We start from the raw sequence: 217,642 nt of genomic DNA on the forward strand, positions 1-217,642 counted from the left end.
TACAATCCTCTCTCGAAAAAACGACAAACTTTTGGGGTTTTTGGGATTATTGTACGATCCTGACCATCTCAGAAATTGGCGACACTGATTCGAAGCCATACAAGTGTTGTAGTCTACGGTTCAACCCATACATGCTCATAAACAAGTGGTTCCCAGATTCCCCAGTTTTAACACCCGTGAGATAAAGTATTTATTAGTCACCATAACTAAATGTTTCTGTGTGTTCGAAAGTGTTTCATTTATAAAGTATTGGAACTGGGTGTTAGTTAAATACAGAGCCCAACTAAATATCGAGGAGAAGAAGAAGAAGTTATAGACAAGCCAGCTGATGTGATGTGGTATGGATGTTAAAATGGCAGCAGATGAAGGTTCTTGGCGAACAAATGCCTTTCGGCAAAGTGTCGTCGCTAAAATGTAAGTTGAGAAAGGAGCTAATTGTGTCACCTGGAAATAAGTGGTTAAAGTGGTAGTGATTTCAATATGTTTACGATTCTTGTGACGTTCATAAAACATCTAGCAGCAGGGAAGTCGTTAGGAATAAGGAAGCGTTGTTTTAAGCTGTCATACGGTTAATTTCCAGATTACGTAGTAATTTTGGGTATTATATATTTATGTTTTATCAGTAAATTTCCGTCATAATTGAATTGGATGAATTTGATGCTTCTGGTGGGGAAAAAAATGTGGTTTAAAGTGAAGCAGATTTTAACCTTAAAGCTGTTTAGTTGCTGTTTTATGCTATAACAATTTTGTTTTTATCTCTAGCGATGAAGCAATACAAAGGTCTGGTATGCCAACCACAAAGAACAGCATGGAAATGGAAAACCATGTATATCAGAAGGCAAAATCAAAGGTAGATAGCATTGGATTTCTGTAGACTAGTTTACATTAAAATTCCTTACCTTGTGAGATATCCATTTTTATTAAAACAAAGCACTTTTGATTTTTATGAGCTAGAATTTTCATTTGCATTACTGCAGTTTTTAAATGAGTACATTATGGTGTGAGTTTATGTAGATTGTATTAAATGCAAACTTTCATCTGACCATATACTGTCTTGTGCATGTTAGCTGGGTAATTCAAAACAAATGTGTTTGTGGCCTATTTAGTTTTGATTTTTTTTTTGTGAAGAATTCTATTTTATTGAGCCAGCTACTTTATTTCCACTTATTTTATTGAGCCAGCTACTTTATTTTCACTTATTCTAACTTTCACTTGCACAATTTTGCAAAATTCTTAAACTTCTTAGCATCTTTCTAAACTATGAGAATTTTCTGAATGGCACATTTATTTTTTGCATGAAAAAGGTTTTATTTCCACTAGGCCTAATAGTTTTTCTTCATAATTCTTTTTGAGTAAATATTTTGTCATTCGTTGAATCAGAGCTGAACTTGATAAGTTTAATGGGAAATATTGTATCATTTTATCTGCTGTATAAAGTAGGCCAAAATATGGATATTATTGCATGATATTTTGAAAGTGCATGGTTATAATTTTTTTTTATGGTCTGGGAATATGGGAAATAGTTATACTTGGGTATTCTTCATGAATATGTTTTTAAAAAATTTGCACTCTCTAGAGTGGATCTCAAATGTTATTTTTATGTGGAGCCTGTCATTTTTTTTTTAGCAAGAAAAACTGACACCTTAATAGGTCTTTTTCTGTACTTTATGGAGATTTTTAATTCGCCTATTTGTGTATAATCTTTATTTTGATTTTTAGGAAGGTTTTGATGTGGTGGTTACTAAGGGGAAATACGGGTTGGCAGTAAAGGTATACTATTCGCCCCGAGCATGAATTACACAGTTTAGAAGTGTGAAACTTAGAGAAATGAGGGAATGGCGGAACGTCGTGTTCTCCGATGAGTCACGCTTCTGTTCTGTTAGTGATAGTCACCGCAGACGAGTGTGGCGTCGGCGTGGAGAAAGGTCAAATCCGGCAGTAACTGTGGAGCGCCCTACCGCTAGACAACGCGGCATCATGGTTTGGGGCGCTATTGCGTATGATTCCACGTCACTTCTAGTGCATATTCAAGGCACGTTAAATGCCCACCGCTACGTGCAGCATGTGCTGCGGCCGGTGGCACTCCCGTACCTTCAGGGGCTGCCCAATGCTCTGTTTCAGCAGGATAATGCCCGCCCACACACTGCTCGCATCTCCCAACAGGCTCTACGAGGTGTACAGATGCTTCCGTGGCCAGCGTACTCTCCGGATCTCTCACCAATCGAACACGTGTGGGATCTCATTGGACGCCGTTTGCAAACTCTGCCCCAGCCTCGTACGGACGACCAACTGTGGCAAATGGTTGACAGAGAATGGAGAACCATCCCTCAGGACACCATCCGCACTCTTATTGACTCTGTACCTCGACGTGTTTCTGCGTGCATCGCCGCTCGCGGTGGTCCTACATCCTACTGAGTCGATGCCGTGCGCATTGTGTAACCTGCATATCGGTTTGAAATAAACATCAATTATTCGTCCGTGCCGTCTCTGTTTTTTCCCCAACTTTCATCCCTTTCGAACCACTCCTCCTTGGTGTTGCATTGTCACTGTCAGTCAGTGTATATTCAATCAGCAATCGATCCCCATTGATTTGCAATTAGGGCTGTCACCCAGCTGATTCCAGCTATTCCCTATACTTTCTTTTGTAGCAAATTATCAGAAATCATACAACATTTTCAATACATCTTGAGAGAAGAACCACTGCCATTGGCTGAAATTTATGAAGTATTGTGTCACTCACAGATTTCACTACCAACTACTGAACAATAAAAACTCCTTTTCTACAGGCCAGTGGTCTGATACGAAACATTGTATCCACTATAGAGGGAGGGGGGCACTCCCTTTGAGAGGCTTAATACTATGCATATCTAACATGTTAGACCATGAGTTTTGGCACTATCCACTATAATCTGTTAAGAGTGTAAGGCATTTTGTTTCAGTTTCAATTTATCTGTACCGGGCAAGTTGGCCGTGCGGTTAGGAGCGCACAGCTGTGAGCTCGCATCCGGGAGATAGTGGGTTCAAACCCCACTGTCGGCAGCCCTGAAGATGGTTTTCCGTGCTTTCCCATTTTCACACCAGGCAAATGTTGGGGCTGTACCTTAATTAAGGCTACGGTTGCTTCCTTCCCATTCCTAGGCCTTTCCTCTCCCATCGTCACCATAAGACCTATCTGTGTCGGTGCGACGTAAAACAAATAGCAATTTATCTATTACTGTGAGTTTTTCAGTCTGTTCAGAGGGTATTATTTTCAACAGATTGAAAAACCTTGTAGTTATAGACTATCCAGGATGTACACAGACCAATAATTAATATACACATCTTTGAGCGACTAGGAAGAAGAGAATATAGTCGCGCATGACAGCTTGCTACCGGTCTTGGCTGAGAGGGAAATGTATACTTTTGCCCAACTAAGCAATCATCCCCTCTTGCTCTGATCAGGAGAGAACAAGGAAGAGGTGCAGTCCTTTGAAGATTGAAGGTATTGGGTAAAGAAAGGGATGGGTGATGAATGACTTGAAAATGAAAAACTCCCTAGGTCGCACAGACCTAATGCTTCTGAGGTCTAAGGAGAACAAAGAACTGACCAAGAAAAGATGGAAACAGAGGGGCTGGCGCAAATGGAAGCAATGCCAGACTTGACACGGGTCCCTGCGCTTTCTCGCTTCCAAGCTGAGAGATCCAGTACCTTCCTTTTTCAGTCATTTCTTACAACTAGCAGGAGATACCGTATATTTTATGCATTCTATGCCTCCACCCGTGGGGATATGATTTTTTGGAAAGCAACAACCCTTTCTCGACCCTGATCCCTCAATGATTGAAAGTGTCTGATAAAGGAGCCAGAATTCGAAAACACTTTAAGCCTGATAATATTTGAGGGCAGACTGAAAAGTAACTCTTGATTTTTTTTGTACATTAAACTATTTGTATCTCTGTCCAAAGCTCCTTCTTAGTAAGTTTGAATTTTGTTCTACAGACAGCAGTGGCCCAATAAACTGCTGCACTGGTGGAGCTAGCAGTAACCAGCGACCAAAGGTGCTGCATGTGCGAGCATGTTCATGCCTCTTGTTTTTGTGGACAAAACAAAAAATGCAGAGTGAAATTCACTGAGAAAAATATTCACAGTGTGAGGTTCTGATTATCTGGATCAAACAATATCTCCAGATGGTACAGATTCTTTGAGGAGGGCCAAGTAAACCTTGCCAAAGAAGCACAATGTAGCTGACCTGTGACTGTTTCAACAATATCCGCTGTCGGAGGCACTGAGTCATCAATTTAAAATGATTGGCAGGTGCTTTTGGAAACCTTGGCACTACAATTCAAAATTTATAAGGTGCAGCATACGATATTGTGCATGACATATTGGGATATTGTGAAGCCAGTGGCCAATATGGTGTAGAAACATTCTAACTCTATGCTACAGAAGAAATTCTTCTAACTCTATGCTACAGAGGAAATTCAGGGTCACCCAAACAGCAAAAAAACTGGGCTGAGTGGCTCAGACGGTTGAGGCGCTGGCTTTCTGAACCGAATATGGCAGGTTCGATCCTGCTTCAGTCCGGTGGTATTTGAAGGTGCTCATATACGTCAGCCTTGTTTCAGTAGATTTACCGGCACGTAAAAGATCTCCTGTGGGACTAAATTTTGGCATCTCCAAAAACCGTAAAATTATATAGTGGGACGTTAAGCCAATAACATTATTATTAATCAGCAAAACAGGTTCTGACAATGCTTGTCCCCACGTTGCAGCTCCTGTTGGTGCCCACATTGACTCGGAAGTGCCTAGTCATCCACTGTGCAGTCCAATCTTGCGCTGTTTTGACTTTCACCTCTTCTGATCACTGAAGAAATTCCTAGAAGGTAAATGTTTTGGTGCAGATGTAGAAGTGAAATCAGTCATGCACAGGTGGCTGTACTCTCAAGGAGCAGAGTTCTGTGAATATGGCATATTCAACTTGGTGTCATAACAGGAGAAATGTCTTGACAGGCTTAATTCTAAGATGAAAAGTAGGTAAAACATATACAGTAGTCTCGTTAATCCGAACTAATTGGACCGGAGTTTGTTCGGATTACGAAATTTTCGTATTAACAGGAAAATGTTTTCTAATAATAATGTTGTTTTTACGTCCCACTAACTACTTTTACGGTTTCCGGAGACGCCTAGGTGCCGGGATTTTCTTCCGCAGGAGTTCTTTTCTGTGCCAGTAAATCTAGTTACACGAGGCTGACATATTTGAGCACCTTCAAATATCACCGGACTGAGCCAGGATCGAACCTGCCAAGTTCTGGTCAGAAGGCCAGCGCCTCAACCGTCTGAGGAAAATATTTTCTACAGTACAATGCATACTGTAATTTGAAATGTCCATTCTTTAGCAGTTACATTAATAAAATACTGTATAAAATTACAGTAGGGTAGTTAAGAACCTGTAGAGGAGAAAATGACAATGAAAATGACATTAGCGAGTGGATGGAAGCTGACTGTCATCAATTACAAACAGTCCAAGAAATTATAACTATGGTGGAGAAAGAATCGGGAGTTGATGAGGAACTGAGTGACAATGAAGAAGACCACAATGAACAACTAATGCCACATTGAGATGCTGTGGCCACCTTACGAGTAGAACTTGCCGTACGCTATGTCGAGCAAACTCCCCTGCTACGCCCACTGATATGATGTTTATGAGACGCTGGTTTAACACTGCACCTTCGAGTAGGTTCCAATCACTACGGCAAAAGAAACTAACAGACTTTGTAAAGATAAACGACCAGTGGTTGATGGTTTATGATGTGTAATTATGTTTTATTATTCTAGTAAAATATGACTAATAAAATGCAAGTAATCTTCATTGTATAATAGGTTCGTTCATTTCAATAAGGAATATTTCAGTTCGGATTAACCGGACTTTCGGATTAACGGGACTCTAGTGTAGTTGTTTTGTTTCTGTTATTCCTCCTTTACTAATTTGTGAAAAGAAACTGTGCATTACTTTCCTATCCACCTAGTATTAACCAAATCATCATACATTTCAATGCTGAAACTATTCTAATTCTACAATGTTAGAACATAATTTCTTATTTCTGATATTTTGCATTTCACTTAATCTAATACTGATTCATTGAAGTAAATAATCTTTTAATTTCAGTGTGTGTGTGTGTCAGGTATACAAAATTTAAATTCATTGGCAATGGCAGGAGTTAAAGAAATATTTTGATCTGTCAGAACCTTAAGAATGCAAATGGCCATGCCTCCTGTAGTTTTACAGAGTTCATACTCAGTGCTTCTAAATTGTCTGCAATTCATGATTTTGCAGTAGTGAACACATTAGATAGTTTACATGAATATCTGCAAAAATTTGCAGGTGATTGCATGTATTGACTAGCATGAAGAAACAATGCAAATACTCTTTTGGCCCATGTATTAATTTTTAAAAAAATATTGCATGTTAAGTAAGGAATGAGAAGATCTTACAAAAATAATGTGAAGTGATACCAAAGTAGCAATGGGAAGAGATCCTGCCTTTATGCTAGCCAGGACCCACCGCCCTGTCCCTAGAAGTATTATTTTTCTGTACGTCGCATCAACACCAATACGTCTTATGATGATGAGATAGGAAAGGCCTGAGAGTGGGAGGGAAGCCACCATGGCCTTAATTAAGGTACACCGAGCTCGATAACTGCAGTCGCTTAAGTGCGGCCGGTATCCAGTAATCGGGAGATAGTGGGTTCGAGCCCCACTGTCGGCAGCCCTGAAGGTGGTTTTCCATGGTTTCCCATTTTCACACCAGGCAAATGCCGGGGCTGTACCTTAATTAAGGCCACGGCCGTTTCCTTCCACTTCCTAGGCCTTTCCTATCTCATCGTCGCCATAAGACCTATCTCTGTCGATGCGACATCAAAAATCAAATAGCAGAAAAACAATTAAGGTACAGCCCCAGCATTTGCATGGTGTGAAAATGCGAATCCATGGAAAATCCACCTTCAGGGCTGCTGTGATGGCGGGGCTTCAAACCCTCTATCTCCTGAATGCAAGCTGACAGCTATGTGACACAAACCACGCAGCCACTCGTTTGGTAGAAGTATTCTTACTTGTATAGGGAAAAACAAAAAAACAAAACAGGATGTAAATGGATCAGAGAAGTAAGAAAGGATCTGAAGGAAATAGGCCTTACAACATAGGACACCACAAATAAGATAAAATTGAATACAAAACTCAACTCTTATGCGAAAGAAACCAACAACACTCACATTTTCAGCCAAGGAAAGGGCTCAAAAATTGGAGTGTCTGAAGTACTGGGAGGACCGCAAAGCCCGAAAAATCCCTTCAAAGAGACAACGATGGACTGACGAAATTGGTCCTATGCGGTCATAAAAGAAGAACTACACTAGAGTCCTGTTAATCCGAAAGTCCGGTTAATCCGAACTGAAATATTCAATTTAAAAAAAAAAAATCTCCTTATTTAAATGAAAGAACATATTATAGAATTAAGATTTACTTGCATTTTATTAGTCATATTTTACTAGAATAACTTAATGTAAACAATTACACATCATAAACCATCAATCACTGGTCGTTTGTCTTTACAAATTCTGTTAGTTTCTTTTGCCGTAGTGATTGGAACCTACTCGAAGATGCAGTGTTAAACCAGCGTCTCATAAACATCACATCAGTGGGCGTAGCAGTGGAGTGTTGCTCGACGTAGCGTATGGCAAGTTCTATGGACATTTCAAATTACAGTATGTACTGTACTGTATTGTAGAAACTATTTTCCTCACATGGTTGAGGCGCTGGCCTTCTGACCCCAACTTGGCAGGTTCGATCCTGGCTCTGTCCGGTGGTATTTGAAGGTGCTCAAATACATCAGCCTCGTGTAAGTAGATTTATTGGCACGTAAAAGAACTCCTGCGGGAGAAAATTCCGGCACCTCGGCGTCTCTGGAAACCATAAAAGTAGTTAGCGGGATGTAAAAACAATAACATTATTATTAGAAAATGTTTAGGCATAGATATCAAGGATAATTAAATAAAAAACCACCTATTCAATACTTTCCACGTTTAATGTGGTTATTATCTACATGATTTTATGTAGACTCATTTGGTCAGGTACATGTTTCACCCATTATTTTGGGCATCTTCAGCCTGTAAACAACCTTTAGGTCAAGGTTTGGGACCTTTTTAACTAATATAAACATACTAATACATACACTATATACAACATATACATTATATACAATATATACAAACATAAGTCAATACAGTAAAGTTTTTTGGTCCTAATCTATTTAATATGGAAAATGTCCAAAACAAAATGGATCTTCTTTTCGGTGAAGAGGATTGCAAATCGGGGTTTATGTGACCCCTATATCATATTAAGTACTTGACGTATCGTGTCTGGTGACAGGATGTGTCGTCAACAATAAGAGGAGATTTGAACTGATTGTAGGTTGGTCAAGATTGAAAATATAAATTTAAATTGAATGTGTTTTAACTTGGCAGTTCTGGTTAACTTAAAATGTTCAAAACTAAAAATAAAATGAAACGGATCTTCTTTTTTCTTCTTGAGAAGGGGTGATATTAAAACTGGAGCTTGTTTGACCCACGATTTTCATTTTCATGTTCTTGACGTAACTAATATTTAAATGTGTTGTCGTGTACAAGTGGAGATTCAAAAGTCGATTGTTGTAGGTAGACTGGTCAAAAACGTTGTGAATGAAACTGTTAGCGTCTTGACTTTGGGTCTCATGTAACGTCAAGGAATTGACAAGAGTACAATATTTAGCTGTTTCATAGTTTTAGGCTGCTGCTTAATTGGGAAGAGACATCCTAAACACTTGATACAGTCTTGTGTGAAAATTGTTCCCGTTGATGTGTTGCTTGGTCTTTGGGAGGGATCTTAAGAATATCTGTAATGAAGTAGAAAATAATTTTGAATTAAAATTTTTTTTTTTTTTTTTTTTTTTTTGAGCACGGGTTGTGATAAAATGTATTAAATTAACACCTCTTAACTGTAAAGTGACTTACTTGTTCAGTTAATACTAGATGGATCTGTCTGTTCCGGCAGCGCCTGTCTTGTCACCATTTCTACTCCTGGTGTTGTAATGGTGCGGTAATGGAGGGGCGGGGCATGGAGGGAGAGTGGGGGTAGGCTGGTCTATGGGCGTGTGTGCTGTTGCTGGAGGGGAGTTTCTAGAAGCAATATGGGCGGGTTTAACTTTTGGCATGATGGATGAAGCATTTGAGTGTGGAGATTTAAATAATTGAGGGATTTTGTTTTGATCTGAATTCACGTTATTAATTAATCTAGGTGTTAATTCGTACAAAGGATTTTTAATTTCATTGACGTCGTTGAGATTTTTATTTTTATTGTAGGTTTGGTCTAAAAAGATGTGTAGGTTTTCCAGTTCATTCATTAATTTCCCTTTACCTATGCTTCTAATGATGGTAAGATCTTTCTCTATGGATGTAAAGTGGTGGCCCGTTTCTCTCATATGTTGGCTCATCGCTGAGTACTTATTGTGTTTTTGAGCGTTATAATGTTCCAGATATCTCGTGTTAAAGCTGCGGCCAGTCTGTCCGATATAAGAAAAACCACATTGTGTACATGTTAGTTTATATATGCCGGACCTTGAATAATGGTTGCTATTGTGATTGACCTTGTTGTGGTTAAAAAACATGTTTCGATTAGTGTTAACTGTCCTGAAGGCTATATTGATATTGTGCTTCTTTAAAGTATTTGCGATCTGATGGACGGCTGGGTTGTTATATGTAAATGTGGCGAAAATGTTTTCCGGTTATTCCGAAAATTTCGTAATCCGAACAGACTCCGGTCCCAATCAGTTTGGATTAACGTGACTCTACTGTACTACTTTTTTGTTCGCTACTTTGCTTTACGTCTTATGGCGACGATGGGATGGGAAGGAATCGGCTGAGGCCTTAATTAACGTACAGCCCCAGCATTTGCCTGGTGTGAAAATGGGGAACCAGGGAAGATATCTCCGCCCCTTCGCAATTTGTTCGTTAAACTCTGTACCATTCACTGCAATCAGTCAATACTGATCTGCATTTAGGGCAGTTGCCCAGGTGGCAGATTACCTATCTGTTGTTTTCCTAGCCTTTTCTTAAATGATTGCAAAAAAAATTGGAAATTTATGGAACATCTCCGTTGGTAAGTTATTTCAATCCCTAACTCCCCTTCCTATAAGTGAATATTTGCCCCAGTTTGTCCTCTTGAATTCCAACTTTATCTTCATATTGTGATCTTTCCTACCTTTAAAGACGCCACTCAAACTAATTCGTCTACTAATGTCATTCCACGTCATCTCTCCGCTGACAGCTCGGAACATACCACTTAATACCAATATAAATGGTCTGTTATTGGACCGTTCACTCATTCGGGACAAATATTTCAGATTCCCTATGGGAATCATCTACATCACATACCACTTAGTCGAGCAGCTAGTCTTCTTTATCCTAATTCTTCCCAGTCCAAACTTTGCAACATTTTTTGTAACGCTACTTATTTGTCGGAAATCACCCAGAACAAATCGGGTTGCTTTTCTTTGGATTTTTTCCAGTTCTTGAATCAGGTAATCCTGGTGAGGGTCCCATACACTGGAACCATACTCTAGTTGAGGTCTTACCAGAGACTTATATGCCCTCTCCTTTACATCCTTACTACAACCCCTAAACACCCTCATAACCATGTGCACAGATCTGTACCCTTTATTTACAATCCCATTTATGTGATTACCCCAATGAAGATCTTTCCTTATGTTAATACCTAGATACTTACAATGATCCCCAAAAGAAACTTTCACCCCATCAACACAGTAATTAAATCTGAGAGCACTTTTTCTATTTGTGACACTCTCAACCTGACTTTTAACCTCGTTTATGAACATACCATTGCCTGCTGTCCATCTCACAACATTATCGAGGTCACGTTGCAGTTGCTCACAATCTTGTAACTGATTTATTGCTCTATACAGAATAACATCATCCGCAAAAAGCCTTACCTCTGATTCCAATTGTATACTCATATCATTTATATATATAAGAAAACATGAAGGTCCAATAATACTGCCTTGAGGAATTCCCCTCTTAATTGTTACAGGTCCAGATAATGCTTCACCTACTCTAATTCTCTGAGATCTATTTTCTAGAAATATAGCAACCTATTCCATCACTCTTTTGTCTAGTCCAATTGCACTCATTTTAGCCAGTAATTTCCCATGATCCACCCTATCGAATGCTTTAGACAGGTCAATCGCGATACAGTCCATTTGACATCCTGAATCAAAGATATCTGCTACATCTTGCTGGAATCCTACAAGTTCACCTTTAGTGGAATAACCTTTCCTAAAACCGAACTGCCTTCTATCGAACCAGTTAATAATTTTACAAACATGTCTAATATAATCGGAAAGAATGCCTTCCCAAAGCTTACATACAATGCATGTCAAACTTACTGGCCTGTAATTTTCAGCTTTATGTCTATCACCCTTTCCTTTATACACAGGGCTACTATAGCAACTCTCCATTCATTTGGTATGGCTACTTCGACCAAACAATAATCAAATAAGTACTTTAGATATGGTACTATATCCCAACCCATTATCTTTAATATATCCCCAGAAATCTTATCAATTCCAGCCGCTTTTCTAGTTTTCAACTTTTGTATCTTATTGTAAATGTCGTTATCATATGTAAATTTTAATACTTTTTTAGCATTTGTCTCCTTCTCTATCTAGGCATTATCCTTGTAACCAACAATCTTTACATACTGCTGACTGAATACTTCTGCCTTTTGAAGATCCTCACATACACACTCCCCTTGTTCATTAATTATTCCTGGAATGTCCTTCTTGGAATCTGTTTCTGCCCTAAAATACCTATACATACCCTTCCATTTTTCACTAAAATTTGTATGACTGCCAATTATGCTTGCCATCATGTTATCCTTAGCTGCCTTCTTTGCTAGATTCAATTTCCTAGTATGTTCCTTCAATGTCTCCTTACTTCCACAACCATAAATCTATTTCTTTCCAGTCTGCACCTTCTTCTTAGTCTCTTTATTTTTCTATTATATTAAGGCAGGTCTTTACCATTCCTTACCACCTTTAAAGGTACAAACCTGTTTTCACATTCCTCAACAATTGCTTTAAACCCATCCCAGAATCTGTTTACTTTTTTTTCCACCGATCATTGTTACTTTTTAGAAACTCCCTCATGCCTGCTTTACCGGCCATATGGTACTTCCTAATAGTCCTACTTTTACGACCTTCCTTTCTATCACATTTATTTTTAAATATGACAAAAACAGCTTCATGATCACTAATACCATCTATTACTTTGGTTTCTCTATAGAGCTCATCTGGTTTTACCAGCACCACATCCAGGGTATTTTTCCCTCTAGTTGGTTCCATCACATTCTGAATCAGCTGTCCTTCCCATATTAACTTATTTGCCATTTGTTGGTCAGGGTTCCTGTCGTTCACATTTCCTTCCCAATTGATATCTGGTAAATTCAGATCTCCCGCTACAATCGCATTCCTTTCCATGATTTGCCCCACATAGCTTATTATCAAATAATTCTGAATCCGTGTCAGCGCTACCCTTTCCCGGTCTGTACACTCCAAAGATATCAAGTTGCCTATTATCTTTAGAAATGAGCCTCACACCTAGTAGAATTTTGTGTGTCATCTTTAACTTTTTCGTAGTTTACAAATTCTTCTTTCACCAGAATGAATACTCCCCCTCCTACCATTTCTATCCTATCTCTACGATACACACTCCAGTTCTGTGAGAACATTTCTGCATCCATTATATCATTTCTCAGCCATGATTCAACTCCTATTACAGTATCTGGTAAATATATGTCTGTTAATTACTTAATTGTATTCCTTTCTTTACATTACTTCTACAGTTCAACTCTAACAGTTTTATGTCATCCCTACTTGATTTCCAGTTCCGTGTTACCTTATCACCGCTCCCTAGGCCACACCATTTCCCTGAATGTACCTCCCTATTACCCTTCCAATCAAATTTCCTAACTTATGCGTACCACTGCGGTACGTGAAGGCCATCGGAGCGCAGATTCCTATCTTCTATCCACCCATTAGGATCTAGAAATTTCACTCCCAGTTTCCCACGTACCCACTCCATAGTCTCATTTAAATCCCCAGTCACCCTCCGGTATCCCTCCTACACAGTATTCCACTGATAACAATCTCCACTTCCTTAAACTTCACCCGTGCTGCAATTACCAGATCCCACACATCTCCAACTATGTTGGTACTTATAATCAGCTTGCCTTACGTTGTTGGTACCAGCGTGAAACACTACAATATTTTCCTTCCCCTCCTCCCTCTCTTCTACTTTCCTCAACATGTGTCTCAACCTAATTCCTGGATAAGACTCTATCCTCGTTCCCTTTCCTCCACACACTTTCCCCACATGTCTAATGATGGAATCCCCCATGGCCAGAGCCTTATTTGATCCCCTCCCCTCCTGGTCAGCCCTATCTTTCCCGATAGCTGCAGAAGCAACTTCCTCCTTTCTTTTTTCCTTCCCATGACCCTGTTCCACCTGTCTTTTCCTATCCTCCATGCTACATTTCCCTCTCCTACCTTTTTCCTTCCTTCTACTTCCACACATCTCAGGAACAGTTCCCCGATCCTCATCTTCCCTCTGTTCTACCTGGAGTGACTTTTACTGATTTCGCACGGACACCTGTCCTGAATTCTGATCCTGAGTAGAGCCCTTATCCTGCAATCTCATTCTCCTTAGAACATTAGACCACCTACAACTCCCCCCCTTTCCTTCCCGTCCCTCTTGTACACCTACTGTTACCTTACATTGTTTGAGGGAATCCTGTCTTCTGTGAGAATCCTAATTATCTTCCTCAAACTCTCCGACTCCTCCCTCATACCCCTCAAGGCCTCACCACACCCGCAGTTCCTACACTTGCACTCCTTATCCATTCCTTACGGAAAAAATGAAAAGAAAAGGAAAAATAGTCACTTATTTGCAAAAAAAAATTAAACGGAATGATATATTGTCTGGGATAGTACTCAAAGATCACACGACAATAGGGTACCGGTAATTAATATACGACTACACTACAATACTTAGTCGTACTCTATTTTTATCCTACAACACCCTAACATGATAAAAACTGCTGTTAATTACTGAATACCAAAAGGAATACACAAGAATTACACAGTTCTAAACTGCAATTAAGCCTATCCTAATTACAACGAATTTTAGTATTTTCTATGGATACCTCTACTATAGGCATAGATATCAAGGATAATTTAATAAAAACCCACCTATTCAATACTTTCCACGTTTAATGTGGTTATTATCTACATGATTTTATGTAGACTTATTTGGTCAGGTACATGTTTCACCCATTATTTTGGGCATCTTCAGCCTGTAAACAACCTTTAGGTCAAGGTTTGGGACCTTTTTAACCAATGTAAACATACCAATATATACACTATATACAACATATACATTATATACAATATATACAAACATAAGTCAATACAGTAAAGTTTTTTGGTCCTAATCTATCTAATATGGAAAATGTCCAAAACTAAAATGGATCTTCTTTTCGGTGAAGAGGATTGCATATCGGGGTTTATGTGACCCCTATATCATATTAAGTTCTTGACGTATCGTGTCTGGTGACAGGATGTGTCGTCAACAATAAGTGGAGATTTGAACTGATTGTAGGTTGGTCAAGATTGAAAATATAAATTTAAATTAAATGTGTTTTTAACTTGGCAGTTCTATTCTGGTTAACTTAAAATTTTACAATAAATAAATAAGCACGCTAAATTCTAATAAGATATTACTCGTATACTACTGTACAGTACACTACAATAATTTTAAACTACGTTCACACGTATCCTAATTACTATACCGGTACCGTATGTCACTACTAAGCAGAAACAGAAATGAAAATTGCAAGTTTGAAATTTGCAAGAACTACTATACTCAAAGATTACCAACAAAGCTAAATGCTTAGACAGATTATTATTAGTACTATGTTCTAATAGATACACACGAAAGATACACACAAATATAGCAATCAAGATAGGGTACTCTCTAAATATACTGTATCTACACCACAATTCTCAGCTGAAATGTGCTTATATGAATTTTTACCGCCAGTTGATTACTATTATTTTCCCTACTATGTGGGACGGAGAATAAAAGTGTCTACAATAATTTCTGTCAAAACTACGCCGGGGGCTTGAACTGCAATATTACTGGGATATAGGAATTTGATTATTAACTTTTACTCGATGAATAAACGAAGGTGGAAAGTACCAAGTATGCAGGGAACTAAGACTACAAATTATTTGAATAAAGTAATCAGCTGATTTTGTATTAATTTACACAACTACCATGTGCATGTAGCAACAATCTGTTCTTTCGTGTATTGCTTGGGACGACCATGATTCGGTTGCAATCTTATTTTTATTTTCAATGTATGTCTCGCCTGGGGGCAGATTCTGTTACATGGAATTCATTGTCTCCATTTAGTTCTGTCCTGGGCCATGTGTGGATGAAATCTGTTTAGGTTGTCCCCTTGGCCTACTTCCTAGTAAGTTCCTTCAATCTCTCCTTACTCCCACAACCATTCTGGATTCTGTTTCACTCTTACTTGCATCTCCTCCTGCATCTGTTATATTTACTATTTTACCATTCCTTACCACCGTTAAAGGTACGTGTTTTCACATTCAGCTACTGGTTTAACCCTAGGACTGGCAATGTTAAAACTTGTTGTGGCATCCATATTTGGAAACTTTTATTTGTCTAACTAAAATGCAAACTATACATAAGGTATGAAAAAAAAAATTCAAGTTTCATTTATCCATGTAAAGCCAATACACTGAGATTTTCATGTTGACACAAAATTGCATAAATGTTTTGACTAGAAAAATGTACAGCCAGTTCAAAAGGTGTAATTCTTAAATTCAAAATGATAAAACATATTCTTAAATTCAAAACGACTAAACATTTGATAAAGCACTGATCATATGTATATGAAAATGAAACGTATCAAAAACGATTGTTAATAATGTATCTGTAAAGCACTAGCAAATGTTTCATCACCCTGAGGGGTATATTCTTGCAATTATTAGGGAAAATATATGGGGTTGGTGTATGGCAGGCTCGTCATCACTATCACTTTCCAGTATTTTATGCAAAGAAACAGCTGATACATATTCCGAATCTGGCTCTGAATCTGTTGGTTTGTTTTCAATATCAGTTAGATCCGCTACTTTCATCTTCCAACAAATTTCGTACTACTTCATCACTGTTTTCCATAATGGAGATGCACACACTGTACTAAAAGTGTATATAATCAATCAAATAATATTTATAAACTACTATTACTACTACTGCTCAGTTTTCATCCCTCCTCTGAAGGGGGAAGTGGGCTTCTTAGAGAGTAACGCCCTCTCTGACTAGGAGATGTAAGTGATTTGAAGAAGGGTCAGGTGGGTGCAGCTGTGGCCTATACTAGGAACTGTCCTGGCATTCTACCTTGGTGCAGGAGAATGGAAAACCATTTCCAGAACACCTGGCAGTGGGAATCAGTCCCTCTGTCTCCCAAATGCAGAGGTGTAGAAGCTGTGGCCACCGGTCCTCAGGTTGGTCGGTCGGAATGCAGATTTGTAGAACCTCGGACCAGCCGTGACCACCTCATCTCTGCACCTGTCGAACTATGAATTAAAATGAAATAGAATAGCAAAGCATAGGGCCGATTGCAGAAACAATGACTAGTTTTAAGCCTTAGACAACGTCTACCTAAACAACGTTTAAGTTGTGCACGGTCTTCCATTGCATAAACAATGTTCAGCCAGTGTTTAACTAGACATCGTTTAAAGTTTCAATATTCGTTCGAAAATATAAATAGAAGTATCTTTCATGCAACTCTTTGCTTGTCACAACCAATGAAATTCGTCGGTGCGCGCGCCGAATGCTAGTCAACTGTTGTCTTCCTACACATTACTCAAATATGGCTAAGCATGAGCATGACTTGCCCGCAGATAAGATTAGCACTTTTGGTGGAAATTAAATTTCATAATATCAACGCTAAAGCGACACGCTACCACACAAGGAAATGTAGCTTTGATTACAGTTTTGTTACGGTGAATGTAATGTACTCATAAATAGCTTCGGTGAAGGGAGGATGAAACAATAGTACTGTGTAACCAGATGAGTTGTACGGGCCATATACAGTAGATATAGTTTGCATTCTGGAAATCATAGGTTCAAAACGAATCATCGGCAGCCCTGAAGATTGTTTTTCATAGTTTCCCTATTTTTACATCTAGGGCTGTTTTTATGGCCATGGCTCTTCCCCAGTCCTCCTTTTTAAACAATCATCACCACCCCTAACCTTTTCCTATCTCATAGTTGCTATCTGAATTAGTGCGACGATTATAAAAAACCACATACAACCTACTTTTTAGTTGTCATTATTATGTGTGCTTACTTGGCAGTAAATATAAGTGAATCTCTCCCTGTTGATGTATGTGACAGCACTCTGACGATTGAGACAAGTAATTCTGACATGTATGTACTCGAAGTGACCTATGATTCCATGGAAATTATCCCTTGTATAATAAAATATATTGGTTGACAAGAATTGTAGTCAAGTTGACAGTTATCATATTGTCCCTTTGTCAGTCTCAAGAAACAAGTCCCTTGAAAAGTGAAATCTTATTTTAAACTGTACCTCCCCATACATTTCAAATAAATTGCTGTGATTTTGCAGCGGAAGACCCACAGAGAGGCCGTCGGACTAACCTTTCTTCCCGAAATTGTCTCAACATGGTAATACCTTTATAGTTGGTCCGTTATTGGACATTATAAATTTTCCAGCTAACTCAATTGCTGGTTGCCAGTGTTTTGCCCCAGTGTACTGAATTGGGCTCATTTGTTGGTAAATAGCACACTACCAAAATATTTCAGGTTCCCTATGGGAATAAACATCTATATCATCAACATGGTAATACAGATTACATGTTTCCCGGTACATAACTTCTGATTGTGATTCACTCCTTACATTTGAGGTTAAACAGTGTTCTCGTCAGTGTTTAAACATGGCCGGTTGAACATCGGTTTTAGACAGTGTCTAAGTTATAAATAATGTCTCTGCAATGTGGCAGCCATACTTAGACATTGTTTAACTGTAGCCATTGTCTAAACACCGTTTTCTGCAATCGGCCCATAGTGTTTACAACCACTACATGCAATGGTACTCAATCAGATGGACGGAATACTGCATTAATTTATTTCCATGAAATTGCGTCTATAGAGGTTATAACTACAGTATGAATGAAACTGAACTCAAGCCTGCTGTGCGCATCGAGAACACCAATAATCAGACTATCATGACATCTGATACCACTACAGCAGGGACTGAAGTGTTGAATATTCAACAGTTTCCAGATCTAGTGTTAAACCCGTCCCATAGGTCGTTTACCTTTTTGTTTACCATTTTCCACTGATCTAACTTTAAAAATTCAGTCATGCCAGTTTATTCAAACATATGGTACTGCCTAATAGTCCTACTTTATAACCTTCCTTTCACATTTATGTTTAATTATGCATATACAGCTTCATGATAACACATGTTTCTTTATACATTTCATCTGGTTTTATCAACACTGTGCCTAGAATACCTTCCTTCTAGTTGATTCAATTACTTTCTGATTCAGCTGATCTTTCCAGATTGGGACCGATGACCTAGATGTTAGGCCCCTTCAAATAGCATGCATCATCATCGATCTTCCCAGGTTAACTTGTTTACCCTTTGTTGGTCATACTTTGTTATTCGTTACCTTACGAGTTAACATTTGATAAATTGAGATCACTCGCTACCATCACGTTCCTTTCTGTGTCATTTCCCACATGGCTGATTTTGTCATAATTCTGTATTAGCATCAGCGTCATCCCTTCTAGATCTGTACACCCCAAAATTGTCAAGTTGCCGTTTATTTTTTTCTAACTGTATACGAAAGGACTGGTGTCTTTTAGCTTCCATTGGCTTTTCTTCTCATATGATATCTTTCATCTTTTCTCTGTAATCGTTGATAATCTTGTTCTCTACCAGTACCATTGGTATTCTGGTATAAAAATTTAGGCTAGTTTTCAGTCATTCAATCAATCTGTCACCAATGATCTGCATAAAGTCGCCCTGGTGGTAGATTCCCTATCTGTTGCTTTCCTGATCTTTTCCTAAATAATTGCAAAATATTTGGAAATTTATTGAACATCTCCTTTGGTAAATTATTCCTGTCGTTAATTTATCTTCTTTTAAATGAATACTTGCCCGAATTTTGTCCTCTTGAATTCTAACTTTTATCTTCATATTGTGATCTTTTCTACTTCTAAAACCACCACTCATACATATTCGCCTCCTAATGTAATTCCACGCCATTTCTCCACTGTAGTTTGGAAAATTAATTTTAGGGATTTGTATTGACTGTTAGAATCGCAATATGAAATTATTACTTAATCCACCTTGTTCAATACTATATATTACAATCTAAAAGTTTGATTAAATTGAGCAGTTTATTAGTTATATAACATTACACATCTCGCAGAATTTGGTTCTTCTCAGAACCTAATTATTACAATTCTTTCATTCGTATGCCCGACATTTTTGTAGATTCAGTCGCAGTCTACTTTTTTAGATCAGTTACCAGGTAATAATTCATCCACGTTTGACAGAAATAACTAAAAGGATATTGACAAAATAAGATTGTTTCAATTTAGAAAAATTTGGGAGTACATTGAACAGTGTAAGCAGCATATTTTATCATATTTTAACTGCATATGTCATGATCATATTTTAACCAACATATATGGTAATTTTAAATATCAACACAGGAATCCTTCAAAAGATACTTTTTATGCCAACAAGTTGACAATTATTTTATATTTTAAATATGTAGTGATGATGGCTCAATAGAGCCAAAACATGTACTGGTATATTAATATTGTATAGTACGCAAACCTTTTCTTGAGCCCTGAGCTCCATAGTGCGTAATGGGAACTTGGGCGCAAGAAAGGTTCGCATACTATAATATTTAATCAATCTTTTAGATTGTATCACATAGTGCTGAAGTAGGATAAATTAATACTTTCATATTGACATATCACTTAGTTGAGCAGCTCTTTTCCTTTCTCTCTAGTGTTTCCAGTATAAACTTCACATCATTTTGCGCAACGCTGCTTGTTTGTCGGAAATCACTCAGAGCAAATCAAGCTGTTTTTCTTTGGATTTTTCCCAGTTCTCGAATCAAGTAAACCTGGTGAGGGTCCCATATACTGCCCTCTTCTCCTGTACATCCTTATTATAACCCGTAAATACCCTCATAACCATGTGCAGAGATTTGTACCCTTTATTTACAATCCTGTTTGTGATTATGCCAATGAAGATCTTTCTTTATATTAACACCTAGGTACTTGCAGTGATCTGCATAAGAAACTTTCACCCCATCAATGCATTAATTAAAACTGAGAGGACTTTTCCTATTTGTGAAACTCACAGCCGGACTTTTAACCCTGTTTATCATACCATTGCTTGCTGTCCATTTCACACCAGTGTCAAGGTCTTTTTGCAGTTGTTCAGAACTTTCCTGTATATCATAGTCTTTCTAATTTTTGCCTGTCACACTCATTCTTTGAGGAGATAAGGTTCTTCTATTGCTGTTCTCTTCTTTTTTTGGGGGGGGTGGGGGTTAGTATGGATTCAAATAAACCTAGTCTTCTTTGCAGTGCTTGAACATAGGTTTTTGAATCTTACTCTATTTTTAGAGTTGTAAGAGGCAACTAAAAGGGGCAACCAAGGGATGATTGTATTAGAACCATGAAACTACTTGTGATTAGTACCACCACGCGGGGAACACCATGGGCCGCTTTTACTTGCGCGTTGTACCACTATGTTAGGTACAAAATAGGTTTGTGATGAGTAGCAACAGAGTACGTTGCCGGATTTTACGGACCTGTGATTAGTATCACTTTAGGAGCGACATGATGGTTCTGGCTTGCCTGTGGTTAATACCCGCTATATGAGGAACACCACGGGTTAGTGCAGGTCCCTGTGGTTAGTACACATATGCGATGAACACCATAGGTTTGCGTTGCCTGTAAATAGTGCCGCAGAGTGCAAAACAACATAGGTCTCTATTACATGTGCGAATTTCATTACCTGTGAGTCTACGCTACTTTTGATTAGTATCGCAACATGACAAATACCATGGTTCTACTTTCCTAGCGATAAGTACCATTATGAGGGGCTGATGACTAGGATTTTGGATTTCTTTAGACTACATGCATCGTCGATTCAGTATTATGCTATAAAAGCAATCCCTTGGTCATTAATACTATTATTTAATGCTAGTTTTCTTTGAATGTGAGGCATGCGGGTTGGATCCACTGATAGTTTTAAATTCATATCCATCCATTCATTCTTCGTCCTCACGTTTTGAATCCTGGTCAGTGGAGGATTTTGGACTTTTAATTTTTCATTACATTTTGTTTCATTTTTTTCATTTTCAGGGGCCGATGACCTAGATGTTAGGCCCCTTTAAACAACAAGCATCATCATCATATTTTTATCTCTAGTTACTTTTGAGAATGTGTAGAATGTATTCTTTTGAATCAGTGTTTCTGAGAATTGTATTAAACATTGCCCCTTTTCCCATAATTTGTATAAATTAGTTCTGATTTAATTTACAGGAAGAATATCTGGGATTTGTTGCCAGGCTCATTCTACATGTCCGAGAAATGAGTGAGTATTAATTGGATCATTGAGATCAAATTTACAGTAATGGATTGATTATGCAAAATTTGTGACTTCATAAAAGTCAGTACATTTGCTGTTACAAAAATTCATTTATGTGCCTGTTTTATGTTGTAGTGAATTCTACAAAGGATTTCCATTTTTGCAATTTATAGAACACTAGTAGTTGATATTTTTTTTACTGTAAGCATTGGATTTGAACATTTTTTAATGATCATATTTCTTAACAACCAGTCTATTTTTTTTAATCTGCTGGATAAACATTGCATATTGAAACATTTCTAGTTATTCTGTGTAGGTCATCGCATGGATTCCTAAAGATCTGGTCTATGATGAAGACTGCCATGACAGTTGCCAAAAGTTTGGTCCTTAAGCATTTGAATGATATAATATTGGTTTATTGCAAAAGTCTAGTTAAAATATTTGTCCTCTTGGCTACAGTTATCTGTTACTTTGTGATTTTTTTTTTTTTTTTTTTACAAGTTGTTTTACGTCGTACTGACACAGATAGGTCTTACGACGACGACGGGACAGGAAAGAGCAAGGAGGGGGAAGGAAGCGGCCGTGGCCTTAATTAAGGTAAAGCCCCAGCATTTGCCTGGTGTGAAAATGGTAAACCACGGAAAACCATCTTCAGGGCTGCCGAGAGTGGAGTTCGAACCTACTATCTCCTGAATACTGGCCGCACTTAAGCGACTGCAGCTATCGAGCTCGGTTACTTTGTGACTATAATGGATACTGGAGTGGTGAAAATCAGAAAATTTGAACCACTGCTCTTGCCAAGCATTTATTTTAAGGGATGGGTATGGTTGTAAGATTGACTTTTTAGGTCTTTTATCAATGTTTAGTTAAAATATTTTCATTTAATGTATGTTACATATTATGACTTTGAACCTTATTTGTGTTCATGTACAGATTCTTAATAAAATCATGTTATAATTTCTGAAGGATTTTCTTTCTGTTCTACTGAGCAACTGGCTGTATGGTTAGGGTCACGCAGCTGTGAGCCGGCATTTGGGAGATAGTGGGTTCGAACCACACTGTCAGCATCCTGAAGATGTTTCTCCATGGTTTTCCATTTTCACATCAGGCAAATGCTGGGGCTGTACCGTAATTAAAACCACGGCCGCTTCCTTCCCACTCCTAGCCCTTCCCTATCCCGTCGTCACTATAAGATCTATCTGTGTCGGTGCGACGGAAAGCAAATTGTAAAATAAAACTCTTTCTATTATAGGCTACCAACTCGGTACATTTATGAATATTAATTTATTTCTCTTGTCAAAACCACTTCATAGGGAAGTGTACCAACAGGAAGTTAATTGCCTTTGAGCCGTCGCAAACTGTTAATCCTGAATGTTTGTACTCTTTATCCCTTTCAAGCCTTAATTGAATTTCAATTCAGTTCTTCATACTTTGTTGTTTTCTTTTCCGCTCCTTCCAATATTCTTTCATCCTTTTACTATGCCGTTTCCTTCTGTCCTCGGACCACTTCGCATCAGGCTTCTTGTTCAATTTTCCTTGGAATCCTTCCATACTTGCTACCCTCTTTCTAAAAATGTCTCTGTCCAAAGTTTCTTTTTCTCTTATATTATTTCTAAATCTTTCTTTACTTCTTGAATCCAGCTAGTTGTTGCCTTTTTGTTCCAAAGGTACTTGAAAATCCCTTTTGTTAATCTGGAATCATCCATTCTGTAAATATGTCTGGGAAATTGCAATCTCCTTTTTCTTATGGTTTCTGTTATGTTTTCTATGTTCCTGTATATTTCATCATTAGATCTTAATTTCCATACTTCTGTTGTTTTCACAGGGCCTAAGATTTTTCTCATGATTCTCCTTTCTAGTACCTCAAGTTTATCTAGGTTTATCTAATCTTTTTATTATTATTTATTTATTTATTATTATTATTATTATTATTATTATTATTATTATTACTGCTAGGAATAATGATACAGTATTCCAGAACTGTGGTATTCTGTTGAGTTAATAACCCAAGGTACAATTCCTGATAACAGAAAGCATATTTCATTTGTTCTGTACTTCCCAGTCCATCCCTAATTGACAAGCCTAATGCACACTAACAATACCCAAGAAATGCTATTATGGTATGCTGATGCCACTACCATAGCATTTCGGAGTGAGCATTTCGAGGAAGTAGAATAGATTTTATGGAAGTTTGAGCAATATGAGTAGTGGAGATTGTCCCAATCCTTCAAAAATTAAATTTTCAGCTTTCCACCCAGTAACTGTTTAGCTTTTCAGTAAAATAGTAACAATTCTCATCCTCAGTACCTAGGAGTAATACCAGACTGCTCTCTAACATACCTGATACATCTGAAGATGGTTAGGAAGAAATTGAAGTTGAGGAATAGTAATATTCAGAAACTGACAAGCAACAACTTGAAGAGGTCAGGCAGAGACTTGGCACACTCTAGGTAAACCGACTTTTAAGTTGGTGCGGCGGCTTGTGTTCTCGTTGATACCATGGGCTGTGCCAGCTCAGGCTTACCCATCTTGGATTGGCGTCGAAGTAGAGCTAGACTAATAAGGTTTCCCGAAAGGTTCTTATCCTTTTCTTAATTTTTATTTCTTCATTAACCCTTCAAATTTCACTTCTCTTATTGTTTAGCCAACTTCTCTGCCTTGTAGTGTATGTGTGTGGTGGTTTTGATCCTCCCCCAATCACAAGCTTCAGGTCACGGAGAGGTGATGAATGGCTACTGGGTGAATAGTCACTAGTGTCCCACCTACAGATACCAGGTGCCGTCTGGAATATCTAACCTTATCTTGGCATACGGGGTTCTGCTGAAACTGAACTGTTTTAAGTATTTATTTCCCTAACTACTCATGGGTCCAAAAAGGGGCCTCCTCCTCCTTTTTTTTTTCAGTGTGGCACCCTTTAAATAAACAGCATCCCAAAAAGTGAAGAAAAGAAATATACTCAAATTGCACTGGTCAGTGAAAAGTGGGCTGTCTCGATTCCTGGGTGCTTCCAGGGTTGATGGTCAAACATTCTCGCCAGAAAGTCCTTTCCTAATAAGTAATTTAGTTGAAGACATAGTTGGTGGTGAAGTTGAAATGCGTAAGTTATGTGGGCAATCCTTACTTAAGACATCCATGGCTGAACAGAGTAGATCAGGGCCTCTCAAATGCCCAAAATCTCACTCGTGCAAGCTTGAGGCGCAGAGGTTCTGTGCACAGTGCATTGGTCCCATTCGGCTTGGCTTGGACCAGCGTGCCGTCTCGGAGGACTCAGCTCTGATTTGGAGCGCTGCGGAGCAAGTGAGGAAGAGGGAGACAGGCGGAGCGAGCGAAACAGGCGTTTGGAAAGAGATAGACAGCACTATTGTTCTAAATCGAGAAGTGGGGGGTCTGCACTCTGGTCAACCAAGCGAAGTCGTCTTTTGCACTGTGCAGTACATTGGTGCATGCACCTTGAGAGGCCCTGAGTAGATTACTACTTCAGGCCAATATCGAGAAGCACAAATCTGTGAACTGCTGAAGAGTTCTTTCTGCAGGGATTTGATTAGGGCTTCTAATGACAACCTGATACAGAACCTGGAACGTCAGGGCGTTTCCTATGTGAGTAGGTTAAAGTGGCGTGTTAAGCTGCTTGATATGGGTGCTTTCATCTTGCCTTTGCTGCCCAGTGAGTGCCCAAAGAATCAAAGTTGCAGTGTATCATTTGACTATTAGACCACATATTCCAGCTCCAATGAGGTGTTATAACTACCAGAAATTTGGGTATCCCTCATTGCATTGTCAAGGTTCGTTGATCCGTGGGATGTGTAGAAAATGTGAGCGTGCTGGATTTGTGTACACGCAATCACCTTTGTGCATCGACTGCATGGGGGAGCATGTTCCAAAATACAAGGACTTCCTACATTCAAGAAGATGATTATCAAGGGGAGATGAAAACTCTGGATAAATTCTTATCCCGTGGCCCAGAGAAAAAATCCACTACTGCTCCAGATTTCTCCTTCACTGAAAAGGTTGCTGAAGTGCAGAGCTTTGTACTTGCTGAAAGTCCGTTACTAAAGCGCTGTACAGTCGGCATTTCTTGCTCAAGAACTGGCACAATAACTCAATGTTCTCACGTGAACATGGACATTGCTTACCATCTGGCGGCAAACAATGAACTTGCTTGTAGATTGCATGCCAACAAATAATGCCAGATATTGTCATTTTCCTAGCCATTGCAATTTGGCACAGGTTATTGAAATAGTGCTCTCTCTCTCTCTCTCTCTCTGTGTGTGTCTGTGTGTGTGTGCGCGTGTGTGCGCGCGCGCGCGCGCGCGTGTGTGTGTGTAAATGAAGTGGAGCAGCAGACTGGCACTAGAATATTTATTCGATGCCTGAAAGGAAGAGATTTTGTTCATCTTCATTTCCTGTTTCCAGCTTCCTGGGTTGGGTTGGGTTGTGAATCAAGGAATTCCATGGCTGCCTGTCTCACCACCACTCTTCTTCTTTTTTAAGTGTATCTTCCAGTTTTCCTCCCCTCTTCTCTATATATTCCCACACTGAATTTGTCCACCTCTTTTGGGGTCTTCCTCGTGATCTCTTTCCTGTTAACTTCTCTGAAAAACTTTTTTTTTTGCACTCTCTCTTCTCCCATTCTCGTCATATGCCCATACCACTTTAGCTTTGTTTCTATCCTGTCCTGAAAGAAACCTGGACTGGGACACAGTGTTGGAGGAGGAGTGGTGGAAAGACCGAAGAAAGTGGAGAGGAACCATATTTGCCCCTACCCGGCTACAGCTGGATAAAGGGAAATGATGATGATGATGATGATGATTTATAGTAAAATTTAGGTGTTCGCTAAGGGAGGATTTTTGGATATTCCGTAGCTAAGGGGGTGAAATTGTAAAATGAGTGTATCTATATCTCAAAACATTAAAAGTTTACAGATGTAAAAATGGGTATTTAGAATCTCCTTTAAAAATAAGGAAACACACATTTTTTTGTTTTTGGAAAATCCCAACAGGAGGGATGAAAAAAGGGTGAAAAATGGGTTGAATGCCTTTAATGAGGATATTTATATCTCAGAAACTGAAGACACTACAGACCTGAATATTGGTATTTGGGATCTCCCTTAAAAGTATAGAAACATGTATTTTTTGTTTTTGGAAAATCCAATTACTGGGGGCGGGGGGTGAATTTATAAAATGAGTGCATCTATATCTCAAAACTTTTAAAGTTTACGGATGTAAGAATTAGTATTTATAATCTCCTTTAAAAATAAACACATATTTTTTCTTTTCAGAAAATTGTAATAGAAAAGGTTCAATGCCTGTAGAGGATACTTATATCTCAAAAACTGAAAATATAACGGACCTGAAAATTGGTATTTGGGATCTCCTTTAAAAATAAACACGCATTTTTTATTTTTGTAAAATCCAATGGGGGGGGGGGGCGGTTAAAAGGGGGATGAATTTTTAAAATGAGTGTATCTGTATCCCAAAACTTTTAAAGTTTACAGATGTAAAATTTGGTATTTAAAATCCCCTTTAAAAATACACATTTTTTTGTCGGAAAATAGGAGGGGAGAAAAAGGGGGTTGAATGCCAAAATGAGGATACTTATAACTCAAAAACAGAAGACATTACTGACCTAAAAATTAGTATTTCGGGATCTCCTTTGAAAATCCCAATAGGAGGGGTGAAAAAGGGGTTGAATGCCTTACATGAGGATTTTTATATCTCAGAAACACGATATTGCAGACCTGAAAATTAGTATTTAGAAACTCCTTATAGAATAAGGAAACACGTATTTTTTGTTTTTTGGAAAACCAAATTAATGAGAGTTAAACAGGAGTGACAAATTGGGGTCAATTTTTAGAAAATCTATATCTACAGTATATCTCAGAAACTTAAAATGTTACAGACTTAAAAATTGGTGTTTGGAATCTCCTGTAAAAGTAAAGAAACATAGGTGATTTGTTTTTGGAAACTCCACTAATGGGAACTAAAAAGGAGGGGGGGGGGGGTGAAATTTTAAAATGAGCATTTCTACAGGATATCTCAAAAACTTAACAGCTTACCGAGGTAAAAAATAGTATTTTTTTATATCTATTAAAATAAGGAAACATGCATTTTTTTCTTTCTGAAAAACTACTTGGTTGGAGGGGTAAAAGTGACTGAAAATAGGGTTGAATTATTTTAATTAGGATACTGATATCTCAAAAGCTGAAGATGTTACAGACATGAAATTTGGTATTTGGAATCTCCTTTAAAAATGAAGAGATACATATTTGTAGTTTTTTGAAATCTGCCTAGGGGGGGGGGGGGGGAATTGAAAAATTAGTTGAATTATTTGTATGATGATACTATTATCTCAAAAATGAAAGATTTTGCAGACGTGAAAATTAGTATTTGGAATCTGCTGTAAAATTAAAGAAACACGTATTCTTCAAAAATCCAACGAGGGGCGGGTGAAAGAATTGAAAAATTAATTGAATTAATTGTATGAGGATACTTACACCTCATAAAAACTAAAGTTGTTACAGACATGAAAATTGGTTTTGGATCTCCTTTAAGAACAAAGAAAAAAGCGTGTTTGGGGGGAAATCATCTTGGGAGGCGGGCGTGAAAAGGAGTTGAATTCCTTTTATGAGGACACATTTCTCAAAAACTGAAGATGTTAGTCGTGATAAGTGGTATTTAGATCCTTTACTATTAAAGAAACAAGTATTTCTTGCCAGAAAATTCATTTAAGGGGGAGTGTGAAAGGAAGTGAAAAAAGTGAATTCTTTTGTGGGGATACTTATGTCTCCGAACTGAAGGTAACAGACGTGAATATTGGTATTTGGAATCTCCTTTAAACATAATGAAACACACCTTTTTTTGGGGGGGGGGATCAACAGCGGTGGGGTGAAAAAGGAGTGGAGACCAATTGATTTTACTGTTCATAATGTACTTATTCTGATCATAAACTGATCATTTTTAATCTTTCCTGGGTTTGTTTTCAAGAGCCATATAGTTAGATTACAGTAGATTGTCCTGGCATATAAATAAAAATTTAAAAACATTTGAAATAAACGCTAGGAATCAACATCAATAATAATAATAATAATCTAAATTCAACTAATATCACCCACCCTAATAATAATAATGTGCGGACCATGCTGGAAACGGGTCCTGGCCAGGTAATGACTACGAATGCAGTCCGGCCGCGGGTTCAGTACCGCCAAGGCACCCAAGACGACACCACGCTGGATCTCCTCAAGGATTTTATCCATATTAAAAATGCTTATAGGAAAAGATGGCAAAGATTTAGGAACCCAACTGACCAGGTGGAATACCTGGACCTAGCCCGGGAAGTACGAAATCGATTGCTGGAAAGAAAGATGGAAAATGGGAGGAATTTTGCTGTAATCTCTCAGAAAACAAGTCAGATCGCGAATTTTGACGGATTCTCTCAGAAAAGGAGTCAGATCGCCAGTTTCGGCGGATTATATATAAAACGTTAAGCATTCAATTATAAATTTCAGTATAATACCGTAGCGAAGCACGGGTATCTTGTTAGTGATTCCATACATCTACTTGTTTTTGCACTTGTTTCATCCTCACCCTGTATCACTATATCGTCTGCAAACAACATGGCTTTCGTTGCCTGTCTTCCTAATCTCTGTTTAATGTTCTTATGATTTTCATCCATGACTATGATGAATAGTATGGGGGATAGTACACTTCCCTGTTGGAGACCAATTTCAACTTTAAACTGTTTTGTTTTTCTTGTACTAGTCTTCACACTACTAACACAATTTTTGTACATAGCTTTTATCATTTGCACTTCCACTCTGTTAACTTGTTTTTTTGTTAATGAGTCCCATAACAAATGTCTGGGCACACTGTCATAAGCCTTCTCGTTGTCTATAAATATCACTATGTCTTTTCCAAACTCCCATCTTTTCTCCATCATATGTCTTAATGTAAAGATCAGGTCAAACGTTGACCTGTCTTTCCTAAAACCATACTGTTCTTCTTCCATTTCTCCTAGCTTCCTCCTCAGTCTTCCTTCCAATACTCTCTCAAATATCTTAGCTACATGGGCAATAAGCGTGATCCCTCTGTAGTTACTGCATTCCTTTTTATCACCTTTTTTAAATATCAGCATAATTAAACCCTTTCCCCACTCTTCTGGGATCTCTTTCTTCCTCCACATTATTCGAAATAATCTATACAGCCACTGCAGTCGTATTGGTCCTGCTGCTTTACTGCTCTTCATCTTTTGTATGGCTTCCTCTATTTCTAACATCAATATCTCCTTTTTTTGTTCTTCTTTCCCCATTGTTTCTTCTTTCTCCTTCTCACCTACCAGTTTACTATATTTAATATTTAGCATTTCTGAGAAGTATTCTTCCCATATTTTTAGTATGTCATCTCTTTGCATCAATATCTGCCCTGTTTGTTTTTACAAATTTTGTATCTTGCCTTTTTTGTAAACTATTCTTCACCAAACCATACAAAACCTTTTTAGTTCTCTTTATATCCTCCTTTACAGTTTCTGCGAAACTTTTCCAGCTCTTCTGTTTCTCTTCTTGTACTATTTTGTTACATATCTTTTTGGCTTCTTTATATTTCTGCCAATTCTCTATACTAATGCTGCCTATCCACTTCCTCCAAATTATTTGTTTCTCTTTAACTGCTTCCTTTACACTGCTGTTCCACCAAGGAGTTCCCTTTTCCTTCCTGATAGTCTTCCACAGGTGTTTACTGCACACTTTACAAATCCATACATGTCCATTCCTCTTCCACACTGTTCACGTCATCTTCGCAAATTTCTTTCTTCATGTTACGGAGTTGTCCGTGGTAGGTGCTGGGGGGAACAGGTCTCAAAATGCGAAATTAAAATTAAGATAAAATTTAACAAGGTTATATTTTCTTTTCAAGATCAATAAATAACAATTATAACAGGTACTCGGTAGCCTAGCAACAATTCGAGAATGTACAATTACAGTGGTTACAGGATTTTGGCTCTGAGACCCAGACACACAATTCTTGAGCAATTAGCCCAACTTTACGATATACAAGATTCAACAAAGGGGCAGAAGACCCCAATCATGCCCAGGAGCTCTTGCTCCCAATTACACAGTAAAGCCTCCTCGAGGCACGCAGAAACAAATTTTAAGAAAGAGCAACCCGCTCTTAAAGTTCAAGCCTATCAAAGACCACACCAAACTCCACGTTCAAGCTGTCCTCCAAGGACATACACACAGGGGTAAAAAAATACCCAACCTACTGAGGCCTATTCAGTGAAGAAACAGAAGTATTACATGGCCTCCACAATACCAACTTGAGAGGAGGCAAAACTGCACTCCAAATACACCTTATTAAAACCTACTTGGCACTAGGCCGCTAATGCAAGGGCTAATCCCATACTAAAGAGGTGACTTATATAAGAAAACGATTTACATTACATTAGAAGGGAAGAAACGGTTGTGAAAATAAGTTCACCTCAAAGCAATATGAGTGGGAGCTCGAGAGGGTTAAGCACTCTCTATCCCAATTTGTAGTTTAAAAAAAAATAGAATTGATACCAAGTGTCTTTACATTTTAGAGGAAAGTTACATGGTAAAAGGCTTCGGACCTGCCCCGAGAGTTAAACTGCTGAGCTAGCAGGAAAAGAAGTTATTAAAAAGCCATTACCTGGTGGTTGAACTGCTGCCCGAAGAAAGAGGCGCTTCCCGCCCCCTGCTACATAATTTACACAATGATAGGTGTTACAGAAGTGGCCCGGAGACCAGAAAATCAGCAGTTTATATACCCTCGTGGAAAGTTCGAGGCGTTTCGTGAATGATAACACCCGCCCACAAGCATTTTATTGGATAATGGCAAAAACTACTACACTAGATGAAGAAGAAACACCTTATTGGTGGAAAATTAATTACAGAAATTCCTTATTGGTCAAATTCAAAACTGGCGGAAAGAAAGGGTTAATATTGCCAACTTAAACAATGACTGAAAGAAATTTAACAAAGAACAAACTTATGAACCCAAAATTTCTCCAAAAACACAGTTCGTTCACTTCGCACTAGGGTGCATAATTGTAGTCCTTCAGTAGTGCCCTCTAGAAGAGAATGTCCACACTTCTTACTATAGGCAAAACAAAAATACATCGAAAACGACACAGTTCAGAAAACTTCAAAATTTACAAGTAGGGACATCTTCTGAGAAACTTGAGAATTAACACTGTAGTTAAAGTTCAGGCTTTCTCCAGTAGAGGAGTTTCAACTGGCGCAATGTTTGAATTAGCGGAGCGGAGGTGTACCGCCCGGTACACTTCAGATCCTCTTGAAACTTTTCCCTTATTTCTTTCTCTTTTAACTTCCATCCCTTTATTTTTCTTTCCCTTTTTCCTATTAACTTCGTTATTTTACCAAGTCTTAATCTGGCTACCATGACTTCATGGTCTCCTCCGAAATCTGCTCTTGGCATTGCTGTCACTTCTTCCAGTTGTCTACGTTTCTCCTTCTCCACCAGAATATGATAAGTCATTGTCTTAGTCTTTCTATCTCCCCAACCATATCTAGTTATTTTTTGAGAGTTCATTTTTCTAAACCTCGTATTGCCAACAATTAATCTATTCCTTCTACAAAAATCTATTACCAAATCTCCTTCATTTTGGTTTCCGTAACTATAGGGGCCAATTATCTCTTCTTTGCCCTGTCTGTCTGTTCCAACATGTGCATTCATGTCTCCTATTATTATATCCTCTTTGTCTTCAATACAATTTCCAGTTCTTCTCGAAACTCTTCTAAACATTCATCTGCATTCCCCGATTGGGGTGCATAAACCTGTATAAATCCTTGATTCCACTCTCAAGTCCAAGTCTAACTTTAATTACGGTATCCTGTCACTGATCTAGTCAATTTTGTCCACATATTGCGCCAGGTCTTCTCTCAGTATAACACAAAACCATTTGTTGCCATCTTTCCTCCACACCAATATAATCTATACCGTTTCTTCAATTCTTTTTGACCTTTCTCCTTCCATTTTGTCTCGCTCATTCCCATCGTTGCTATGTCTGTCTTCTCCATATACGCCATCAATTCTTCTACCTTGCCATTCAAAGTCATGACATTGATGATGCCGATTCTTGTGATGTCTGGTAGCCCACTTCTCACAGTTTCCCCAAAGCAGCGGGAATTGCACGTCACTTCAGGGTGATGCCCTAGCATTTTCCGAGGCCTTGATTAACTTGCACTAATTTTTTAGGCTGTTTGTATGATGGATTCGCCACTCCCAAAGGCAAGAGACTTGTTCATATAACACCAAATTACCATAATATGTACGTGCTGTTGTGCCCCGTCTTACCTTGTGTACCGGCCATTCACATTACACTATCATCCTCCGGACCTTTTCTCCACAGACTGACCATCATTTCGAATGATCAGCTGACTCTCCCGCTCACCTGATGTCGCTCTAATGTCTCACACATTCTAGAATGAACTCTTGATCATATATATACACTTCACCTCACCCAGCTGGGCAGGTTGAACAAGAGGCCGTTCCCCGCTGGGTGTGCGAGCCCACCACACTGGACAGAACTGATTCTCTAGTCCCTTCGATTGTTGCTGTTTTGGTTTCAGGTGAGGCATAGAGATCAAGTCACGTAAAACATCCTTGCATTCATCTTTCTAAATAATGACGGGGTTGGGAGAGTCATACAATTGCACTGCACTAAAATCCACTTGTATTTTTGGCTACTGACCCTTAACGCATGATTGAACTTGCACGCTTTACCGTATTTTGAACTACTTCACTCAAGCAAATTCTATCTTCATGTGCCTGCCGTTACGCGTATTAGAACTTTTTCAGTAAAATGAAAATGTTAAAGGTCCACCTTTTCAATACCATGAATGTTTATTGATTTGAATATATATAACATAACGTTTAGAGAAGATTGGTACTAGTTTCGACGCTCATTGCGAGTCATCATCAGCCAACAAATCAATTGAGCAAAATGCAACTTATCGAATAGCAATATATAACACATGATAGCACCTACGAGACAAATGTTAAACTGTGACTAGTTGAAATATAAAACACATGACAGCAAATACAAGGATTAATGTTGAAAGCTAAATTGTCAAAAGTTAAAACAATGAAAGCAAAACAGAGAAGGTAACAATAGTTAGGGTATGATACACGAGAAAGTAGTCCAGCTTGAGGTTTGTAGAACATAAGATGTATCTATATACAACATTTAAATGCACCTACTAAGGCAAATTTTAAATGTAACATTAAAATGATGAGGGTATGGTGCGTATAACCATCTAAAACATACAGTACCTATAAAGTCACTGTTAGATTATAACCAATTGAAATGATGTGGTGTGTCTGACCGTAAAGCATAACATTTTTGAGAAGGTATCCCAGTTGTTGAGTCTTGATAAACAAGAGAATAGTCCAGCTTGAGGTGCATAAATCATAAGGCAACATATGTTATCAGTGGGAAGAATAATCTTGTTCTCTTAAGTTGTGGTAATTAACAAGCTTAATTCAGGTAGTTTCAAAGCCAACAATGTGGTCGTGTGAAGATCATAATTTGGATTAACGTCACAATTCCCAGTTCAGTATGGAAACATGGAGACCTGACGAAAAGATTGAAAGCCAAATTAGGCGTGATATAAATGTACATAGCCAAAAGAAATATAAGGGAAAGGAGGCAAACTCACCTTGAGTAGCATGATGGCATAGATGTTGAAAGGAGAGGAGCTGGGCTAATGAAGAGAGCAATAATGGAGGCCGAGTAGCGGAAGGGAAGGGAGGGTGAGGGGAAGGGGAAAAAGGAGGAGCTAAAGCTGAGGAGTAGGGCAATGGTGGGGCAGAGGGAGGATGAGGTAGTAGGGGTAAGTGACGGGGATGTGGATTGCACATGGCTTGAAAGATAGTGCTAGTGTTTGGAAATCTGATGTTTTTAAACAAGTTAATTTAGAAATCAAAAAGGATATTAGGCTTATCAGAGATTTCATTTAATTTGAAGTTAGGATTAAAGTATTGATCAAAATGGATAAAACAATTTTCGATTATATTCATGAGAAGCCCTTTATTGGCCATTTGAAGGATCTCTAAATCGTGTTCAATGTCGGTAAACTTGTGGTTGGAGTCAGAGATGTGTTGACCTATTGCTATAAACCTATTGTATCTTATAGCGTTGACGTGCTCTGAATATCTAGTGGTGAAACTGCGTCCTGTTTGTCCAACGTATGAGGAATTGCAGTCGTTGCATTTGAATCTGTAGATTCCGGACTTTAGGAAAGTATTGGACCTTAACTGATGGGGAATTGTGCAGAATTTCAGAATTCCTGTTATTTGTTCTGAAGTAAATTTTTACGTTATGTTTTCTGAAGAGATTGGTGATTTTGTAGACATCTTTGTTGTAAGTAAAGGTGGAAGAAGTGGCATCTTTAGATTTTTCTTTAGTAAGAGTGGTCTTAGGTCGGTGTCTGAACTTGTTGATAATCTGTTCTATAAAGGGTTTATTGTAACCATTAAATTTGGCGATTGCACGAATGGTATTGAGTTCATTGTTCAAGTCTTTCTTTGACATGGGTATTGTGAAGGCACGGTGCACTAGACTATTATAGGTAGCACGTTTGTGTGCTTGGGGATGCGTGGAGTCTTGACGAATGGTAGTTGCAGTTTGTGTGGGTTTCCTGAAGATTTTGTAAGATAAAGAGGAAGGGTGTCTATGAATGGTCAAATCTAGAAAATTGATTAACCTGTTTGTTTCAGACTCGAGTGTAAATTTAATGTGGGGATCTATGCTGTTAAGATCGTGAAGGGTAGAGGCCGCGTTCTTAATTTCTTCGTTCATAATTACAAATGTGTCGTCCACGTATCTCGAAGTTTCTAACTTTCAATTAGAACTCTTTCCGTGTCAGTTGTGTCTCTCAGTTCCCTTTTTCCCGTCATGTATCCGCCCCTCAACTTAAAAATTTTGCACTGATTTGTAATGAACTTGACTATCGTTTAATCAATTTCGCTGTTGATTCTTTTTAATTGTGTTACTTAGGGCCGGTATTATAATAGAGGTTCAAACTGTTGGTTCAGTTTAAACTTCGATTTATCTCTTAGTCGTGTATTATAAAACTTAATCTTAACTAGAGATTAATTTTACTGCCACTCATCTACCATTTAAACTGAAGTCTAAGAATACATAACCTTACAACATGGCAGAACGAATGGATTTCGAAGATATTTTTGAGTTGTTTGAAGGAATACTAAGCGATGACGAAGAAGTGGTTCAAATTATTGAACGACGATGGGCACTACGAGTTTTCCCAGCAAGGGGACTTCACTTTCATATATGGAATGAAAAATAGTTTTTAAATAGGTTTAGACTTACAAAACACTGTTATAACCCTATTTCAGCAAATGAGTGCTAGAATAAAACATGCAACAAAAAGGTAAGAATGTAAAAAAGACTTTTTGAACTGTTTGAACGTCAAAAGTGTAAATTTTAGAAAATAAAGTAACTTCCTTCTATTTCATAAATCATGCTGTAGAACCCCTCAGTCAGCTACTAATAGCATTGCGGTTTTATGCCTCCCTTAGTATGTTTATTAAAATGGGAGATTTCGGAGGAATTCATAAGGCCACTGTTTCACGGACTATATAAATATTTCTGTACTAATTGCACAAGCAATTCTATTTACTTAAAGTAAAATTAGGACAACGTTTTGCTTTTATCCACCATTTTACCTACGAGAAGTAGACAAAACATCGATAGTCATCTTTTCTCGCAAGTCACTGCTACCAAGATCGTATATTTCCTTCTTCACCTCATTTAACTTAGGCCGGCCATTATAAGACTCAACATCGGTTTAAGCTCAAGTTACAGTTTAACTCAATCTTCAGTTTAAACCCTCATTATAATACCGACCCTTATTCAGTTAAATTTATGAGACTTGGTAACGATTTGGCATAAGTGTTTCCCTTGTTACCATGCTCTACGTCCCAGATCTCTCTAGGCTATATTCCACTGCGCACAAAAGTATTTAGTTGTTATTATTACCAGTAATATTGATGTTAAACCTGTACTCTGTCATTGAGCAGTAGTTTTGGCCTAACATACTGTCACCACATGGTGCCAGATTACTGTAATAATGTAGTAATAGTTGATAACAACATAGTAACAGTTCGTAAGAAACATAAGAGCAGTAACACAAAATGTAATAAGTAGGGCCTAGATTCTTATGTAATTATACATTCTATTCCTTTACTTGTGGACAACTGAAAGTGAAAAATGTCTGTGAATTGCAGTTCTGATATCGTTATACTTGGGTTTCATTTTATATCTTCTTAGCAATATTACATATTTTATATATGTGAAGAATGTAACGTTTTCGTACACGTCTAGGTAATTATTCAAATTTAAAAATGTTTCAGTTTGTTTTATTTTTCAGACAGGAGTAAAATAATTGTCGAATATACTTTCATAAAAGATATTTTAGTTACTAAGGTTTAAGAAAGGGCTTCCAACCCTTTGTCTGTGAAATACAATAGGTCAGATTGCCACAACTGTCAATAATCCTTTCTCAGAATCTAGGTTTTTGATGGCTGCCATTTGTTCATTAGTGATGTTCTGTTCAGCCTGACCTGTTACGTAGTGAAAACGCCACTGCTACGCTACCGGCAGTCAAATTTTGAACCAGCAGTTACACAAATGCGCTAGTTCGTAAACAACAAGGGTGGAAGCAAAAACAAACACCACAATACACCAGCAAACAAACCAATCAACCAACCAACAAAACTTACCTGAACTGGTGGAGGGGTGTCACGACAAACCATGGATATTTATGTACCTAAGCAACTGTACCTGTATCAAAATGCTTATACTATTGGAAAGAAGAACACGCATGTTTAAGAAAATAGTTGTTTTTAATTCAAGAAATGTTCATAAATCAGGTAAACAAGTAAGGTAACCAGCCACTATAGTTGAACTTCAGAAATAATTTGAGATAATTAATTTATTATGAAACTTAAAACGCAGCCAACTGACTTGCTCAAATAACAGGAAAATAAAATCAAAATAAGACAGATTGAGCACACATTACTTTACATTAGTACCCCTTTTTCAAAGTTAATCAAAGGTATCTTAAAGATAATTAGGTAAACAAGAAATCATGCCACCAGATAGCACACAGTATCAATGTAACACTATAACGTCACCAGCGACGTTACTATGGCAACGTAAACACGCTAACATGGTGAGGAGCGAACATGGTTTACCTACACCAACAAGGTGAATAAAATAGGCAAAAACACCAAAGGAAAATCAAATGAAGATAAACGAAGGTGGATATTAAGGAAATAATAAACCCAAATGATTAAAACACTGCAGAAACTCGTGATTGTTTTAACAACCCGTTCACAGATTTCTTTTAAGCACACAATATTATCATAAGGTAGCACTTCTGAAATTAAGATTAACAATCATATATCATGGTAGTAACCTGATCGTAAAATACAAAATTAGAACCCGATAACATTAGAGTACATATATAGAAGATAGGTGATTTGTAAAAGTCCAAACAGAAGGAACAATTTTCTAGTAGGCACCGCACACGAGAGATAAAGATGAATACGATAGTTTTCCACCAAGGCCAAGTTCATAATGGCGATAATTCCAAAGTGAAGAGAATGAATGTTAAGAGACTTACAGTATCAGCTATGGCTTCCCATGATGTGGTGACGTGGTGTTCATACTCACAAGAAAGAACCTTCATAAAGTATACTCAATCTGAAACAGTCTACAAGGAAATAGAACCAGTAATGAGCACAATCAGGAAGAAACTCGATTCATTTTTTGGACATCTAATCAGGACACCAGAGAACAGGATCATCAGGAGAATAGTAGAAAAATTATGGAATGGTAAGTGCAACATTAAGTGGATTACAGAAGTCAAGGAAGATATTGATGAACTACAAATTACAGTGGAAGACCTAAGAAACAAAACCGAAAAAATCAAGAAACTCAGGCAAGCAAACCAGACTGCAAATCAGAATCAACAAACAGACAACAGGAAGGGTGATTTCCGATGAAGAAAGAAGTATAAGATCAGAGAGAATGAAGAAGTATTGGTCTGACAGGAAACTGAAAAATTCTTTGTATAAAGTTGGCTAGAGTGGTCCAATGAAGGCCATAAAATGTAAATAATAATAATAATAATACTCAATCTGCAGAAGTAACCAAGGGCTAAGTTAAAAAGGAAGAAATATTTAAAACACTTCCGAGGATGAAGACATCCTCATGCTAGCCTGGCTAGCCAGGATCCATTGTCTTGTCCCAGTCCAGGATGGAACGCCGGCCAAGAACGTGTCTTTAACTCATGGTAGTCAAACAGATAATAATAATAATGATTGCTACAGGCAAGCAAGACAAAGGCGTGCCTACAATCAGACTGAGCTCTACTTGGCCGGAGAGTGCCAATGAGGTCACAAATAAAGTTACAACATTTGCTGCCGAGAGCAGCACAACCCAGGATCAGAATATGCTCTCTCTAGTGCCAGGAAGGTGAAATAGAACATAGGTTTTTAAAATGTAAGAATTAGTTGCTCCAGGTGAGTAGGCTATCAAATATCAAAAAATGACTCAATCGCATAGAGAAATAATTGGAGCACAAGTTGAGAAATAAACAAAACATAACGCAGATTTCTACAGCAAATAGGCCACACCGAAAATGTTAGAGGAGAAGGCAAATGAACACGACACAACTGTGTCAAGCCTGTTAGCTTATGTGAAGCGGACTTGTTGAAAATGGCCCCAATTACATCTAGTCTAGCATCAGAACTAAGATCGTGGTCGAGTACTGAGGAATGTTTTACGACAGACGGGAAAGTGGTAGGTAGTGTGCCAAGAGTGTAACAAAACTACAGGGTGTTCCATGAAATCGCAACTTGACCAACATTTATGTAGTGCATTGTACGCAAAAAATAAACATTGTTTGTCTTCTAAGCAGTTACTCTTAACTCAGATAGGACAGTCAGGTTCAAAAAGTGAATTTTTAAAGATATGTGGCGGGCAATGAGAGCTGCAAACATTTCCGTGGAAAAAAACTTTGTGTTGGAATATATTTCATTTCATGGAAAGTGTTGCATTAGGGCAAATCTAGACGACTCTATGCTTCAAGAGAATTATCTGGACGAGTGTTACTAGGGTATACTGGCATCTATTCGAAGTGATATTCAGAACTCCTATATCTCGATAGCAGTAGATGAAACAACGGATGTCTTGGGATGCTACATTGCCAGCCTTATTGTTGGGGAAACTGGATCCAGAAATCCCCTCCAAGTCACACCTAATCGGTTCAATAATAATCTTGGAGCAAACAAACCATGATTTGTTAACGAAGGGTTGAAAGTTTTGTAACCTGAAGGCGTACAAGTACAGGAGAAGTACTTGTTTTGTATGTTGATGCTCCAGCCTATATATCGAAAGCAAAGGTGTGCAAATTGTACTTCAGGCTTGCCTGTCCCTAGCACGCTAGTCATAGCAAACCAAAACCTGGGTTTCCCTAAGCCTGACATGTTGCCTGGAACCCGTTCAGACTGTCGGACTTGACAAGAACGAACGTGAAGTTTGCTATTGATGCGATGTGAATGTGCCATTATATGTTAGTGTAGCTACATATTGCGTCGAGTGCAGTGCCGTTGTAGTTAGAGCTACAACCAGCAGGAAAATGAACAAATCAACCGTAAAGGAAATCGAAGAAAAATTAATAAGTAGTGAATTTATTTTAGCAATAAAACATGCCTCTAGTCTATCATGGAGAAAATGTTCATGTGTTTGTGAACAGGTATAAAATAAACCAGTAGGTTCCTTGCAATTTTCGTAAAAAGATACTTACCACCCATTCAGGAACCTTATGTATGTTACAACATGTCTGCAAATTTGACCCAAATTTGCCACAGTCTAAAAATATTTTGAAAGAGGACAAGGGCTTGTTGACTGACAAGTACGTGGAAATGTGCGCAAGGATTTGAGACCATTCAAACTATTGAGGGTGAAGGATTTTTAAATTTAGGACAAACGTTGATAGAAATTGGCTAAAAGTATGGCTCGGTGGATATTAAAAATGTTATACCGTCTCGAGTCACAGTTGCTAGGAAAGTACAAACCTTCACGGACAAAGTGCGCAGTAAAATGCTTCCCGATATAGTGCATGCTATTCAATCTGGTATCTGTGCGAGTACCACTGACCTGTGGACGAGGGTACACAAGGGTTTGCACTATGGCACAGTGCACTATATCAATGCAGATTGGTTTCTTAATAAATATGTATTCATGTGTTCGGCCTTCCCTGACTGTCCAGAAACTGGTGAAAATATTCGCAGTAAACTGGAAGATCGTTTGAAAGGACTTGGCGTTTCTCATGAAGATATTTGCTTAATTACATTTGTAACAGACCAGGGAAACAATATTGTTAAGGCCCTCAGTATATACAAGCGTCTTCCATACATGGCTCATATTAATACAGCCTGGAAGCATGTTCTGAGCGAACGCTTTTTGAAAGAAAGGGTTCGTAATGTGTTAGCTGTTACACATTCAGTGAAATCTCTGATTTTGTACTTTAAGAGGTCTATGTGTGAGGTTGCAATCATCTTTGAAACCGTATGTTCGGTGGAACAGTTATTTTGACATGCTGCAATTTGTTCACTCCATGATAGATGCTGTGACAACTATTTTAGAGGAGGAGAGTGTCTCTGATGAAATGCTCGGTTATGATCAGGGCATTACTGGCCTGCTTATAGCATTCCTTAAGCCATTTAAGGAAGCGACAATAAATTGATCTTGAGGGTGATGAGGAGCCAACTTTACATCTGGTCCTTCCACGGTTTTATGCCTTAAAAGCCCATTGTTCGGGCAAGTTGGCCATGCGGTTAGAGGCGCGCCACTGTGAGCTTGCATCCGGGAGATAGTAGATTCGAATCCGACTCTCGGCAGCCCTGAAGATTGTTTTCCGTGGTTTCCCATTTTCACACCAGGCAAATGCTGGGGCTGTATCATAATTAAGGCCATGGCCACTTCCAACACCTAGGCCCTTCCTATCCCATCGTCGCCATAAGACCTATCTGCGTTGGTGCGGCATAAAGCCACTAGCAAAAAAAAAAGAAGCCCATTGTACTATACTTTTAATGCGAGCTCGATAGCTGCAATACCTGAAGCAGAGGTACCAACTATTACGGATTGTCCGTAATTATTACGGATTTCACCTCACGATTACGGCATTACAGTCAAAGGGGAAATTATTACAGAAAAGCTGACATTTACACGAAATCATTTTCTGCTGAAAAAAGAAAAGCAGGAAAAATGTTCAATCCTTTCGAGCATTTCTGCTCAATTCTCCTCGTTTCAGTGCTTGTGAGACAACGATACTTATTCGATCATCACTTCCTTTTGCTACCCATACACTCTCCTTTGCTATAAATCCTTAAGTAATGTATTTCTATATTAAGTGTACCGGACAGTTGATAGAAAGAATTGAGACCTACATTAAGGACATCTACACTGGAATCGCTTATGGTTCAGGACACGAAAAAGTGATCTGAGGGTGAAGGATGCTTGAAGAAAACCTACCTTGAAGAGCAGCTGCTGGGTGCGAAACGAGTTACAAGGAATGTTTTATCCCTGAATTAAGAGGTAGTATGTAAATGTTATTGTGTAATATGATATACTTTAAAACATATTGCTGTCGGGAAGGGCAAAGGTGGTGTCATTATTGAGAAGGGAAGAGCATGCTTTGGACTCGTCACGAAAATTCTCTGGGGTGCGGAGGGTGATTACTGATAATCCACTTCAACAGTTGGCACCTCTGCTGAAGCTTTCGAAACAAACCGGTGGTGTCTTTCTGGAGCAGAAAATGGAAGTCACTATCTTGCACAAAGTTGCAATAGTTTTTTGGTGCCTAAATATCGCACATTTAAAAACAACTAAATGCAGAACAAATGTCTGTTTTTGAGAAAGCTCGACAAATGTGTGCTGAAGGTAAGATTCTGTGGTTATTTCTTTATTATTGTTGTTGTTATTATTATTATTATTATTATTATTATTATACCTATTTTTAATATTCTAACATTAGCATAAAATGTCAATAATTTGGGCATAAGGTGGAATGAGGTAAGTGTAACCCACAATTTGATTAGTTTAAATTCAAAGTTGTATGTAAAGGGAAGGAACTGTGATATCGTACTCAAATTGTGGGACACTTAAATATGGGCTTTATTTAGCAAAACGCTTGAGTGATTTTGGTGTAACTTCATTAATGGTGTAATTACAGGATAATTTTATTTCTACGTGATCATCATCATTGAGCATTCAGGTTAATACATCCACACAGTAGATGGTATAAGAATATGGGTGGGGCAAGTGCACACAGAATGTTTCTCTGATACAGAATATGTTTATTTCATTCACACTCATTAATTGCAAACCAAGTTATGGAATATTTAGTAAAGTACGGTGCAATATGACCTGATCTCAGTTTATGTTGAACGTTGAAAATGACACACCAAACAAAAATTCTCCTCTCCTCCCTACACTTGGTTCTGGCAAAACCATCAGAATGTCACTATCTGATACCTCAGATATCTTTTATCTCTGGCCAGATGAATGTAGGCCTAGACGCTACTTTTCTTGCAAATGTCACCACTGAACTGTCCTCTTCATTCTTCACGATAACCCTCCTGATGTAATGCTTGCAGGTCTTCTTTGTTGCAAACTTTACTATCACCCACTTTCCTGCATCTACAGTGAAAGAACAAAGTTCAGTATCCCTCCTTTCGTTTTCGTCTTCCTCAATGATCTCATTCTGTAACTCAGATGTCTGGAGTGGGGCTTCTGCTGCTGGGAATACTGACAGCACTTTCCTCCAAATCAGACTCTAGTTGTTGCTTCTTGCTGGCTGGGGATTTTCTCTTCTGTGTTGTCTTTGCCTTACATCCTTCCTCAATCAGGGCTTGACGTTGTAGAGCAACCCCCACAGATGTTATAGCTTCTGCACCAGCAGCAACACGTTTCCTTTTCCCCGTCTCTTCTGGAATCTGATTCACTGTTTGAAGAAGCAGCTCCTCAAAGGAAGCCCCATCTTCCACAGTACGGTTAAGTGACTGGAGAACAGATATTCCACAAACACTTGGGCCAGCGCTTGTTTCTCTGTTGATGGGAACAGCTTCAGCTCGTACGCTTGCCTTCCTCTTGTGATCCTCCCATCGTTTCAATGCCCCGATGTCATATTTGTCCCTCGGCACTACGTCTCTATCAAAAGGATGAATTCTAGCTTTCCTGATACCATTGATGGTGTCAGGCCGAGCATTTAACCATGTTTCTCCCATGACTTGCGAGAACACACCTTTAGAAATTTTCACACCATGGTGATTACATTGCCACTGAACAAGTTTTGCATCCCAAGCGTTCTTCAAGGAACGAAAAACGCAAAGTTCTAGTGGCTGAAGAAAACTAGTATGAGGTGGAAGTTTTAGAATGGTTACATTGGCTTCCACAGTTGCTTCCACTAATCTATTGTCAACATGGCTTTTGTGGCCATCATATATCAAAAGCACTGGTCTGTTTTCACCAAATGCTGGCAAAAGAGAATTTTTAAAATATGAGAGGAAGATGTCACTGTCTATCTGTCCATTGGTACTAGAAGCATAGGCTGTTCCAGGTTATCCATTAGGGGCAACCCATTGGTCCCAAACATATTTACCCTTAAATATAATAAGGGAAGGGGCCTTTCCTCCAGCAGCATTGCAGGCTGCTAAGATGGTAGTGTTCTCCTTTCCTGGTCCACTTGTTGTTCTACTAGAAGGTGAATTCTTTTGTCCCACAACTTCAGTTTTGGATGGATCTATATAGAGACTAGTTTAGTCCAGATTCAATATATTCTCTGGATTAGAATGAAGCTGTAGTTCATCCAAGCATGTTAACAACAAATTGAAGTATTCACTGATGACTAATGGATCGGTCACTTTCTTCCGGGAATATTCCACACTTTGCGGCTTCTTCACAGACAAATTGTAGCGCTTCTTAAATCCCAGAAACCAATCACACCTGGAATCCCATTCTTGAAAGCAGTTATGAGACCATTCTTTGCCACAATAATCTGCTACAATGTTAATAACCTCTTTTCAGCTTAAGCCAAACCCCTACTTTTCCATTATTTTTAAGCATGAGGCAAGCCTTGTCTCATGCTCTTCAGGAATTGCTGTGCTTCGCCTCAGAGTTTGCTTTTAACACCTCTCTTACCTTTAAGGTGGCTATACAGAGTAATTTTCGGAATTCCATATTGCTTAGAAGCCCTATATACTGTAAGAGACCCTCGTCTGATGTTGTTTAATGCTTCATCCAAGGTCTCCTTGGAATAAGAACTCCCCTTATTGGATATTCTCTTGTTCTCCCTAACCATGAGGTAAATAACCTGAAAATAAAGAAAACAACATCAGCTGGGGCAAGTGTAAACTATCGTGCACACTTCCCTCGCCAACCATGGGCCACACCTTCCCCGCATGGTAAATGACTTGGGCAAATGTTCACCACACCTAAAATTCCTAACTGTCATTATAAATATTCAACATAACATAACAGCATTAAAGATAATTTAAAACTGGTATGGTTACATATATAAGAAGTCTTTCCTTTCTCCAAAAATTACTTACACACTTAAACTGCCAAGATTCGAAAACAGTCTCTTCAGTCAAGACCTGCAGCCATCTTGTCACAGATTGTTTAATATCTTCTAAAAGACTTTGCACTCAACTGCCCTATATGCTGGAAGTTATCAACCTTGTAGTAGGCTACATACAGCAATAGATGGCAGCACTAGGAGAATAAATATTAACCTAGTTTACACTTCCTCCAGTTATACACTTATCCCATTCCACCTTATACAGGGTGAAGCGAAATTTGCGCACTCTGGCGTCGCAGCGCGACTCCTCACATGCCAACAATAAAAAAAGACCCTAAACATAATTTCACCAATAGTGAACAGGGCATGGAAATACTTTAAATTATTAACAAAGGCCCCCTTATAAACAAAACTGAAAATTGTTTTATTCATCCTGACAAATACTTCAACCCTAATTTCAATTTGAATGACTTTTCTCAAAAACCCAATATTCTATTTGACTTCCTCATTCTCATTTTCAAAAATGCTAAATTTCTAATTCAGAATTCAATTTTCCATGCCTTACACAGTTCCTACCCACGTTTTCTATCTCCAATAACCCATCCACCTGCCCCACCTTAAACTACTACTACTACTACTACTGCTACTACTACTACTACTACTACTACTACTACTACTACTACTACTACTACTACTACTACTACTCCTTGATTTCCCTATCCTTTCTTCTTTCCACTTCCCATTCTGTTAATCTAATTCAACTCCTCTCTCTATATATTTTATTAATAAAAAAACTTTGTTTTTCTCTCTTTTACTTTTCCGCATTGAGCTGTGTTTTATAACATCACTTACAGTTCAGATTATTGTAACATTTATATTTACACCTTAAGCCACCTCAAGAACGACCTGAGCTCTTATCTTCAAGAAATAACATGCTGTGTAAATGTGTTTCTCAATTGTTCTAATATTGCGCTTTTTAACTTTTTTCTCCTTACAATTGATTTTTATGTCAACTGTTCTGCATCTCCAAACTTCAAGAAACTGATGAGATTCTATAAACATTAATATATATTTCCATCATCAAACATATTGAACTGTATTGTACAATTCCACGCCTAGCAGCGTTTGCAGGCTAGATCCTTGAACTATTTAATTCTTCATCGAGTTTCATAAACATTTGGAAGCACAGTGCTGGTCAGCACATATGTTTTGCTGCTGTCCAAGAACTTGCGTCTTCACTTATGTGATTGATCCTCGAATTCTTCAGGATTTTAGGAACTTTCAACAAGCATAACTAATTCCTAAAGTGTTATAGTGCTTCATGAACTACACCTGGTAAAAGATTTATACATCACCTACCGTACTGTTTTCCTGTGCACTGTTATATTTTTTGTGATCGGCTCGTGGTGACCCAGAATACTGGTCGAAACCGGTACTGCTTTTGATCAACTAGGAATGTAGCATTACATTTCTAATTCTACTTGTATTGAAAAGGTTGAACCATTATATATCTTATTTAAATTTGATTGGTCTTGCTGTCTTGAACTCATATTACGGGAGTGGGTCAAATGTTCCCCTAGGATGAATGTACTTTTACACTGAAGGCCGTCAAAGTTCTAATGGTGTATAAGAAGATCCATTTTGGTTTTAGATGCTCATGTATTTAAGATTGACCATGTTATAGTCTTCAAAGCTGTTATTTCAAAACTTTCTGTGCATTGTCCCTACTTTAGATGTTCTTGTACAATATTTTAAGAGATCATTGTTCAGCATTTTTATTCTACATTTTATAATATTAGATAGGTTCCACAACCAATAACTTTAAGATTGAGTTAGGCTGATGATGCCCATAAGAAGGGTGAAACATGTACCTTAAAACTTTTTAGTATTATGTAAAATTTTAACCACATAAAATAGTGGAATTCATTGAATAGGTGGTTCAGTACATATTGTTATAATATTTGCGATATAAACAAGAGAGTCGAAGCCAGATCTGTGCATCGTGAGATCATGCAATATCCCATTCGCAACCTCGTGCCACTGTGGGCTCCAATGAGTCAGTCGTAGCCAAGCTATGGGCAGTTGAACATGGCCGCCAAGATTGATACTCTCGCCAAGTGTGAGCTGCGAACTGTGATACGTATTCTGCAAGCAGAAGGATGTAGCATTTCAGAAATCTATTGCAGAATTAGCGTAGTGTTATGATATGGTGAAAACTGTATGAGGGATGGTAGTGTACGGGACTGGTGTCAGAAATTTAAAGAAGGGCGAACAGATGTCCGTGACGAAGGTGGGCAAGGACGCAAGTTTGTCACTACCATATGCATGGTTCAGCGTGTAGTCGAGTTTGAAGGCATGGTTGGGCGGACAATGCTTCGCCATCCACAAAGAACTTCAGGGGGCTGTCCATACGCACTTTATCTCACTGGCGGCAGACTTCTTTGCAGAGGGCATCGCAAAACTGCCTAAAACGTTCCGGCAATTGAGTAGTAAAAATAAGTATGAAACTACTAAACTTTTAGTAATAAAATCATTTTCATCAATGTGTCTTTACTTTATAGCCCATTGGAGGTTGAAAAAGAAACAGCCCTAGTACTTTATGATTTACAGTGAATAACATTCTTTTTAAATATTTGAAGTATTTTGAATTTGTCTTTAATTTGATTATTTAATAAGTAACTATAACCATGGTCAAAATGAGAAAATAGTAGACTGTAAAACAACGATAACTTTGTCATAACATGTGTAGGATTTAAAACAATTTTACTGTCTCATACCTTAACTGTGGGTCATAGTAAAAGGAATATACAGACCTTTTTGTAAACTTAATGCAATAATACTACATATTTTATGAATATGACATTGAATTTTATATTTTGTGAATATTACATATTTCACTGATATTTACTGCATTTTTATGAACATATTTTGCTCTTTGATATTACATAAAAATCTGGGCCCTAACAATAAGCGTACCAGGAAAAGCAGATCTGGAAAGAATTGCATGTGGATTGAATGATGTTACACACCTTGAACTGTCACATAGTGACAAAAATGGAAAGTTAACATACCTCATTTGTGGCTGAACTGAACTAGATCAAACAGTCAAAGGAGAGTGGAGCAGTTTAAGGGCAAATACATAAACCCACAATCTGGCATTTTGAAAAGCTCTCCCAAGGAGAGGAACTTGTAAAGCAGGAGTGAGTTTGGTGCCAGATTCTGATGACATAGTGATGGTAAGGAAATTGTTCCATCTCAGAAATAACGTGGACTTTCATGACCACTAAATTACATAATTACATTTTGGGGATAATGCGTCTGCTTATGTATAATTATGTGATCTTACATCCCCAGAATACAGTTATGTCAGAACTGTTCGATATTGTTAAATAGTTCATTATTTTTATGAATTTAAAAGACACACTTGTTCTAACTCGGAGACAGGTTCTGTAAGGGAAATTTTATCGGTTCCACAGCTGCCGAAGCTATGACTGTATATGCACTAGTACGTGTAGCGATCACATGCAGTCTTAGACCAAGCCTCATTATTGTTTCATATCAAGCTACTTGCTGCAAATAATAATACAGAAGAAAGCATAAAAAGCATATTCCACTTTTTTTTTCTAGTTTGAAGTCTCAGGCTTAGACATTTTCCCTGATTTTGATTTTGCAGACTTCGCTGCGATTGGAAAATGGATTCCTGGAACTGAACATCTGCAGCCTGTAACCACTCCCAGTATTTCTCCAACTAGCAGCACTTCATCCACCAATGGAGTAACTACTACAAAAAGAAAAAGGGTCACAGACACAACTGTGCAAGAAACACAGCTTCTTACAGAGCTTCTTAACAAAGCACATAATATTCTTGAGATTGTTAGAAAAACTAAAGAAGAAGAAAATGACTTAGATATCCTAGGAGAACTAGTCTCCACAACATTGAAAAGTATAAAAAGCAGGGAATTGGTTTTGAAAGCAAAAAGGCAGATTTCAGATGTATTACTTTCTGTACAGGAGGAGGACCTACAAGAAAGTGAAAAAAACATTTAGAGAACATTGTTAAAAATAACTGATTTCCAAAAATAAAGTATTTTACAAGTAATATTTTTGTTTTCTAATATTCTTTTTAGAATTTAGATCAAACTTTTCTTAAAATTACAAGTCTTCCAACCAGCATTTTCTTGGTTTTGTATTAAAGAAAGGTTTATATTTTTATACCATGTAGGCTTATCAATATTTACATCTCGTAATGTATTCCAATTGCCATGGGACATATCCAGCGGTATTAAAATATCGTTGGTGTATATTCATTATTTGACGAGCTTCACCTTCTGGTCTGTGTATACTAGTGATGGGCTACCCTCAAGACTCTCGAGGGTCTCGCGAGAATCTCTAGACCGATCCTCCTGTAGTGCAAGCTGTGCGACGTACCAGTAACTACGACTGTAAACTTGATAGTATATCATTGGCAGTTATTGCGCGAAATAACATTCTCATATGAAAACGTGTGAGCCAATACATTTTGTTGAAAGCCTGGAGAAGTACTGCATGTTCAGCTATGAACCTCTTAATACCATTAACGAAAGTGAAAACAGAATGTCAGTACTTAAAACTGTTCAAGACTTGTTTGGGTTTGACATCTCAGCTGAATAATCCTGCATAATTTGTGAATAACTGTAGATAGTATGTATACCTACTCCGGGTACTAGAGGCGTGCATTATTCGAACTTGCGGCGGGGAAAATGTTCTTTGCTACATATGCAACCCCCCATTACAAATGGGTGAATCGTGCAATCTAAAATGCCCGACTTTGCTCCAATTCTTTCAGCGAAGGTGATGGGCAACGCTCTCGAGACCGCTTCTCGTGTGCTGCGAGCTGTGCGACGTCCCAGTTACTACGAGTGTAAACTTGATAGTTATCATCAGCAGTTCTCATATAGAAATGTGTGTGACGATATATTTTGTCAAAAGCCTAGGAAAGCACTGCATGTCCATCTATGAGCTCCTTAATAGCATTAACGAAAGTGAAGACAGAATGCCAGTATCTTAAACTTTTCGAGTTATTTCAGGTGGACTTCTTAGTTGAATAACCCGCAGAGATGCCAACTATTACGATTCAATCGTGATAATTACGATTTACCCATCATAATTACGCCTTTACGAATCACACACCACAAATTACGATTTATTTTTTATTTTTTTATTTTTAAATATAAGTGTATGAAGTGTTCAGAAGGATACACAAGGCGGCTTCAATTCTCAGAATATTATTTTCGTATTTCTCAGTAATAATTTATACCACTTTCCTGTTCCTTGTTTAAGAATATTTCGAGATTTTACGCGACGAACACAGTGTGTGCTTCCAGTACCGGAAATATAGGCATCTGTGAAGTGGTATATCTTGCGGAGTTGTTGTGTTTCAAAGTTTAAAACTTCATCACTGATCCGTATTGAACTAATAGTTACAATGCTAAAAAAAAGCATTGTTGTCGTCTTTGTTCGTCACATGATCAGACTTCCATGCAAGTATGGAAGTTCGTTTTTCTTTGTTTTGGCGGTAAAGTGGTGACAAACTCAGTTTAATTGTGAATACCGTGTGCGTGACTGTTGAAGAAGTATTTATTGCGATTTTGGTTGCCAAATTTACATATATTTCTCTTCTAGAATATATGCTAATCGTGTGTTGCGAAATGTGAAAGGTTTGAAATAATGAAGAGATTTGTTGTGCAGGAAAATACGTGTGATTACGTTACCGTGACTAGTGACGCTAATAATAAACCAAATATAGTTGAATAATTTAGGGAGGTATACTCGAAAGAATGCCCTGTTTACTGTGTTCCTCAAAATCTCATTCACACGCGTTTTGTAGTCTGTGTAGCCGCGATTTTTCGGATGCGCATGACGAGGAAGAACAAGACTGAATTTCATGCTAATATGAACTCCGAACTGTTAACTGCTCTGTTGGTGCAAAGGATGCACGTGATATGAAAAGGAAAAGCATGTCACCAGTGTACGTTTACGAAACTGGAACTACAAGCTTACTAACTTACATATCATTGAAAGATCACGAAAAAAATAATTCTACGTCCGCATCCCCCCCCCGTTGGCCTAACAGCTGCATTATGAATTACCTTTCTTGAAAGTTGGCATCTCTGCCCGTATAATTTGTTAATAACGGTTATTGGGATGTAAACCTACCTGGATTCCTCGCAGTCGTCGTTCGACAGGGTAGCTTCCTGTGATGCAGGCCGGGCCGGAGGTGTTCTGTGACTATTCCTCTTCATTTATATTATGTATTTTTAAGTGTCCGATCATTCCATAAGTATTTCTGCCGACGTATTTTACTTTTGAACAAGAAACACAGTGGGCTGTGCTATGTGACATCTCTTCAAAATAACTGACATCCACGACTTACGTTGCGTTTCGGACATCGTCTTCAAGTTGCCGCGTGCAACTAGACACAATTTCACATTACACAGTCATATATCGAAGTACCTAATTTTGATGCGAATACTCTATAACATTGTAAGGAATTATTTCCTTCGCCACCAAAATATCAGTAAACATAAGCAGTGGTCATATGTTATTGAATGTGGAGTCTGATAACGATGCAGACCTACCTGTCGAAAGAATTGGAGCAAACTCAAGTATTTTAGACTACACATTCCATTCATGCGTAATGGTGGTTGCATATACAGCACGGCGCATCTTGCCTCATCTCGTGTTCGAATAATGCACCCCTCTAGTATCCAGGTACGTGTACCTACAGCAGCCGTCAGGTTCTGTACTTAAACCACTCATTCGTGTACCTACCAGTGCATACAGTGCCAGAATACTGCGTCAAAATTGACCTCAGTAGAAATGAACGCCCTAGTCGCTTGTTGACACGTATTTACAAAATGGAGAAGGTCCGTGGTTGGCTATTCGCATACTCGGCACAAACAACATTCAACCCCGACTACCTGTAAGCCTACGACATGCTGCTCGCCGCACAATGCGGGGAAAATGCTCTCGATCTCTCAAAATTTCTCGCGAGAAATACTGCCTGCGCTAGTCTCGAGAAATCTCGAAACCTCATCTCAGACTGCCCATCACTAATGTATACCTACTTCGGATCTGTCAACCTTGAAAATACCATTGTTCCATTCTCCTGACGTACTTATCTGTACTTTCCTTCTTCAACTGTCCCATATGTTTACTACCACATGCTTCTAAGAAAGAAATATGCAGACAAGGTTATTAATTCTACAGTTTCAACCGGAAGTTCAATTTTCTCAGTAAAATTCTGAAGCAAATGGACAGTATTCCAAATGCGTTTTTGGACATTATTCTAGCTCTGCTTAATTGGTAATTGAATACTTTCTGCTGTTGAGTATGATTACCCTTGTACGGTTTGACGCAAGTGTAATAGGCTAATACAACTTGGGAACTATATTCTCTAACCGATGGGTAAATAATGCAAGTACCTATTATTATTATTATTATTATTATTATTATTATTATTATTATTATTATTATTATTATTATTATTATTATTATTATTATTATTATTATTGTACCGGGCGGTACACCTCCACTCCGCTAATTTAAAAGTTGCGCCAGTTGAAACTCCTCTTCTGGAGGAAGGTTGAACTTTATCTACTCTATTAATTCTCTACCTTCTCAGAAGATGTCACCACGTGGAAAATTTTGAGTTTTTGAACTGTGTCACTTTTGATGTGTTTTTGTTTCGCTTGAAGTAAGAAGTGTGAACTTTCTCTTCTAGAGGACACTACTGAAGATCAACAATAGTGCACCCTAGTGCGGAGTCAAAGAACTATTTTGTTGGAGAAATTTTTATTTCAAAAGTTTGTTTCTTGTTAAATTTCTTTCTGTTATGGTTTAAGTTGGCTGTTTACCCCTCTTTTTCCCCTTGTTTTAGATTTATCCAATCCCGAATTTCTTTTAGTAATTTCTGACCAATCTGGTGTATTTTCCCCCAACTTGTATCTGTTGCGGGGTCCTATCCAATAAAAACATTGTGGGCGGGTGTTTTCTTTCCCCTAACGCCTAGAAACTTCCGCGAGAGTATTTAAACTGCTGATTTTTGGGTCTCTGGGCCACTTCTGTTCCATCTTTCAGTGTGTTAAGTACCTAGCAGGAGGCGGGAGGCGCCTCTTTCTTCGGCAGCGGTCAACAACAAGGTAATGGCCGATTAATAACTTCTCTCTTTGCTAGCTCAGCAGTTTAACTTTCGGGGCGGGTTCTAAGCGTTCAACCATGTAACCTTTTCCTAAAATGTAACTACTCTTTTCATATATTCTCTTTTAAAGCTTCATACTGGGATAGAGAGTGCTAACCCTCTCGAGCTCCCACTCATATTGTTGTGAGGTGAACTTAGTTTTCTCAACCTACTTTTCGTTAATGTAAAACAAATTGTTCTTTTCTTAAGTCACCTCTTTAGCATGGGATTAGCCCTTGTTTTAACGGCCTAGTGCCAAGTAGGTCTTAATCAAAGTGTATTAGGAGTGCAAGTTCGCCTCCTCTCAAATTGTTATTTTAGAGGTCATTTAATTAACCTGCTTTTCTTTTAATAGACCTCAGTAGATTGGGTATTTTACCCCTGTGTTTATGTCCGTTGAGGACAACTTGAAGGTGGAGTTTGGTGGGGCCTGGGAGAGGCTTAAATTTTGAGAGCGTGTGGCTCTTTTGAAAATTCTGGGTTGTATGCCTCATGGAGGTTTTTCAGTGTAATTTGGAGCAAGGGCTCCTAGGTATGAATGGGGTTTTCTCCCCCTCTGTTAAAACTTGTGTTTGGGGTAAAACTGAGCTGATTCCCCAAGCATTGTGAAGTCAGGGCGCGAAGCCCAAATTCTGTAAATATTGTAACTAACCCCTTTTGAATTGCTACTTTGTACCTGCCATGATTGTTATTTCTTTGTTTTCGAAAAGAAAATATAACCTTGTTAAATTTTAAATTAATTTTACATTGCTCTATAATTTCGTAGCTTGAAACCCATTCACACCCGCACCTTCTTTCACCTCTACCTACCACGGAAAAGTTCGTAACAAGTGGTAGCAGAGCGTGGTTGAATGGGTCTCAATTTAGCCCCTTTTGACGGCTAAACATTGTTTGTTCCGAACTCTAACTATTTTCCCAGTTGCTGGAATTTTTTGAGTTTTTCAAAATTGTTCTGTCACCATGCCCGGCCCTCGCGATGTTCTCCTTCTTAACTATTTACGCAAGGAGGAGTTGATCTATGAATTAACTATCAGAAATGTGCAATCTGGAGGCACGGTTGCAATAGACACTAACAAGCTTAGAGAGTCTCTTGATTTGCCCATTTCCATCCCCAATTTGGGAGAGAAAGAAATTGACGACTCTCTTTCCACGATCACGGAGAATATTACTGGGCTAGCTTCTGTAGTTAGTTTTTTTGATGAAAATGATCCGTCTCCTAATCAAATTAAGCGTGTGCAAGGCAGGCTATATCATTTTTCGAATAGGGTTAACGATCTGTTGTCTCTAAAACTGAATGACGTTCAGAGGAAGGAAGCTAGTACGCTCCTGGAAAATATTTCTGAATTATCTAGTAAGGTCACTCAATTGTTAACTGGGGAAGTTCCTCCCAAATCTGATCAACCCACCATAGTGAATGCAGGTAGTGAGGAAGCGCCTCCCAAGGGAGAAGTTAATAGGATAACCGTTGCTGCTCAAACTATCCCTGCCCCATTGGACAACGAATCTGAACGTCGTGCATCATTGAGTAACATCCGTTCTGAATTGACTTCCTTGCCATTGAAACCTTTACCTACTATGTCACCCGGATTTAGTAGCTTGCCTCATCCATTGGCAATGTTGCTCAGAGGTATATCCAAGTTTTCTGTTAATACCACCAGTGACGTAATTTCATTTTTAAGATTTCTAGTGGAATTTCAGGATCATGCCCTTGTTTTTTCTCTGTCTCCATGTCAAATCTTGCAAATTATCTATCCGTATGCTATTGGTATTCTCTCCGACAAAATAGTAAGAGCCATAGCTGAACAGTCATCCATCGAAGATTTTCATGCACATCTACTTGCTAATTTTATTCCTACCCGCGCAAGGTCATCTCTGATTCAGAAATACTATTATCGAGTACAGAGGTTGGATGAAAACTTGGCTGATTTCATACAAGACATTAAGTTTTATACCAGGGTGTTTGCTCTTCACTTCCCTGAGGACCAAATTGTACAAGCTATTGTGGAAGGCATTTCACCATCTTATAGGTCATACTTGTGTTTTGCGGCGTGCCCGCAAACTTTTTCTGAACTTGAAGCGTTGGCCGTCTCAGCGGAAGGAGTTAGATACGCCGATTCTTTGCGTGTAGCGAAAGAACCCCCGCCTTCCTTTAGTAACACTCGGCCTCCACCTCGCCGACCAGTCAAACCCCGTAAATGTTATGCTTGCGGGTCGCCTGACCATCTTCGCAATAAATGTCCATTGGTCAAAAGTAGTAGGGCAAATAATGGAGCTGGTTCAGCACAAGGCTGTTTTAAATGTGGGGCCTTCTCACATATCGCCAAGAATTGTCCGAACTCAAATAGCACCCCCTCCTGCTCAACTTCTGGTGCAAATTCCACCTATGCCAATAATAAAAAGTGACTAGTGGCTTCGGTTGAGTCGACTAATCCATCTTCCCGAGACTCAGCCCCTAGTAAACAGATTGTAAATGCAGAGAACGATCAGCCTTCAAATTCATCTTTTGAATGCCCTAAAGAATGTCTTAGGATTGCGGCGGATACCCCCGCACCTGTTCCTTTTCTTAAGATTGAGTTAAATAACGAGCCTATAACAGCTCTCTTAGATTCAGGTAGTGTTTGTTCGATTATTGCGGCTGAATGGTATTCTAAATTGAAATCGGTTTGTAAACTTCCTGACTATGTCTCTTCTCCTGTTCAATACGTTTCGGCTAATTCATCTCCATTAGAAATTCTAGGTTCCTTACTGGTCAAAATTCGTGTTTTTAAGTTTACATGGAAAATTAAATTGTTTGTGGCCAAGCAATTGTCTTGCCCCATTATATTGGGAGCTGACTTTATCTCTCACACTGGTCTTGTGCTCGATCTCAAGTCTAGGTCGTGCACATTCAAATTTGCTTCTAGTTGTAAAATACCACTATTAAAGTGTAATTCTGTGTCATGTTCTTCTATTTCGCCTACCCAGGATGAGATGTTGTTAGACCTTAGACATCTACCTGAGGAGCAGGCTGATAGTATTCGCAAACTGTGTCAGTCGTTTCCCGAGGTGTTCTCTGATACTCTTGGTGTTACTGACCTTATTGAATACAAAATTGAGGTTACGGATTCGATTCCTGTCCGTTTTCCACCGTATAGGCTATCTCCACCTAAAATGAAGGCTCTGAAGGAAATCATCGATCAGATGTTGAAGGACGGTATTATTAGGCCCTCTAAGTCAGCGTATTCTTCGCCTATTTTTCTAGTACCGAAACCCCAAGGAGGCTTCAGGCCTGTCATTGATTACAGGGCTCTCAATCGGAAGGTGGTGTTACAATCTGTGCCCCTTCCCGACCTTCATTCTTGTTTTTCATGGTTTCGTAAGGCCAAGTTCTTCACCATCTTGGACTTAAATCAGGCCTATAATCAAATTCCCCTTGCCGAAGAGTCTAAACACCTTACAGCGTTCGCCACGGACTGGAATTTATATGAATACAACCGCGTGCCTTTCGGGCTCCCCACAGGAGCAGCTGTGCTCACTAGGCTGCTAGATAGGGTCTTCTCCGACATCAAATTCGAGTACTTATGTCACTACTTAGATGATGTCGTAGTATTTTCAGAGACTTTTGAAGAACATCTAGATCATCTGCGAGAAGTTCTTGATCGCCTTCGTAAGGCTGGGTTAACTGTTAAGTTGTCCAAGGTTGCCTTTGCTAAGCCCTCTATGTCATTCCTAGGGCATATTGTGTCACCCGATGGTGTAGCAGTCGATCATTCTAGAACACAGGCCATCCGTGATTTTAAACCTCCCAAGGACATTAAAGGTATCGCCAGGTTCATTGGTATGGTGAATTTCTTCAGAAAGTTCATTCCTAACTTTGCTAATAGAGCGGCGCCCTTAAACCTTCTTCGTAGGAAAGGCATCAAATTCGAGTGGGGACCTTCTCAACAAGCCGCTTTTGAAGATCTGAAATTAGCTCTCTGTAATGCCCCTGTCCTTGCTATGCCTGATTTCTCGAAGAAATTCATTGTCCAAACCGACGCATCGTCGTCAGCAGTAGCGGCAGTCCTTCTTCAAGAGACTGAACTAGGGAGGCGACCCATCGCCTATGCGTCTAGGACATTGTCGGCTCAAGAAGCCAAGTATTCCATCTATGAGCTCGAAGGTTTGGCAGTCTTATTTGCCTTAGAAAAGTTCCGTCTCTATCTGGAACATGTCAAATTCGACCTGGAGACAGATAATCAAGCCTTAAGCTGGGTCTTAGGTAGGCCGCGTCGTACTGGTCGTATAGCCCGCTGGGCTATTCGTATTTCCGCCTTCCAGTTTGATGTTAGACATATCAGAGGTACCGAAAATGTTGTTGCTGATGGACTCAGCCGTATGTTTCATAACGACGTCGAGACCCACGAACCGGTCGACAGTTCATCACCTTCCGAGTCCATGCTATCTGAGGTTAATGCCATCCTAACAGATGCTCCCATGCTTTTTAGGGATATCGAGAAATACCAACGTGAAGATCCGACGCTGGCTCCGATAATGGAAACCCTTTCTTCTGGGGAACATGTTGTCCCTTATGTTCTGAGGAATGGTGTTTTATGTTGCCCTTCGAGGCATGATAAGATGATGAAAGTTGTTGTTCCAGCAGTTCTTGTACCAATGATCTTCAAGTATTATCATGAGACCCCATTAGGAGGGCATCTGGGTATCTTTAAAACTCGTGAAAAGATTCGTGAAATGTTCATATGGAAAGGTATGGACGGTGAAATTCGGGAACTTGTAAAAGCTTGTAAATCTTGTTTGATCAGTAAACCCACCATGTCCACTAAAGTAGGCCTTTTGTCTTCTCATCAAGCGTCGCGCCCCATGGAACGCCTGTATATTGATTATGTAGGACCCTTCCCCCAGTCGAAGGGAAATGCCAACAAATTCATCTTTGTATGTGTAGATGGTTTTACCAGATTTTCTTGGTTATTTCCGACTAAGCTGGCTACCGCTCAGTCCACCATTACCTGTCTAAATTCTATTTTTGCTTCTTTTGGTCCGTGCCAATATATTGTATCTGATAATGCTAAGGCGTTCACATCAAATCTTTTTCGTAAATTCTGTTTTGACTTGTCCATCTCTCATGTAACCACTTCTGCTTATTACCCTCAACCATCTCTGGCTGAACGGGTTAACCGTAATCTCAGGTCCGCACTTATTGCCTATCATCATGAAGATCATTCTAGGTGGGACACGTCCCTGCATTGGTTAGCTTTTGCTTTGAATTCGGCGGTTCATGAATCACACAAGTTTACTCCAGCTTCCTTGATGTTCAAGTTTGTTCCCAACTCGCCGCTCTCTAACCTCTGGTCTCTGAATAACATTCTACCCGAGACAATAGATCCGGATAACATTAAAGATCTTTGGAAGAAGGCTAAAGCCAATCTTAAAGTGTCTCATGAAAAGGTTAGGGAAAGGTATGATCGTGGACGGAGACCCACCCCTTTGAAGGTAGGTGACCAGGTTATGGTCAAAAATTTTGTTCCCGCGGGCAAGCTTGCCCCCAGATTTCATGGGCCTTGTATAATTCTCGATTTCCTCACCCCGGTTACGTTGTTATTAAGCAATCCAGCCACCGAGAGGATATTTAGGGTTCACCTGTCCCAGGTGAAACCGGTGTAAATTTTGTGTCAACTTGCTTCATATAATTTGATAGGAATATGAAGGTTATATTTTTCTTTTGAGTTCCACTCTTAAGGCATTCTGCTCCTTCTATTTTATTTTATATGTAAGCATTTCTTGTAAACCTCCCCGATTGTTAAACTGCCTTCCTGTCCTTACCTCGGCCATTACCACGCTCCCGTCTCCTGCTTCAATACACACAGTGGCTTGACTTATGCCATGGATATTTGCACGCCGCTGGCCCCTCAACCTCTCCACAAGCCTGTACCCTCAAAAAAGATGATGGTCCAACACAATTCTGCCGCCAAGCTTTAATGTTTCAGTGCCCCCGCAGCCGCGCGGCGCCGTGCAGCAACTGGAGCTGAGGACGGGCCCCCTCGGCCCCAGCGAGGAAGACGTGTGCACGGCGAGCCGGAGCTCTCCTCCCGGCCAAGGCTGATGTGCGGCGCACAACCCGCTACTTGCCCGCAGCCTGTATATGTTCACCGCGGGCGCGGCGTGCTTCTACAGCTCTGCTCCCCTCATAGTGCGGGCGAGCGGTATCTCAGGGTACTTGAGGGGTCCGAGCGGCCTCATTTGGACGCAAGCAGCAACGGCCGGTCTGGCAATCCCACTTCATCACCATCTACTACATGAACAGATACCATAAGTAATGACTACACTTGGGAATTCAACTGCAATATTTGGTGGACTTTGAAATTTTTTTTTCCTTCACTTTCAAGTATAAAAAGTTATCGTCAGAAATTCAACTTCTACAAATATAAAGACTTTACTTCATCTGCAACAACAAATTTTGAAACCAAATCAACCCCAAATTAAGAAAATCTTATAAATTTTTTTGGCAATCAATCTTCATACCCACAGCATAACTTGGACCTTGTTTCAAACTGATTTCATGTGTCATCCCTGGAGGAACTTTTGTGGGGGGAGGTCTGTACCGGGCGGTACACCTCCACTCCGCTAATTTAAAAGTTGCGCCAGTTGAAACTCCTCTTCTGGAGGAAGGTTGAACTTTATCTACTCTATTAATTCTCTACCTTCTCAGAAGATGTCACCACGTGGAAAATTTTGAGTTTTTGAACTGTGTCACTTTTGATGTGTTTTTGTTTCGCTTGAAGTAAGAAGTGTGAACTTTCTCTTCTAGAGGACACTACTGAAGATCAACAATAGTGCACCCTAGTGCGGAGTCAAAGAACTATTTTGTTGGAGAAATTTTTATTTCAAAAGTTTGTTTCTTGTTAAATTTCTTTCTGTTATGGTTTAAGTTGGCTGTTTACCCCTCTTTTTCCCCTTGTTTTAGATTTATCCAATCCCGAATTTCTTTTAGTAATTTCTGACCAATCTGGTGTATTTTCCCCCAACTTGTATCTGTTGCGGGGTCCTATCCAATAAAAACATTGTGGGCGGGTGTTTTCTTTCCCCTAACGCCTAGAAACTTCCGCGAGAGTATTTAAACTGCTGATTTTTGGGTCTCTGGGCCACTTCTGTTCCATCTTTCAGTGTGTTAAGTACCTAGCAGGAGGCGGGAGGCGCCTCTTTCTTCGGCAGCGGTCAACAACAAGGTAATGGCCGATTAATAACTTCTCTCTTTGCTAGCTCAGCAGTTTAACTTTCGGGGCGGGTTCTAAGCGTTCAACCATGTAACCTTTTCCTAAAATGTAACTACTCTTTTCATATATTCTCTTTTAAAGCTTCATACTGGGATAGAGAGTGCTAACCCTCTCGAGCTCCCACTCATATTGTTGTGAGGTGAACTTAGTTTTCTCAACCTACTTTTCGTTAATGTAAAACAAATTGTTCTTTTCTTAAGTCACCTCTTTAGCATGGGATTAGCCCTTGTTTTAACGGCCTAGTGCCAAGTAGGTCTTAATCAAAGTGTATTAGGAGTGCAAGTTCGCCTCCTCTCAAATTGTTATTTTAGAGGTCATTTAATTAACCTGCTTTTCTTTTAATAGACCTCAGTAGATTGGGTATTTTACCCCTGTGTTTATGTCCGTTGAGGACAACTTGAAGGTGGAGTTTGGTGGGGCCTGGGAGAGGCTTAAATTTTGAGAGCGTGTGGCTCTTTTGAAAATTCTGGGTTGTATGCCTCATGGAGGTTTTTCAGTGTAATTTGGAGCAAGGGCTCCTAGGTATGAATGGGGTTTTCTCCCCCTCTGTTAAAACTTGTGTTTGGGGTAAAACTGAGCTGATTCCCCAAGCATTGTGAAGTCAGGGCGCGAAGCCCAAATTCTGTAAATATTGTAACTAACCCCTTTTGAATTGCTACTTTGTACCTGCCATGATTGTTATTTCTTTGTTTTCGAAAAGAAAATATAACCTTGTTAAATTTTAAATTAATTTTACATTGCTCTATAATTTCGTAGCTTGAAACCCATTCACACCCGCACCTTCTTTCACCTCTACCTACCACGGAAAAGTTCGTAACAATTATTACCGTGATTTGTTGGATCAGCAGAGGTGAAAGGAGGTGCCGGGGTGAATGTGTCTAACTACTACTTTGTCAAGAAAGAATTTAAACTGAAATGGAAGGTTATATTTTCAAAAAAGCAACAATTTCTCACTTAGTGAGATAACAATAACATAGTAATTTAAAAACAAGAAAAAAATCCAAGATTTCGAATCTTTAACACACTTCGGCTACAAGCCCTTAGTTTTATAATTTTTGAGCTTCCAGATCAGACATTACAGAGGAGCGTAATTTTACAAAGAGCAGAAATCCCCAAATACCCCAAATTACCATGTCAAGCCTCCTAGAGGCACTTTTACAGTACTTGAAAAGAGCATAGACGCTCTCAGTTTTTCAAGCCTCTTCAAGGCAATAGTAGACTTTACAATTACTTGCCATTAAGGCACCACTTACAACAATGACACGGGAGTATCTTGTACCCAATCTACTGGGCCTTAGCAGAAAAAGAACAGGTTAAGTAAATGGCCCGAAATACAAAAAAAATGAATGGAGGCGTGTACTTGCACTTCTAAATACTCATTTTAAAAACTAAAAGGCACTAGGTCGATGAAACAGGGGCTATTCCCAAACTATGGGCGTGACCCGTCTAAGAAAGAAATTTAAAACATTAAGGAAGAGAACCAGTTACCAAAATGTAGTCACCTCAAACCAAAATGAAGGGGAGCTCGAGAGGGTAAATCACTCTCTATCCCCGAATTACACTTACAGATTTTATGAAGTTTTTACATCAAACGGCAGAAAATTACATGTTGGAAAGATAGGTTACATTGTAAAGATTTCGGACCTTTCCCGCGGTCTAAACTGCTGAGCTAGCAAGAAATAAAGATGTTAAACGGCCATTACCTTACTGAAGACCAGCTGCCTGCTGAAAGAGGCACCTCCTGCCTCCTGCTACACATCCACATACTAGGTTAGATGTTGATCAAGTGGCCGAGAGACAAGAAAATCCGCAGTTTATAAACCCTCGGGGAAGGTTCGAGACCTTTGATGAATAATCAAGACACACCCCCAGGTTTTATTGGCTACATTAAGCAGTTACACACAAAATCGAAGAAGAAATATGGGATTGTCTGAAAATTAATTACAGATATTATTGATTGGCAAACTTCAAAACTGGCAGAAGGGTAAGCTAAATATTTCCAACCCACAAAAGAATGAAAAAAATGTAGTAAGAAAACAAAACTTATGAGTACAAAATTTCTTCAAAAAAGTTCCTTCACTTTGCACCAGGGTGCATGATCATAGTTTTTCGGCAGTGACAGCTATGAGAGAATGTCCGAACTTTAAATTCTCCACCTGAAGATGCACTCAGAATTTTAGAACTCAATAGAAGCATCTCGACTTTGCATTCAAACGGCATATTACGTTTTTAAAGTGCAATTTTAGAGTATTCACTAACAAGGGCATATTTTAATCATCTTTGTAAAAGTTGTTCAACTATTTTTACAGTCTGATTGTAATTGACATAAATCCTAAAAATGTTATTTGTCACTCATCAGTATAACATTATTTTATCTATAATAGTTCATCAATCCACCGTTTTATATATACATTATCGCATCACATACTCGGTTCATTCTTTTAAATTTTATTTCCACAATGTAATTCTGACTTAGGACTTTGGCAAATCCATAAGTGTATCTTAGTTAGGCTGATGATGACCCATATAGGGTCGAAAGTAGTCCCTTAATAATATTCTGTAATGTGTTTATAGACATTGCAATTATTGTATAGTATTGAGTAGGTGGAATAAACTTTGTAAATTATATGTAATCTTAATTCAATACGGAACCAATAATGAAATTTGTAACTTTGAAAAATGTGGGGAATATATGGAAGCTAAGAGGAATGGGAAGCGTTTGCTGGACTTCTGTGCTAGTATGGGTTTAGCTGTTATGAATACATTCTTCAAGCACAAGGCTATTCACCGCTACACATGGGAGACTAGGGGTACCAGATCCATAATAGACTATATCTTAACTGACTTCGAATTCAGGAAATCTGTTAGGCATGTATGAGTTTTCCGGGGATTTTTCGATGATACAGACAATTATCTGATCTGTAGTGAACTAAGTATCTCTAGGCCTAGGGTAGAGAAAGTGAAATCTGTCTGCAAACGAATAAGGGTAGAAAATCTCCAGGACGAGGAAATCAGACAGAAGTACATGGATATGATTAGTTAGAAATTTCGAACAGTAGACAGTAAGCAGGTTCAGGATATAGAAAGTGAATGGGTGGCATACAAGGATGCTGTAGTAGAAACAACAAGGGAATGCCTAGGAACAACTGTGTGTAAAGATGGGAAAAGGCGAACATCTTGGTGGAATGATGAAGTGAGAGCAGCTTGTAAACGTAAAAAGAAGGCTTATCAGAAATGGCTCCAAACAAGGGCCGAGGCAGACAGGGATTGGTACATAGATGAAAGAAACAGAGTAAAACAAATCATTGTTGAATCTAAAAAGAAGTCGTGGGAAGATTTTGGTAATAACCTGGAAAGGCTAGGTCAAGCAGCAGGGAAACCTTTCTGGACAGTAATAAAGAATCTTAGGAAGGGAGGGAAAAAGGAAATGAACAGTGTTTTAAGTAATTCAGGTGAACTCATAATAGATCGCTGAGAATCTCGGAGAGGTGGAGGGAATATTTTGAACATCTCAATGTAAGAGGAAATCATCCTGGTGGTGTTGCGAACAGCCAAGCTCATGGGGAGGAGGAAAATGATGTTGGTGAAATTACGCTTGAGGAAGTGGAAAGGATGGTAAATAAACTCAATTTTCACAAAGCAGCATGAATAGATGAAATTAGACCTGAAATGGTTAAGTATAGTGGGAATTCAGGGATGAAATGGCTTTATCGCGTAGTTAAATTAGCATGGAATGTTGGTAAGGTACCTTCAGATTGTACAAAAGCAGTAATTGCACATATCTATAAGCAAAGGAACAGGAAGGTTTGCAACAACTATCTCATTGATTAGTATACCAGGCAAAGTATTCAGTGGCATCTTGGAAGGGAGGGTGCGATCAGTCGTTGAGAGGCAGTTGGATGAAAACCAGTGTGGTTTCAGACCACAGAGAGGCTGTCAGGATCAGAATTCAGTATGCGCGAGGTAATTGAAAAATGCTACGAGAGGAATAGGCAGTTGTTTGTTTCGTACATCTAGATAAAGCATATGCCAGGGTACCGAGGGAAAAGATGTTCTCTATACTGGGGGACTATGGAATTAGGGGTAGATTATTAAAATCAAAGGCATTTAGTTGACAATTGGGCTTCAGTGAAAATTGATGGTAGAATGATTTCTTCGTTCATGGTACTTACAGGGGTTAGACAAGGCTGTAATATTTCACCTTTGCTGTTCATAGTTTACATGGATCATCTTCTGAAAGGTATAAAATGGCAGGGAGGGATTCAGTTACGTGGAAATGTAGTAAGCAGTCTGGCCTATCCTGACGACTTGGTCTTAATGGCAGATTGTGCCGAAAGCCTGCAGTCTAATATCTTGGAACTTGAAAAGAGGTGCAATAAGTATGGTATGAAAATTGGTCTCTCGAAGACTAAATTGATGTCAGTAGGTAAGAAATTCAACAGAATTGAATGTCAGATTGGTGATACAAAGCTAGAACAGGTCGATAATTTCAAGTATTTAGGTTGTGTGTTCTCCCAGGATGGTAATATAGTAAATGAGATTGAATCAAGGTGTGGTAAAGGTAATGCAGTGAGCTCACATTTGCAATGAACGGTATTCTGTAAGAAGGAAGTCTGTTTTCAGACCGACTTTGCTTTATGGGAGTGAAAGCTGGGTGGACTCAGGATATCTTATTCATAAGTTAGAAGTAACAGACATGAAAGGAGCAAGAATGATTGCTGGTACAAGCAGGTGGGAACAATGGCAGGATGGTACTCGGAATGAGGAGATAAAGGCTAATTTAGGATTGAACTCTATGGATGAAGCTGTACACATCAACTGGCTTCGATGGTGGGGTCATATGAGGCAAATGGAGGAGGATAGGTTACGTAGGAGAATAATGGACTCTGTTATGGAGGGTAAGAGAAGTAAAGGTAGACCAAGACGACGATGGTTAGACTCAGTTTCTAACGATTTAAAGATAAGAGGTATAGAACAAAATGAGGCCACAACACTAGTTGCAAATCGAGGATTGTGGCAACATTTTGTAAATTCAAAGAGGGGGCTTGCAGACTGAACGCTGAAAGGCATAATAGTCTATAATGATAATGTATGTATATATGTATGTATGTAAGTAAATAATATCCTAAAAAGTATACTCATGCGTCACAAGACGTTGCGTGATTTCAGAGAATTTTCAGAACAAGCCTTGTGACTTTTGTCAGTTTCTGAGATGAGGAATGAACAATTGGTACAAAGTGGTCAGATGAACGTCGTGCTCAACACAGCAAGCTAATGAAAACCTACTGGATCAGTCAAAAGAAAAAAAAGGCAGGGAATTTACTACAGAAAAGGATAACCTAACTTACATTTAAGTCGGAGATTTCCTCCTGTGGGATTTATTAAGCACTAATGCAAAAAGTTGTTCAGGAGTTAAGTAGGGTGAGGAGGGGGGATATTTAAAAAAGATGTGCATAATTGCTCAGGTTGGTTTGGATACCTGTTTTGTGTTGTAAAATTCTCTCTCTCTTTCTTAGCATTAATCCCGACTTGCAGGGTCTGCTGCTTTGCTACATCTCCTCCATTTCTGTCTGTCGTTGACATCTTCTGGTGTTAAGCCAACACTGTGCATGTCTGCCCTGATGTTGTCAGTCCATCTCTTTGCCGGTCTTCCTCGTGGTCTTGTTCCCTCTGGGTTGATGTGGAGCGCTGTTTTGGCAACTGAGTCGTCCTTTTTTCTCATGACGTGGCCGTACCAGCGGAGACGGGCTTCCCTCACTTTGTCTATGATGGGCGCGACATCAAACCTTTGCCGGACGTCCGTGTTCCTTATGTGGTCACATCGGGTCAGCCCCATGGACCATCGAAGCATCTTCATCTCCATGGTTGTCAACATTTGCTCCTGTTGTTTCGTCATGGGGCGACATTCAGTCCCATAGATCGCTGCTGGCCGTACCACACTCTTATAAACTTTTGCCTTTAGATACTGAGGCATCTTTTTATTATTATCCTTATTATTCAAAGAATTGTTTTTATTTTCAACTCTGTTCCATGGAGAGGGGGAAGTAGGGGAGTGTTGTGGACATAGGACAGACTGAAAAGCTTTAAAGTCACATTGTCTCTGTCTAGTTCCTCTTCGTTTTGCACTCTTTGTATATGACATATCATATTTAAGACACTGCAAATACCATATGTACGCTGACGATCTTCAACTTTGCACAGACTCTGCAGCACGAGACCTTCAGGAAAATATCGACTTACTAAACATTGACTTACAGGCTGTTAAGTGATTGGTCTGCTGCACATGACCTGAAATTGAACCCTACAAAGTCGCAAGTGATCCTTCTTGGCCACCAAACACTAATGACAAGTATAACTAAATGTCCATTGCCAAGAGTAATCCTTCAGGATGTTCAATTTCCTTTTGTATCACAAGTGAAGAATCTGTGTTATCACGGACGAACACATGACTTGGTCTGCATACCTGTCGAAAAGTCTACTCGGCTTGACATTCTTTATAGAAATATAAACATATATTTCCAATAAAGCTTCTAAAGAAATTAATCGAAGATCTTGTTATGCCACATTTTGACTATTGTGATGTTATAATACCAATATAATGGTCCGTTATTGAACATTATAAATTTTCCAGCTAACTCATTCTTGGTTGCCTGCGTTTCGCCCTCGTGTGCTAAGTTGGGCTCATCAGTTGGGACTTAACACACCTCCCAAGACGCAAGGCTAGTGCATACTGTGGAGGCCACTGCATAGGCTACTTGAAGCCACCAGCAGTGCCAATGCACTATGAGAGCTATGTCTCATCTCCAAAAATTGATGCCTGTCTATCCATCAGATAATACAGATGTTGATTCCCATAGGGAACTTAAATTATTTGTCCTGAATGAGTAAATTTATAATACCAATATAATGGTCCGTTATTGGACATTATAAATTTTCCAGCTAACTCATTCTTGGTTGCCTGCGTTTCGCCCAACTTAGCACACGAGGGCGGAGTCTATGCACGTTATATGGTTGTTATTGTTGTTGCTGTGGAGGTTGTGTACCGATATGTTTGGAGATTTGTTGTGTTCTAGACGAGAGAAGTGTCACCACCAACTGTTCTAAAATTAAACCCTATCTTGCAGTATATATAAATTTTACCTGACTACATCAACAGTTGAATTGCATAATACTCAATTTTCAAATTTTAATGACAAGAGTTCTTATAACATACCAATACAAAGTATATCAGCCATAGAACATCTCGATATTCAATTTAATCAACACAAGAACTACAAGAGGATTGAAGAATGAATGCAACGCAACATGAACTCAAATTTTAATAGACGTTTTTAAAATATACCATGTTTTAATGTGTTTAATGTGCTATATTTTTTAGTGTCTTATGATGTGGCATATATATTTTAATGTGTTTATGTACTCATGTCCATGCTCAATCAATAGGTTTTAGTTTATTCTAACCATCACCACGTTTAATCAGAGATATTTTTAACGCAACGTACTGCAATATATTTTACTTCCATTTTTCATTAGACATCCGGATGCTCTTACGTAACATCTTTGTAATTTTGTCCTATGACTGTAAATTTGTGTGCTAGCTGATGATGGCCAAGATAGGTCGAAACCGGTACTAGTGCAATAATTCATTCACAATAAATGTATTGATCGGTGGAACATTTTTCTTGTCTATTACATTGAATCCAATCAATACGGAATATGAAACTTATAAATAATAATACTCCCACAATCTCTTCGTAGGTGGCACCCGGTTTGAGGCTGTGTAACACTTCCGCTGCTGATCCATGTAGTCCGGCAATTAGGTGTAAGGTCCTTTCCTCTGATGTCCAATCGTTGTACCTGTACACGGTCTCAAATTGGGTCCGAAAGGTCCTGCAAGAAGTGGTCCCATTAAAGTGTGGGGGCTTTACCTTTGTGGCACTTAAGCCGCCGTGGCTGCTGTTGGGCCTAGCACGAGTCTCCATATCAGTCACTCTCGTACGCAGGGCACTCGGCTTCCTCTTTCAGGTCTCGAACCCCATACTCCACAACCTGTGGTATTTCTTTAAGTTGTTTTCTTAAGAGTTCCTGAACATCCTGCATAGTGTCGCAGTTTACTTTTATTTCGAGAGCTCATTTCCTGTTTTAATTTACCTTGTCCAACCTTAAGTTTAATTCTTATTTCAGTTCGCACTTGATTTCGTCCTGTTTGGACGACAGTTCGGTGAACTTGTTAAGAAGAGCCTGAAACTGTTCGTTATCCATTTTACCATTCACTAGAAGTTATTAGCTATGAGTCGATCCCAATTCTGGTACCAGTTGTCACGTGTTGGATGGATAAGCGTTTTTACATTAAAGATTTATTAATTCTAATTATCACTCACAGTAAATTTACTTCTTTATGCAGTATCACAGTCCACGCTCATGCCACTTTCTACTCTTTTCTTTCTGTTTTCCTGATCACAGAGTCGAAAAGTAAATGGGCGGTCCATATTGTGATGTCAACAGTCCCTCTCAAATTGGCGTGATGGACGCTATAACCATTACAGTAGGCCTAATGTCTTGTCTGAAACTTTTATCAGTTCTGTACACGTTAGAATAAGACATACCTATAAGTCTTCTACATGGCATATAAAACGCCTATCCTCCACTAATGCCACATTCCTTGCTGTGTTTTCAGGTGAGTGAGCCATTATGACCTGACTTATCAGCAAGACTAACTGTTGTAGACAAGCCATAATGTCCACAAAAATACGCAGTACAAGAATTCACAGCAATAATCCTTAACAGTTGTTTGTTGTTTCACCTCCACTCTCTATGACCTTCTGCTAACATTCAGGTAGCAGTTGAATGCCTCGCCTGTAGAACTGTTTTGGTTTTGACTGGAAGAAATCTGTTAGCCATTGGTCAAGAGAAGCTTCGTAAGGAAACACTTGCCCCTGAATGTGTTTAGAAAGAGAGCGGAAAAAATGGAAATCTGAGGGGGCAAGTTCAGGGTAATACGGAGGATGAGGAAGAGGTTCCCAGCCGAGTTCATCAATCACATCTTTAGTCAATTGCGCTGTATGCGGACGAGCGTTATCATGGAGCAATAATACCGTTGTTGTCTTTGTCTTTTGTTGTCAATAGCAACGGCAAGCCGTCTTAGCTAGTCACTATACACTTTAGACAGCAGAGGTAATCGTTACATTTCTCGGAAGAAGTTCATGGTGAATAATGCCATTTTTGTTCCACCAAACACAACATAATTTTCTGTGGATGGGCACTATCCTTGGCACGGAGAGGTTTTTTTTGATGGGCTGAGCCACTCTTTCCTCTTCATGTTGACATACAGGTACCATTTCTCGTCACTGGCGACAATGTTCGAAAGGAATGCTTCGTGCCTATCACAAGCCAACCAGTGCTAGGCAAGCAATGATGAGCAGATGTTTACTCAGATTTTTGTTACTGTCACTCAGCACATGTGGTACCGATATACCCAATTTCCGTACCTTATCCATCGAATGCAAATGGCGTACAATAGTTGACTGATCACGTTCAAAAACTTGCACCATTTCCCGTATCTTTACAAATAAAAGTATTTATAAAATCCTCCTTATCAATACAAATCAACTCACCTGTTAGATGAAACAAAATCTATACATGTTTCAGCCTATTCTTAAGGCCATCTTCAGTAGCAGAACAGTTATTACATAACACAAACAAATTAAAAATCTTGATGAAGTGAAACGATAGTGATCATGATTAATGAATTAAAAACATATTGAGGTACAAAGTTCTCTCGTCTGATGGGTCGTTCTTGATTGTCAAATAAAACTTGCTGACTGTTAAAATGAGAATACTGTGTTAAGCAGTGTAATGAGACTGTCAATACCATGGATTAAAACATGTGTAACATCTGTAATGAGAAAAGGAATTATGAGTGGATGAAAAACTAGTTAAAAAAAATAATGTAAGAAAAGAAAACTCATTTAACTTACTTGTAAATAAAAGGTGGTGGTGGTGGTGATTATTGTTTTAAGAGGAAGTACAACTAGGCAACCATCCTCTATATAACACTAATCAGAGAGAAAAAATGGAAGGGGTCCGACACTTCGAAAAATGAAGGTATCGGCCAAAGCAAGACAAGGGCCACGAAGGGCGTGAAAATGAAAGACTCCCTAGCCATCGCAAACCTAATAGCGTCGGGGTCGGAAAAGAACAAGAGTTGACCAAGGACGGTCGGATAGGAGAGATGAAAGTGAGGAGTCTGGCACAAGTAAGTGGAAGCAATGCCAGGACTCAGCTGAGGGCCCCGTGGTCGCCAACCCACGCTCCAAAGTTCAGTCTCAGATTGCATCACCAACATCCATTTTTTAAAAAAAGAAGAAGAAGAAGAAGCCAAACAGCCCACAATTTCATTATTGTAATAGACTTGGAAATTATATCTGATACACTTAATTATATGCAGAGCATCTGAAGATGACCAAAGTCTCCTACTAGAATGAGAAAGGGTTAGAAATAGAGCATATGACCTTTCCTTCTTTTCCACCGTTTTATTAGATTGACTTGCGTAAAGGTGAAAACCTCTTCTCTTAGTTTTACTTTGTAGAATATGAGAATTCCCATGAGTTGTTTTCACTCTTCTCATCACAGAAATAGTTCTCAGTAGCACTAATGGCATGGGTATTCACCCCGTAAGGGCACTGAAGACTTTTAACTAATTTTTTCAGATGAGCCTCTGAAGGAAGTGGAAGCCTGTCATGCCATAAACAGTGCCTATAGACCTTAGGTGATTTGTTTTTAAATAAGAGGCTATCTAAAAGGAATTCATTGTCATATCTCATTCCTTTCTTATTTCTTAGTTGACATTTTTTGCGCATGGTGTCAATAATCACCTTTTGCTTTCTGCTTAATGTCGGCTCACTTAAACAACTTGACTGTCAGAAAAAGCATCGAAATTTAATTCGTGGTGAGGCCTGTGTGATTTGTTCTTTGTTTTACCCTCTATCTTTGGAGGCTGTTTTTTACGGATAATTTTCGTTTCTTTCATTGTTTCGTGAAATACTGTGGCAAATTGGAGAATATATGAGGAACAGCGGCAGTTTTCAGTTTCCGTCTATCTCTAGGAATTATTACCTGTTCGCCTTTTATTACAAATGAGTCTGATAAATTCATCAGAAAAATGTGAACCGCACAAGCACTTATCAGAAAGATTTTTTGTCTTTTCTTGGGATTACCTTTTCCTATTTTGAATATTCTACTACATCTTTAGGTGGTTTGAAAAAGTGTTTACCTTTTGAAGTTTTGTAGCCAGACTTACAGCCTAGAACGATGCAAGCAGGCATCTCTCCCTCCTCGGTTTGTAAGTTATATATGCTCAGCACTAACTGAATACCATCACCAAATCACATTTTCTTCACTTTCACTTAACAGTAATGCACGGCATTTAAGTTCTTGCCTTCACAGAGCACTGCCATACATAAACACATTAAAACTATAGATAGCAACACTCACATAGTAATGGTGCTGCCTCTAGCGGACAGTTAATCACAATCCCTTGATACAAGTGTAATAGACTGATATAACTTGAAAACAATATTATTTAAGCCATGGGTAAATAATGCCAATATCAAGCTCGAATGATGATGATGATGATGATGATGATGATGATGATGATATTATTATTATTATTATTATTATTATTATTATTATTATTATTATTATTATTATTATTATTACTACTACTACTATTACTACTACTTGTGAGGTATGGCTATGAAGTGTTTACATCCACTTATTAGTATTATTATTTACGATCATATTATTTGTGAGGTTATGTCATGAAACATGTGCTGATATATATTAATATGAGTTTAGTTAATGTAAGAACCCGTAATTAATAGTATATAAATTATTAACTGTATATATGATGTATAATCCACTACAATATTGTGCAACACACTATAATATTCAGAATAAGGCACTAGATGGTTGTAGAAAGTTCTATACATTATAACTAGGCTATTAGGGGTTCTAGAATTTATGAGAAGATATGTTGTGACATATCCTTCTAGAAGCCTGGCGAGGCAACATATATAAGGAGGCAGTTTTGATGGTGGAGTTGAGTTATTGTTTTGACGAGACTTGTGTAGAATTCGTGCTAGCGAGTGTTTGAAGTATGTGAATTGGTTTTGTTGAGTTGGTAATTGACATGCCTCTGCAGTCTTCTTCTTATGCTTCATGAAAGGCAGTTGTTCAGTTGTTCAAAATGGTGGTTTATTGATGTGTGTGACAAATGTATAACAGTTTGTAAATAAAATTAAGGCATTCAACTGACAGCAATTTGTGTGCGTCTTTGTGGATAAATTACCCTGTACTAGCCAACAGCGAACAACTTAAGAGCTCGCACTTCCTCTTCTACTCGTTATGGTTCTGGACGTAATAAGCACGTAATCAGAACTATGAGAATTATGGCCGAGTTCAATTTAGGTGGTAATATCCTCTTCAAGACAATATAGCTAAGAAAATGAATGTTAAAACTTTAAATTCTATGTGTAATTATGTCACAAGAACTGCAAAGAATAAGGATTACAGCCTCGAGCTCAGTCAACATCAGTATGGCAAGGAAAATGAATAATGCTTGGCTACAAGCTACTCACTACAGCTGGAACCAAGGCCCCCTGATAGCGATGAGTGCTCACATTAGGTGCAGTTTCAGAGTGTAGGCAAGAGGATTGAGCAATAAGCTTCTGTGTGAGACAGCAAAAACGTGAAATGAGGGATGGAGATAAATGCAAAACTTTCCTTATTAAAGAATTTCCATGAATTTTTCAGCAGTTTTATGATTTCTGAGCAAAACTACAACCTAGAGGGAGTATGTTTGCAATGTTTAAACTTCCTAGCTCGTTGGAAAGTTGGTAAAAATCCTCAGACAGACCCACAGCTCGACTGAAAGTGCAGTGGATTTTATTTTTTGTACAGTATATAATTATATGGTACACATATATTATAATAATTATGATTATGATGATTATCGTTATTATTAATGGTATTGTTTGTGTCTTCTAGATTCCAAGAAAGGTGGTGGAATGGGTGGACCAGGCGGTGCCGGTGGTCAAGCAATGCCACCAGATCCTATCAACGCACTTCAGACTTTGGCTCGACAAGGTACAAACAGCATTAACATTGATAATAAAGTGTAACTAGGAATTGGGCTTGCAGACTCCCTTTGAAGTGGTAGATCGTTAGTGAGGCAAAAGGATCACAGTCTTGGTTTATACTCCCAAATAATTATAATTGCTTGAATAACATAGGCCGTAATCGAGCCATGATCCTCCAGATTGAGGTGGAGGAGCAAGATTAGGAACAGTTTCTTTTAACATTTGCCCTCAAAGTAAAGCATCCAAGGAGCATTTTATCTCCGTTAAAATTCAGCCCATATGTATGTTGTTGCTCCAACAACAATCTAAGCAAAAGATTGACGCTGGGAGTTATAATTATCTTCGAGGTCTTGTTTCTCTTTTTCTATACATGCTTAAACACCTTCTTAGTCAGCTCCAAACCAAAACAAAGTTACAGTACTTTAATTCTTTCTACTTTTGTTATAGTGATGTTTGTTTCAACTTCTCTTGTTTGTTGAATGTCCTCCTTGGGTTGATGACTGCGTTCTGGTGTATTTAACTGGTCATGAAAGTATTCTTCCAATTTGCTTTTCTGCTGCTGATTGTTATTCCCTAATAGTCCTTTACTGAATTAACATTTTCACTCTTTATACTTTTAAATTCTAGTAGAAAGCCAACACCTTGTAATCTACAGGCCTTTGTGCTGAGCAGTGGTCATGTGCTATGCCAAGGCCCTTCAGGGTTGTTGCACCATTGGAAGGGGAGGGGTAATATTTCCAACCAACAGGAAATATTGAAACATAATTTTATGGCTCAGGTGGAAATGGCAATTAAAAAGATGGAAGTAAGGGGAAAATATGGGAATAGATAAACTTGCGTTTATCGTCTAGATTTTGAGACTGTTGATATAGTGATCGTAGCCATGGTACTTTTGATATTATGGGTAATCTGAACCATGGAGGTGAAAATTTTAATTTCAGAAATCCCTCTTGCATTGGTCAGGTTTCAAAACATGACCACTTGGGTGAGAAACCTGAGATTATATCACTTGGCTATCATGCCATTTTATACATATTGAATAATCATCATCATTATCATCTGTCTCCATCATCTAACACCATTGTTGCAACCTTGAACTGATTAGTTTAAAAGTTGTAGCTCAGCTGATGGCTTAAATATTAGAAAGAAAGCACGCAATATGTCATTCGCTCCTGAAGCTCATGATGATTATTTTTCCATTTTGGCTTTCATCTCACTGAAATCTGTTATGCAGAGAATTTTCAGAAAGATTTTCTTTTGTATTGAGTATATTTATCAAGATAGTTCTACAAGATTTGTAATTTTTAGCTGTTTTCTTATGTTTTATTTCAATGGCATGCCCCCAGGAATAGCCTTTAGGGGGAGCCAGAAAGAGTTGTAAATATGATGTGGATGGAGGCTATAGAGCCCTAAGATGAGTTATGCTCATAACATGACGGTGGTGGTGAACTCATGAGCACCTATAAATCAGCTCTTTAGTGACTGATTGCTGCCTTTTTTTTATTTTTTTTATTTCTTCTGTGTTGTTTTGAGTTAAAAGCTGTGATATAAATAGTGCTATTTATTCATGTTTTCAGGAACTGGTAACTCTCAAATGATGGGAATTGGAGTTCCCCCTCAGGCTCCTCCTCAGATCCCAGCTAGCAATTGTAAGTAACTAATTGTTTCTATACTGTGTTGTATTGGGGGCTTTTTTCCTCTTTATGCTTGATTCAAGTGTTCTGGTTTGATTGTTTCACCTCATTGATGCATTAAAACACCATCATTTGTTCAGAATGTAGTTGGGGGAATGAAGAGGATGGTGTTAAATCAAGGTCATGTTTTAAAACACTAATTTGTTTGACTTTGCTGCGTAGTGATATATTGTACAGCAATTTTCTGGAATAGTATTAATTCAGCATTTAATTTATGAAATGTAGGTATTTTGTATTCGTAAAATATTGTGACAGATGTCACATGTAAATTTTATACAGTTATTATAAGCACAGTAAGGTACGTTTATTAAGGTCTGAAAAGTGATTTCAATGGGGTAAACATGAATGGCTAGGAGGTAAGCGAAAAAGCTTGAGAAACCAAGTTTGAGAGGAGACAACGTGCCAGGTGAAATGTATGTGATAAGTGATGGAAAAACGCCGATGAATTAAAAATTTTAGAATAGCAGCATTCTCAATTCGTGGTGATGGTGTTTCTACAGACTGTCAGCCTGAATTTTCAACACAGTGTTTTCGTCCTGTTTCTGAATTGTTATCAAACTAAAAAAAATTTAGACTAAGAGGTCCGCAATCTCACTACAAGCACTTATTGTTCGTTTCTGTCTGTATCATTTGTTTCTTTTCTTTTTTCCTTAGGCTAGCACACTTTTTGGACTCAATTATGTTTTATATTAACTTTTTTTTTCACTGAATTTGTCTCAGCGAGTTATTTATTGCTCCTTCTAGTGATGTAAATATTGTATATTGTTATTGTTTTATTTCAGTCATGTCTCCTTTGCTTTTCTGGCCTCGAACTTCACGTTTTAATGCTATCAGTAATTAAACAAGTGGAGGCTTGTGGCTTTTTAATATTGAGGTTAGTTACTGACGATCACAAAATTAATGCAAACCTGATGAGACAATTGTCTGAAGGAAAAAGCAATAAAGGCAGTATATCATCCGGGAGACCAAAGCAGACCTTTATTTCTAGCTTTCGACCAGTGCCACATATTGAATGTTAAAAACTTTCTTCAAGAAAAGACGATGACAATGGACGTGAAGGAATAACAGGAAGATATCTAGAAAACTTGTATGAACTGCAATAAAGGAAAATCATCTAAGCCTGTTCCTTTCATATCAAAGAAACATGTTACACCTACGAACTTCAAGAAGATGTGCTGGATTTTAGGGCAGTAATATTCAGCATGAACATGATACTGAAAACACAAGTTGAGAAATAAACAAACCGTGACACAGATTTCTACAGCAAATAGGCCACACCGAAAATGTTGGAGGAGAAGGCAAATGAACACAACACAACTGTGTCAAGCCTGTTAACTTATGTGAAGTGGACTTGTTCAAAATGGCTCCAATTACATCTAGTCTAGCATCAGAACTAAGATCGTGGTCGAGTACTGAGGAATGTTTTACAACAGACGGGAAAGTGGTAGGTAATGTGCCAAGAGTGTAACAAAACTACAGGGTCTTCCATGAAGTCACAACTTGACCCACATTTACATTGAATGCAAAAAATAAACATTGTGTGTCTTCTAAGCAGTTACTCTTAACTCAGATAGGACTGTCAGGTTCAAAAAGTGAGTTTTTAAGGTATGTGCTGGGCAGTGAGAGCTGCAAACATTTCCGTGGAAAAACTTTGTGTCTGAATATATTTCATTTCTTGGGATGTATTGCAATAGGCCAAATCCAGACGACTGTATACTTCAAAAGAATTATCTGGATGAGTGTTACTAGGGTATACTGGCATCTATTCGAAGTGATATTCAGAACTCCTATATCTGGATAGCAGTAGATGAAACAACAGATGTCATGGGACGCTACATTGTCAGCCTTATTGTTGAGGAAACTGGTTCCAGAAATCCCCTCCAAGTCACACCTAATCGGTTCGATAATAATCCTGGAGCAAACAAACCCTGATTTGTTAACGAAGGGTTGAAAGTTTTGTAACCTGAAGGCGTACAAGTACAGTAGAAGTACTTGTTTTCTATGTTGATGCTGCAGCCTATATATTGAAAGCCACTAAAACACTGGAAGTTTCTTTTACCCTAACACGGTTCATTTCACATATTCAGCACACACATTGCAACATGGCGGTGAAGAAGTGAGAAGTAATTTTACGAACGTAATTAATTTAATAGTGCCCGCCTGGTGGCCGTCATCGTTAAGGCGCTGAATTCTGAAACTGTCTGACACCGAGGTTACCCGGTTCGAGTCCCGTTGGTCGGAAAAAATTTCACCATCAGGGGAGGTGGTGCTATAGAATTTCTAATCACTAGATTGCGTGCCAAAAGCCTGGTTTAAATTCCAGACCTCTCCGCAGTGCTCATATGGAGTGAGGGTGTATGACGCTGTTGATGATGATTCTTCTGTCGGATGGGGATGTTAAGCCTTGAGCAGACCCCTTGGTGCTATTCGACAGGAGTAGGCTACATAAAATCAGCTAGGTGGAAAATAAATACTTAATTGTGAAAGGAGTAGGCTATGTGCCAGCACCGGTTTTCACCCTCTCCCTACTATCATATATCACGTCATTCATTTCATCTCATTAACTCCTCAGATGAGGTTGACGTCAGGAAGGGCATCCGGTCATAAAAACCCGCCACGACAGATTCATCTCACCTCATACCCAACCCCGTAGGGAAATAGGACAAGGGTTGGACAAACAAACAATTTAATAGTATCAACAGAAAAAGTACTTGTGAAAGCCCCAACGAGAGTTCAGTATCATAAAGGACATTTATCGCATGTTGCCTTGCCACCTGAGCCTATCTTAACACGATGGTACACTTGGCTTTAAGCTGTTATTTTCTACAATAAACATTTTGAAGCTGTTAAGTCACTTGTCGATTCATTTCCTCCCGAGTGGTGGCATCAGAATGTGATTCTCAGAATGCATTCTGTGAACTGTGTGTAGTCAGCAATATTGCATACGTCCAGAGGAGTTTTACTCCAATTGCAGAGAACATTACAAAACTGGAGGTCATTGAGCTTCAACTTCAAGAATCCATGACATTTGTGGAGAATGCTAAATTGAAACTAAGTAGTACCATGGCAGAACAAATAGGCATCAGAGTTTCTAACAAACCCCGTGCAGTCTTGAAATGAAATCCAGGTAATTCATGTTTTCTGCCTGTTTGCAAGATAATTCCTGGAGAACAAGAACCACCCCTGTAAGATATTTTGACCAGCAAGTTTTATCTTGTAAAATATGCACCGGTGAGGCCCTTCTCGGCCTGCAAGTGAATTTTATGTGATCAGTGCCAAAGCACAATGGAAAATGTGGAGAGAGCTTGGTGACACACAATGTATCACAATAAAAGAAAAGGGCACCATACAGATAGTTTCTTAATAAGGGGCTTCAAGACAATTGAACTCTCGCCAAGTGTGAGCTGCGAACTGTGATAGATATTCTGCAAGCAGGAGGATGTAGCATTTCCGAAATCCATCGCTGATTGAGTGTAGTGTTATGGTATGGTGAAAACTCCATGAGTGATGGTAGCGTACGGGAATGGTGTCGGAAATTTAAAGAAGGGCGAACAGATGTCCATGACGAAGGTGGGCAAGGATGCAAGTTTGTCACTACCGTACGCATGGTTGACCGTGTTGATGAGTTTGAAGGCATGGTTGGGCAGACAGTGCTTCGCCATCAAAGAAGAACTTCCGGAGGCTGTCCAGACGCACCTTACCTCACTGGCGGCAGACTTCTTTGCAGAGGGCATTGCAAAGCTAGTGTCACGATATGACAAATGCCTAAAATGTTTTGGCAATTATGTAGTAAAAATAAGTTTGAAACTACTAAACTTTTAGTAATAAAATCATTTTATATCAATTTGTCTTTATTTTACAGCCCATCGGAGGTTGAAAAAGAAACAGCCCTAGTACTGTAAGATTTACTGTGCATAACATTCTTTTTAAATATTTGAAGTATTTTGAATTTGTCTTTAATTTGATTATTTAATAACTATAACCATGGTCAAAATGAGGAAAGAGTAGACTGTAAAGCAACAATGATATCTTTGTCATGAAATGTGGAGGATTTAAAACAATTTTACTGTCTCAGATCTTAACCGCGAGTCATAATAAAAGGAATATACGGACATTTTTGAAAATTTAATGTAATAATACTACTATTTTATAAATATGACATTGAATTGTATATCTTGTGAATACTACATATTTCACTTTGATATTACATAAAAATCCGGGCCCTAATAATAAGCGTACCAGAAAAGAAGCTCTGGAAAGAATTGCATGTGGATTGAATGATGTTACACACCTTGAACTGCCACATAATGACAAAAATGGAAAGTTAACATACCTCATCTGTGGCAGAACTGAACTAGATCAAACAGTCAAAGGAGTTTGGAGCAGTTTCAGGGCAAATATGTAAACCCACAATCTGGTATTTTGAAAAGCTCTCCCAAGGAGAGGAACTTGTAATGCAGAAGTGAGTTTGGTGCCAGATTCTGATGACATAGTGATGGTAAGGAAATTGTTCCATCTCAAAAATAATGTGGACTTTCGCGACCACTAAATTACATAGTTAGATGTTGGGGATAACGCGTCTGCTTATGTATAATTATAATGTGATCCTATATCTCCAAAATACAATTTTGTCAAAACTGTTCGATATTGTTAAATAGTTCATTATTTTTATGAATTTAAAAGGCACCCTTGTTTCAACTCGAAGACAGGTTCTGAAAGGGAAATTTTATCGGTTCCACAGCCGCCGAAGCTATGACTGTATATGCACTAGTGTGTTTACAGTGATGGCTTGCAGTCTTAGACCAAGCCTCATTATTGTTTCAAATCAAACTACGTGCTGCAAATAATAATACAGAAGAAAGCATATTCCACTTTTTTCTAGTTATAAGTCAAGTCTCAGGCTTAGACAGTTCCCCTGATTTTGATTTTGCAGACTCCTCTGTGATTGGAGAATGTATTCCTGGAATTGGACATCTGCAGCCTGTAACCACTCCCAGTATTTCTCCAGCTAGCAGCACTTCATCCACCAATGGAGTAACTACTAAAAAAAGAAAGAGGGACACAGACACAACTGTGCAAGAAACACAGCTTCTTACAGAGCTTCTTAACGAAGCATATAATATTCTTGAGTATGTAAGGAAAACTAAAGAAGAAGAAAATGACTTAGATATCCTAGGAGAACTAGTCTCCACAACATTGAAAAGTATAAAAAGCAGGAAATTGGTTTTGAAAGCAAAAAGGCAGATTTCAGATGTATTACTTTCCATACAGGAGGAGGACCTTTAGAACATTTAGGGAACATTGTTAAAAATAACCGATTTCCAAAAATAAAGTATATTACAAGTAATAATTTCTTTTTCTAATATTCTTTTTACAATTTAGATCAACTTTCTGAAAATCACAAATCTTCCAACCAGCATTTTCTTGGTTTTGTATTTTAAAAAAGTTTATAATTTTATACCATGTAGGCCTGTCAATATTACATTTTGTAATGTATTCCCATTGCCATGGGACATATCCACTGGTATTAAAGTATCCTTGGTATGTATTTATTATTTGACAAGCTTCATATCTGGTCTGTGTTTACCTACTTTGGATCTATCGACCTTTAAAAACCATTGTTCCATTCTCCTGACATACTTATCTGTACTTTTCTTTTCCAACTGTCACATACATTTACTACCACATGATTCCAAGAAAGAAATATGCAGTAGCCGACAGATGCAGGGAAGGTTATTAATTCTACATTTTCAACTGGAAGTTAAATTTTTTCAGTAAAATTCTGGAACAGATATTTGATATTTGCCTCCATTCATTTTCTGTTGATGGGAACTGGAGAAAAGAAAAAAATATCGCCATGTGCTACTGGCAGAAGGCATACTGGTACACTGTACAGTAAATGTCTCCATCTGTACAGGGCTTAACAGAAAAATTGAGTAGCCACTAACAGTATTGTTGGTCCCAAGATGGTTCAGGTACCACTTGGGAAACAACCTAGTACATCATTACCGACATCGTCTGGGAAAGGCTTTTCTGAGGGATTTTCAGCTGGGAAGTTCTCCTTCATCAGGGCATAGAGGAAAGACATCCCCAACTTAGGCTGGAAAATCATCTTCCAGCCCTTCTATCAAAGCTCAGAAGAACAAGAGAGGAAAGTCACAGTGCTCCCCTACGCAGTTGGGGAAGAAGCCTTCTCCAAAGAGGTCGAGGATCACTGCATCCCCAATGAAGATTGGCTCAACTTCAACCAGTTCTTCTCCAGAGTGTACAAAAATGGTGGACAAGAGTGATAGGCCTTGATGTCCTCTTGCTTTCTCCCTTCCTATTTTGAGGAAATTAGTTCTCCCAGGAAGCCTACTGTTCCTGACCAGTGAGCTCACTATCTACAGAGTGCTCATCCTCCACGTGTCTCTCTCTGCTGAGAACATGGAGGCTGAACTTCTCATCTGTGTAAATGGTGACTACGATAAAGACGGTGACTAGGATGAAAGGAGGACAAACAGATGTATTCATTTCATTTCTTCATGGATTGACACAATGGAGACTGGCTGAGCTGCGTCAGCTAACGTCCTTCTATGCAGCCACCATGGTCTGTCTACAGCCATCTAGCCTTGGCATGGCTATTTTAAAGACAGACCCCTTTTAGGTGCGGTGCTTCTGGGGGCGCCTGAACACTAGTCCATTCTGAAATCTTCAGTGAAAGGTGCTGCTACATACTCAGCTGTAGGCAATTGCAGTTCGCACTCTGTTGCCAGCAATGACAACTTTCCTCTGGGTTAAAGTGGTTTGTGATATGGGTTACTGTAGTCACTTCCATGGGCGACAGCTGAGTGGTCTAAGAAGTTGTCCACCGGGCGAGTTGGCCGTGCGGTTAGGGTCGTGCAGCTATGAGCTTGCATCCGGGAGATAAAGGGTTCGAATCCCACTGTCGGCAGCCCTGAAGATGGTTTTCCGTGGTTTCCCATTTCACACCAGGCAAGTGCTGGGGCTGTACCTTAATTAAGGCCACGGCCGCTTTCTTCCCACTCCTAGGCCATTCCTGTCCCATCGTCGCCATAAGACCTATCTGTGTCAGTGCGACGTAAAGCAAATAGAAAGAAAAAAAGTTGTCCTGAGAGCAGAGGTGCCAACTATTACGGATTGTCCATAATTATTACAGATTTCACCTCATGATTACGGCATTATTGTCAAAGGGGAAATTATTATGGAAAAGCTATATTATTACGATAAAAATAATTGTCTATGAAAAAAAAAAGGAAAGAAGAAAATTGTTGCATGCTTTGGAGCATTACTGCTCAACACTCCTCGTTTCAATGCTTGTGAGATGGCAACTATACTTACTCGATTGTCACTTCCTTCTGCTATACGTGAGCGTTGCGAATTTCATTGTGAATCTACTCTGTTCTTCTGCACTATAAAAAATCTTAAGCAATGTTGCATTTGCAGTATTAAGCACACCTGACAGTAACTTACCACAGGAAGAGTTTTCAGTGTTGATAGGAAAAATCAGACAGGATTCAGGACTAAATTAAGCACATCTACACTGGAATGGCTTATGGTTCAGAAAACGAAAATGTCGTCACAAGGGGAGGAATGCTTCAAGAAAACCTACACTGGAAAGCAGCTGCTGGGTGCGGAACAAGAATTTATCACAGATCGTGCAAATTTTATTGTGAAATGTGATATACTTCAGAAGAGATAGCTGATGGAAGGGCAAAAGGTGTCATTATAGAGTAGGGAAGGAGCATGTTTTGGATTTGACTCAAATTTTCGGTGAATTGGTGCGGGGGGACATCTCTGCGAGAGTCGGGATACCCATTGCTAACCTCTTAACTGGGCATGACGTATATATTCGTACGCTGTATGTTACACGGTAATGGGCATGACGAATATATACATACTCGTCTTTTACCCCGAATATCTCCTGGGAATGACGAGCTACTTTGCCGAGTTATGTATTGTCATCTTAATTGATGCTTTCCCCGCACGATGGCAGCAAATACCACATGCCACGCTTCTTGAAGCTTATTTGTTTTCATTTTACAACTGTGCGGTGCTACTTGTTCGCAGTAGGCCAAACATGGCAGCATCTAGTTCAAAGCGCAAGTTCGAAACGCTCGAAGAAGACGAGATTATTCAACACTTAGAGAATGATTGTGACGATTTATCTTCTCAGAAATCCGAAGATGATTGGTTTGATACAGATGAAGGTGAGTCTGATAGTGAAAGTGGTTCAGAGAATGAGAATGAAGAACAAGATGAACAACATGACGAGTCGGATGAAGGCGAGGTGCTAGACATATTTCAACCTTTCCCGCCGCGTGGTGTTTCACGTCAGAAATTCGTATTTTCTGGTGCTAGTGGTGTAAATGTGGACTTCGACGATGAATCCAATGTGTTGGAATATTTTGAACAGTTCATAGGCGATGAAATGTTTCAACTTATTGCCGAACAGACCAATGTGTATGCTAAACAGTTTTTAGAAGCCCATCCGAACTTGAAACCACGGTCACGAGCGAAAGATTGGGTGGATACAAATCCAACTGAGATAAAAACTCTAATTGGACTTCTAATGCTGCAGGGGATAGTTCATAAGCCAGAAAACAGTATGTACTTTTCAAAACGGGAAAGTATCGCAACCCCTTACTTTTCAAAAATTATCTCTGAGAAAAGATTTCATCTTCTCCTGAAGTTCCTTCATTTCTCCGACAATTCTAAATTTGATCCTAACCTGCACAACAAGAAACTCTATAAAATTCAGCCGGTACTTGATCACCTACAATCAAGATTTTCTTCCGTATACATTCCTGAGCAAAACATATGTGTCGATGAGTCCCTCCTTCTATGGAAAGGACGATTGGGCTGGGTGCAATTCCATCTAAAAGAAGCAGATTTGGCATGAAATTCTATAAACTTTGTGAAAGTGGGTCTGGTTACCTGTGGAATTTTGTAGTTTATACTGGTAAGGACACGGTGTATGGTCAAAGATATCCTGGTGAGAATATTTCCTCCAGAATTGTACTAGAACTTACTCACAACCTTCTAGATAAAGGGTATTGCCTCTATCTTGACAACTGGTATACTAGTCCAAGACTCGTTGACACATTGTGTAGCAGAAATACTGATGTTGTGGGGACTATGAGAATCAACAGAAAGGAATTCCCAGATACAGTGAAGAGGGTCAGACTGCAGAAGGGGGAAACAATTGCAGCCTTTCGTAAAAAGCAAATGATCATGAAATGGAAAGACAAAAGGGATGTTACCTTAGTCAGCACAATCCATGATGACAGCATGAGCGATGTTCAGACAAGGAAAGGTGTAATCCATAAACCATCCCTTGTTCTAGATTACAACAAAAATATGGGAGGAGTGGATAAAAATGATGGCCAAGTTCCCAGCTACAGACTTGCCAAAGAACGCCTAAAGAAATATTACCAGAAGATGTTCCGTTACCTGATGGACCTGGCGTGTTTGAATGCGTTTATAATTTATCAGAAGAAAGGAGGACGTCTACGTAGACTTGACTTTCAACTGACCTTAGCAGAGGACTTATCTTCAACCGGAGGAGTGGTCGAACAGCAGCCAAAAGGACGTCCTTCAAAATCACCAACACCTTCCCGACTACTGGGACGCTGCTTGCCCGATTTTGTTCCGGGTACATCGAAGAAGAGACCCACTAGAAGATGTGTAGTGTGTTGGAAGAATGGAAAGAGGAAAGAGTCGATGATCTGGTGCCCTGATTGCGAGAAGGCACTTTGTGCTGCACCATGCTTCAGGCAGTTTCATACAGACAAGTCACTGCAGTTCTAGTGGGGTAAATGACGTAACTGACCGTGAAGTAAATGTAAAATCTTTCACAATGTCACTAGCATTATGTGTAATTCATAAATATTCCTCTCTTTTATTTATTTTAATTGTAGGTGCTAAAATATGAACAAAACACTCAAATTTCAACCAGGTAAATGAACTTGCAGTAAATGAAAAATGGTTCAGAATGTCACATGCATGATATGATATTTATAAATACTCCTTGCTTTTATTTGTATCAACTTTCGGCTGTAAAATATGGGCCAAACTCTCAAATTTCAACCAGGTAAATGACCTTGAAGTTATGTAAAAATGGTTAAAATATCTCTAACATTAAAATTAATTAATTAAAACTCCTATATTTTACTTTTTTGTATCACAAATGAATGATATTAATGATATTACTAATTTTTTCTGCCTATCCTGCCGTGTAACAACAATCTGCTGAAAAAATACACAGGGCAGGTTACAACAAGCACATCAATAATACCCAGTTAAGTGGCTAAGGAATGGGAGCGGGCATCTTGCACATATTCTGAGTCACGACCCTCGTGTTTAGGCGACTAGGACTATACAATCCACCAGTGGTCCTTAACCCATTAAAGGAGAGATCCTCGCTGCGACTATGTGTAAGTAGGGTTACATCCTGCTTCACAGAACCTACCAGGCTTAGAACATTTTAAGCAAGCTTTCTTATGGGAGTGGAGTAAGAGAGTCCTACTTCCGTTCGACAGAGAAGTGACATCTTGGAAACAATGTGGTGAATGGAATGGAATTCTATGATTAATGGGCTTGTGGAAAAAGGAAAGTAGAACTTGCTGAGTCAGCAAAGATGATACATCTCGATGTATTAGAAGTTAATGATATACAAGTAAGGGGAGGTACTGAGGAAGAGATTGGAGATTATAAAGTGTTCTTGACTGGTTTTAAAAAGGGAAGGGCAGAGTGTGGGATAGGACTGTTCATCAGGAATTCTGTTGCATCCTACATAGTTTCTGCTAGATACGTACACGAGTGAATGATGTGGGTAGGTTTGTCAGTTCGAGGGATTGGGACGAGAATTGTCTGTGTATTCTCCATGTGAGGGTGCAGATGAGGAGGAAATGACAAAAGTTTTATGAAGCATTGAGTGACTTTCGTAGTCAGGGTCAACAGCAAGGATGGGATAGTGCTACTGGACTATTTCAGTACGAGAGTTGGAAATAGAATTGAAGTATATGGGAATGTGATGGGTAAATGTGGGGAAGATATGGAAGCTAATCATGGGAGAAAGACAGTCTCCCTCCCCAGGAGGTCAGTGAAAGCTGCACCCAGTGTGGTAGAGGCGGCATTGTCGACCAGGACTGGAAATTCACCTCCCAGCCCGTCTAGACAAGAAAAAAGGGCGGGGAACCAGGAAGCCCTTACCAGGTGCACCCAGACCCCTCCTGCGTACAGGGAAAAAAGGCCCTCCATCCGGAGGGTACATGTCAGCGCCAGCAGCTACACCACCTGTAAAACCTGTGCACTTCCCTCATAGGAGGAGACTCCATCACTGAAAAAGTGTCCATCCATGTTCAGGTTGATGTTTACGTTTGTAAGCATCTTGCCATTTACAATCTAAAACTTACAAAAGTCCACGCTATGGCACTATTACAGTTGAATTGTAATGGTTAAGATAGACATATCGCTGAGCTGTGCTAGCTAATCGGTCAGTTCGCAGCAAGTATAGTCTGTATTCATGAAACTAATCCCAGACCTGGTTGTTTTAGACAATACTCGACCAAATGAGATTATGCTAACCGGGCTTCCGGTGGCATTGGTAATTTCACTCGTTCTGACACCTACAGCAAAGTGATTCCACTAAGAATCCAGCTGCAGTCAGTAGTGGTACATCGTTCGTTGCCTGTCATAACTACAGTTTGTAATGTTTATTTCCCACTGGACCAGCCTCTTAGTATCAATGATGTAATTGATCTTATAGATCATCTCCCTCCACCTTTCTTCTTAATGGGTGTTTTTAATGCTCATCACCCATTGTGGAGCTCTGAAATGCCTTGCCCCAGAAGAAGGGTGTTAGAAAAGTTGGTAGGAGAACTGGATTTGTGCAGTTTTTGATACAGGGTAATGAACACAGTTCATCGTAGTGCAGGGTACCTTCTCTGACGTAAATTGTAAATTTTGCTACATCCTTTTTAATCTCAAGATCTACAGCAAGAGTGCTCAAGAACAAAACACTGCTTATGATCTCTACAAAAATTATCTTCATGGAAAAGTACTACATGAACTTCGATTATTAATTTTTTTCCAGAAAGTGTCATAAGTGTTAGTTACCTGTTAGTGTTTTTTGTGTGTTGACTTCTTGCCATGTTTTTTCTATTGGCTGATGATGACATAGATATGTGTTGAAACCGGTCCCAAACCATATTAACCCTATAACGCCGAAATGATTTTTTTCGTCCGTTTTCTTTGAAATTCGTCTAAATCACTTCAGGTCCATAGTATACCATACCAATATTAAGCTCACACTTTTCACGGTTTCGTCGTTAGGTGGCGTGTTCGTATGATCACGCTAGGCGGATGTGTTAGCATTTCAGTCTGTATAGCATTTATTTAGTATTTATAGATTTTTATGTATTGTTATTGATAAATTATGAACAAAATACACTAAAATAAACTAAAGATGATAATTTATGAAGAATATACATTAATTACAATATGTACATACATAAATAAAGCAATGAAAGTCTCAAGATATTCGTAATATATTACATTCAAGTTATCTAATTCACAGAAATTACCGAATAGGAACAAATATAAGAACTGTATGCTTCACACTGTATGAAATAGGACAAAGCATGGAACGCAGAGTCCAACATTACATTTTATGCACTCGGTGCGAACAGTACTGGAGCATTCCTTTCCAGCACAGCGTCGTCGATTGCAGGGCGCTACGAGGTGCCCAATCCCGTCAAGTCGTACATCGTCAGTGACACTACTCTGCTGGATACTGTATCTTGAGGTGAAGGGGTGGCCTCTTCCTACTGGCGTTATTTTGAACTTATGTAGATATGTTTGCACAATGTGGCGACCAAATTCTAGATGTGAGAAATCGCATCCAGACCTCCTTAGCAGTGACCATGAATTGTGAATGGATACGTCCAGGAGCCATGTGAATAGCGACCACCACAATTTCTTTCCACGTATGCCTACTCTGTAGTACGACACATTCTGGTCCATCCTATCTGTTCCACCCATTCCACTGTTGTAAGCTCCAAACACAGCCGGCTGGTTTATACGCACTTTCCTTTTCTCTGCCTGGGAGTATCGTGTTTCCTTAGAAACTGGTTCAACACCATGGCATGTTGATGCTACAGTAACCACGGAGTTATCAACCCACCGAACAATACTTATACCCTCCTAGTTCGTTGCCATGTCGTATGTCCCACGAGCCTATCTTTTCATTTCATTTGAAGGTGTGATCGAGCAGTCTTTGGGAATTCTGTTCTCTCGAATGGTTCCTGTAGCGCCATATCCGCAATGTTTTAGATGAGCCAAAAGTGCCATTCCAGTAAAAAGATTATCGAAATATAGTCGAAAGGGTAAGTGTGACATATCATTGATGTATAACAGTAATTGTATCAGGTAGCATAACGTCCACCATCAAATACACGCACAAGGTGAATAGCTAACACAAGCGCCTAGCATGATCATACGATCACGCAATGTTTTAAGTGCCTACGGGAGTAATACTTACTGTTAAATGTAAATTAACTGCATCATAATGTGAACATAGATCACTCCCAAACTTGTTAAGCATATGAGTTGTGTAATCTAAACATAAATGTATGTGAAATATCAAACTTACTTGAAGCGCGCCATCATGATTCAGCTGCTGTGACAATGACACGAAACGAAAGTGCGCTGAAACAATGAGTCGATATGTATCACGTAATAATATGCTCGCTTACAGTTGCCACATGCTTCTTGAATTGATCTACACAGTCAGCAATTAATTCCAACGCTATACAAAGCACTGAGAGCAATCTAAATGAAGGAATGCAGGTCGTGATCATATGGACCCGCACGGTGTTAAAGGGTTAAACATGTTGTGACATTAATTTGTGCAACAGTTTGTTATTGTATTGAATAGGTGGAACATCTCTCTTTTTAGCATTGTGATTCTCAGTTCAGTACGGATCAGTTATGAAGTTTTTAACTTTAAAAGATTTACTGGCACGTAAAAACTCCTGCAGGACCAAATTCCGGCAACTCGGCGTCTCTGATAACTCTAAAAGTGGTTAATGGGGCATAAAGCAAATGACATTATTTCTTTTCAGTCTTTCAAACACATCTATTATAACACTATAATATACCTGTAAAAAAAAATACACTATTGAACAAAGAATGACATGTTTTGTTAAGAACATCCAAAGATTCTATCACTTTAAATCATGTGCGTATATGTACAATATTTTTGTATGTTGTGTAAATGTGTCTGTAACTGAACAAAGCAAAGTCATCTCCGTACAGGCCTTGAAGGCCCTTGGAGGGGTGGAGGTAAAAGTTTCCACTATTCATAACCTTGGCACTTGATGGGGTAGAGTGGTTATCTCTACGCCCGGCCACCTTTGCCCCGAGGAATTAACCTGGTACTCATTTTTGGTGTAAGCTGCGTGAACCTCAGGGCCATGTGCACCTCCGGAAGTGGAAATCTCGTTTCTTAAATTTTACAACTTCCTGACAGGGATTCGAACCCATGTCCTTCCGGGCGAACCGAGTACGCCTATACTGCCTCGGCCAGGCAGCCCCTGTCTGTAATTGAGAGTTGGTGATATTATGAACAAATATTAACAAATATTAATTGTAGTAAGTATTCAACCATCACCTTACTAACTTATATAACTGTTTCAGTACTTACCCACGCTGCTGATGAATAGTATGTCAGCTGCAGCAATTGCATCCGGATTGAGGTGGCCTTGGTGAGTAGATAAGCAGAGGGGTGAGTGGGAAATTCTGTGGGCATCGAACTCTGTTCCGTGGAGAGGGGAGGGAAGTAGGAGAGTGAGGGGAGTGTGTGGGGCATATTTCGTCTGTGAGGGAGGGGATTGTTGCTTCTTCATATTATAATGTATTTTTGTATGTTAGGGAATAGATGCAAGTTAATGATTTTGATTAAATAAAAGTATGGACTTGAATTAAAGAATATCTTATAAGACAGTATGTTTTGTGATAATAACCTAAAAAAACAGTCTCAAGTGGCAAAAGATGTTGCTTAAATTCAGAGAATTTTCAGAACAAGCCTTGTGACTTTCTGAGATGAGAAATGAACAACTGGTGCCAAGAGGTCAGATGAACATCATGCTCAACACAGCAAGCTAATGAAAACCTACTGGATCGGCCGATAAAAGGCAGGGAATTTACTACAGATAAGAATAACCTAACTCACATTTAAGTCGGAGATTTCCTCCTGTGGAATTCATTAAGCGCTAATGTAAAATGTGTAAAAGTTGTTCAGAAGTTAATTACGTAGGGTGAAGTGAGGTAATATTTTTTTTAAATGTGCGTAATCGTTCAGGTTGGTTTGGATAGTTGTTTTGCGTTGTAAAATTCTATTGCTTCTTTATTCAAAGAATTGTTTTTATTTTTGACTCAGTTCCATGGGTAGAGGGAGAGAGTAGGGGAGTGTTGTGGACATTGGACAGACTGAAAAGCTTTAAGGTCACATGGTTTTTAACAATGTGAAAACTACGTTCCAGTCATAAATGCTATCATAGCCAGCCTACTGTGGCCAACTTGATAACATTTTAAAAACTTAGTGCCAAGGTGCGACTTCTTATTCGAGAAAGTAAGAGGAAATCTTTCTGGTGACATTGTGAACAACCAAGCTCATGGGGAGCAGGAAAATGATGCTGGTGAAATTCTGTTTAAGGATGTGGAAAGGATGGTAAATAAACTCCGTTGTAATAAAGCAGCAGGAATAGACGTAAGATGTTAGTAAGGTACCTTCTGATTGGATGAAAGCAGTATTTATAAGCAAGGGAAAAGTGGGGGGGATTGCAACAACTATTGACGTATTTCATTCATCAGTATACCAGGCAAGGCATTTACTGGCATCTTGGAAGGCAGGGTGCAATCTGTGGTTGAGTAAGTTGGATGAAAATGAGTGAGGTTTCAGACCACAGTATGGATCATGTAATTGAAAGATGCTACGACAGGAATAGAAGTTACGTTTGTTTCGTAGATCTAGAGAAGGCATATGAGAGAATATCAAGGGAAAAGATTTTGCTGTACTATTATGGGATTAAGGGTAGATAATTAGAAGCAATCAGAGGCATTTGTGTTAACAATTCAGTTGCAGTGAGAATTGATTGGTACTTACAGGCATTAGACAAGGCTGTAATCTTTCACCTTTGTTGTTCATAGGTTACTTGGATCATCTTCTGAGAGGTATAAAGGGATTCAGTTGGGTGGAAATGTAGAAAGCAATTTGGCCTATGCTGACAACTTGGTCTTAATGGCAGTTTGTACTGAAAGCTACATGATCTGGTTGGTCTGTCGTCTCCTTTCCTTTATGCTGGAGACATGAATGCCCTAAATACCATCTGGGGCTCTTTGACTTACTGCACTAGGGGAAGGAATATTGAGCGATTTATCAGTTGGTTCGATGTTTGTGTGCTTAATACACAGATACCTACTCTCCTCAGTAGTGCAAATGAAACATTCTTACATCTGAATATCAGTTTGTGTAACTGTGTCCTAGTTTCCACGTTACGATGGCAATTACATGATGATCTCCATCATAGTGACCCTTTCCCTATACTTCTCACCATCTTGAATTTAAAAGAACAGAACAAATTGCCAAAGTGCTGGCTCCTTCAGCAGCTGGATTAGTCAGAATTTTTCAAAACTTGGTGTTTGGCGATGAGGTGCTGGGGTCTCTTGACAATAACGTGTGTTCCATTCCTACTGAAATTCTGGGTGCAGCACAGGAAACAATACAGTCTTCCTCCAGTATCCCTTACCAGAAACAGGTCACATCATGAACTGATTAAATTGTAACAGCCTTATATGACAGTTGGTGGGCGCTTAAGCACTATCACTGGCTTTTGATTCAAGAGAGGAGGAATGTTTCTTGGGGAAATGTATGTCTTATCCAAGGCACCAGATATCCTGTTATCATAAGTGTGAACAAAACTCCACTTTATCTTCGGAGACTGTAATAAACTTGCTGCATCCATAGTCTCCATTGAGGGAGATATAGTTACGATTTCTTCCATTATTACAGTTCACATCTTATCCCATTTTATAGGTACATCCGTCTCTGGGAGACATGTTCCTGCTTTTCTGCCGAAAATATGCAAGGCAAGGCTCACCGCCTCTCTTCTGCTTCTAGTGTTTTGTATTCGTATAATATGCGTTTCCTGGACCAGGAAAAATTCATGATCAGATGCTTAAGCATTTGAGTGACCAATATCTCAGTGATATTGTTGCCCTGTTTAGGGTTTATACTGAAGATTGAGTTGAACTGTAACTTGAGTTTAAACCGATGTTGAGTCTTATAATGGCCGGCCTAAGTTAAACTGAGGTGAAGAAGGAAATATATGATCTTGGTAGCAGTGACTTGTGAGAAAAGATGACTGTCGATAATGTTTTGTTTACTTCTTGTAGTTAAATGGCGGAAAACAATAAACGTTGTTCTAATTTTACTTGTAAGGAAATAGAATTTCTTGTGCAGTTAGTACAGTAATATTTATATAGTCCGTGAAACAGTGGCCTTATGAATTCCTCCGAAATCTCCCATTGTAATAAACTTACTACCGGAGGCATAAAACGGCAATGCTATTAGTAGCTGACTGACTGGTTCTACAGCATGATTTCTGAAATAGAAGGAAGTTACCTTATTTTCTAAAATCTACACTTTTGATATTCTAACAGTTCAAAAAGTCGTTTTTACATTCTTACCTTTTTGTTGCATGTTTTATTCTATTTTATTTTATTCGCCAATTTGTTGAAATAGGGTTATGACAGTCTGTTTTGTAAGGCTAAACCTACTTAAAAACTTTGTTTTGTTCCATATTTGAAAGTGACGTGCCCTTGCTCGAAAACCTTGTGGTGCCTGTGGTCGTTCAATAATTTGAACCACTTCTTCGTCACTTAGTATTTCTTCAAACACCTCAAAAATATCTTCGAGATCCATTCGTTCCGCCATGTTGTAAGGTTATGTGTTCTTAAACTTCAGTTTAAACGGTAGATGAGTGGCAGTAAAATTAATCTCTAGTTAAACTTAAGATTAAGTTTTATAATACGCAACTAACAGATAAACCAAAGTTTAAACTGAACCAACAGTTTAAACCTCTATTATAATACCGGCCCTTAATAGAATAATATTATGTTCAAGAAAATGGAGTATTGCAGGGATCTGTACTGTACCTATGGCACTACAGTCCTTGAAGGGCCTTGGCCTTCTAAGCGACCGCTGTTCAGCCCGAAAGCCTGCAGATTACAAGGTGTCGTGTGGTCAGCACGACAAATCCTCTCGGCCATTATTCTTGGCTTTCTAGACCGGGGCCGCCACCTCACCGTCAGATAGCTCTTCAGTTCTAATCATGTAGGCTGAATGGACCTTGAACCAGCCCTCAGGTCCAGGGAAAAATCCCTGACCTGGCTGGGAATTGAACCCGGGGCCTCCGGGTAAGAGGCAGGCACGTTACCCCTACACCACGGGACCGGCCAAGACTGGGTGTCACTGTTTGCATTTGTCATCAGCAGCATTGTTGCTGCTGCTGGACCCGCCTTTTTTTTCATCACTGTGTATAGGCAATTTAGCTCTACATTTCATCTCAAAAAGGATGGTGGTTGCTGAGAGACAGCTGCAGCAAGCTATTAACCAACTTCACATATGGGCTGTACAATATGAAATTTTAATTTTCAATAGCAAACACCTCAGTTGTACACTTTTGTCAACATTGGCTTGTTCATCATGACTTGGAGCTTGTCTTGCAAAACTGTGTCCTACCAGTGGTAGACACTTGCAGGTTTCTGCGACCCATTTTGCTACGAGACTCAAGTGGCAGCCCCAAATTCGTCCGTAGTTTCTATGGATTTCTCACATGTACTACAGCAATACGGGAGCAGTGGTCATCTACTAGTTTTTATTACATATCAACTTGACCATTATTAAATGTCTAATGTTTGGACTTTTAAATGTATACATTAGTGTATTTTGTGTGTTTGTATTTGTAATATATAATAATTATAACAACGTAAACGTAGTCTTAACTCAGCAGATTTATTCCCCCCACCTTTTGTTTATGATGTCACTATGTACTAATTCCAGTTTTATGATTAATAGCTGAGGATGACCGCTATGTACAGTTGAAACTAGTACTGTTTGAGAGTAAACTATGTATTGATTAGGTGGATGATAAACAATTTTTTTTATAAAAAGTAAGATAGAATAAGATTGCTTTTGTAATCAGTCATCCCTTCTAAGCATATCTTTGACCTCTTGTATGACAACTTCTTTATTCCGTGAAATTTTTGTAACCTTATTGTCGACGCTTTTATATCCCGATCGAGGTTCTTTTACTGAAAATAAGCATGAAGTTTCTTACTTTTACTATGATGAATGTATGGAGAGAAGATTTTTCCTTCTCATCTGTGTGGGTGTCTTGACCAACACGATGACGAATGTATGTTTCATTTTGGCATTTTGTAATGTGATTTGTTTAGGTCACTTTTCTGTTCTCTCTCTTTGTGCAGCCAGCTGATTCTCGAGTGGCAATATTATTGTGATCATTCACTTATTGTGTTTAGGATACAAATAATAGGAGATACCTCAGTGTTCTCTATATTTTGTTATGACCTTTCTGGAGATCTTTTATTCTGTATGCAAGGATGGATCAGTAGTGTTGTTGTTACTGTACTGGGCGGTACACCTATACGCCGCACATTCGAATTTTCCGCCTTAAAGTACTCCTCTACTGGAGAAACTCTGAACTTTAAAAACCAAATCAACTCAACTGTTTCTCAGAAGATGTCACTGTGTGTATTTCGCCTTGTTTTGTTTTTCATTGATCAAGAAGTCTGGACATTCTCTTATAGATGTCACTGCCAAAAAAAAAAAAACTATGATCACGCACCCTGGTGCGAAGTGAAGGAACTTTTGTTGAAGAAATTTTGTATTCAGAAGTTTTGGTCTTTACTAAATTTTGTTCTTTCATCTGTGGGTTGGCAATATTAATTTTTCTTTCCGCCAGTTTTGAACTTAGCCAATCCCGAATTTCTTTAATTAATTTTGGACCAATCAGGTCCTTCTTCCCCAATTTTTGATCTGTAACTCTTAGCTACCCAATAAATTTGAGTGGTTGTGTCTTAATCATTCATGAAAGGTCTCGAATCTTCCACGAGGGTTTAAAAACTGCTGATTTTCTTGACAATGTGCCGTGTCACAAAATTCCAGCTAATATAAGCAACATCAGGATGGAATTTCTTCCTCCTCAATGCACTGGATATCTTCAGCCTTTGGATGTGGGATTAATTAGATATTTTAAAACACATTATAGGTGGTATCAAGTGAGGTGGGGGAGAATCATTCAATAGATCAATGGTGGGGATGCTGTTGTCAGTTTGTCATTAGGCCTAGAGGATGCTTCTAGAAAACAACAATTACCTTGTTGAAGAACGGCTGCCTGAATAAAGAGGCACTTCCCGCCCCCTGCTACATATCCACACACTAAGCAAGATGTTGTTGAAGTGGCGAAGAGTAATACATTACAATTCTTCATTCTCACGTCATTGTTGAAATCTTTGATCTGTTTACCAAATTGCACAAATTCAACAGTGGTCATACGTGCCTTTCTATTGTCTGGCTGAGTGGCTCAGATGGTTGAGATGCTGCCTTTTTGATCCCAACTTGGCAGGTTCGATCCTGGCTCAGTCCGGTGGTATTTGAAGGTGCTCAAATACTTCAGCCTCGTGTCGGTAGATTTACTGGCACGTAAAAGAACTCCTGCGGGATTTAGTGCGGTACCTCGGCGTGTCCGAAAACCGTAAAAGTGGTTAGTGGGATGTAAAGCAAATAACATTATTATCATCTCTATACTTACTGGAAACCAGTGGGTTAAAATGTTTGAAATGGTGCATATTATCTGCAAATACAGTATTGATGAATGGCAATGTTAATAGTTGATTGGCCCTGTTAGCTATTTCTCATTATGTTGGTGGATTTCTCTTCATAGATATTGGTTGTTTATCGTGCAGCACAGAATTCATTAATTCCTGTGTGGTTCTGTTTTGTGTATGGTTTGTGGGTAAATGTCCGGCTCCATGGCTAAATGGTTAGCGTGCTGGCCTTTGGTCACAGGAGTCCCGGATTCGATCCCCAGTAGGGGATCTTCCTGTTGGAAGATGAAGTTCGCGTTGTCTTTCAGTTGTGGCAAGAGCCAATTTTCAAGCATGTCCATTACACGTGTCCTGTAGTGTATTTTTTGCACTTTAAACAATGAGACTGCACAAAACACATTAACTTTTGGTGAATTTCAAATGTGCTGCACGATAGCATGAGTATTCTCTACCCCCCCCCACCAGATTCACACATTGTGTCTGTTCACTGCACCATTAACAAAAAATCTTGCTTCATCACTGAAGAAAAGTTTCTTCCATACACTGTTGCAGCCACGTCGAAAATTCAAGGTGTTTGACTTTGTCATCGGGAGTCAGGGTTTGTAGCAGTTGTAAGCAGCAAGGCTTCTGCTTTAGTCGGTTCCCTAATATTTTCCAAAAGGTCGGCTGTGGTATGTTCAGCTCTCTGCTTGCTCTCTCCGTCTACTTCTGTGGGCTACACGTGAAACTTGCTCGCACGCAATCAACTGTTTCTTCAGTCACTGCAGGCCGACCCGGTGATTTCCCCTTACAGAGGCATCCTGAAGCTTTAAACTGCACATACCATTGCCGAATGGAGTTAGCAGTTGGTGGATCTTTATGGTACTTTGTCCTGAACTAGACTGATGTGAGTGCATTTCAAGCACAACAAATGCTTTCTCGGCTCCTGTCACAGTCTTGTCTTGCTGCACACTGCTCACTGCTGCTGTGCTCTCATGGCAGAAATCTGAAGTGCGACTTCAGCAGACCAAAACGTTTTGAGTTTTTCTACATGACTGTTGAGTTTCGTGACCATATGTCAATTCATGGAGCTACAATGAATTTATGAAACCGCTTCAATCATTTGTAATAACCCTGTGGTTCTGGACTTATTTAAACAGCCCTTTCCAAGAAGTTGTAAAGGACCTCTCCATCCTCTCTCTCACCATCTTGACATTTGGTGACATTGAACAAAGTCCAGTTTTACAACCCTCATTAGTAGAGTGAAAAAAAAAAATATATATATATATATATAGTTTACCATGGTTCCCATTTTCACACCTGGCGGTACCTTATTAAGGTAATTAGAAGGTTCATGTATTTCTGTTGGAAAACATTGGGAAAAATCACATTTTTACTCTGAATATCTGTTGGTAGGCCAAGCTGGTTAAGACTGTAGTGCCATGGCAAGTTTTTTTCCCCTTTGGGAACTGTGTAGCAAATCTATTTGCTTAAGGTTTTGACACACATCTGGCACTCTTGTTGCACAGGGAAGGAAAGAATACTCCCACTTTCTGGTCTGTTTTAAACCAGGAGCATCAAAGCTCAAGTTGTTCAATTTGAGATATTGAATGTTCCAAGCATAGCAATAGGAATGTTTGTAAAAACCATAGTAGAAGTGAGTGTACACTTCCCCTCCTGCTCAGTGCATGACACATTTGGATCAACTTCTACCTAAATGACCACAACCACTTCCTTCTCACTCCTAGACCTTTCCTATCCTGTCGTCGCTATAAGGCCTATCTGTGTTGGTGCAACGTAAAGGAAAATTGTAAAAAAAAAAAAAAAAATTAAAAAAAATTCAGTGACAAAGAGCCACATTAAACTATGTGAACCCAAAACCTTGCGACATCAAGTGCATTTGGCTTCGCTTTAACCAGGTCTTCTGTTGTGCAACTGAATGGGCATGAACTACATTGCAACAAATGGGCTGTGGTCTGCTCTATTCCACATACACACAAGGTACTGTCCGCTTCAAAATCCCATTTCTCCTGGTTGACCCTGCACCGCGTAACACCAGGGCACAGCCTATTCAGTGCTCTCCAGTTCACCCAATTTGTAACATGGCCAGGCGGTAGTTCCTCTTTTGGGGTCATCCATTGACTGATACTCATATGTTGACCCCTGGTGCGCCATTCTTGAATTCCTGCTTGCTGCGCTGTTCCTGCAAGTGTTTCGGTTATTCTCAAGAAGCTTTTCCTAGACTTAGGCGCTGGCATGGTAGCTCATATCCAAACAAAGGGTGGGCTTCAGATGTCAACGTCTTTCTCTTTTCTTTCTTGGCTGCCTCTTCACGGTGGATATCGGGAGGTGCTATCCCTGCAAGGCAGTACACTTTTTCCAAAGGTGTAGGTCTCAAACATCCAGTAGGTGTATTTGCATGTGATATTGTTATACATCCGGGTGTCTCCTGGGCAACAGACTAGGACTCCTCCTAGATGGCTGAATCTCTCACACCAGAAGCAGAACTAATCAATCTTAAAATTAGAATGCAAGTTTGTTAATACCATTTTTGAGTTGAGAATTTAGTCTCTGTATGTGAAGTAATACAAGTAAATACTGTATGTGTTGTGTGGCTGCATAATTTTGAAATGAAGTAACAGCAGTATTACTCATTATAAAACAGCAAATGTATAAAACATATATAGAGTGTACTGAGAAAAACTGGACAACGGTGTAAACTTTGAACCTTCAACACATGTCAAGGGATTTGGTTCATGTAAAGGCAAGTAAGAAGGGTAGATAAGTTGGGGAATTAGGTCACTGTGTCACACGTCCAGAACTATACATGTTATTTTAAAATTAAATTTTACAGTATATGAAATGAAATGGCTTTAGTGCCAGGTTTGTCCGAGGACATGTTCGGCTCGCCTGGTGCAGGTCTTTTGATTTGACGCCATAAGGCGACTTGCACGTCGTGATGAGGATGAAATGATGATGAAGACGGCACATACACCCAGCCCCCGTGCCAGAGAAATGAACCAATGATGGTTAAATTTCCCGGCCCCGCCGGGAATCGAACCTGAGACCCCTGTGACCATAGGCCAGCACGCTAACCATTTAGCCATGGAGCTGGACTACAGTATATGATGTTGTATTTGTATAGTATATAATATATTTGTGTATATCCATTCATCATATCTTAGGTATTCCATGTTTGCCCCTGTGCTCTTTCCATCCTATGTTGTTTGTATGCAAGCTATTTGATTGTATAGAAAGCTGCCATCAAATGATAGTTGAACTTATTCTGCAACTCCAGAGTACTAATTTTGCCCATGTTTTTTGACAGAAAGAAATAGTTAACTTTGCTCAGTGCTACAAACTTCTTGTATCTAGAAATGTTAAGTTGAATCATCTGTTCAGTGTTACAGTCTTTGAACCAGAGACCTGTTCAAGGATTGGCTGGTCTTCCAACTCTGCAGAACAAGATGTCTGAAATGGGAATGGGCCCAGGAGCTCAGGTACTGCTGTTGTGTACTATATATCATAACTAGGTATTAATTATGTTTGAACAGGGTTGCAATCCTATCTTTTGATGAAAACATGTTTGCTACAGTTCCCTAATTTTGCCAAATTTTAGATGATATTTAGATTGCTACCAGAGTTTAAAACATTAACATTTTTTCCATTTCCACGAAGGCCTTGAAAAAGTGGAAGGTAAAGGCTTTCACTATCTCTCTAACCTCAGACTAAGTGGTATATAGCTGTTAGCTCTATGCCCAGCCACGTTTCCCACCAGGAATCAACATGGTACTCGTTTTTTGTGTAAGCTGAGTGAACCTCAGAGTCTTGTGCTGCTCCACAAATTAAATTCTTGTTTCATAAACTTTTTGACTTTCTCCTGGGGATCAAGCTGTCCACTTCATGACCGTATCGATGAATTTAATCAACAAATGATTAAACAAATTAAATTAAAACACCACCTAATCGATACTTTATTTCTTGCCTTTTGGCAGAATTATAAAAGCATTATCTTATACAGGACATGTTTCGACCACTTGGTGATCATCTTTAACTGTCTTTAAGTAGCTTAGATGAAACAGTTTGATTAGTAAGTACTGTACATTAAAATCGGAAATTACTCTCCCATGGGAACTTATAACTATTACTTAAAGAGCTCGAAATTTTGGGTGGGGGGGAAAGTGTAGGGATAAGGAGGGGGAGATTTTAGTGGTGTGGTGTGTAAAAAGGTACTTAAGTTACAATTTGCATCTACGGTAATATTAAAAAACTTATTTTCTAATTGAACATATTTTAAAAATCTTAAACCATCTGTAATTAGGTACTTCTTGTAAAAACACTAGGTGGCTTGATCTTGCTTATGTTAAAATCGATGTGTATAACAGTGTTCCAAGTTTCTTATTGTGACATCACTATAACACTAGGTCGTGTACACGAAAACAGTCCCAAGGCGGCGGAGTATAACACCATTCCAGAAAGATCTTGTTGCAAGCTGCCCAAATCTGAGGACCACCATTTCATGCAATTTAATAGAGAAATTACCATAGGACCATTGTAAATTAACAGTTCAACACAACCTGTTACTAAAAATAAAAAGCAACTTTCGAGGAAGATAATCAACACAACGGACAATCAATAAGAAACTTGAAGGCTGTTTTACACATCAATTTTAACATAAGCAACCTAGTGTTTTTACAAAAAGTGCCTAATTACATACGTTTTAAGATTTTTTTAAATATTACCATAGATGCGAATTGTAATTTAAGCACATTTTTACATACCACATCACTAAAATCTCCCCGCTTATTCCCCCTTTCCTCCACCCATATTTCAAGCTTTTTAAGCAATAGTTGTAAGTTTCCATGGGAAAGTAATTTAAGATTTTAATGTACTTACTAATTAAATGGTTTCATCTAAGCTACTTAAAGACAGCTGAAGATGAGCACTAAGTGGTCAAAACATGTCCTGTATATGATAATGTTTGTATAATTCTGCCAAAAGGCAAGAAATAAAGTATTGATTAGGTGGTGTTTTAAATTAAATTGTTTAATAATTTGTTGATTTCTGCTGGAGAATCGAGTTCACTCCCTTCTGGGTGAATTGAACACACCTTTACCACCTCAGTTGGACAGGGCCCTGTTTAAATGTACAATTAAAGGCAGATGAAAATGCTGTTCATCGCTAGTATGTAATTGGTTGTAATCCTGAATATTGGAAGTCTTCACACTCTCTTGAATTATAAATGCAATTGGTAAACTTTCTAGAGAAAAGGATACAGTGCAAATTGAACTTCGAACATTCAGACTCTTATGAATGAGAAGATACCATCTGATCAGTACTGGCTAATACTTAAATCACGGGTATTTTCAGGTTGTGAGGATTCTGTAGGATTTGTCTGGAGTGATTTGATGGAAATTCAAAGCCTCATAGATCTAAAGCAAGAAACATAAAGCCTTTGAAATATGATCCCAGGTCAGTCAAAAAGAAATTACAATACCAGGAAGCCAAAACTGAAGTGCAGAGAATAGCTTGTTTCCTGAAGAACCAATGAGCTGCAAAATCACTCCTTGAGATACAGAATCTAGCCAAAGGCAACAAAACTAGAGGTTTCTTTGACACCATTAAAGTTGTGTATGTCCTGTCACTTCCTGTGGCCCAAAAGACAACTCTTCCATTATCTTCAAGAGCTCTTAATGGTTTACACATTGATGAAAACATCTTTGCTACAGTTCCCTAAAGGGAGAGAACAAAAAAATCCTTGCCATGGCACTACAGTCCTAATGGCCTTGGCCTACCAACAGACTGCTGCTCAGCCCTAAGGCCTGCAGATTATGAGGCGATGCATGATCAGTGTGACAAATCCTCTTGGGCATTATTCATGGCTTTCTAGACTGGGACTGCTATCTCACTGTTAGATAGCTCCCCCACTTGTTCTCATGTAGGCTGAGTAGACCTTGAACTAGCCCTCTGATCCAGATATTAATCCCTGGCTGGACTGGGAATTGAACCCAAGGCCTCTGGGTAAAGAGGCAGGCTCGCTAACTCTAGACCATGGTGCTGGCACAATTTCTCAAAAGCTTATACGAAACCATTTAGGTAGAAGTTGATCCAAATAAATATGCCGTGCATTATGCGTGTGGGGAAGTGTACAGTCACTTCTGCTGTGGTTTCTACTAACTGTCTGCCTGCTGTGCATGGATCATTCGTCTCAAGTTGAACAACTTGAGCTTGGATGTTCTTGGTTTAGGACAGACCAGAAAGTGGGAATATTCTTTCCTTCCCTATCCAACATGAGTTCCAGATGTGTGTCAAAACCTTGAGCAAGCTCAACTCCACCCTTTGCTTCAAGGACATGTTGACGATAGGCCCACTAGCATGAAAATGAATTATAGCAACTGAAACTCCCTTAACTGAGGATATCTCTGAAATTTGCCCGTTGGTGGGGGAGTGTGAGTTTTGGCTTCTTTGCTTATTACAGTTATTTATATCAAATTATAATGTCCCTCTCTTTAAGAGGTTCAAGTAGCATTTGACAGGTTAAGAGCAACAAAGCAGCAGGGTCAGATGGAATCTCTGCTGAATGTTTCAAGGAAGGAGGCAACATAGTAGCTGAACTTAAACATATGCTTATTTACAAAATTTGGAATTATCCCTGCTGATGTACAAAATGTTTTAGTTATCTTTGTCATCTAAAAGAAAGACAAGGCTCAATTCAGCAATTATCGAAGGATAACACTGCTTTCTATTGCCGGAAATTATTTTAGCAGGCATACTATCTGTTGCTGTTACTCAAGGAAGAGTCTGTTAAGAGAAGGCCAGTGTGGTTTCAGACCCAACCAAGGCACCATCGATCGGGGCTTCACTGCAGGCAAATGGTAGTGCAATCCGAAGAACAAAACCAGTATCTTTTTGGTGTTAGAAAATCTTGCAAAAGTCTTAGACGACTCCTGAAATTGAAAAGCTCTTTGTAGGGTCCTAGCTTTAGTTGGATGTCCACCAAAGTACATCAGCATACTTCAACTGCTGCAAGACAGCATGAGAGCATTAAATCGTGAGAGCTCTTTCAGATCACAATAAGTGTCGAGCAGGGCTGTTTAATTGTAATTGCGGTATGGGCTAGTGTGGACTTCATTAAGTTTTACTGCTAAGAGAGGTGATGAAATATAGTATTGTCTCAGATGCACTAGTGCAGCATTTACTTGTCTCCTTAAAAAGTTCTTTGGCACACACGACTTCAGTATCCAGACTAAGCTATATATATTTACAACACCATTGTGACATCAACAGTTAATTATGAATGTGAGATATAGAATACTAGTTAAAGGCATGTAAAGTGTCTGGGAAAGTACCGGTAGAATAATAGCTAACCTAATATAAAATGGCCGAACCTTAGAACATACATCTATATCTTGGAAGATGCCAATACCACAAGCATTGAGGCAGTGATTATCAAACATCAGCTTTGATGGGCTGGCATTGTTGCCTGCTTGCCTAGCACACACATACCAACGTTAGTGATTACCAGTATTCACATTGCCTAATGTGAAGAACTCCCAAATTGACTTCGACCATTGGGAGAATGCAGCATCTGATTGGCTGATGTGACAACATTTTGAACACCAGTGACAAAAGGCACTAGTCTGATAAAGAGATTGTGAAAGAAAACAAAAAAATTAGAATAGAAATGACTGCCAGGTTCTGCAACAACTAGGAAGTTTTGGTAGATTTGATGTGCCAGCATTGTGCTAGAGATCAAGGTTCTAGAATTAGTCTCTTGAGCCATCTAAGAACCCATAATTGGCAATACTGATGCACTCGGGATACAGTCATTATTCTTGTAAGCAAGTGAATGCATATGATGATGATATGATTAAAAAACATTTAACCAACAACTTTTTCATTATCTATGGGATGGTATTATGTCTTAGACATGAGCATAAATGAATTTATATCATTAGAAAATGTTATCACAGGTAATTTTCTACTACCTTGTATCTACTTATTGAATGGGGTTGGGTTGGTTTTATTTTACCGACACAGATAGGTCTTGTGGCAACCATGGGATATGAAAAACCTAGGAGTGGGAAGGAAGCGTCCGAGGCCATAATTAAGGTACAGCCCCAGCATTTGCCTAGTGAAATGAAATGAAATGAAATGGCGTATGGCTTTTAGTGCCGGGAGTGTCCAAGGACATGTTTGGCTCGCCAGGTGTAGGTCTTTCGATTTGACCCTCATAGGTGACCTGCGTGTCGTGATGAGGATGAAATGATGATGAAGACAACACATACACCCAGCCCCAGTGCCAGTGAAATTAACCAATGATGGTTAAAATTCCCGACCCTGCCGGGAATCGAACCCGGGACCCCTGTAACCAAAGGCCAGCACGCTAACCATTTAGCCATGGAGCCGGGCATTTGCCTAGTTTGAAAATGGGAAACAACATAAAACCATCTTCAGGGCTGCCAATAGTGGGGTTCGAATCCACTATCTCCCAGATGCAAGCTCACAGCTGCGCGACCCTCACAGCACGGCAAACTCGCCCTGTCGGTTTGGTTTTATATTGGATCAACCAATTATCTTGGAAAAGAGAAGATCTGCACATCTGCCATGGTTTGTTCTTATCCTGTTCAGCGTCGACCATGTTTTCCAGGGTAGGTGAAAGCCACTTGGTGGGTGTTGTGGTGCTTGTGATGTCTTGCAGCTGACATGGAATGTTTTACACCAATTCTTCCTTCCAGGTTTGCAGGAGGTTGAAATTATTGTTTACCAGGCATTGTTTTCTTAGCCATCATCAATTATTCTCTCTGATTTTGCCAGTATCGTATTAACTACAGATCAACTGAAAATTTTTGGCCTGCAGCTCTTGCCCCCTTTGTTTCTGCAGAAGAAAGTACACATAACGTATTCTCTGCTGTATAACTATTATGTTTACCCATGTTTGTTAGTTTCACTCACCATAAAATTGAAATGTTTTATTGCACTAAACATTTTCGCAATCTGCTTGCGACCAAGGTAACTGCTGTACTACCTGGAATTTGGCTCAGCTCCCAAATGCGCAAGTTGCAACACTACTATATCTCCTGCGAGTTATTTTTAAAAGGGGCGCATGGCAAGGGGCGCAGCCTTGACCACCTGGAAAGCAGGTGTTGTAAGTTAGGATATACATATCAACCCTTTTGATTTATGAGGAAACTTCCAGAATTTTCACCTCTTCTTCCGATCTTCTTAATTACTATTATATCTTCCGAATTTTAACCAATTTGATCTCCGGTGATATATTTGTTAAAATAATTCCCGTTCTCTAGGAGGACATCATAATTGCTTTGGTGATTTGTTCAACCTTAGTTTCGAGTTTGTCAAACTTTATGCTTTCTCTTGCAAATGTAATTTTTGCCACCACTTCTCGCTTGGCAGTTGGCTCTACAGCTGGGAACTTGGGACAATATTCACCCCACAAGTCCGGCAGCATCTCTAGACGGCTGGTCAGCTGATCGACCTAGTTGAGCTAAACAGAGAGTGGGAAAATTCCGCAGGGAAAAATAAAATATGCAATGGAGGTAAATACGCAAGTAAATACGGTAGTTAATAAATTTCCTGAAACTGGAAATATTAATAAGAAGTTAAGAAGTCGACGTACAGTGCTAATAGAAGAAAATCTCATAGACATTGGACACTGCCTGAAAAAATTCTCATAAGAAATCCCTTATCCGTCCTTCTCAGCAAACAGAAATATTTTATGGTTCTGTACAAAGGGCTACTAAGTTACAACCCTAAAAATGTACTGTAGTGCAAGAACTTAAACCAGACGTTCCTGTATGTAGGATTAGATTTAGTGAATGGATTTTGAATAAAGTTTATGATGGAGAAATTGATCCCAATCTCATTTTCTTCTCAGCCGAAGCATGGTTTCTCTCACATGGGTACATAATTTCTCAAATCAGCCGATATTGGAATGCTGGAAAATCTAATCTGCTCCATGAGGAACCTCTTTATGACAAGAAAGGAGGGATATGATGTGCAGTTTCTGGTAATAGAATAATAGGCCCAATTCGCCAAGAGATCGGTTTGATTCCTCAAAGTGAAGTAAGAAGAGTAATGGGTAATTTCATAAGAAGATGCCAGAAATGTGTATAAAAATAAAGGCAGGCAGTTCCAGCACCTCCTTTTAGTGACATTGGTGAGTACTTTTAAAGTGTATTAGAATTTATCAGGCAGTCACTCATGCTTGCTTTTGTATTGCTCGGCCAGCGGGAAGCAGGAGGGCGTCAGATGATGCCTCAGCCTCCGCTCAGATGTGGTTCTGAGTTAATTTAATGACACTGTTCATTCTAATAGACTTGTGCTCTGAAAACTTTGTCAAATATCAATTATTTTAGGGATTTCTTAGTTACTGTTATCACTTGCCTCACATGCCTCACATGGAGAAGTAGCTGAAGATCTCAACAGATCTTTAAGCTTAGACACTGTGTGTGGTTTTTTTTGGTAGACCTAGTTTCAGATCATTCTGCTGTTTAGAAAGTTAGAGGGCACTCATGTCTTATTTCATATCAACAAACCGGGGTGGGATAAGGGACAAGAGTGAAAAGATGAATGTAGAAATGTCCACTGAAGGAAATTAAGACTTCTGACATTAAGAAAACTAGTTGTCTTGATTTTTTTCTTTAATGTTTAATAGCTCTTTTGATTTGAATTTTTTTTTATTGTTACACAGATCACTTTATTATACCATGGCACATTTGACTGTTTAATGGCAGAAAATATAGCAGTGAGCTTTATCTTAGTAAAGCTCTATAAGGAAGAGTTTAGGGAGCCGTTTTAGAATAGAGAGTAACGAAGATGAAGGTTAAGTTTACAAATTTCCTTTGGAGAAGAATGCTGGATGTACCATTACTGCTTTTAAAATAAATACCTTTTCATTTTTACTTGTAAGTATGAGCGTGAGTTCTAAATAAACCTACAGTAGTTTTCTCCTTGAAGGTTTTTCTATTTTGAAGACAATGAGAATACAGACCTTTGTCAGCTGTTCATCTCTTCTCTGTTGTGTTTTTTGGTTCATTAGCAACTGACATGAAGAGCAAAAACCAGACTTGCAAAGATGGAAGTACCAAACTAGGAAACTAGTCTTGAAAAGTATATTGTATTATTAGGGGCTAATTTTTTTGTTTTTTTGTTGTTGCTTGGCACTGTTTAGCAAATTTGAATAAAAGGCAGTGATCTTAATTAGCTACATTTTTAATATAAAATTGTTTTTGTGTTTTTCCCTTGCTGAAATTTATGGGAGTGTTTGTTTGTGTGAAGGTTGGTCCAATGGGGCAAATGCCAGGTCAGATGCAAGGCCAGATGCCTGGGCAAATGAGGATGCAGATGCCTGGACAGATGGGAGGTCAGATGCCAGGTCAGCTACCAGGTCAGATGCCAGGTCAAATGCAAACTCAGATGCAGGGCCAAATGCCGGGACAGATGCCTGGTCAGATGCAAGGTCAAATGCCGGGACAGATGCCTGGACAAATGCCTGGACAGATACCTCACATTGCACAAATGCAGGTAAAGACATTGTTTTATTTTCTTGTCCCTATAGTTTATTTTTGTTGTTCCTCTATTAATACTTTTCTTGCCCCTATAGTTTATTTTTGTTGATCCTCTATTAATACCATGAGGCAAGTTATAAGTAGTTAGGGCATTTTTATTTTAATGATACCACGAGAGAGATATCCATATTGATTTAAGATATGAGAGAATTATCCATAGTCATACAGTTTTATTTGTTTCTCTATTAGTAATACAATAAGGAGAAAATTATCCTTAGTTATTTGTGTCCCGGAAGATTTGTCCTTGATCTGTTTGGTACAGCTGGGGATACAGTACTTAAAGAAAAGGATATTTTACTCATGAATAAATTCTGTTTATTTTATTTCTTCCTTTGATATTGACCACATAAAATAACTTCATGTTTTTTTAAATTTTTTAATTTTTTTAAAATTTTGGTCACTCCAGTACTTCTTCATCCTTTAACCATGTTCTTTTCTTTCGTCCGTCGAGACAGTTGCATGCTTTTTTTTTTTTTTTAAAAATCCTGAAAACCCTCGAAATTTCTAAACCTATTGCAGAATTTTAGCCTATCAAGAATTTCTGCTCTCATAATTCTCTTTTATGCTAATTCCTTTCACACTTTGATGAACCAACTTATTTGTGTTTTGGGATTTTTGTCAGTCTTTCTAGGTTGCTTCAGACCTATTGACCATGAAAATAATTTTTTTTTTTTTCAGAGGGCATCTGATAATTTTTCAGATTTGCAGAAATTTCTTATTTATTCTTCTCATCCAAGTACTTCCAATTTTTCATGATCCAATTAACTACCATAGTACTTTACTTTTCCCTCTAATTTTTCAGTTTTTCCTTTTTTTGTTTAAGATTAAAAACATTCTGCTGCATAAGGGCATTCTGGTTTTATGACAGTGTTGTAATGTTGGAGTATTGTTTTAAATGAAAGTGATTTTTTTAATTGTAAATGTCCTTTGTTCATAATCCAGTTCCATTTTCTGAGCTCTGTTTTTGTTTGCTTCTTTATCTAGGCCATTTGGCTGCGTTTATTGTACGTAGGTAGTTAAAGTTATGTACTCTACTGATTCTGCTGTATCTGGTATTTAGGAATCTTGGAGCATTGTTAATGTTCGTTACGAATTCTGTCTTCTCAAAATAATTTTTTTAGTCCTGCCTTTTCTGCTGTCTTTTTCAAAAGGTTTATTTGTTCATTTGCTGTTTCAATGTTTTCGGAAAATATTTCTAAGTTGTCTGCAAAAGCTAGACAATTAAGTTTGATGTTTGTTTTACATCCTGATCTGATTTCTTGGATTTCTTTTTTCTTGAAGTCTAACATTCTGCTCTCTTATTGCCTGCTCAAAAATGCATTTCAAGAGCTTTGGGAAAGGCCAGTTTTGATTTCATGTGGTGCTGAGATTTCTCCTTGGAACTTTATTTTGCTAACTAAATCCTTCCTTCGGTAAAGGAATGAAAGTAACATTTATGACCAGCGCAAACTATATAACCATGTTAAATCCATTCTATTTTAAAATGAAACACAATGCTTGTAAAAGTTCTCTAGAATTCAAGTACCACGGAATACCAAGCAGATGAAAATTCCTTCTAGAAATACAAAATAACTATAACATATAAAGTTTTTGAAAAATGAGTATGAAATCCATGGGCAAGTGTGCTTTGTGCATATAAATAGCATAACTGTCATGGATGTGTGAATTTATTAAAATGATTAAAAAGAAGTGCAAAATAGGTGGCAAAATAACCCCCTTTCCCCTGCTCTGCTCCATTCTCATCATAAGATTAAACAACTTTATTGAAGATTGTGCTGACTGAATTGGGTCAGTTGGTTAGTTGTTAGCCTTCAGTTGCACTACTATATGTAGTGGATTTGATGCCAAATGAAGTTGATCACATTCAAAAATATTTAAATGTGACAACTCCGTGTCTTTGACTTCTGCAGTGTCAAAATTCTTACAGCCTAGCATCTGTTAATATTTAGGGGTTAGAATGGACATTAATAATAATAATAATAATAATAATAATAATAATAATAATAATAATAATAATAATGTATGTATGTTTAGTCCTCAGCCCAAAGGCTGTTTGGATCCTCAACAGCTCCGCCATCAGCTGTCATAAATGGCCTAGGCATCACTGAAGAGGTGTACTAGGGAAATGAGGAGTGAGGTAGTTTCCCGTTGCTTTCCTCGCCGAGCCAGAAGTTGCTATTACATATCAGTCTGCCAGGCCCACTGAAATGCATGCACCAACCGACCCTATGAGCAACATGTTCACACCATTCATAGCAGGGACTGGCTGCAAAAGGAATGGCATTACTAGCATCACTCATACCTCAGTCACTTTCATCTTGTCAAAGCCAAGGATAAAGCTGAGACAGATCAATGAAAGTAACAATATTGCTCTAGCCCATACCAGAAGACATAGTGCACTGTAAACACTAGGTCCTGCTAGCATAATAATAATAGAGTGAATCCAAATCTGTGATTGTCAGTTATATATATACGAAGGCCATCCAATAAATAAGTTTCCCTATTTTTTTCTCTGCAAACCACGTTTTAAAATTAAGTTGGTACTTCAGGAACTTTCATTGGGGTATGGTGGCTGCACTTGACCTTCAACAGGACGTGCTTGCTCTGTGTTCACCAGTACGATGCTAGCTGTCATGCAGCTACCACTTGAAAGCGTGTCTGCTTATGAACTCCATTCTGTTATTCGCTTTTTCACGGTGAAAAATGAAATGGTTATCAATATTCATCACCAGTTAGTGTGTATTTATGGTGAAGGATGCATGAGCATCTAAATGGTTCGCCACTGGCTTTCATGGTTCCTGGAAGGATGGCAAAATGTGCATGATGGAGAGTGCAGTGACAGGCCCGTTACTGCTACAGGTATTGCAGCCACTGTTGCAATTCGGAATGTGGTGGACGAAGATCAACGTGTTAGCATTGATGAGATAATGAATCAACTACATCCTGGTATGGAAATTGGATGTTCCTCTATTGCGACGATCCTGTCAGATGTCTTGCAGTATCGAAAAGTCGGTGCAAGATGGGTCCCTTGTTTGCTTACTAATACTTACAAGCAACACGGATCGAGGCGGCCTGAGCTTTCCTGCAAATGCTTCAAAGAGAGGAAGGTAAACTGTTTTCCCGCATTGTCACTGGAGATGAAAGCTGGGTGCATCATTCAACTCCAGAAACAAAACAACAAAGCATGGCATCAATTTTGGAAAATGAGACAGTCTCTCATAATGCATTGGCACTGCCAGTGGCTCCAAGTAACATACACATTGGCCTCCACAGTATGCACTAGCCATGAGTCTTGGTAGATGTGCTATTTACCAACTGACGAGCCCAATTTAACACACTGGGGCAAAACACTAGCAACCAGGAACGAGTTAGCTGGAGAATTTATAATGTCCAATAATGGACAAACTATATTGGTATTATAAGGCATGGTATGGAAGAAACCCTGCGAACGTGCACAAGAAAAGGCCAAGACCTCGGCCTCTGTGGGTAAAGTTATGGCTGCTGTCTTTTGGGACTGTAGTTGACTACCTGCCCCCCACGCACTACGGTCACAGCTGAGAGGTACTGCACGGTCCTTATGAAGCTCAGAGCTGCAATCAGATGAAAACGTCCAGGCCTTCTGTCTCAGAAAGTGTTGCTCTTTCATGACATTGCACGCCCCCATTCAGCTCAAAGGACCCAGGATTTGCTGCAGAACTTCAAATGTACCGTTCTACGTTGCGATTTTATTTGACGAAAATAAATATCACACGAGAACACGTTCACTTCCTTGTATAAATGACTTTATTTACACTGTACGTCACAACACACAGTTATACACAGCCGTAAATGACACTATATACAACACTCAATAGCAGAGCCGCCTGAAGTCGATTCTGACAAGTACAGATATCGACACTGACGCGTGCACTATAACATACTCTCTCTTGAATCTGCCACCTGACTCACTTGAGTCCAGTCCTCAGACTCCACCTCGGAGCCCAACAGTCACTCCCAGTCCATCACTTGCCTGAGTCCCAAGAACCAAGATCTGCGAACTTAGAACTGAGAACTGCCTTCACTGACTGACAGCTCGATATTTATACTGCTCGACCAACCATCTAGAATGATCGACTTCTGGAAGAGTTCTTACAACATGTAACTTTTTGATGATAATAATAATAAATAAATATATATAAATAAAATTAGTCAAAAACTTAATAAAATTAATAAGCATAATTAACCGAAATGTCCGTAGTATGGGCGCCAGAGTTCACCAGAATGGATCCCTCGAATTTAGATAAGAGCATGATAAACTGTATATCCCAGGGCGTGTACATAATGCTGCGTACTGGTACATCTGCTGCAGGCCTTACCTAACTTCCTGAAAACGACTAATTAGGTAGGAACTGCACCTAGGTTTATCAATAACACTGATTCTAAAATAGCTAACTATATTCTGAACAAATTCCGTGCATGAGCACCTCATCAACATACAACATTATACATATAATACACACATAAAATATTGCTGGAAGACTCCATATTTACAACAACAACAATAATGAAAACCGTGGGAAAACGAAAGCGAGAACTAAGTTACCATTTGTAAATAGTCCGATGAACAATGTACATGTATGAAGATAAATACCCTTCACTGTCTCTGTATCAATTCGACTTACCGATTCTCATAATCGGCAGTTATCACATCACACAGATACTGTACCTTGTACTACTGTGTTCACATATTTTAACACTTGTTGTAAAGATATATACACACGTCTGTCGATCCTCAACATATAAATTTATGGAAAGTCTGAGATAGCTTTCACCAACATATAATGCTAGGCCGCCACAAGTGCTACAATACTTAATGCGCAAGCACTCTCCACAATCAGCCACTTTCCACAAACATAACTAGACTACGCTCCACGAACGTTTGAAGTCCAGTCCATTGCTGCCGTGTCACTCCAGTACCGTATATCAGCACCACTTCCTTCCCGTACAGTGTGTCAGTTGTAGTTGTAGTTGTCTTCCTTCTCGTTCCTTTACAATCACTCCTACAATCACCCTTACAATGTTTCTTACAGTCTCTTCTAATGTCCTGGTTGCCGCCGTATCATCAACCTTTATAGACATCAACATCCCCCTCCTGTCAGATGATACGTCTGGATTGGTGCTTGCCCACCAATCATGAGTGATCTCTAGTCAAGACCAAGCCCTGAACTTCTCCTTGCTTCCAAGAGAATAACAAACACTCGGGAGTTTTACATGAATCACCAAAATTCCCTGGTACAACAACAAGCTTATCTCATCAGGCTGGGATATATACATGAGTAATGGAATTTCCTGACACAAGTACATCACAACAGACACTGGGGTAGCCATATGACTCATTCAAATTACCAGAGTTATTACAGCAATGTTTTCCCACTCATGCAAAACAAATTACTCATACCTACATATGTGGATATCTTCCAGCTTATAAATATAAATGACAAAACATACAAATGAAATACCGATAATAATAATAATAATAATAATAATAATAATAATAATAATAATAAATCGAATACCGACAATAATATCTCTACCTTCTACATATAATTCGGGGGTGTGATATATGTACTATCACATAACGCCCCCTTGGTGAATCGATGATATCACATATTATGATTCACCATAAAACAGAACTTTATACATAACCTTATAATGACATAACTGAACACATAATTTACTGTAATAATGATATATACATTGCGTCTACTGCATTGTATTCGCACACACGAAATACAATTTGTCCAAACAATAATAATAATAATAATATGGCTATATACACACAACTCCGATTGTTTCATATAGCATTGAACACAATCCCTTCTTGCTACTGTACACATACATTAAAATTGATAATATATACATCCAAGGTGCAGATCCTATCTCTTATATCTGCGAAGGCTATAGATATTAAATGTCCCAAGAACCTTATTTTCAGCGGTTAGGAGCCTATAAGCACACTTGCCTATTCTACTGTCCACAGTATACGGACCCTAATATAAATGGAAAAACTATACATAAACTTAACATTGGCATCGATAAATGAGGAATGCGTACCGTAATAAAATCTAACTACGTCTAGAATGCACTCTATCTCACACACAAACATTCATACCATCCAGTCACACAAGAATCGTACAAGCTTTCATTCAGGACATTCATAAAAAGGAAATCCCTATTTCTGAAATGCGCGGGAATCTCACTACGTTTACTCTTCCACAAAACTATAATTAATGCAAGCATACAAATCACATACTTTTTCACACATTCCACACCGATATCATACAGCACGTCGTTCACACCATTCACACATCTCTCAGAATTAAATAAAACATAACACACTCGCTTGGATAGGCTTTCTTTCATCTCACGCACACTTCCATTCTCACTTTCCTTAAACATTCCCAACACACGCACATGATCTCTGACACAAAAATTTCTCACAAAATCTTCAAACCCTGAATCACCATACAATTTACGACCCTTCCGATGAATCCCCTTAAGCACAAAACTTGACGTACAATTCGCTTCAAACAATCCTTCGCGAACAACGGTCATAGTTAACTCACGCTTATCAAACATACGTACTTCAATTATATCAAGCTCATTCACACCACACTTAGCACACATTCCCTCACTCACCCTCATCCTACTACTGAAATCGTTACCATAATTCACTTCGAGATCACAATCATTACTACTCAATGTCTCAACAATCAATCCATCTTCACCACCTTTCATATCAGCTCCTACTTGCACTACCTTCATGCCAACAACGCTGCTACTCTCGACTCTCCTACCAGAAGTTTCATTAATCTCAAAGTCACCATTTTCACACATAATGGACCTAACTTTACTCTCCTCACGTACACTTAAATCAACAAAAACATCTTCATGATGTATACTCCGTAAACACTCTTCACTTACTAAACAACCTTCATCAACTTCACAAAAAACTTCACTTTCAATTTCAGAAACTTCTGTAAGATTATCGATCGTAACACCGCTATTACCATCACCACTAGCACAAAGTAAGACATCCGACACATCTTCTTTAACTTCATCCCGCCCCCTATTCTGAAAATCTCTCTGATAAACAATTTCACTCCCTACTTTATCAAATGCCTCCCTTAACACTTTACCCCGCTCGTCGATCTTACTGGACAATCCAACATACATATTATCGATTTTACTGGACAATTCACTCTTAAACTCATTAAGTAGCGATTTAATCATACAGAGCATTGAAGACTCGCCTTGATTCCCTACATTCTGAGTTTGAGACGGGGTACTCGGTTCCTTACATATCGTTGCCGATTGATCTTTCCTACTATCAGCCATTTCGCTTTTCTCACTTAAATTAGATAAACTCAATGTGGTGGAATTCTTTTGACTTCTCTTATCCTGATTCATAGTACCCACAACTTTAACAACCTCTCTATTTCTCAATTTTATAATACTGGACTCGCTACAACATTTCTTCATACTCCAGCATACATATCACGTACATATAAAACACTTCACTGACATAGTTTGCAGAATTCCAACCACACCTGACAAGTGCACCTACGCTTACAAGCCTAACAGATGTACCAACCATTCAGCCACACGTTGGGAAGCCAATTGTAATAAGTTGATGATAATAAATAAAATCATGAATAAAATATATAAATCGAATACCGACAATAATATCTCTACCTTCTACATATAATTCGGGGGTGTGATATATGTACTATGTACAAACACTCTAATGAAACACACTCGAAACATCGATCGACCAGCTAGTCAAATGGGTACTCGAATGTTCTTTCAGTATAGAAAAATGTACATGGAAATATCTACAACATTCGTAATGTCTCTACATGTATCTGGATAATAAAAGCTTACAGTAAGTTTCCAGAACCTTTCACCTATACCAAAGAACAATAAGTCTAACATACAAACATTATGGAATATTCTACCGCTTTCGACCATATAGATTTTTAGGTTATACAATACGTATTTGAGGTTATACAATTTTATACTACATATTTACAGAGAAAGCATATACTAGTCATGTTTAACACTTAATAAAAGATAATTTAGCATTAAATAAACTACGATTAAAATATATTAAACATAATAATTGAAGGTTTTACACCAATTACGATGTCGTACCTACGACAAATGGTACCTTTTTCCCCATCCACCTTATTCACCGGATCTTGCTCCAAGTGATATCAGTCTCTTTCCACAACTCAAGTTGCACCTTGGAGGCAAACGGTTTGCAGACTAATGAAGAGATGGAAGCGGAGGTGAACCGCAGGCTACGGAGTCGGGACCCTATCTGGTATGACGAAGGTATAAAAAAACTGCCAAGATTCCAAAAGTGCTTGGACTGAAGTGGTGACTTTGTGGAGAAGTAGTGTACGAGTTGTAGACTGAAAATAAAATATTTCACAAGTGTAAATAACCAGCTTGTATTTTTTTTAAATAGTGAAACTTATTTGTATGATGACCAGTGTGTGTGGGGGGGGGGGGGGGGCTACAACAGATAGCTGCCCTAGAACTAGGGGTACCGTACGGTAATGGCATCAAAGTGATAATAATGTACTTACAGTAATTACATTCCAATTTATCTTAGGATAAAATGAGCTTACATATTTTTAAATTTTGAAATTCCCATTGTTGAAGAGTTACAGAATCCATTTCTTAGTCTTTAGCCCAAAGCTCCCCATCTGTTCTGTCGAAATATCATCCATTCCTGTTGCTTTTCCTATTTTACTCTCCTTAATAGCTGTGTCTAATTCCAGCATGTTGAGTTGTGCAGTGAGATCATTTCTGTCTTAGTCATATTGCCAAATCAGGATAATTGTGTCCTTTCAAGTACAGTAGATTTTAGAATATAAATATATTCTATCACCTACTGGTTTTAGAAACATGTAACATTCTATAGCTTATTTTCAGCTAAAGATCATGTAAATGTGTTGCATTTGAGTAATTCTTACACAGATTTCCTGTAGAAATGTTTTTAAAGAATGTGATTATTTACATGTTTTTCTCCTTTTACAGGGAAATGAAAATATCTTGATGACGAGTCAGAATACTGGTTTTCCTGGACCTGGACCTCGTAATGTAACACCTACTCAGTTTCTTCGTCAGAGTCCTTCACCATCAGCTCCATCACCAGCTGGCTTAACACAGGCTCCCAATAGGTAAAGAAAATTAATTATTTTTAATTTATATTTTAAATAGTTGATAATTCACATTGCATTTTCTTTGAATTTTGTTTGGAAATATAATCTTAATGTTCTTTTCATTGGTTTTTCAATGGCAAGAATGGTTTGAGCTGACAGTTTTCAACTTTTCCCAGTCAAAGGGCAGAAATATTCAAATTTTGAGTTGAGTGGTAGGAAAGAAACAATGTAGGGATGCCTTATTTTAAGTCTTAAGATGCTGTATGGTATGTCATATTTCTGGGTAGTAAACTAGGAACTGTCGTATGATTGGAAGTAGGTTTGAAAACTGAGGTATGTGTGGAAAATCCTATGTTGAAGAGTATTATCCTACTGTAAGAAAGAAAACATTTACAGTATGATTTGGGATATCATTGCTTATACTAATGATTCATTAGTTTGGTTGGTTCGTTCTTATTATAAGTAGTACTTCATAAAGTGCATTTAAGAGGCGGCCGGAGCTGAAACGGCCGGCCACCAGCTCAGTAGTTGTTGTAACATGGGTCAAAAGTTTGTAAGAGTTTTTATAAGGAAACGGAACAAGGTAAAATTATTTTGTTTTTATAGTGCACGGTAGTCTGTGATACACTTTTCATTAGTGTAAAAGCATTTAAAAAAGAAATGCAAATATAGTTATAAAATGGTAGTTAAAATAACGAATCTCCATTATAAAATTGAGCTCTGAACCACGGTTTTCATAAACTTGTTTTAAGTCAAGATGGTGTTAAAATAAGAAGCAAACTCTACCATAGGGAAGTTTATATTTTTCTCTAATGGGCTACTTTAACATACTTTAAAAATAGGGATTCTTTATTTGTTTAATCGTGATTTTAATAAAGCTCTGCTTATTGACTTACGAGTGTCGGCCGATTTCTAATGCTGGTAGTTCAGCCAGTTTCCGCCAGATGCCACAGTGTCACAAAGTCTTGTCCTTGAAGAGGGATGATGACAGATTAGCTCTTACCCATGCAGAGATGTGGTGAGTGAGATCTTTAGCTGCTATCAGTCGCTTCCTCACCCTTGCTTCATAACAAGCTGCAGTGGACACGCTGGCAATTACTTTGTTACTCGCTAGTTGTGGTATGACCTATCAATAGCACGTTATATTTTGTCGTGTTTTATTATACCGTGGTACTATGATTAGTGGAATTTTTAAATCCACTGTCGGCAGCCCTGAATATGGTTTTCCGTGGTTTCCCATTTTCACACCAGGCAAATGCTGGGGCTGTACCTTAAGTAAGGCTGCGGCCGCTTCCTTCTAACGCCTAGGCCTTTCCTATCCTATCGTCGCCATAAGACCTATTGTGTGTCGGTGCGATGTAAAACCACTAGCAAAAAAAATTAACATTCATCGACATTATTCTTTAAAACACGCTGAAGAATATAACAAATATGCTGGTGAAGAACACCATGAAATTGCGAATGAACTTTAAACAGCTGCCTTATCTGAGGTAGGTGTTATCCGACTTTATTGAATTTTCTTTGTTATATTAGTGACACAATGATGCTTACTATTCAAACTAAGACAATTAACTTATTTTTATTGGTAATTGTAGGTCGGAGGTGAATCGTCAGTTTGAACAAGCTACAACATATCTCACTAAAAGAAGGGCTAAATGGCGTAACGTTACAGAAAGAGATGCAGTAATGGTTGAGAATCCACATACTGAATAGTAGTTGCTACTAATGTTACTGTATTCTCTCTGTGTGTATATATTTATAAAACTATTTTAAGGTTTAGTAGAATAAGAATAAAAATGGAATTAATTGCTATAAATATATGTTGGGGGTGTCGTGGCCAGACAGATTTAGGATATAAATATATGTTGTTCCTCTTTAGTTGTAGCCTATTACAATATGGGCAGTGGCGGTTCTAGATACTTAAAACTGGGTGGGGGGCTGTTTGGAATTGAAAGTCTTGGTAACAGAATTCAAAAGAAAAGTAACCATGTTTATGAAAATACAATGGGCAACATTAGCACTATCATTAACATGTTTATTTCAAATATATTATATCTGTAAATTATCAATTTCTTTATTAATCAAGGGATTTTAAAATAATTCACTAAAACTGTGGCCCCCCACCCCGCCAGGGCTAGAATCGCCTCTAGATATGGGTTTAAATCTACGTTTGTTACTAGTGTGCACGGAAACTCACCGCTGCACTGCTTCCCTTGTTCTTGATACGAGGCTTGCAGGCGGACCTCCCCTGTTTCTGCATTACAACCCTCCTTGAGGCTCCGTGCATGTGTCACTGTTTGTAATACCCATTACAGCTGGGACAGATAGAACGCAACCATTTCGGGAACACAACCGTTGTTGAATGAAACGGTTACAAGAATATAACTGTTTTTCAGTTGCAGTGCGGTGGTGGTGGTGGTGATTATTGTTTTAAGAGGAAGTACAACTAGGCAACCATCCTCTATATAACTCTAATCAGAGAGAAAAAATGGAAGGGATCCGACACTTCAAAAAATTTAGGTATCGGCCAAGAAAAGACAAGGGTCACGAAGGGCGTGAAAATGAAAGACTTCATAGGCCTCCTTACGTAATACCGTCAGGGTCGGAAAAGAACAAGAGTTGATCAAATGTGGTCGGATAGGATAGATGAGAGAAGAGAATATCGACTACTGCAGCTGGTTATTCAAGGGAAGATACAAGGCAAAAGAAGACCAGAAAGAAGGCGCATTCCTTGGATTGATAATTTGAAAACTTGGTTCAACTGTTCCACTACTGAGCAACATCCAATGCAAGAATCTCTGATGGTAACCGATCTTCTGAAAGGAGATGAACTGAGCTCGATAGCTGCAGTCGCTTAAGTGTGGCCAGTATCCAGTATTCGGGAGATAGTAGGGTCGAACCTCACTGTCGGCAGCCCTGAAAATGGTTTTCCGTGATTTCCCATTTTCACACTAGGCAAATGCTGGGGCTGTAACTTAATTAAAGCCACGGCCGCTTCCTTCCCACTCCTAGCCCTTTCCTGTCCTGTCGTCGCCGTAAGACCTATCTGTATAATAATATAAGAACATTTATTGGACTCCAACCTATTCAATACATTACAGGATGTTAACATTTTTAGTTAAACATCGTTAAAATGGAGACATGTCTTGCCCCCTATGTGGGGCATCATCAGTCATATCAAAGCACCTCAAAATTACACCAGACATCTGGTTGGGACTTATGAACATGATATGCGAGAGAGAGTACATTAAAAAACACTTACAAGGTCTTACCTTAAACGAAATAACAAATTGACTAGTTACACATAGTAAAATACGTTAGTGGTTCTTAACATTAAAACGAGGCCATCACATGTACAGTATAAACAATTAAGGTAATTAAAGTCTATTTGATGTTTAGTTCGAAGGTAGTTTTACGTAGTATATACAAATGTTGGAAAATAAAATATAATTTACAATTACTGTACACTTATTTATAATTGTTAAAATTGCTGAGGAGAAACATTCCAAATTTGTCTATTCGTGGTTTTGGCTCCAACCAAATTAATTCGCCCAAGGATTCATGAGGTAGTCACCTCCGTTGGTCACTCTCTGTATGGATGAAGTGCCTAGTGCAAGTGAACTGCAGTTTTTATTGATTATAAAATGAGGCTGTGCTAAGACAGAATTAAACAACAATGGCTTCAAATGAAGACAGTTAAAATGTCTTTAGATTCTTCCTAGTTGATTAGAGGTTTGCGTATATTTTTGTTGTTGAAGTGTAGAAAGTCAGTTGTTGGTTGAATGGGTAACGGTCGAAAACTTTTTGTGTGTGTGACCGGGCGAGTTGGCCGTGCGCGTAGAGGCGCTTGCATCCGGGAGATGGTAGGTTCGAATCCCACTATCGGCAGCCCTGAAGATGGTTTTCCGTGGTTTCCCATTTTCACACCAGGCAAATGCTGGGGCTGTACCTTAAGGCCACGGCCGCTTCCTTCCAACTCCTAGGCCTTTCCTATCCCATCGTCGCCATAAGACCTATCTGCGTCGGTGCGACGTAAAGCCCCTAGCAAAAAAAGAAAACGTTGTGCACTGCAATCGGTGTTTGAGCTGTCTTACGTATGAGGAATCTGAAATGGAGGATTTGTCTTTAATTAAGTGAAATGACGGAAAAAGAGATGAAAAGAGGGGGGAGATCGTTGCGAAATGAAAATGTGTAAGTTGAAGCTTACCTTAAAAGCTGTTGAGCTGTTACCTAATTGCTAGGAGGTTTGTGGAGCACTGGCTGTCGCTGATGTCCTGCTCCTCGTGTTGTATGTGTGACGTCTTAGAGGAGGGGAGTGGATTTTAGAAGGCGGGGCTGTGGGCATGTGATTGATGCTTAGGGAGGAGTTGCGTGTATTGGAGGGAGAATAAGGATGCGATGAGTTGAACGGCTTAGTGGGGGTGCTTGGAGAGCTTGTTTTGAGGACGTTAACAAGTCTTTTGTCTTTCAAATTTAACCTATTGAGCGAAAATATTAATTGTTCGTAAAGAGGGTTTCGGTTGTCTATTGGATCATTTAAATTTTTATTTTTATTATATTTTTGGTCCAAAAAAATGTACAAATTTTTGAACTAGGTCATGAGTTTGCCTTATCTAGTCTTTTTAAAATTTGGAGATCCTGTTCGATTGTAGTAAAACTATGTCCGGTGTCTTTCATATGGATGCTCATGGCTGAGTGTTTATTGTGCTTTTGGGCATTGAAATGTTCTGCATATCTAGTTGCAAAGTTTCTACCAGTTTGACCGATATATGAACTGTTACACTTAGCACATTTCAGTCTATAAATGCCAGAGCCCAAAAATTTATTGTTGTCCGAGTTTATCCTATTGTGGTTGAAGAATAGCTTTTGATTAGAATTATGGGTCTTATAGGCTATCTTAATATCATGTTTTTTTAAACGGGTAGCGATTTGATGTATGATGGGGTTAATGTAGGTGAAAGATGCGTATTTAGGCTTATTTATTTTCATTGGGGAGAGGTTCGTGGCCAATTTAAATTTCACTTTATTGATTATTTTCTGTATGATTGACTGATTGTATCCATTGAAAACAGCTATTTCTTTTATGGTATTTATTTCTTTTTTTTTTAAGTTTACAATTGACATGGGAATTTTTAACGCTCTGTACACTAAACTGTAAAATGAGGCTTGTTTGTGTGATTGTGGGTGAAGAGAATTTTGTTTTATGGTTGGAGGAGTGAATGAAGGTTTTCTGTGAATTTGGAAATCGAAATTGTTTAAAGTCCTGGTGATTGTAATGTCTAAAAAATTGATGAAATTATTGTCCTCATCTTCTTTAGTAAACTTGATGCAATTATCCAGGCTGTTTAAGTAAGTTAGTATGTCTTCACTATTGTTGCAACTTTTGTCTATTATTGCTAATGTGCCATCGACATAGCGTAGCCAAAGACACAAACCATTAATGCTGTTTGTTATTTTACTATTTTCGAGGTTGTCCATGTAAATTTCGGCGAGTATTACTGAAATGGGATCACCCATGGCTAGACCTTCTTGTTTATATATTTTATTGTTGAACATAAAATAATTGTTATGAAGAACGAAGGTTAGCAATTTGAAGCATTCTTCTATTTCTAACAGACTTAAGGTGCTGTGTTTTGAAAGATTAGTTTGTATGATTTCGATAGTTTTCTTAGCGGGAATGTTCGAGAACATGTTGTTAATGTCAAATGAACACATTATGTGGTTAGGCTGCAAATTAAATTTATTTAAGGTTTTGCATAGTTCTAGTGAGTTTTTATAGGGTGTTTATTGTGAAATGTGACATGTTTCTTGAGGAATTTTTGGAGGAATTGTGAAGTTTTGTACGTTTTGTATTGAATAAGTTGGAGTCCAATGAATTTTCTTATATTATTATTGAGATTCTTTCAATACGGAAAATAAAATGATTTTCATTACTTGTAAAGACCTGGAGATGACACATGAAGAAGGATAGATGAAAGTGAGGAGTCTGGCACAAGTAAGTGGAAATAAAGCTAGGACTCAGCTAAGGGCTTCGTGGTCGCCAACCCAGACTCCCAAGTTCAGAGCCCATGGGGCCCCCTTTAGTTGCCTCTTACGACAGGCAGGGGATACTGTGGGTGTTATTCTACTACCCCCACCTACAGAGGGAAGTTGCAGTGCCCCTCAGCTGTTGCGTTCTTCACCAGCACCGCTTCAGTTTCATAACGGGTAGGTATACAAAACCGTCGAATCCTTGTATTTCTTGGAAATGGGGTTTTCCAACATAACTAGAATAACTCACAGGTCAGATTGGCAGACTGCCCCGATTTAAGCGGTAGACTCCCGATTCTTGATCCTTCCTCCCTCTCTCCTGATTGCAGAGGCTTATCTCCCGATTTTGAGAGCTGATTTATTATTACTTTATTGTTAAAAATCCCACGTTTTTCCTCGTTGATGTAGCTGGAGAGAACTGGTGTTCGGTGGGCACTGGCAGGGAAATAAGCTGTTGATCTTAAATATAGACCGGGCGAGTTGGCCGTGTGGTTAGGGGCGCTCAGCTGTGAGCTTGCATCTGGGAGATAGAGGGTTCGAACCCCACTGTCGGCAGCCGTGAAGATGGTCTTCCGTGGTTTCCCATTTTCACACCAAGCAAATGCTGGGGCTGTTCGGCTTCCTTCCCACTCCTAGGCCTTTCCTATCCCATCGTTGCCTTAAGGCCTATCTGTGTCGGTGCAACGTAAAGCAAATTGCAAAAAAAAAAAAAAAAAGTTAAAAAACTTAAATATGACAGAATCTCTAACATAATGCATTTTAAAAATCATTTACACATTGCAATGCCGACAGTGAGACAGCACATTTACAACAACAAAAACACATCCCTATAAAGAATTCTGCAGGAGCACAATTACTCATTCAATTATACTGACTTGCGTTGTATATATCTATACGTACTTAACTTCCCGCAACCGAGGCAAATACTAGATCTTCAGGATATTCTCCATTCTACTTTGGCGTTCGAGACCACAGCGCATGACCTTGAGTGTGCTGCACTGATCACCGGGAGCTGGCAGTTTGCTTCTATAAATCTATTCGTCTTCGACTTCAACATATTTATAGATCTTCATATGTTGTTCGATAGTGTTGTGACTTTGTACCTGACGGTGTGTAAAAACTGACCCATTTGACCGTTCTCCACTGTTCATAAACATTGTGAGACTTAACCTATCTTTGCGTGTGCCGTACTACCATTTATAATATTACGTACTGTTTTCTTTTAAGTGACCCACAGTTTCTACCCCCATCATCATTTTATATTTCATCTTATACCGATCCAGAGTTCACTTAATCTTTTTCTTTTTCATATGCATTGTTTTTCATGTTTTTTATGTTTTGAACGGCTGACGATGACCTGGACTAGGGTCGAAACCGGTCCCATTTCTAATTACTATTAAATAATAATGTAATCACTACATTTCTTTCTCTTATGTATTGAATAGGTTGAACCTCTTTTTCAGTTATTCAATTTTAACGAAAATAAGGTGCAAAGCATACAGAGTCTTGGGATTCATCCGTAGATCTCTACTCGGAGCCAGAAAGAAAGCAGTTCAGTCAGCCTGTTTGGCATTAGTACGGCCAATACTGCTGTACGGGCTTCCTTCCTGGCACTCCACTACCATGGAGAACATGATGAGACTAGAGGGGGTTCAACACTGAGCAGAACGACTAATTACTCAATACGGTCATTTAAATACAGCCAGGTCATTGCCCCCCATAACAGCTCTCTGTAAACAAACAGATGTTGTTTTTCTGAGAAAATCCATCCCACGTAATATTCGCATAAACTTTTTCGATCGCCATTGTCCCCCATAACAGCTCTCTGTAAACAAACAGATGTTGCTTTTCTGAGAAAATCCATCCCGCGTAATATTCGCATAAACTTTTTCGAACGCTTACAGCTGAACTATCATTCCGCTCAAAGAGGTCGAGGTGTGTCCCTTTTCCCTCCATTTGCAAGAACAGTATCGTATTAGAGTGTCTTCTTTATTCGTTCTGCTCGGCTGTGGAATGAACTCTCACCATAGATAAAAGAACTACCTGCAGAAATTTTTTTTAAAGAGGTAGAAAGAATGTATATATAACGAACCCTTCTGTACATAACATAATTTTTTTACTGTGTGAATGTTGAGTATGTGTGGGAGGATGGATGAAAGTTTGTGGGATCCTGATTGAGTGAGACTGTATGTGGGTATAAATATGGTAACTATATAAACACACTGTATATTTGAATATTATAATTTTAAGTGGGGTTGGAGGCATGTTTGTGCATGTGGGGCTATGTCCTTTCTCCATTCACCATCCCTAAATTGTACCTACAATTTGTGGAAAATAAATAATAATAATAATAATAATAATAATAATAATAATAATAATAATAATAATAACAATGAAATGGAGTTCAATGGGGTGCTATCAATATTAATGGGGCTTAGGAAAGAAAGAAAGAAAATAGAAACTGGCTGAGTCGACTAAGAAGATGCACCTGGACATGGTAGGAATAAGGGGAGGTAAAAAGGTAGAGAAAGGAGATATGGTGACCTTAACAGATATTGAAAGAGGAAGAGCAGAGTGTGGGGTAGGACTGTTCATTAGAAACATCATAGCACGCAACATAGTTTCCATTAGGTATGTAAATTATATGGAGAGATTTAGTGGTTGTAGGAATAAGGACGATAATTGTCTGAGTATATTCACCATGCGAGGGAGCAGATGAGGATGAAGTAGACAAATTTTATGAAGCACTGAGTGACATCGTAGTTGGGGTAACCGACGACTTGGCCTTGCGGTTAGGGGCACGCAGATGTGAGCTTGCATTCGGGTTATAGTGCGTTTGAACCCCACTGTCAGCAGCCGTGAAGATGGTTTTCCATGGTTTCCCGTTCTCACACCAGGCAAATGTACCTTAATTAAGGTCATGGTCACTTTCCTTTTTTTGCTTTATGTCGCACCGACACAGATAGGTCTTATGGCGACGATGGGACAGGAAAGGCCGTGGCCTTAATTAAGGTACAGTTCCAGCATTTGCCCGGTGTGAAAATGGGAAACCACGGAAAACCATCTTCAGGGCTGTTGACTGTGGGGTTCGAATCTACTATCTCCCGGATGCAAGCACACAGCTGCGCACCCCTAACCGCATGGCCAACTCGCCCGGTCGGTCACTTTCTTTCCACTCCTAGCCCTTTCCCATCTAATTGTCCCCATATGACCTATCTGTGTCGATGCTATGTAAACTTACGGACAGGTAATTTTGACACAGCAATTTTGCAACATGGTAATGAAATTATGGAGATGATCATGTAAATTATGTACATTTTAAACTATATGTTATACTCTGTAAAAGGTTTTGTTGAGTCACTGTACTAACCAACCTTCTTACAATGTCTTTCCTACTTCCCAAAGTTTATTTTGTATTAGTATTTAAAAAATTACTCATCATCATCATCATCATCATTTCCCTTTATCCAGCTGTAGCCGGGTAGGGGCAAATATGGTTCCTCTCCACTTTCTTCGGTCTTTCCACCACTCCTCCTCCAACACTGTGTCCCAGTCCAGGTTTCTTTCTATAAAGCTGCGTTGGATGGTATCCTTCCATCTCAGTCGTGGTCGTCCACGGCTCTCCTTCCTTGGATTTGCATTTCCATCACCTTTTTTGGCATTCTTTCGTCGCTCATTCGCTTTATGTGCCCAAACCATCTTAGTCGGCTCTTCTCTATTCTATCATTCATTTTTTCCACTCCAATTTCTTCCCGGATTTTCTCATTCCTTATTTTGTCTCTTCTACTCTTCTGTATCATACTCCGCAAGAATTTCATTTCGGCTGCCTGTATTCGACTCTCATCCTTCTTTGTCATTGTCCAAGTTTCTGCTCCGTAAGTTGTTATGGGTACGTAATACATCTTGTACATAGTATCCTTTTCTTCCATTGGCACATCTTTGTCCCATAACATATTTCTTACACTATGATAGAAACAACTTCCAGCTTGAATCCTTTTACTAATCTCAGCATCCAGTCGAGCATTCTCCATTAATTCACTCCCCAGGTATTTAAACGTTTCCACTACTTCCAGGGGCTTGTCTGTAAGTCTAATCTGACCTTTCCCTTCTTTCTCCCCTCTAGTCATAACAAGAGTTTTACTCTTTTCTACACTTATTTTCAATCCACATTCTTCAATCTTCCCATTCACCACATTCAACTGTTCTTGAACATTCCTGTCGTCTTCTCCCCAAATCACAATATCATCTGCAAATAACATCATGTTCATTTCTCTTCCTCCATATGCTGCTTTTGCTGTTCTCATGATGTCATCCATTACTATTGTAAACAGGATTGGTGATAGAACACTTCCCTGTCTCAGCCCACTAGTTATTTTGAACCAACTTGTCCTGCCAACTTGTGTTTGCACGCAACTACAACATTCCTTATACAATGCCATGATCATTTTTATTAATCCCTGTCCAATTCCTTTTTGCACCAGACTGTCCCAAACTTTCGTCCTAGGGACACTGTCATATGCCTTTTCAATATCAATGAATGTCATCACTATATCATTCCCGTACTCCCAATGCTTTTCCATTAGTTGTCTCATAATGAAAATGGGCTCTATTGTTGACCTTCCACTTCTGAAACCAAACTGATTTTCCTGTATCTGATTCTCAACCCTCAACCTTATTCTACTTTCCAGTATCCTTTTCATTATCTTAGCAACATGGGATATTAGAGTAATTCCCCTGTAGTTCTTCAAAACTTTCTTATCACCTTTCTTGAAAATTGGGATGATTATTCCTTTTTGCCAATCCTCAGGGACCTCCTTATTCTCCCAGACATTCCTGAGAACCCGATATGTCCACTGCAGGCCTACAGCTCCAGCTGCCTTTATCATCTCCACTGAAATTTCATGTATTCCAGCAGTTTTTCCATTCTTCATCTTTCTTACTGCCATTTCAATTTCATTCATTGTAATTTCTTTATCAATTTCTTCGTCAACTAATTGCCTTTCCTGGTCGTCCATTGAATGACTGTCATCCGTTCTTATGTTCAGCAGCTTCTGAAAATACTCTCTCCATCTATTTCTTATTTCTTCTGGCTTTGTTAAAATTATGCCACCTTCATCCTTCACAAATCTGGTGTTTACTTGATCTCTCTTTTTGTTTCTTAAGATACTATACAGTAATTTCTTGCTGCCCTGTGTATCATCTCCCAATGTCTGTGTGAATAAGGCCCAGCTTTTCCTCTTTTCTTCCTCCACTACTTTCTTGGCCAAATTCTTTGCCTCCACATATTTTCTTTTACTTTCTTCAGTCTTAGATGTGTTCCATGCTTTCCATGCCATTTTCTTTTCCTTCACTTTAATCTTTACCCTATCATTCCACCAGTGTGTTTTTTTGTCTTTCACATTTCCTGATGTTCTACCACAAACCTTTTCTGCACATCCAACCAGTGCTTCCTTAAATCTTTTCCATTCCTCTTCAACATTCCCCACCTCTGTCCTGGGTACCAAGGGTATTATTTCCCTTTGAAATTCTTCTTGTATGCTTATTACTAATTACTAATATAAGTAATTGAAGTTATGCTGAACATTAGGCAATACCATATAGTTTGTCCATTATTGGACGTAATAAATTTTCCAGCTAACTCATTCCTGGTTACCAGCGTTTCGTCCCAGTGTGCTAAGTTGGGCTCATCGGTTGGTAAATAGCATGCCTATCAAGATGCATGGCTAGTGCATACCATGGAGGCCATTGTGTAGGCTCCAATGCCGGTGGCTCCAAGTAGCCTAGCGAGGAATAAGTTAGCTGGAAAATTTATAATATCCAATAACGGACCAACTATATTGATATTATAAAGCTACTCATTCAGGGCAAATATTTCAGGTTCCCAATGGAAATCTACATCTTTATCAGAACATTAGGCATGCGCACTTGAGTACCTGACATATACCATTTTACGCAAATAATCCCCGCATATTAAAAAAAGAAATTGAGGCACGAAATTGGGGTGCAGGTTTTATTTGCATCAAGGTTGGCAACACGCTCCTGGTTCAAGTTTTTGATGTTGGGTGTACAGTTATGCTTTATGTACCTGTAGATGGAAGAATACTGCCCCCATATGTCATATTTAAACAGAAAACAATTCAGACTTTAAATTCAAAACTGCCTTTACAGTTTTAAAAAGTTGTATTTTTCAGAGTAATTTAAATTCAAATTTTCTCGGCGTCATGATAGAACGCGTCATCTGGAACGTACAGTGGTAGCTTTCCGCACTTTTACTCGCTTCAGTGTGTCTACAATGTGTTTCATAGTTGCTAAGTTTGAGTGAAACTGTAATTAGTTTGTATTCAGCGTTTTAAGGAACGCCACATCACCACTTAACAGGCAGTATGCGGAGAAGCAGAATCTGCGAACTCTGGTGATGCCGACAGTTGGCGAAAAAGCGTGGTGCATAATTATAATCAATTCGTACGCACCAAACAATATTGCCAATTGTTGCATAAAATAAATTTCATTATAAAGCCTGTATTGTCGTTCGTAAACTTAATCAAAAGGTATAGTCACCTCCAATCAGCCGTCAACATCAACACACGCTTCGAGCTAACCATTCTTGGGCAGGCAAGGGCGGGCACTCAATTCCTATGAAATTGCAGTCAGATATTCTGCCTGCCTTCTAACTAAGAATTGTTACCATTATCAAGCCAACAAGAACTCAATTTTATCTTATTGGAGCCATCACAGATATTTAACATATGTTTAATATTTTGTCTTCATTTATTAGAACTAAACAGTTGTACTTCATAACATTCTCCATGTTTTAATCGATGTATTCGGCAAACTGAATCATATTTTAACACAGCATCACGCCAGGACTGAATTACCATATTTTTTACTGAACTAACTCAGGTATTCAACATCTTTATATTTCATTTTAATAGTACCAAATATTGTGCTCCAGAACATCCAACATAATTTCTAACATGAATTTTTAACTGACGTATTCGGTAATCTGAATCATTTTAATGCGTTTTTGTCTTGTCCATTGTTCTTAATCTTAATATTATTCGACTGATGATGTCTACAAGATAGATGAAACATGTTCCGATTTTTAATGTTATTTAAATAAATAAAAATTGTTTAGTATCGTAAAGGTGGAACATTTGACTATACATTTTGATTAAATATTGCCAATGCCGATGAAACTGCATTTTTTAAATGCTGAGATCAACGGAGTTGTGGTTTTAAAGGAGATGGGGTCACTGTACTGTGTTGCAATGCAGACGGAAGCGAAAGACTTCCTCCCCTCGTCATAGGAAAGTTCAATAAGCTACGATGTTTCCATGGAAGTACAAGGCATCTAAAAATGCAAACATTACAGTAATCCAAAAAATGAGGTACTTGCACAGGGGAGCGAGCATAATTTGCCTTCATCTTTGAATATTGGTTTTTTTTTTCTTTCATTGCAAGAGGTTATGTTTGCCAGTGATTTATCCAAATGCTTTATTTGAATAATGTAAATTCACCTTGTTGGATACATTTCGGAAATAGCCTTTTTCTATGGCATTTGAAAGCTTTAAACTGTGAATCAAGGTGATTGCATGCATTAATGGGACTTAGAATACTTTCGACGCAACAAGGTTTGGCATTTCTGAATTACAAGAGAAATGCCATGGCAGGAAATCGTATAGGGATAGAGTCACAGTCCTCTGTTGCAGTGCAGATGGAAGCGAGAGACTTCCTACTTCCTTCCCTCGTCATAGGAATGTTCGATACTCCACGATGTTTTAAGGACATAGAGTACTTCCCGTGTCTAAAATGCATACAGAACAATAATCAAGTGAATAAAGCACTTGCACAGGGGAGCCAGCATAGAGTTCTCCTTGTCTTTGAATTTCCCCCCCCCCCCCGTTGCGTGAGGTTTTGTTTGCTAGCGAGTTATCCAATTGCATTATTTGAATACTCTACGTGTGCCTTGTTGGCTATATGACGAAAATAGCCTTTTCCATGGCATTTGAAAGGTTAAAACTGTGAATCAATGTTAATTACTTGCAGTAATGGGTCTTGGAGAATATTTTTTGACGTGGCAAGTTGAACTACAAGTAGGTGGTTAATTTTAAATCATGTAATTCGAAGTCACATTTTTGCATCCCTGTGACTTTGAACTAACAAACGTGTTCGCAGGTGTGTCTGTTTCAAGTGTTTACATTGCATGAAAACAATTATCCACTACTGGTTGTGTTACTGTCCAAGTAAAAAGAGACCGCGTGTGAGAAGTGTTTTAGATGTGGAGTGTGACAAATTTGCATGTGTTGCAAGAGACAAAGAATCTTCCGATCTACAGCAAATCGAGCCTATTGCAAGTTCAGAATGAAATATTTCTCATATAAGAAGGCCTACTTGCTAATTTTCATGGCAAATGTATTTTATAGTAGTGGTAATGCATTTTTATCATCTCAAATATATTCAAGCAAAGTGGCTATGTCTGTTATGTTCAAATTTGCGTAAATACCACGTGGAGCTTGAGGAGCGATATGAAACATTTGTTTATGCCTCTCTTGTAATGGAAGGAATTTTAGTTCATTTCCTTTTTCTTTTTTTTTTCTTTTTTCAAAAAGGTCCTTCCTAAAATTAGGGTGCCGGGATTATTTGCATAAATACGGTAACTAATTCCTGTAGTAGAAACCAGTACTTAAGTAGACTCCTTATACAAGAATTATTCTCTATATTTTAATTGGAGTGCATTGTTTGAGTATTCATTTACTGTAGCATCTTAACAGTATCTTTAGCTGTGGCTAATGTCTATTATACCGGGCCAACTTGTTTTTCCCTGTTAAGGGGATAGTCTGGTAATAAATGAAAGTTTTTCCCTAATTTATCAATTGGTCTGAAATTTTAAACATATAATTTGTGAGTATTATTAAGCATAAATACAAACTTACAACTCAATTGATCCAACAGTTTTCGAGAAAAACATTTTTTTTGTTTTTTAAAGGGTTTTTCGAAAATCATCTTTTTAATAGTAAATTAATTTTGATGTGTTTGAAAAATTGAAGACTGTATCTCATAATATAGTCAAACAGTTTTGTGTAAGGTTTTTTTTTTGGGTATATTTTGTGGTGACCTTTAAATTCATTTTCAAAATTTTGAATATTTTTATGGAAATAATTACAGCATACATTTATCAATATTTCGTTTCAAAATTATTTTTTCAAAATGATACTCAAGACTGTTAGTGCTGTTAGTAGGAGTTACCTCTAAAAATTTCATTCAATTTGGAGAACATTTACTACAAAAAAGTTATACATGTATTTAAGTGTTCAATTTCACAAAGATAAACGCAGTCAAAGTTACACAACACAATCGTCCACCGATCCTTGCTCTAAAGTCCACCTGGGCTGTATGTAGTTCCTTCTTTTCACTTGCTAGCTTCCTCATTGTGTATGGCCGTCAATCTGGATGCATGTCTTCTCCTTTTTTTCGAACTCGAAGCACCGTTTTGCCTTTTGCTTCCTTTGTCGCTTGTCTTTAACTTTGCTTATTCACTTCTTATTTGCTGACAGTGGAGTGGTCTCTGTTCTTGTTGCTTCTGTCAGATAGCACCCTTGATTGAACTTTGAAACAGCTGTCACAGCTAGTTCATCTTTTTCTTGTATACAAATACATCCTTTGGGCACTTTGACCTGATTATACTATGGAGACATTCATTTGCATTTTGAATCCTTCCAGTAGTGCATCTAGAGAGAATTGTATCAGATGCCAGCCTCTGATAAACTGATATCATCCTAACAACAACAGATGGTCTCAGAGCAGTATGGATAGCAGTTTTGTGCAATTCTGGTATCTGGTTGCTCTCTTTTGCCAAGGGCACGATTACAGAAACGCCAAGATTTCTCGCCTTTCGGACACTTCATGTGTTGTGGTTTCTTATCAGTGCTCATACAGTGGTATAGTGTTGTATAGACTGCACTCTGCATTGCCTTAGTATCTGGAGTTTTGTCAACATTGGCTCTTCTATAATAATGAGTCAGCTTTACAATTGTTTCTTCCTTCAAACTTCCATGTGCTTTCTCACCAAGAGTCACGGTTTGTGCCTGACTTTCCTTCACCACATTTCTTAATCCTGTCCCAAGTTGTTTTGCAATATGATTCACACACTCTTCCTTCACAATTTCTGTGTTTCCATAAACATTCAGTGTCTGCAGGTGAATGTGTGTTTTGCAGTCTCCGTCAGACAACAGAGTAGTGTAGCGGAACCGTAGCTTTTCTGAGCGCTTCCATACCCTCTCTGCAGCTTCCATTTCCATGCCTGGAGATGATCCACTGTAGATTCGATCGCAGTGTGCCTGGTGAGTCTCGTACCAAAATGAAAAATCAGGAGTTTCTTCACCCAAGTCCCTCTTCTCGGCAGTGCACGAGTGATAGTACTTGGATAAAACTTCCCAATCAACCACTAAACCAGTCAAAATGTCAATCACACTTCCAACTCCGAAGTTACTGGTAAAACCTCTCTTATGCTGTCATCGTAGCTGACTGAAATGTCAATGACGGATGCATCTGCAAGAACACTATTTTCCTTTATATGTGCCTCGCGTACCCACTTCCTTAATTTTTCCAAAACATGATTGGCAAAAACTTTTCCTTCCCTTACAATATGGTTCAAAATATTATAGTAAGTAAATTTGCTCATGATATTCATGTGCATGCCTTAACAGAATATTTCCACAGCTGCATATCCCCTACCAAACCTGTTGAAAGATTCCACAATTTTCTTGTTTATGTCAAACATGCTCTTGTTATTTGGAGATTTCTACTTCTGAGAGCAATAGTAGATTTGATTCAAAACATAACCACAGTTTTCACATTTCACAACCACTTTTCTAGAAAAACTGAATGTATTTCTTATTTGTAAAGTTTCTCTCTCCTCGAAACATTTACAACACAGTGTATTTTTACACAGGGGTCTCAGAAAAGTCATATCAGCAAACATACTTTGGCCTTCATATTCATGTTCTGGTTCATTTGATCCCTTAGAAATATTTTCTTCCATCTCACATGTGAGTTTTTCTTCCGTATGGTTTGTAGACCACCTCCTGGTAAGCATTTCTTTTGCTCTCCATTTTAGTGCAGTTTTACCTCTGAATTTAGCCATGATTGAACGCTGAGTAATAGAAATAACACCACCGAAACACACTTCTGACAAGCTTGTTTACAAACGACTTCAAAGAACTTATGTTCACAGATCATAAAAAAATACCTGCTTCTCAAAAAACACATACATATTCAAAAGATACCCGGAATGCTCAAGAGATGGCACCAAAGTCCAGATTTATTTTTCAGAGCAAACAAGTAACATTGTGACAACTGTCATATGATGCCACGCTCACTCATCAGCTACAGGCTAGTATTTAATTATATTTTTTCTACATTTCTCTTTTAAATTTCACAAAATCCTTTTGTACTATGAAAGCACATGTATGAATGAACATATTTAAGAAAAAAAATACAAAAATTCAATATTTTATTGCCAGACTATCACCTTAAGATCAGCTGCTAGCTACTACATCTTTTTACCCCCTTTTCCATACCACAAATACAAATACATGTTTAAATTGATTTATTCATGCAGTTTTTAGTAATACAGAATGTTAATTGGGACCTGCAAGTGAAAAACTTTTAAGATGCTGATTAAAGACAGGTTCTGTATTAGAAAATGGTGATTTCAGTCATCTGCCAGTCTTCCAAAATCAGACATATACTGTAACAGCCAGTCTTACGGAACTTTCCAAATGCTGATCTGTTAAACTCAAGCATTGTTTTGTCTTCTTTCATAATGTGGATTCACATGAATATATTGATCCAAAGTTAAAATGCAGCATTTCACTGTATTTTCTAATATTACTTTCATTTCTGAAAACGCATTTAGAGAATTCTTCTTGTGGCGACCAAACATTTAAGAACATATCTCACCAAAGAGTTATCTCATTCTCAAACATGTTGTCCATGGGGAATAAAATCCTGATTTTCCCTGTGATGATTTTTGTGTCCAAGTCTAGTTTGAATGGGAAAGGAAGATACTTGAGAAAACTGACCAAAAATAATGGTGTTGTTGACGTGTGATATATACTATTCTGATATTGTCATACGTACCGAAATACATAAATTCTGCGTAAGTTAATTCTGAAGAAAGACATAAAATTGTACGTTTTTATATGATGTCGTTTTTTATTTTCAGCAATCAGATGGCTGCATCTTCTCCTGCCCTTGTACCTTCACCGAGTAGTCAGATGGCACCGATGTCAGTACCTCAACGATCTGTTGGTTTGTATTTCATGTACTTAGTATACTTCGATAAGAAAGCAGACTATACAGAACGATCCAGTGAACTAGGCTAAGAGCAAGCACACATCTGGTTCCTGGATGCAGATGCGATTAAGGTTGCATTAGTTAGCCTCAGTTATGTGTTCTTTGATGCGTGTCTTAACACATGGCTGTCAGGTATAATAATGCATTTTTCTTTATCTGTTTTCTTGTTATGTATTTAATCGGAATTTGTATTAGGATGTAACGTGCCTGCTACTGAACATTGTATTTCTAGTTGGGATTTGGAAGTGGATATAACCCGTGTCTGATACCGAGGACCATATCAGTGGATACTATGCTAACCCCAGATACCCATCTGTGATCATTCAGTTGCTCTTTTTAAATTCAAAGGCGATTTCAAACAAGATTTTAGGGTGTGAATGTTCCAGCTCATAAAACAACCTATTTTCTGTGCAATCAATTTCATGCAAGGAGAAGAGTATCCAGCCCAATTAGAAAATTATCCTAACAAATATCCCTTGGACGTCTTTTATCACAACCCAAAGTTTTCTTTTTTCAAAAAGCTATTTAATATTTGAAATTGAAGTAATATAAAAAAACTGACATGTTCTTTGTCTAGATAGTACCAAAATTTAAGACAGTCTGAGAAAGAGAATTAATAAATGTTGATTTGGGCTCTTTGTCTAATAATAATAATAATAATGATGATGATGATGATGATGATGATGATGATGATGATGATGATGATGATGATGATAATAATAATGGGGGGGGGTACACTTTCTCTGGCCATTTAAACTGTGTGCCTTCTGTAAGGCCATCTATGTAATCTATTTTAAACTGATGTTATGCCATATACTTGGGTTTTTAACCATTAAATATGTCATCTGTTTTGTTGCTCCCCCTAGTGGGTCAAGCTCCAGTTAATTTATTAAGAAGTTTGTATTGTGATAGGTGGCAAACCTTAAGCTTTGAAGTTTGTTTTGTTAATGTATTAGCAAATAATGTCAACACTTCTGCTGGTTCTTTCTTCAATAGCTGCCAGCCAATTAATAATTTGTAAATATTTTCGCTAGCCAATTAAAATTGGAGGTGTGTACAGGAATCCAGCCTAACGGTAAAGAGTTCTGGAAACTTCCCCTTGAAATACTATAAAAGCTGAGCGCTTTAGGGCCGTGTCGTCGCCTTCATCGCTCCAGTTAATTGAGTGCAGAGTGTTCTTCGGGGGCAGATGGCGCGAGCGGTGTTTGGAAGGCCCAGCAACTCAAGATAATGGCAGCATTTTCATAACGTGTGATAGTTCTGGCAGATAGCTTGAGGGGAAGCTTAATAGATTGCACAGAAACCCTCTTGGGTGGGGTCGACGGCTGAGTTCTTTTAATGAATTTTATCAGGTAAACAAGAAATGACACCAGAGACTGTTTTACATACCAATATCGGATGATATGGAGTGTCGAATGGGCTTTTTTCCGCCCTTCAAAAATCTGACTACCTCTGCCAGGTTTGAATCTGCTATCATGGGATCCAGAGGCAAACACACATTCACAGAGGGAGCTAGGAACTTATGATGATTGGTTCACATGGACCAAATGTGAATAAGAAAGTTAATATTTTTCAATGAAGATTTAATTAATGAGATCTTCCAGATCACTTAATGTTTTACATCGTTCACGATGCATATCTGAAAGACTTTTGGCAAAGATGCATCTGAACTAGCTGTTGTTGCTGTTTACCACTGTTTTGATGGGTGACCAACCAGGCTGGAGAAATATGAAAGGATACAAGATGATCTTAAGTTACCTCAAAATAAATTCTTGAAATATTTTACATCTAGGTGGCTTACATTTCATCCCATTGCTGAGAGATTGCTGGAACTGTGGAAAGGATATAATTTTCTTAAATTCATGCCATCAGTGACGAACCAGACTGTCATCTACTTCATACGAAAGCACATTGTTCAACAGTTGTACTTCACTGTATCTTCTACAGAACTAACGTTTCACCAAAATATTCCAATGAGATGAACCTACTGTATCTTGCACCCTCAGCGATAAGAACTGTTATGATAACTGGCTGGACTTTTATGCAAGTCTTTTTCTGTTGGTAACTTTGATCTGGTTGATGAATGGAAGTTGTTGCAGATGGAAACGTGGCCATCTTTCGTAAGAAGAATTTATAGTTATTGGGATAAAACTTTAAAGAAAACTATTGTGGCAGGCAAAAAATATCAGGAATTGACATAAGTTATCAGGGCTGCATTATCTCTATCACGTGGGAATAGTACAGTAAATGTATTACATGTGATGAATTTCGTGGTTTGGCCCATATTGACTTATACTAAAGTTATTATTATGTCTGATTTAGTATATTATTGCAGCTTCTAAATCTGTTGTTATTCAGCTGACGAAGGCCCAAATTAAGGTTGAAACATGTCCTATCAAATATCTTATTATGCTGTATTGAATTGGTGGATTGGGTCTGTGATTTCTTTTGAAGAACTGGAGACCTATCACAATCTGTTCAGTAATAAGGAGAATAATTGAGCGGGTCCTTGACAGGCGTCTTCGTGAACATGTTGTCTTAAACCCCAATCAACGAGGATTTACCAACTCCTCTGGAACGCATGTCAACACTGCGATACTCGACTCTCTTCTCCGTGAAGCCAAAAATAAACAAGCTAATCTGACTGCTATATTCTTAGATATCCAGAAAGCCTTTGACAACGTTGGTCATGCCCACTTAAATGAGACACTAAAGTCGTTACCAATTCCATCCAAACTTACGAATTTAATCATGAATCTGCAATCAGGAAATGTCACACAAATTCAGACGCAGGGAAGCAAAACAAGACCTCTCTTGATAAGCAGGGGAGTTATGCAAGGTTCTCCTCTGTCGCCAATCCTGTTCAATCTCGCCATCAATCATATTCTGGATGACCTTAGCGAAACGTCGATATCTACCCAATATGGCTTTCAGTTGAGTCCAGATCATGAAGCTCTAACAGTGTTAAGTTTTGCTGATGATGTAGTTATTGTTGGAAAAGATTCTGAGTCAGCTTTAGTACTTGCTCATGCGGCCATACATCAACTACAAGAAATTGGACTTAGCATCAATACTGGAAAATGTAAAGGAATATGCATCAAACATGGTCACCTGTCAGAAGAAAAACTATTCACGGCAGATGAAAAACAGATACCATGTCTGAAGAAAGGAGAATCTATCAAATATTTGGGTGTAAATTTTTCCAATGAAATTACCTTCCAGTCCGTCGAGGTCCTAAATAAGCTCAAAAACACCCTAGAGCTCCTCATTTCTTCACCCCTTTTGCATTCCGATCAAAAATTTGTAATCATAAACACTTCAATATGTCCCAGTTTGGTATATAAATTTCAGACAGTACCACCACAAAAGATTCCAGTCAAATTTACAAATGACGCCGATATTATGGTTAGGGGGGCGTTAAAGGAAATTTTGCAACTTCCCATGGATGTCCCGAATGATATGATATACGCTGAAATGAAATTTAAAGGTCTGGGTTTATTTTGTGTATCATGGGAAATATATCTGCAACATATTAATGCATGCAAAATTTTGAAATCTTCCAATAGTAATTTTCTACATTCAACGAGAAACTTATGTCAAGAAATCAGCACAAGCCTTGCCGTATTAAATGTAGCAGAAACAGAATCTATTCGAGACAAAAGACATGGCTTTGTAGATACAAAGAAAGTCCGACTCGAACTGAGAAGAAGAGCCTTTGACAACTGGAGCAAAAAAGAGCATAAAGGCAAAGGTGTAGTCCTATTTAAACAGTATACTCCAGCGAATACATGGATTCGTGATCATAAAGGATTGTCTTGCAGTGAATGGCGTGATGCAATAAAAATGAACGCCAATGTCTCTGCTGTGCGTACTGTACCTGGCAGATCCCAGGGCAACAGCCTCTGTCGGCGTTGCCACAGAGAGTTCGAAACTCTTTCACACGTCCTGGGAGCCTGTCCACATGGTGAATTACTGCGCACCTCACGCCATAATGTAGTCAGATCAATGATAGCTAACGCTCTTAGAGGACAAGGTTATAATGTCTATGAAGAAGTACACGGTCTCTCCAACAGAGGAAGCAACCGACGCATTGACATTATTGCTTTTAAGCCATCCTGTTCTGAAGGTTTCATCATTGATCCAACAATTAGATTTGAGACCAACGAAAACCAGCCGGAAGAAGTCGATGCAGAAAAAAGAAGAATTTATGAAGAAACGGCGGACTTCTACAAGCAAAAATATAAGCTCTCATCCATTTCTGTAATCGGCTTGATGTTAGGTGCTCGAGGAACAATACCTGCATTTTTTGTCAACTTCTGCAATACCTTTGGGCTAAATAGAGATTTTATCTATAACATCGCCATTACCACACTCAAGAAGTCCATCATGATCTTCAAGAACCATGCTTGCGGACCTCAAATAAATGTTTGACATGCCTCACTCGACTGCCTACATTTAACATCATACGAACACATTATCTATTGTATCCACATCCATTATTGTTGTGAAGGTACTCTTTGTCTTTGGGCAACCTGCAGCTGTTGCAGGAAGATTGTATAATAATAATAAATTCTCTGTTTTACGGTCTTCTTTCCGTAATGTAACAATATTTCTTGACATAGCTTTTTATGTAAGATTTGGAAGAATTTGTTATGCTTTTGTTCCTCCAACATAATAAAAAACTGTAATATCTTCATTTTTATAATATAATCTTCATTTTTATTTACTAAACGAACAGGCCATATCCCATCCAGGACCAGAAACAAATCAAAACTACCCCCTGTGGGTGGGGGCTGCAGACAAAGAATACACCCACGGTATACCCTGCCTGTTGTAAGAGGCGACTAAAAGGGGCAACCAAGGGATGATGGAATTCGAACCATGAGATTACTTGTGATTAGTACCATTACGCGAGTGTTTGAATGAGATGAAATTACTATATGTTCACGATCTAACCTTACCTCTGGTGGTTGCATATAATAACCACATAATAAAGTACACTTAATTGTTATTAAGAAAATAATGCTTCGTAAAAAATAAAGAGCACAGAAGTCACTACTTTATTCTGTTATCCGTGAACTAAAATACACTAGTACTGTATGTACTGCCTGTACATATACATTCACACACATGACATAAGCAATGAAACTAAAAACACTAGAAATATTACTTACACTTGAAAAAACTAAAATTGTGCCAATGGTTTGGCTGAACTTAAAAATGTTAGCACTGTTGTGCATTACATAATTTCATGAGACTTGTCTCCACATGTTACTCGCGGCATGTCTCTCGCGCTTCTCTTCGCGCGCCAGTACCTGGCGCCAGAAAAACCATCCTGCCTGCGAGGTGCTGCACTCTATACATAACTTCATCAGCAAGACTCGTTGGCTGAATGGTCAGCGTACTGGCCTTCGGTTCAGAGGGTCCCAGGTTCGATTCCCGGCCGGGTCGGGGATTTTAACCTTCATTGGTTAATTCCAATGGCCCGGGAACTGGGTGTTTGTGCTGTCCCCAACATCCCTGCAACTCTCACACCACACACAACACTATCCTCCAACACAATAACACGCAGTTACCTACACGTGGCAGATGCCGCCCACCCTCATCGGAGGGTCTGCCTTACAAGGGCCGAACCCGGCTAGAAATAGCCACACAAAATTATTATTCATCAGCAAATGCATTATATGAATGAAATAGTACAATATTGTAAAGTTATAAACACAAGTAAATAATAGAGGGGAATCGGGTAATATGGAATTGTTGGGCAATAAGGAATACCACAATATCTTGCCTGTAAGGTACTGCTCTCACGTGGAAACTCGTCGAATTACGGTAAATGTTCTCATGATGCTTTGTATTCAGTGTCGACATGCTCGTGAGTGAGGTTAGTGCGTGGAGCACGCGGCTGTGAGCTTGCATCCGGGAGATAGTAGGTTCGAATCCCACTATCGGCAGCCCTGAAAATGGTTTTCCGTGGTTTCCCATTTTCACACCAGGCAAATGCTGGGGTTGTACCTTAAGGCCACGGCCACTTCCTTCCAACTCCTAGGCCTTTCCTATCCCATCGTCGCCAAAAGACCTCTCTGTGTCGGTGCGACGTAAAGCCCCTAGCAAAAAAAAAAAGTGCGTGGAGCAAGAATATTTGTTTTTCATATTTGAAAAGCTTTTGCAGGTAATTCTTTTAAAGCTTGTATTAATTACCAAAACTGAGTTTAGTCCTGGGAAATCCAATGTTACATATTGTACAAGAGTTGCTTATATTGCTACACCAGTATAACTTCCTTGTTGTGCAAAGTTTAGGGCATGACGAATTCTTTAATTCAAACATGGTGTGTCGGGATATATGGAATACTGTTTTAGTTTCAAAGTAAAATGACGTTTAAAATTAATTAAAATTAATTGCATTAATCCTGGTATATTATTACATTACCTATAGATCTCAATTTCTGCATCTGTGACTTTTGTCGCTGAATGAACAAGTGACTGTAAAAAGAAAACTCTGAATAATTAGTATATACAGATTATCATTTAAGTTAATTACCGATTTTATTCTTTCGATTTTTAAAATTTCTGTACGTCCACCTGTAAGAACGTTCCTTAAATAATATTGAATGAATTTATTGAAGTTGTATTTTAATTTACATATTATTTACCCTACTATTCCATATTAGCCGACTATTCCGTAGCAACTTTTTGAAAGAAATAATTTTGACGTGAATACATTAACAATCTACAATTTAAAAATATAGAGAATCTTGGCTAATTATTTGAATTTTCAAAACCATATTTATTTATATTTCATAACTGACTTCGGAAAGAAGTTATACTGCCAAAAGTAAATGGTATTCCATATTATACGACTCTCCTATATAATTTCTTAGTTATAATAGTGAATGTGATATGTACAGTAACAGTGAGGAACACCATGGGTTAACCTTGACTATCGCTGTTGATATCAAGACTGTAGACAGATTGGATTCCTTGACATTGCAGTGAGTAACATCTGTAGAACGGGTTGTGTGATTAGCTACAGCCTGTTGCGATCTGTGTTCCCTCTCTGTTTCCTGTGCCACGAACCTGCTACGCAGGCGTAGCAGGGGGAGAGGTGATACTCCCACGTGGCGCGTCCCAGGTGGCGGATAGGGGGGTCCTAACTGGCTTGCCGGCGGACTTGAGGGAAATAAAATACCTCTCGCGGACCAAACACACTACCCCCTGCGGGTGGGGGATGCACATATAGAATACACCTGCGGTATCCCCTGCCTGTCGTAAGAGGCGACTACAAGGGGCAACCAAGGGATGATTGAATTAGAACCATGAAACTACTCTTGATTCGTACCATCATGCAGGGAACACCATGGGTTGCATGTACTTGCGAGTAGTATCACTAACTTGGTACGAAATAGGTTTGTGATTAGTTGCAGTAAAAAGCCTGGCCTGGTGGATTCCAGTACCCGTGCGTTGTACCGCTACATGAGCGGCACCGTGGATCAGCATTGCCTGTGATCGGTACCCGCTATGTGAGGAACACCACGGGAATACCGGCGCCCGTGACTAGTACACCTAGGTGAGGAGCCTTACAGGTTTGCGTTGGCTATGAGTGGCGCCATTGTGTGAGAAACACCATAGGTCTGCGTTCCCTGTATGAATTACAATACTTGTGAGTAGTACCATCTTGTGTGGACCACCCAGAGGTGCCAATTATTACGGATTGTCCGTAATTATTACGGATTTCACCTAACGATTACGGAATTACGGTCAAAGGAGAAATTACCGTATTACGGGAAAGCTGACATTATCAGGAAAAAATAATTTTCTATGGAAAAAAAGAAAAGAAGGAAAAAGGCTCGAAAAGATTGAACATTACTCCTAAATCATCCTCGTTTCAATGCCTCTGAGCTGGCCATGATAGTTATTCAATCGTGACTTCCGTTTGCTACCCATACGCGTTGTAAAATTCATTGTGAATGAAGGAGCTCCGGCGCTGCTCTTCTGCACTATAAATCCTTCACTAATGTTGTATTTTCTGCGTCAAGTGTACCTGACATTTGACAGAAAGATTGAGAAAGAAGTGAGGCCTACATTAAGCGGGAGTCGCTTATGGTTCAGAAGACGAAAATGTCATCACAGTGGGAAGGATGCTTCAAGAAAACCTACACTGAAAAGCAGCTGCTGCATGAGAAACAAGCTACAAGGAATGTTTTATCACAGAACTAACAGGTTGTGCGCAAATGTTATTGTGTAATATGATATACTTTCGAATAGATTGGTAGAGGGAAGGGCAGAAGGGGTGTCATTATCAAGAAGTGAGGAGGATGCTTTGGATTTGACTCGAAATTTTTATCGGGGGCGGAGGGCGATTACTGATAATCCACTTCAAAGGTTGGCACCTCTGACCACCGTGAGTCTTCGCTATTTTTGATCAGTACCCCAAAATGACAAATACCATGGTTCTACTTGTGGGGCCTTAGACGTGAATTTAGCACCCCTTCAGACATCAAGCATCATTGTGCTTTATAAATCGTCCCTTGGTCAATAATACTCGAATTCACTACCTTCTTTTTGAGTCTGATCCACTGTTTTTGTTTGTTTGGTTGGTTGGTTGGTTGGTTGGTTTTTGTTTGTTTTTGTTTTTTTGTAGGGTTCGTGTCCATCCATTCATTCTTCATGACATTTTTTATTTTATTTTAGTCAGTGGATGAATTTGAATTTTTTGTTATTTCATTTCGTACCATTAGGGGCCAATGACCTCAATGTTAGGCCCCTTTAAACAACAAGCATCATCATCATCATCATAATCATCTGTTTCCTGTGATATAAGCATTGGCTTGCTGTGGTCACGCCTGGTGTCATCATGCAGTAGTGAATTATGATATTTTCCGCACATCTTGCACGAGCCTGATTGGCACTGATCGACATTACGACTATTGCCCAAACAGTTAAAGCATAATTTATAATCTCTCACAACATTATGTCTCTCGTGGACATTAAGCCTTTTGAAGGACTCACACTTATATGGATAATGTGAGCCCTTGCGGAGCACACATTGGTAATTAACACTAGCATGCACATTGCTTACTTGATGTTTGGGTGTAATTATAATTGAGTGTTTAATCTGTTGAACTTGAATATCTGGCTTGATTGCCTCAAGTGCTAAACATCTCTTTTCTAAAAATGTCCACAACACCTCCATAGATTCGAACTCAGAACCCGAAGTGTGTATTTCCCATACCTTCCTAGTCGCTGCGTCTAGTTTGTTGATTAGCAATTGTGACAATAATAAATCTTCAATGGAAACATAACTCAAGGGCCTATAATGCCTTCACCTTGGCCTGACTTGTGTTTATAGCCTCTCTGAGAGAATTGGCATTCTCCTTCTGGATTGAGTCTTGCTCTGATATCCGTTTAATGTGAATTGACGAAATTAATTTGTTGTTTTGAAACCTGTCTATTAACCTTTGCCAAACTATGCTGTAGTTTTCAACAGATAGAGAGAGACTTTGTGCAATTGAAAGGGGTTTTTTGTTTCTTAAACTGCTAATTAAGTAGTGAAATTTCTGAATATCGTGCAAATCTTGATTGTTATGGATCATAGATACAAAAGAATCGTGAAATCCTCTCCAGTTTTCTTACTCACCTCCAAATGGTTTCAGTGTAATAATAGGTAATTTGATGTGGGCCCCATTGTAATTATTGTGTACTGAGATATTCCCTTGACTGGAGTGTATGGAAAGACCTGTTATTACATGCTGGGTGATTATTCTGTCTATGTCGACCTTTATCTGATGATATCTGCTTCGTTTCTCCCTCCTCACTGATTTCTAACTGGGATTGAATGTCCTCATACTTCTGTTTCAATTCCTCTAAACTTTCTCTATGAGAGATAATAGCCACAATTCCCTGCTCACTGTTAAACCCATCTATGAAGATTTTAATACGTGTCACGTTGCCCTTTATTATACCTCGTTTATGTATTAGAATTTTAATACTCTCCTCTGCCATAATGAAGGGATAGGAATAAAGATATGAATTGGATCTGACCTTGTAAGGGGTGTGAAATAGTTGTTGACATCAAGGAGCGATCTCGACATGACTCAGGGTTGCTACTGCTAACAGTCCACAGGTTGTACGTTCCACAGCATGGAAGGTTTGACTGGCGTGGTTGGTTGCTCTGATTTAGCGGCGTGAGATCGTGCGTAAATCAGCCATGTGGCGAGTTGCGTTATAAATTGCACCACGATACATCACACAGTATTATCGTCATAATCCAGTCACTGTAAGAGCAATATGTATGCTGTCACATAAAAAGGAAAGCTTGAAGATCCGGCCCGGAGGACCAAAATGTTTGACAGAGATGAAATTACTGTATGTTCATGATCTAACCTTACCTCTGGTGGTCGCATATAATAACCACATAATAAAGTACACCTTCGGAGGATCACTTAAATGTTATTAAGAAAATAATGCTTTGTAAAAAAATAAAGAGCACACAAGTCACTGATTTATTATATTATCCGTGAACTAAAACAAATCAGTACTGTATGTACTACCTGTACATATACATTCACACACATGAGGTAAGCAATGAAACTAAAAACATTAGAAATATTATTTACACTTGAAAAGACGTAACTAAAATTTTGCCATTGGTTTGGCTGCACTTAAAAATGTTAGCACTGTTGTGCGTTACATAATTTCATGAGACTGTTGTCTCCACATGTTACTCACGGCATGTCTCTTGCGCTCCTTCGCGTCTTCCGCCAGTCCCTGGTGTCAGTAAAACCGTCCCACCAGCGAGGTGCTGCACTCTATACATAACTTCATCAACAAATACATATATGAATGAAATATTACAATATTGTAAAGTTAAAAACACAAGTAAATGATATAATTACAGTACTTAGTTATAATTGTTAATGCAATATGTGGAGTAACAGTGAGGAACACGGCGGGTCGACGTTATTTGCAATTGCCTGTGATTAGTACCATTGTGTGCATTCCGCCAAGGCGCGGAAGCGGGCGCATGGCATCACGGACTAGTGCCCATGCGGGAGGAGCTGCCTTGTGTCACACTGAATTGCGTTGGTTTCCCTGTATTCAGAACAGGTCTAATGTAAATTACCTTGAGTAGTACCACTGTATGTGGACCACAATGGGTCTGCGTTGCCTGTGAGTAGTGTCTTTATGTGAGGAACTCCATGGGTCTGTTACTTGTAGGTGGTACCATAATGTGAGATATACCATGGGTCTACATTGCCTATGATTAGTACCACTATGTGAGCATCACCATAACTGTACGTGACCTGCGATTAGTTCCACTATGTGAGGAACATCATGCGAATATCGGTGCCCGTGATTAGTTCCACTAAGTGGAGAACACCATGGGTCTGCATTGCTTGTGAGTAGTATCCTTATGTGAGGAACACCATGGGTCTGTGTTACCTGTGAGTGGTGCCATTATGTGCGACATACCATCGGTCTACATTACCTGTTATTAGTACCACCATGCGAGGAATACCATGAGTCAACGTTACCTGTGATTAGTACCACTAGAGAAGGAACACCATGGTTCTGCGTTACCAGTATTTAGTACAATTATGAGGGTCTGGTGACCTGGATTTTGGACCCTTTTGGACAGAAAGCATCATCTCAGAATGAGGCATTGTTAATTGGATCCACAGATTGTTTTTGGATTCATAGTCATTTTTTCATCATGATTTATTTTAGATTTTGGTCAGTGGATACATTTTTTGTTTTCATTATCGTTTAATTTAATTGCACCTTGTACCATTAGGGCCAATGACCTAGCTGTTAGGCCCCTTTCAACAACAACAACAATAATCATCATTTCCAGCTTCCCGGGTCGGGTTGTGAATCAAGGACCTCCATCGCTGCTTGTCTCCTTTTTTTAAGTACGTCTTCTGGTTTTCCTTCCATCTTTTCTATGCACTCCCACCCTGAATCTGTCCACCTCTTTCGGGGTCTTCCTCGTGGTCTCTTTCCTGTTAACTTATCTGAAAAAGCTTTTTTTGGCACTCTCCTCCCATTCTCATCATATGCCCATACCACTTTAGCTTTGTTGTTTCTATCCTGTCTTGAAGTTTCAAGATTCCTGTCCTTTTCCTTATCTCTTCATTTCTAATTCTATCCTTTCTGGTCTTGCCCTCGATACCTCTTCGAAATTTCATCTCTGCTGCCTGTATTCTATTCTCCACTTGTTTTGTTGTAGTCCATGATCCAGCTGTATAAGTTAGTATGGGTTCATATTAGGTTGAATATAATACTTTCTTACATTTCTTTGGAATATCTTGGTTCCACAAAATACCCCTTACACTCTGGTAGAAGCTGTTTGCTTGTTGTATTCTTTTTCCAATTTCCTTGGTAATCTTTCCATCTTCTGTAATCACACTTCCCAAGTACTTGAAACCTTTAACCACTTCCAGAATGTTGCCATTCAGTTTTTTATTCCTTCCTTCCTTCCTTCCTTCCTTCCTTCCTTCCTTCCTTCCTTCCTTCCTTCCTTCCTTCCTTCCTTCCTTCCTTTCCCTTTGTCATCACTGTTGTTTTACTTTTCTCTGTGCTTACTTTCATCCCAAATTTGTCTATCTCTTGATTCCATACATCTACTTGTTTTTGCACTTCTGTTTCATCCTCACCCCATATCATATGCAAACAACATGGCTTTTGTTGCCTGTTTTCCCAATCTCTGTTTAATGTTGTTATGAATTTCATCCATGACTGATGAATAGTATGGGGGTAGTACACTTTTCTGTCGGAGACCAGTTTCAACTTTAAACCATTTTGTTTTTCCTATACTAGTCTTCACACTACTAACAAAATTTTTGTACATAGCTTTTTATCATTTGCACTTCCACTCTGTTAACTTGTTTTTTCCTTAATATGTCCATTACCAAAATGTCTGGGCACACTGTCTTAAGCCTTCTCATTGTCAATAAATGCCATCGCAATCTCTTTTCCAAACTCCCATCTTTTCTCCATCATATGTCTAATGTAAAGATCAGGTCAAGCGTTGACCTGTCTTTCCTAAAACCATACTGTTCCACTTCTACCTTTTCTCCTTCTTAGAGTCTTCCTTCCATTGCTCTCTCAAATATCTGAGCTACATGGGCAATAAGGATGATCCCTCTGTAGTTACTGCATTTCTTTTTATCACCTTTTTTTAATATCGGGATAATTAAACCCTTTCCCCACTCTTCTGGGATCTCTTACTTCCTCCAGATTATTCTAAATCTATATAGCCACTGTAGTCCTATTGGTCCTGCCGCTTTTATTATTTCAATCATTGTCTTTATCTTTCTATCTCCCCAACCATATCTAGTTATTTTTTTAGAGTTCTTTTTTCTAAACCATGTATTGCCAACAATTAAGCTATTCTACAAAAATCTATTACCAAATCATCTCCATCTTGGTTTCTGTGACTATAGGGGCCAATTATCTCTTCTTTTCCCTGTCTGTTCCAACATGTGCATTCATGTCTCCAATTATTATAACCTCTTCGTCTTCAATACAATTTCCAGTTCTTCTAGAAACTCTTCTAAACATGCATCTGCATTCCCCAATTGGGGTGCATAAACCTGTATTAAATCCTTGATTCCACTCTCAAGTCCAATTATCCTGTCACTGATCTGGTCAGTTTTGTCCACATATTGCACTAGGTCTTCTCTCAATTAAACACCAACACCATTTGTTGCCATTTTTCCTTCACTCCAATATAATCTATACCCTTTCTTCAATTCTTTTTGACCTTTTCCCTTCCATTTTGTCTCACTTATTCCCATCATTGCCATGTCTTTCTTCTCGATATACTCTATCAGTTGTTCTACCTTGCCATTCAAAGTCGTGACATTGATGATACCGATTCTTGTGATGTCTGGTAGCCCACTTCTCACAGTTCCCCCAGAGCACCGGGAACTGCGCGTCACTTCAGGGAGACACCCTAGCATTTTCCGAGGCTTTGATTCACCTGCACTCATTTTTTAGGCTGTTTGTACCGGTACGATTGGTTCGCCACTCCCAAAGGCATTTTATTACCTTCTGCCAGGTTCAAATTAGGCCGCCCCTAACATGGAGTCAGACACCTTTTGTAGCCGCTCCTGTGGAGTACAGATGCTACGGGTTTGCCCCTTCCGCCATCTTCACCATACTGAAGTCTATCTTCTCCGCCGTAGATGCCGTTGAGGTCTTCACCCATAACCCAGGGCAAGGGCCCTCCATATTTATGACCCCTGGAAATAGGGTGTCCCAGTATTTTCAAGCCCCCAGGAATTGAGCTACCTGTTGGTCCGCAGGTTGTATTGGGTATTTCAACCAGCCCTACATACTGTAGGGTCCCCCTATTCGCCACTTGGGGACGCGCTCTATAGGGGTCAGGTTCCCCTGGTTACTTATTGGAAGTTAACCCCGCCCATAAAGGCCAAGGTTCATCATCATCATCATCATCATCATCATCAATTCTTCCTGTCCCGGACCCGATATGATTAAGTTTCCGCAAGAAAGATAGAATCCTGGAATTTTTGCAGTGGAATTGATCATTTGCATTGAGCTTTGTGGAGGTGGTGATGTCCACTCTGCCCTCCAAGGATCCTTGAAGTTGAAATCACTGGATTCTTTCATTAATCTCAAGAAACATTTAGTTCTATACAGTGTTTTCATTTTGATTGGAAGAAAAGCAGTTAGAAATTTTCAGGTTTCCTTACACCAAATGTTATATTTTATGCTTCTTTGAATTATATTAATTGAATATAAAAATGTAGTCATCTTATTGAATGCTCTCTAAGAAAATAATTCATTATCTTGCAAAATCACAGAGTTCTGCTGTAATTTTTCAAGTGGTTTGTTACAGGTATGGCACCATCACCTAGTAGTTCTCTCAACACTCCAGGCCCTGCTGTTCCTACACCAAGTCCTTGTAGTCTTCAAGAGGATCAAGCTTACCGCGAGAAAGTACGTCAACTTAGCAAGTACATCGAGCCCCTCCGTCGAATGATTGCCCGTATGGGAAATGATGGTAAGTTTCTAATATTTAATTAATTGTATAAATACTTCCGATGTTAATTAAAATTTACAGTACTTAATTTCTCGTTTTTAAATTTTAGATGTTGAGAAGTTAAGCAAAATGAAGAAATTACTGGAAATACTTTCCAATCCAAGTAAACGAATGCCACTGGATACCCTACTGAAATGTGAAGTCGTGCTGGAGAAACTTGATCTCAAGCGGGTAAGTGTGGAGTTAAACTTTAAGATATGCATTCCTTAAGCACTGTCATTTATAAACAACCAATCACTAGCAACTTCCTGCAGTACTAGTAGTTGAGTACAAACTTGCAGAAAATCCTATTAAAAATACAATTAAATGCAATGAAATGACATAACGAATGCCCAAGTGCCAAAATTTCTAGTTTAATGAGACTATTTTCTGGTTCCCACTAATTTACCTACACTTCATATGTTAACCTACCAGAGTGGACTGTCGTGTACTGTAGTGCTAGTCATGTAGTGAGCATCGTGCATAGAGGACCACTGCTTGCACGGTACATGCATGTATTGTACTGCGATCTAGCAGTTACGATCCAAGCCGCCTGTGTTTTAACTCATTTCTCCTTGAAGTGGAAGGTTTAAATTTTTGAATGATATACCTTGATGCCTATTTTGATAGTGTTTTGTTCACTCAAATTTGATATTCCAAAGACTACTTATCTCTGCCACCAGGGCCAACCACTGCATTTTCTGCTATCTAACACCTGTTATGCACACTTCTTGCATTATACCTTTCTTTGCTCTTGGAGAAGAACCAGACTGTCAGCATTATCATAAATTCTGTCTATTCGGGCCTCTCTTGAGACATTCTTTTTCCTGATCTGTTTCCTTATCACCCGCTATCTTACATTCACTCTATCGTAAGTGGAGATGACTTCTACCAAACAAGTGCTGGTTATCAAGCATGAAAATAGAGGATGTTTTAGCGAACAGTTGAGCGATTCTGACAAAAGTTTGTTAGATTCAGGTGGTGATTTGAGCGATGTGGACGACATCGCTTTGCGCAAAGTTTTTGTTTCGGAATTGGATACAAGTGATAGTGCGCAGGATGCTAATGTACATGTCACATTTTGGTGTGAGAATATGTTTAAATACATGGGTCAAATAGAACAGTGTATAGGGAACCCAGGACTTCAGATTGAAACATTGGGGAATGTGATAATGTGAAGGGGTCTCTATGTTGAGGGGTGTTTAAAGACATTTCACACCAAACTCAACTACTAAGGTAAGATACATCATACAGCATACTCTTGATCATCCGGGCTAATTGCTGGACAGATACATACGGATAACTCAGGACATAGATATTGCAATTTTATGCATTGTAATGCACAATGAAACTTCTAATAATACAGAACAAGAAATGCTGTTTGAAAATGCAATAATGTCAAGCAATTAACAAATTCAGTAATCACTTATCAAAATTAGGCCAATATAAAAATTATAAGGTCTATCGTTGGTAAAACACTTGAAGTACAAAATGTATAGGCCTATGAAACGTCAGTTTTTGTCATTTGGCAGAAAATATTCTTTTAAGTTCTTTCATATAGAAGTACAAATGTTCCGAAGTGCATCATCTTTATGATTAAAATGTCCCTGTTTAACATAATATAGGGGCCTATGACCTAGATGTTGGGCCCCTTTAAACAACAATCATCATCTTCATAATCACCATCATCACCATCATAATATAAGAGTGTTTCAACACTTTCCAGTGGTGAAGCATTTCGTGCGCGTGCAACATTCCCATAATCATTCGCTAATTTCTTTACTGATTCTCCTTTCTCAAACTTTTCAATTAATTCAGGCTTTCGTTTTAAAGTTTTAAACACTTTCTTCCGCTTTGTACCCATGACTGCATTCACAGAACACCAACAAAGAACTGCTATACAGTACTTTACTGTTTAGTTTCTAAGATAAAATTCTATAAGAATTTAATTGTATCAAGTCCACCTGTTCAATACACACTTGCCATTTGATAAATGGTCTGTCTTAAAAGCTACATAGGACATGTTTCAACCTAGCCTAGAGGTCATCAGCCAAAATAACACGAAGATGAAAGACATATAAAAAACTGCCCAATATTTAAGAGGACCTGACAGTTTCGCTAGGGCTTGGTATTGTAACTGGTTGGTTCAGTCAGTTCACGATGGGTATGTTGACCCAGAATTTTTATTTTATAGTGATGAAGCATGGCTACACTTAAGTGGCTATGTAAATAGTCAAAACAATCGCTACTGGTGTGCAGAAAATCCCCATCAGCTGTGTGATGTTCGAAATAACTTGTGTAACGTTCTCTTGTAGTTCTTCTCTTGTGTGAGAATTGTTCACATACACTTTTCCCTTCAGCATCGCCCACAGGTAATAACAGGGATTTAAATCAGGAGATCTAGGGGGATAATTAACCACACGATCTTCGAAAACTTACCGTATAACCTCCATAGACCGATTAGCAGTGTGTGCCGTCGCATTATCTTGAATAAAGTAACCATTACTCCTTTCTTCTTCCATCAGCTCTTAAAAGAATGGTCTGAGAATGAGGTCTATATATCGATCTGCATTTATTGTTTCGCAGAAAAATATAGGCCCTATAATTCAGCGAGAACTTATTGCGTAGCAAACTCCTATTTTTACATCATGAAGTGATGATGTGGTAATGAGGATTGCTGTTGCCATTGTAGATTCGTTGCGTTACGCCAAGAAGCGTGTCTGGATTTCAGTCATTTAGCTGGAGAAGCTGTTATGTCAGAATGAATAGGGAAGTGAGGATTGTTTTCTATTTTCTTCCATAGGTTAAGCAGTGACTATAATCTTCTTAGGGTGGGAAGCCAGTGTGTTAGTTGGTCGGATGCACCCTGTAATGATACGCATTGCTTGGTTCAGCTGTGTGTCTACTAGTCCATTGTGAGCACTGTTAAGGCAGGTTGAGCAGCAATATTCAGTGACGGAATAAGAAAGTGCAAGACCAGTGGATCTCAAGATTTGAGCATTAACATCTCAGGTTGTACCCACCAGCTTTTGAAGGATGTTATTCCTGGTCTTGATCTTAGCTGACACATTACAGGGGTGATTCTTGTAGGTCAAGGACCTGTCCAGGGTGACTCCTAAGTATTTTGGGTTGCTACGGTACTGTAGATTCTCTCCTTGGGATGGTTTGTACCCAGCACTTCTATTCCGCAAGTGGAAGGTGGATACAACAGTTTTCTGAGGGTTTGGTGTAAGGTTGTTCTGCCTAGAATCTTTAATTCTTATGTAAGCATCAACTCCCTCATCGAAGCATTGGTGTTGAGCGACCAATGCGATGTCATCTGCGTGGAGGAATTTTCTGGATTTGGTTACTGGGAGGTCATATGAGTACAGGTTGAATAGTAGAGGGGCCAATACAGAGCCCTGAGGGAGTCCACCATTTAGTACTTTACTTCTGGAGTTTTCTGAAAAAAATCTGGAAGTACCTATTACTCGGCATGTTACTGAGTAATGTGGTGAGTTTCAGGCAAGGGATGATACTGATAAATTTGAGAAGGACCTTATCTTGCCACACAGTGTCATATGCAGCTGTCAGATCTAAGAATATACCCGTGCTTACCATTTTGTTCTCAGAGCCATTTTAAATATGGCTAAAAAACGAACCAAACCCCACGGCACTTAAACGCCCTCGAAAGGGCCTTGGCCTGCCCAGTGACCGCTGCTCAGCCCGAAGGGGTCGTGTGGTCAGCACAACACATTCTCTTAGCCTTTATTCTGGTCTTTCGAGACTGGGGCCACCATTTGACCATCAGATAGCACATCAATTCTAATCATTTAGGCTGAATGGACCTCGAACCAGCCCTCAGGTCGAGAGAAAAATCCCTGACCTGGCCGGGAATCGAACCCAGGGCCTCCGGGCGAGAGGCAGGCACGCTACCCCTACACCACGGGGCCGGCTTTAAATATGGCTAACTAGTGCTAAAACCTGTTTGTCACATCCTCGTCCAGGTCTAAATCCAGCTTGCTTGACTGGAATATGCTGATGATTGTTACAGAGATCCTGTTGTATCAGCCTTTCCAGAAGCTTCATTGTAACACTGAGGAGAGCTATTGGTCAGTAACTCTCAATTTTTGCTGGGTCCTTAGATGTTTTTAATATAGCTATTATTTTTGTTTTCTTGAAGAGTGAAGGTAGGTTACCTGTTTCTAGCATGTTTGTGAAGTAGTAAGCCATTTAGCAGCAGCTGGTCCAAGATGAAGAAGGAACTCTGGATATATACCATCAGCACCTGCCATTTTCCCAGGTTTTAGACTTTCTATGGTCTGCTTAGTTTCTGGTGGTTGAAATGAGGCAGAGAAATCAGAGGATCACAGAGCTGAACATTTCTTTTCCTTTAAGAGGTGCTTTACATGCCTTCTATGATGCTTTTCAACTGAAACCTTTGAGGTAGAGATCATATGCTTGGCCATGTCAGCTAGACTGATGCTTGTTTTTGATCTAATTTTGCTGTTTGGTGTGTCCAGTTTCCTGATCAGGCTCCAAGCTTCCTGCTGGAGTGATCAAGTCTAGGGACTCTACAGTTTCTTGCCAAATTCTGTTCCTGTTTTCATCTAGGGATTGTAAAACTTCAGAAGCTGTATCTGGATCATCATTGGCTTCATTCTTTGAAGATTCTTTCACTCTCCTAGTTCCAGCCAGGGATGTATTGTTTACGATATCCTCTTGGGACACATCATTTTGCTGCACTTTTAACTACACCGATGAATCTGCTGTAGTTACTATGGATAGGTCTTATCCAACGCAGGTTGAAGTCAATCTGTTTAGAAAATTCATCCCAATTGGCTTTTTTAACATTCCATCCCAGTTTCGGGCAGGAACGAACGATAGGCACAACCAATCCAGACTGGAGAATTATTGGTCTGTGCTGACTGTGAGGAAATTTGCGGAGCACTGTGCGTCGTATGTTGCTGAGTGGGTATTGTGACTGCGTTACAAAACAAAGTTCGGGGTGTATTCGTTGTTCCATTGTGCAGAAGACAAGGAAGCCTTATCCTTGGCATCATAGATAAGTTTAAGGTTTTCAGTTCCCATCCATTCAGTGAGCTTTTCCCCATTACTGTCATTCTCCGTCTATCACCATAGTGTGTGATGGCTGTTGAAGTTGCAATTATACTTGGATTTTGCATAGTTGGAATTGGCGGAGATGACCATGGAGTTCCAGGAGGTTTATATACGTTGACTACTGTCAAATTACAGACTTCGATTGAGGTAGTAAATATTTCATTATCTGAGGAAGATAGCAAGATTTGATAGCGGGTGATATCGCTCCTCACATAGGTGTCAATCCCGTACTTCACATGCTTAATTGCGGGCACTAATTTAAATCTTGGAATTTTCCCTCTGAATTGCAGTGGGAGATCTTTTTCCTTGTGGGTTTCTTGAAGCAGAATGATATGAGCCTGGTGTTCTTTGAGAACCTTTGCTAGGTGTTCACACTTTGCTCTGCTTATGCCCTCAATGTTAAGCTGGTATATTTTCATTGAAGGGCCAATGTTACAAACTTGAGGGCCCTGAAAAGGGCCTCCAGGTGTGTTTCCCCTCCTTTTTTCTTGAGCGAGAGGTCATATACGACAGTTTGGTCTCACTTAGCACCATCTGGGGGACATGTGTAGGGTAATTTAAGGTTAAACCTACGGACATAAACAACAGGGTTCCCCCGCCGAAGTAATGGATGGTATTAGTGATCACAAAACTGTTTTTGTCATAGTTAAAAATAGATGTGATAGAAAGGAAGGTCTTAAAATTAGGACTATTAGGCAGTACCATATGGCTGATAAAACAAGCGTGGGAGTTTTTAAAAAGTAACTATGATCGGTGGAAAATGGTAAATAAAAATGTAAACACTCTGCGATGGGTTTAAAGCAATTGTTGAGGAATGTGAAAACAGGTTTGTCTCTTTAAAGGTGGTAAGGAATGGTCAAGATCCACTATAACACAGAAGTAAAGGGATTAAGGAGGTGCAGGTTGGAAATAAACAGTTAGAATGGCTGTGGAAGTAAGGAAATATTGAAGGAACTTACTAGGAAATTGAATCTAGCAAAGATGTCAGCTAAGGATAACATGATGGCAAGCACAATTGGCAGTCATACAATTTTTAATGAAAAATCAAAGGGTATGTATAGGTACTTTAAGGCAGAAACAGGTTCCAAGGAGGACATTCCAGGAGTCATTAATGAACAAGGGGAGTGTGTATGCAAGGATCTTCAAAAGGCAGAAGTATTCAATCAGCAGTATGTAAAGTTTGTTGGTTACAAGGATAATGTCCAGATAGAGGAGGTGCTTAATACTAAGGAAGTATTAAAATTTACCTACAATAATGACATTTACAGTAAACCTATGATGACGGTGACATTTACAGTAAGATACAAAAGTTGAGAACTAGAAAAGCAGCTGCAATTGGCAAGGTTTCAGAGGATATACTAAAGACAATGGGTTGGGATATAGTACCACATCTGAAGTATTTATGTGATTATTGTTTGCATGGAGTAGCTATACCAAATGAATGGAGAGTTGCTATAGTAGCCCCTGTGTATAAAGGAAAGGGTGATAGACATAAAGCTGAAAATTACAGGTCAGTCCGTTTGACATGCATTGTATGTAAGCTTTGGGAAGGCATTCTTTCTGATTATATTAGACATGTTTGCAAAATTAATAACTGGTTCGATAGAAGGCAGTTCGGGTTTAGGAAAGGTTATTCCATTGAAGCTCAACTTGTAGGATTCCAGCAAGATATAGCAGATATCCTAGATTCAGGAGGTCAAATGGACTGTATCACAATTGACCTATCTAAGGCATTTGATAGAGTAGATCATGGGAGACAACTGACAAAAATTAGTGCAATTGGACTAGACAAAAGAGTGACTGAATGGGTGGCTATATTTCTAGAAAACAGAACTCGGAGAATTAGAGTAGGTGAATCTTTATCTGACCCTGTAATAATTAAGAGGGGAATTCCTCAAGGCAGTATTATTGGACCTTTATGTTTTCTTATATATACAGGGTGGCCCACTTAAAACTTTCACCGCAAATATATCTGGAACAACAAGAGATATTGAAAAACGACTTTGACGGGTATGAAGGCAGAGAAGGGGCTAATTAAAGTAAATACTATGAGCCAGTCAAATACATAAGAAAATATGATTTTCAACATAAACTTACGTTTTTTAATGGATACCCTGTATTATTTTTTGCACAATCCTTGACATGAAAAATCTTGTAAGGAATGGTGTTTGTTTCATCGCAATAGGTTAATTACATCCCGAGGTATTGCAATATGAAGTTGATGCTTGAGATAAACAAAACACGCAGCAGTTGCACATCCTAGGATTCAAGCGCAATCCTCACGTTCCTCTTAATCGCGATGTGATTGACGTACTAACGATGCGACAAGTGCTGTACTTAATGTTATTTGCACTGTTATGAAGAGTACCGATTTCCAGTCACACTCAATGGAAAATAAAGAAAGGGTTACTCGTTCATGTTCTATTGATCTCTACTACTGTAAAGTACTAGAATGGACTTAACGAAAATGAATATCATCGGTCGGGGTATTACATAATCAGTGGCTGACCAAGGATCTAGCAGAGGGGGAAAATGCTGGTTTACTGTACATAGTTGTACGCCAGTTACATAATGTTACATGAGAAGTACAGGACATGTTACTGAACATTTTTAATTACTACATTACAATTCAAACTTTGCACTTGGTGAAATGATGCAGCTCATGCAGCGGTAATGTGGTCTTTCATGTTGTCCATTGTTGTTGGAACCTACTGATACACCACATTTTTCACATGTCCCCAAAGAAAAAAATTTAATGGGGTGAGATCCAGCGATGGTGCTGGAAATCTCTGAACAGGACTGCCTTGTCCTATCCATCGATTTGGGAATTGTTGGTTTAGTGCATTTCTTGCCACTATGGCTTTATGCGCAGGGCATCCACCATGCTCATACCACATTATTTGATGCAAATTCAGAGGTAGGTCTTCCATTAGTACAGTTCAGGTACATCTCAAGAACTGCCTGTACTTTTGCCCGGTAAGATCAATGAAATACGGGCCAATGATGTTTTGTCCTACAATACCACACCATACATCGATGCTCCACTGACGTTGATGTTCTACCTGATGAAGCCAATGTAGGTTTCCCGTTGCCCAGTAATGCATATTTAAGTAAGTTGACATTCCCATGGTTTGTAAAAATGGCTTTATCATTAAACAGTACCGTACGCATAATGTCATGTCCTTGCTGCAGAACCCACTGGCAGTATTCCAGACGAAATTGAAAATCATTGCCATGAGGTCCTTGATGTAGTGACAAGTGGTATGGGTGGTATTTATGCCTGTGAACAAAGGACAGCACGCTAATCTGAGGGATTCCAATCTGTCTTTCCATTTCACCAGATCTCTCTCGCTCTCTCTCTGTCTCTCACACACACACACAGAGTGGCGATGTCGTATTGTTCCGTTCCAGTACAGACCTTTAGAGGCGAGGGTTGTTTTGGGTAGTGTAATTTTGTTACAGTAACTTTGCTGAACAAATTATGTACATTCTGAAGTAGTACAATACAGAGTACTGTGCTGTGTAGTATAGGTAAATAAAACATGCAAGAGAGAAACTGTTATGTACATATCCCTTTGCTGTGGCAGGAAAACTTATTCTTATTTTCATCCCTCTTGATAACATTGCAAATAACATTAAGTACAGCGCTTGTCGCATTGTAGTACGTCAAGCACATTGCAATTAGACGGACATTAAGTTCAGCTTGAATCTCGAGATGTGCAGCTGCTGCACATTTCGTTTATCTTAAGCGTCGAATTCATGTTGCAATACCTCGGGATGTAATTGACTTATTGTGATGAAACGCCATTCCTTATGAGATTTTTCATGTTAATGATTGCACAAGAAATAATACAGTGTGTCCATTAAAAAACCGTAAGTTTATGTTGAAAATCATATTTTCTTACGTATTTGACTGTCTCATAGTATTTACTTTAATTAGGCCCTTCTCTGACTTCATACCTATGAAAGCCATTTTTCAATATCTCTTGTTGTTCCAGATATATTTGCAGTGAAAGTTTTAAGTGGTCCACCCTGTATAAATGATATAAGTAAACAACTGAAATCGGAGATAAAGCTTTTTGCAAATGATGTTGTTCTGTACAGAGTAATAAATAAGTTACAAGATTGTAAGCAACTGCAAAATGAGCTCGATAATGTTGTAGGATGGACAGTAGGCAATGGTATGATGATAAACGGGGTTAAAAGTCAGGTTATGAGTTTCACAAATGGGAAAAGTCCTCTCAGTTTAATTACTGCATTGATGGGGTGAAAGTTCCTTTTGGGGATCACTGTAAGTACCTATATGTTAATATGAGGAAAAATCTTCATTGGGGAATTCAAATAAATATTATTGTAAATAAAGGTTACAGGTCTGTGCACATGGTTGTGAGGGTATTTAGGGGGTTGTGGTAAGGATGTAAAGGAGAGGGCATATAAGTCTCTGCTAAGATCCCAACTGGAGTATAGTTCCAGTGTATGGGACCCTCATCATGGTTACTTGATTCAAGAACTGGGAAGAATCCAAAGAAAAGCAGCTCGATTTGTTCTGGGTGATTTCCGACAAAAGAGTAGGGTTACAAAAATGTTGCAAAGTTTGGGCTGGGGAGACTAGGGAGAAAGCAGACGGGCTGCTCGACTAAGTGGTTCCGAGCTGTCATTGGAGAGATGGCATGGAATGACATCAGTGGATGAATAAGTTTGAGTGGTGTCTTTAAAAGTTGGAAGGATTGCTATATGAAGATAAAGGTGGAATTCAAGAGGACAGATAGGGGCAAATATTTGTTTGTAGAAAGGGGAGTTAGGGATTAGAATAACTTACCAAGGGAGATGGTCAATAAATTTCCAATGTCTTTGCAATCATTTAAGAAAAGGCTAGGAAAACAATATACGAATCTGCCACCTTGGCGACTGCCCTAGATGCAGATCAGTAGTGATTGATTGAGTGATTGATCTGAACTTTAGTTTGATTTATTACTTATTAGATAATTGAAGTACAATTTTGAATACTTCCGATGGTTTTAGTCAAAATTTTGTACCTCCAGTGAATTCAGATGATTGAAAATATTATTTTGTTTGTAAGTATCCAGAGAAATAAATCTTCTTGCTGAAGTGTGTAAAGAAAAAAAGTGAAAGAGATGACATTGTGATCATTGTGATAACATTTTGATTTAAAATATTTATCTGTGTCTGGATTTTTCCAACATCTTTGCATTTCTTTTTTCTTAGCAATGGAGATTGAAAACTAACAGACTGAAGACCTTTTAGAAGATGAAGTGAAAAAAGAAAAACAATTTTGTTATTTTAAGTGACTTTAAATATAATTTACTGAGCCCTCATTAATTATATCATTGCTCATTTCAGGACTCAGTAGTAAATACTCAGGTAGGATAGCTGGCAGATAAGCCCAAATATTGAACATAAATGGAAAGTAGGAAGAAAGAGATTGATTCCCTCAGAGAGATAAGTGTGTTACATGGTCAAGCATTTTGATTCATCTCTCGCTGGTGAATATTGTACTGAGAATTTTAGACCTTGTAATATACTTTATTCTATTTCTGTACATCAGTTGCATGCTAACATGTACTTCACAAAACATTCTATCGCATATTTCTTCAATCCCAACAAATTTTCATCAGTATATTTTATCCTTGTATACAGTTGGCCTAAAAGCATGTATAAAATATAGAGTTGGTCAGTTCAATTTTATTTATTACTTCTCTGTCGTATTTTTCATTTTAATGGAAATTATGGTCTAATATGTTTGTTTATTGTCTAGAATAGTCTTGTTTTTGGCTGAAGAAAGCTCCACGCAATAGAAAAATTAACAGTTAACTCCAGAGAGGTTTAAGGACCTTCATTCTGATCAGAATTCTTGTCATATTGTATGTTACAAAGTTTTAAATATGTTTGAAGAATGGTGAATATGATGAATATTTTGAGCATTCATGAATAGTGTCAGTCAGTATCACTAAAGAAAATAACAAATACAAGTAAATGCTTCTATAAGCACAATACTGTATACCTCCTTTTGGGCCAAATTGTACTTGGAGGAAACTTGACCAGTTCACTTTAAAAAACTGCATCCTCAACAAAGCAAAATAAGTTTTAAAAAATTAATAATAATACTAATAATCACCAATAGCAGAACGTTTAACAATTTTACCAGTCCTTTTCTTTTAAATTAAACCTGTGAAAATCAGGGAGAAATTCCTTTTTGTTTCTAGAAAAGGAAAGAATCGGGCCGTAGTCTTGCTTACATTGAAACACTGCACTGCAATTGTTGGTTGCAAGCATGACAAACCTTTCAAATTTCATCCAAGGAGATATTACCCTAGGGTAGATGGTATTCATTAGTTCAACAAAATAATATCTCAAATTTACCACTTGTTCCTTGTAAGAATCTGGGGCCTCTAATTACACCAGAAGTTGTGGGTAGTTTAAGGGAATCAATATTTCTTACCTGCTGGATGGATCGGAAGATCGTGTTTAGAAGCAAGATTAAAATTATAATACCACCGATAGTGATAGTGATGGTGTTGGTGACGGTGACATCAATGATGGCGATGGCGCTGATGACTGGAATTGCAAGAATACTGAATAAAAACATGACCAAACAGGTAGGCATAAATTATTTTTTATTCATCCTGTTTAATATAAATATTCCATTCAAGCTAGTGTTATTTGCGATGATTGATGATCGTGTAACCAAAGTACCGCATTACTACATAGATCATTTTAGTACAAAGTGCTGCATTCACCGACATTTGAGCAAATACAGTGAGAATTTGGCCTAAGAATTAGCTGGGCTGTGTTTTTCCTGTGAGTACAACTGATATTGTGTGTTGGCAGAGTTTAGTAGTGGTGATGCAATTATACAACAGTATGTTGAACTATATTAGGAAGTTTTCTGACCACTGTTAAGAAAGGAGATGCTGAAACTGCTTGCCTTCATTGTCCATAGGCACCTTTTCAAGAAACTACACATTACTCGCTGTAGTTCATGTTGCGTAATGTTATCAGTTACCTGGCAGATATTTTGTTTGTTCTTCAATGCTGTATGTTGGCTGTTCATTTTCTTCGGCTGAGCATTTCTCATACCATGAAATTTGTTATAAAGGTTTGTCTTTTTCTTTTTGTACAACCTGCAATTTTTACACCAGGAAACCTTTCTTGAAATTGTGTTCAGATCTGACAGGCAGACTGGGTTAACACATATGAAATGTAAATAAACACACGTTTTGCAGTAGTAAATATGTACGGAGTCATAATACATTTGTGATTTAGTACACAAAACAGAACAGCATAGAACTTGCAAATATGTTTTTCGATAGGTGCTCACTAACAAGCTTGCCTTACATCCAAGGCCAGTACAGATATGAACCTCCTATGCTTTGAACTCAGCAATGACTGCCGTGTCACCAATAGGAAAAATATGCGTAGGTGGTTCTGATTCAGATGCTCTCACTGTAGAAGCTAACATGTCAGTGAAATGGAGAATTATTATTATTATTATTATTATTATTATTATTATTATTATTATTATTATTATTATTATTATTATTATTATTATTATTATTATTATTATTATTATTAATGAAGTTTCAGGAATGTAATTGGAAGTGACTTGAAAAATAGTGAAATGAGTCTTTTGAGGCTAAATTGAATGTCATTAGGGCTAGATTGATTGACCCAGGTAGATAGGCTAAATGGAAAATACTAGAATACATTGTCTCCAGTTAGTAGAGCTAATGCCTGACTCAGAAGTAACTTTTAATGATATTTGAAAAAGGTGGCGGCTTGAAAAGAGGCTGATGGAGAATCAGGGAACAAACTGTTGCCTGTGGCAGATAATCGATACTCCAACAGATACCTTCTGTCTTCTTCTTCTACCGCTGAACCCACAAGTGTGGGTTCACAGATTGTAAACTTTGATTTGCGTTCCACCTATTCAATACAATAAAAAGTTTTTATTGTTAGGATTTTATCCTTGACATAATACTACAGATGGGACATGTTTTGCTCGTCTACCGAGTATCCTCAGCCATTATAATGTCTCACGGTTAAGTTATGATTTTGACATATTTACAATTAATTATAGTCTTAACACTAATTAGGTAAATTTACAATTAATCATACTTAACTATAGTCTTAACACTAATTAGGTAAATACATCAAAGGAGATTAATATATCATCGCTGCCGGGACAAAACCTCGTATGTGAAATATTTTAGCTTAGAACTTTGGCCGGTGAGGTTCTGTCATCTAAGGTGCAATACTGTGCGACTATAGTCAAGGCATTCTCGCTCTTCATAATGTATGTGCTGCGGGTCAGTATATCTCCAAAAATATTATCACATAGGAGGTTTCGCCCGGGCAACAACGATATGCTAGTAAGGTGGACCAGGCTAGTTGGTCGTGCGGTTGGAGGCGCACAGCTGTGAGCTTGCATCCGGGAGATAGTAGGTTCGAACCCCACTGTCGGCAGCCCTGAAGATGGTTTTCCGTGGTTTCCCATTTTCATATCAGGCAAATGCTTGGGCTGTACCTTAATTAAGGCCACGACCGATTCCTTCCCACTCATAGGCTTTTCCTATCCCATAGTCACCATAAGATCTACCTGTGTCGGTGCGATGTAAAGAAAGTTGTAAAACAAATAAAAAATAAAAATGGATATAAAAGAAGTTGCACTCTGATGGTGCATGCAGCTCAACAGATCTCTGCAACGGACATGAAGTGTACGTCGAACCACCTGTGTAATGAGCCAGTGTACGTTGAACTGGCGGAAGGGGTTAATGCCAAACACTATCAGGTCTTAGAAATATGTTCAAAAGCTTGAAACTTCCTTCTGAAACATTACATGTTTATGTTGGATGAACTGATCAATGTAAATTATCCATTCCTCCAAGAAAGTAAGGATCTGTCTTAAAATTCAAATAGCGATCTGAAAATGTACTCTGAAAAAGTCTAAACTAGTGGGATTATTCTTAGTCAAGAGCCCAACAATTTTGGCCCATGAGAGAAAGAATTCCAGCCTCATTCTGTAATAATGGACAGAACGAAAAATAGAAACCAGTCATTGGAAATTCTGCCTTTCCTAGAGCGTTTAAAGGGTTCCCTTCCAGAAAGTTAGCGTAACTGATACTTGCATTGAGGGCTGAAGTAAACATGTAAATGAAGTAAGTTAAAAGTAACCTGTTTATTAGTAATGCTACAAGCCATTCTAATCTTTATTTGACCAGTATCATTGTAAAATTTCTCCTTTCTTACTTTCCTAGTGAAGTACAGCAACTTATCAATCAGTTGTTTACCTAGTCTTTATTAAATACTTCCAAATAGGTTAGAAATGTATCAAACATCTCCTTTGGTAAATTATTCCAATCCGTAACTATTCTTCCTATAAATGAATATTTACCCCAATTTGTCTTCTTAATTTCCAACTTTATATTGTAATCATTCCACGCCATCTCTCCACTGACAGCTCGGAACATAATGCTTAGTCGAGCAGCTTGTCTCCTTTCTCCCAAGTCTTTTCAGCCCAAATTTGCAGCATTTTGGAAACGCTATTTTCTTGGAAATCACCTAGAACAATCAAGCTGATCTTTGGATTTTTTTTCCCCTCCAAATTTTAAATCAAGTAATACTGGTGAGTATCCTATACATTACAGCCATATTCTAATTGTGGTCTTACCAGAGACTTACATGCTCTCTCCTTTATATCCATACTGCAACCCCTAAATACCCTCATAACCATACAAAGAAATATGTAACCTTTATTTAAAATTCTATATATGTTACCCCAGTGAAGATCTTATACTGTTATTTATCATATGGCAAGTGTACAAAAGAAAAAGAAAATTTACAATATATACAAGGACAAGAATGTTGGTAGCATTCACATTTACAAATCAATGTCCAGTTGCTGTAGCTATTCTGAGAAGGGAGGTGTAACACTGATGACATACTTTTTCAGGGGGCACTCCTCAATGGGCTGCACTGACTGGAAAGGGGCTCCGCAGTCACAGGCAGGGGATTCTCAAAGTCCCCACTTATGTAGCATGGCATTACATCTAGCGTGGCCTGTTCTTAAATGGCTAAGTTTAGATCATTAGTGTCTCTTCAGGTGAAATCCTGGGGAGTCCAGTTGTAGGGTCATGGATGCATTGGTGTTTCACACGTGCAGAGCTCCAGCTCTTACACCATTTTTCCTAGATATTGAAGCCAGTTATGTCATGCTATACTGGGTTCCTTGATTTAAGACGAGAAGGGGGTAGGTCAGTAAGGACCTCATGAATTGGGAGATTCTGTGGATGATCAGGATGGTGTAACTTTTTCCACTCGCGTATAGTTGCTTCCTGCCGTCTCAGTTCCTGAGATGGTATGTTACTGATAATATGTAGCCATGGGTTGAGGTTGATTTTAGTGTGCCTGTTATGGTTGTCATACATTTTTTCAAATGGACATTGATTTTTGTAGTATGAGCGCTACATTGCCACACTGGGGCACAATATTCAGCCGCTGGATAAACCATGGTGAAGGCAGTAGTGCGTAAGGAGGATGCATCAGCACCCCATGTCATACCAGCGACATGTAGGTAACCTCCTCGTGGTGTACCCTGGGCAACGGACTGCTTATGCAGGACGGCTGATAGTCTACACAAATAGGCGACCAAACTAGATCCTGGATCTCTCACCGTCAATCAAAGTTGCATCAGAAGATGAAACCTACCAAAGACACTTATCAGAACCAACTGACAAGAAAGATCTTATACTAACACCGAGGTACTTAGTGGTCCTCGTGAGGAAATTTCCCCCCATCAGCACAGTAATTAAAACTGAGAGGTATTTTCCTTTATATGAAACTCAACCTGACTTTTCACGCTTTTTTACCATCATATCATGACCTGCTGTCCTTCACAACGTTGTCGAGGTCTTATTCTAGTTTCTCACAATCCTGTAATTTATTTATTACTCTATACACTATAACATCTGCAAAAAGCCTTATCTGTGATTCCAGTTCTTTACTCTCTCTCTCTCTATATATATATATATATATATATATATATAATATTGGGTGTTTTTTTCGGAGGTAGATAACTCAACTAATGCGTATATCAATTATCTGAAAAACAGTAGTACCTGCTACTTTATGGCCTTAGTGCAACTATAGCGTTTTTAACATGCTCACAAATATGGTAGGAATCATTAGCGGCAGTGTTATTTCTATTACTTAAACTATAATGAATTATATATAGACTCCGTGAGAAAGATCATGTGTAATGCTAGTGCGTGATATGTCTATAAAGAACTAAGTTTCTTTTGTGGTTTCAGGGAGTATTTCTGTCTTAATTTTGTGTGTTAAGCATGTGAAAGTATTATCTAGTATGTCTGTGGTAATTGATAGTGTTTTAGGGCCATGTTTATGTATTTAGTTTTGTGCCCCATGTGTCACCCATCTTGTTTATTGCTACAATCAATCCATAGATATTACTATTTAAAGGGTAACTCATTTATATTTGATCATTGTCTTTGCCCTAACTGGCACCCATTTTGTTTTGTTTGTCATGGAGACCATGAAGAAGATGTGCATTCTATTTTCCATTCACGGCATTGTCTAGGTCACAGTCTGTCCATACTATCGGCCGTCTTTAGAACAGGCTGCAGCTTGTAGGCTGGTACCAGGTGGCGGCAGCAGCAGGCACCAGTATCGACTTGATGCACAGATTTAAAGTTAAAAATTTTATTGTTCCATATTGAAGAATATCACAATTAAAATTGAAATAATTGATAAGGAGATTCCACCTATTCAATACCAAAGAATAAGAAATGTAGTGAATTACATTCTCATTTAATAATAATTAGAAATGGTACCAGTTTCGACCCTAGTCCAGGTCATCATCAGCCGATTAAGAAATGGAAAACAATGCATAGGATCAGTAGAAGAGGCAATATGAAAAGGAAATGAACGGGGGTAGACACTGTAAAACTTAGAAGAAGTAAAATACAAGTCATTCAAAAGAAAAAGCAGTGCGCAATTCTCTTAGCGGCAGCAAGGCACACGCAGCGCTAGGCAAAGTCCCACAATGATTATGAATAGCGGAGAACTGTTCAAAGCCAGTTATTTAAACACAGTGTTTTAGTTGGATCAAGATGGAAGGTTCATGGGCGAAATCAATCATAGTCTGGTTCTTCGGCTGTGATACTGCGATGTGGAAGGGAAATGGAAAGGCTACCACATATTTCCTGAACGTCTGAAGACAGAGAATAATGATGGCATTTCATGGAATAAAAAATTTTGGGGATAAAATAATCCCCCGTTTGGATCTCCGGGTGGGGAGCACTTCGGGAGGAGTCATCAAAAGAGGTGAACATCTTAATTTCCAGATGGAAACATGTAACATACAAACACTCCAAAGAGCAGGAAAAGAGAGAAATGTACAAATGTGAAGTGAACATACTGGATTTAAGTGAAGTGAGGTGGGCAGATAGTGGTGAAATAGTGCCAGGTAATTACACAATGTTTTATTTTACTGGAAAAAGTTTTGAACATGGAGTAGCAATAGTGATGGGGAATCAGTTAATGCAAAATGTGACTAAAGTGGTGTGTTAGAGCGATCATTTAATGTTTGTGAAAATAAGCACAGAACCAGTGGACATTCTGATAGTTCAAATGTACGTGCCAACATCAGACCATGACGACGAAGTAGAAGAAATCATCCACTCTGAAGGCAAGAGGAAGAGTAAACACCATAATCATGGGAGACTGGAATAGTTTTGTCGGACAAGGTAGTGAAGCAAACATCGTGAGACAATATGGATTAGGAAGAGGAAATGACAGAGGAGGCATGGTAGTGGAATTCTGTCAGCGTAACAACTTGATGGTGATGAACACTTGGTTCAAGAAAAGGAAGGAAGAGCCCAGGAGATATTAATAGATATCAGATAGAATACATTACTCGTCAAACAGAGGTTTAGGAACAGTGTGAAAGACATAAAGGCTATGCTGACTGCTGATGTTGACTTGGATCACATTTTGGTTGCAGACATCAGTACAAGGTTGAAGAGGATCAACGTGGGAGGAGAAAGCAGAGATGGGACCTGGAAAAATTGAGAGAATGATGAGGTAGAACAACTCTTTAGTGAAGTGAGAGATGAACATTTAAATGCAAGTGCAGAAGTGCAGTGGCGAAATGTTAAACTGTTTTTTTTAACACTTTAAAGCGTAAAGTTGAAAGGAAGCAAAGAGAGCGAGGAAACCCTGGATCACCAGTGAGATGCTGAAAAAGATGGAGGAAAGGAGGAAGTGTAAAAATGTGAACGAAGAAGAATACAGAAGACATAACAACACACTCAGGAGAGAAACAGACAAGGCACTGGGTGAGTTGGCTGTGCGGTTAGGAGCGCGCAGCTGTGAGCTTGCATTCAGGAGACGGTGGATTCGAGCCCCACTTTCGGCAGCCCTGAAGATGGTTTTCCGTGGTTTCCCATTTTCACACCAGGTAAATGCCGGGACTGTATCTTAATTAAGGCCATGGCCGATTCCTTCCCACTTCTTGGCCTTTTCTATCCTGTCGTTGCCATATGACCTATCTATGTCGGTGCGACATAAAGCAAGTTGTAAAAATAGAGAAGGCGAAGGAAAAGTAAAAATGGAGAAGGTGAAGGAAAAGTACATTGAAGAAATGTGTGACAAAATAGAGGAGCTGCAAAAAAGAGGAAGATACGACCTCGTGTACCATAAAACGAAAGAGATGGGAGTGAAAACAAAGGGGTAAGGACCTTTGGAATAGAAGACTCTAGAGGTCAAATGGTTACAGAGCAAGCGGGGGTGCTGTAGACATGGAAAGAATACATAAAAGAACTCTGGGATAAGGAACCAGGGATGCCATAGGCACGGTGAGGATATTATCAGAGAGTTTTGATTGTTAACAAAGAGGTTTGCACTTCTTTTATAGACTGACAAAAGGCCTTCGACAGAGTCAATTGGACAAAATTGATAAACATCCTTAAGGAGATTGGAGTCAACTGAAGAGACAGGAGGCTAATTCTCAACTTGTACACGGGACAAAGTGTAAAAGTGCGACTAAACTACGGAGAAACAAACAGCGTGGAAATAGGAAGAGGAGTCAGACGGGGGTGTTGTCTATCGCCGGGTGTCTTCAACCTGTATGGAGAATGGCTAGTGGAAAGACGCTTTGAAAGGGTGCGGAAACTTCAGGATAGGAGGACACCTCATCAACACCATCAAGTATGCAGATGACCTGGTAGTGCTCACCAAAAATCAAAGACAACTGCAACACATGATGAACTGATTGGTTGAAACTGGAAGGAAATGTGGCATGTAAATCATTGAGAAATCAAGAGTGATGGGGATATCCAGATGGGAGAAACCTCTGAGGTTAACTGTTGACAATCTAGAACTGGAGAATGTGGAGCAGTTCAGGTACTTGGGAAGCTTGCTGACAAAGGATGCCCACTGCACAAATGAAATTCAAGCAAGAATCGCCATGGCCGAAGTCGCATTCAACAATAAGAGGACTTGGTTGACCACCAAGTTGAGCTTGCAAGTGAGGAAGAAACTGGTGAAGTGCTACATCTGGTGCATTGCACTGTACAGAGCAGAGACATGAACCATGACAAAGAGGTAGAAAAAATACCTAGCAAGTTTTGAAATGTGGTGTTGGCGGAGAGTTGAAAACATCAAGTGGGCGGATCGGGTGACAAACGATGATTTACTGAGGAGAGTAGAAGAGAAGAAAACTATTTTGAATACAGTTTTTCACAGAAAAGCCAATTGGATCAGGCACATACTTAGACATGAGGGGCTCATACACGACGTCATCAAAGGGAAGATCAGAGGAACTGCACGACGACGTCAAAGAAGAAGAAGAAGAAGAAGAAGAAGACTGAAGGAAGAAGCTGAAAGCAGGTAACATTGGCATCAGAAATTCTTCGTACGAAGACACGGACCTGCCATTAGACACAATGTTGTATAATGATGATGATGATGATGATGATGGTAATGAACGTTTAAAACAATCACAGCTGCAAATAACACTATCTTACATTTGGACAGGAAGGGTCTATAAGGACTACCACGTTAGCTATGCACCACAGCTCGCGGTAGCTAAGGTGGCTAAATCGCACATCACTTCTATTGTATCAACCAATCTGTCTGGTAGTAGGTTTAATTCACAGGCTGGTGCACTTTTTTTTTTATTAACACCGTTTACGGTGACTGTAATATGGCCACATCCTGTTCCAAAGAGTGAATTTTTATATGGTCCTGAAAAGGACCGTTTTTATCCAATGTTATGTAGCCAGGTTGGACTATGACATGATGGTCTGTCAGTGGGAAGTAGGCCACCCTGCATATTCAGTGTAATAAGTGTTAGAAATGTTGACCAGCTTGGTTAATGTGGATTTCAGTACGACATTTTAAAGACATTCTTTCACATTGTAACACGTTGGGTGTAACAGCTTGGCATGCCTCGGTGATCAGTTGCTGAAGGTGACCAGGATATTCAGGCTCCTGTGCATACACTATCTGCTTTAAGTGACCCCACAGGAAGAAGTTAAGTGGCGTTAGATCGGGTGATCTGGTGGGCCAGATTTATTAGGATATGAAGCATGAGGATGGTTCTGGATGTCTACTGATCCGTGAGGTGAGCCCCCTCCTGTTAAAACCACATTCATAATCACTCGCGCAGTGGCACATTCTCCAGCACTGTGCGAGTTCATTTGGAAGGAAATTAAGGTAGCGTGCTCACGTTAGATGTCTGTCGAAGAAATATGGTCCAATTAGATTAGTCACCCAAGATCCCACACCAGACATTTACTCCCCACTGCACTTGAAATGAGCCCTGTCTTACCCAGTGGGGATTCTCCGCACTCCAATAGTGCATATTATGCTGATTCACGATGCCATTGTTGTGAAATTGTGATTCATCTGAAAACAGGACTCTTGACAAAAAGGCTGCATTATTGGTCACCCTGCATAATGCCCATTGACAAAATGTTACTCTAGTATCAAAATCACGTCCGTGGAGCTGCTGGTGTAACTGCAGATAGTACGGGTAAAATTTAATGTTATGCAGTACTGTATGTGGATGACTGAGATGACCAGGTGATGTTAGTCTGTTGCGCAAATGTCCGAGTACTAATATGAGGGTTATTATGGGCAGCGTCTAAAACAACCTCTTCATTTCGACCAGACATTATAGGAGCATCAACAGAAGGTAGCCTTCCAAGCATCCCAGTTGACCGCAATCTTTGTGCAAGGTTTTGGAACATATTGGTAGTCGGAAAATGCTCGTGATAGAGATGTTGCGACTGGACTGCGTTCTGCCTTGTTTCGCCATAATGAGCAAAATATCGATGTGCTCGTCACTTGAATACAGCATGAGTGAATGAATACGTGCTGTGATGTGATCTGGTAAGTGTGCATAAACATTGTGTGTCCTTTAAAATATGGCACGATCTGTTGGTCAAAAATAAAAAACATGCATAAGGTTGGAATGGAACCACTACATTACCGATATTCAGACGCCTTGTGTCACCAGCCCTTAACCGACTTTGCCACGAATACAACGTACAAGACGCTCGCTAAAGGATTATTACATAAGTATGGCCGTTCAACATCGAAAGTTAATATCTTTATCAAAGTTTTCAGTAATGCTTTACAGTGTTCATTTAAGTTTTTATCATTATGGAGCACGTGGCATACATATTAATTTGACTGTAATTTTTTCTATAAATTAGCAACAACTCAACGTACTGTTCATAGAGGAAATGAATAAGTGCTGTGATGTGACCTTGAAGGTGTGGATTATTATTTGTGTGTCTTGAATTCAGGAGGTTGCGAATTCGAATCCCATGCTGGCCGTCCTGAAAATGGTTTTCCTCAATGTCCCATTTTCACCACCAGGCAAATGCTGGGACAGTACCATAGTAAAAGGCCAAGGCCGATTTCCTTCCCAATCCTTCCCCCACCCATCCTTAAGGGAAAGACTCCAAATCAGAGCGCATCCCTTAAAACCACTAGGAAAAAAGATTATTATTGTATCCCCACTAAAAGCACCTCTATTGTTCAAAAATTTGCCTTATGCTGGTTTCGAACTACTACGCTGCCGATACTCGCACACCTTGTATTCCAGCCCTTAACCTATTCGGCCATGAAGTCATGATACTTCCTAGAGGTTTAGTACTTACATATGGCTGTTCTACCTCGAAAGTTAATATCCATGTCAGAGTCTTCAGTGATGTTTTACAGTGTTCATTTAACTTCTTTACATTACAAAACACATGGCATAACCTATTCATTTGATCGTATTACAAGTACCTGTTTTATTTCAAGGCGCACTAAATTACATGTTTGCAGAATGGGCCTTAGTATTTGGCATGGAATTGTGCATAGTAGTTTTTCCTTTGCTAGGTCCATGGATCAATTTGCAGTGATGACACACGGGTAGCAGAGAGCCTTATCGACCATAAGGAGAAATTTAGAGTTATTTCGTGTTAATAAAACTAAATCATAAGGATCTTTAGGTTATACACATTATTTGGGTTGCTTATCTCTGAAAAAATAAGGGGCTGGTGAACCACCCAGTATATAAGAAATCATGAAAGTCAAGTAATACTGTCTTGAGGAACTCCCCTCTTAATGATTACAGGATCAGATAATGCATCACCTACTCTAATTCTTTGAGTTCTGTTTTCTGTTCAGTTACTCTGTGGTCTGTCCAATTGCACTCATTTTTGTCTCCCATGATCGTACATGTCAAAAGCCTTAGATAGGTCAATTGTGACACAATCCATTTGACCTCCTGAATCTAAAATATCTGCTGTATCTTGCTGGAATCCAAGTAGAGCTTCAGTGGGATAACTTTCCCTATACCGAATTACCTTCAATCAAACCAGTTAGTAATTTCACAAAAACGTGTCTAATATAATCGGAAAGAATGTAATACATGTCAAGCTGACTGGCCTGTAATTGTTGGCTTTACGTTTATCATTCTTTCCTTTGTACACTGGGGCTGCTACAGCAGTTCTCCATTCATTTGGTATAGCTCCTTCATGCAAACAGTAATCAAATAAGTACTTCAAATATCTTATCAATTCTCACCGCTTTTCTAGTTTTCAACTTTTGCATATTATTGTAAACTAGCTGATGTACCCATGCTTTGCTATGAAATTTTACATTTTATACAGAATTCTAGGTTAGGTAATGTACACGTTGTGAACAAGATTGTATTAAATTGCATAGCTCTTAACGTTACCCTAGGAACGTGATGGGGAAGTCACCAAACGTCTTTTCTCATATGAAGACTGAGTTAGGGAATTTTCATTGTAATGGTAGACCCACTTGCCTACCATCAGTCACAATCAAGTTGGGGAGTTTTCATTATAATGGTAGACACTCACTCTCTACCTGCATTTTTAAACCCTCAGAAAGACTGTCTTACCAGTTTTCCCAACTGAAATGAACATGTCATTACAATGACGTCAGTAAAAATGGCGCGATTAAATGCAATGCCTTCATATGAAATACTCGACCAAATGAAAAACCACACATTTTCTCACGTTTAACGAACAGGACTACGTTGCCGATCTAACAGTGCAAAGTTCCAGAGTTGGAATGATCAAAGCCGCAGACAGCCGTGATCCGTGATCACTCTTCGTCTTTCTTCGGCGGGGAGGGTGTCGAATAGTGGAGACTCCCAGGGCAAAAACTGTGCCCTTTTACTAATCTGTTTCCTAGGAGTACCCAATGAGTCGGAAAATCTTAATTCACTACACTAGCGGCGGAAAAATCTATCTGACTTGCAGGCAATTTTTCCTCCAAGCCAGAGGAGAAACCCCCTCTTCACTGCTAATTTCGAATAAAATGAATGTAGAATTTAATGGGAATGAAGAGGAAGAAGCGTTTCTCTTAAGAAACAGCTCTTTTCAGGGATGAATTTTGAGTTATTTAGTGAATTGTGTTGCTATAATTTGGAATAGGCCTAAATTGTTATTCTAGACTAGGCCATACTACTACTCTACTAAGTGAGCCTCTGCCTTAAGTATGCCCACTGCTCATTCAAAACAGCGCGTCATAATAGGGATCGAATAGCTGGAATACTATGATGAACTAGTTACATACCAGCTGTATGAGAAAATGTATAAACCAGAGGAATGGCATGCAAAAGAAGAAAGTTTTCTAACTCCCCAGCTATTTCCCACCAATATTCAGTCAGACTGTTATACTCTGTATGCAGCAGTTATCCTATCTGTCGAGAGTTGAGAGGCAGCATAAGAGACTAAGAACATCACAACAAACATTGTTCAATATAATGTTATTGTTGATCAGTGTTGTGCACTTTCGATATTGTAGGCCTTCACATTTAGTTTTCTTCCGACTCTGAAATACCAGTCACCATAGTCGGTATGGTAAAACTGAATAAAACGTAAATGATCGGAAAATTCTGTTAACCCATTTTCTTGCAGCTCGGTGTTGATATGGACTTTGCAACAAAATTACAAATTCACGAATATATGTGTCATCATAGCCGGTATGGTAAAAATGTATAAGACATAAGTGGTTGGAAATTTAATTCTGTATAACTTTGTTTATGTAGTAGTTATTGATACGACCACTAATAATATAAATATTCGAGAATAAAATTTTAGGCCTTTCCCTAAACTACCATTTCACTCGGCGTGAATAAAATTATTCATAGTCTAGATTATAGTGGCTCATTCACCAACTGTGCATGCCAATTTTCATTGAGGTAGGACTACTCATAACGTAAATATTCAAGAATTAAATTTTGACCTTCCCCTAAACTACCATTTCACTCAGCCTGAATAAAATTATTTATAGCCTAGATTATAGCGACTTATTTTCCGACTTTGTGTACTAATTTTCATTAATATAGGACTACTAACAACATAAATATTTGAAAATTAAATTTTAAGCCTTCCCCGAAACTACAATTTCTATCAGCATAAATAAAATTATTTGTGGCCTAGATTGTAGCGACTTATTCCCCGACTTTGCATACCAATTTCCATCAAATTCTCTTTAGCCATTTTCTAGTGATGCGTGTACATACATGCAGACAGACAGGCAGAAATTACGGAAAAGTAAAAAGTGCATTTCCTTGTTACTGTGGACATGACCGATACAGAAATACCATTCTATTCAAATTCTGAGCAATGTAGAGACAAAACTCTAATTTTTTATATGTAGGCCTAGATGTCGTTGTTATTGTAGGTAAATTTCAGTACTTCGTTAATGTTTCACCGATGAGTGTCTCATAGGTCTTGTTCCTGATTGTCATCATTTTTGGAGACAGTCTAGTCAGATTTCACATCTTGGACACACTTTTCAGTACGTGCAGCAAGGTTGTGTTTCCTTTATGTTTTGGGGTGGTATTATGTGGAGCCACCATAGTCGTGCAGGGCAATTTCACATCTGTGCAATGTAGGGGTGATATCCTCCTACCCATTAGTGACTTTGTTTCACCTGAATTTTGGAGGAGAATTGGTCTTTATGGATGATAATGTGCTCGTCCATCATGTAGTTTTCATTAACGACTGTATTTATGATCGCAGTATCACTCGACTAGAGGTGGCTGCCATGTTACCCAGACGTGATCTATTGAACATGCTGGGATAAATTAAAGAAGGCTGTTCGTGGACATCATGACCCACCAACCACTTTGTGAGGTTTACATTGAATCACTGTTGAGGAGTGGGACAGTTTGGACCAATATTACCTTTGAATTAGTGGACAGTATGCCAAGACGAGTTCAGGCATGTATCAATGCAAGGGGATACATTACCCAGTATTAGAGGTACTGGTACTGTATAAGAGTCAGGAACTCTTAGGTTTGAACTGATGAAAAACTTTTTTGCAATATACGCTAGTGGACATAATTCTGGACACTTTTCATAATGCAGTGTATTTTTATGTTATTATCCTATTAGTATGGATTTAGAAAGAAATTTTCTTGTGAGGCACAATTGGTGGGATTTCAGCAGGACATATCAGATCAGTTGGATTCAGGAGGCCAGTTAGATTGCATAGCCATAGATCTTTTCAAAGCCTTTGATAGAGTGGAACATGGAATATTATTAATGAAATTGGAGGGAATAGGGTTGGACGTAAGGGTTACACGTTGGATAGAAACATTTCTAAATTCAAGGGTTCAGAAAGTCAAAGTAGGAAATAATGTATCGCAGGAAGAGAAAGTTTGGAAGGGAATTGCACAGGGTAGTATAATCGGTCCGTTACTTTTCTTAATATACGCAAATGATTTAGGGAATAATATAACATCAAAAATAAGATCGTATGCAGATGACATAATTGTTTATAGGGAAATAAATAACATTGAGGATTGTTCAGAATTACAAAGGGACCTTGAGAGTATCCAACAATGGGTCGAAGAAAATAATATGAAGGTTAATGCAGGCAAATCAACTGTTACAACATTTACAGACAGGAGTTTTAAAACTGAATTTGAATATACTTTGGATGAGGTAGTTATCCCAAAAGATGGCAAGTGCAAATACTTAGGTGTGAGATTTGAAAGTAATTTACACTGGAAGGGTCATGTGGATGACATTGTTGGGAAAGCATACAGATCGTTACATGTCATAATGAGGCTACTTAAAGGATGCAACAAAGAATTAAAAGAGAAAAGTTACTTAAGTATGGTTCATCCATTATTGGAATATGCAAACAGTGTTTGGGATCCTCACCAAGAATACCTAATAAAAGAAATAGTTAGTGTGCGCAGGAAAGGAGCAAGATTTGTAACGGGATTTCAGGAGAAAGAGTAGTGTATCAGAAATGTTAAAGGAACTAGGGTGGGAAACTTTAAGTAAGAGAAGGGAGAAAACTAGACTTACAGGGTTATATAGAGCTTATACAGGAGAAGCAGCATAGGGAGATATCCGTGAGAGACTTCAGTTGGAAAATAATTATATCGGCAGAACTGACCACAAGTATAAAATTCGAAGGAATTTTAGCAGAAGCAATTGGGGTAAATTTTCATTCATTGGGAAGGGCGTGAAGGAGTGGAACAGTTTACCAGGGGTAGTATTTGATCCTTTTCCGAAATCTGTACAGATATTCAAGAAGAGAATAAACAGCAACAGAGAAAATAAATGAAATGTTAGGAGGCATTTGACCAGTGCAGGTTATTGTAAATAAAAAATGTGTGTGAATAAAAATTAATTCCATCCCCTGGTCTAAGGAGTTTGGACAGCCAAAGTAGGGGACTGCCTGTAGGGGTGAAGTACAGTGGAAACTTCGGAGGGCCCTGGGACCGCTATGGTAGCTGTGAAGGCCCTTCAGGAACTCTGAAAAGTGGTGGCAAAAGGGGCTCTGGTTAAGACGCAGCAGGTCGTTATGCTACTTAGGTTCCAAAATGGGTAAAAAAAAAAAGTTTAAAATGCAATGTAAATTTTAATCTTATACCAGTTGCATAGTATTATTTGAAGTAATTCCACATACTGTATATGAGTTGACTATGTTTGTAAGTACAGGAGATATAATAAGTAGACTTTTGTAAACAATATAAATTTATTAAGGATGGGCTGTGTGTTTAATAGAAAAAATTGTTAGCATAAATTGTATAATATTGTATTCTAGGAAAATTTTCTTCTCTTGTTAATTTAAAATTTAGTGCCTGCCAATAATGTATTTTAGTGTACCATTTGCCACCGAAGTAGACACCTCATTTGCAAATAAACAGATTTTGATTTGATTTGATTTGATTGACTTGGCAGGTGATGGGGTTATAAGCAAATTAATGTAATGCATAAGTAATATTGTGGCATGTGATTGTATTTAAGGTTGAAATTTGAAGTACACACCATCACAGGCATTATGTGAGGTCAGCATTAATTAATTCCACAGTATAAAACAGTCTCTGCAACACAACAGTTAATCAATCTCAAGAAATGATTAACTTTTTCCCACTCTTTTCTTATCAATATTGGTGTATAACAATGAGAGTAAAATTGCAATAAAACCAACAATGCCCATGCACATTACTTAGTTGTCATAAACAAGTAACAGTGTTGTATGGTGTCATAAACAACTGAAGAAAATCAGCTATATACTCTCAGTAAGTATTTATTCTGTGATATTTGATTGAATCCAACAAATAACAAAAAGTGTCCAGAATTATGTCCACTAGTGTATGTATACTGTTTTTGAAAATACTTTATAAGAATGGGGTAAAGCAAGCTGTAGTTAATGCTGCTGAAAAGTGTGATAGTATGACTGAATGTGATTGTACTTGATGTATTCATAAGGTGTAGAAAGTTGTCTTGAGTAACTGTCATGAGGTGCTTGAAATATGCAGTATTTCTTCCAGGTTCTGTGGTGTAGGGCTTGGCAAGAATTATTTTGCAGGTTATAGTGGAGATTTATTTCTAGTTCAATCTTCTTAGATATTAACATGTTGCATCTCGAGATGAAGCCATTATTTAGATAAGTGTTCTATTACCACTAATGATGAGAATGAATTATAGGCAATCTTTGCATTACCAGGCTTGAGCACACTCATGCCACATGTATTGGGTAGGAGTTCGTGCTCTGTAGAACATACAGTTATTCAACATTTTCCAGTAATCTGAACTTATCAAATGTCAGACAACATGAAGAAATATGCAGTCAAATAGCAGAATTACTAGATAAAATACTTAAAACATAAATGCTTCATATAGAACGTAGAGTTTGTGATTTTTGTCAAGCTCCAAATTTCAGAACGGCAGTATTGCCAATTCAGATTTATGGGAAATCTGAAAACAATCTGGATTCTTAGATTAATACAGAATTTTTTTAAGTATGTCATTTAGGAATTTTAAAAATTACCAAGTTTCAGTTCATATATCACAGAAGTTAGAGTTCAATCAATCAGTACTGATCTGCATTTAGGGCAGTCGCCCAGGTGGCAGATTCCCTATCTGTTGTTTTCCTAGCCTTTTCCTAAATGATTTCAAAGAAATTGGAAATTTATTGAACATCTCCCTTGGTAAGTTATTCCAATCCCTAACTCCCCTTCCTATAAATGAATATTTGCCCCAGTTTGTCCTCTTGAATTCCAACTTTATCTTCATATTGTGATCTTTCCTACTTTTATAAACGCCACTCAAACTTATTCGTCTACTAATTGGTCACCCTGAATGATTTTGAACACTCCGTCCTCACTAAGTGCAAATTCTTTACATTGACAATATTACCGATAAACTACAATTGTAATCAATTTGAAAGAAAGAGTAAGTCTCCACTTTTGGACACAGATTCCTCCTTTCATATTGTGATTGAAGATTATCAATTGAACTCTGAGTCCTAGGATGTAGTCATATCTTTGTATAAGCAAGTATACCTTCATTGTTTATATTTGAATTCATCAACACAGGTTTAAAGTATGTTACTGTAAATCACAATGCTAAGATTGCAAAGTACTGCAAAAACATACCAGTTCATAAATTTTATAAATTTACATTTAATCCTTCATTAAATAATGATTGAATTGTAGACATTTGTTACTTTAAAGTATTTTGTGCACATATTATCATTGTTTAATGAAAATCATGTGCTGAAATTTGAATATTCTGCTGCATTGACCTTCTCTACAGTTTTAAGTTGTTAATCCTTTGTGTCCTCCTTTACTGTGTTGCAGGGAGAAGGTAGTGTTGCTCCCCAAAATACTCATCTTGCTGCTTTGAAGGAACACCATATTTTCAATCCCTTGCTGGATGCAGTAAGTGCTACACTGCAGAGTCCTGTTGTTAATCACACATTTCAGCGCACCTTTGGACCCTGCCTCGAGGCGCTTTTTGGACCAGAAATAAAGTAAGATTTTACAATATTATCCATGTTGCTATTGAATATACTGGTTAAGAAGAAGAAAGACCTAAATTATGTCCTAACTTTTGTGGAACCTGTATCTTTCCAGTGATATTTATCACAAAACCACTACCGTCTCAATCTGCATATACTGCCTGCTTTGTGCCGCGAGAATTGCGTTTACAGCGACATTGCAGACAGCAGCACTTACCGCACCCACAGCACACCTGAAGAATTTAGATTTCTTGCTATGATATACAGAGAGGAACACAACAATTCATCATTTTACGACCAGAGATACACACACAAATCCTCAGTGCAAATGCACTGGAACACCACAACGAGGGTATGGAAATAAGTTGGGTGCGTTAACGGCGCCCCTAGCAGAGGTTTGCGACATTAAGAGCTCACACTTAGAAGCATGTTAACCGCATAGCATAGAGCAGGCAGTATATAGGATTGAGACGGCGGTGCACAAAACAATATGGAAATTTTGGCTACATATTTGGAAACCTATTCCAAACAGAACTGACCTGAAAATACTTTATACCTTTGGGATTCATATCTACATCTGCTGTTCTATGTTATATCTAACGGTAACATTACAAGGAAGTAAAAATAATGCAAATCTTGCCTGGAATTCCACCCCCTGTGGGTGAGGGACACAGATGAAGAATACACGCATGGTATCTCCTGCATGTCGTAAGAGGTAACTAAAAGGGGCGACCAAGGGATGATTGTAATAGAACCATGAAACTACTTGTAATTAGTACTATCACACGGGGAACGCTATAGGTCACCTTTACTTGCGAGCAGTACCACTATGTTAGGTACACAATAGGTTTGTAATTAGCAGCAACAGAATGGGAGTCTGTATGGGTTTTACAGTACCCATGATTAGTACCATTGTGAGAAACACCATGGGTCTGGGCGTAGCCTGTGATTAGTACCACTATATGAGATACCGTGGGTCTGCGTTGCCTGTGATTAGTACCCACTATATGAGCAACAGCGCCAGAATACCGGCACCGGTAAAAGTTCAGCCATGTTCATGCAAGTTTTATAAGGAGGTGATGTAGAATAAAGCATAAAAAACTTAAGTGGAATTCCTTTTAGAGAAGAGATGTGTCCATTGCCATAGCCAGGGACCTGCCAACCCACCCCAAAAAGTGCATTTACTTTTATAACCTAATGAAGAGTAGCGCATGCAATTTTCCATTGCTATTGGCTGTCATAAAATGCGTTGTGACGTCATTGCCATTAATGATTTGAAGCACATAGCATTGCCATCCCGTGAAGTAAAGAAGCACAGTCTTGTCCAGGTCCTACCCTAACCAGTGCAGACCAATGGCGTTTCCCCAGGTAACTAGAGGCCTAAGGCCGCTTCGCGGCTCTAACCTGGGGGCTTACACCCCCAGACCCCCTTTCCTCACTGATGGTGTAGTGCCTAAGTAGAGTGGTTGGTAGTGTTGTGCTTCGCTCGATTACATTGTCTATGAGTCATCTGTGAGATATTAAATATAGGACAGTCATACCGCCCGTAGATTATGACGATGCAAGCGGTAACCCTGGTACTAATGTTGCGTGAACACCACTGAACTTTTAATCCGGCACCCGTGATTAGTACACCTAGGTGAGGAACATTATGAGTTTGCGTTGCCTATGAGTGGCGCCATTATGCGAGAAACACCATAGGTCTGCGTTACCTGTGCGACGTACAATACTTATGAGTAATACCATAATGTGTGGAACATCATGAGTCTATGCTACTTTTGATTAGTACTGCAACATGACAAATACCATGGTTCTACTTGACTGCCATTATGAGGGGCCGTTGACCTGGATTTTGGACCCCTTTAGACAACAAGCATCCTTGATTCAGGATTATACTTTAGAAGCGGTCCCTTGGTCAGTAATATAGTTTCTGGGAAGGTGAGGCATTGCGGATCGGATCCACTGATTGTTTTAAATTCATATTCGTCTATTCATTCTTCATCATCACGTTTTAAATTCTGGTCAGTGGATGAATTTTGGACTTTTAAATTGTCATTGCATTTCGTCTCATTTTGTACCATTAGGGGCCGATGACCTAGATGTTAGGCCCCTTTAAACAACAAGCATCATCACCACCACTTGGAATTTCTTTCAGAGAAGAGATGTGTACATTGCGATGTCTAGGAACCCACCATCCTGTCCCCAGAAATACATTTACTTTTATAACCTAATAAAGAGCAGCACCCACCATCGTCCATGTAAAAGTAGCTACTTACATTCCTATTGGTCATTGTGAACAGCAAGCGATTTCATTGCCATCAATGTTGATAATTAGATTGCATTACCAACCCCAGCTGAAAAAAAAAAAAAAAACAATATGAAAGAAACAATGTCAAATACATAACAGCAATAATTTACTATAATACGTTAATGCAGTGGCGGATACAGGGTTACCCCCCCAGACCCCCTTTTTGTTGGTCACAGTCTAACGGTTTTGTCACTAACCGGACCTAACCAACCCAAACCAATGGTTTTGACACTACCCCAACCGAACCAATCCAGACCAATCACTTTGTCACTAACCAGAACTAACCAATCGCTTTGTCACTAGCCGGACCTAACCAATCCAGACCAATCGCTTTCTCACTGACCAAAAGTATAAATTAATTCAGCTTTTCCACTCTGCCCAATATAGAATGCACTGCTGTCAGTCCTATGTCACTAGTCTTAGTTTAAAAATGAACAGGTTGGCAGCATTGTTACACCGCCTGAGCATGTACTCACGACCTCAGCTAGAAGACCGCGAGAAAAAGAATGACAGTCATTCCGCGTGCAGCTGGATGTAGTGAGTATTGGGTGGTGCGGCGTCTACTATTGATTATCTAACATGTTGTGTGTCTTTACACAGTCAGGCTGTCCCATTTAAGAGGAGGAATTGTGCATGGCTTACTGATCAGTTAGACTAAAGAACTAATTTAAAATGTATAAATGCAATACTGGTACCTTATTTACATACCTGCCTTACTTTTTTCAAGATGGAGCATTAAACCTGTGCATTTATTTATTGTCGCATTATTTCTCTTTTCATATTTTCATTTTGTAGTAGGTTAACACCATAGGAAAGAAAACTTAAGTAACCCTTTCAAACATACAGGTTCATTACAGTTCAGAGAACCTGCATAACTAGTTTCAATGTTTCTTATGTTGTCTTCAAGAGCAACTTACCATCAAAACTTTTTAATGTGTGACTGACAGTACTTCATTGTTACAGAATGCTTCCTCCTCCTTTGAAGAAAAAGAAAGTTGAAGAACCTCCAAATGATATACCTGAAGTTCTCCAGGGAGAAATAGCTCGTTTGGATCAGAGGTTTAAGGTAATATTTATAACTTTTTAACTGTTTAGCACTAGAATTGTAGCATTGTTATGATGGCGCTTGGTTCTAGCATTCGTAAATTTTACAAGTTGTTAAAAAGATATCCCCTTACGTTCTAGTGTACAGAGTAATATCCTCTTTTTTTATCATCTTTAATTTCAGTTATTCTTGGTTATTTACAAAGCTTTACAGTGATAACTAAGCCAACTTTCTACTGATAGAATGAATATTTTGAAAAAATGGAATAACTACTAAAAAGTTAGTTTCTTCTTGTTTTGAAAATTAGTTTTCCTACTGGAAAAGTTTTTGTGGGACAGTATTTAAAACATCACTTCCCTTGCTAATGTTGTTAATGTACTATATTAACCATAGGTCATAATAATAATAATCCGTAATTGAATACCGGTATATATGGCAACACCACAAAAAATATTTAGATACTGTGTTACATGCTCGTCTTAGAAGGTATTTTTCTTACTAGATATAGGTATAATGTTACTGTTAGACTTTAAAACATTTGTTTCTTAAGACAATCAATAGTAATAATATAAAAAAATAATCTTAGTAACAACACTGAAGGAACATCGCTCAAAATTGTTCGTTAATTGAATCTTCTAAAGATTTTCAGATTTATGATAACATACCACTTCGTCCACGTGACTTTCCTGGGAAGAATTAACATCCTAGTCACAGGAAATGTCAGCACTTTAGTTAGTACAACCAAGACGGGTCTTCCGTTGATGCTCTTTGCAAATGGCCTTCCCACATACACAGTAAGTAGTGGCCGTACTTCTTTTACACCATCCGCAGTAGTGGCACATCTTCCTTGGTCCTTCTTTTCCAAACTCAACAGTGGCTTGTTCTTTTTCTCCTAAGACTCCCAGGATTGGAGATTTTAGTTTACTGTTCAGCCTGGGAATTTGAAGATGCTCATGTTGCCGTGGTTCAGTAAGTTGCTGCTTGCAGCTTCAGCGTGAAATTTAGTCTCGCCAATGGTTTTTGCTGCCTTCTGTCCATATCGTGAGTGTAGGCAATGAAGGAATTGATGCCCCCAATATATGTCATGTTGTAGAAGAAGCATAGTGGTCATCTCTTGGTTTCTCTAGTTGTATCCATGTGTTGACTCATTTGATCTAGACAGTTAGCTCGACCTTTCATGTTATATACTTGACCATCTCTGGTTTCTTTGTAGCAGAATCGATAACAGTAGAATGGTGCATTGAGGAAATGGGGATTACTATTTTATTAACCTTTGGCTTGTATGACACCAGCGTTTTATCTTAATCAAAGAGAAATAGGGACGATCCGGTTCTTTGACCTTGAAACTTAAGGTCTGTTGCTTCTTTTGGCAGTTCTCTCTTGTTTCCTTTCATGGTAGCTACTATAGTCGGTTGCTTTTTTTGGTAGTAGGTTTCAAACTAAAGAAACTTTTGTGAACCAGTTGGCCATAGTGATGTTCCTATTGCTCCTCTTTACACAATCAGTGAGTTGATCGACAAAAAGGAACTGATTATGTGTTGCATTCTTCAGCATAATAGGATTGTGGTTATTTATATTGATTTTTATACAATACTATGTTTTGTGTGTTTTCGTTTGCATATTTTTTGATATAATCTTTTCAAGTTGAATGTGTATCTTCAATCTGGGAAGCCATATTTGTTTATTTACTTACACTGCTTAGTTACCATAGCACTCGAATGATCAGCTGGTGATCATAAGGTTAACCGAAGTTTATATACCTCTGCTGACACATCATGTATTGAGATGGATGATTCAAACAGAAGTAATGTTTCGGTTAATGACAAAAGTAATTCCTCTCAGCCTGTGTGTAAACCATTGCGGGCAACTGTTTAAGTTAAGTCCACTCGGAGGGTCAATATTCATATCTCAAAAGCACATCCAAAAGAGCACCAAACACAGCTAGTGAATAGACGGATAGCTGGGGCATCGAACCACCAAGTACTGAAATAAATTTAGGAACATCTGCAGAACAAGGGCATGAATCTAGAAAAGAAAACAAAACCCACATAACTCGTACTACCAAGAGCAAATGGTGATATGGAGGGAAAAGCTACAAAGTGACATCAATGATTCTGAATTTTTCTTATTTGTAGAAGACTTTCCGAAGTTTCTGTCCACTGCTATTGCTTTTTTGCCTGGGCCTGAACACCCAGCAAGGAAATTTTACGAGGTGAGTAAGAAGAAATTGTATGTTAATACGGAAGAAGAATATACAAAGTTCAAATCCGCAAAGGTCGGCTAATAGGGACATAGAAAAAAGACTAAGTAAATATTTAAATCAGGTAACTCGATTTCAGTTCCACACTCAACGTAGGGAAGCAGTTAGAATGGTCCTTCATGAAAACAGTGAAAGATGTCAGATTAATTCTCAACATGTATATGGCTATTTCCATGAAATATTAGGACATGAAAATAATTCATGAGAGAAAATTATCCCTCAAAAGTTAATGAAGCTACACAAATGTTTCACAATGACACGTTTAATGATTTTATATCTAAAGATGAAATACAGCTTGCAACAAGTAGAATTATGGTGGACACTTCACTTGGACCTGATTACATCATTGTTAGAGCTATTAAAAGTGACATAGCTTCCAAGATAATTGCTACAATAGCCACTTGTATGCTTCAAACAGGACAGGTACCACTGTGTTTTAGACAGGCAAGAACCGTTGTTATACACAAGGGAGGTGCCGCTGATGACATTGCAAACTGGAGACCACTCACAATATTTTCTGTTAGGAGAGTAATCAAGCAAGCTCTTGATAAACGCCTAAGAGAATACATTGCTTTTAATCCACAACAACGGTGGATTTATATCTTCAACAGGTACACATATCAATACTTCTACACTTGATTCGGTTTTAAATTCTGCAAAACTGAACAAGACTGATCTAACAGTGATTTTTCTAGACATCAGAAAGGCGTTTGACAACATTGGGCACCATCATTTACATGAGACCTTGAGGACATTAGGAATTCCTGAGAAATTAAAGGAGCTAATAGTTAATCTCCAGACAGGAAACACTACAAAAAGAGAAACTGTAAATGGAAAGACAGCCACCTTAAGCCTAAAAAGGGGTGTTATGTAGGGCTCACCTCTTTTTCCCTGTCTCTATAACCTAGCAACAAATCATATTTTAAACAAACTAACTGAAGACTCTCTCACACAAGCCCCTGTGGATATTCTTTAGTACCACATCTTCCACCTTTAATGATCATGGGTTTTGCTGATGACTTCGTTGTCATAGGAAATACTCGAACAGCAGCACTTGAGCTCTCGAAAATAGTCGCAAGGAGATTTCATGAAATAGGGCTTTATATCAACCCAATGAAATCTACGGTGATCTGCATCGAACGCAGAAAGTTAATCAAAGACCCAGCTGAATTTAAGAGCTATGATACATAATAGAGTTTGCAACATGGAGAAACAATCCGCTATCTGGGAGTTAATTTTTCGAATGAAATAATTTTTCAACCTACACAGGAGCTTAAAAAATTACAAAATAAAATGGAGAAATTGATTTTTTCTCCACTATTATATGCTGGTCAGAAATTTAAAGTAGTAAACACAGTTATATGCCCATTTCTCATATATGCATTCCAAACTATCAAGCCAGAGAAAATTCTGAAAAAGTTCCTTGCTGATACAGACATACTAATACGAAGTGCTCCTAAGGAAATTCTTCAAATATCTGCAGACATTCCTAATGGCATGGTCTACACTGAGAAAAAATATAAGGTGTTGGGACTATTCTGCACCACTTGGGAAGCGCATCTTCAGCACATTAACCCCTGTAAGGTACTATTAAGCTCAGGTGACGAGTACATCCATGCTACAAGAAATCTGAAAGAAGAAATAGCTCTCTCACTACAATCCCTCAATGTCCCTCCATCTGACAATTTGCTACATCCAAGCCTACAAATAACTGATGCCAGGAAAGTGCGAAGAGTACTGAAAGGGCATTCAGCAAGTGGAGTAACTGGCAGCAAAAAGGAAGAAGTATATGTTTATACAATGAATATACTCCTGCCAACTCCAAGATTCAAGACTATCAAGACTTATCATGTAGTGAATGGCGTGAAGCAATTAAGATGACATCAAACATTTCAACAATTAGATCGGTACCAGGAAGATTTCAGAACGATTCCCTTTGTAGGCGCACCTCAAGGAAATTGAAACTCTTGCACATGTTCTGGGATCTTGTCCTCATGGTGATTTATTACGGAATACGCGTCGTCATAACATTCGCTCGTTAATTGTGACAATGCTGAAAGACCATGGTTTTCAGGTATTTATTCCTTTCAAGAATAAAAAGACAGGTTACATCACCAACCCCATAAGTCGCAGCCCTCAGATGTTAACCTCAAGAAGAGGAATATTTACTTACCAACAACTACTTACTACAGGGAGAAATATCAGCTAGAGGAAATCGACATAGTGGGTCTGATATTTGGAGCTAGGGGAACAATTCCCGTTTTTGGCGCTAATTTCTGGTGGCACATGTCTCTGCCAGTTACGTTACGGGGGATTGCCATAATAGCCTTAAGGGATTCACTGATAATTCTAAGAAATCATTGTTACAATTAGGTTACCTTCAAAATTTCTCAAGTATATCTATTTCTCTTCTAAAAATAAATGTAAAAGTATACTTTTAAAGATAAAAATGTCATAATGTTCCATATTGTACTGTATCACAATTAAATTGAAACAAGAAATTAAGTGGTTCAACCTATTCAGTACAGATAAATAAGAAATGTAATGTTACATTCTTATTTGGTTAAAAGTGGTACCGGTTTCGACCACCAATCTGGGTCATCATCAGTCGATTAAAAATACAAAAACAGTGCATAGGAAAACAAAATTAAAGGATATGTCTTTCACAAAAGCAGTTCAACAAGCAATATAAGACAATAGGGATTAGCACTGCACAATTTTAAATCATAAAATCCAGAAGTCGAAGATCGGTCACTTATGTGGCAAGGCGCAAGTCCCTGAAGATTAGTACAACACATGCAATGTCCGGCACTGTGCCTTGAAATGTTTACGAGAAGAGGTGAACAGTTCATTGAACAAGCCTGCAAACCCTGCCAGGCGCGAAGTCACAACATAATTGAATAAATTTGAAGTCCCAAAATTGTGTAGAAGTCGAAGACAAGTCGCTTAAATAAAGTAAGATGCTAGCTCCTGAAGATCAGCGCAACATACGGGATGTCGGCACTGTACTTTTAAATGCCGACGAAACTCGGTGAATAGTTTAAAGAACAAGCCTGCAAATGCTTCAGTCGCGAAAATATATAATACAAGTTTATATAATTGAGGTATATATCAATGTTAATAGGATTTTGTAAATTCTTTAGAGATGCAGAACAGTTGATGTAAAAAACAATTGTGAGGAGAAAAATGTTAAAAAGTGCAATATTGGAAACAAATGAAAAACGCATATGCATAGTGTTATTTCTTGAAGATAAGAATTCGGGTCGTACTTGAAGTAGCGATGTATATGCCCAATCGCGGAGGTCAACGAACAAGTTGATTGCAATGGCAATTTCACCCTTGCGTTTTAAGTGCACATACCTCACAATTTCATCTTCGACTTCTTTAAAGCACCCATTTTGCAGACTACTGAATGCATTGTGCAGTACGCATTTTTAAGCTATCTTTGTCTTCACGCTAATGCCGAATATTGGCTTTAGTTAGGCCTATGCCATATTTTCTTGAGGCTGCACAATTATTCTACGCTTCCGAGTGTTTAATAACCACTTACTTAAAATTGGCCTCACATCGATGAGAACCCGTTGAAAATACCTGTTCCACGTATCTTTACAATACAACGATCCATCGCGAAAATATTCCTACTATCTATAAAACTTAATTTTACTAAGCATCAGGTACAGTAGACGCGTTATAACTCTGCTACTGAGCAGCCATGGCCTTTCTAAGAATTTCAAGGCTCACTTTTTTTTTATGCCATTCTGCAGATTTGAGAAGCGACTGTGTAGAGGCTAATAGAATGTCATTCACTCTTCAGTATTTCCCGAGATCCAGTGATGTTACACACAGTCACTGTGACAACAGATCGTCGCAGCTAACAATGTACGAGATGATAGTTTACTGTCAACGTGTTTTGTGTGCATGCGCGCGGCGGTGAAAAGAAATACCGTGGTTCCTGCAGTAGTTACCAGTGGTGTTCATTACTGTTAGGTCGCGAATGCAAGACGACCCTTGATTATTCACATGAGATTCTGAGAAAAAATTGGCTTGGTTTTGGAGAAATACGGTATCAGTCCAGGGGCTTTTGTGGCAAACATTGCCGTTTTCTACTTCAAACGGCGTCGCCTAACCTAACCGTGTATGTATCATGAAAAACTTATTTCGAACGTGTGTAGAGAAATGATAACTTCCTCGCTAAAATTTACACGGGAATAACCTTTTCGATACTTAACTAGACATGAGAAAATATAAACTATCCTCCGAAATCAGTGATGTACTCTGTCGTATCTTGAGGTGTATCACATTCTTACCTAATTTCAGTATATAACATTAAAATTAAGAGATCGTTTACTTCAGCCTTTATTTTTAACGAGTTAACAACTGCTATCGGCCACGTTATTTATGCATTTATTACAAAAAAATGTTATCCTCTTTCATTTAGAATTTTCTTTAGAGAACAGCAGTCGACGGATATTACTAATAGACTCCACCATTGCCTTCGAATGTCAATGAGAGAGCTCGCTAGTGGACATAGCAAGTAAACAATACCGAAGATTGCATGCAGCATTATAGCGGAAAAAATCGCACACTTTTTCTCGCTCGTAATAACGGATGCGTCAGTGATAGGGCTCTCACCCTAACCAAAGGATAATACCCAGTTTAATATAGGAATTTTGAAGGGACAGACAAAAACTGTCATTATAATGGGGTTTTCGTTACATGCCGTACTTGCTATAGCAGGCTTCTACCGTATGTTACCACATAAGAAGTTTTCAGTTTCAAGTACTAGTCTACTGCACATGAGCTGTACATAAAACCTACAAAGAGAGTTTGAAAAACTAACTTACAGAAACTTCAACTTCAGTCATTTTGCTCTTAAATGTATTTGGGGGAAAAGCAAGTGCTCTTTTGTTTTTGTTTTTGTTTTTGTTTTGTTTTTGTTTTGTTTTTGTTTCAACTTCACAAAGTGATTTAAACTTTCAAGCACTCAGAGTTAATTTAAATAGTGTCTTAAAATGCTGGGTTGGAGTTTACTTGAAATGTCTCAAATTTTCCATTTTAAGTGTTCCAGGAATTGATGATGCTTGTATGTCTTCTTCATTAGAGTTTAAAACATCTAGTGCAGAATTGATTTGTATAGTTTTTACCTTGCTGCTATTGCCACTCAAGCTTAATAAGTAAGTCTAGTCCCCTTTGCAATCTGGTTCAACACAAAACTTGATTTCTTGCCTGTTACAACATATTTTCATAATGTAACTTCCTCTTATACATTTTTATTTAATAAAGTGATATTCAAAACTTCTCTAATAGCCTTTGTAATTTATTTTAAGCAAGAGATAATGAGCACCCATACATGTGGATGTAAATCCTGGTATCAGTAAGTTATAATAGCAGAATTTAATTGCCCTGCAGGAAGAAGTCCTATGATGTGCATCTTGCTATTTAAAGACAAAGTGAATTTCTTCTGAAGTGTCAGTTCAACTTTGCTTTGTTTCCTACAATTGTACAGGGTGTTCAGAAAAGAAAAGTTCCAATATTTAGAGAAGAGGTAGTGTGCAATCAAAATAAGAAAAAAAAAAATTCTGTAAATTTAGGGTCCTAAAATTAATATCTTCTGAGAAATGAGTAGATGTTTACCATCACTGTAAGACCAGTATTTCTTCCATTGTGAGTTCTTCGGCTAGAAACAAGTGAGAAAACAGATAGCAGCCATTTGTCGTTACTAAGGGCCTTATTTTTTGGTGAAATAAAACTACTGATTTCAGTGTTAAAACTGACACTATTTCGGTAGGTATTTCATGAAATAAATTGCCATACTGATTGTTGTTTCTTGTGATATCTTGTGATAAGGGGTTTTAAAATGAACTCTTGTAATGTATTCAATTGTTATTAAATCTTAGAACTACTATACAAAATTTTATAGAAAAAAATACCGGCATATAAATCACTGTTACCTCGAAATGAAGTTAGGTGATCTGCCCTGTCATATGAATTTATACATAGCCTACATTTTGAATTACTTTTCTCTAAAGTACAAACTAAGCATGGCTTCAACATTATCAGGATGCCGAGTTGTGTGACAGTCGGAAAGTATCTTTGTGTAAACAGAGAAGCCCCTTTCGTTGACCACATTGGACATCGGAAACCATAACGCTTGCGAACACTTTGACACAAATTCACTGTGGTCTTCTATCATACCTCCTAAAACTTCACTAACAATGTCTACCTTCTTCTTCTGTACCAGATGTGCTTTCACTGCATTTTGCAAAACCGTATAGCCCTGGAAGATGTTCATGGATATGCTGGTGCTGCCCAACCAGGGATGAGTAGCTCAAATGGTTAAGGTGCTGGTTTTCTGAGCCCAAGCTGGCAGGTTCAGTCCGGTGGTATATGTCAGCCCCGTGTCACTAGTTTTACTGGCACGTAAAAGAGCTCCTGCAGGACAACATTTAGGCATCTCGCCGTCTCCAAAAAGCGTAAAAGTAGTTAGTGGGACAAAAACATTATTACTACTCAACCAGGCAATTTATTTACAATAAGCCTACTAATACCGTTGTATTTTATAAGAAAGACAGTAATATTTATGTTTCCTTTTATAATCATCCATGTCCTCATGCCAGGGTTATCCAGTTTTTCTGTAGGAATGCTGGCTTGCATGAATGCTTTTGTTGTGTCTTACAAACTGCTCTCTATCACTTTTCAACTTCTTTGCAATGTGTAAAGCATTGCCGATTATTATTTGCTGCTTAGAATTATGTTAATTTGCTTTCTGTGATAAGTGGCTAAGAGTCGCCCCGGCCTATTTCGCGTGTATTGGAAGAGCTGTGTTGTTGAAACGTCTTAATTCTCGGAATCGTTGACACTTCCTCCCCAAGCACTGCTATAAAAAATGCTCTTCTCTCTTGGGCTATCACCCTCTTTGGAACGACCTTGTCATGCAGGATGTGAAAGGAACGAAAGGCCTGTAGACCTGGCTTGCCGATTTTATTGAAATGCCACTGCTCTGGGTTGGCAGCTGGCTTAGGTAAGGGGTATTAGTTTTAATACCTGACACCCAAAGTCTTCAGCGCCACACACTAGAGACTGCAAGAAAAAATATCAACATCTTAACACTATAGCCACTTGCACATCATCTTGCTAATAAAAATAGAGCCAGTATATGAAATCAATTGTAATATAGAATAATATATTTTAGTCTTGGGTTTTGGCATGTATACAGTTTTTTCGAGCAATTCATTGATAGCACGTGTAGAGTATGTGTTCCGATAGCTGCAGTAAAATATTTAGGTTGCCCAGCATGAGCACAGAGTTAAGCGCAAATGGTTGTTTGTGATGGTGGTATATAGTGAATTTTTGTAGTGTTCCTCTTGTATTATAGGTGAAGGTTTCGCGAGTTCTGTGGCATTGTTCATGAATATAACGTGTGTTATACGTCGTGACAAATATTTGCCCTCGTTTGTCGTTGATGCACCAACACTCGGTATGCGAGTGAAACTATAAAACTTCAGTGACTATAAAATACCAGTTAAATTTTGCTGATTAGTTTAGATTAGACTTTTTAAGTGAAAAACAAATGGTTAGTCCCAGTGTATTTTTGTGAAAACCATGACTGTACTATCACGAAACGTCACCAGATGAAACTGTAAGTACATTGTTTAAAATCTGCTATAGATTAAGTTATGATGGTGTCGTCACTGCCATAAATATCAATTTGGAAGTATGTGCGAGCGCGTGGTTGAAAATATATCTTTCTCAGGTAGACCATTCCACAAAAAATGCAGCCTTATAAAATGGTAATGTTGAATTTAGAGAGTGTAGTGGGGCTACGATTGTTTATGTTTAAAAAACTTCTTTGCAGCTAGGGTAATGAATATATTCACCGCACGCCACTGCTGAGATTGTTGAAAATGATAGAATGCATGAGAGAAAGCAGGATTATTTTATTACACTGATAGATGCGATCAGATGCATTACAAAAGCATGGAAATGGGTCACTACCAAAACTATCAAGAACCGTTTCCACCATGCCGGAATCTCATCAGCCTAAGAAATAAATGCCGTCGAAACTGAAGATACGTTTGACGCCAGTGATGATCTACCATTATTTGCATTTCTGCGAGAAACCAACTGTGATACTCTCAGTCAGCGTGAAACAAAGTTGCAACAAAGTGAAGATGAAATTGTAAGTGAAATGAAGAATAATGGCCACAGTGACCATGAAGAGGAGGAAGAATAATAATAAGAAGAAGAAATGACTGAAAGTGCCTGTCCGTACGGTGAATGATGCTTTAGAAGCCATTAGATTTGTAAATGTGTTCTATGAAGCTAGGGGAGGTATCAGGTCCCTTAGATGTCCATATAAATGAAGTCTACTGTAGTTTGTTTGTGGTAACAATGAAAACCATTTTGATTGTAAAATATAATCTTAAGCATTATTCATGCTGAGATTTTCATAAATATGTGGTTTTTAAACCAGATTTGCTGAGGAAGATATGTTCCAGTGAAAAATAGTAGTAACACTGGAAATAATTTGTGTGGAAGTGAAGGATTAAGATTAAATACAATTGTAATACAATGTTTGGGGGGGGGGGGGTTAATATCTTAACAGGACATTATGTATTTTGTATGTAATTATGTATTGGCATTTTCTTTCAACGCCTAAAGTTTCCGCTCTGAGATTGCTGTGTTTCCTCTTTTTTCCAAGCTGAGATTGGGAAGCCCTAACTATACCAGCTTAACCCCTCAGCGTCGCAGCCATTTAAATAGCTTCCTACCCTGCGGCCGGATGAGATTTCAACTATGCGCGACTGAAATACATCGATTCACTTAAAGCGTTACTGCAAGTATAAGAGTACCCCGATTTTCAGGAAATTTGGAATTCCTTATGACAGAACTATGTACATGCAGATAATTACATAATTGTTTCACATTTCCTTAGTAATTTAGTTCCGTGTGATAGAGTTCAAAGCACTCTTTGAGACAGGGACTCAAATCACACTCCTGGCAGCAGTACATTGACGTCTTCTTTTTGCCGTGTTTTGAACACAGGATACAATGTCTCTGAGGTTTGGATTTCCAACTCTTGGGTGCTAATTTCCTGATAAAATATCTTTGCTGCAACCTTGGAACTGTATTATCTGATTCGCGCCGGCCTTGAATATTTCGTTCCCCTCCCGAACGAGCGTATTTTGTAAACAAACCTTTCACCAGCTGAACCCGATAAGGTAATTGCTCAATATTTGTCTCTGTGACCTGACTTCTCTTTGACCTGTATAATTATCTATAGTCTCTTACACGAAATTTCCAAGTACTGTTTCTTCCTCATCGTCACTCTCATCATTTACCACTGCTACATCATCTATTTCATTATCACTGCTGCTTATACTGTCACTACTACTTCCGACTAAACTTTCATCTGAATTATACAATATTTCAAGCACGTTACTGTCAGTCATACCACGGCTGAGCGCGGCGCGTCACACGGACTGATGAAGCTGCAGCGAGACCGAAAGCAACAGGACGAAACTGAATGAGGGGAATAACAAACCAACTCGATACATATTTCAGATGAAAGGTCGAGACATAGTCTTTCAAGCGAGATATATACCATGAACAACTGGTTCTCGTATCGTATGACAGAAAGCAGCACTAACTGATGCCTACACAGCGCTCGTGGAGAGTTACGAAAATATTACAAGCTGAGAAATAAAGACAAATATAATAAATAAACCGCACTCCCAATGTACAAATAGAGCAAAGAACATCGCGTGGAAAGACAAACTTCTCAGATCATCATTTCTTTATTTTATTCTGTGGGAAAGAATGAAGCAAACAGACTTTAAGAAAAAAGCAGAAATTAGTGCTCAGACTTATTTGACAAATAATTATCCGTGCAAAAACAAGTACATTATAACGATTTTTCAATTATTATTTACAACACTGATAAACCTGAAAATGTCTTCTTGGAAACAAGACAATTTGCATATCAGTAACTCCAAAGCTCTTCGCGCTATAGCCATAAATGTGAAACCATGTATGGGTCTATACCACGTATAGAGGTCGGCGCTGAGGGTTTAAGTTATTTTTGTATCTGTTATATCGGAGCCTGTTTTATTGTAACAGTAATACTATACTCTTTTATTTTCTGTTTAATGATTTTTTTTCCTCTGGCCTTACAGCATACAGACATGACATAATTAGTACTGTTACAATAAAAACTGCTGTGATTCAACAGATTTAAAAATAACTTACCCGACTAGCACAGAAATACTGCAGTATAGAATAAGTTTATATATTACAAACTATATATATTGCTGTCTGCTTAAGTATCCATGATAAAAATACATAAGTATGCTGTGTAACATGTAATTACAAACAACTACATTCTGTTTCCTCATTTGTTTCTTGCCAAAGAGCCCACAATAGAAGATATGCTGCCCTTACAGTGTTGTGTAATAATAATAATAATAATAATAATGTTATTGGCTTTGTCTCACCACCTAGGCTACTTTTTCATGGTTTTCGGAGATGCTGAGGAGCCAGGATTTAGTCCTGCAGGATTTCTTCTATGTGACAGTAAATATACCAACACGAGGTTGACGTATTTGAGCATCTTCAAATGCCACCGGACTGAGCCAGAATTGAACCTGCCAAGTTAGAGTCAGGAGGTCAGCGTCTCAACTGTCTGAGCCACTCAGCCTGGAACAGTATTGAGTGAACGTGTACTCATTTCACCGAGCAAGTGTCTGTACAGGTTTAGTCATGTAGCTATAAGCTTGCATTCGGGAGATAGTGGGTTTGAATCCTACTGTTGGCAGCCCTGAATATGGTTTTCCGTGGTTTTCCATTTTCATATCAGACATACTGGGGTTGTGCTTTAAGCCCACTGTTGCATCCTTCCCAATCCTAGCACTTTCCTATTCCCTTGTTGCCATAAGACCTACCTGTGTCAGTGCGACATAAAGCAAATAGTATTTTTTTTTAAAGTTATTTCACTTTTAGGACCTATGTTTGTAAGACTTCCTTTTTTCTTTTTGGATGCATACTACCTACTCTCTAAATGTTGGAACTTTCTTTCTTCAGAACACCATGTATACTAGACCTGTTCATTTCTTTTTACTTATTTTTGTTTAATTTTTGTGTGATATTATTGTACAGGTGAGTCTGGATCCAACACAGCAACCTGGATCGCGTTCTGTACAACTGATATGCTGGTTAGACGATCGTCATCTGCCGTGTGTTCCGCCGGTATCTCTATCAGTGCCTGAAGATTACCCTCAAAGTCCGCCACGTTGTCACATGGCACCTCATGAATACAGCTCAACACAGTTCCTCTCTGCCGTACAGAAAGCTCTTGTTTCTCGCATACGGAAACTACCAAGCCGGTTTTCTGTTTCACAGTTATTGGATACGTGGGAAATGAGTGTGCGGCAAGCTTCAGCTCCCACACAAACCCCAGTGTGTGCTGCTACAGTATTAATGGGTCTATAAGTAGGATTATGTTCAGTGCCCATGAATGATGTATGCATGCCAATACAGCTACTGGCAAGCCCTGGTGTGGCCAGTGTCATTTCATGGCTGTGGAGTAAATTGGTCAAATGCAGGGATTTATTGTCTACCAGACCTCGTCCCCTTTCTTTGCCCACAGCCTACTGGTCTAATCATATAAAGTGTTAGTAACATCTTGCTTTTACTACAGTTGCCATTTCATCCAGCCTATTTGTGACACAGAAACATTCCATTTTGTTACCAGAGCTGTCCAGTCTTTTGTTCAGTCCTCTCTGTGGTATCCCTTGAAAGAAGAGCAGGTTAAGCAATAAGAGTGAATGGAAACAAGATATTGATGTTTGTTTCAAAATACTTCAAGCTCCGCTAGAATTACTGTGGGGTCTTTTGATATACAACTCTTCCTTATGGTCGGTTTATTGCCAAACGGTAGTAAAGTGGGTATGGACTTATTTTTGATATGTATGGCTCATAATTTAACAGTATACACACGTTTTTTAAATATATATTTTTTTGTGGGGTTTTATGAATTGGAGGATTGTGAATTATTTGGTACACCCAGTTTATTTGCTTATTATTTTAATTACAGTTGGAACTGTTTTACATGTAACCTAGTTGTATGTAAATCTGAATTAAGTGTAAGTTTTTAGGAGTCCTGGCAAAACCGTGCTGTATTTCATATAATAATTTTCTGAGTTATACATAAATGATTGAAACATAATTCTCATTTAAGTTATGCGTAGCATATTTTCAATCTCCAGGTTGAGTTGTAGATACTATATTATTTTTATTCCGTTCTTCGCGACAGGTATGTTAATCGCACAGCAGAATGGGACTAGCTGAAAGGAAAAGCAGAAGTCATTCAGAAGGTCATTCTGGATCTCTGGGGATATTTTTTAATGGTGATTAGCTTATGAAAAGCCATGTATTCACCAGTGACCATGCTCATTTGGAAAGCCAGCATTTCTAGCTGTAGCCCAACAATGTAATTTCCATTTTGGCAGACTTTTTCACAGAGCTAGCATGTCTATCTTATTCCACTCCTCTTGACAGGCTTTTGAAAGGCCATTGATAGTGCATGACATCTATTTCCTAAGGCCCTTTTAGGAGTCCAAATGCATGCACAGAAGTCCATGGGTGACCCATTGGGGGCCTTCACCAGAATGTCAGTAAAAGGAATTGCATGGATTCCAGTTTCCATCTCCATTCTCTCTAAGAACAGATGAGTCGAACGAGAGGTGTGGCTGGATGCTTTATCTTGATGTACCCATACCTGATTTTTTGCCCTCCCTTACAATGCTGGGATATCTGTGTTGTAAATGGGTGTTAAAACCTCTTGCGGATAGCAGGTAGAGTTAATCTTCACATTATTAGCAACACGGCGAATGGTTAACTTGCCATTGTAGCAGTATTCAGCAATGATCATGAAACCCCTTGGAAAGCTTTCCTGGCATTCTTTATGCAATTGTTTTTTTCTCTAGGGCGCTAGTAAATCGAGTGGGGCTTCTTACAATCACTAAGGTACACATGTGCCTCATCTAATGTCATCACACTGTCGGCAGCCCTGAATATGGTTTTTTGTGGTTTCCCATTTTCCCACCAGGCAAATGCTGGGGCTGTACCTTCTTTAAGGCCACGGCCACTTCCTTCCCAGTCCTAGCCCTTTCCTGTCCCATCGTCGCCATAAGACATATCTATGTCGGTGCGACGTTAAGCCAATACCAAATAATGTCATCACATTTTTCCATGTGTCCTCTCCCAAATGGCCTTCACACAGCTTTCTTGCATTAGTGCGGCATTCCAAAATGTGACAAGGCAACAGCTTGTGAACTCTAATTGCAGGGCATTGTCGATTATGGTGTTAACTGTTGAAACAGACATCCCCAGCTTACATGCGATAGTCCTTTGGTGGGCAGGGTTACCACCTGAGTCAAGGGCCTTCACATTCCTCAGCACTCCTGGTGTACAGCTGCTGGCTGGTCATGGATTTGTCTGTTTTTTGCCCTCTGGAAATATGTCTACCTTTGCCTTTTCTGTTCAAAACAGCACTGATCTCGTTCTTTGATATCAAGAAATCACACTTCTTCCACATTCCTTAGATTGCAGAATAACTATATTTAGCATCAGAAAGGGCTTTTATGTAGTCCTCCCAGTAATGGTCAACTGCTTCGGCATCGTTGCAGCTAATGTCACAAAGTTTTACACACAAGTTCTCAGTACTGACGTGAATCATCACTCCCTGTTTTGACATGCTCAAGTTGATAACAGCGCCGCCAGCGGCATTCAAACTCGTCACCAGAGATCCCAAACGACCTTCTGTCTTGTTGCACTAGTGGTGCCAATATACAAAGTGAGAGACAAATGCCGAAAGGTGAATTTTTATTTCAGTAGGCTTACAGGATACATACTCTACAAAACATGGAAATAAAACTATTCATTTTCACATCAATGCAGATAATTGATTGGTATGTCTACAGCAATAATAAGTGACAGAAAATGAGATATATTTGAGAAGTGGAGAGAGTCCCACAAAAATCGAAAGCAGATATTGTGACTTGTCTTGTTTTATTTTGTATTTATTTTTGTGCCTGTAGGTAGCATTTTCATACTTTTTTGAGTTAAGTACTTTTTAAAGAATTATTCCAGTAAAAAAAATATCTCGGTGAACAAAGATCCTTTATAGTGTCACTGTTGTGAACATAAGTTGGAAAATCTGTAAAATAAAATTATTGTAAGATTTTTTCACTACAAAGATATATTTTTTAAGCACAAACTTTATTACAAGTAGTTCTGAGTTAAAAATAAGTACTTCAAATTGTTCCCTTTGAATTACATATAAACCAGTTTCTACTGTATACATGCTCACTGGTGGTGGAAAATTGTAATTGTGATTTAGTTAGTTTCTTGAGACACTATCTGACCTATATTTCATTTTCATAAATGAAACTCAGAGATCAAAAAAATGTCTTATTCGCTTACCTTTGTTGAGAGACTAACTTCAAGATCTTTCAGATTAGATTTTTGTAAAGAAATATGAGATATAGTTGAGAAGTGGAGAGAGACCCTCAAAAATCTAAAGCAGATATTGTGACTGGTCTTGTTTTATTTTGTATTTACTTTTGTGCCTGTAAGTAGCATTTTCATACTTTTTCTTAAATTAAGTAAGGTACTTTTTAAAGAAATATTCCAGTAAACACTTGAATTATGACCTTTAACAGAGACTTTACCTGTAGTAATGTAACGAGAGCTCCAGAATTTATCCAGAGAGAATCTGGAGTTCAAGTTCTATTTATTTTGACTATTTAGTGAATAACTACAAAATTAAATAAGTTATGATAATAAAAGTGCATAAATATTTAAAAATCAAATACATAGGTATTCATAACCTATACAAAGAAAAAAACTTTCAGCCTGAAAATATACTGTGTTATTTTTACATCGAAACTCTTAGGTCGCAGTCTCTCAATGTGTTGACTGCCGGCTTCATCAGAATAATGCAGTTATATCCTGTTGATCGTGCGGTCGGTGGTCAAATGTATTATTGAAGATGTTTCAGTGCTCTGTGTTGATGAATTTATATAATATGTCAACATAGATGCAATAGAATGAAGGATAACACAAAACTTCAACGGACAGTTATTGATGGTTGAAGTACCAGATTGGTCATTGGAGGTATGAGCTAAATAGTCACCTTAAATATATTGTGAGAACCCCAGGTTATCTGGGTTATTTCTATAGAAACAAGTATACTGTTCAGTGTAAGAATTTCACAAATGTGACCAGTTACAAAGAAAGAGATCCTGAGTCGGCAATGGAAATTTTACAGAAGAGATAAACAAAAGTGTCTAGGGTGTATATTACTGTATTTCTATGTTTTGACTTATTGCGCTACTTATGGGTCTTCTTAACAAACTAAGTTACACAGCAGATAGCCTTTGCCACTCAATGTCATGAAAACTTTGTACAATTGGTAAGAAAATTAGTGAAAGCTGTAATTTTTCCTGAAAATACAGTTTTCTGAATGGCAACAGTAATATCTTCTGAAGCAAGGAGTCCTCATACCATTGTTGAAAAAAGGTGATAGAAAGAAATGTACCAACTACAGAGGTATAACTCTGCTGTCACATGGCCTCGAAATCTACTAATCCATCCTTGAGAGCAGGATTAGAAAATATGTTGAACCTACACTTGAGGAGGAACAGCATGGATTTAGACCTCATAGATCAACTATAGACCTCATTTTTGCCACCAGAATGCTATATGAGAAGTATAGGAAGAAGGTAAAACACTTATAACTGTTTTTCTGTACATCGAGAAAGCATATGACCATGTACCACGCAGCCACATATGGGAATGTTTGAGACATAAGAAAGTGCCAGATGACATCATAGCATGAGTACAACAATTATATGATGAAACCAAGTGTTGTGTCCAGGTCCAGGATGGAAGGTCAGGTTGGTTTGAAACGAAGAGTGGAGTCCAGCAAGGAAGTTGTCTTTCACCTCTTCTCTTCATAATCATAATGGATAAAGTTTTAAAAGAGGTTAAGAGAAAGGATCCAACAACTAATGCCCTGGTTTTTGCTGATGATGTAATGATATGGGGTGAGACAGAAGCGGAAGTACAAACTAGACTAGATCTCTGGCATGAAGCTTTTACAACCTTAGGTCTCAAAATCAGCAAAACGAAGACAGTTGGCTTGGTGATGAGTAGAAACTCTCCAACTGTTCATCTAAGAATTGGAGATGAGGAGATGGATATTGTAGACAACTTCCAGTATTTAGGTAGTGTTCTGTCATCAGACAATACCATACATCAAGAGATTAGTAACAGAATACAGAAAGGTTCCAAATTCTATCACGCTGTACGTCAAATACTTTGGGATAAAACATTTCCGTTAGTTTCCAAGATCAGCTTGTACAAAATGTTGACGTATGGACTGGAAGCAGCAACACTTACTGCACCAGCAAAGAGTCGTCTTCAGGCAACAGAAATGAAGTTCCACCGTTCTTGTTTACAAAAAACAAAAATGGATAAAATAAGGAATGTGGATATCCAACAACAGCTTGGATTGGAAAGAAGCTTGCTGGAGACTCTAGAAGTGAAGAGATTGCAATGGTACGGTCACATGAAAAGAATGAACCCTCACAGGACTCCTTGAACATACTTTGACCACAATGTTCCTGGGAAGAGACCAAGAGGAAAACCACGTGATGTTTGGGAAAAACAGATAATGAAGGACCTTGAAATTAGAGATGTGAACTGGTGTCGCATATATATGAGCAGCATCTGTGGATGGATAGAACAAACTGGAGGAGGCTCGTACAAAACCGCACCCGGCTTGCCGGAGTGAAGAAATGATGATGATGATGATGATGATGATGATGAAGTATTGCATCTGAAAGGATTTTGTGTGTGTGTGTGTGTGTGTGTGTGTGTGTGTGTGGTTTTTTTTAGTATCGAATACCAGTTTTAGAACCACAAAAATATAAAAAATGAACAATCCTACTTTAGATCCCTTTCTGCACAACTGATCACAAATGTACATATCTTGTGCATTGGAGGGTGGCGGGGCAGGGTCAGAAAAGGTTTTTCACTGTATACAAATGTAATGTATTGTGTTCTAAGAGCTTTCTGAACAGAATATGATAATGATTTATCTAATTTTTAATACCTTCTCTTCATATACTATCAAAGTGACAGTGTATGGAAAGGCTAATTTTACAATTCTTTACAAAACTAAAATGTGTAAATATTTACAAGGTATTGAATCTCAGATATGCCTTTATAATTTGTACTAAAGTTTCTTTTGACAGGAGCCCGATGACCTAGATGTTACGCCCCTTTAAACATCAAGCATCATCATCATCTTCATCTTTTGACAGTTGCTCATCTTTTGGTATTGATAATAAAATATGAGCTCTCTGCATTCTTCACCTTCTTTTGAATCCAGTGAACCAAATATAAAATCTGTTTAATTTCAGAGTTTGGTTAGCATACTTTTCTGCAGATATTTGATCTTGAATTCTGATTCTCTCATTTCTGCAGCAACCCAAAGGTCTTCTGTGTCACGTACACAATGTTACCTGCCTGTAGTTGCAACCATCTCATCTGATCTTGTGCTCAGATCTGCTGGTGAAGTTTTATCCCATTATCATTTACTTCATGAGGAAACTTATATATTCCATCATATTCACTGGGAGTTCCAGGCTTCTAACTGCTGATTCAAAACTCTAACCTTTATACCATACTTTTTTTAGTCTAAAAACATTCATGGCTCTTTTTTTTTTCCTAGCAGACGTGTAGAAGTGGCTGTGCTAATGTATTGTCTGTGAAGGTGAAAAGATATGTCATATATACATTTGTGGGACCATAAATGAGGAATCTGCCCTGGAACATTGTAAAAATTACCATTATATCATATATGTCAAGGAAAAACTCTTATTCAGACTTGCCTAGGATGCAATCCAGTCTACAGATCCTCTCTTCCCATCTAGGCAAATTATCTTATATGAGTTACACTTGTCTGTAAGTACTGTTAATAAATAAAATTAAACGTACTCGTAGAACCCTGTGACTCATCAAAACCTAGAGAAGGTTCTATTTACCTTTTAAATCTGTTGTGTGCAATTATCTTTATCTGCCATCCAACATGACTGCAAAGCTCTTGGGATGTGACTGAAAAAACCAAATTAAAAAATTGTCCTTCATTATTGGGAATGAAAAGTCAATAGTTAAACAAATGCTGTTAGTAAATTTTTTAAATTCTAATTTGCAAAACTTTCTGGCGTGGAATTTAAAAGATTTTTTTTTAAATCAGGTAGTGTGGTTTAAGCTAGCCTTGGTAATCATGCTGAAAGTTAAAGGTAAATGTGTACTAAATGCCAAATTGCATTTTCTCTGCCCGTTTATAGTACCAGATAAATCGAAAAGCGACGTTCGCTGCACCAGACGTTCAGCTTTGTTTTCAATAGCAAACAGCGGGAAAAGCAAGATTGTACGACAGTTTGATACTAAGAAGCACAAACTCGCTGACAATGCTACTGCATCCAGCTCATTTCTCACTACTTTCTTTCGAGGAGCTGAACTGGGGTCAGATGGACAGAAATTGGCAGCTTTTGCTTTATGTCGCACCGACACAGATAGGTCTTATGGTGACGATGGGACAGGAAAGGGCTAGGAGTGGGAAGGAAGCGGCCGTGGCCTTAATTAAGGTACAGCCCCAGCATTCGCCTGGTGTGAAAATGGGAAACCACAGAAAACCATCTTCAGGGCTGCTGACAGTGGGGTTCGAACCTACTATCTCCCGAATACTGGATACTGGCCGCACTTAAGCGACTGCAGCTATCGAGCTCGGTATTGGCAGCTTCTGAAGGCAGTTTTGCATTCCATAATGTTAAACATAACCAATCATTGCACTTGGCAGACTGCACGTCTAAACTGCTTCAGAAGTGTTTCAAACCAAAATATTAGTGTGCTAAGACAAAGTGTGAAGCTATTGTCACTAATGCGATTAGTTCATTTGCAATTTCTGAAGTGAAAAAGGACTTGGAAAATGTGAACTATGTCTCGGTCTACACAGACTCTTGGAGCCTATGCAGTGGCCTCCACGGTATGCACTAGCCATGCGTCTTGGTGGACGTGCTATGTACCAACTGCTGAGCCCAACTTAGCACACGGGGTCGAAATGCTGGCAACCAGGAATGAGTTAGCTGGAAAATTTATTATGTCCAATAACAGACCATTTATATTGGTATTATAAATTTACTCATTCGGGACAACTGTTTCAGGTTCCCCATGAGAATCTACATCATTTTGTGATTTCGTCGAAATTGAGTATAAGTTCTTGGTTTCAGTAGAACGAGGTGGCTTTCCTTGTTACCTTACATTGAACGAGTACTGAAGTTGTATCCAACCCTGAAATCCTATTTTGAATCTCAAATCTGGTGTCCAACTAATCAAACGGTTCTTTGATCCCTTGTCTGAGGTGTGGTTGAATTTTGTGTATGCTCAACCAGCAATTTTTCACAGTGTTATTCAGTTATTAGAAGGGCAACATGTTGTTATGTTGGATGCTTGTAAAGAACTTGAGGATCTCAGGAAAAAGCTGTCAAATAGGCTAGAATGTGTGTTTGTACCCTCAGTTCTTCAATCTAAACTAAAGAACCTTGAAAATGAAGAATGTTGAAACATTTTACTCCACTTGCTTGGAATACTTAGACCAGTGGACTTATCACTTTTCTGAACTCAGTGTGTTAATTTGGGCAGATCTTATTTCTGTGTTCAAATGGAGTGATGTACAAAGATCATTAGGTTTTGTACTCGAGTATACTGGGAAAGACATGTGATACAGTGCTTTTTTTGAGTTTGTTAATGTCAGGGAATATGTCACAGTTACTAAAGTAAAGTAAAGGAATGGAATTCGGCTCGTACACCACTCATTTGAGGTGGGTGGAAATATTCACTAATTTTGAAGATAGGAATATTGGCTTCAGGAATATAGGTGATTTTGTAGAATTTGTGTTAAGCTTGCCTGGTCATGTTCAGTGGGAATTTACATGACTCGTAAAATAAAATCAAGGTCTACTCACTGAAGTGAAAATCAGTTGCTTCCTTCATAGTGCCTATGACAAGTACAGGAATGGTATGACAGTTGATTTCCTTTTATACTTTTAACATATTTATAGTAATTTCAAAATCCAAGCATACAGTATTGTACCCTATTGTCGTTTTCATTCAGTTATGTGTAATTTGAAAGAGATAGTAATGTACATATGTAATGTGACATCTCAAACAAATTTTTGAAGCCACTTTCAGGGCAGTATTGTATAATTTTATCATCACAATGAGAAAACCTGATGATTGTGGTACATCTTTCCAACGGAGTAACATCATCAGATACGAGGGAAAGAGGAAGAGAGAGGCAAAAAATCTGACGAAAGCCGTGGGTTGCATATTTGTATGTGCATAGAAATATTTTTACATGTATTGCATTTTTTCCCATGATCAAAAAACAAATCACTGAAACAAGCCTGTTGTTTAGGTGTTGAGTGCATTCAATATGTGGAAAAGAATTAGCCTATAGAGGTGTCTCAAGCCGACCCTGCACCTAGCTGGGACAAACGCTAGGAAGAAGGTGGTGTCCCAATAGAATGGATAAAAGCAGGATGTTAAGCAATTTCTTAGTGTAGAGCTGCACTATTATCGATCCAGTGGAGGTAATGAGCTGTAATACCATACCATTTAAAGGAAAATATTAAGATTGATTGAAATTTTGAAGAGCAGCTTTTATGAAATTGTTATCTCCATTTGAAATAGAATTTTAAAATGGTAAAATGTGAAGCATAAAGAAAGTAATGAGATTATAGTATTAAGTATGAGGGTCATTTCATAAGTCAGGACAACTGTGTTATATCCTCCAATAAAGCAAATGTGGAATATTTGTATTAATTTTGTCCATTTAAAAAAAGTAAGTTATTTCCATTGACTTCTCTTTAGTTAAGGGGCTGCCTGGTCAAGGCGGTAAAGGCATGCTCGGTTCGCCCGGAAGGACGGGGGTTCGAATCCCCGTCAGGAAGTCGTAAAATTTAAGAAACGAGATTTCCACCTCCGGAGGTGCATATGGCCCTGAGGTTCACTCAGCCTACACCAAAAATGAGTACCAGGTTAATTCCTAGGGGCAAAGGCGGCCGGGCGTACGGCTAACCACTCTACCCCATTACGTGGTGAGGTTAACGATGGTGGAAGCCTTTACCTTCCACTCCTCCAAGGGTCTTCATGGCCTGTACGGAGGTGACTTTGCTTTGCTTTCTCTTTAGTTAGCCCCTTGCCATTAGCTCCCGAATCCTGTTTAATACTTACATTGATGAACACTTTCCAGTGGCCTTCAAAAGTATGTAGTGGATTTACATTGCTGCTGCTTTAACAGAAAGCTGTTAACACAAAATACTGGTATGTTTGGATAATTCCTCCACAGTCTAGTGCCTGTCTTCCGTTAAATCACATTTCGATAAAGGTCACAGACACCTCTGCGTGAATAGAGATGGGACATCCACTCTGCGACAGTTGAACTAAGGTGTACTTTGAATTTACATATTTTTGTACTGTAAAGTCAATACAGATCAATTATGAGATTCTTAAATTGCAGTTAAGCAATTGTTGCACATCACTGTTTGAAGGCCTTAGCAATTGTTGCACATCAGTGTGTGAAGGCCAAACAGTTTTATTTGATATGCCTCTCTCTGCTTGATACTGACATGCATTTCTGCCACAGAGAACTGCAGTTTTTGTGCACAATTGCTGTTCAACAGTACTTCCATCCATCATGGACCATAGCCAGTATCACACTAACTTTTTCATGTGTAATCAACTAGTCACCAGTGCATGCAAATGCCATCTGCTTGTGACTTTGATTAGTGTGAGACACAAATTTTCAAACACATATACTGGATTTATTGTGCTCCCACATGTTCAGAAAATACAACACAGTGAAACGACCTCCATATTATTACCGTTCATTGGACTGAGTGTATAATTATATCCTGCAACACTGAATTCTAGTACAAAAATTGTGTCCTACCATGTCAACATTAGTTCGGACACCAACTCAGGGACTTCTTATATTGGGGCATTCTTTGTCCCATTTCACAGTGGGATAAGTACTTAGATAGGTGCAGTTAGTGTGCCTTTTCTCCAGGTGTACATTTTATAAATGACTGGCCCTTATACTATTATCTCCTTGGTCTTGCTTTTATTTGTAAGTCCAAGGGTTCACACATTCCTTCTTCTTGAAGTTCACAACTTTTTCAGGTTCCTCTACATCAGCAGATGTCATCTGCATAATTATATAAGATTCGGTAATTTCCTGAGACATTTATGGCAATTTCATCATTGTTTTTCAAGGTCTTGTCTCATAATGAATTTTCTTATATTAAACCCTATAAGAGAGAATGTACAACTTTGATGCTCTCCTCTCTGTAAAGAGATAAATTCTAGATTTATCAGCAAACCTAGAGAGGACAAATGTAAACAAGCAAAGTTTCCAACCAGAAATATTTAATTCAAAAATTCATCTCTTTCTGATAAGGATTGACATCAGTATGAGTGTCCATTCACTTTGTGATGTTGACATCCCATTTTTCTAAGCATTCTTGGCAAAACTCCATTTATTAGCAATGTTATGGCCTGTGTGATCCGTGCAGAGGTAAATGAACATGTAAGTGAAAATGAAAATATTCAGAATGTTCTAATAAAAAAGCTTTTTATACTCATTGATAGTGTTAATATCTATTTCACTTTGATCCTTATTCCAGGATGTAGTCATTCCTTACCAGAATCCCTAACATGCAATCCTTAAGTCCATGTACTGTATTAGCAGACAGATGTCTTCTTCAAATTGCAGTGGTATGTATTGTTTGTCATAGGTGTCCTGATGACTGATAGTTATACTGTGATGGAAAATATTAAGTTGGGAGAATGAAGAAAATATTTTTAAATGATCAAAACAGACTTTCAACGTATTAGGTCGTGTTACGTACATGTAGTACGTGTTGAAGAGATGTTAAGTACAGAACAAAAATGGCCAGCCGGACACCAGTGGGATCTGAACCCACAACCTCCGCGTACTACATGTACGTAACACGACCTAATACGTTGAAAGTCTGTTTCGATTACAGTGCGGTCGTGAAAATTCAATATTCATTTTTAAATGATGTTTGGCAAGTTGCAGAACATAAGAAAAACACGACAGGTCAGCATCAGAAAAAGGAGCAACAGAACAGCAGACCCGGACTATCTTCATACACTACTGTTTTCGATTAGATAGGCTCTCTCATCATCAGTCCCAATTCTTCATCCTTTGCCAAGCTGAGTGGTTCAGATGGTTAATGCGCTGGCTTTCTGAGGCCAAGTTGGCAGGTTGAGTCTGGTGGTATTTGAAGGTGCTCAAATACGTCAGCCCTGTGTTAGTTGATTTACTGGCACGTAAAAACTCCTGCGAGACAAAATTCCGGCACCTCTGAGACTCCAAAAACTGTAAAAGTGGTTACTGGAATGTAATACCAGTAACATTATTTATTATCTTTGTTCTCCAAAACCTTAAAAGTAGTTACTGGGACGTAAACCAATAACATAACTTATCATTGCATTATCTTCTTTACCCATTTCTTAACTCCCAATAAGCTTATTTCTGCTTTTCAGCTTCAACTCACACTGTGAGGTAGTGTAGGATAAGAAAAAAGCAAGATAAACGCAAGAAAAGATAAGAGACAAGAAGCTAAAGATGAATACCGAGGGTAAAAGACAAGGAACACAATATGTGCACAAAAAGTACATTTGTTCTGGGTGATTTATGACAAAAGACTAGCGTTACAAAAATGTTGCAAAGTTTCTGGGAACACTTGAGAGAAAGGAGACGTACTGCTCGACTAAGTGGTATGCGATATAGATATTGATTCCCATACGGAACCTGGTATGTGGTATGTTCCGAGCCATTAGTGGAGAGATGGTGTGGAATGACAGTAGTAGACGAATAAGTTTGAGTGGTGTTTTAAAAAGTGGACAAGATTATAATATGAAGATAAAGTTGGAATTCAGAAGGACAAATTGGGGCAAATATTCATTTATAGGAAGAGGAATTAGGGATTTACCAAAGGACATATACATTAAATTTACAAATTCTTTGCAGTTATTTAAGAAAAGGCTAGGTAAACAACAGATAGGGAATTGCTACCTGGGCAACTGCATTAAATGCAGATCTGTGGTGACTGAAAAGGAAGCCTACAGTTCAATATAAGTAATGATAGAAACTAATGAGAAATCAAGTCATATATAGAAAGAGAGGATGTTTCTTTCTAATACTTACGAGGGCAAATCAAAAAGTAAGTTGCATTCCAAATTACGACCATTTATGAAATCATCTACACATAGGCAACATGGCTATGACAACATACAACGCAAGTTCACTTTTCCACATAGTCCCCAAGAGACTGTAAACATTTCTCGGAACGGTCAACCAACTTTTAGATTCCGGATGTGTAGAAATCACCTCCAGTGCTATGTAACCACCTAGAGACAACTGCACTGCTTTCACCCCCTCATCATTTTGAAATCATCGTCCACAGAGATCCTTTTTCAGCTTACCGAATGCATGATAATCGCATGGTGCTAAGTATGGAGGATGTTGTCATACCTCCCATTTGAATTGCTGCAGCAGTTCGGACATTTGGTGGGCCCTGTGAGGTGTTGCACTATCGTGCAACAGAATCACACCGGCGCTCAATTCTCCCTGTTGGTTTTCTTTAATTGCCTTACACAACCGGTTCAACGTTTGACAACACGAAGCCGAGTTGATTGTCATACCTTTTGGCATAAATTCCACGTATACTACACCCTCCATGTCAAAGAACACTGTCACCATTACCTTTCCTTCTGAAGGGTGGACCTTGGCCTTCTTTCTTGGTGGTGGTGTGGTGTGCACCCATTCCATTGATGTTCTCTTTGTTTTGGGGGTGAAGTGTGTTGTAAGTATAAAGACGCACACACGAAATGCTGTCAGTTGTGTACAGTTTTATTTACAAACTAACTGATGTACCCATGCTTCGCTACAGGATTCTCAGAAAGACTGACTTGATGGTTTGCTTAACTGAATTCAACGTAGGTCATTACAAAAACGTCAGTAGGAATGTAGCAATTGAAAGCAATGTTATCATATAAAATACTCGATCAAATTAAAAACCGCACACTTTCTCACTTTCAACCAACAGTACTACGGTGCCAATCTAAAAGTCCAAAGTACCAGAGTTGGAATAAACAGGTATCAGACTGCCGTGAACACTCCTCTGTCATTATTCTGTTAAATATGCACACTACTCATTCCAATCAGTGCCTCAGAGTAGGGATTGAATAGCTCGAATGCTATGATGAACCAGTGTGTTACGTACCAGTAATATCAGAAAATGTATTAACCAGAGGATTGGCATGTTAAAGAAGAAAGTTATCTAACTCCCCAACTACTTCCCGCCAATATACAGGCAGGCTGTTACACTCGGTATGACCAGGCGAGTTGGTCGTGTGGTTAGAGGCGCACAGCTGTGAGCTTGCATCCGGGAGATAGTGGATTCGAACCCCGCTGCCGGCATCCCTGAAGATGGGATTCTGTGGTTTCCCATTTTCACACCAGACTGTACCTTAATTAAAGCCTAGGCCACTTCCTTCACACCCCTATTCCTTTCCTATCCCATAGTCGCTATAAGGCCTACCTGTCTCGGTGCGACGTAAAGCAAATTTAAAAAAACTCGGTATGCTGCAGTAATCCTATCTATCGGGATGGGTGGAAACAGAAGACAGAATCCACATCACAATAAGCAATGGTCAATGTAATGTTATTGTTGATAAAGTTTATGAGCTTTCTATATTGCAGGCCTTCACATTAGTTTTCTTTCTACTCTGAGATATTAGGGCGTCTTACAAAATTATTTATATCGTAGACTGTAGTTCCTTATTCTCGGACTTTACATACCTATTTTCACTAAATTCTGTTTACCGATTTTCTCGTGACTCGGCGCTGATAAGAACTTAGTAACAAAAATCCAAATTCATGAATATCTCTGTGATTATATACGATACGGTAACAATGTATAAGACATAAGTGATCGGAAATTTAATGACTTCTTACATAACTACTACTAACTTACGATATAACTAAAGTTATGTTAGCTATGTAGTATTTATCGATAAGACCACAAATAACATAAATAACTTATTTGAGAATTACATTTCAGGCCTTCCCCTAAACTACCATTTCACTCAGCGTGAATAAAATAATTTATAGCCTAGATTGTAGTGGTTCATCACCTGACTTTACATACCGATTTTCATTAAATTATCTTCAGCCGTTTTCTCGTGATGCATGTACATTCAGACAGACAGAAATTACGGAAAAGTAAAAAATGCATCTCCTTGTTACTGTGGACATGGCCACTACAAGTCTCGTTAAAACAACTCGACTTCCAAAACTGCCTTATATACATTGCCTGGCCAGGCTTCTAGAAAAGTATGACACAACATGTTTTCTCGTAATTTCTAGAGTCTCCAATAACCTATTTACAATGAATTGAATTTTCTGTAACTCTTCAGTGCCATAGATACGTTTTTCTGGACTATTACCGTGTGTTGCACAACATTACGCTGGATTTATACATCATATTTACAGGCAATCATAAATTATATACTATTAATTACATGTTTTACATTAAATAAACTTTTATTAATATACATACAGCAGATGTGTCATAACATAACCTTACATACAACACACAAATAATAAGACCACAATTTATACCAAATAAAGTCCGTACATAACTACGTGAATACTAATACTAATAGACGTAAACAACTTCACAGTCACACCTCACAAGTCATGATAGTAATAATAATAGCGCTCGATATTTTCATTATTTACCCAATGGGTTAAATAATTGTTTCCAAGTTATACTAGTCCATTGCACTTGCATCAAGTGGTGGACTCGCATTTCATCCTCTGTGATGATTCGCTGCAGAAACTCGTTACCCTCCACAGAATATTGTTGTAAAAATGCCAGTGACGATTGGAAACATTGTCCCTTATGAACATCGGTGAGCAGACGTGGAACCCATCTTTGATACAGTTTACGAAATCCAAGGTGCTGGTGAACAATGGAGAACACACTGCCATACGAAATGTTCAGCATGCTGGCAATTTCTCACCTTGTTATGCGCCAATTCTCTCTTAATGACCCCATCCACACGATCAACATTTGCAACGGTACTGGTACGATATTCGTCTGTGAAAGCTATGCATCCAGCATCAAATTGCTTATAGGTACCACTTTACGATATCAGGGCAGGAAATTGCACACTAACCATATACAGCAGTTATTTCATGATGAATGTCCATGCAATTGAACCGTTTAGCCCATAGAAATCTGATCGTTGCATGTACCTCCAGTTTGGAGTGAACATCCAGTTGATGCGCCATTGAGCCTAGTCCGCTCTGACACACAACACGACGGGATACCAACCTTCCTATCAGATGTGTCGGCAGTTACTGTAGCTTGCTTCTCATTGGCACAGACATGACGCACAGCGTGTTCTCGCGGCGAACTAGTGTAACTTACTTTTTGATTCGCCCTCGTAGGAAGTAAGAAATGTTAACCATAGAAAAGAAGACAGCAAAGACAGTATCTACAGCCAGCACATACCACTAAGTGGAGAAAAACAAGCTCACAGATTTGCTTTCTCAATTCCCTAATCGGCATTCTACTTTCCATCCGAGGGTAGACATAATAATGGTTTTCTAGAGTCTATTAAGGTAAGTTATTATATGATGAATGTATATGTGTTTATAACTATTAATTTGGCTTATATTCAAACTACATAGAGCCACAAAATGTTTGTTTACGAATGGTTAAGTCGTCCCAATCTCTTGTCTCTGTTGTGAGATAGGTTATCATTAAACTTGAGATATTCAAGCCAAAATCTTTCAGTTGCTGCAAACGATTACACTACATTACTATCTATCTATTTATTTATATCACATTGCAATTATACAAAACAGGCTTCACATGAAAAAGTAGAGTCTGGCCTTTGAGCTCTTGTCTTTATATACAAAGATATAAAATCACTCAGAAAGAGGAGTGCACAGTATTATATCTTCCTTGCATTTAATTATAATAAAAATACAATTCACCTCCCATGTAGATACAAATGCTGTGGATACCCAGAACAAACATAACTTGTTTCTGAGAAAAGTGTACCTGCAAGAAATTTATATCATACCATGTGCTCGTTCTTTATTTTATTGAGGGACTGTACAGTCTTCGTTCTTTGAATAGAGCAGTTAGTATGAAATCATAATTGAAGTATACTCGATTTGTTCAATGTCATTTATCACCAGATCTCCTACCTTTCAGACTTCTTGAGTTTTAAACAAATGCATATTTTGTTCAGAATTCTGGAGGAAATTGTGAATGATGTATTTTACCATTAACATAGATTTTGGGAAGTGCCGTGACAGTGGAGGATTTAGCACATAAATTTCTTACCTATTAGACCTGAGTTTATTCCTGGCTTGGCTATGGAGGGTTCAAATTATAGTATGATAGAACAAGTTGCAGTCAGCTTTGTGAGGAAAATTAAGAAGTAAAATGGATTCAAATCGCAGTCTTGACCACCCGAGTGTGCAAAATATTATGGTTCTACACATAAAGTTATGCTCTCCTTATGAGGTGATCCAGTTTCAGAAGCACCCATTCAGAGCAGTCATGTTATTCAGATTTCGTCTGTAGAACACATGCACATCAAAGTTGTTCATTGGCCTGTTCGAACTTTGTACTATCACGTTTATCCAACCCTTGTCCCGTTTCTCTACAGGGTTGGGTATGAGGTGAGATGAAATCTGTAGTTTTTTTTATTGTGACTGGATGCCCTTCCTGACATCAACCTCATCAGAGGAGTTAATGAGATGAAATAATGACTCTATCTATGATAGTAGGAAGGGAGAGGGTGAAAACCAGTGCCAGCACGTAGCCTGCTCCTGTCGAATAGAACCAAGGGGTCAGCTCAAGGAACTTAGAATACTCAACAGGTAGGCCATTCCGGGCATGTGTGCTGCCATTGGTCAGCGGCTTGTGACGTCATCGGGAAGAACACATCTGCGGTCTGTAATATTTTCTTGCATTAAATGCTGAATGCAAAGTAATATTTATCATTTCTTTTGCACTTTCAAACTGGAATGTTTTTCTTTCATGACTTGGAACATATATTTAAATCATGAATAAGAGAAAAATAGAAAATATTTATCATAGGGCAAATTATAGTGCATAATGTATGTGCCAGCCTTGTTAGCCTTAGTTAGGCATGTTTTTTTTTTTTTAATAATCATATTACAATGAAAAGGTAGTTCTTAAAATTGTTTTAACATTTTTCTTCTTTATCAGACAAGACGGATGTGGATTTCGCAAGGCTATCCTTCAAAAGGTGAAGTTAGCGATACTGTCACCAGCTAAAACTTATTTTTTTTTATGTTAAGGCAGGAAATGTAATCTATGGCTGTTAAGGAGATACAACCCAGAGTAGGTCCTCCTTTACTGCATTCTTCTTCATTGTTTCCCATTTGGCCTTTTTGTTCAAAAGTCTGATACGAATGAAAGTCCTTGTCCTTACATATAACGCAATGATTTTCCTATTGACTTCGGGAAATTTTGAGTGTATAGTTGATGTTAATGTTTCCTTTACTTCATAGCACCTTGAAATACAGTGTCCGTGGAAGGATGCAAAAATAACTTCAAACTTCATCATCGTAGCCAACCACTCAGGTTTAGAAATTGTAATAGTGATCTAGTCTTGTTCAGAGGATAATTTCAGATTAAGACAACATATATCCATTTTTGTTCCCAACAAACTGTCAATGATTTTACACTTGTAGGTGACATAACCTGCCAAGTATTTTAAAGCATAGTCTGTTACATCTTCATTGGGAATCGTTAAACTGCTTAGGTCAGTATCAAGTAGCAAGTTTTCTTCACTTCTATCAAAACTCAAAACATCGGACGGGTTGTCAGTCACTTCGATCAAAGTTTGGTGGAAAGGAAATTCTGGAATTCTTCTTCAGTTCCTTCGTCAGGTGTCAGGGGTCAGAAAATGTAGAAAGTTGACTTCTGTCCTGAGCAACAGAGGCTCCATGAGATAGAGGCATGTCGTTTGCGTTCCCAGTTAGTATTAAGAGGCGCATTCTGTTCTTCACTTGGAAAGGAGTGGGATTGTTATAAAATATACCCAGACCCTGAAGTCTAGAAAAAATAATTTTCCAGACAGTCTTGATTCAATCTGGAAAAATCCAGTGTGTGGGACCCTCACCAGGATTGCCTGATTCGGGAACTGGAGAATATCCAGGGAAAGGCAGCTCGGTTTGTTCTGGGTGATTTCCAACAAAGGAATGGCGTTACAACAGTGTTGCAGGGTTGGGGCTGGGGGAAATTGAGAGAGGGAAGGAGAGCTGCTCAACTAAGTGGTATGTTCCGAGCTGTCAGCGGAGAGATGACGTGGAATGAGATTAGTAGACGAATAAGTTTGAGCAGCGTTTATAAAAGTAGGAAAGATCACAATATGAAGATAAAGTTGGAATTCAAGAGGACAAACTGGGGCAAATATTCATTTATAGGAAGGGGAGTTAAGGATTGGAATAACTTACCAAGGGAGATGTTCAATAAATTTCCAATTTCTTTGAAATCATTTAGGAAAAGGCTAGGAAAACAGATAGGGAATCTGCCACCTGGGTGACTGCCCTAAATGCAGATCAGTATTGATTGATTGATTGATTGATTGATTGATTGATTGATTGATTGAAGTCAAAATGTACTTTACCCCAATGCCTTTCACATCTCCAAAGAGTCCAATAAGGGAGTTTATGGATATTAAAAACCCTTTCTGGAACGGAAGGAGACTGCTTCTTTTCCCCAGCCGCATACTGGAGCAAATGTTAAAAAATCTTTTAAAAGTGTTTTCTTGACTTCGATGTTTGAGGCCATAACCACTTCTAAGGGGAGCTTTTTTGTCATTAGGGACCCTTGAGTTCAAAACATCAAATACATCATTTATTAATTCAATAATATTCCCCTCATTATGTTTGTGTAGAATATATTTAATTGCTTGGGCAGTGT

The 217,642-nt window shown here is 38.6% G+C and overlaps 1 protein-coding gene across 1 annotated transcript; it reads left to right on the top strand.

The window, feature by feature from the left end:
* The first annotated feature begins 293 nt into the window (after nt 1-293).
* On the top strand, nt 294-203,315 carry MED15 (mediator complex subunit 15). Its single transcript, XM_067145398.2, has 14 exons — nt 294-414; nt 763-850; nt 21,772-21,823; nt 73,980-74,078; nt 75,649-75,720; nt 100,060-100,157; nt 107,956-108,201; nt 117,333-117,475; nt 135,714-135,799; nt 150,708-150,872; nt 150,961-151,082; nt 180,670-180,842; nt 184,102-184,204; nt 197,598-203,315. Exons 1-14 carry the CDS (start codon nt 341-343, stop codon nt 197,928-197,930), a joined length of 1,854 nt encoding a protein of 617 aa, XP_067001499.2. The 5' UTR covers nt 294-340; the 3' UTR covers nt 197,931-203,315.
* Nucleotides 203,316-217,642: the final 14,327 nt, after the last annotated feature.

Source organism: Anabrus simplex, chromosome 4 (genome assembly GCF_040414725.1).
Source record: "Anabrus simplex isolate iqAnaSimp1 chromosome 4, ASM4041472v1, whole genome shotgun sequence".
In the NCBI taxonomy this organism is placed as follows: domain Eukaryota; kingdom Metazoa; phylum Arthropoda; class Insecta; order Orthoptera; family Tettigoniidae; genus Anabrus; species Anabrus simplex.

What these genes read in the sequence shown, in the direction of transcription:
- MED15 (XM_067145398.2), top strand. Translation starts at nt 341, where the DNA reads ATGGATGTTAAAATGGCAGCAGATGAAGGTTCTTGGCGAACAAATGCC. An exon ending in TCAGATCCCAGCTAGCAATT is followed by an intron (nt 75,721 to 100,059) that starts GTAAGTAACTAA and finishes TCATCTGTTCAG; the next exon opens with TGTTACAGTCTTTGAACCAG. An exon ending in AGTACCTCAACGATCTGTTG is followed by an intron (nt 135,800 to 150,707) that starts GTTTGTATTTCA and finishes GGTTTGTTACAG; the next exon opens with GTATGGCACCATCACCTAGT.